Consider the following 288,358-nt stretch of genomic DNA (forward strand, 5'->3'; position numbering starts at 1 on the left):
TATGTGCGTACCTTGCAAGGTCCTCATGCCCGTCAGACAATTTTCATTTGACCTCTACCTCATTTCATGGATCAGTGAACAAGGTTAAGTTTTCGTGGTCAAGTCCATATATCAGATACTATAAGCAGTAGGTCTACTATATTTGGTATATGGAATGATTGAAAGGTGTACATGTCCAACTGGTAGGTGTCATCTGACCTTGACCTCATTTTCATGGTTCAGTGGTCAAAATTAAGTTTTTGAGTTTTGGTCTTTTTTTCTAATACTATATGCAATAGGTCAACTATATTTAGTATGTGCGTACCTTGCAAGGTCCTCGTGCCCGTCAGACAATTTTCATTTGTCCTCGACCTCATTTCATGGATCAGTGAACAAGGTTAAGTTTTCGTGGTCAAGTCCATATATCAGATACTATAAGCAGTAGGGCTACTATATTTGGTATATGGAATGATTGTAAGGTGTACATGTCCAACTGGTAGGTGTCATCTGACCTTGACCTCATTTTCATGGTTCAGTGGTCAAAGTTAAGTTTTTGAGTTTTGGTCTTTTTTTCTAATACTATATGCAATAGGTGAACTATATTTGGTGTATGGAAATATTTTATGATGTACATGTCAGTCTCGCAGGTTTTATTTGACCTTGACCTCATTTCCACGGTTCATTTCTCAGTGTTAAGTTTTTGTGTTTTGGTCTGATTTTCTTCAACTATAAGCAATAGATCAACTATATTTGTTGTATTGAAGGATTGTAAGGTGTATATGTCTGTCTGGCAGGTATCATCTGACCTTGACCTCATTTTCATGGTTCATTGGTCAATATTTAGTTTTCTTGGTTAAGACTTTCTTAGAAACTATAAGCAATAGAGTCAACTATGTTTGGTTTATTGAATGATTGTAAGGTGTACATGTATTTCTCGTTTGGTTTATCTGAACTTGACCTCATTTTCCTGGATCATGTTAAGTTTATGTGTTACTTGTAGTAAAGCTTTATATTTAGGACTATCAACATAAAATCAATGGTTAGTAAAGAAGGCGAGACATTTCAGTGTGTACACTCTTGTCTTAAACTATAAGCAATAGGTCAACTATATTTGTTGTATGGAAGAATTGTTAACTGTACATGCCTGCCTAGCATGGTTCATCTGACCTTGACCACATTTTCATGGTTCATTGGTCAATGTTTAGTTTACTTGGTTAATGTTAAGTTTATGTGACAGTTGTAATAAAGCTTTATATTTAGGACTATCAACATAATATCAATGATTAGTAAAGAAGGCGAGACATTTCAGCCATCAATCCAGTGGCAACAAAGTAAACTATTTGGATAAAGCTATATATTTCAGAATGTAGAAGACCTGAATGTTTAATACCTTGTATGCAGATACCTTGTGTTGTGAAGTTTGTGTCCTGATATGTCCATTGTCCTTGACCTCATTTTCATGGTTCGGTGATAGCTTGAAGAAAAGTTTTATTGTCATATGAAATAAACACTTATGAGTAATATGACAGATATATTTTTGTACGAGACCCTTGTAATGTCTACATGTTTGTCAGTAAGGGTTCATCTGACCACCTCACTTCATGGATCAGTGATCAAGGTTAAGTCTGTTTCTTAGATACTATAAGCAATAAGGTCAACTTTATTTGATGCATGGAATGATTGTAAGGTGTACATGTCTGGCTTGACTTATTTGACCCTGATCTCAGTTTCATGAGTCATTGATAATGTTAAGATAACTAAGTAATTGTGATGCTTATAGTAAAACTTTCTCTTCAGAATTATCAACTTAAATCAATTGTGGTAAGTAAAGCAGGCGAGACATTTTAGTGTGTGCACTCATTTGTTTTCATTTTTGCTTATAATCTTGAAAGCTAATAGCAACTTTAAAAAGCAAAAATGATTAGCAACACAAGATCTATAAATAAGTTGAGCATGAACACTATTGGAGTTATTGCCCATTAATGACATATTTTTCCATTTTTTTTTTGTATCTTGAAAACTGTAATAGATTCATAGAAACTAAATAGCAAAAATAATTAGAGTATTAATACAGATTATGTACGAAATTTGGTGGCAACACTTTTACCATTCTTGAGTAATGTCCCTTTATAAACATAAAAATTGCTGAATTTTCGTTTCCGTTCTATAACTTTAGTTTGTCTCAACCAAATGTTATAAAAATCTTATACACAACCGTTCTAGAGTTATGCGTGTTTACAAATAGAAAAATTGCTACTTAAGTAAGCCTCAACCAAATGTCATGAGACTTGCACACAATGCTTATTACCACAAAACTCAGATCAAGTTCAAATTTGGGTAGTGTCACTTTTACCGTTCTTCAGTTATGTCCCTTTATAACTATATGATATGCAAGCGGGGGCATCATCTGTGTCCACATGTGGACATTATCCACATTTATTTTTTATGTGCTTGAAGATATTGATTTGATATTTGGTATATAGTTTAATCATGACCAGTTACAGATCAAGTTAGACTTTTGTTCAAGTCTAATGATTTTGTGCAGAGTTATGGTCTTTGGATTTTGAAAATTCATGCACATAATTTGTTTTCCACACTTTTTTTCGTCCTGCTTAAAGATATTGATTTATATTTGATATTTAGCTTAACCATGACAAGTTAAAGATCATGGTCCATGGACATTGCAATTAGCTAAAGTATTCAGTTTTCTACACATTTTTTCGTCGTGCTTAAAGATATTGATTTGATATTTGCTATATAGTTTTAACCATGACAAGTTAAAGACCAAGTTTGAATTTTGTTCCGGTCTGTGCAGAGTTATGATCCTTGGACTTTTAAAATTCGCACAAGTAATCTGTTTTCCACACTGTTTTTCGTCTTGCTTAAAGATATTGATTTGATATTACCATGACAAGTTACAGATCAATTTCGAATATTGTTCAGTTCGTATGATTTGTTTGCAGTGTTATGGTCCTCAGACTATGAAAATTCAGGCAAATAATCAGTTTTCCACACTTTTTTGTCATGCTTGAAGATATTAACTTGTCATTACACCATGACAAGTTACAGATTAAAATAGCATTTCTTTCAGTACAATGATTTTTTAACTGGTAAGGGACTATGTTTTGCCATGCAATACTCTCAGAATGCTTTTTACCAATATCTTGCATTTTTATACGACTGCAAAAAATTAATTGGTGTCCTTTGATATGCTGAATCTTGCCATGTATTAAGATTTTTAATTTTGGGGCTCGTCTTCAAATTGGTCCACGTTAAGGTCCAAAGGGTCCAATATTAAACTTTGTTTGATTTCTAAAAAAAAAATGATTTTTTGTGGTTCTTTGATACTGAATCTAAGCATGTATGTAGATTTTTGATTTTTGGCACAGTTTTCAAGTTGGTTCTAATTGGGATCCAAAATTATACATTGTTTGATTTCAACAAAAATTGAATTATTGGGGTTTTTGATATGCCTTATCTAACAGTGTATGTAGATTTTTAGTTTTGGTACCCGTTTTCAAATTAATTCACATTAAGGTCCAAAGGGTCCAAAATTAAGCTTTTTTGTATGATTTCATCAAAAATTGATTGGTGTTCTTTGATATGCTGAATCTTGCTTTGTATTAAGAGTTTTAATTTTGGGGCCCGTCTTCAAATTGGTCCACATTGAGGTCCAAATGGTCCAATATTAAACTTTGTTTGATTAAAAAAAAAATGATTTCTTGTGGTTCTTTGAAATACTGAATCTAAGCATGTATGTAGATTTTTGATTTTGGGCAGTTTTCAAGTTGGTCCAAAATTAAACTTTGTTTGATTTCATCAAAAATTGAATTATTTGTGTTCTTAATATGCCCAATATATCTGTTTTAGATTTTTGTTTTTAGGCCTGGTTTTTAAGTTTGGTCCAAATTGGGGTCCAAAATTTAACTTTGCTTGATTTCATCAAAAAATGATGTCTTGTGGTTCTTTGATATGCTGAATCTAAGCATATATTTAGAATTTTGATTTTGGGCACAGTATTCAAGTTGGTTCAAATTGGGGGCCAAAATTATACATTGTTTGATTTCAACAAAAATTGAATTATTGGGTTTTTTTATATGCCTAATCTAACACTGTATTTAGATTTCTAATTTTTGGGCCTGTTTTCCAATTAATTCATATTAAGGTCCAAAGGGTCCAAAATTAAACTTTGTTTGATTTCAATAAAAACTGAATTCCTGAGGTTCTTTGATATGCTGAATCGAACCGTGTATTTAGATTTTGGATTTTGGGCCCCGTTATAAAATTGGTCACATTGAGGTCCAAATGGTCCAAAATTAAACTTTGGTTGATTTCATCAAAATTGAATTCTTGGGGTTCTTTGATACGCTTATTCCAACCACAGCATGTATTTAGATTTTGGATATTGGACTATGATTAGCAAATGTCCAATTTCAAATTTTTTAAGTACTTAGACCACATTCATTCTGTATCAGAAACTATGTTATGTCAAATATTTTTAATCGGAATCCAAATTCAAAAATGTATTGCAAAATTAATAGAAATTGTATGTTGAGTCATAGTTACAAATAGATACAGCATCATATCTTATTTTAGAGAAGAAATAATGTATTGATAAAATTTGAAATTTTCTGTTCATTATTCGATAATTTGAAGAATTAGAGGTAAGTTTTATGGATTTTTTAAAGACTTTGCATTAATGCGGAATGATGTTTAAGAAATTGTTTTTTTTTTATTAAGTTTACCTTTGTCCGTCTGTGCGTCCGTCCGTCCGTCCCAAAGTTGGTTTCCGTTCTCTAGCTTTAGTTTGCCTCAACCAATTGTTATGAAACTTATACACAATGCTTATTACCATTAAATACAGATCAAGTTTGAATTTTGGTGGCGTCACTTTAACCGTTCTAGAGTTATACCCCTTTACAAATGGAAGAATTGCTAAATTTTTCGTTTCCGTTCTCTAACTTAAGTTTGCCTCAACCAAATGTTATGAAACTTATACACAATGCTTATTACAACGATATACAGATCAAGTTTGAGTTTTGGTGCCGTCACTTTTACTGTTCTAGAGTTATGCCCTTTACAAATGGAAAAATTGCTGAATTTTTCTTTTTTTTTTCTAAATATCAAGTATTTTTAAAATTGGAATTATCTTTCTTTGTCCATGATTATAGTTGAATCAACTACAATCAATGCTTTATACAATGCAATGTTTAATTTTACCTTCCACTGATAAATTAAAGCAATTTCTACCCTTCATTTCTAAAAATATTTTAAAGTCTTCTTTGAAAATTGGAGTTATCTTTCTTTGTGCATAATGGTAGTTGAATCAATTACAACCAATGCTTTATACAATGCAATATTCAATTTTACTTCCTACTGATAAATTAAAGCAATCGTTACCATTCAGTGCTTACACGCACTTTGATTACTGTTCTAGAGTTATGCCCATTTACAAATGAAAAAAATGCTGAATTTTTCGTTTCCGTTCTCTTACTTGAGTTTGTCTTAAATTAATGTAATGAAATGTATATATAATGCTTTGTACTACAAAACTCAGTTTAATTTGTTTCCGTTCTCAAACTTTAGTTTGCCTCGACCAAATGTTATGAGACTTATACACAATGCTTATTACCACTTAATACAGATCTAGTTAGAAATTGGGTGGTGTCACTTTTGCTGTTCTTGAGTTATGCCCCTTTATAAACATAAAAATTGCTGAATTATTTGTTTCCGTTCACTAACCTTAGTTTACCTCAACCAAATGTTATGAGACTTATACACAATGCTTATTACCACAAAACTCAGATCAAGTACACATTTAGGTAGAGTCACTTTTACCGTTGTTCAGTTATGTCCCTTTATATCTTTATATGATATGCAAGCGTGGGCATCATCTGTGTCCATGCATGGACACAATCCACATTTATTTCATTTTTTTTGTAAGTTTTTTGAAGAATTGTGTGGTAGGTTTGTTTGTTATTCTGTTTGAATTAATTTTCAGAGTGCTATATATATATATATATATGTTTTTTTATGAAGCAACCCATTAAAAAATTTATCTATTATTGTACTGTCAATTTATTAATAAATAATTTGATTTTTTGGTGAACTTGGATATGCTGAATCTAACCGTGTATTTAGATTTTGGATATTAGATCATAACAGGTACAAGTCAAATTTCAAATTTTTCAGCTCTTTGTCCACATTCATTCTGTGTCAGAAACCTATGCTGTGTCAAATGTTTAATAACAATCCAAATTCAGAGCTGTATCAAGCTTGAATGTATTATGTAGTGTCCATACTTGTCCCAACTGTTCAGAGTTCGACCTCTGCAGTCGTATCAAGCTGTGTTTGGAGAAGCATTTTATTCCTATTATTTTGAAAACTTTGATAAATAGATAGAAACTTTTATAGCAAAAATGATTTACGAATAAGTCAACATTGTTGAAATTGTCAGTTGACTCCTTGTAGGAATTCTTAATCTTAAATGATGAATTTTACCCTTTTTTGTGTTTTGGGCAAAAACAAAGAATGAGAGAAATTAAACAGAAAAATGATCAGCCAACAAGATCAAAAACAAAAATTTATTCCTGAATTATATTCTAGTCTCAAAATGTTGGAGAGTCCATTGTTGGAAGATGTGCATAGACCTGTCACCTAGTTGAGCAACACAAGCTCTTTAGAGCCTCTAGTTTGGCAAATTTCGTAGTTTTTCGAAATCATCTTGAAAACTATTAACAAATAGAAATGTGTTTTAATGGCTAACATGGCAATTGACCCCTTATAGGAGTTTGAATGATGATTTTTACCCTTTTTAGCTTAACTAGTCCAAAAAGGGCAATTTGAGCTTTTGCCATCACTATGCATCTATCGACCTACAAGGCTGCCATGTCTAAAAATAAAACAAGGGACAAGCTACAGTTTTGGCTAATATCTATATAACTAAAGCATTTCAAGAAAAAATGACAAGGGTAAAAAAAGGTCAGCATGCTAAGTTTTATCTAACCTGAAAATTTAGGAAACATCTGTCCACCTGTTAGAGTAATTGCCAGTGAAATGTTGATATTTAAATTTTTTGGCATTTCCCTACCATTGTTTCAAAAACTACAGGAGATAGATTAACATTGTAAATTGCAAAACTGATGCATGAAAAGATGTACATGTATGTGTTACAGTAAATGTGTATAATTAGGGATTATGTGTAATCCCTGAAATTTTCAGGCATTATGTATAATCACTGGCAAGTTTAGTGATTATAGATATCCACTAAAATTTTCAGGAATTCGGAATATTTATAAGAAAAAATGGCCGGGATTATACATAATACCTGGAAAGAAGAGATGGTGAATAACTTGGATAATTTATTTTATAAAATCATCTTTAAACATCTTTAGAAGTATGAATTTTAAAATGTTAAGTACAATACTCTGATATCAATCATTTATTTTTACAAACTGCATTGTAAATTTGGATGACATCTACTATTGCAGATTTACCAATCAACCATTTTCATGCTCTACTTTTCATTTTTTTTCTCCATCATCTTCCACTTTGTCCTTCATATACTGACTGAATTTGATTTTACCTCACGTTGAAGAGGGGGGAAAATGTTCAATAGAAACATCTGAAGGTACCACAAAAGTGAATCAGCCACCTCAAATTGGTTTCTAGTGTAGGATCCAAGCAAAATTCTGTTTCGTAGCCAGGCAATATCCTCTTCAGACTGTTCATGAACAATGTCCATTATAGTTTTTGGTCTTCCTTTTCGCGATCAATATGCTGAATTGGCATCAAAACTTAACAGGTAATTTTTCTACATAATCCCTGATTATACAGATTCACTGTAACATATGCACCCTGAAAATTGGGGGAAAATCTAACCACTCATTTTGAAGTAATTGCCCCTGAAATGTTGCCCCCCCCCTTATTTAGCAGTTGTTGGCTGTAATCGTTAACACTGTAGGAGCAAGGTTAAAATAAGGTGTTGATCGCAAAAAGGACCAGCACGACAAAATGTATCTACCCTGAAAAGTGTCCTATCCTTTTGTCATCGTTCTGAACAATAAAATATGATAAAATTAAACTAACCTGGAAATTGGAGAAAAGTCTGTCAACCTGTTTTGCCGTTGTGACCTAAAAGATGAAGTTTTTGCAGTCTTGGGCTGTCAGCCTGAAAAAAAGGGTGCTAGGTTAAATGTGTAATCGCAAAAAGTAAATAGCAAAACGAGATATATTAAGTTAACAATCTGTCAATCTGTTTTGAGTTATTTCCCCTGAAATATACATTTGTTCATTTCTCTGCATTTGTTCGCTGTTATTTTGAAATTTTAGGAGCTAGGTTAAAAGTGTAAACTGCAGCGTTTGATACAATACATATCCACTCTGAAAATTTGTCAACTCATTCTGGAGTTATTGCCCATGAAATGTTGATTTTCACTGTTTCTTGCAGTTTTGGCTGTTATTAAAAAAAGGAGCTAAGTTAAACGTGTAAATTGCAAAAATGATCAGCAACACAAAGAGTAAATATAGCATGTGCATAGGAAAGTTCTAATTATCAAAAATGTGAGCGATATGGGCACAGTTGTGCCTCTTGTTTTAATTTTTGCAGAAACTATAATAGATGGAGAGAATCTTACAATAGTAAAAATGTGCAGCAAAATAAGATCTACAGATATGTCAACATAGAAGTAATCGTCTATGGACCCCTTATAGGAGTTGTTGTCCTTAAAAGATCTACTCTGTTTCAAAATAGTTTTAAAAGACTGTTATAAATTGATAGTATATATAGGTCAACATGGCCGAAATTGTCAACCGACTCCTTACGAGGAAATAGCATCTGGTGAAAAAAAGCTGCAATGATACGCCTACTCTCACAAAAAGAACTTAAAACATAAATTGTATCACACTCTTTGAAAGTATTATTGATTAACTATTTGGTATACCCCCCAGTTTGCGCAATAATTGATGCCTATTATTATTCTTGAATATTTATAAGAGATCCCTTAGTGTAAAAATAAGTTCGGTGTTATTACGGTTGATATGTTTTGTGATTTGTTATCGTCGTCGGCGTATGTTGTCGTTGTTCACCTTACATTCTGCAAATTGACCTACGTGTAATTTGGTGTGTTGATTAGTTCGCTTCTATGGTGTTGAGGGGAATAAGTGGGACTCCCTATACCATCCATGTATACTTGGCCTTCAGAGAGTTCAAGATCATGTCAATTTGTAGTTAAGTGAGAGACCAGCTTTCACGAAAAAAGTGTGGAAGTCTCCTCTTGTATTACAAAACCTGAAATATTCAAATGATACAATTAATGGTATTATTTAAGTTATAACATTTAGAAACGAAAAAAAAAACCTTGAATGTTGGTAAGCGCTATATATTAAAAAGACAGTTTTGGACAGACGGAACACATTACTGTATCACTCCGCAACCTTGTCCCGATAAGATCGTGTAATCCTTGTATTCAGTTGTCACCTTGACCCGACAAATGACCGTTTGTTAGATTTTCAAATATTTATATACTTCAAAGTATTTTATTGATCTGTTTATCTGTAATTTAAAAACTGCCCTGTTGATAAACACAGAATGAAGATTGTCTATGGTCAACATTCATTAGTTACAAACCAATTACTGTTTTCCAATTAATTCATATTAAGGTCCAAAGGGTCCAAAATTAAACTTTATTCGATTTCAATAAACATTGAATTCTTGGGGTTCTTTGATATGCTGAATCGAACCGTGTATTTAGATTTTGGATTTTGGGCCCCGTTATCAAATTGGTCACATTGAGATCCAAATGGTCTAAAATTAACTTTGGTTGATTTCATCAAAAATTGAATTCTTGGGGTTCTTTGATCGGCTAATCCAACCACAGCATGTATTTAGATTTTGGATATTGGACCATAATAAGCAAATGTCCAATTTCAAATTTTTTAAGTACTTAGACCACATTCATTCTGTATCAGAAACTATGTTATGTCAAATATTTTTAATCGGAATCCAAATTCAAAAATGTATGCAAAATTAATAGAAATTGTATGTTGAGTCATAGTTACAAATAGATACAGCATCATATCTTATTTTAGAGAAGAAATAATGTATTGATAAAATTTGAAATTTTCTGTTCATTATTAGATATTTTGAAAAATTAGAGGTAAGGTTTATGGATTTTTTTAAGACTTTGTATTAATGAGGAATGATGTTTTAGAAATTGTTTTTTTTTTTCATTTTTTTTTTCATTTTTTTGAAGAATTGTGTGGTAGGTTTGTTTGTTATTCTGTATAAATTAATTTTCAGAGTGCTATATATATACTTTTTTTTTATGAAGCAACCCATTAAAAAACTTGGCTATTATTGTACTGTCAAATTATTAATAAATAATTTGATTTCTTGGTGAACTTGGATATGCTGAATCTAACCGTGTATTTAGATTTTGGATATTAGACCATAGTAGGTACAAGTCCAATTTCAAATTTTTCAGCTCTATGTCCACATTCATTCTGTGTCGGAAACCTATGCTGTGTCAAATATTTAATAACAATCTAAATTCAGAGCTGTATCAAGCTTGAATGTATTATGTAGTGTCCATACTTGCCCCAACTGTTCAGGGTTCGACCTCTGCAGTCGTATCAAGCTGTGCTTGGAGAAGCATTTTATTCCTATTATTTTGAAAACTTTGATAAGTAGATAGAAACTTTTATAGCATTAATGATTTACGAATAAGTCAACATTGTTGAAATTGTCAGTTGACTCCTTGTAGGAATTCTTAATCTTAAATGATGATTTTTACCCTTTTTGTGTTTTGGGCAAAAACAAAGATTGAGAGAAATTAAACAGAAAAATTATCAGCCAACAAGATCAAAAACAAAATGTATTCCTGAATTATATTCTAGTGTTGGAGAGTCCGTTGTTGGAAGATGTGCATAGACCTGTCACCAAGTTGAGCAACACAAGCTCTTTAGAGCCTCTAGTTTGGCAAATTTCGTAGTTTTTCGAAATCATCTTGAAAACTATTAACAAATAGAAAAGTGTTTTAATGGCAAAAATGGCAATTGACCCCTTATAGGAGTTTGAATGATGATTTTACCCTTTTTAGCTTAACTGGTCCAAAAAGGGCAATTTGAGCTTTTGCCATCACTTTGCATCTATCGACCTACAAGGCTGCCATGTCTAAAAATAAAACAAGGGACAAGCTACAGTTTTGGATAATAACTATATAACTAAAGCATTTGAAGAAAAAATGATATGGGTAAAAAAAGGTCAGCATAATAAGTTCTATCTAACCTGAAAATTTAGGAAACATCTGTCCACCTGTTAGAGTAATTGCCAGTGAAATGATGATATTTAAATTTTTTTGGCATTTCCCTACCATTGTTTTAAAAACTATAGGAGATAGATTAACAGTGTAAATTGCAAAACTGATGCATGAAAAGATGTACATGTATGTGTTACAGTAAATGTGTATAATTAGGGATTATGTGTAATCCCTGAAATTTTCAGGCATTATGTATAATCACTGGCTAGTTTAGTGATTATAGATATCCACTAAAATTTTCAGGAATTCTGAATAATCATAAGAAGAAATGGCCGGGATTATACATAATACCTGGAAAGTAGAGACGGTGAATAACTTGGATAATTTATTTTATAAAATCATTTTTAAACATCTTTAGAAGTATGAATATTAAAATGTTAAGTACAATACTCTGATATAAATCATTTATTTTTACAAACTGCATTGTAAATTTGGATGACATCTACTATTGCAGATTTACCAATCAACACTTTTCATGCTCTGCTTTCTATTTTTTTTCTCCATCAACTTCCACTTTGTCCTTCATATACTGACTGAATTTGATTTTACCTCACGTTGAAGAGGGGGGGAAATGTTCAATAGAAACATCTGAAGGTACCACAAAAGTGAATCAGCCACCTCAAATTGGTTTCTAGTGTAGGATCCAAGCAAAATTCTGTTTCGTAGCCAGGCAATATCCTCTTCAGACTGTTCATGAACAATGTCCATTATAGTTTTTGGTCTTCCTTTTCGCGATCAATATGCTGAATTGGCATCAAAACTTAACAGCCAATTTTTCTACATAATCCCTGATTATACAGATTCACTGTAACATATGCACCCTGAAAATTGGGGGAAAATCTAACCACTCATTTTGAAGTAATTGCCCCTGAAATGTTGCCCCCCCCTTATTTAGCAGTTGTTGGCTGTAATCGTCAACACTGTAGGAGCAAGGTTAAAATAAGGTATTGATAGCAAAAAGGACCAGCACGACAAAATGTATCTACCCTGAAAAGTGTCCTATCCTTTTGTCATCGTTCTGAACAATAAAATATGTTTAAATTAACCTATCCTGAATATTGGAGAAAAGTCTGTCAACCTGTTTTGCCGTTGTGACCTAAAAGATGAAGTTTTTGCAGTCTTGGGCTGTCAGCCTGAAAAAAGGGTGCTAGGTTAAATGTGTAATCGCAAAAAGTAAATAGCAAAACGAGATATATTAAGTTAACAATCTGTCAATCTGTTTTGAGCTATTTCCCCTGAAATATACATTTGTTCATTTCTCTGCATTTGTTCGCTGTTATTTTGAAACTTTGGGAGCTAGGTTAAAAGTGTAAACTGCAGTGTTTGATACAATACATATCCACTCTGAAAATTTGTCAACCCATTCTGGAGTTATTGCCCATGAAATGTTGATTTTTACTGTTTCTTGCAGTTTTGGCTGTTATTAAAAAAAGGAGCCAAGTTAAACGTGTAAATTGCAAAAAAGATCAGCAACACAAAGAGTAAATATAGTATGTGCATATGAAAGTCCTAATTATCAAAAATGTGAGCGATATGGGCACAGTTGTGCCTCTTGTTTTTATTTTTGCAGAAACTATGATAAATGGAGAGAATCTTACAATAGTAAAAATGTGAAGCAAAATAAGATCTACATATATGTCAACATAGAAGTAATCGTCTATGGACCCCTTATAGAAGTTGTTGTCCTTAAAAGATCTACTCTGTTTCAAAATAGTTTTAAAAGACTGTTATAAATTGATAATATATATATAGGTCAACATGGCCGAAATTGTCAACCGACTCCTTACAAGAAAAAGCATCTGGTGAAAAAAAGCTCCAATGATACGCGTACTCTCACAAAACGAACTTAAAACATAAATTGTATCACACTCTTTGAAAATATTATTAATTAACTATTTGGTATTTTCCCCAGTTTGCGCAATAATTGATGCCTATTATTATTCTTGAATATTTATAAGAGATCCCTTAGTGTAAAAATGAGTTCATTGTTATTACGGTTGATATGTTTGTGATTTGTTATCGTCGTCGGCGTCTGTAGTCGTTGTTCATTATACATTCTGCAAATTGACCTACGTATAATTTGTTGTGTTGATTAGTTCGCTTCTATGGTGATGAAGGGAATAAGTGGGACTCCCTATACCATCCATGTATACTTGGCCTTCAGAGAGTTCAAGATCATGTCAATTTGTAGTTAAGTGAGAGACCAGCTTTCACGAAAAAAGTATGGAAGTCTCCTCTTGTATTACAAAACCTGAAATATTCAAATGATACAATTAATGGTATTATTTAAGTAATAACATTCAGAAACGAGAAAAAAAAACCTTGAATGTTGGTAAGCGCTATATATATATTTTGGACAGACGGAAAACATTACTGTATCACTCCGCAACCTTGTCGCGATAAGATCGTGTAATCCTTGTGTCCAGGAGTCACCTTGACCCGACAAATGACCGTTTGTTAGATTTTCAAATATTTATTTACTTCAAAGTATTTTATTAATCTGTTTATCTGTAATTTAAAAACTGCCTTGTTGATAAAGTTTATCTGTAATTTAAAAACTGCCTTGTTGATAAAGTTTATCTGTAATTTAAAAACTGCCTTGTTGATAAACACAGAATGAAGATTGTCTATGGTCAACATTCATTAGTTACAAACCACCCACCGACAAACTAAAGTTGAGGTAAGTTAGTATTTTCACACTTACTGTAGTTATTCCATAATAGGTTAAGAATAAAACAGGCAAAGCAAATATATCCCAATACACATTAACATAAAAAAGATGTGAATGAGAATTAACAATCATTAACGATCATTCTTTGAGAAAAATTTAATGATTTTATCGAAATTCCAGCGAATTTTTTTGTATGCCTTGAAATTTTTCATTCATTCGGTCTTTTTTTCTTTAAATCATGGCCCTTCTTTACTATACTTTGATTTATTTTTGCGATAATGCTTTTTTTATATTTTTTTCAGTTTCTCAAGCTTGCAAATATTTAACTAGGTATATTTATTTTACTTAAGCAATAAATATTTCACCTCTTTAAGCTATATATTCTTGTGAAAATTTTGCATCTAAAATGATTTTACTCGATAATTCTCATTTATCCTCTGCTTTAGAAATGGCAAATATAACTAGTTTATTGAAAGGAAGGGATGTTGTGGATTTATTCCTAGCACAAAGCTCCTGCATGCACTTAACAAAATCAATGAATAATATTTTTTTTTTTTGCTTTATTTTAACTTCAAAGTTAATGTGAAGTCTTCAAACTCAACCTCATTGCAAGTTGAAGATAGCTGCACACCCAGCTACGATTTGAGAGGTATTCATGGTTGCATTGAAGCATCAGATGCGGGATGAAACCAACAAATAACAAACCATAATGGGTAACGGAATTCATAAATTGCCGTACTATCTAAATGTAAAATATAGAAACAATACAAACATTTAGAAAAACAAATGGATGGTCCCGATATGTGTTAAAATGATTGGAAAGAAATAATACATGAACGATGCATATAATTGGAATGGAATGCAATTTCGATAAACACACCTTTTAAAAAACTCTGCACAAAAATATTTTGAACCAAGCATGTCACCAATTTACAATAAACCAGCTATATAATCTGAAAAGTGGATATCTCAGCTTATAAAATAATTCTCGACTATTTTGATAAGAGCAAAATATTCTAACGGCGAAGATAACGAATATTTATCACCTGTTATTCTATTTCACAAAGGGCTGCATCCAACTGAATGATGGATATAGTCAGTTCGTATAATGAGTGGGATCCTCTTGAAGAAGTCATTCTTGGAATCCCAGATTACGCATGTATACCACAAGATGAACCTGCTTATAGAAGTAAACTGGATGCTGCAGATTTAAATACATTTACGTAAGTATTACTGCATATCATTATATATGTCTGAAAGATCAACTTTATATCATTATTTATACTGCACTCGTTCTATTTGAGCAGTCAAAATGCGTTGACTGTATATTGCTATGTCATATACAGTCACTGACCAGATATCACTTTTCCTCATGAATATTTAAATAGAAAGTTGCCGAAACTATATTTAATTATTCATACGACCTCTTCAACCTGTTCTCGTTTCCAATGTATATAATGAAGCGTGGAACGACCCAAACTTATTTCTTTTACAATTTTTGGAAAAACATATTTCACTTGTTAATATTTTTTGTTTGAAACCTATAAATCATTCTGTTTTATGCTTATTGTTGATATTTTAGTCCATACTCAAACGAATTCGTTCACCATTGATTGCGGGTTTCAACAGGTAATGTACATTTCATTGCGTTGTCTATTTCTCCGCCTGATACCGGTATAAGGTCTTTTTAAAGGGGGATGTTTCCAATATTTAAATCAAATAAATAACATTTACACATTGAACAACAATTGAAAATGTTTTTTTTTTCTAGATTGCAGTATAAAGACAATAATTTTCATCAATGTAAAAGATGATATCCCTTTTTCTGATTAGGTCAATTTTTAAAAAAAAATCTTTGTAAGTATTACCTGAACATAGATAACGTTCACCAAAGGAGCAACTGCATTGATAAAGGGAAAGGAAAACTATTTTTTTTTTGTAAAAGAGAAGATATGACGTCTTTTTTGCCTATAAATTCGAAAATCAAAAAGTTTATATATCTTTATTGCAAAATTACACACAAACAAAGCTCGAGCAATAACAAATAAAATACATACATGTACAAGAATACAACAAACGAACTTTTTAACTAAAAACACAAATGTAGGATAATATTTACTACAATATACTAGTTTGATTACCATGAACCTGTCTGACTGGGATCTCACGCTCTCAGATCTTAAGACTGTTTAATAATTTATAAATTTATCAATTAAGATCCTTCAAATTTTGACAAAACCTTAGTCTGTTAGATATCCGCATCAAATTTTAGAATTTTGTGTTACATATAGACCTTTAAACGTCAAGAAGTGCATTTAAAGCAAACCTGCAAAAACTACTAAATAAGCCTTAATTTGAGATCTTGTTTTTTATTATTTGATATGAACCCGCAGGCACTTGTCTCTGAAAATATTAAGGTATAAAGGATTTTTTTTTCAGAAACAAGTGCCTGTGTATGGACCACAAAAAAAAGATATTTTGCTTCGAGATGTTTTAATCAAAGATGATAATGAGGGTAACATGTCCAATTTTACACACAAACAAATTAAGTAAAATGGCTATCTTAGGTCAAATGTGTCAATTCTGACATGATTTTAACAATAAAATCATTGCGACATCACAAGGTGACGTTAGATTTACATTTAATTTAAACTTCAATGATGAAATCCTCATTGACAGAATAAATAATTGAAACGATGATTACAAAACATTTCAAAATCTGCCATGTACTTTTGTTTTCAATATCTATTTCAGAGCCGGTCTGAGGAAGGATGAAACCATACAAAAAGCAAGGGTTCAGTTTGATAATCTTGCCAGAATTTTAGAATATCAGTGTAATGTGAAGCTCTTACGCCCAGAAAAGATTGATTTCAGCGAATCAATTAAAACACCATTTTTTGAAATTGAAAATCAAAACTGTGCGGCTTGTCCACGTGACACATTGTTAGTTATTGGTAACGAAATTATTGAAACACCCATGAGTAATAGAGCCAGATACTTCGAGTCGATGGCATACAGGTATTTAGATTTTTTCGTGGGTTAGACAATTAGACATTTGTGTATAAGTATATAAGTTTATACAACTCGATAATACATATCAATAAATACTTGATTGTGATTGGTCAGTTATAATTTCCCCTTGGTTTTACACTTCAAAAGACAATCTAATCGAAACTACTTTGGTAACCTATGCTAAAAATATGTCGTTTTTACTGTGATATGATCACGCACGATAAACATAAATAAAATCCTGGGATTGAAAAAAATAATATCTGTTTGGGTTGAGAATTATAAGGATCAAACACATTTATTGAATTTATGGCATGCTCAGATATTGAAGATTTTTATCTTATCAAATCGTCTTGTAATACTAAGAAGAAAAAAGATAACTACAAGAACTGTCAAAAGGTTCATATGAACAAAATCATATTCACTTAAAAATAAAATCAATTGTAATAATGAAGAAATTTCACTACTTTTTCTTTCAATTCAGAAGCTATTTCAGAAGACAATTAATGGCTTTTAGCATAACCCTCCTTTCTGAAAAAACTTGTGCTATTTTTCTCAAGATAATTAGTTGACAATAACCGGTCGTAAATTGTAGAAGACAGGCCACATATTACATAGACAGATATACAGTTATTCATAAAACAATAAACTGGCAACTATAGTTGAGCACCACTACCCCCCCCCCCCCTCCCCCAAAAAAAACAAAACAAAAAAACAAACTAGGAATGAAGTCGTTTGGTGGTTTGTATCGGTAAGCAGACTCTTATACCGTATTAGCATCCGCCCAATTACTCGTTATGAAAAAGCTACGAAATAGAAAAGATGTTTATTTGATTGTTGGCTTCTTAACGCCATGGAACAAGAAAATGGCTTTCGATTATACATTGCAGTTTCAAATTTTTTTAGAATAAGAAGATTAACACACCTCAATTGAGGTTGAATAAGAAATCTATTTTAATAAGTATTTCGTAGTGATTCATATTGAATAAATGTTAGTTTTTAAAGATTGTTAACAGACAGCAAGAAAAAAATGCAGACTGTATACACAGTCAATCGATAAACACTGAAATTATTCAGAACATACTCAAAGTTCTAGGTGTGATAACGCAAATTAAAACAAACGTTTAATGTAGTCAAAGGTTGTTTTCGACACGAAATCGTAAGCCTCCCCTGTGGTTTCTTCATTCTAGTTATAAATGACAATAACTCTAAAAACAGTATCCAATCAACACAAAAGTTCACATGTTATGAAGCGTTTATTTAACATCATTCCAATCAATTCAATGCAACATGTAGGAGATATCAAATTGCTTTTATAAGCTTCACCATATCCAGGAGTGGTAAGTTCCATTATAGGGTATTGGCGACATACAACTTAAATATAACAACATACAAGTTTAACCTTTCCAAAAAAGGGTATTGAATGCTTCGCAGTATCGCAAGTTAACTCCATCATTTGTTTTTTATTTGTTTTTGTAATTTTTTTTAGAGAAAACGGCAGTTTTTTTACATCTTTTATCAGAAGTATTTATCATTTTTTGTTTCGGGTAATTTTATTTTTGGTTTCAGTTTCATTATTATATGACAAATCCGATACAATCCTTTATTTTACTATTTATACTAAAATTAAGTTATATTTTAGTATGGATAGTAAATAAGGGATTGGATTGGATTGTATCAGAGTTGAAAAAAAATCACCCAAAACAAGTAAACAGATTTAAGAAAAGGAAATGCGTACTAATTAATGTATAAATTCTGTCAATCAGCGCTTATCCAACAATATGTGATCCGAACCTATATAACAACTTAGTCGTCGGTCGGGTCTCGAATACCCTTACTGTCAGACCATCTGTATATAATTTCTTTTCCCTTTTCTGACGTGTTCCCACTTTAAAACTCATTTAAGCCAATATAATCTTAACCAAAAATATAAACAACAAATCATAAATAAGAGTTAGTAATAATTTCAAGATGGCATGTCTATCGACTGAAACTAATAGCTTTGCACCGTGATGCGAAGCAAAAACTAAATAAAAAAGAGATGAATCACTATAAATTTTGTCAAGTTTGGTTCCATTTAAATTTTAGATTGAAGAAGATTCTGTGCTAACAAAATTCTCATAGTTTCTATAGTTTGCCATGATTATCCATCTGATAAAAACATGAAATTGGAGGTTTTAAATATGGGAGATCTTGTGTTAATAAATATCATGAGGACAGTCGAACTGACAAACTCAAAGACGGGCAAAAGTGGGAGAGACATAGTGTAATACTTAAAGCTGGACTGTATATTATTTGTTCGACCTAAATCATAAAAATGTTTCTTATTCCAATGATAACAGGAAGATTCTGAATGACATATGGGAAAAAGATAAAAATATGTTATGGACGAATGCTCCTAAACCAACTATGGCAGACTCTATGTACAACTTAGATTTTCCTTGGGATGACAAATCACAGGAAAGAAAAGACTGGATTGGGAGCTTTAAATACGTTACAAATGAAACGGAACCAGTAAGTTTGTATATATTGGTTAGTAATTATATTACGAATTGTTGTACCAAATAAGATTGGAATATAAAGGTTGTTGATGTGAATCTTGATTTATGAACTTTGAGAATGATTCAGGTTGACAAGAACCTATGTCTAAAGACAAAACTTTAAACAGCTCTCGTTACCCAAGCAAAGAAGTAAATGCACAAGATTGTACGCAATTCATAGAGCCTATTGTATATATTTGTATTATGCTAATATCATCGTTGACATGTGTGGCCAATATATATATACTTAAGAGTTAGAAAGTTATAAAATTCGGGTTCTACCTTCGTTTTTAGGCACGCATTCACCATAAAAAGAAATTTTATTCTTCAACAAAATTTCACCTTTAAATGAACAAATGAAAACAACAATAACTTACCATTTACTAGTATAAATATCCAGTAAGGGAAACAATAAACTTTTGAGCGACTTTTTGGCACAACAGTAGACCAATTAAGATGGTTCCAGTTAAAGTACAAATCATAAAATATGTGAGAGGGAAGCATCGGATAAAATAGTTCCATATTTTGATGAAGAATATTATTTTCTGAACAAAGACTGGCCTTTTTTTATATGTCTAAATACTTTTCCATTTATTCACTTATTCTATTATACATTTTTTGGAGAACAAAAAAAATTAAAAAAAAAAAACTGTCAAAGCCTTCTGCTATCAGATGTTTTAAAATTTGTCTAACTACTTAAGAGTACTGGGACATCATTGATCGAGACGGAGTAATTGGTGGTTGATAAAAAGAGAGAGTATAAAGGCTGGATTTTCAGTATATTTATATTGATGCAACTTTGATACGTATATCGACTGTCTATAAACTCATCATAGATACCAGGATTGAAATTTTGTATATGCGCCAGACGCGCGTTTTATCTACAAAACACTCATCAGTGACGCTATAAGCTTTTCGAAAGCAACTTCGCTGAATGGAATTGGGTGTACGGAAGACATCTATAGAAGATTGATGTAAAACAACAATTAAAACTCAGCTTACTTATTAATACCATGAATATTGTATGTCTGTAGACGAAACTGTGTATATCATACTTCTCAGTGGCATATTTTTTTTCTTCAAAAATAAAAATAAAAGGGGGTGAACAATTTCGTAATGTTTGTTTGTTAAAAAGAAGGAGCTGAATTTACTTCATATGCAAGTGCTGGAAAATTGCCACATGAAATAAAAAAAATCAGAATGGGAAAATTGAAATCATCTTTTTTGTTGTAAAGTTTAGATATCAACACATCCTCATTGTCAATTTCAAGATAAGAAGCCGACTAAACTGTATCTGTGGTAACCTTTATTCCAAGTCTAATAGTATAATTTAAATCAACATGGTCGACAAACTCTGAAACAATCACTAAAAGGATGCCGATTTCATTGCACACGACACATTATAAATATGCCAGTAAATTCACATACTATCTACGTTTTCCACATTTATTTTTGATTTTTTTCCCTTCAGAATAATGTGTAATGTTTGTTTCCCCCTTTGCACTTCATTAACTTGAACTTCTGCTTAAGAGACATATTCATGGTAGGTATTGATGCTTACATAATGTTACAGTAAAATGACGCTCACATAATGTTATAGTAAAATGACGTCCACATAATGTTACAGGAAACTGACACTCACATAATGTTATAGTAAAATGACGTCCACATAATGTTACAGGAAACTGACACTCACATAATGTTATAGTAAAATGACGTCCACATAATGTCACAGTAAAATGACCCTCACATTATGTTACAGTAAAATGACGCTCACATAATGTTACAGTAAATTGACGCTCACATAATGTTACAGTAAAATGACGCTCACATAATGTTACAGTAAAAGGTGGACTTTTTTGAAGAACTGACATACTTACTTTTGGCTGCAATTTAAATTGTTAATTATATATTCATTTAAACACGTACTCTGCATATTAGAACGTTTTTTTTTAAATTATGACATTAAAACGATCCCAGCTGACCATTATGCGATATGGCATTGACAGTTATTTATAATGCAATACGTCTGAAAGATTCTTGACTGCTTGTTATTAACGGTTGCCCGTTTTATTAAGGTCCCTTTCGGCCTTCTTAACTGTAAGTGATCAATTTCAAATAGGAAAGTGTTTAGAAATTATTATTGTTATGATATAGTTGTTCTTTTATACCGACCTAAATTATTTGTAACATCCACGTTCATATTGGTTGTCAATTATGATTAACTATTTCGTAAAGGCATTTAGCGTTGCATGCCATGATTAAAAGAGTGGAAAAGGGGGTGGGGCGGGGAATGGGTGGGGTGGGGGGGGGGGGGGGCTTAAAATATACCTTTGAATGAAAACAAAACAGTTTCATAGAAAAAAAATTATTACGCAAATGTACCTCTTTGCTAACGATTTTACAACCTGTAAATATTTTTAGGTTTTTGATGCAGCTGATGTTTTAAGACTGGGAAAAGATTTGGTGGTACAAAACTCATTTACTACAAACAGGAAAGGTATTGAATGGTTACGCCGCCACACAAAGTCACGTGGTTATAGAGTGCACGAAATACATTTTCCAGACGATCTTTCACCTGTGCACATAGGTTAGTTTTTTTTATATTTTGATTTTGAAATATGATATGCATTATGAATGAGAAAAAATAAAATTTTAATGTAGCTGGAATTAGCAAATATTATTTGTTTTCGATTTTTGCTTTTTAGATTGTAGTTTAATACCTTTAGTTCCTCCCACAAAAGAAAGGAAAGGCATTTTAATGAACTGCCCAGAGCGCCCCATTGCGCCAGCTGATAAGGAAAGGATTTTCAGTGGATCAAATTGGGAAGTGAGTACTGCCAAACCTGACTTTTTGTTTTGGCAATTAAGATTTAATAGGAAGTATATCCAATGGACGAATATTATCATTACCATTATAAATAGAAATGATAACAGTTGTTACAGTAGTTATTATTAATAAAGCAGAAAGTTTCTAAAAATGCTTTTAATTTTAATCATAATCATATTATAAGTCTGGTTATCACTATTGCGCAAAAACAAGCTTCCCATCTTGAATGCGCATTTTTCGAATTTATTGTCCTTTTGTTTCGTCCTGTAATCCAGAATTTGTTATTCCTATACTCAATACTTGATAAACGACGAAAGGTTGGAATACTGTAAAGCATCTTATTTGTATAAGAGAATATAGATTGTCACATAGATTGTCGAATTTATGATTAATTTGTACTCGCCTCTTATAATTACGAAACGCTGATAGATCATAGAAATGCACATATAATTTTAGAGAGTGTAAGTATATTGTACAAATTTGTATTTATAAATTCTTTATATCTCCAATATTACATCTCCATAGCTTTTACGTATACACCAATGTGCGTCTATAATATATATATATATATTGTAGATTCAAAATGCACCGCGGCCGTTCACAACAACAATACCAGAACTATGCCAATCAAGTTATTGGTTATGTATGAATCTGCTTCTGGTGAGTCCTGACAGAGCTATTGTTGAAGAAACAGAAATACCAACTATCAACTATTTAGAATCACTAGGTAAACATAGCGTCTAATTTTCTATAAGTCTTTTAAACAGTTTTTTGTTCACATAAAAGTAAAAATTTAAAATACACCCATCAAGTAATTATTAAAAAAAATAATAATGAGTGAAACGGAATTGCGCTATTCAGCTACCAACCAAAAGACACAAATAACCAACAGACATCTTTAGAATAGAAAAACAAAGGATATGGGTATCCATCCATGACACAAAATCAGTACATTCACAGCAAAAAAACACAAAGAGCAAAGGAACAACGCTTTTATTGCTGTTGTTCACTTCAATGTCACAGTGAGGTCTTCAACACGAAGCGAAACAACTCTCACCTCACTGCAAGTTTAAGACAACCCCTAGCACTGGTTTAAACGGAATTCTTTGCAAAAATAATTTGGATAGACTTAGTAAGACATTACACCACCAAATCGGGCCCGGTCAAAAAAGAACATACTGGAAAGTAGTACATATTTAAAACAAAATAGTTTCTATGCATAGGTGTAAATATAAAACTATGTAGAGTATATTTATAGATTAAGGTATCACATGAAAGGTGTTTACTGGTTATCCTTGTAGAACACCTATTGACTGATAAATTTGAATAATACAAAACTGTATGAATGAATTCTAAAATTGAGGGCATATATTGCCTATTTCTCAGATATGAAGTACCTAGTTTAGTGTATTCAAAGGTTAGCTAGCTCAGTCTTCAACAAATGACAGGTGCTTATAAGATATGTCAAGCTTTAAATCGTGCCTCGTCAAACATGGCTGTGAATAAATTTAACAGATAAAATTGAGAATGGAAATGGGGAATATGTCAAAGAGACAACAACCCGACCAAAGAGACAACAACCCGACCATAGAGCAGACAACAACCCGACCAAAGAGACAACAACCCGACCAAAGAGACAGCAACCCGACCAAAGAGCTGAGACTATCAAAGATATACCATTAACACAAAATAACCAAAATAACCAAACATTAAGATATGTCACATGATTATAGTGACGAGATTCCTGACTTGGGACGGAGGAGAGAGTAGGTCAAGTAATCGATAGACTTTATTCGTCTGTTCATCCATTTTTCGTCCAGTCGAAAAAACATAGAGAGTACTAGTTAATGTCGTCTTTGAAACCAACAGTATTCACACTTTGCAAAGTGATTCACACTTATTTAAGAGGAACATATTATATCTTGAACAGATTTAGATAAAGATTTCTCTGGTTCAGAATGTGTAAAACGTAGTAATTTTTGCCTTTGATTAACATATAGAAAACCTAATTATTGCTGACCTGTTTCTGTATTGTTATGAGTTACAAGTTATAACTAAAATCAGCAAAGACCCATCGAAACAACATCTGATTCAAAAATTTAATAACACTTTTAGATATTTAGATGATATATTGGCTCTCAATAATGACGACTTCAGTATGTACACTAAAGAGATTTATCCTGCCGAACTGACTTTAAATAAAGCTAATACTAACAATGAACACTGCGATTTCCTGGATCTTGATATCTTTATCTTTAACGGGAAGCTTAATACCAAAATTTATGATAAAAGAGATGGTTTTTCTTTTCCTATTGTTAATTATCCATTTTTAAATGGTGACGTTCCCTTGTCGCCATCTTATGGTGTTTATATATCTCAACTTGTTCGATTCGCTCGTGTATGTAACAACGTATTTGATTTCAACGATGTCAAATCATTAAGGATTGCATATTTTGGTATTAATATTGATTCACTCATAGGGTCTTTGCATCGGAAATAAACACATTTATTCTAAAACCGGTTGTTGGCATGAAACGGGTTATGTTCTTCTCATATATTTTATGATGGTATGATACTAAACCCCTAACGGGAGGGATTGTACTTGATTTTCATATGATGAAGACATAATCTTTCAATCAGTTTAATTGAGGTCTGGAGCTGGCATGTCAGTAACTGCTAGTAGTCCTTTGTTCATTTATGTATCATTGTCATTTTCCTTAGTTTCTTTTGTTACCTTTCTGACATCGGACTCAGACTTCTTTTAAACTGAGTTTTACTGTGCGTATTGCTATGTGTTTCTTTATTCTACATTGGCTAGAGGTATAGGGGGAGGGTTACGATCTCACAAAACATGTTTAACCCCGCCGCATTTTTGCGCCTGTCCCAAGTCAGGAGCCTCTGGCCTTTGTTAGTCTTGTATGTATTTTAATTTTAGTTCATTTATATGTTTTGGAGTTTAGTGTGACGTCCATTTTCACTGAACTAGTACACACTTTTATTTAGGGGCCAGCTGCGGATCACCTCCGGGTGCGGGATTTTCTCGCTGCGTTGAAGACCCATTGATGGCCTTCGGCTGTTGTCTGCTCTATGGTCGGGTTGTTGTCTCTTTGTCATATTCCCCATTTCCATTCTCAATTTAAGTATGTGTTATCTAGCCCGACAGTTTTCCTTCATACTGAAGCAACTTCTGCACAGGGATACTACTTGTATGGAAACCTAATATTTTCGACGGATTTGAATTATTCTTTCTCATTGGTGGACTAAAATCATTTGTGTTATTGGATCATGGCAACAGAGGGTTGCTAGTATGAATCATGTGTTTCTCAAACAGGTTTCCAAGTCATTATTCACACTTTGCACAATAATTTAACAGAGATTTAAGATATGTACCAAATGTTTTGGACAGATATGAAATATAATTTTTCCATGTTTTCAATGTGTTGAACATAGTCATTTTCGTCAATAAGTGCTATTCCTGAATATCCCCATAATAGTTCTAGTCATCTATCTACAAAAAGAGACAAATATCTATTCGACATTCAAATCTCGTTATAATTAGTTTTATCTGTCTTTAGTGATATAAAGACAAAACAAGTCTTTTCACAACTATGGTAACTACCAATTCGTGCATTTTGATTGATTGCATCTATGATAGTCGATAAAATTCCTTTCTTTGAGTATTTTACAATCTGTTCTTTAAAATAGCAGCGTGCGACACAGATCGATACAGATCTTAGTCTTGTTGATCTCAACCAATAAAAGGTACATTTTAAAAGGAAAATTCAATAGAAATCACATGGATCGTTAATATTTGTAAAATGTGTTCAACACATGTTTGTTGTTTCGTTTGGGGAATTGGGTATTTATTGCAGATTTTCAATTGTCTCTGTTAGGTTTATTCGCATCTTTATTTAGATTAAAGTCACATAATGTAAAGACACTTGTCTGTTGTTTAAGAAATTGACCCTAAGATTTTTTTCTGTGTATCTAAGCTTTCAGTCTAGTGTTGATTATAAACCATGTTTATTATCATTGGTTACTGTCTTTGGTATCAATACATCTGTATTCGTATGTATTCCCCTTAAACCTAAGGCGTATTTCCTGTATCACGTATCATAGTAGAAATATGAAAAATATGAAAAAGAACTCTCATTTCTATAATTTGTTTTCATTATCGATTCGCTTCTTTGATATCAAATGAACATCATTTTATTAAATTTCATGTAACTTAACGCGTATTCATAGCTAAAGGATCAGTTTCTTATAATTTTGTGAAATAGGAAGACACCATTTTGATTTTAGGTTATAAGATAATTTCCGCCGCTTTTTGGTTATGCTTGCAATTTTTACGGGTGCTTTATGTGGAGCAGGATCTCCTTACCCTTCCGGAACCCCGAGGTCACCACCGGTTTTGTTTGGTGGGTTTGTGTTGCCCCGTCTTTTATTAGTTTTCTATGTGTTTTTTGGCCATTTTTCGTTTTTTGCCATGTCGTTGTCAGTTTGAAAATACGGATATTGTGTTATTGAAATTTGCTGTTACAAAATTTTGAAAATTATTCAAAATTAAGGAGTATATCTAGCTCTGATTCCTTGCTCGGCTTTTTTTTATACTTTTTGTCTTTTGGGGTTTTATCAGGTCTTCAATTTTTGAGTAAATTTTAGGTTTTCAAATATTTTGGCCTCGAGCATCACTGCAGAGATATATATTGTCGAAATACGCATCTGGTGCAGTAAAATTGGTACCGTTAATATCCTCATCGACTCATGAGTTTGAATATCCCTTTGGTATCTTCTGCCTCAATAATAAATTGTACATTTGTATTGTGAAATTAATGCTTTATTAATTTAGATGTTTATTGTATTTTTGAAGGTATCAAATGTATAAGAGTTCCATTCAGGGATGTATACGGCTTTGGCGGAGGAATACATTGTGTAACGAGTGATATACGTCGTCGTGGAGACCGTAAAAGTTATTTTCCAAATTTTGACTAAGCTGAAATGAAGTAATTGAAGTTTGTCAGCAAATAATTGAACATTTAAAAATAAATTAAACCTAAGCGAACTGCTATTTTTTTCATTTTATACACAATTTTTCGTATTTCTTTAAATGAAGCTCTGTAAGTCTATATGTTATGCTAAAATATGGCCAATACACTGAATTTGTCAGATTGCGGAGGAGGACTCCAATGTTAATTCAAAGTAGAGCTTCATAGTCAAAGAAACTGGTCAAATTATTGTCAACACAAACAAACTGAAAAGTCTTTCCATTCTTCATAAAACGTGGTGTACAAAGTAATCATGAAATATCTTTATTGACTTTCAAAGACGAGAACCAAAGCTTAAGTTCATTTTAAGGTGTTCAAGCCAAACTATTGTCAATATGACACAATTAATATCTAGGTTGATTTAAACATAGGTTATTCTTATATTAAGTAGGAATGTGTACGCCATACTACACAGCTTTGTTGACCAACCATTGCGCGACATCAGACTGCAGACGAAATAACAAATAAAATGACAAATGAACGGGAGAAAAAGCAAACGAACAAAGAACATGACGAAAGAATAGATGAAAAAGCAAACGAACAAATAAAATGATAAAAGATCGGAAGAAAAAGAAAATGAACATAAAATATGGCAAACGCAAAGTTAGCAGATGAACATACAAAATGATAAACGAACAGTCGTTAAATTAAATAAACAGCCCCTGCTTTTCTGAAAACTGATGTAATTTCATAATAAAATACATGAAAATAACTAATTACAAATTTAAGCTTAAATGAAGGCTGATATCAGATACCAGTTTTTTTAGCGCTCGGAGCCGTCTTACTATTAATGATAAACATGTTATTTTTTTTGAAATACAAATAAAGGCAACAGTAGTATACCGCTGTTCGAAACTCATAAATCGATAGAGATAAAAACAAATCCGGGTTACAAACTAAAACTGAGGGAAACGCATCAACTATAAGAGGAGAACAACGACACAACAAAAACACAACATTAAAATGTAACACACACAGAAACGAACTATAATATAACAATGGCCATTTTCCTGACTTGGTACAGGACATTTTAAGAAAAAAATGGTGGGTTGTCAAGTTTTGAACGCATGGTACAATACAGTAGTAAATAATCTGTACGTTGATTGGTTTTGAGCTCTGAAGATTTTTTTAGATTAAAATGTTTTCAACCATGAAACAAAAATGCAAATCAAATGAGGTTGTCTTTAATGAAGGAGACAAATCAATTCAGGCTCAGCAGGTGGTACGGATAAGTCTTAAAAAATTAAAACAACACGTTATAAATCTAATGCGTCCGAAGCGCTTTTCTGGATTTACCTTCATCAGGAACGCACAAAGCCGAATATTTGAAAGCCAAGGATGTATAAGAACCGAAACAGTTTTAGTAGACAATGTGCGCTTCTGACACCACTAGGTTGATGCCACTGTTGATTAGAGTTTTTATGTTTTGATATGGTCATTTCCTAAAAAAATTCTGTTATTAAAGAAATTATCCGAACACTAAGGTTTTCTACCCCCCGGCATTAGCCACCTCTGACACAACACTTCAGAATTGTATACTAGCTTTCAAATTGGTGTATGATTTTGCCTTCCAACTTGTTTTTTCGAGAGCTGCTGATCAGTCTTATGCAGACGTAACATTGTATAAGCCTGGTATGTTTGATGAGTTTTTAAGTCTGGAAAATATTTACAATGTATGGATGTTTGTAACAGTTATCGGGTAATTTACCATTCCAGAGCACCTGAGATCACCCCGGTTTTTTATTGGGTTTCTTTTGCTCAGGCTTTTGTTTTCTAAGTTGTGTTTTGAATACTATTCTTTCGGTCGTTTTTCCTTTTTTTGCTATGGCGTTGTCAGTTGTCATCGAATTATGAGTTTGAATATCCCTTTGGCATCTTTCGCCTCTCTTTTATATTTCATTCCACTATTCAACATAGTAAATGAAAAAAACAACTATGCGTTAGCTGTTAAATTCCAGTCAGCTACAAATACAGTTGAACTTGATGCTTCTCACTTACATTGATATATGTCTAATTTCATGATGACCTATAAAAGATTACTTGTAAATTATTTAATTTCCTGTCATTATAACTGATATATAAAATTTCTGAATTTGACGAGAAAAGTTACATCTATGTGTGGTAACCGATGTTACAACCTCGTAAACCTATTAAGAAGAGGCAATTTCAGATAACAAAAAAAAAATACTGAGTGAATTGCATATGAGATTTGGTGCGTCTACACGGTAAGCGTCATTTGATTTGCATGCATCATCCGCCTTGCGAATCCACACTAAGCAAACCTGAACAAATAACTACAGTAATACATCCTGAATTCGTTTGAAGGACAACTTTGCTGATAAAGGTTTTGAATGATGTCAATATAAGTAATATTTCCACCTAAAATGTGCACAGAAAACAATAACTGATTACATCAAAGATAAAATTACACCTGCCATTTCGTAAAAATAGACCACTGCATCCAAGATTTGCAATCACAATAGCGTATTAGAGACCTTACCCTGAGGGAAAAAAACTCCCGATTGCTAACGCTACATCAGTGCATTAGAGAACGAAGCTGTGGGGTTGTGAGAAAAAAATAATGTTAGCCATTATTCAATTCGTTCTACGAAATTGAAATGTTAATGAAAATAACACTTTGTAAATTGTATGCGTCCGAAACGTTTTTGTTTCCTGCATGAACCCTCATCAGTAACGCTCAAAGCCAACATTGTGAAAGACAAATATGTATAAGTACTGAAACACGCGAAGAGCTATATGAATAAAATAGACATCTACGGTCAACCTTGCCTGAGGTAGTTGAGACCTTAGTTCCATAATGATATATTGATTTAAGAATATAATTCAAAACACAATCTTCTACGATACATAATGATAAAACTTTAAATTTAATTCAAATGATTTTGCCAAAACTTTCCCTGTGAGCGAACCCAGTCTCAACAGTTTGGAGTTCATGAAATTTACTTAAGTTTTTTTTCCATAACATTGGTAAACTACTGTTGACCTTTATAAATTTATGTAAATATTCATAGAAAAAATCCGTGAAAAAGCAACAAAAGTCAGAGAAAAAAACCCACTAGGGTTTGAGGGAAACAATAAAAAAGCTTTAAAAACACACTACAGAGAAAAGAACGTACGTTGTAAGCAACACACAATCTTGCAAAGAAGCCTGTGCCCAGGTACTCAAGAAGTATTCGCAAATCCTTCTAGTGTTAACATGTAAAAGCATTGTTATCAATAGCCAATCACGATCAATGCGAAATGACTGATTAAATTGAGTCATCAACGATACAAGACTTATAACTGAGTACGCTAGACACATGTTTCGTCTTTACACGACACATCAATGGCGCTGGATTAAAAAAGGTGGAAGTCGAAATGCTGTTTTGTATGTGATCCTATCATAATCTTTAATGCAATAAGCTTTAGCGTGTCATTATTAGACATTCAACAGACCATTTATTTATCATTGTGTTTCAAAAACTTTATACTGATAGTAGAATTTTTTGATTGGTGTTATTCATTTCAATTTTCAAAAGAGATTTTCTCTAAAGTATAAACGTACAAACATCCCCATAAACCCCTCAACCACCACCCATGCACATTTTTTTAATATTTTTGCATTAAATTAAGAATTAAAGTACTGCCATCTGACATATTTGGCAGAATGAAATATTCAAGACGGAGATTTATAGGGTAGCAAGCACTAAAAACTGAATTTTTCGAAGTTCTAAGGATTTACCTTAGCTGTATTTGGCAAAACCTTTCGGAACTCGGGGTCATCAATACTCTTCAACTTCGTACTTTATCTGGCCATTTTAACTTTTTTATTCGAGCGTCACTTATTAGTCTTTTGTAGACGAAACGCGCGTCTGGCGCAGAAAATTTTAATCCTGGTATCTATGATGGGTTTTATGATACAATAAACTGTCACACTTAATGAATACAACCCCTTGGTCCACAAAAAGATGCTGTTAATATGGAAATTAGAAGATGGTATGATTGCCAATGAGACCAAGAGAACTGTTATATCTGGTGCAGACAAATTGGTACCGTTAATGTTATTACTACCAATGGGCCGATATCGTCTCTGAGGGTATCACGAGCCAAGTACCCAGTGCTTCGGTACTGGCATGAACACACGGATATTGTTTTATCGAAATTTACTGTTTTGGCTATACTTTTTGTTCTTTTGGGTTTATAAGATCTTCATTTTTTTAATAAGCTGTAGATTTTTAAATATTTTGTCGAAATGTGCATCTGGTGTAGAAAAATTGGTACCGTTAGTGTTATTACAGAAATTTGTATATTCATGTTTTAAAAAAGATTCCGTTCTTCAATATATAAAATCTATAAAGCCAGGTTTAATCCACCATTTTCTACATAAGGAAATGTATGTACCAAGTCAGGAATATGACAGTTGTTTTCCATTCGTTTGATTTATTTGAGTTTTGATTTTGCCATTGCATAAAGGACTTTCCGTTTTGAATTTTCCTTGGAGTTCGGTATTTTTGTTATTTTACTTTTTTCAATAAAAATACGACAGCTGCATAATGTTACTAATAAATATTGTGAAAGTTTAGAACAGTTCAAGTCCAAATATTAACAGTACTAGCCTTTAGCCATGACAATTTTTTTTAACATTATCTTCTTTTTTCGTACGGTAATATCATAAAAGTCCTTTGACTAGTTAATTCAATAAAAAATCAAGACTCGCCTTTTAGCAAAATTTAAAAAAAATTCCGATACAAGTTACAACTTCAAAGAAAATGATAGTTTCAAAGTGTTCTTTGTTTCCATGATTCTATAAAATGCATTCATTTTCTTAGCATAATAAGTTGAGAAATAATTTTATCCCTCATTCATCACTTGTTTAATTTCAATAGATTAAGCTTGCATGATTCGCCTTGTATTGCTATTCAGAGTCATGTCTGATACAATTTGCCGACTAACTTGACTGCAATTACAGTAATTAGATCAGCAGGGAGGGATAAAAACACGAAAAACGATCTCTTTAAGTTAAATTCCTTTTGTAAAATGATTTACTGGGTATTCTAGACCCTTAAGATTAATGTTTGAATACTGAATCGTCCTTGAATGTGTTTTGTTTCTTGCATAATTAAAATTAGTGAAAAATTTAATCCTATTCATAATTGTGCCGGATTAGCAATTACAGAACCTAGGATCCTTATGTCAATTATGTAATTTCTATATGTTTTAAATTATCTTAATTCGCATCTCTTCCTGTCTGATGCTTATTTGTCCGTTTGTTTTGTAATTTGCGAATTTACCGATTCCCAGGAATTTATAAATCAAATACAACATCTGTAAAATCAATTGACTTAAGCAAAAAGGTGACTTACTGCTAATGGAAGTTCTAACAGATCAACATCTGATTATAGAGTTTGTGAAACAGTTGTTCAATAACTCATATTTAGAAAATAGAAGATTGGATGCAGCAATATAAAATTTATTAAATCAAAATTCTATTCAAACTCTTAAATACTGTTAAAAGCATTGACCGTTAACGGTGCGTGTATGCTCGCATCTGTTTCTGGTGGCTTAAAAAATCTCGTAGTAACAACATTCAGTGTAGAACATGAAAACAAGACAGTTTAACCGTACCGTTTCTGTTATCCGTTCACAATCCAGATCGTGTATTTTAGGCGTTTGCTATTTATTTACTTTAAACAAAGTAAAACTACGAGTATCACGAAATAAAATTTTGACACCGTATCGTTGCTATCTTATGGTCACAAACTTATTTAATGAATAAGATCAATGACAAGTTTTGACAGCTTTTATTTTAGCTGTCCATATTGTGGTTGCGCAATTGAATATTAAAAGGAATAAAATCGTAATAATCGTATAGTGAAAATAGGTGAACAATTCGGTCACCATATTGCAATCTACTAATATATATATATACATATAAAAAAAATTCCAAACAGTTAGAGCAAGTATGGACACAACATTCAAGCTTGATACAGCTCTGAATTTGGATTATGATTAAATATTTGACACAGCATAGGTTTCTGAAACAGAATAAATTTGGTATAAGAACTTAAAAATTTGAAATTGGACATTTACCTATTATGGTCCAATATCCAAAATCAAAATACATGGTTAGATTCAGAATCTCTTTTTGCTGAACTTGCATTGCTGATCATTTTTGCTATTTAAAGTTTCTCTCTATCTATTTCAGTTTTCAAGAAAATAGGCTAAACTGAAAAATAACGTAAAGAAGTTGTCTGACAGTTTTGATGTAAATAGACTGTAGATAGATCTCAACATTCTGAGCATTTCTGCCAATGTCAATGAATGAGCAAATATAGAATTTTGTTTTGTTTCTTCTGAGTTTTGTTTTGTTACTTGTATGTTCTACATTTTGCAGGACATTATTTATATACGAGAGGCGAAAGATACCAAAGGGACATCAAACTCAAAAGTCGAAAATAAACTGATAACGCCATGACAAAAAAAAGAAGATCAAAAGACAAACAACAGTATTCAAAACACAAGATAGAAAACTAAATACCGAGCAACACAAACCATACAAAAAAACGGGGTGATCTCATGTGCGTGCTCCGGAATGGTAAGCAGATCCTGATTCACATGTGGTACTCGTCGTGTTGCTCGTGTCAGTACAAACCCGTGAAGTCTAATTCGGTTGGTCACGGTATATAATACGTTTTTATATCGTCCTTTCTATGGCATTATATCAGGATGATACATGTGTCCATAACTTTTAGTTGTACGTATATCAGTTAGAACTGACACTAAATCTTTTTTTTATTTCTTTTTAGCCCAATTTTTGGGACAAATCAATACAGATTAAAAGGGTTCGAATTAATTTGAATAATCCATGAATAATAGCAAACAATCGTCAGCTTCAGAAATGTACATGTTTATGAGATATATACATTTAAAGAGTGTATTACATTGTATGAACTGCTTTTTGTCTATGGTTTAGCAATCATTAATATTATAATTATTATTTTGTGCACTTCTGCCTATTAATTAGTATCCAATTTGTTATATTATACACTATGTAAAGATACAAGACTCTTCAGTTTATATATACAGAGTTTGTTTTATCCGTGATCATTGCATGTCGACACAAAGACAACGATAGAATGATAGAGAAGTCAACGTCGATCATCCTGAATGTATAAATATCAATAAATTATTCCAGAACACTGATAAAACAATATGATGTTAATTCAGTTGAAGGATTCCCATGTTTTTACTCACGTATAGTATATTATAGTTTCTTGAGTCTACAAGTTATAATCAGTTCCAAATAAAGGGTGAAACATTTATGTTTAGGACGCAAGATTATGATTATTCGACCATCCAGCAACGAATGAAAATAACAATGGCCCAGAACTTGCCCTTCTATTATTGACTAAGTTGTGGACGTACTAAACTGACATTTTATTTCTCCGTTTTCACAACATATTTTCACTTTCTGCCAGTTCATCATCATTGAATCGTTGTGAATTCGACATAAAACGAAATCCATTCCTACCGGAAGTGAGTTTACCATTTGTTGGTGCTATGCTGTCTCTACCAACGACACTCATATCCTGAACCATCGATGTCTTTGTGTATCTTGTGCTTAAAGCCCTAGTGTCTTGGAAAATCTTTAGCTTTTTCTTCAGGACCGTCTTAACCTGAAAAAAAGTCATTATTAATAAAGAAAACGTTTTTCAACACTATTTCAAATGAAGCTTAATGTTTATCATTTTGTGCCTGTCTTTAAGACATAATCAAAAGGTGGCTTAAATAAAACATCAACTTTCATTTTGAGGTCTATCTCCATAATGTTAAATTTTGTGTTTAATTGTGAAAATTCTGTCAGTTGAAACTAAGTTACGTTGACAAGAAACATAATCTGTGCATGGAAACACTATATAATGTTTGTAATTTTCAAATCTTTAACACGTAAAACAACATTAATTATTTTAACACGGAGATAATTGTCGTACCGATGATTCGAATCCGTAAATAATTGACCATAATTATGCAATACAATGTCAAATTGTTATACGATACATCTAAAATTGATTTGATTATAACTTCAAGTGTGTTTCCATGCATCTTATATAATAATGAAAGTTATGACTGTCTGATATGTTATTTAAAACTAGGAGTTGCTCCTTTGTTTTTGTTTTCTCACAATAAGTACTAAAAACTAATGTCATCTGCATTATGACTAGTTGAAAAAAGTAACATAAAAAGAGAACAGCTCATCAATTTAAGTTCTTTAAAGTGCTATCGTCGATACTATTAGCCCTTTAAAGATAGAAAACTGTAAGGATAATTCAACATTTGTTACGATCCATATTTATTAAAGATCTCATTTAGTGGAAATTAATCAATTTAAAATAATTCAATCCCAAAATATAAAAACTCTACGCTCAATGCCAAATTTAAAACTCGGTTAACTGGACAAACTGATTCAGGGATTATCATTTGGAAACAAAGAAAAAAATTATCAAAACCTGAATTTAAATAAATAATTAATAACTATACCAAAATGAGTCTCTTATAATTCGTAAATTTTAAGAGCTATGCATCGACACATTGTCAAAAGGAGTCAATTCATAAATTTCGAACGATATTCTATGTATTTCGTAGTGGTTTTTTTTCGGAGTATTTTTCTTTTAAACATAGAAACCGTAAAACCTACTAAAACTTTATAAAAGAGCGCAAAGATATTACCATAAAACTGAGTTTGAAATACGGAAAGGCCAATCTATCAAAAAAAAATAATGGCATAAAAAGAGTCGTTAAGATATGTTTATTTGAATGTCAATTTTTTCACATTTTATCACCTTTACCTTTGTAAACTTTCATAAACAAAGGTGTAAAAGACAGCAGTAAATTGATCAATGACAACGTTTCTAATTTTTTAAATAAGAATATGCATTGATGAAAACATGAAGCATACTCTGAAACCATCATAAGACACCATCAACAAACAACGTTCAGCATGCGATTAGTAAGTTTGTCATATCATACCATGCCCTCAGCTATTTGATTATATACAGTTAGAAAAGAGATTGTGTTAGTTGAAAAGGTATACTGACTTAGTTAAAGTCAGACTGACAAGCACCAACTTTTGTAGACTTTTTGCACTCTTGATTTCTCTCAAATGAAAATATGATGGTAATTTATATCAAATTGAAAAATAGTTAAATGTGGTTTGGGAAACTTTGAATTAAGATAGTTCATTCAAATCTGTAAAGTAAGCATGAATTTCGAGATGAAAATAAAAATTGGTGCCAGGACGAAAAGCCCTCTAAACATGCGGTTTTTTCTGCAAATAATCAAATCACAAAGACAACATTTTCCAAATGTTTGACGTTTAGTGCAGACTGCATACAAGCAACAAATCCAATCCACAGCTACAGTTCTAGATACCTAGTAATTAAAGAATAATTTGCTCTTGATTCCACCCAATTTGTTATTTTCTTCTTTATAACAGTCTGCACCTACGAAAAACAATCATTATTAAGGTCTCCGAATACACTGGTGAGCTAATTCTGTGAGTGATAATAACTGCTGCATTCAGAAAGAAGGAAACAAATATTTGTAAAGGAGTGTCAAGGCATTGATCAATATAAGGTTTTAGCTTCGTTAACATTATTGTAACACGTGCTGAAGTGATCGATAAATCATGAGGTGAAACATGTGTATAATTAGAAAGATGCAGTTAAAGCTGTTCGCTTTTGTGTAAAATTTAACTTTCATGCAAATTTTGCAAATGATCCGGTGTCATTGTGGCGATTTTAATAAAGGGTGTTTCCGTATCATACAGATTAAAGATATATTCAAAGCAAGAAAAAAGCATTGTAGGTTGTTATTATACATTCTATTTGTTCATCCGTTAGAACCATCTTACTTGCATTTGTTGCTTCATAGGAATTATACATGAATAATTTTTTACTTGAATAGCTAATCAAGAAATAATGATAACGATAATAATACTTCAGAGCACTGAAACGTAGATTTCATAATTGATTATTTTATAATCTAACTTGAATGAAAAAAACATTTATTAGACGAATATATCACAAATGAATCATTAAGCATCAAATCAAGTTAAACACTATTATGTTTTGATTAAAGGCTATTTATAGGTAACTTACCTCTCCATTTAAGAAGCAGTAAAACAAAGCCACAAAGAAACCCTACAACAAATAGAATTGTTCTTTTTATGTGATTATTATCTTTCTTATTCTGCAGATAAACTAGAAAGCTAGAAAAATATTTTTAAAGATCATGTAATAAAACAAAAACAATTTCCATAGAATTTCAAAAAAGATTTCTGATCATTTCTACTTTAGAATACACGATTTTGAAAACAGTACAAGAAATCTTCGAACTTCTAAAATTGCTTATAAACTTGGTTGTTCTTTTCAACAGCAAGCATTTTAGAACATTTACATCCGAAGTTCCAAAAGGAGGGAAGTATTTTTGATTATTATTAATACATTTGGCAAAAAAGTGTATTTGAAACAAAAACATTATAGTTCTAGCACTAATACAGTTTCCTTATATATTCTCTTTCGTTATGTTAAAAACAACTTGTATTTTTTTCTTGAAAATATGAGATAATTAACTATTTTTTTTTAAAACCCGAAGTACATTTGGTATTTGGGAAATGTTCTAATCATTAACGTACCATGATTAAGAACCTCGTTCATCCACATCAGACAAATCCATAAACATTCATTCTTGGGTACCCTTATATTTATAATGTGCATAACTATTTTAATATAAATTGAAATTAGTTCACATGGTAGATTGTTTTTGTGCATAACTATTTTAATATAAATTGAAATTAGTTCACATGGTAGATTGTATCTTACACTTTCCGAAATCCTTGTTTTCATTCTTATTAATTTTTACAGTTAAAGCTAGCAGTCAAACAATCATTATTCTTGGCTATGCACGTACAATGATTAAGAGTTGGCGAAAAAGACATCTTTGTTTAATTTTTCTACAACATTATCCATGCAGATAATAGCTGGTGGTATTGTTTTCGCCGTTGAACAAAAAATTAGATTTTGAATTGACTTGCAAGAACAAAATAATTTCAATTTGACACGTGTTCACATAGAGGTCTAAGCAGGTGCTTTTACGATACATTGAATAAGGTTATGATTAATTCCTTATCGTATGCTGTCAATTTTGGTGTTTTTGTTGCCAAATTTTCTGTTTTCAGTGTAGTATTTTAGGAACTGTGGTCGTTGTTTGTCTAAGTCACTTAGTCATGGCGTTGTTAATCAATCTTCGATTTTTTATGGCCCTTTTGTATCTTTTTACCTTTTTTTATGGCAGCAGTTCGTATATGCATTCAATGTGGACTCAATTATACATAACCAAACGAAGTGTCGGTATTAAAGATGTTTATCTTAAGCTTTTTTTAAACTTAGTAAACGAGGGATGGGTAAAACATTTAAATGAGCAAAACAAAAATCTAGAAAAAACGATATGATGTGAAAGTGAAATATTGATTATAGGAAAAATTGAAGACCTAATTACTTTACGTTATAGTACTTTGGTTGATATTTGGGATGAGATCTAGATGGCCTTTGCGAGTATTCCCTTGATGTGATGTCGCGTTTGAAGTTAGGCACCGGAAAGAATCATGAGTGTACGGTTCACCAATTACAAAGCTATTTAAGGTGATACAATTTCATGCCTTTTACTATGAATTGTAAACAATGACTAGTTTTCAATTCCCGTTTTATTTTATGTCCAACTGTAAAGGCATCATTTTCGAAGAATATATACCTAAGTGGCATCATTACTGCAACACAGATTCGATTTTGAAAATTTATATGCTATCAACGTTAAGACACTCTAATTAAATGGTAGACTTTTATCGCCTTCGGGATATTTTTATAATCTACCAGACACTATCTTGTCGTCTTCATTTTGAATATGTCAGGATAAATCTCATTTAGATTGGTTCTGGACAAAGACCTGACAGAAAGATTACTAGTTGAATAACTGATGAAAATTACAAGACGATTTAATGTCTTTTGTGAAACTTGAATATATCGGTTTCGATGCAACACTATCAAATGCAACTTCCAACTTGATAAAAGTGAATAAAAAAACCTTTAATCAATGGTTTTTGTCAACACTAATATTGATAATGTCTCAAGTAACAATCTTTCCGCCTATATGTTACATAAACATTACTACACCTTTGAATTTACACATTTCCATGGCCAGCGCATATAAAGCATTTTAAACGAAACAATATAAATAAGAAGATGTGGTTTGAGTGCCAATGAGACAACTCTCCATCCAAGTCACATTGTATAAAAAATAAACAATTATATGTCAAGTACGGCCTTCAACACGGAGCCTTGGCTCACACAGAACAACAAGCTGTAAAGAGCCCAAAATGACTAGTATAAAACAATTCAAACAGGAAAACCAACGGTCTAATCTATATAAAAAACGAGAAACGAGAACCACTTATGAACCACACCAACAAACGACAACCACTGAACAACAGGCTCCTAAATTAGGGCAGATGCATACAAATGCAGCGGGTTTAAACGTTTTAACAGGCGCCAACCTTCACCCTAACCTGAAACAGTAGTGTAACATTACAACATAAAAAGACACACATAAAATATCAATTGAAATGGCTTAACTCGATCAAAAGGACATATAAACAAAAACAAGTAAACATACACTGAACGAATAAGTTTGATCTATGACTCAATAAAGACACAATATTAATAAAAAAGATGTAGGAACAATCTCAAAAAGACAACTCTAACCTGGGATAAAATGGCGTTGAATTAAATAACGTACACAAGTAAACCTTTTTACTCATTCATGTTTTATATAATCATGTTGTACATAAAAACTAAATACAGTCTGATTTGAACATATCTTTTTTATTAAATTGAATATTTACTCATTGTAGGAAACGTCGAAGTAACTGGACGAGTCATATGGGCATTTATAAAATGTATTTCTCATTAGTGAGACTGACAAATAATTATTGTGAATATAAGAATCAAACAAATATCTAACAGTTTTCAAAATTTTACATAATTATATTCTATAACATACCTGAAACGACTGTAAAAATGCATTGATATATTGATGTACTTCTACAAAAATATGGTTATCACTTGGTGGCCAGATAAATATAACATATGTGATACCCAGCAATGGAAACAGTGTTATTGTTGCTTTAACTGCTTTCCTGTTAAAATCAAATTATTATACGGTTAAGTTATATATTAATTAGGTATCAATTTGATTGATTGATTAATAACTTTTAACAATATACCATCAATTTATCCATAATTGAAGCCAAATTAGTTATATATGCCGGACATCCATTTCCGGACAAAACAAAATACTTCAGAAGTTATTTACCCTTATCAACTCATGGTTATTGATAACTGACTTCGTATTGATTTGCTTTCGTTTTGTTTGTATACATAAAAGGATATATTGGAAATATTTAGACAGCAATCGAACGACAGAAAAAACAAATACATCTAGTAGTATGTTGTATTTCTATGTTGAAATAGGCTTTTTGTTTGAAAGCACAGTTTTTGGTAATAAATATATAAAAATCATTCATGACTCACATTTTGTCAAAAACATTTTGTTCGTAAATGTATATGAATATTATATAAAGCAAAATATATTTTAAAACAGCTTGAGTACAAATCCACCGAGGGACTGATATATCAAGTGCAAATATACATTTCTAACATTGTTTCGATAAATTCATGACGTTTCTGGTTATGCAATCTAGGTGCAGAACTTTGAGTTATATTTTCCAAAATATTTTTCCATCGTCCCTTTATGTTTAATCACAAGAACTTTAGCGTGGATTGATTGTCTCAAGGCAAATTTGACTTTAGATGGATTTGGCTATCTATTTTAGGTATTTTTGTCATATAGCTCTTCAACGGTTTCGGTACTTATACATCTTCGGATTTCAAATGTTTGGCTTTGAGCGTTCCTGATGAAGGTAAATCCAGAAAAGCGCTTCGGACGCATAGAATTATTTAATGTGTTGTTTTCAATCTTTGTCTCAAGTGTTGGCTAACTGGGAGATATGGCTTTTTCGTAACATCGCTTCTGTGTCCATTGAGGCGTATGTGGAATGACTGGTTTGGCTCACAAATATATTGGAAATTTTTTTTAACAAAAATACCGAAGTCCAAGGCAAATTCAAAAAGGGGAAGTTGCAAGGACTATGTGGTATTATTGATGAATATTGCTGATTAAAGCAACTGTGTGTAACATTTACAGCATTTCTCAACAAACGAGTGGCACTCTAAAGAAGCGAAACTTGGTTAAGACACGTCAACCTGTAAATGTTCCTCAGATTATTCGGTTGCCTAAACGCTATCGTAGATGGTCTCGGGAAAGATCTTCGATCGTTAAGTTTTATTCCTTTGATCTTCAATGTACTCGAATGACATCGAAACTATTCCAAAAAGATAGGTGGAAACTTAGAAGACATGGATTACTTTTTCTTGTTTATCGTTGCTATTGTTTCTATTTGCGATTCTCTCCACTTTCAGAAAACTTGTCTTTTTAGTCTGATGTGATAAGCCAAGTTAAAAGCCTGGTATCTTTGATGAGTTATTGTTATTTATTAAGTTTGCTTTTATGGGAAAACTGTATTAAGTTCGAATTATCTTGGAAATAGTTGTGAAAAGAACACGATTTCCGAATAACTTTGCCTCATCCGATTTGGATTTATTTTAAACTTCCTATTTCCTGTTTAAATCAATACCATATCCAAAAACAGCACATCATGGCGGCCCTTAATGAACAAGATAAGTCCAATAACAAACAAAGAATTTCAAAAACTTCTTAAATGAAAATAAAATTGATCTACGACTAGCAATAAGGCAACTGAGCCTGACAAAAAATTTCATTTACTTCTTTTAAAATTAGTTATTAATACATGTACCTTATCATTTGACATTATTAGTTTAATAAATAAAACATAATAATTAAGATTCTATGATGAGTTTATCATTCACATGGCACGGTGTTTTCTCGTAGAAGTCATAGTTAACCCAACAAAAAATATTGTACAGTGAATTGATATGGTCATATGAAACATTTTCTATTTTTTATATGTTTTTATACAGATATTTGAAATACAGAGAAAAGAAAAGAAAAAAAATTAACTTAGCATAATTGACCACACATGTCTTTTCCGTTCTACCTTTGTGTAAAAAAATAGAACAATTATTTTAAAAATGATTAGGACATTAATTCAAAATTGGATGCATACATTAATGCAAAGACTGATTTATGATGAACAGCAACTCCTTCTCAAGCTACCAAATACCATGAAATAATGTTGTATATGCCATTCGTTTGTTACAATATCTGCGTTCTACATGTGTATTAAGTTCCCGACTCGGTTTTTTTATTTAGTTCTTATAACTTTTGCCAAATATATAGAAACCGGAGTCCGTATTTTAAATCTTTTATACGGCCTCGCATATACGCAATTATATTCCTGAATCAGTACAGATATGGCTAAAATCCAACAACATATCTAAAGCAAAAAAGCACTAAAGCGTTCTTTAATGAATTTTTGAAAAATAAAATGAATTGGCTTTAGATAAACGAAATTAGGTACATTCCAAATCTAATAAAGCAATTAAGTTTAACCAAAATAGACCACAAACTCCTTTCAAGATAAGTCATTACTACATGTGCTAAGTGGATATAGTGCTGTTTGAAAAATCAACATAATAATCCACTTTAAATGCTCGCGATTTCGCGGGTATTTTCATTTATGAATGACATGTAATACATATAATCTGAATAAATTAAATATTTTAATTTGAAAAAAATATGTGCATTGAACGTTACCTCAGCTGTTTTGTTTCGAGACTGTGGGATGACCGTAACTTTGTCACTAATATCCATATTATGCTGCCCAGAAAAATTATATTCACCTGTAATAAATGAGTTATTGTATCAATGCGTTACTTTCTTAAAGAGGACTTGAGTTAATGTGAACACTCAGTATGAATTGACACTTCAAACGCAAGTGGTCACTTTCTCCTGACAATTAAAATAATATACAATTACTTTAAGATTACCGTTCGATAAGAAAACTTATCATTGTCAGTAGAAGCATATGCACTACAAATGATAGACAAGTAAAGTATGAAAAGGGTAAGATTTAATTGATTTAATACAATACATAAGTAGAAATTGTCATTTGATTACTCACATCGGTACATCTACCAGGTTAACATTGATCAAAACATTTAAAATATATACATCCCATTTTTTCAATAGTCCAATTGTATTTTATGTTTCGAGATGTTATTGACTTTCTTTTTTATATCTTAGTACTAAAATAATGGTACAATATTGCAATGGAGGAATATTGAAATTGAATTTAAAAAAAATGTTTATCTAAGGTAATTGCACTTGATTACTGAGAATAGATAATAGCCTCGGCTTATAGTTGTTTGTGAAGATCACTTGTTTAAATACATATTTGTTTCCATACAATCATTTTGTATAAGTGTAGCAAAAATATTATGTTTATTATAAATATGTAAAATTTCTGACACACGTGAAATGATTTAATTAACCAATCTCCAAAGTTTGAATGAGTACTGAGTTTTTCTGTAAAACAAGATAATAATTTACAAATCTTATAATTATTCCAAATCATAAATAAAATGAAAATTATTTTTATAAAAAAATGCCGAAAATTTTCCTTCCACGTAAGGCCGTTATAAAAGGGTGGTAATCCGTGGTAGATGAGTGTATGTGGTCTGATCTCAGACGATTTTGAGGAGTTCCATACTTTTTAATGTTTATTACACAGAATTCGAAACTAAGAACTAAAACAACCAGGAAAAGCATACATTATATTTCCGGCTCTTACAATAAGCTTATGTTCATGTTTTCCCGCTATCATAAACATTGATTAAAGGGGACAAGAAAACTCAATGAGTTTATCCTCTTAAAACGTTTTGGTTTTTTATTTGCTTTCCATACTTTGGCATCGAGTGTATGCGATGATGGCTATTTAAGCAACACACGTCGTGCACGGGAATCAATATATCCTTTGTTTTCGTTTTTTTTTCAAATAATGAATTGAAATAAGGTGTTTAAATTAGAATTTGATTTGAACCGTTAAATCAAGACACAACGGCATAGCTCTACAGCACGGTATCATATCGAAGAAAATTTCAGATTTATATCTTTTAAAAAGAAATTATCATTTTTCCCAATCGTATTAAACATCAAATAAATGTGTACATGTGTAATGTTAACTCACAAAAGCGCTGCGAATAGATGACCCTGAGTTGACAAATTCTGATTTAAAAAATAAAAGTAATCAAAAAAGTATACGCTAAATCGTTTATTCATCTTTATATCTGCATTTTGAATTTAGAAAAATAAAGGATCTAGCTTAATTTTCGTATGATAGTGATGCTTACTGCTAATACAAACAAAATAGGTGCGATGTAAATGTAATCCAGCTTATCAGCTTCTGACTCTGCATAGTTTTTAGACTTTGGCATGAAACACCTAAATAAAATATAAATAATATATTAAAATAGAGACTGGAAGGCTGTTGGCTAGTTAACTTGACAAAAATAGCTTATCAATCTAAACAATAACAAGAATGTGTCCATAGTACACGGATGCCCCACTCGCACTATCATTTTCTATGTTCAGTGGACCGTGCAATTGGGGTCAAAACTCTAATTTGGCATGAAAATTAGAAAGATCATATCATCGGGAACATGTGTACTAAGTTTCAAGTTGATTAGACTTCAACTTCATCAAAAACTACCTTGAACAAAAACTTTAACCTGAAGCGGGACAGACGAACGAACGAAAGAACGAACGAACGGACGCACAGACCGAAAAACATAATGCCTCTCTACTATCGTAGGTGGGGTATACAAACAATCATGTTAACTTTCTTTAGTAACCAAAGCATTAATTGTAGATCATACAGCAAAGCCATTTGATATTGGTACTTCGTCATTCATTTGATTTACAGACTTTAATCCATAACTAATTGGTTAACTATAACAGTATGATTTAAAACAATATGTTTCCAGTTCTTCCATAAAACAACATGCTTTGAACATACACAATTATTTCATGCTGTACATGTATAATAACTTTATATTAAATCCAAGAATAACTTTATTGAATAATATTTATCAGATATTCTCTGATTAGTGTTTAATAATTTATGGATATTATTGGATATATATTCCATAGAAGTCTCATTTAATTTTAAGGTTTATACAGATATTCTAGCAGAGAAAGTATTTTGGTATAAAACTGAGGTATCAATGGGTTGATGAAGATTTCATCACATAAAGTATAAACTTACGCTGCTACATCACTAGTTTCATCTGCTCTAACTTGTGTCCGCAAAATCACCCAAATAGCAATTATAACGGCCGGAACGCCTGAAATTAAAACAAATCCCTCTAAGTTGAAAAATATTTAAATACAATATTGATCAGGTTAAATGAACTGATCTGCTGACAGTCAGTAGCATTATATTCGTATTTTTCTATGTATGTGAAAAAATGGGATGGATACTTGATATATACTTAATATTAAAAGCTTAATCACAGATATATAGGTAAACTACTACAAAGATGTTGACGGAGTGCAATTTTTAATAGAGAAATGTATTTTGTACCCCTTTGTTTCATACAAGAAAAATGAAATGGGGTCAATATGTTTATGTTAGTAAATGAAAACGTTTCTAGAGTTTTATCACTTATTTAAAAGTCAGGGGCAAGGAATATATGACAAACTTTTGTTTTCTCAAACAAATATATCATACACATGTTCACAATTTCTTATTTACAATATCAATTAATTTTTATATTTAGTTACAACAAAAACGACTTTACGTTCCGCTCTTATTATTAAGATAATAGGTAAGATCAATCATGAAATCATTTGATTTTCAGTATGTAGGTCTTAAAAGCATTTGTTTTTACAATTTAAATATTCTAAAAGAATTTGATGCGTATTGGACTGCAGAAAACCAGGCGTTACAAATGTTTTAAGTGCACAAAGATACGACTAATCATAAAATATAGTCTTATTTAAAAAACTGGCTAACACTAATAAAGAAAACAAATTGCTTTGAGTAAGTGCCAATTGTAAATTGTTTTATCCGTATTAACCCCTTCTTTTTTTATGTCAATACAGACAAACGCATCATGTTTGTCCAAAGTTCGTGGCGGTTGTGTTATTATATGATTATTGTTGCTATTAAGTTACAAGGAAAATGCTTCTATTTATTATAGTTAAAAATCCGACTGTCTTCACTTATTAAGTTGGATATTTGTCTGATATTAATAAGATAACCAGTACTTAACAATCATTGATATCATGATATCTATTTTGTTACAAGATAAACAACAGTGCTCAACAAACTGACTGTTAGAAGTCTTCTTACTTATCATTAAGCACCTTAATTGTGTAATGATTCATTGAAGATTCTTAAGTTAAATTGTCTTTTATCTGAGATTAATTAGAAATAAATTACATATCTTGCATCACATTGTAACTATTAATACATATTGTAATACTTCCCGATCACTGATATCAATAGTAATCATTACATAATGGGAACATTTTAATTGTTTATCTTGCATCATACATTTGCTTCCTCAGAAGTTTCGAAATAACCATTGACTGATGTATACTTAATTATTGTACATGAGAGTCTTTATAATCATAATCACAGATAGACGTTTTACAATTCATACACGACTCTGCTTTAATAGACGTTAATGGTACTATCTTGTTAACGAGGAAGTAATGTATATATGGTGTGACAACTATGATAATGATACAATAAATTATTTTTTTTAAAGCTTACTTACACCATCCTATAATGATGAAATACCACTTTCTAATCTTATCCGCAGAGTAGGTCCAGACAATAATAATATGTAAGTATAGTCCTTCTACTAACATCCAGAAAAAATTTGTCATTTGAGCATAGTTAAACAATGCTACCTCTAGTTTACATGCCCACTAAAAAAGAGTAAAAACATGGTAATGGTTGTTATTAACATTCTAACATTTGTTGCATATATTCATTATGTCAGTGTAGTCAGAAATTTCACATATTCGCTCTTAATTGATTATTGTTTGCTTTAGTCCATTGGCAAGTAGTTCATCCATACTCATTATGTCAGTGTAGTCAGAAATTTCACATATGCGCTCTTAATTGATTATTGTTTGCTTTAGTCCATTGGCAAGTAGTTCATCCATACTCATTTTGACAAGATGAAATACTAAGGAAAATTCTACTGTCCTCTCGTTATGGATTTGATATAGTTAATCTATTTATTGTTGTTTAACGCCACTTTCAGCACTTGACTATATCGTGGCGGTAAGTTTATTTGTGATGGAAACCGGAGTGTAAGGAAAAAACCCGACTTTCAGTAAGAAACTGACAATCCTACCACGTGCGCGGTTCGATCTTAAATCCTCAGTTTTACAGGCTAGTGAAACAGTAGATGAACTACTTAGACAACTCGCGTCCCTCGAATTTGATATACAAGTGTTATTTTTGTCAAAACAAAAATAAATTTTAGTCTTATAAAATCATTAACATATCGAAATAAGTATGTTAACGGTGTGTTTAGTTTTCGAGGCATTTTCTTCATATGAGCCAAAAATCTGCGTTAGTTCACCTTCATGTACCGTCGTTGTCATATAGCAAACAATATGGTGGGAATGGTGGCGTATCTTTACAGCTCATATAAAAACCCGTTTAATTTGTCGTTTTTACTTATTACAGAGAAATCAACCCTCGAAAATCTTCAACGATCTGAGGTTCTAATTTATCGTCACTGAAAAGTCTTTTGTAGTCGAAACGTGCGTCTTGCGTACAAAATTTAAATCCTGATATCTATGATGATTTTAGTTATAAACATTAACAATTTTCTTTTTGAATGTTCTTATGTGGAATATAACATCAATTGTTAATGTATGTTATTTAGAGCAGTACGCAATTAAATAAGTTCAACTATGTGATTTGTGTAATTTATATAAATTTTTTAAGAATTTCCTTAAACGACACCAAACTCCATCATCTCACGAGCGTGTAGTGCTATATGTATGTTGTTTCATTTTTTTCTTCTGTTCATAGTCGTATATTTCTGTGTCAAGTGTACTATGTCATATGTTGTCTAATTTTATGCCTTTTTTTAATTGTAGAAGAAATCGTAAGTTTAAAACCTGTGTCTTAACCATTGTAACTTTGCTTGTTTTGACATTTATAACATATGTTTAGAAAACTAATTTTGATCTTAAACGGTCATTTTTATTTGAACAACTCTTAAATGACTGAACAATTAACTATTAAATAATTTCAGACTTTTTCACTGCAGTAAATTCAATACTGTTTGGACAATTTGCTTGCAGTCAATTAAGATCTGCTCAGTAGTGGTCTGCAAAGCTACAGAACAGTACTGCATGAATTGTTTGCAAACCAATTGTCTGAACAGTACTAAATTTACCGTAGTAGATAAGTCTGACAATTGACTGAGAGACTTAACATGACTAAATAATGTATTGTTCAGACTTTTCAGATGATGTTTAGACCAAAATAACCTTTTCAGACTAAAATTCATTTACCAGTGCAAGTTGCTTAAATCTTCATTGGACCCTGTTTGATAATTGTCTCATTGGCAATCATACTACATCTTCTTATCTTATAACCATGTCCGGAAATGTTTTATTTGCATGTTTTCATATCTTTTAAAGATGTTGTATTGTATTGACAATTATATGTCGTTTTAACTGTTACATTTTCAAATGCTCCAAGTTTGTAAAATATGAATTTCCTCAGGCATTTACTTTAATATAATAAATAATTCATTATTTGCAAAATATATTAGGGCAATCAACTGAGTGCTTTTAACAGTCTATTCATTATCAGAACACTACAATCCTGGGAGAAGCGCATTAACGGACACAAAAGTAATAGTTATATGAATTCCAGATTATTGAAATCTGTATAGAGGTAGTTTTATGTGTTTAAAAAAATAAACGTCAAGCACCTTGAACAGGAAAATATAAACTAGGTTTCATCGAAAAAATTGTAAATGACTTAAAGTCATGCAGTTAATGCTATTATACAATGATTTTCGTTTGACAGTGATCCACTCGCTATATGATCACACATTTTCAGATATATTCGATTTTTTTATTTCATAGTAAGCAGTACAATTCAAACAATCTTAATCAAATCCTCAGTTTAAAAGAAAATGGGGGAAAATAATTTACCTTTTCATCAGCTTGTACGATTGGCCATAATGTATGCTGCATCATGATCCAAAGCAAGTTACGCAGAATAAACGTTGCTATAAGATGGCTATGAATTATATTCCGCAAGCATCGCAAACTCCTGCGAAATAAAATTTAACTTTAATTATCATGAACTGATTACATTCTTTTCTATTTTCCCGATCCTAAAATAGGAAAGTTACACACCACAACATTAAACACATTTAAAGCAATTTAAATATAAGGCGACATGTGAAGCAATATCTTATAAGTTCACATAGAATATAAACAAATCATAGATACCAAAGCATGCTTTCATGTTCAATAAATAAAGCACATGTACTTTGGACATTGTTTTCAATAACTGTAAGCATTATTATTATATACTCCTGCAATCGGTAATTAATTCACTTGTTATTCCATAGATCTACCAAATAGGGGTCACTTATACGCCTTCCATTTTTTTGTTTGTGCCCCTAAAATCCTCAGACAGGAAAATCGTTATTCGCAATTTTATCCATTTACAAAATTGTGTGACAATTGTGATTATAACTATTCTGTTATTTATTGCATTTTGAAAGAACACAGGAGCGAGTTAGAGCTTGATATTTGGTTTATTCACAACCTACATAGTTTGTGTGTATTGTGTGTGTATGGGTATGGGTGAGTGTGTGGGTTAGGGGGGGGGGGGGGGCAATAATTTGAACAGAATATCTTCAAATAAGCCTCATATATGTAAATCATAATGATAACATAATTGTGCGATGTCTTTGTGAAAAATAGTTAACAAAAATACCAAGCTCAAAGGTAAATTCAAAACAGGAAAGTCAATAAAAACTGATAAAATCAAACTTTAGACTTTATCAACTAAGGGATGACATCAAAAGAACAATGTAGGATAAAAAACTTAAATCAAATAGTTTGGGGGTGGGGGGTTAAAATTGTTGCAAGTTTTGTTTATCCAAAATCGATTTTACATATATCCATATTGGTCAATCAATTTTTCCCAAATTAAGTTAAGAGGGGGTGGGGGTCAGTGAAAAAACTATGTGAATTAAGTTTTTTTTATCCTACATTGAACTTTTGATGTCGTCCCTAACGGATGAATTAAAACAAATGTCATATTCCTGACTTGGTACAGGCATTTTCCGAAGAAAATATTGGATAATACCTGGTTTTATAGCTAGCTAAACCTCCCACTTGTATGACAGTTGTCTATAGTTCCGTAACATTGACAAAATTGGGTGAGAAATGATTTATTTGTATTCTCGTTTTCCTGCATGTTTGTTTAGTGTTGTTTAATGAGTATCTAGTTCATACACTATCCTTTTCAAATGTGTTGGTCCTTGCATGTTTCAAGTATAATATGATATTTGGGATCTTCCCTAATGATGTTGTCTCCTATTACCTGTGTATATAACAGACAGAGAATGCAATCGCATAACCCTTATGTTGTGTTATACCCAAGAAATTATAAAATTTTGATCATAGTGGTACCGGCTTGTTTTTACTGTTTGACATATCCATTATGCTATTTTACTGTAACATATATTGATATTATGAAAACGATATGTAATGATATACAAACAACCTACGTAATGATGCCATGCTGCCTTTATTAATTTGAAGGATGTACATTTCTTCTGGCATTGTCATTTACAATACAAATTGTGATTCATTGATAATTTAAAAGTAACGACAAAACCGTCAAAAATAATTACCAAAGTTTCTTACCTGAAGTACAAAAAAATAAATAGTGCAATGATCAGTGTGATCGTAGAGACTATGAAGCCTAGGTTATAGATAATTCGTCGTGAGTACTCATGGACAGACTCCTGAAATGAGAAATAACATATATTAAAAATTCTGAAAGTCCGTATCAAAATGAAATTTATTCAGAACTAAAAATCAATCATTTTACTTCTACATGAGGGAGTTTGGTAAGAGTCAGTAGTTAGCCGTTGAAATTTCAAAGAATGAAAAATTTGTCAACCCTTTCCAACTTCTGTTAGTTCTATTGATAACTGCATAGGGTGATCCAATATGTTCACGTAAGAACAAAACAGTCAAGAGTTTTTAGCCCTATAATGTCATAACGTGTTGACATCAAAATACTTTTTTAAATAAAGGAATAGCCTCGATAAGAGCCCTTTCTGGCCCAAAAATATAGAACTTTTACAAATTTGTTTAAAATGTAAACTTTTAGCTATTAATTTGAAAGTAGAATATTTTTGTAGGTACTAGCATCATTAATTCAAGCAAAATTACCGAAATCTTCACAATTTTTGCATTTGTGATAATTTTTTGAGGGATTGTGTCTAAAATGGAAGTGGCCGCACATGTGTTCAGTCTTAATATCTTAGTATATGTTGTATTTGATAATAATACATGACATATATAAAGGTTGGGACTGAACACGAATGTGGTCACTAACATTTAAGACAAAAACCATCTGAAAAGTGACGTTTTTTGGCATATTTGATAGATTTTTCATATTTAAGCTTGAATAAGAGCGTCTTCAATGACTAAACAGTTCAAATATTTTACATAATCTTATTGAATCGACTGAAATAGACACTTAAGTGTTTAAAAAATGGTAAAAATCTTTCTTCAGATGTACTTCAAATTTAGGCCAAGCTAAGCCTTTATCGGACGTTCTCCTTTTGGTAGACTTATATATTAGCCAAGGAATTTGACGAAATCGCATTTGCTGTAAAGCTTAATTCTAAACCTATCCTAACTTTCAATTTCTAGATGTAAATCAAAACAGTTTTTCTCAAGAAGCTCTTGCATGAAATGTGCCTAATACGAGTAACAGAACAAATCAACGAGAAGCAGATCTCAGCATCTTCCTATATGAATGTCGACTGTCTGCACCAAACGTAACAAATATGTCGTTAAGTGATGCAAGTTTCTGCGAACTTTTTGTTGTGATCTTATTGGGTTTTACTTTTACAAATAATGACTTGCCCCCTCCTAACACAGAATACATGTAGTTGTACCTATATGGTGGTTATTCTTTTTTTATGAAGTAGTAAGACTAATTCTTTCAATCGGTCTAAAAAGAGGAAAATTGTTGTGATTTGGTGAAATGTTTTTATACAATTTCACAAGGCAAGGAGGAGAGCTTTGTGTTAACTTTAAGAAATCTTAACAAATCCCCAATTGATTTGGCCTTTTAAATGCCTTGAATTGAGCGCCACTGGTGAGTATTATGAAGACAAGCGTCTGGTGCACTAAATTATAAACCTGGATTCTATGAGGAGTTTTCATACCAACCCTAGAATATGCATGTTTACAGAAAACATGACTTATGGGTTTAATTGCTGATTGGAAGGAAGTTTTTTCGAGCACTTTTCAGATCCAGCATTTAAACATTATATGAAAGGATACTCGTGTAGCTGAGGTATCCAGTAGAGTGAAGGTAAACCAAGTTCTCCATCTTTAGCTGAAGAAATTCTAGAGGAATGCAAAATATACCTATGATTGTCCAGCACTTCCTTATCAATATGTTGTAGTATGTGTCGGTTTTCAACGTGAGTACCAATTAATACCCCATTCACTTATGGAGCAATTCATATCGTGCAATTTATACGCACATAAATTGTTAGGGTTTTGTTTGGGCGCAGACAACAACATATTTTTCAAAGAGCCGAGACTCGTAACTATCATCGATAAGCTCTTTGGAGATAAATATGTATTATTAGGTTTTTTTTCTAATTTCAATTTGTATCAAAGAGCTTAAAGCTACAATTCATTCCGAAAGAGTATCTACGCCTTCCTTTTCAAGTTATATTAGATGTAATAAAATCAAAAGTGTGTAAATATAAAAGATTTAATCTTTTGGAATGACATTAATTCTATTTCGGTCAAATCGATGCAACAGTTAAATGATAGAAATATGTTTGCAATACTTAAAATGTTTCTTTTTAGTATCCGTTTATCCAGAGGCGAAAGATACCAAAGGGACATTCAAACTCATAAATCGAAAATAAACTGACAACGCCATTATAAAAAAAGAACAAAATACAGTATACAAAACACAGCACAGAGACTGAGCAACAGGAATCCAACCTAAAATCGGGGTTTGTCTCAGGTGCTCTAGATGGGTAAGCAGATCCTACTCAGGCCACATATGGCACCCGTCGTGTTGCTCATGTAAGTACAAACCTGGTGATAAGTCTAATTCGGTAGGTCTCATTCGGGAAAAGAGGGACGGGATTGTGGTTACAACAATTGGAACATATCCGTCGTCATATGTGAAACATATATTTCATAACGGTTATCAAACTCGTGATGGCGTCCATCAAATTTTCGATGGGATGATTTCAACTTCACCACTTGTAACTTTTGGTTTAATAGCTTCCTTGTGAGCAACTACTCTATGAAAAAAATCATGATGGGAAATGCAAGTCCTAGAATATCGTATCAACTAGAAGATATATACTCCATATAACAAGGTTACTGCGACCATGTTGGACACTATATCCGCTGTATTTTTAAAGGTATCTGATAGATAATTGAGGAGTGGTAATTTATCTTGTGTGTTTACCATGTTAAGAAAAATGTATCGAAGGATTATTATGTATTTAAAACTGATGCAAAAACTGAAATGTCAGCAGTTTCTACCATTTCCAAATAAGGGCCATTATTTGGCTACTTATATTGCAAAAGAAGTAAAATTTCAAATCTTTTCAAAAAGAATATTTTATTTTATTTTATTTTATAGAAAGGATACTATGTTATTGGAAAATTACTGTAGAGTAAAAAGGTTATTTGTTATGGAATTGTGTATCACAGAGATGTTTCAATTGATATATTTACAAAAAACTTGCCATTTACTAAATATGATTGAGTGTTGGTTGCTTAACGGTCAGTGGGAAACATTTCATGGATGTTCAGAACGAGCCGTTAACTATAAAGTTTTTGTTAATATTAAGTACGAGCAACATCGAACAACATAAGAATTTTGCACTATCATCATCGTCTATGTATTAGATATTTTGGAGTAGGTTTCTGTAAATATCTTAATCTCCATAAAAATCACCAAAGGAGACAAGTGTGTTTTATGTTAAAGTTCTAAGGATGAAATGGAAATTACGTTGATTATCATACCTCTTAATTTACGGAAAGTAGTTTCTTTCTTTGCTCTTTGATTCAATATCAACATTTCACTGGCTAAAGAAATTATATTAATATCAGTGGTATTTCATCATATGACTGTGCGCATTTTAAATTCTATTGCCGCCCTTGGTCGCCTTGTTTGGAAATTCAAAATTTATGTATTGACTAGTCATGTGTCTTTTCGTCTTGGTCTTAAAGTGAATATGTCCTACAAACTGATAGATAATCAGCAAGCATTGACATATTACGTCAATGGACAGCACAATATTATCAGTTGTGTGAATTCTACTATTGTACTTCAAGATGCGACTACTGTTATCAAAGTAAAAAATGTGTACTCACGTAAATTTCACCTCAAGTTATATGTGAAACTCACGTGAAATCAGTTCACGTGAAATTGACATAATTTTTTTTCGCGTGAAATTCAAGAGAATGACATCAAAATTTTTTAATTAAACTAAAGTTATGAAAATATAACTTTTTTTTTAGTAGAATTCACGTGAAAATTTCCATGATATTCATGTTTATCTCAATTCACGTGAAATTCGCATGAACAATTTTAGGCGAGTGTCACGTATAAGCAAAATTTACCTGTGTATACAAATATATAGTTTCGAATTTTAAAATAGTTTTGCCTTATATTGGCGTTTATATTATTAAAGCTATCATCAATTCCCGAACGCCTCCCTATGATTATGGAATGTTAAGTGTCATCGAAACATCGTCATCGAAACATCTATATCTTTTATAATTTGACATACATTAACTGTAAAATAATGAATTTTGGAAATTAGGACAAACGGCATTATTTAAGTCATTTGGCAGGAAAAAATTTAAAAAAACAGGAGTTAGTTGCATAAAAAGTTAACACACATGTTCAATATCACATTTAGCGTTGAAATAAGTTATGAATAGTTTGGAATGGTCAAAGACGGAGAATAACTCTTTGACCGCTGACAGAAATTGCAAAAATCTCATAAAATGAAATCTAAATTCCATACCAAAAAAGTATGTGGTACATTGCAAATAAATACCGAAAATGGTTTGTGAGATAAAGGATAGCTTCGTACAATTTATGTTCATCACACAGAAGACCTTATCGCCATAATAATACAAGTCAGCTAAGCGTTGCACTTCCATACATGACAACCAAACATGTACAACCAACGGAATGAATCCAATAGAAAAGTTAGGACAAAAGAATGGAAATGATTTATTACTTGTCACAAACAACTTGTTCTTAATAACTTTTTTCAATAAAATGTTGAACTTAATAGCCATTCAAAATCACATTTTGCTGTCGAACATATGATTTGTTTCTTGACTTTGTTATAGGTTAACATTCTGGTAAAATTTGAATAATAAATCTCTTAAATTTGTCATTGTAACATACCAAAAATACATTTTTAATGACGAAATATAGTTGTTTAACTTCAGTTTTTAACATTCTATTATCAATAAACTATGATTTACTTCGATATTAATTTGTTTCCTTTTTTCTTTGACAGCTAAAATCGTGTTTTTCAGTAATATAACGCTTTTGAATAGGCCTTAATTTGAAAAATTGATACTGGATTTTTATTCATGACTTTTTACACAATTTGTATATGATTTAAGTTAATGAAGCAAGGAAAAAAGTAAGGTACAGCGATTCAACCGTTTTAATGATCCAGTTGGTTTTATTGGTAAACGGCAGGAAGAAAAGTTTAAAAGCCATTACTCAGAACGAGGGAATATTTCTTACTATAGCCCTGAATAATATAGTGTCTAATATGTATTTCCACACTAATTCTGTTCTCAATAAGTCATTGCATTAGCCTTCAGTCATTCGTTGTGATATTTCACCAGGACAACTGGTCTCAGGTTACCAGATTTAACTTGCTATTTTGAAATATCCCGTTCCACACTTTATATTCCAGTTGATATCTATAAGGGAGCTTATTAGTGGCCAACTTAACTTACGGCATGTTTTATTATTTTATTTGTCAAGCTATTTTTGGGAAAATAAGAGAATGTAGGTTTTACATTCTATTCAAAGTCTAGATGGTGTTAATATTTGATACAAAGGATGGAAACTGTAGAAATTAAAAAAAACTTGATTATGACTCCTGTTTGTCAATACAGAACATATTTTGATTCTATCTCAGAAAAACCAGCAAATCTCTAAGAAACTAAGTGTATATGAGATCTAATAAACGAGACTTCTTAATGAACATTTGCGCACCTGGTTTCAAAAAAGATGTCACAATAAAGTGCAATCTGTGGTATCTCATTTCAGTACTAATGGAATACAAATTTTGTATTTTGCTTTAAGTGGTCTTGATCACGGCATCTGATAAAGGTTAATATAATATTTACCGTAGCCACCCTTTATTCATTTCAGATAGCAGGAAGTTATTTGCAGTGTATTCTTTGAACATGCAGTATGTTAATAGATACAAAGAGAGCATGCAAGTATTGATTCAAATACATATGATTATGATATTTTTGCATACTCCGAAGGGTTTCACCTTTAATATACATGTGTAACAGTACTTACAACTCCATTGTACAAGTCTTTTGAGTTTGTATCCGTCAAACAACTGTTGTAGTCAGATTTCAGTGCCCATGTACCGTTAGTTGTACATAATCGTGTTGCGTTTTCTGTAAAAATAGTACTTTTAAATTAGTTACGTTACTAAATAGTTATCAAAGGTACCAGGCATATAATTTGATACGCCAGACGCGCGTTTCGTTTACACAAGACTCGTCAGTGACGATCAGATCAAAATAGTTAGAAAGCCAAAACAAGTACAAAGTTGAAGAGTATTGAGGACCCAAAATTCCAAAAAGTTGTGCCAGTGAATACCTGGATGGGATTTGAAAGTCTTAAGTTACAGAATCTTAGCCACCAATTTTAATGGGGAATCAATAAAATCAAGTAGTTTCATTAAATTTCTAGCCCCTTAGTTTCCTGAACATTCAAACCTTTATTTCAGTACTCCTTGTTCCTTTGAATTTTGTCTGTTGCAAAACTGAACCGAAATGTTTTATGTGTTATATAAATGCTTTTTAAAACTATTTACAACTGAACGTCAAGCCAGCTATGAATGTTTGTAACAATCTTTTGTAAAATAAACTGAAACAAATTAACTGGCCCGATTCAAGCAATAAATGCAGAAGTGCTTGCAATAATTTATTGTAATGATGTTTCATTAATGAGAATCTTACTTATTTTGACAGGTCAATTTACATTACAACCATAAAGATCTCGAGAGGACCTCTAACTGTCTGTAACTGGGGGACAGGTTATCTGTAGATGAAGTGTTTATTAGATCTAACTAAGGCAAACCACCATTGAATGCGTAGTATAAGTCCTGTTGTTATTTTGTCATAACACTCGTCTTTTTAACAAGCGTAAAATGACTTCAAATAATGTTCCTTTCGTTCATGTTTATGAAAGTGATTAATATTTTCTGGATCATTCTCAATAGTTTTCGTCTTAGGAACGAATAAATCAGCTATGCTATGACAATCAATTTCCTTTCGCTCCCTTTCATCGTCAAGTTAACAAGAAAGATGGTATAACTACTGTTTTATCCCTAATTATCTACGTGTGATGATTCAATCTATATCGATGTTCAATGTAATTTGTCGCTTAAGTACGCTTTGTATCAAACTTATTCGCAATTCTCGTTTGTGATGTATTCCCAAAGTCTTAAGTATAAGATAGCAATTTTCTTTTAAATGAAAGATCTTACGGCTGTCTTTAAAACTCCTTGCCAAAATACATCAGTTTAAGGTAGAAAAAGAATGTGATGTAGTTAATAAAATACAAAAAAATGTTCTTACAGAGAAGATGTTTTTCATTGATGGTACCCTCTGATTGTCTTCTATTGATAGTATTTCTGATTGTTTTGCATTGACGGTACCTTTCGATTGTCTTGCATTGATGGTACCTCCAAATTATCGTTCATTGATGGTTCCAGATGGTCTTAAATTAATGCTACCCTCCTATTGTCATACATTGATGCTACTCTCCAATTATCTTGCATCGATAGTATCATCTGATTGTCTTGCATTGACGGTATCCTCCGATTATCTTGCATTGACGGCACCCTCCGATTGTCGAACATTGACGATACCCTCCAATTGTCGAACATTGACGATACCATCCAGTTGTCGTACATACATTGATGCTATCCTTTAATTATCGTACATACATTGGTATTATCCTTCGATTGTCAGAAATATATTGATGGCACATTCTGATTGTCGGAAATACATTGATGGTACATTCCGATTGTCCTTTAATAAATTGTTTTTCTGTTCGATTGTCGTACATATATGATATTCGCCGATGGTACTCTCCGATTGTGGTATATGCATTAATGCTATCTTCCGCTAGTCGTACATACATTGATAGTATTCTCGATAGTCGGACAAACATTGATGATACCCTCCGCTTGCCTTAAGTACATTTCTGGTAGTCTTCGATTGTGATTGTCGTAGATTAGTGGTATCTGCCGATTGTTGTACATTAATGACACCCTACGATTGTTGAACATTGATTGTATCTTCCGATTGTCTTGCACTGATGATATCCTATTGTCTTTGATTGATGATATCCTACGATGGTCTTGAATTGATGGAACCCTGGGATTATCGTTAATTGATGGTATCCTTCGATAGTCCTACTTTGAAGGTACCCTCTGATGTCTTGTATTGATAAAACACTTGAATTGTCGTAAATTGATGGTATCCTCAGATTGTTACAAACGTTCATTGATGGTACCCTCCGATTGTCTTGCAGTGATGAAATCCTACGATTGTCGTACATTGATGGTATCCGCAGACAGATTGTAGTTCATTGATGGTACTCTCCGATTGTCTTACATTGAAAGAACACTAGGATTAACGTACATTGACGGTATTCTCAGATTGTCGTACATTGATGGTATCCTCAGATTATCGTTCATTAATGGTACCATCCAAGTATCTTGCATTGATAGAACACTAGGATTGTCGTAAATTGATGATATCCGCAGATCGTAGTTCAGTGATGGTACCCTCCGATTATTTTGCATTTAAAGAACACTATGATTATTGTAAATTGATGTTTTACTCAGATTGTCGTATATTGATAAAATCCTCCGATTGTCGACCATTGATATCCGCCGACAGATTGTAGTTCATTGATGGTACTCTCCAATTGTCTTACATTGAAAGAACATAAGGATTATCGTACATTGATGGTATCATCAAATTATCGTTCATTGGTGGAATCCTCAGATTGTCGTTCATGTGTGGAATCCTCAGATTGTCTTGCACTGATAGAACACTAGGATTTTCGTACATTGGTGGTATCCTCAGATTGTCGCACATTGATGGTATCCTCAGATTGTCGTACATTGATGGTATCCTCAAATTGTCGTACATTGATGGTATCCTCAAATTATCGTTCGTTGGTGGAATTCTCAGATTGTCGTTCATTGGCGGAATCCTCAGATTGTCTTGCACTGATAGAACACTAGGATTTTCGTACATTGGTGGTATCCTCAGATTGTCGTACATTGATGGTATCCTCAGATTGTCGTACATTGATGGTATCCTCAAATTATTGTACATTAATGTTATCCTCAGATTGTCGTATATTGATGAAATCATCCGATGGTCGACCATTGATATCCGCCGACAGATTGTAGTTCATTGATGGTACTCTCCAATTGTCTTACATTGAAAGAACATAAGGATTATCGTACATTGATGGTATCTTCAAATTATTGTTCATTGGTGGAATCCTCAGATTGTCGTTCATTGGTGGAACGTCAGATTGTCTTGCACTGATAGAACACTAGGATTTTCGTACATTGGTGGTATCCTCAGATTGTCGCACATTGATGGTATCCTCAGGTTGTCGTACATTGATGGTATCCTCAAATTGTCGTACATTGATGGTATCCTTAAATTATCGTTTATTGGTGGAATCCTCAGATTGTCGTTCATTGGCGGAATCCTCAGATTGTCTTGCACTGATAGAACACTAGAATTTTCGTACATTGGTGGTATCCTCAGATTGTCGTACATTGATGGTATCCTCAGATTGTCGTACATTGATGGTATCCTCAAATTGTCGTACATTGATGGTATCGTCAGATTGTCGTACATTGATGAAACTATCTGATTGTCATACATTGATGATACCCTCCGATTGTCGTACATTGATGGTATCGTCACGTTGTCGTACATTGATGGTATCGTCAGATCGTCGTACATTTATGGTATCTTCAGATTGCCGTACATTGATGATACCCTCCGATTGTCGTACATTGATGGTGTCCTCAGATTATTGTACATTAATGTTATCCTCAGATTGTCGTATATTGATGAAATCATTCGATTGTCAACCATTGATATCCGCCGACAGATTGTAGTTCATTGGTGGTACTCTCCAATTGTTTTACATTGAAAGAACATGAGGATTATCGTACATTGATGGTATCCTCAAATTATCGTTCATTGGTGGAATCCTCAGATTGTCGTTCATTTTTTGTACCATCTGATTGTCTTGCACTGATAGAACACTAGAATTATCGAACATTGGTGGTATTCTCAGATTGTCGTACATTGATGGTATCCTCAGAATGTTGTACATTGAGGATACCTCCGATTGTCGTACATTAATGGTATCGTCAGCTTGTCGTACATTGATGGTATCTTCAGATTGTCGTACATTGATGGTATCCTCAGATTGCCGTACATTGATGGTATCCTCAGATTGTCGTACATTGATGATACCCTCCAATTGTCGTACATTGATGAAACCATCTGATTGTCGTACATTGATGAAACCATCTGATTGTCGTACACTGATGATACTCTCCGATTGTCGTACATTGATGGTGTCTACAGATTGTCGTACATTGATGGTATCGTCAGCTTGTCGTACATTGATGGTATCCTCCGATTGTCGTACATTGATGATACTCTCCGATTGTCGTACATTGATGGTATCCTCATATTGTCGTACATTGATGATATCGTCAGATTGTCGTACATTGATGGTATCTTCAGATTGTCGTACATTGATGATACCCTCCGATTGTCGTACATTGATGGTATCGTCAGATTGTCGTATATTGATGGTATTCTCAGATTGTCGTTCATTGGTGGTGCCATCTGATTGCCGTACATTGATTGGATGCTCAGATTGTCGTACATTGATGGTATCATCAGATTGTCGTATGTTGATGGTATCCTAACATTATCATACATTGATGGTATCCTTACATTATCGTACATTGATGGTATCCTCAGATTGTCGTACATTGATGATACCCTCCGATTGTCGTACATTGATGGTGTCTACAGATTGTCGTACATTGATGGTATCCTCAGATTGTCGTACATTGATGGTATCCTCAGATTGTCGTACATTGATGGTATCAGCAGATTGTCGTACATTGATGGTATCCTTGCATTATCGTACATTGATGGTATCCTCAGATTGTCGTATATTGATGGTATACACAGATTGTCGTATATTGATGGTATCCACAGATTTTCGTACATTGGTGGTATCCTCAGATTGCCGTATATTGATGGTATCCTCAGATTGTCGTTCATTGATAGTATCCTCAGATTGTCGTATTTTGATGGTATCCTCAGATTGTCGTTCATTGATAGTATCCTCAGATTGTTCTACATTGATAGTACCCTCAGGTTGTCGTTAATTGTTGGTATCCTCAGATTGTCGTACATTGATGGTATCCTCAGATTGTCGTATATTGATGGTATTCTCAGATTGTTTTACATTGATGGGATCCTCAGATTGTCGTACATTGATGGTAACAACTGAATGCCGTACATTGATGGTATCCTCAGATTGTCGTACATTGATGGTACCAACTGAATGCCGTACATTGATAGTATCCTTACATTATTGTCATTGATATTACTGACCCTGGCTGAGCATTATAGATTTATGTCATTAGAGAAGAAGTGAAGTTGTTAACCGGTTGTTAGTTGTGAATTAATGTTAACCGGGTACTCCAAAAAAGCTTTAATGTTATTCATATTGATGCTGTCGTCTTGTTTTCTAACGTTTTATTGTTGTTGTTGCTACACTCCTGTTTTATTCTATCAAAAGTAATGAGATAAAAATCGTACAGGGTATTCCAGTTTCCTCTAATGGAATGTAAGGAATCGTGAAAATGTTTCAATTGAAAACATAAGGTACTTAAAACTTACGTGTGCTGTCTACTCCTTGCATATCCTGAGGACACTGTATAATAGCAAACTCTCCGACAAGAGTGGCAGGCCAACAAGACAGACCATCCCATGTCATATTACAGTAGCTGTTTCCATTATCTGACATGAAAAATAAGAATTAAATAAAAAGAGATCTGGGTCATACTTTAACGCGTCATAAACCCACCAGCACAACAACTCACACGGCTTCTAGAGGTCGACATAAATTAAATGAATAAAGACAAGGGTATGGCAAACTGTTAAATAGAAATCAAATCATACATTGTATATTTTTAACATTTCACTTTGAATTGTACTTTCCAGCAAACTATCACCAGTTAATGTTTGGGTCTAATAATTGTACTATTATAGCTTTATTCGAAATGTACTAGTTAATGTTAAGGTCTAATAATAGTACTATTATAGCTTTATTCTGAATGCACTGGTTAATGTTTAAGTCTAATAATTGTGCTATTATAGATTTATTCGGAATGTAAAAGACAACACTTCCTAAAATATATTAAGCTAGAAATTGTTTTGTTCTAACAATGTTTGTTTTTATTCAGTTTTCCTACTTGTAAAAGCATTATAAGCGAAAAGTGTACAAATAAAAAATATTGATAACCAAGGTGATACTTAAATATTGTACATCAGTTATATTCAATATATCATATGGCAGCAGGTATTGTTGTCTAATGACCGAAATATATATACGTTCCATAGTTCTTACATTTTCTAAACTGTTGACAATTGTTGGAAAATTGAATACATATTTCCATAATGAAACAAACGATTGTTATGGATGGTTATACTTTTGACTTCAAGTACATTTATAATTTGAATTTATAACATCAGACATCAGAAACATTTAAATTAGAATCGCGTACAACTGTTGTCTACATAAATATGTTATTTACATAAAAAGAATCCTACAATACATTATCCCTTCAACATATGGCGTATTCGGTAAAGTAGTTTATAAAAAGATGAATAAGTAATTAACTTCTAATGCGTTTTCATCTCATATATTAAAACAGTATATAAATATAAACTCGTCAGGCTTCTTCTATATATATATATATTGCTTTGTTTTAATAAGAGAAATAGGCAGTCGTCGGTAATAATGATAAAGTACCACATGTGAATGTTTCATAGAAGCGACTCTTATCACCTGCGGCAGGATGATTAAGTACTGCATGTGAGGTTTGTCACCTGTCGTAGATTTTAATTTAAATTGTTTATTTCATTGCAGCTATTGACTAAGTCAAGGTTTCTTTTATTTTCTTCATATCGAGGAATTCAAAGAAATACCATTAATCCTAATTTTAAAAGATTATGGAAATGTTTTACGATTTTTAAACGGTAACAGATAAGTGTTGCATACCTCGTATGAATCCTTTAAAAAGTTGACAAAATTAAAAGGATTTCTATCTTCAATAAAGATTGTTAGCCAAGAACTGTAACTACATTTTTTTTATCATATAGACTATTTGTATGCCACTGAGAAAGACCATAGATAATTTTTTTTAGAAAAACAAACAGACAAATTTAGCTGTATCCACATTTTGCTCATTCACTCTCCCGTGAATACAAATTGTTCTCGTTTTCCTTTTGCATTTTAATGATAGCATTATTATTTTTTGCAAAGTAACATACGTTAACTGAAAATTGTCTAAACTAAATGAACCTGAATTTGAATTCGTTTGTCATTTAATGATGCTTGTCTTGCTCGTCTTCCCTTATTGCTATTTTTTAGCGTAGGTTCATCTACAGTTTATCGTTTCTCTTTCTAAAATGGTGGCATTTATTTTCGTTACACATTAAATTTCTGGACCATGTGTTCTACGTTGTCGTCTTCAATTGTTTTCGGATGAGTTCGGTATTGGTGTGGTTTAATATGCTGTCCAGTATTTTTGGTGATCACGCTATCCTTTTTATGTAATTAAACGAAATCTGTAATATAATTTCTTATAATCATTCTTAGTTTGTTTTTGTACATTGGTTTGAAATACTTCTATATGACGAGCGTTTAGTCAAATCGAAATATTATTAGAAATGATGCCAATAAGTCCAACGTACAGCTATAGAAAAATTGTGTAGGAATAGTTAGAACAGCTGTATTTGTATCAACAGATAACATTATCTCAATGATCCTTCATCAGACCGATTGTAGTTAAAAAAACAGACTGCAGAAAAATCATCTGATTTTACAAGTGTTACCTATAAACTTTTAGTTTAAAAGGTTCTAAAACTTGAAATGACAGTTTGACTTTGTAGCATAATACATTTTATTGGTGAGCCATTTGTAATACCGTCCAAAACCAATTTAGTTAGGACACTTGATGGAATAATTGCTATTCTTGTCTTATCAAATATTGCTAGGTTAGAATCGATTAAATACCAAAAAGTAATTGCATTTCGGTTAACGAGCAGTTCGACTATTGTATGCTTTATTCAGACTGACTTAATTACAATAGTATATTTTTTGACAGTCTGCATTGACTAACTTGCATTATTATACTTCATGTCAAAATGCCAGATTTTAATTGGTTAATACGAGGGAGACAATTTTACTCTATCCCATGGCAAATACTCTATTACCTTTCACGGAGACGCTTGCTCAAGTGTGCGCTTTAATAAATACTGATGATTGGTATGTACAAGACGTCGTAGTTTATTACTTTGAATTTGAAATTTAATAGACAGTAATAAAAGAACATTCAGTATAATAAATTAAATAACACATATCTGAGAGGGTGATAGAGCAGATTGTTACCCCTCGAAAAGACATTGTCAACCTTGACTTCGCCTCAGTTGACAATGTTTTCTCGGGTTAATAATCTGCTCTATCACCCTCTCAGCTATGTGTTGTTTATATAGTGTGCTAGGTTAAGTTGATATTATTCTGATACAAATGTACTTAATATGATAATTGGTATCCAATTGAAGACGTGAAATCACCACGTGTTTTATATCAATCATGTACATTTAGCGGGGAAAAAAAGATGAAATTAATTTTATTTTTATTTAAAAGGCCTTTTTCCTGTGTTTGTTATAAAATCTTCGCGTCAATGTCATAAGGTTCTAGAAGGCCCTTTTCCCGTGTTTGTTTTACAATCTTCGCGTCAATGTCATATGGTTCTAGAAGGCTCTTTTCCCGTGTTTGTTATAAAATCTTCGCGTCAATGTCATAAGGTTCCAAATGGTCCTTTTCCCGTGTTTGTTATAAAATCTTGGCGTTAGTATCATGAGGTTCTAGAAGGCCCTTTTCCTGTGTTTGTTATAAAATCTTCACGTCAATGTCATAAGATTCTAGAAGGCCCTTTTCCTGTGTTTGTTATAAAATATTCGCGTTAATGTCATAATGTTCTTGAAGGCCCTATTCCCGTGTTTGTTATAAAATCTTGGCGTCAATGTCATAAGGTTCTAGTACAAAGTTTGCCAGTTTTGACTTTGTTCCCTAAAAAGGTATTATAATTTTTTGTGCATTTTTTTCCACTCACAGAATTGATATCTGAGAATTGATAAAACCACATATATAAAAAATAAAAAGTCTGTCAAATCATATACTAAACAGATTTTCCAGCATTTTGCAAATACTTATTGTAAAATAAAAGTCTGAATCAGCTTTAGATATTACTGAATAGGATATGACTTCAATAGAAATTGAATATTGTATATCATGGACTCCTTTAAAAAATAACATTGAAGGACACAAATGGTAATATGATATTGCTTGCATTTAAAAAAAAAGTTGATTAATTCCATAGACAAAAATTCATGTATATTCAAAACCAATACATAGCCTTTTCACTTTTGAAGTTTTAAGCGCAAACTTTGCCACATTATATGAAATTGTAGCTAACTATAAGTATCCACAGTTTGAATCGATGGTCAGAAATATTACACGCAAGGAACACCAATGTAGTGGTTACTTATATACTTATGAAAAAAGGTCCAGGAGAGTTATAGTCTTATCTCGTTAAATAGATAATGGGGGTAAGTGGCCATATTTCTTAGATTATTAAGTACATCACTGTATTGCAGAAGCTGTATATTATGATAAATAACCTCGGTGAAATTGCTATTCCATTGCATTTAGTTTATTTAAGCATTAGTGACAGAATCAATTTGCAATAATTCTACAAGTGAGAACTTGCTCTCAAAAGACCTTCTCTCCACAACTGACCTTAATTCCTGGATCAACATTAATAGCTTCTAGATCTGTTATGGCAATAATGCTTGTTATTTATCTGATTAGCTTTCTTTAATAATGGGTTTCGGTACAGTGTATATTAGTCTTATTCATTTACTGATATAATCAGACATGTTTATATATGCATTTAGCAACATTATACTTTTGCGTTTGAAACGGATATAAAGGAAAACCATAAGACAACAACCCAATATGGATTTAAGGGTTTTCAACAATTAACCAGCGTCTTCAATTCTATAGTAAGCTCTAACTCAGTCTAAATACGAGACTGTTACAAATATCTAATTTTGTATTATGCTTAATGTGAGATTTGTGTAACCAGATAATTCATTTTCCTCTCCAAAAATATTTCTGTTAAACGCATTTTTTAAATTAGCCATGATAATGCACTTTTTTAAGGAAGTAGGATAAACATCTCTACAAGAACCATGTTCTATTGTAGAAACATGATTATATTCCATCAAATGCATTTTATCTGCATTTCTGATGATTCAGTCATATTGTTGTTGAACGCTTCTTATGAGCTTTCCTTTCTTTCTGTGTCCGTGCAAATAAATATTGCTTTAATAGTCGGTTACAAAAAATGATCAATTCATCACATCAGACAATTCCATAGATAAGTAAGACATTTCCAGTCACAAGATTGAAATGAATTATATGCAATAAATGTGTGTGATCAGACGCTCTGCCCGTTAGTAAATCCCGGAAAATGACCACCAGACACTAACCAATCAGTAGAAATTTACTTGCACGGAATATATAAAAATAGTTCTAATCAATCTAAATTCGTTACCTAAACAAGCTTTTATTGTACGTTTTGCTATTAAGGGCCTTCATAGCTAAGTATACGATATGGTATTTGTTGATCACTGAAGGTCACTGAAGGTCGGACTGTGGCCAATTACAGTAGATGTTTACATCCCCGTTCTTGTTTTCTATGGATGCTTCCTTCATTGTCAATCATATCACTTTTATATTCTATTGTTTATATCAAATTATCATAGACATGCTACAAGTTCTTGTAATAAATCACATTTAAATTTGGCAGTAAAATGAATATATTTTGATTACATTCTGATTACAAGATTGATGATTACTTTCTGATTAAATGGTAATAGTTTAACCAATATGGATGAATCTTAAATGAAATGAAATGTACACTGAATACTCCCTCCCCATAAAATCTTTTCTGCAGAGTGTTTTAAATCAACTTATAATGCACATATTTTTTCTTGTATGGTTTTTTAAGATAAGGATTGCATTCCAAAAACACTTTTTTATAACAAATTGTTGACTTCGAAGGTGTAATAATTGCTTATGATTACGATGTTAGAGAATGTTCTTTGAAATTCTTCTTCTTTATTTGATTTAAATTAGAAACATGTTCATAAATCAAGGGCGCAAGAACTTACTAGTACTATAAAATTTCATCTGCAAATATGTTTTTTAAATGTAAAACACCATAGAAATTAATTACATTTTAAAGATATTTCTACAATCAAATGCAACACAGGCAAATTCCGGTGATATCGATATCTCAGGAAATTCGTGACTGAAGACAATGTCGGGGAAATGTCAACCTACTGAATGTCTCAGGAGTTGACATAATCCTTAATTCAATTTTATATAAAAATTATTGAAATACACCAACAAATTAATAAATAATCGCAGGCAATCAGCTTTTCCCACGATCCCATCGTAATACTTTACTTGTTTTTCGTTATTCTATTTGAAACAAGGTGATTACAATAATAACCTGTTTGAATTTCTCTTATTCAGTCCCAAGTCAACGAAACAGATCTACTTGGTTGTTCTAGATGCATGAATACGACTTCATAAACTTGTTTTTCAAAATTTGTTAATCTTCAAAGGGACAGGGGATAATCTACAAAAGCCTCACTTTGTCTGTTCTTTATCACGCATCTGGTCTTCAGTGGTGTTTCTTCTTAGAACGATAGAGATATATCACATGACAAAAACAATCTCATGAAATACTAACCCATATATAAGAAGAAATTCAGTGTCTTAATAGCTTTTTTTATACGCCCGTTTACGGGACGTATTATGGTATACCGTTGTCCGTCTGTCCGTCCGTCCGTCTGTCCGTCCGTCGTCAACATGTCGGACATTAACTCAAAAACGCTTTAACCAATTTGCATAAAACTTTGGTGAATTGTTTATATCTATTGACGTGAGCTCCCTTTCGAATTTTATCAATTTTAGATTCTACGTTTCCGAGTAATGGGGGTTTTATTCATTAAAAAAAGGGGGATTTTCCAGTTTTCGGACAATAACTCAAGAATGCTTTCACCAACTTGCAAGAAATTGTGTTCAATTGTTTATATCTATTGACATGAGCTCCCTTTCGATTTTTATATATTTTAGACTTTACGTTTCCGAGGTACAGGGTTTTATCCATAAAAAAGGGGGATTTTCCAATTTTCGGACAAAAAATCAAAAATGCTTTCAGCAGTTCTTATGAAACTTTGGTGAATTGTTTAAATCTATTGAATCAGATGTAAGCTCCGTTTAGAATTTTATAAATTTTACATATTACATTTCTGAGTTATGGGGTTTTATTTATTAAAAAAGGGGGGATTTTCCAGTTTTCGTACAATAACTCAAAAATGCTGTCAGCAATTCTCATGAAACTTTGGTGAAATGTTTATATCTATTGATGTAAGCTCCCTTTACATTTTCATAAATTTCTAATATGACATTGAGAATTAATTGAACTTTAATTGTTTATAGTCTGGCAACAGATTTACTAAGTATTGCGCAACAGCACAGCGTATTGCACAACAGCAAGAAATCTTTAATTGAATATAAATACAATTCATATAACCAATTTCAAGTTTTTTGACTACATTTATTCAGAAACCTATAAAATGTCTAATATTTAATACAATCCAAATTCAGACCTGTATCAAGCTTGAATATTGTGTCCATTTTTGCCCCAACTGTTCAGGGTTGGACCTCTGAGGGCGTATCCAGCTGCGCTCAGCGAAGCAGTTTATTTGTTATGTTTCACTTTTGATTTGTCTAAAAAGGCCAATTTCCCCTGTATTTGTTTGACTCACAGGATCAAAATCTAAAAGGGGTCAAATCCTACTTGAACTGAATATTAGATAGTTTATATCATATACTTTAAATATTGTTTCACAAGTTGACAACATTATTCCATAAAATCAATAAAGTAATTGAGCGCTGCATGTTGCAGTTGTCTGGGTGTTGAAGGCATTTTTATTCAAGATTGCAAATTTTACTTGTTTAGTCAATTTGGTATCGACGGACATCGCTAACCGAAATGAATTAATTTGTATCAGAAATAGACGACATAGCTTTACTTCCAACATAATTTTGGTTTTGTTTAACGATGTCCTTCTTATACATTTTTTTGATAAAATTGCGGTTTTGAGCAATCTGAGGGCGTTTATAATTTGATAAACTGTAAAGAAATAAGCCAGAACTTTATAAGAACCTTAAAGTACACAGCTTTTCAAACCGTCAATTGGCGATTTTATGAAAGTACAAAACTTTTCAAACCGTCAATTGGCGATTTTATGCTCGAAAATGAAATTTTTACTGGCGACACGTAGCTTATATACGAAAATAAAACGTTTGCTGGTCTAGTCGGTCGCAGATGTACGCAGTGTCTTTTTATCCTCAAATAATTCATAGTTTGTTTTACCACTCGCCACAAAACTTCTGTTTAACAGAATATATAGTTGCTCCTAATTTCTTTCCAAATTGCATCTCCAAAATACAGAAAAAATGCGAAATCATCTTCTGTAACATCTATTTTGACTCAGTCATTTAGCTAGTATAGTCTAAGGGTTGCAACTTACCACTAAAAAAATCAAAATTAAAATATCAGAACACCGGCCACTTACAAAATATTTTTCCAAAGGCATTTCCTATCAACATCATTCAAACAAAAAAGTAGTCTCGTTAAAGATAAATATCAAATCAATAAACAAATCCTATCTGACTACCATAAGGAATTCAATTTCAAACATAGCGCAAACTTATTTTTTTTTAAGTTTGAACCATAAGTAATATTGTATGAAATCAGATATTTTCATATTGATTTGAACGTATGCGTTGTATATTTCTCTTAACAAATAGATTTCAGTAGCATATAGCCAGCCTTTTATTGTGATTGGAATATGTAAAATCTAACACGAAGAAAATTTATCAAAATGAAGAAGCTATCATACGCTAAATTGATTTTTCCGTGGTCTATTTTATTACCTCTTTTGAACTCACCTTAGCTCATAATCGATATTTCGGTTCATTTATCCTCTTAAAAATCCTAGTCACAGTTGGAATGGGAAAAATTGGTTCAGTTTTCAACAAAAGATTTCTATAACGCTGCGAATAATCAAAGGAAACAGTCATTTTATTTTCGGTGCGTATGTTTCTAAAAGGCATAAGAATAAAGAATCGAATAGTCAAGCTTCGGGTTAAAGATAAAAATATTAGCGGGAATTCCATAATAAGCGACAGTAAATAGTCTCTGTTATAGTCTGTACGTTCTTTTAGAGGAAACGATCTGCAAGTTTCTCTGTTTCCCTGATGGAATGTCCTTTAAACATAAGTTGAAGACAGTATAATGATGATTTCTTCCCAAATTTTGTGAAATAACAATATAAAAGATTTAGAAACATCATTTATAAGGTAAACTGAATGAAGTTTAGAAGTTTAGATTCAAATGTTACATATTTTAACAAAAACTTCCGACTTCCAATAGTTAGAGTTCATTATATTTTGGCTAATGATATATGTTATTAACTGGTTAAAGTAGGAATTAAGTCTTTTGAAAAGGTTGATTTGACAGAACTTCCTCGAGACAATTAGATGATATTTGTTTTTGTGCTTAGTTCCAATCTGATGTGTCAAACCTTTTCCAACTGAATTTTACAGTTTGTTTTTTTGTTATAATTATGTTTTTGTTAAACCACTGTCCCAGGTTAGGGGAGGGTTGGGCGATCACAAACATATTAAACCTCGTTACTTTCTTTTAGTACATGTCCCAAGCCAGGAGTCTATAATACACTGATTGTCGTTGGTTGCTGTATGCCTACATGTTTGCCTTTATGGTTGTACTATAATCAGACCGTTGGTACTGTACGGTGTGGGTTTTCTTATGGTTGTACTATAATCAGACCGTTGGTACTGTACGGTGTGGGTTTTCTTATGGTTGTACTATAATCAGACCGTTGGTACTGTACGGTGTGGGTTTTCTTATGGTTGTACTATAATCAGACCGTTGGTACTGTACGGTGTGGGTTTCTTATGGTTGAAGGACTAACAGTGACATGTAACAGTTGACGTCTTTGTCCTTTAGATAATTGTATCATTGGCAATCATACCACGACTCCTTATTTTCATCTTCCATTATTTCATTATCCTTTTCATTCTAATCAATACCAGCTATTATATTATAGAAAATCACATTTTTATTCGTACATCACGTGAAATATTAATGAAAGCATCAGAGGATTTTCTGAACCAAAAAATGACACAAAAATTATTTCCAAGTTTCAAGTTTTCTTGTAGGATATTAGTACTAAAATAAGCCCGATCCCAATCCCTTAATATTATCACAAGTCAGAAACCTAGTCAGTGATTCTCATTCCTTAATTATTTTTTTTACAAAGTTAGTCGTTTAGTACTGTGGAAATCACAAATCTTCGAGTTCGAACTAGACAAATAGAAAATGAACATTTGTTTATCATGGAAGATGGCATATTAGCCTTTAAATGTTTTATTTGATTTTGTTGTGAAACTGTTCTCTTCTTAAAATTTACAGTATACCTCATTTTATTTACACGTTTTACTTTTCTTTAAAATCATTCTGAAAAATTGTTTTTGCATACTGAATTCATGCCATAAAAGGTGTCTTTGGTGGAGACCGTTTGACATTTTTTTGTGGCTTTCGGTTACTTTCTTACGTATAGAAACACCTTCTTTATATTGTCGTAAAGCGTATAGCTCTTCGGTACATCGCTGAAGAAGATAAAGGAGCTCAAGATAAAAAGAAGCACAAATTAACGATCTTGTTTATCAAAACTTTTTTCTTTTTCTATTTTTTAATCTCGTCAATTAATTTGTTACCTTTGAAATTCACCATCGAGATTAACCTATATGCCTTAATTCATTATTTATATGCATATGGTTTCATATATAAAAAGATTAATCTATCAAATTTTCAAATGCCTGAAAGCTGTATTTGTTAGGAGTAAAAAAAATGTCGACTTTTCTGACATATGACAGCTGAGATTGTATCTTAACTGACAACATAGTAAGAAACAGTTCCCAATGGAGAGTCAATCACTGAATACCAGCCAACTCAGTCAATATACTTGATTAACATACCACTGATTAACAAACTTTTCTTCGTTTGGTGATTTTAATTCTCAACGATCCGATTGCATACAGTAGTTCGCCTAAAACAAGACCAATCAGTGACAGTTGAAAAGAATCAATTTGTATAATTGCTTAAAGTTGACTAGGTCCGTCGGTGGCGCTAATATTAGGTAAATAAACGATTTATCTAATATCAAGCTGTATATAACGTGACTTCCTTAGGCCAATTCGTATGGCAGAAAATATTGGATTATTTCTTCTTATTAGTAGTTCCGTTATCTATAGATATAAAATTGATTTTCACATAATGATTAAAAAGTAATCACAACATCGTAGATCTTTATGATTGAGTCTTTATTGTAAGTGATCGTTAATAGTAACTCATGATACACCTAATTGCAAGACCGTCTTATATTAGCCTTTACTGTAACTTCATGTACTGTTTTTATTTTCTAAAAAGTATCACTAAGGCACTGCAGTGAGGTAGATTACATATCTAGTGCGCAATAAATCAACTGATAAAATACAATGATATAATATACCTTAGGAACGGTATAAACTAAAGCATTAGTCAGAAGACTAATTCAGAACTGCATTACTAGTACACGTATAACATGAAATATAGATTTGTTTATGTTCATGCACAAACATAGCACCAGCTGCTATAATGTGCTACATTTTTAAGAAATATAATTTTAGAAATGTCTGTTACAGTTTATCTAATTCATGTTTTGGTCATTAAAAAATCTCAACTATTTGTTCGAAATTATTGTCAATTTATGTAAATTTAACATAATTTTCATAGTTTCATATTTTAGAGAAAAACATGTGAGGGGTGTTGCATGCCACAATCAAACTGTAGTGTGTATACACAATTTTATCGTTCGTTCAAGTATTATAAATATATTATCCTGCAATCAGTTAACTATTGTACAAGTACTGTAAAAAAAGTATCCTGTAACTCCGCTTCCATACTGAGCAAACGGTAATGTGAATATTTCTTTTTGCGTGATAGTTCATTTTGGTGAAAAGATAGTTCATTTCAAAAGAAAAGAGACAACTAGTTGCATTTAAACAACTAAATCTTGGGGTGTCAAGTGTAACACAGTAAATAACAAGATAAAAACAATATATGTACATTGTAGGAAATACTATATCGATTTGTATTCGCTACGAAACGGGAGAAAAGCACGAAGAGCTTCGTTTTTCGTCCTGTTTCTAAAGCTCGTTTAAATAAATTATATATTTTTCGACAATGTACATATAGAAATTTGCATGCATTTGAATTCAATGTATTTCATTTCATTTTATAATTTCTGTGTATAAAATTGTTTTTATATGATTTCAACTTTTATATCGCAATACAAATATCGACAACACTTCTTATTATATGTTTCTTTTTTTTTACTTATCACTCTAGTTTTTATTAAAAAAAAAAAAGGTAATAGAAAAGACAAAACCCAACAACATAGAACACAAGACATTTAATAATACCACTGTAAGGCGTCTGTAAGATTGGAAATTTGAAGAAAAACAATTATTTTGTTCACGAAGCAATCTATTTTTTCTATTCTGAAAAGTTCAGCTACAATTTTGAAATGGGGGTTCACACTAGTGTTTCCATAGCTAAATAATATTTTAGTTGATATGGCAACATAATTATTGTTTGTGTATGGTACTCAACTGTAATACGACTCTTTAAGGGTATTTTTTAAAAATTTTATCTCATTTAGAAATTTTGTTAAAATGAAGTCTTAATGCAGATTTATAGCATGCGGCTTTCAAGTATCCAAAGCTTTAGTATTATAATATTTTCTTTTTTATAGAGCCTTTTTGATGAAATATCGATCAAACTTCGACTTTCAGGCACGTTAACTACTGAAACGGTGTAATTTACGTTTAGTATCAGCAGCTTTGCACAAAATTAACATAAATCTTAACAGATTTGTAATTAAATTGGAGAAAATATCTATTTAATGTTGTCTTAGTAGTTACTTTCAGTCTTATATCGTGAAATGAAATATAATTTAATGATCAACTCTTTCATTTGATACATTCGTTAAATGAATGAATAAGGATGTTGAGAAATTAATGTCCCATAGAGCACATTACCTCATTAACCGTACTCATTTTTGTATAATCATAATTCATTGATTCCGTTCTTTCGACCCGAGTACCTTCTGTTTAATCGATAAAAAACAATTCTTGTAATTTTATATTTCTGAAATTTGTATTTAATATCCCGAGGCGTTATTTTCTTGTGAGAACTGCATCAATATACCTATATCTATTGCAAGTTATATTATATGGTAGTATCATTGTTTGTACTAATTGATGAAATATTACAACTGTATCATTGATATAGACGAAAAGCCCTCCCGAGTCTATTTACATGCAGTACTTCATCTATTCAGTATTAAATTGTGTTGCAATGGACATTAAGCATAATAAAGACTAGATTTCCATTCATCACAAAATCCTAAGAGAACAACTATTCAATTTATATCAAATCACTAGCACAATCCTTGGGACTTTTTTTCCAAAGGCTTCGATTTCTAAAGATGCTGAGGATGTAATAGGAAATCCCTCTTGATAATTCAGTACTTTATATTACATTGTCGTATATTTATTTACTACTACTTTTGTATGTGTTTAAATCGAGCAAATAAACTTTACGTTCATCAAATATTTTTTATAACTTGAAGTTGAGGGCCTCTGAGATGGGGAAACAGTTATGATTTGTATGCAAAATATTACTCTGCTAGGTAACTAGGCAAATTGCGCATCTCAATATTGACAGAAGAACTCAAAAAGCTGATGACAAAAATGAAATAAAGATGTAAAGGCTCTAAACCAATGTAATATCAGTATTTATCTTCATTGCTTCACTGCACACTGTCAGGTGAACTGGTCCCATATAAAGGTGTTCAGTTTATTTTGTAAATAAGGTATGTATGTTTGAAATTAACAAGAACATAATAATAATAATAATAATAATAATAATAATAATGATAATAATAATAATAATAATAAATACCGACTATAAAATTGAACAGTCTTTCTGTGTGTGAATGTATAAGTACCCGATCACGTCGGTGTGGATGTATAAGTACTATACCCGACCACGTCCACCCTGTGTTTTTGTTAGATGTATTATATTTGTATCCATCTGATGAATAAAGTCTTTTTCAACTGATTTTTATAGTTTGTTCTTATGTTGTACTATTACACCACTGTCCCAGGTTAGCGGGAGGGTTGGCGCCTTCAAACGAGTTTAACCCCACCATATTCTGTATGTGCCTGTCCCAAGTCATGAGCCTGTAATTCGGTGGTTATCGTTTGTTGCTGTGTAACATATTTGTTTTTCGTTCATTATTTTGTACATAAATTAGGCCGTTAGTTTTCTCGTTTGAATTATTTTACATTTGTCATTTTGGGGCCTTTTATAGCTGACTATGCTGTATGGGCTTTGCTCATTGTTAAAGGCCGTACGGTGACCTATAGTTGTTAATTTCTGTGTCATTTGGACTCTTGTGGAGAGTTGTCTCATTGGCAATCATACCACATCTTCTTATTTCTATATATATATCATTGTCTTTTCAATTATGTATATCCAAATTTCTCCTTTTGATCTTATATATCTTATTACCACCTACCAGAACTATAAAATAATCCATCTAGAACATGAAGGCTGTCCGTTTAAAAATTATTTTAGAATCATCTTTAAGTGACGGTTGGATCGGCGGGGCCTTTTTTGTATATGATCGGCTATAGATGTGATATGTTAGGTGCCTTCTTATATTTGATTGGCTTTAAATGTCACATCACTCCAACAATTCCATTTCTTTCTTTTTTAACAAAAGTTAACAATTTCAGATTATGTTCTATGAGAACAGCTACTTTGTTTGATTTTAAAAACCTTAAAAGTAACCCCCAGTCCTTGCCTTCCGGTCCTTGGATAACAAAATAGCCTGGAATCTTGCCCAGATTGAACATAGTGGGCAGTGAGCAAGGATGAAAGGCATTTAAAAAGCTTTCCCCAAATTTGTTCATTGCAATATGCACATATTTCAACTTTTAACTGGACTATCGTAGAATGTGCAGAAGAAATTGTGAGGATTTTTTTTTTTAAATTGTCATTAATTTATGATATGAATCAACCCGTAATGTTTAGTATATAACGTTGAGATAGACCGTTAGTACTGAGTTTTTATCCTATACTGATACTGTTGAATGAGGTATACGAAGTTAAGTGTTGGTATTGCATAGATGTTACTAGTCACTATAGTTACTAGTCACTGTAACAGATACAGATCTTTGGGGACAGCAAATGACGGAGTGTTGGACGGACTGTTATTTTTTATACGAAAATACAGGAGTAATAATCTAATAATTTTATTAACGGGGTATTGGGGGTAAGACGATTATATTAGCCTAAGAAAATACTGCTTTGGAAGTGTCGTGGAAGCGTGATGACTTTTAAAAAGCGTGGGAACAATTTTGGTCACATCAAAGACCAAAGAAACTTGCATTTGCCGATTTTTGCTATGCGCGCTGCACTAATGAGCACGAGATGATCAGACTGGTTGAGTCGTGGTTCTCGTTCCTTGTCAGCTAACCACGTTGAAATAACGACTAAGCATATTGGTTTAAAACATTAGGTCTCGTGCCGAATACGGTTAAAAGATAATGACGCATCCCAGTACGTTAAATAGATATAATATAAATGTATGTGTTTAAATGCTGTTGATGTTATATCATAAAGGCTGTAAATATTGATAAATGGAGATGTGAACTATCAATTCATTATAGTTTTCAAAATTACAAGCAAAAATGAAAAAAATAGCTTAGTCGATTGACGATTTCATTCATCTTTCCTTTTTTGTAGATCTTGTGTTGCTGATCATATTTGCTGTTAAAATGTTTGGTCTACCTAAACCCCAAAGCCAAAAACAAAGTATCTGGAGGTCAACATACGGTCTTCAACAACAAACAAGTGTCTATATAATATGTCAGGTTCTAAATCGACCGAACTTTTAAAAAGTTGTGAAATATTGAACCATGGGCAACCAGTGACGAGGTTCTTGGTACAGTGGAACAGTAAAGGTGAAACACTATTTTTTTATTTGCCGGGAACTATATGCTTTTTGTGTACCCTTTATCTGGTCAATGTGATTGGACAAATAATGCAGCATCCACTGAACACATTCTAAAAAGGGAACCAATATTCCTATATCCACAATAAACTGTTTATTAAAGAACACAAACAAATAAATCTGCACAAACTATGTAACTCTATGAATATACCAGTTTTAAAAATTTAACACATAAAATATCAAAAAATGCTATTTTTTTTTTAAATGACACGCAAATCAACAGTTTACATTGTAAAACCTAATTCTTAAAAAAAAACCTGATTTTCGGTTTACATACGCAAAAATTCAAAGAAGTTCGAAGTGTAATTTTACCTAGCTTTGAACGCAATATCGTATAAATGTGCAGAACTTTATTTATTTATTTTTAATTAATAATAAGTTCCTACTTTATATTTTGTTCGGATTGTACATTTGTATTTCAACTGATGAAAAGTGTTACTCGACTTGTCTCGAGCAGCTTATCAAGGTTTACCAAAAACATGTTTCTTGTGCAAAGCAGATTATATTACATAGATTTCTATAGTCTCCAAACAATACTCCGTGAAATTAAAAAAGTTCCGATAATTTTTCATCAAGAATTTCATTTGCATACGGTAATGAAAATGACAAAAATGTATCAAATCGCAATCATTTTAATCACGTCAATGTATGCCTATGAATTCAGATCTCGTACTAGTGAAGATCGTAAGAGACAGTTTAGTTGAAGGAACTTTTCAATATATTCTAATTTAGAACTCAGAGATTGATAAGGTACAGCAATAAGTTCATTTAATAAGGGTATAATACAATAAAAAAAAATAAGCCAGAATGTCCGCCATTAATCTCTTTTATTATGATGTTACTTGTAGTACAGTCCGCCGTTTTATTTTCTTTTTGTTAAACAAGAGCCATAGAACTCAGAGGTTGATAAGGTACAACATTAAGTTCATTTGATAAGGGTATAACACAATAAAAAAAACCAAAATGTTCGCCATCAATCGCTTTCGTTATGATGTCACTTGTAGTACAGCCTGCCGTTTTACTTTCTTCTTGTAAAACAAGAGCCATACATATTAGAATGACTATCTTGATCAAGTACGTATAATGTTACTTGTATATGTTCTTCTTCTTTATACTACACTTAAATATGTGTTAGACAATTGATTATTTGGAATGCGCTCATATTTCAAAGAAATTGACCAGAAACGTGATTGAAATTAACTGTATCTGTCAAAATTCTGTCTGAAACATCATAAAGATATTTTCAAAAGCATTTGTTCATTTTATTTTATTTCAAGAACCAGGAAGCTGAACATAGTTTCAAATTACATATTAATTTGTTTTCCTCTTTATACTGGTGTACTAGACTGATTAATGATGTTCGTTCACAAATATAATTTCTCTTAAGAAATCAACCCTCCATATAAGTTTGGGACATATTCAAATTAAACAATGAGACAACTTCAAACCAAACAATGAGGAAACTTCAAACCATTCTGTTTCTAATTGAAATAAATTTGCTAAAGTACAAGTATGTCTTTTAAAGTACACATCGTCAAGCTGTCAAAAATGAGTTTTCTTCCTCTATGGTGTTAATTAATGTTTGCTAAGGCACAGCTCAATATCGTTGTATTAAAGGAACAATATCCTTCAGAATATGTTCCATCATGCTTCCTGTGGTCTTCTGTCAATTTCGAATGATTTGACGTTAATTCTGGACTTATTGAATCTCCAGATAGTGACTTTGACAGTCAGGAACAAATGTAGTAATTAAACATCTATCAAACATGCTAGACTGGGTAATGAAGATTGATTACATGTATTTAGCCCTAACTTGTTTCCGAGTTTGGTAACGGACAATGTATGTCTGGATATGTTATCGGGCATGTTTCTTGGTGTATAAATGGACCTTATTTGTCTCCAGGTATGCTACTGGACATTAAATAAACGACAAATTTTTCCAAGTTTCACCACTACAGACGTTAAAGTTCGGTATACAAATAACTTTTATGATTTCATTGTTTCTGTTATTAAACTAAGCAGCATGCATATCATAAAACAAATCGATTCTATTTTAGTGGTAATAGTTCGATTTCTTTACTTTATTTATTTTGTAATTGTAATCACGGTCTCCATGAGAAACTGTAATATTTTTACATTGTTATGTAGATTTATTTTAAGTTTAAAGGTTGTTGAAATTTATACAACACTTTTTTTTATTTATATGATGATGCACAAATCTACACAATGTCATAAATCGTTAATCAACATATTACCCAATGATACTTTATAAATGCTCCTACAACAATTCTTAAAACTGAAACATTTTCAATATCGAAAAAATGTTCTTATAGGACACCAGAAATATCGGGATTTCTTCTGTATTAATATGTTATACGTTGAACGCTTACCGTTACATGCTATTCATTTTAGATGTTAGCAATGTCAATTAGACAGAAACCCAGCAATATAAGGCAACATATATCTATGATATTATGTCTACAATTTATATGAATGTATATCTTCATTACAAAAATAAGGATATAATTATGATTGCCAATAAGACAACTATCAACCAGAGACCTCAGGACAAAAATAGGGATATGTGGAATGATTTCCAATAAGACAAATATCCACCAGTGACCACAGGACAAAAATAAGGATATGTGGAATGATTTCCAATAAGACAACTATCCACCAGTGACCACAGGACAAAAATAAGGATATGTTGAATGATTTCCAATAAGGCAACTATCCAACAGAGACCACAGGACAAAGATAAGGATATGTGGAATGATTTCCAATAAGGCAAGTATCCAACAGAGACCACAGGACAAAGATAAGGATATGTGGAATGATTGTCAATAAGGCAAGTATCCAACAGAGACCACAGGACAAAGATAAGGATATGTGGAATGATTTCCAATAAGGCAACTATCCAACAGAGACCACAGGACAAAGATAAGGATATGTGGAATGATTGTCAATAAGACAACAACCCATCAGAGACCGAAGGATGTAAACAACTATATGTAGTAGTCGTACGGCCTTTAAAAAAAACCCGCCTAATTTATGATATAAACACGGAATGCATTTGATAAAGATTTCAGTGTTTATGGCATGTATTCCATCAAAAAGATTCGTACAACACACAATACGAGAAGTAAAATACATATAACACTTTGGAGCATCCAAACCAAAATAGCTAAAACAAAACAAAAAAATAGTCAAAACCATCTAGTGTCATTTTTGCCTGAGGACTTTTAGTCCATGTATAATAACAAACAGAAATTTATTATGTAAATCATGCTTTTGCCATATTCACTCCTTCTCCATTCTATGTAAATGATACCCTCTGTGTCAGACAGTCAACATGCAGGGATAACTATAGATATCAGCTAAGAGGTAATACGATCAACGTATACAACGATTTCAATACAATTCGTTTAGAACTTCACGAATAATTCACATCACATACATTCTAGGTCAAAGGTTTGGGACTACAAATAAGTAAAAAGCATAAAAAAATGAAAAGAAAAAATTGTCACCAACAGAACAGCAAAAATCAAAATGAATGCTAACAACGCCAAACATTCGTACACTTTCATAATTTATAATCTGAAAGTTTTTAAGTAGACTGTATCATTTAATAATGTTTGTACCTATACTGAAATACTGAGTATGTTCCGGATAATATAATTGGAACCGACATTCTTCGAGCAGCAATATCAACCCCGTGATATTATTATAATCATTAACTAGTAAACTGTCAGCAAACCTTACGAATTTGTATAGATATGAAAAAAGCACATTTGCTGGGTAAAACCAATAAAAATGTTCGGAATGTTTCTTATAATAAGGTCACTTTTATGACTAGTGGCTGATGCAAAATGTCGAGCATTCTCGTAGATAAAGCAAAGTCGATGTTTTCTAAGGATAATCTCAATAAATCATTTGGATCAAAAATAAAATCACAAAAAAGGTGCAGATTGCTATAAGATACTGCAAGTAAAAGTAATAGTCATAAATAACACTCTGTGTAATAATGTGTTGTAACATGAATTGTTAGTTTTGCTTTGATGCTCGAGGGAGTTAACATCTGTTATATAAAGAGGTGTACATTAAGAGGATGCTATTTTTATTATTGCACTATACTACCACCTGTTGACCGCTTGCATAGGAAAAGCAAAGTATGGGAGGAGCTTTAATCGGTGCATTAAATCAATCTTAGAAGTTGTTATTGCACTGTATAGCTCCGCATACTGGTATGCAATCAAAATAATAAAAAAAAAGTTATATTATTAACCAATTTCCTACAAATTTAAATAAAATCCAGACACAGCAATTATTAAAACATTTATTCGAGGAAGGGGATGGGTACAAAAAGGAATAACATGTAAACGTAGAAATGATGTTGTTTTCCTTTATTAAATACTTCTATATTATTAGAAATACCAAAATCTAAAAACAGATAAATAGTTTGACCCGCAAATTTTTTACTCCTAATCCTAGCGACCTCGGCCAGATCTGTATCTTTCTCCATGAAACGAGTATGTTTCAAATATTTATCTAAACTATCAGCAATCAAATGACAAATGAGACAATTATCCAGCAGAGTCGGAATAACGTGGATGGTAGGAACTATAGATCTCCGTTTGGTCTCCAGCAATGACCTAGGTAAGTTCCAACATGACGAAATATGAAACAATTCAAACGAAAAGAGCGAACAGCCTGATTTACGAAAAAAAAAACAATAAACGAAAAACAAATATGACAGACAGCAACCAACGACAATCCCTGGATAACACGTCCTAGGTATAGGAATATGCTGTGGACAGGTGCCAATATCATCAGATTATTACATGGCATTTTTCATATCAGATGTATTATCAGCCCAAGGTTCAATATCAGCCAATGAGCCGAAAGCTCGAGGGCTGATATTGACCGGGGGCTGATAATACATCTGATATGAAAAATGACATGTTATGATCTTTTTATCATATGCTTCAACAATAGAGAAAAATAACAGTTTAATATATTGATCCTTTTTAGTGGTTCTCACGTAGAAGTTCAAAAAGTGAAAAGTTTACGGACGTCGGACGCCAAATGTAGTACATCCGATATGAAATATTTCTAACATATGCCTCAACAGAGGGGAAAAAACAACAGCATGATATATTTTTATATTGACGATAAAAAAAATCAACAAAACATAATGAACACTGTTTGGAAAAATTTGTAAAAGCATTTGTAAAGTAACTTTCTAAATTATGCTGGAAACTTTTAAAAATGCATTTATTTGAACATTTTTTTTTATCTTACATAATATATTATCCTGTATCGTAATAATTGTTTTGTACCCTACTTTAATTGTAATGTTTTTCACTTAAAACGTACCATTGAGGTGTAATTTCCGGAATTTGCCGAGTATCGCCGGAATGCCATGCGATAACGTTACGGAAAGGCATGTGATAATAATCGAAGCATGTGATAAATTTTTCATATCAGCCCGCTAAACACCATTTCGGACAAATATGGAATTCACGTAAATTCAATGCTGTTCTCATACTGTAAAAATTATATGTTATTTGCTATAAGTATATGATAATACAAGGTTTTACATAAGTGTGAGCGATGTACAGTTTGTTCTTATGTTATGTTGCTTAAACCACTGTACCAGTGTGTGTGAGGGTTTAACGCTACTCAAAAATATTAAACCCGGCCGGTACATTCTTTATCTGCCTGTCACAAACCAGTAACCTGTAGTACAGTGGTTGTCGTTAGTCGCTACCTGCTATAATTGTTTTTCATTCATTAATGTACTATAAATCAGGTTGTTGGTTTTCTCGTTTGAATTGTTCCAATTTTGTCACACCGGTGCCTTTTATCTAATTATATATACGATATGGAATTCATTCATTGTTATAGGCCGTATGGCGACCTGTAAATGTTCACATATACGTCCTTTTAACTTTATGGGTATAGTTGTCCCATTAGCAATCATACCAAATCTCCTTATTTTTACATTATTCTTTGGCACATTTATATTACACACTTTAATTCCCAACATCTAATGTCCATGCTTTGATTTTTTTACAAAAAGTATGTCCCTTCTGCAATTTTTTTTTGGTCAAAACAGTTCTTCTCTTCTTTGCTCAAGTTTTAAATCCATTTTGAGGCTCCTGATTTACAGACAACCCTCAATTCTGAAGTGAACGATGGATATTATTTTTTACATGCCGGACCAAAATTTCCCCCCCCCCCCCGGCCACCGCCCCCGTCTACGTATACATTTCTTCAATGGTATAAAGTTTTAAGGTCAAGGAACAGTAAATGGACAATGTCACAGATTTTTGTAAAATTTTGCATACAACTTTGACTATAACTAAAATTTGGAAAAATAATGCATTTATCTTTTATTTTCTGATATATTGCTGATTAAATTCTGTCAAAATAGGTGAACATTTGTATAGAAAGCACATAAAATCGACGAAAAACGTTCTTCAATTTGTCTTAAAATCATCAAATCTCAAATTTCTAATACATAGTATTTTCTTGAAAAATTAAATGTTGTTAATATATAAATTTCCGTTTTAATGGTATAAAATTATGAGAGGGTCACCTACTTTGTTTTCGGTGTATTGACCAATCTGTAACCTAGTTGGTAGTGAAGAACGTCAAAAATCGATGGTTTACGACTTAAGGGCATACGATACAGTTTTGATCCCACGGTGATTTTTTTTACGAAAATTTGCATACAAGCTATTTTTTACTTAGTTAATTCAAATATGTAATACAAAATATATCTTCAAGTGCTAAATCTAGAGATAAATGGGGTCGAAATTTTACACATTTACTTAAAATTTCGGTTTCTTGGACATTTCTATCCGTTGGACAGACATACTTAACTTTTTTGTTTCAAAAGATATACACATGCGGATTTTTGTAAAAATATTTGGAATATCTGCTTTATAAAATTAAGATCTTAATTTGTGAAACAATTCTTTGAAAATAATTCATTTTTATAAAAATTTCGTGATTTTGGCAAAAAAACAGCATTTTTGCTGAATATTTATGTAATTAAAAAAAAGCATCAGTGATTTTTTTCATAAAAATTGGAACAAATAATCTTCAAACCGTACCAAGTCAAATATCCTTTTAAAAAAGAGGGGTCCATGTACTCGTTTTCAAGCTAATGTTTAAAATCACTCGAAAAATGCATCTTTTCCCGATATGTCGCCGTTTGACGTCGCAAAAAATAACATATTACGTTAGCAACGTCATTACCTCCCCAGTAACTGTATCGTTTGCCCTTAAAACGCGACGACGTTACGCTGATTTCGATGTTTTGTGGTATTTTTTTTTACCTAGAACACCACTTGAATGTATATAGCGTAAAAACGAAGTCTGTGTTCTTTTAAAAGAAAAATCTATGAACATGTACTAGAAATTGGATATTAAGTTTGATGATTTTAAGACAAATTGAAGGACGTTTTTTGCCGATTTTAAACGCTTTCTACACAAATGTTTACCTGTTTTGAGAGTATTTAATCGGTAATATTTCAGAGAAAAAAAAGATAAATGCATTATTTTTTCGATTTACAATATTGATTCAACGAGCCAAAGTTGTATGCAAAATTTTACTAAAATCTGTGACCTACTGTAACTTGACCTTAACTCACACACAAACTAATTCTTCTAACACTGGACGTAGTTCGCGTCAGAATAATTGATTTGTGTTTGTATGAAGTGATTTTAATTCATCCGATACTTGTTAGTTTGGAAATCATAATTGTACTTAAATCACAAATTATTATTTCAGCTCATTGAAGAAAAATAAAAAACCCTCAATAAAGACCAAAAGTAAACCTCTTAACCGATTATTATTAAGAATGAGAAACCGTAATATAAATACTACATTAAATATATAATTTTAAATTCCAGCTTCTGATCTTATATACTAAAATCCCTCGTATATCGAATGGTAATCCTTATGTACGTTTCAGTCATAACCTTCAATATAAAGATAATACAGATAATAATATCATACTCAGAATATTGTTGAAAGATTAAACCTATTTGAAAAAAAATTCTGATTCTGTAAGTTACTCGAATTAAAAATGTCTACGCTATCATTAATTTCTAAAGCAAATCTGCATTTGAATGTACATACGAAAACATACAAACACAAATTAAAAATCAAAACGCTATGACAAAAAAAAAGCCAAAACCAAAACTGATGTTCGATCAGTTTTGTCAAAAGTAGGGGAGATAATACAGATTAACCTTATGAGTAACAGTTAATGCGGGTTACTGTCACTGTTATCCTGGTTGAAAATTAAATCCTATACGTTTTTTTTTATATCCTGCATTGCTATTTTTTCATGATGCAGTTTACAAATATCAATATACTAGTGGTATAGTGACTACAAAAATTCCAAAAAAATACAGAAACAATAGACGACAACCCTGACTGAAGTATATGTAACCGCTATATACATATTGTTTCAATTTCAAGTATTAGTAAATATGTAAGTTTTGAGAAAATAAAGGTATCATTAATGACACTTTACATTGCTTATTGTGTTGTTCTGACACATTGTGTGGACTCTGAAAATGCACTATTTGAAAAATTCTTACATATAATTTTACAATTCTTTCTTAATTGAATAAAATGACGTTTGTAAATTATTTTTCTTTCAAACCACTGATAAGCCTTCAAGAGTAAGTATATAAAATTTCCATTAAACAAGCTAAAGACGGTCCTTGGGCCGATTTATCAATATTGGAATGTTGTATACATATATATCATGCTATTTTATGTTTTTCCAATCCTATAATGTAAGAGGAATTCAATAATCATAATAAAATACTGCTATAAACATGTCACTTGGATTTTACAAGAACTGCAATATATTGTATTGTTATAGTTATAATTGCTCAAATCTAATATAGTCATATATAGTCTCCATACATTCTTTTCTATATCAATGCAAATTTCGAAAAAGTTTTTAAACTCTGACCGATTCTTTAGACAGTAGTCTGGGAATGTCTTACTTAAAGAATTAGCTTATGGTGGTAATAAATATAAAGCAGAAATTAACATCACTTAAGATCAGTCTATGGTCGGGTTGTTGTCTCTTTGACACATTCCCCATTTCCATTCTCAATTTTATTCTGTACAAAATCAAACTGTATATAAAACTCTTATATAATGCAGCTAAAGTATCAAAGCATAAGAGCACAAGAAACTCAAAACATGGGAATTCTAAAGAATATAACAAACTCAAAACAACCTTTCATGCGCAAGTTCTAAATCATATATAGTGAAAAATACTAAACTTGGGGTTGATAAAAGCGAACTTATAAATAAAGTGACTTAAAACGAATTTAAAGTAAGCCATAAAAGACGTGACCAATATCTTTGGAGGGTAAAACATATGAAAACCTTGAGTTGAAAGGTTAAGCATAAATGTATAGGGACTGTGAGTAATATTGGGTGAAATGGTTAGGATATAAAAACCGTGAGTAATATCGGATGGAAGGATCGGGGATACAAAAACTGTAAGTAATATCGGTTGGAAGGATCGGGGATACAAAAACTGTAAGTAATATCGGATGGAAGGATCGGGGATACAAAAACTGTAAGTAATATCGGTTGAAAGGGTAAATATATAAAACAGAAGCACGAACTGTTCTGATTTTTTTACGATCATATCTTACTGATACCTTTTCATTGTGATTAGATAATGGATACATTCCATGTTAGGCTAAGTTAATTTTGGAATTAATCTATTGATATCAAACATGAAAGTTGCACTTCAATTTTAATTGCTGTTGACTTTTACTTATTTTTTAAGGTGTAACACGATTTAATTCATGCGTTCTCTATGTGAACAGTTTGGTTATTATTGCTATTCACTAATTACTGCTAAAGGTAATTAAAAAAATGATTGTGGTGAAAAATAAATGTCCGTACATGTTTGTACAAATCTGTTATTTTTTCTTTTGTAAAAAGTAAAATAACAAAAATACCGAACACCAAGGAAAATTCAAAACGGAAAGTCCCTTATCAAATGGCAAAATCAAAAGCTCAAACACATCAAACGAATGCAAAAAACAACTGTCATATTCCTGACTCGCTACAGGCATTTCCTTATGTAGAAAATGGTGGATTAAAACCTGGTTTTGAAGCAAGCTAAACCTCTCACTTGTATGACAGTCATATATAATTTCATTCATATTGACAACAATGTGTGAGCAACCCAAACAGACATAATAGGTAAAAATGTCAAAAATTGGGAACAGTAAACGGTTTAAACTTTAGCAGTTCATTTTATGCAAAAACAAAGCAAATGGGTTAAAACATAATTTACACAAACTAAGAACGTCCTCATCTTATATACAGCTTATTACAATATATATATAGCATGCAAATATTTCCTTACAATCTTAAGCTTTACAACATGAACGCATATGAATTTCAGAAAAAGAAATAGAGAGATAAAAGATGATAAGAAGTGAGTTGTATGGATGCATGCGTTTCAATCACAAGCCATTTTTCATATATAGATCAGTCTCCTCGTAATAGATACTTTATGTTCTTTTAGGTAGAACGATCAAAAACCTTTCTAAGTATTTCTTGATCTTGTTCATATGTTAACCAGATACACATGTATCTGCCATTATATTATTATTATATTACCACTGCTTAACAGTTCTAGACAAGGTTCAAGCTTAAAATAGTTTAACCGGAACATTGCAAATAAAAGTATAAAAGCAAATAATGATAAAAAGAACCAATGTATGCCTTTTACGGAACATAACATAGTAGCACGTTATTATATCTGTTAATTTGTACAGTTGCATATAAACCGTATATTAAAAAAAATTTCGCTTACTTTCCAGTAATTAGAAAATATAATGACAGAATGACTGATGTAGATTAACATTAACTATATTTGGTAGAGATATTTAACCAGTATACACACAATCTTTCTAAGGTAAAATGATGGTTCTGATCATTTTTGATAATCCAACTTAATTTAGTCATAGACATGATTCAAAAGAGGTGAGTAGCAGTATTTTGCATCTAAAACTTAACAAAGAGTTCATTTATCATTAGATCACATACAAGTGTCAAATTGATATACATGAATTATCAAAACCAAACTTTTTCCTACCGACGGCCGATGGTTCTCTCCGGGCACTCCGGCTTCCTCCACCAATAAAAAAAGTGACCGCCGAGAAATAGCACAACAGTGCTGAAAGGGGCGTTAAACATCAACCAATCAATCAAGCATAACCAAACATGTTGTCGTCAACCAATAATGCATTTATAAAATATATTGTTTATTATATTTTGAAAAACACATCCCCGTAAATAACCAGTTTCCTATGCAATGCTTAATTTATAATTTCACAATAACTTTTTACAAAATCTTTAAATCATTGAAACTTTTTTCTTTCCACTGTAATAAATCATCATAGTTTTTAAAAAACCCAATATGTTTACATAGTTATTAAGATAAATAAACTGTTTTAAGAAGCTTACCTGGGTCGGATCCGAATAACAGATAGCACAACTCCATTCCAGTGAAATTCCTACTTGAAACATTCAATTTACCAGATAAGTGGCTATTATTAAAGTGTGTATTGTTTTTCGAAAGAATTCTATTATGCGGGTATAAATTGAAACCTCCCCATTTTTCTGTTACGTCACTACCAGCAGTGTTAGGATTCGATTCCACGTCGTTAATTTTACAATTCCCCGGTTTTAAGAGCAACGCATGTATAAATAGCAATACTGATACAATGGAATACGCTAACCGTTGGTTTGTATAGCCATACAACATCTTGCGATCAAATTTTAAAGTTTTTGAATTACTTATTTCAATACAATTAATTCGAGCCAATCAAGTGTAACATATCATCTGGTATTTTTGTTATTAATGATATTTAATACCGTGATTAGTTAGTAACAGGTATGTAATACGTTTGATTTTTGTTGAAATTAACTTATAATCCAATTAGCGTAATAATGAAAAACAATTGACAAAATGTGCGTTAGTCGACAATTAAGACGTCTTCCCGCGAATGTCTGTATGATGAAGATGTCTAAAGAAACGTGGAAGTTTCTTTTTTAACACAAAAAGGTTGGTTATGGAATTGGCTTAATACAGTGTACGTCATCACTGTATGTTATTAAGTGTCAATTATTCGCTGATGTCCGGTCCTATAAATATCAATGTCTTGTGTTTTATCGCCTTCAAGGACCACTATTACCGAGGAATGACAAAGTTGCAATAAGCTGGTTAATATATAAATCTCGGCCAATACAGATATTGGAAGATAGCCTTCAATTATTATGAGCAACTTGTCTTGGGTTTCGAAATTTTAATGAGTAAACTAATTTGAAAAGTTATATCCCACAGTATTTAAACGACATTTAAAAATCCTGAACAAAAGTTATCGCCAGTGCATATACTAACATCTAAGCCACAGAAATTTTTTTTCTCCCTTCAAAATCGGATAGTCAAATTAATTTCTTCTTCAAACGGATATTTTGCTGACTGATTTTTTTCCAATTAGCAACATGATATGGTGTCATCCATAATAAATAATGATCCTGACTTTTTATATAGATGATAAACGACTAGGTTCTTAAATCAACACAACAAGGTAACATGCCTATTACTAAATCTTACTAAGTCAGTTTGCAATACATTTCATACAAAGCGGAACAGCTGCTGTTGTCCTTGAATGTCACTTTTCAATTTCACGTATATAATCAAAATCGATGAGTACAAACAACTGGTAACATTTACTTCATATATTATAACATATTCATATCACTGTCCGAATCGTAAATTAAGGTTTAAAATTGTAGGTGTCAATGCGAGTAAATTCGAACAGGAATTTTAAGACCTTATTTATAATAATTACATGTAAAAAACATGAATTAATTGTCCATTGTGTATGATATTTCATGACAAGACAGAGTTTCGTCCAAACACGTTTAAAAAGCTAGTTCTCCAAACAAATACAAACGTAATAAGATTTGTAGCCACTTAATCCGTCGATGTATAAAGACCCTTATTCCTGGGAGAAGTAAACCTATTTCCTTAGTTTGATATTCATTACTTTCTGTTATTGAGTGGCCATTGTAGCCGGGACAGCTTTGTCGACTACAGCTAAATAAAGAAAATATGTATAATATTCATTGGAATCACGGCTAGAGAAGATGATGTGAATGGAATAGAACGACGAATATTGCTGTTAACAAAGTCATTTTACTCAATCATATTAAAACTATATATTCTTCATGCCAAGTTTCTGTCTAGGAACATTAAAACTACTGGAATGTTTGTATTATTTGATAAGCATAATTGAATCAAGACATGAAGAGATCTGAAAAAAAATATCACTTTAGTATACACCATTTAAATACCGCTGATACTAATATTGTCATTTTGCTATAATTTTGACTGTTACATGTACAGCTAAAAAGTATTATGACCATTTGTATCCGTCAAAACTAAATGTCACTTATAATTATATTACATAATTCATATCTAGATGCAATTCAGAATCTAAACACCGCTTATAAAAATATGATCATTTTGTAATGATTTTGTCTATTAGATGTACAACCATTATGAATTTTCTGTATCTGTCAAAACCGAATTTTTAGTATTTATATTACACTTTATTATAATACATGATATGGTTCTCAATGATAAAATAAGACTTCGATTTGCATAAAACGTTAACAACTCTTAGAGGATATATTTAACAGCATGAAAATCATTTCACTGATGACAACTTTTTTACAGAATACCCCAACACCACCCAGTCTGTAAAGATAGGTGTATTTTGAAATAGTAACTGGATTATGATCTCATCTAAAGACAACATCCATTTGACTGAGTGAAAAGTATGAATAGAAAGAAACGTAGTTGGGTTAGCATCAAAGACTTTCGAAATAGTGACTGACTAAAAATTCCAAAGTATATTTCTATTGAAATTCCTGTATAACCGTTTGTTCGGTTATCCAATGGGGAGAATATGTCGTAGACTTAACACAAGTGCAAAAAATAAATGTGAATGAATGTTAAGGTATCCTTTGCGATTAACTGACATAAAGAAAGAAAAAACATACATTAAAATACTACAACTGGTTTGATTCGAGAACCACTGATTGGTCAGGTGTAGGTTTGATTCGAGAACCACTGATTGGTCAGGTGTAGATGAAACTCGCGTCTGGTGTACCAAATAATGATTGTGGTATCCATGAGAATTTACAACCACTGTATTGATGCCACTGCTGGTGGACTTTGCGTCCTCGAGGGTATCACCAACCACTTAGTTAACATTCCTTTGGTGACATGAAATATAATAGACGCGATAAATTTTCTGTATAATTAAATAATGAAACGTTCAAGAATTCAAAACACAAAGTGTTTTCTAACCCATACATATATGGACTAAACAATATATATGGCCGACGTCATATTTGGCACAATTTTTTATTTGAGTTTTCTATGCTCTTCAGCATTGTCATTAACTTGACCTTCCAACTGTTTTGATTCGAGCGCCACTGACGAGTATGATGTAGACGAAAAACGCGTCAGGCGTACCAAAATATAATACGCCTGGTCATTATAAAATTACATGAAAAGCATCAACGACTTACAGAAAACAAATTTGTATATTGCCTTATTGATCGACTTGTATACTCGGCGCTTCTTGACACAGTGCAATCGTAGTTGCCACCGTTGACGTCTCAATAGCCTGAGTTTGAACTGAATCCAGCTGAGGGAACGATATAAATGTGCAAACGCAAAAATGCCATTTAAATCTATATACTTGTATAACAGATAACATTTGAGAAAGATATCACATACACAGAATAAATATGGAAAATTGAATGAATCCAATTAAGGGTTAATCCATTAAAACGTGACAAGAACATCATTATCTATATATTTGGTAGTTATGCAGAAGATGCTTTTAGCGTTACTAATTTTCTTGCTATAGAGAAATTGTAGAATAAATTGTTAATATATATCAAGGTCATCTTTCAATCTTCAACAATGATTAATGCATATAAAACCTAACATCCTACGCTACTGACGATTCATAGCTTATAATACGACACTTGTCCATCACTGAAGACCTTACGGTCACTTCTATCTATGTTTGTTTACTTGTTTTGATGGGTTGCTATTTTATTGAACTTTAACCAAATCTATTATTTTGTATACATATATTTGCTTAACTTTGAAATAACATAATAAGAAATAATCTTTAGCCATCACTTTGAAATACGCATTGCTATTTACATAACAGCATGGTTATTTAGTGCATACTTTCAGATAGCCTCACCTTCGTAATGGTCCAGTACTTTCAAATACAATTTTATTTTTAATTTCATGTTTGCAGTACGATTTTTGTAATACTGACCAGCAATGCAGTTCATCAATCTATATACAGAAAGACCAACAACTTGATTGCTTGACAAGATGACGGATCCTAAATTGAAAAAATATCCACAGATCTCCAGACAAATATTTGAATAAATGATTAATGCATGAATTGTCTAAGTAATGCTTGACAAAGTTTTGCCAGGTTTAAGTTGTAGAATTGAGAGTTGTCAAATGTAATAAGAAGACACAAAGACGATGCCGTATAAATAATCAATGATAGTGCTTGTAATTTGAATTTTTTAATTAGTAGTTTTAAAAGAATCATAATTCTCTTCTTTCGGGTACAATATTTTTTTTTATCGTGAATTTATTTTATAAATGAGGTTCAGTTAAGACGATTTTACATGTACTACAATAAGTTCAAATGCCTGTGCAAAGACGATTTTACATGCAGAACAATCAGTTCAAATGCCTGTGCAAAGACGATTTTACGTGTAGTACAAATAGTTCAAATGCCTGTGCAAAGACGATTTTACATGTAGTACAATCAGTTCAAATGCCTGTGCAAAGACGATTTTACATGTAGTACAATCAGTTTAAATGTCTGTGCAAATGTTTTATTCACTGATTTTTCTATTTAAATTCATTATTACAGTTATATCCAGTTTTACAATTTATTTAAAAAAAACTATGTTTTCAATCTAAATTTAAAATCTAGTGTCAATTATAAGCTAATTCACAAGCATGTTGTAGGTGTTTTTGATTTGTCAATTTCATTTAAACCAGATTATTAACATGACATGTGTAATTCTATACTGTAAGCAGTAGTAGATTACAATGATTTAATCGGTTTAAAAAAATCATTTTCTTATTATATATAATAGGATATAAGGATATCATTATTTTTAATTTTGATGTGTATTTTTCGGGGGAGAGCTACAGAATATGTAAAAGTAAACTAAGTCGGGTAAAATCTTTGATGGTATTGTATTGTTTTGATTGGTATGAATAATAGCGGGGCAATATATAACGTACGAAAATGGCAAAGGTACATTTTAAGTCCTCCCCCTTTTTTTTAAAATCCATGTATCAAAATGCATGTAACTTTCATATAAGATGAAATTGAAAAATCAGACACATATACAACATGCATGTGCATTAGCTTATAAAGTAAATATTAAATTTAGATTGAAAACATATTTATTCAAATGACTTGTAAAACTTTTTGCGTGAACCCCTCAGGGGTTTTGGCGAGTTTTGAAAGCTTCTATGGGCCATTTGATATCCTCGGAAACAAGATTCTCGGAACGTCTCGAACATTTTCGATCATTTATACAGGTAGTTCTATGTCTTTGATATGGTCCCTCTATTGATATGTTACCACGTGACATTTTATTAATATTTCGACAACCAAATTAAAGTTCATATGTAGATCGGAAAATAAAAAATTAAAGAATAGATTGCAGTAAGAAAGCCATTTATATATTATAATCTATTTGCTTTTGACAGCATATGCATTTTTATTTGAAAGTGAATATAATTCATGTTTTGAGACGGTCCCTAGGCTGTACGCATTGATTGTGTAGTATTTAATACATCGTGCTATTGTCCATTGTGACAATACACATTGGAATAATATACTAACATTAAATTATGTTCCAGAATAAAATGATTATTTCTGAACGTTTTACATGTCATATTTGTAATTCCACCATAGCCTGAGAAAAAGTCGGAATACAAGAAGAAAATGAACAATACGATATTACTGTTAAAAATATTTATGCTAGGTCGGAAAACAGAAAGGTAATTAAACAAAACGGTATTGTGTCTAAAATAGTTATTTTCATTAATAGATACTAACAGACCAAGGGAATACAATTCATTAGAATTATTAAAGTTTAAAAAGAAACTAAAATTAGCATTAATAGAATATAATTATTGTTATATTATCATCCCGTGGGTTTTAACAGTGTGTACATTTATGAAAATTATATGCAACATATGAGTACAAATTGAAATAGTTGCATGGTTATAACTCACAAGAATTTTGAATCATTGCATTTCACAATAAACGTAATTAATATTTTACAATAATCATAATTATTACGTATACGTTACTAATTTTATACCGTTTAATAGACACAGGAAAACAACTGTCCTATTCCTGACTTGGCACAGGCATTTTCCTACGAAATTGGTGGGTTTAACCTGGTTTACGCCCACTTGTATGATAGTTGTTTAATGCCCCTTAATATTGCCAAATTGGGTGAGCAACCCAAACAGACATAATTGGTTAACGTGGCCATAACTGGGATCCAACAGCAAAAACTGTGTAAACATACATCACAGACATACAACACAACTGAATTAAACGTTCAAACACATGTACAATTAAATCAAACAACGAGACCAACAAAACACTTTTGTAGTTCATAATACAGTCGGTATAGTAAAAATAATGACATATACACTTTCCCGATAAAATACAAAATAAGTAAAATATAAATATACAAAGATATACAAAATGAAAACAACACATTAAAAATCTAGCATCTTGTTATTACAATGACCAGCGAAAAATAAAGTTGGTAAGTATAGTTATAGATTATAACATGCCCTTTTCCATATTGGCTCTGGTATCATCCCGAGACTCCCATATCAGCCCTGGGCTTTAGCCGAGGACCGATATGGGTCGAGGGATGATACCAGGGCCAATATGGAAAAGACATGTTATAATCTGTTTATATATATATATATATATATATCACCGAAACAAATGAAAGCATTGATTTACGATCTTAGTAAGAAAGTTCACGCTTTGATCAAGTATACAATTGATGAAAGAAATGTGGTTTTCTGATCATAAAGTCTGGTCACGCCTTGTCTTTCACGATCAAAATAATGCGTTGCCTGATCTCTCACGATCAATTTTGATTTAAAATCAACAAAATTATACTTTTTTCAAAAATAATATGAACTTTTCCAAGTTATAACATATTTTTATTTCACTGGACTATCTGACACACTAAAAATTAACTTACAAATATATCATGATATATTGGAATCTGACCATAATAGATACAAAATACAGAATAGGATACAAAACGTGATTTTTTTCTTAATGATTCTCATAGGATTGCGTGTCGCCTTTAGTGTTTTCTTAAAAAGTACTGCATTTTTTCTATTACGTAGTGCACAGTATTATAGAGGAAGTTGAATCGTTTTGGCAGACATATTTTTTTCTGAATTGTTCCAGCTTTTGAAAATACAGCAGATTTTTCACAGACTTTGAAGTAGAATTACATTACTTAATTGCATCCATGATCCGATCGCATTGCTTGACCATCGTTAGTTATTCTTTCACGATCATTTTTCTCGATATACCGAATGACACCCGTGTTATAGGATCCTTAAAAAAATGCTTAAAAATAGTGTCTTTAATTAATAATAGAAGGAAAGCGTTGACATTAAAATAGAATAATGGACGTACTTAATTCATATAAACCAGATCATGGACAAATCGGCATGTATACTCATGAAATCAAACATAACATAAAATATTGGCATGCTGCCGACTACAAGACTGGGTTGTCAGTGGCTTGACCTGAAAATAGGAGAGATTGTAAAACATACGGATCAATGCTGTTGACTTGCGTCGTCGTATTCCGCGTAACACTGCAAATTCACAACTGATTGAAAAACAACTTGACTTTAAATTTTTGATCTGAAGATTTTTTTGCGTTTCCAATACGCGATATTTGCTGATATCATTTTGCTAATCCGCCTGAAAACGGCTTGAAAATATTAAACAATACTCGCGCAGTTTCTTTTATATGACATACATTTAATCAAATGTACAACTGTTTTTTTTTAAATTTTTGATCTGAGTGATTTTTGTTTATGTTTTCCCATACCAAACCATAGACTCAACCATTTTTGCTTATACTGCTTGTGGTCGAGTAGCTATCATACATTCAATATGGAAATCGCAATTTAGAATATTAAACCGAATTGGTATTTGATATTTAGCTTATGTCAGTGTAATGTGTAAACTAAAACTACATTGTAGCTTTCCCAACAGACTGTTTGAATACAGAAAGCACAGACATGATAAAATATGAATTTAACCGATCTCTTGTTATTACAATGACCAGCGAAAAATAAAGTTGGTAAGTATAGTTATAGATTATAACATGCCCTTTTCCATATTGGCTCTGGTATAATCCCGAGACTCCCATATCAGCCCTGGGCTTTAGCCGAGGACTGATATGGGTCGAGGGATGATACCAGGGCCAATATGGAAAAGACATGTTATAATCTGTTTATCACATATCTAAGATCTGCAGAAAAGAGAAAACACGTTCAATTATAACTATCTAATTAACCACAACAGGTAAAATCTCAAAAAATTTCAAAATTTTTGTCAGTTCTTCAATTGAAATATGCTCTGGATTACGAAGCTCTCCAGCACTTTGTAACCACTCCTTTAGAATTTTAATGTCGCTTTCAGTTTTTTTCCTTGTGTTAGTGTTTTTCATTTGCTCTACAAAGTCTGCTGTGTCGCTTTCCTTCACTGCGATCAATTGAGCACCGTTATTGTTTGCCATTGTTGTTAAGGACGCATATGAAATTAAAATAGAAGGGCAAATATGCCCTATTGCTCATATCAGAAGTATCTATTTTTTGTGCTATTAAACCTCCAGGAACCAGTGCGCTCTAATATGCAATTAAAGATATGTTGAATTTTTCAGCACAAGCCAGGATAAGGTATAGTTTTGACATGAAATGACTGTCACTTATTTAAACTTAAACAAAATAGCTATGAATGCTTGAAATTTGGCAGAATTTAACATAATAGACAACGAGGCTATAAATTAGTGGTTTAATTCCATAAACCGCCAGAAAAAATTCATAGCAGTTTCCTTCAGATCAAACATTTGTTTCCTTAACATTCACTCTTTTTCTCTACAGAAGTAACATACGAGTTTTTTAATGACCACTTTAGTTCAATGTTGAATTGACCATGTATAAGAATAAATATAATATCTGAATATAAAAATGTTCCAGATTTTTTCGCTTCGAATAAAAAGAAAACAGTAACACACCAACAAGATGTTTTTTTGCAATTACATTCCGTTCGTTATCTAAAATATATTTCATTTAATTGCATCATGAGAACAAGTAATTATGTTGTATAAAAGTAATTTCTATCTCGTTTAATTAATAGGACTTTACCTAAAACTGTTATTACCCAACCAGCCATTGCCAATTAAATGAGACATTATATCTTAATTTTTATTGAGAAAATAAGTATACAGTCAAAGAATTGAGGTATTGCTTAAATAAACCAAAAAATCGCTTTATGTGCTACATAATTATAAAAAAAACTTGACAAAGATAAGTATGCTTCAAATAAGTTTGTTAATCGCAGTTTGAAACGCAGCTGTGTGTGTATACTCAGTTATGAATGAACTTTATTTAATGTTTACAATCTCCCAGAAATAGGATTTATGGGGAAATTAAATTAATAGAAATAATAACAACTAAGTTTTTAACGAACTTTTCATTCTGCATCAAACAAGTAACTGATATTTGTACGGAACCAAAGATAATCTATAAAAATATGGATATGTTGCTAAAATTTAAATGTTAAAAGCTCGGCTATATGTAGTAATACGCGTAGTTGCAGAATCAACACATTGTTCCTGAGATTTTATGTCAATAAAATTGAGAATGGAAATGGGGAATGTGTCAAAGAGACAACAACCCGACCAAAGAGCAGAAAACAGCCGAAGGCCACCAATAAGTCTTCAACACAGCGAGAAATCCAGCAACCAGAGGCGGGCTTCAGCTGGCCCCTAACAAAAATGTGTACTAGTTCAATGCAAATGGACGTCACACTAAACTCCAAAACATATAAATGAATTATTTATACACAGAAACAGTATTTTTAACGCGAGAAACATATATATATATATACATCGACCTGCGAGTCAAATGCGTTTTGTTGAAATAAACTTTTTCACTTTTTTGGTCTTTTGGAAAATGTTGTTTGTGCTGTATTTAGACCCTTCTACCAAGAAATTTGTTTTTCATGCACACGTCCGAATCTGACGTCACATTCTCAAATTCTTGTTCAATATTTTGACCCTCTAATCGACGTCCAATGTGACGTCATGTATTGCCAAAAAGACGTCCGATCGATTGTAGTCTTCTCTAATCGATGTCCAGTATCAATAAATAATAAATGACTGCACGTATACTTAAGGAATGACTAATATTTTTTCTGTCTATGAAGAAATAACCTCAAAAAGGTGGTGCCCACTGAATAACCCGCGTAGCAGGTTATTAAAAGTGTGCACCACATTTTGAGGTTATTTCGAATAGACCGAAAAACTATTACAGTCTTTCCTTATACTTTAATTATAAATTCCATTTTTAAGGAGGAAATCACGAAAAATATGGATATGTTGCTAAAATTTAAATGTTAAAAGCTCGGCTATATGTAGTAATACGCGTAGTTGCAGAATCAACACATTGTTCCTGAGATTTTATGTCAATAAAATTGAGAATGGAAATGGGGAATGTGTCAAAGAGACAACAACCCGACCAAAGAGCAGAAAACAGCCGAAGGCCACCAATAAGTCTTCAACACAGCGAGAAATCCCGCAACCAGAGGCGGGCTTCAGCTGGCCCCTAACAAAAATGTGTACTAGTTCAATGCAAATGGACGTCACACTAAACTCCAAAACATATAAATGAATTATTTATACACAGAAACAGTATTTTTAACGCGAGAAACATATATATATATATATATACATCGACCTGCTAGTCAAATGCGTTTTGTTGAAATAAACTTTTTCACTTTTTTGGTCTTTTGGAAAATGTTGTTTGTGCTGTATTTAGACCCTTCTACCAAGAAATTTGTTTTTCATGCACACGTATAAAAATTGCGGTTTTTATCCAACGCAATCATAGGTTTGAACGTTGTTTTCAATTAAGACTTGTTTATATATACATGTTTATACATATGTTAGACTCAGTTCGACGTCCGGTCTCTCATTGACGTCCGTTCCTCAAATCGACGTCCGAATCTGACGTCACATTCTCAAATTCTTGTTCAATATTTTGACCCTCTAATCGACGTCCAATGTGACGTCATGTATTGCCAAAAAGACGTCCGATCGATTGTAGTCTTCTCTAATCGATGTCCAGTATCAATAAATAATAAATGACTGCACGTATACTTAAGGAATGACTGTAATATTTTTTCTGTTTATGAAGAAATAACCTCAAAAAGGTGGTGCCCACTGAATAACCCGCGTAGCAGGTTATTAAAAGTGTGCACCACATTTTGAGGTTATTTCGAATAGACCGAAAAATATTACAGTCTTTCCTTAAACTTTAATTATAAATTCCATTTTTAAGGAGGAAATCACGAAAAAACGTTGATGACGTCACGGTCACATGACAAAATTTTGTCAATGAGATGATAGACAAAAAACTTTCAGTTAATCAGAAGACATGTTACATCCAAAATTAAATTATATGTACATGTATAAGACTTTTATTGATTTTGGAACATTCAAATGGAAGATGAATGTTGGTCTGTTTTGTAGGGTTCTTATAACAACTCAATTTCAAACAGTTACAGACTTTCCATAGAGATTTTTTCAACCCGAAATAGGCAACAGATGTATTGATATTCATTTGCATACGGTCGATTACTATCTGACGCATCATTATTGTTATTAGATTGATCTTTATTTATATTATCTGTATCGTTTTGTCTTTATGTAAAGCTGTTTTAAGAAACTAATTGTCTTTCTGCATGACGAATCGTTATGACTTCGTATACGTACGAGAAAGAACAACAAAGTCAGTTACATTTCTTCCCAAAGAATCAACTAAAACAAAATAAAAAGACTAACATCGATAAATGACATTAAGACAAGGTCAACCACCGACATCTTAAAACATATACATGCATATTAATATTTATATTGATAGAAGTTAATCCAATCGAACTACGTTGCCGTATATCATTCATATTGAAGTAAATGAATATTTTTTTTATTACAGATGCAAACATAATACTATAGCAAAATAACATAATATATATAATGACAATAATGACAGTAAACAGAGAACAACACAATAAAGTCATAGCAAGCACAGAACTACAACTGTCATGCAATTATAATTTGTAATCTTAACTTCCATGCAACATTCAGTCTTCAACAATAGACAAAATAAAGAAGTACAGCCAATTGTTTTGAGAGTATTATAATTCGGACAGATATTTATTTAACAAATTTCTGAGTTTTACACCAGGAGTGAAACATATACAAAAGAAATTGGCATTATGTTTTTATGTTGTGCTGTTACACCACTGTTCCAGGTTAGGGGAGGGTCTTACAAACATGTTTAACCCCGTCACTTTCTTTATGCGCCATTCCAATGAAGGAGCCTGTAGTTCAGTGGTTGTCGTTGGTTTATGTCTGTTATATTTGTTTTTCGGAATTGTTTTCTTATAAGTAAGGCCGTTAGCTTTCTAGTTTTAACTGTTTTACATTTTTCATGTCACGGCCTTTTAAACCCATTTAATAAAGTTACGACGTCATTCCAGCAAGTCCATAAAACGGACGTCGATTAGAGAAGCCAAAAATTAGACGTCGATTTGAGAACAACAAAAAAGACATCGATTAGAGGGGAATGAAATTGGCCGTCGATTTGAGTAACGGACGTCGATCTGAGTCTTACACAAATATATAATATGTTCGACCTGCTAGTTAAATGCGTTTTGTTAAAATATACTTTGTCACTCATTTGGTCTTTTGGAAAATGTTGTTTGTGCTGTATTTAGACCCCTCTACCAAGAGATTTGTTTTGCATGCACACGTATAAAAATTGCGGTTTTTATCCAAAGCAATCATAAGTTTGAACGTTGTTTTCAATTTAGACTTGTTTATATTTTTTCGTTTGGGCTTGAATTATATTTGCCTTCGGGTTTATATGATCCGTTCATCATATTTTGACTCTTTCAAAATTCAAGAGTCTATCCTAAATTGAGGTAATTATATGGCATTCCAAATACCGTTTCGATTCCTAACATCACTGAAGAGACATTAATTGTCGGAATCCGGATATGGTGTACAAATTTTTGCACCTCATGTTTGCGGTATACCATCTTTTCCGCAAGTTTATTGTTTTCTGTTTGGTAATAAATTAATAAAAAGATCTATTTTGTTATATCTTGTGATCCGTATATATATATATCAACAAGTCTAAATTGAAAACAACGTTCAAACCTATGATTGCGTTGGATAAAAACCGCAATTTTTATACGTGTGCATGCAAAACAAATCTCTTGGTAGAGGGGTCTAAATACAGCACAAACAACATTTTCCAAAAGACCAAATGAGTGACAAAGTATATTTTAACAAAACGCATTTGACTAACAGGTCGAACAACAAATGTTCTTAAATCCTGCTGACTGCCATTGGCGATTGCCAAATAAACGGATCACAAGGTGTAATAAATGGATCTTAACTTTAAATTTAATACCAAACAGAAAACAATAAACTTGCGGCGAAGATGGTATACCGCAAACAATGGTGCAAAGATTTTTTGTACACCATATCCGGATTTCGACAATTAATGTCTCTTCAGTGATGTTAGGAATCGAAACGATTATCGGAAGGCCACATAATTTACCTCAATTTGGGATAGACTCTTGAATTTTGAGGAGTCAAAATAGGATGAACGGATCATATAAACCCGAAGGCAAATATAATACAAGCCCAAACGAAAAAATATAAACAAGTCTAAATTGAAAACAACGTTCAAACCTATGATTGCGTTGGATGAAAACCGCAATTTTTATACGTGTGCATGCAAAACAAATTTTTGTTAGAGGGGTCTAAATACAGCACAAACAACATTTTCCAAAAAACCAAAAAAGTGAAAAAGTATATTTTAATAAAACGCATTTGACTAACAGGTCGAACAACAAATGTTCTTAAATCCTGCTGACTGCCATTGGCGATTGCCAAATAAACGGATCACAAGGTGTAATAAATGGATCTTAACTTTAAATTTAATACCAAACAGAAAACAATAAACTTGCGGCAAAGATGGTATACCGCAAACAAAGGTGCAAAGATTTTTTGTACACCATATCCGGATTTATATATATATATATATATATATATATAATTCGTCTCAAATTTAGCCCAAAAATGTATATAGCTTTCGGTGGTCGATGTAATGCCTTTCCTTGTCTGCTTTATTTAGGGTTGTAACACAGTACATGATGTATAGTGGCAAGTAGATGGTATACCTTTCAGATCAGCTATTTTGTCGTCGTAAAGGATGATAATGTTAATTACCATGCCGCCACATCAAATTTCCCCGAAAGCTATTATATTTTTATGTAGCCTAGGTGGTCGAGTGGTCTAGGGCGCTGGACACGGTGCAGGCGGTGTTGCCACGATGTCACAGACGCAAGGGTTCGAATCCAGCTGAGAAAAGAACAAAAATTTGCTAACGCAAATTTGAAGATCTAACATTGTTGGGCTAAATTTGAGACGAATTATATTTATATGGTGTTAGCCCTGTATAACCACGTGTTATCCGATGGAGAATGTCTGTCATAAAGTTGTCCCATGTTTAGACGTGTGTGTGTAAATATATATATAGATATACTAAATTTAAGGGTGCTCTTATTCGTAGTTCCTGAGAAGAAAAATGGGACGGAAATTTCATGGAATGGACGGACCGAAAGACACATACGGGCGATGAACGAGAAAAGGCATCACACGGTATTCATGTAACATGTTTACATGAGGCCAAATTTGAGAAAGTCCTGCGTAAAAAAGAGGACGAAAATTGTATAAAGGGCCAATATGTGTAAGAATATCATAAGTATTCAGTAGGTAGGACTTGGTGTACAATGCATATGAAAACGCATCACATAAAATAGCATACTCACATGTAGCTTGTTGCAAAATATTGGGATGGTCTGGTTTGCAGTTCCTGAGAAAAATGCGGTGGAAATTTCATTGAACAGACAGACGGACAGACAGAGAAAAAACAGTTAACCCTCCTACTTCGGCGGCATTTTGACGCAGCTAACAATCACAGAGCACATAGCAAAAAGGCCATATACTGGATGTCTTTAATGAGATGCTCCGAATACGAAATATTCCTTTAATTGAATTATATATGTAAAGCTTTGACGTATATCTTATAAAAATGTTGATTCAAGAATGATATCCAACTGGGTTAAATCAGTTATGGAAAAACAATCAAAATATTTCTTTGTTATATATAAATTAATCTGTATTCACAAATGCACGTTTATACCCCGAGGGGTTGATTGCGTATATTCAAAGCAAATAACACAAATGCAAAAATCCTAAAATAAACATTTAGATTAAACGTACAACTTGTGTTACATACATATTTCTAAAATAATAGATTTCAAATGTCAGACGTTTCTTTGTGTTTTTTTTTTCTTATATTCTAATCCCACAGAACTTTATAATGATATCTGGTTGAAATACAATATAAAAGTAAGATTTTGTTATCAAGTCAACAGAATATAAAACATATGAAAACAGTGGAATTAACCATTTTTGGAGTGTAAAAAATTTCTTTTGATGTTTCATATAAATTACGTGCATTTAATGGTCCTTGTGTTACGGTTGACAGTTTTGACTTTTCCACTCTTTATACTACACTTCCACACAAACTTATCAAAAAAAAGTTTTGCTATCTAATTAAATGGTCGTTTGATAAATCTGGTTGCAAATTTATTTGCTGCAACTCATATAAAGCCTTTTTCTCTAATGAGAAAGGTAAATATGCTAGATATACTTACTGGAGGTGTGATGAGATAATTAAACCACTAAATTTTCTGCTTGACAACATTTATATACGTTTCGGCAATAAAGTTTATCGACAGATTGTAGGTATTCCTATGGGTACCAATTGTGACCCTTTAATAGCTGAATTGTTCCTTTACTGTTATGAATCACAGTTTATGGTCAAACTCAGTAAAGAACCGTCTAAATTCCATTTAATTGATAAATTCAACATCACTTACCGTTATCTTGATGATATTTTTTCGTTAAATAATCAAGAATTCTTCTCTAACTATACTGCTGAAATTTACCCAAAGGAACTTACTTTAGATAAATCTAATATCAACAGCAATAACTGCCCTTTCCTAGATTTAGATATTCCAGTATTACACCAGAAACTCTACACAAAAATTTACGACAAAAGGGATGATTTTTCTTTCTCTATTGTTAATTTTCCCTTTTTGAACAGTGATGTTCCTTTGGCACCGTCTCACGGTGTTTATATATCCCAACTCGTTCGCTAAGCTCGTGTTTGTAGTGACGTTTCGGATTTTAATGAGCGTAATCTATGAATTACTAGTAAATTATTAAGTCAGGGATTTCGTTATCACAAATTATTTAAAACCTTTACTAAATTCTTTCATAGATACAAAGATTTGGTCTGCAAGTTTGGCTGAACCTGTAGAAAACTTATTTCAAACGGAATAGCACATCCTAAATTTTACGGTGATGTTGTAAACTGAGCCCAAAAATTTAGATACGATCCGGGTAAACTTATCAATCCTTTAAATAAACTTATTCTAAAAGGTTACATTTCAACACTGCAATTAAATCTATGAATATTGTTTTTATTGGTGTAAATATTGATTTTGTTATCAGTAAATTAAAACCATACTAAATATTACACATATGTACTACAGTCTGTCGATACTTATAGTTTGGCATTGCACAAGGTCATGTTTTTCTCTTGACTGCTAATGACGTCTTTACACTAAATCCATTGGATGTGGGATGTGTACTGATTGACATTTTAGTCTTAGATACATGATTTTTTTCATAAGTTGCTATTAGCTTTGAACTAGCTGACAGTAACTGCGAGTACTCTCAGATCTGTACTTAGTGTCTTTTTGTTTTTGGGATGTATAAGTACCCGTCCACGTCCACTTTGTTTTTTTTGTTAGATGTATTACTGTTTGTACCCATCTGATGAGTTAAGCCTTTTTCAACTGATTTTTATAGTTTGTTCTTATGTCGTACTGTTACACCACTGTCCCAGGTTAGGGGGAGGGTTGAGCGCTCACAAACGTGTTTAACCCCGCCACATTCTTTATGTGCCTCTCTCAAGTCAGGAACCTGTAGTTCAGAGGTTGTCGTTGGTTCATGTCTGTCATATTTGTTTTTCGTAAACTGTTTTGTTATAAATTAGGCCGTTAGTTTTCTCAATTGTATTGTTTCATATTTTTCATGTCGGGACCTTTTATAGCCGACCATACGGTATGGGTTTTTTCTCATTGTTGAAGACCGCACGGTTGTCTATGATTGCTTACATCCACTTCATTTGAACTTTGGTGGATAGTTGTCTCATTAGCAATCATACAACATCTCCTTATTTTTGTATTGAGGCTATTTAGAATTGTTTTAAAACCTTAAATTGTCGCATTTTAAATAATACTTATTTAAAGAATATTATAATGTTTCTATTTTATGATGTGTGTATATTCAGAAAATGAAACCATTAACAATCAATTGAACTAAAAAATGTTGTTAAAGAAATTATTTAACCTATGCATGCATATATTCTATACTTTAGCCCTCTGTGTACGTTTTTTTTTTATATTTATTACGAATCCGTAACGTATATTTGACAAGAAAACATTTCATTCATTGATTGTTGATCGGAACTTAAGCTACTTAAACATTTTCGGAGTTTTGTGCCGAAGTTTACCGATTGTAACCTTGATAAACACAGAATCATCGAGCACGTGAAAATTAGTGAGATGATAGAACGATGTTTATCTTTTTTATATTGTCCATGCGTTCTCATGACTTTGTCATAAAAGTTGTTAAATGATTTTATGTATTACGTATTTTCTTTAAGAATCGATTAATAATATGTTTTTTCTACGTTTGTTTACCTTTTCTTTCCTGCCGGGTTTTCCTTCGCACTTGCGCTGTGCGGTTGCCAAATTTCTAACGAGAGATATCATGGTTAAGGTCACTGCATACAGAAAAGTTATCGGCGAATAATAATACGGGAAGAATTAATTCAGTAGTATAAAAATAAGAAGATGTGGTATATTGCCAACTCTCCAAATGACATGGAAGTTACATTTTTTAATATCTGTATAATATAAAGGATTTTCTTTTAAGAGAGAGTCTATATACACGTGTTGTATAAAAAAAATTATATAAAACATGCTCATTTTTTGGTTAAATTTGAAGTATCATATGAATAATAAATATCTTATAAGTAATGTAGGCACGATAACGATAACAATGTTATTTTCCATACAATTTCTATTTCCAAGAAGCATAACTCCTGCAAAAAAAGTCGGTCTGCAATCTTCCAAGACCTTGCTGACACAAGCCTTTGATATGACTATCATAAAAATTCAACAAGAAATAAGTGCGACAGAGCTTACAATGCAATGTTCAATATAAATTATACCTCAAATAGACATTACTCCCGCAAAAATGATTGATCAGCACTGATTTTCAAACTCACCCAGACTTTGCTGATTTAAAGCTTTGATATAAACAGGGCCTCTGTCAGACTGCGTGAGCGTAAAATCATTGTTATCGATAGCCGACGACAAACTGATTCAGTAGTATTAACAACAAAAGTACTACGGTTGTCCACACTGTTACGGGAATACCACTAAATGTAGGCTTTATAGCGCTTAAAATGCTATTTTCGATAAAATATGTATTTCCATGTGCATAACTCATTTAGAAATAGTAGTTTTAACACTGATTTTCAAACTTGTCCGAGAAATTGCTGATATAAATTTCATAAAAATCTGGCAAGAATTATACACGTGAGAGCGCTTACAAGAAGGAGACGGACGGACGAACGAATTAACGGATGAACGGGTACCCGGTATATATATGTCCCCCGTAAAGCGTTGCATGGGGAAAAACCTTAATTAAAATTTATTTGTTTGCATACGATTATTTCTGTCGACATTAAATATCTATCTGATTTCCTGCTAAAAATGTTGCAGATGATATCACACAATGGTTTGATTACATTATTTATTTCTGGAAACCTCTCAATCACTTGAATTAATTGCCGACACTGTAATTATTCTTGTTTCTGTTTCTTCGATTATATACTAAAGAGGAAATTGATAGACTTAAAAATAAGTTCAGAACCCGGAAGGGGGTGGCGTGACTAGCATGGGATAGAAAGTTGAAGTACCGATATTGAAATAATATTAATTAAGTACTTTACTTATTCTCAGGTTACATAAGATTATAATAAATCAAAAGTCTAACGCATCTCGAATTCAAACACTACCAACCATACAAATATAGATAGAAAATTACAGATAATACTAGAAAGTAAAAGTAATAACGGTCGTTTCAAGCTTTAACAGCAGTCATTTCTCGGGTCAGAATTGAAAATAATATCTTTTATCAATGAACCTATAAATATTGGATTTTATGTTAGGAAATGCCGTTGATCGAGAAAAAGAGCTTCAAATTAAACTAGGGAAATACTGAAACTACGTGTCAGTTGAGTTCCAACAAAACACAAATATTCCACCCAATCTGTGAAAAGGAACCTCATTAGTAGAAAAGTGGAGAAATTAAAGGGTAAAGAAGCAATTTCCTCGCTATTTATGATCAATTGTAACCATGTTAATTCGTTTTTGTCGCTGAAATGCAATTTCTTAGAAAATAGAAGCAAATTATGACAAAAACGATGTGCACAGACCAAAAAGAAGATTTTATACGGAAATAATGATATTTGATATATTTATAGAATTTCATTTTTTCTGCAAAATTGATCAAATATTGATGTCGTAGACAAGTTGTTTTGAAATACTGAAATATAATGAACAAGCTAATTCAGTTGTACTAGTGTAAATTAGAATCATATCCAGTGTCTGTGTTGAATTCGCATACTTTATACGAAAAGCATACTTTATAAATTGAAAACGATTTGAGTTTCATTTCTTTCTCGAAAATAGAATTTGCTGTTACTTGTTTTGGCATTGTATATAGATATATCTTCATAAGACTACACTTTTCCTACGTATATCTGTTTATTTATCGACACTTCTTTATGTATACTTTTGTTGTCAAACCCTCGTCCTTTGAAAACTTGAGATAGTAATCTTAATGGAAAACCAACAATTGAAACCAAAGTAGGCGTCTGCCAGGACCCTTTTAAGCATCGATTCTTTCATATTTTTTGGATATTCAGTATGTATATAAACCAGTATGTCGAGATTGTATGAGTTTCAAATATCTCACAGACAGTTCAAACCTAATGGATTGTTATAAGTAATACAAGTCTATTGTTTCTTGGTCGTAGTCAATTTATAAACATGTGAAAGTAGGTTTATAGTTACTATAAAGAGTGAGTAACTAACACATTAAAGTTTTATAATCCAAACGTTAATATTGTTCTCACTGCTCAATACATTTCATTGTACATTTCAGTTATTTTTGTAGGGAAACTCGTATCAAAACAGAAATATTCTTTGTAATGCTTCACACATTTTAGATGATCACCATCCTAAATAAAAAATTCTCAGCTTACAATTTGTACACATCTTTATGATATGCATTTAAATGCTTATTTACTTAACTTTCAGCTACTGACAATGTGGGTACTGTTAGGAGGCAACCATAAGTATTATAAATCAATTGATAATCGTCGGCCAATTTTACTGGTAAGCAGAGAACATTTCGGGTATTAGTAAATATTGACTTACAAGGAATTCCGTTAAGCGCTCCTTATCGGACGTTTTGCGAATTCTTCCTGACGGATATTTCTCAAAGACAAAGCTATTACTTTGTAGTTGAACCGCTTCACCCTAGCTGTGTTAGGTTTTGAAAACTTTGAAGTAATATAACGTGTTTTATTTCATTTTTCGTCAAGTTAATGGTAATTCTATTGCCAGCTGCATTGTGCAGTTTTTAACTACACGTGTTTTAGTTTTACGACGTAGGGTATTGTAGATGGGCAACCACAGTTTGTACATGTTCCAAGTCATGGTCCGATGTGTTGTTCGTTGTTGTTTGTTTGTTTATGTTAGTGTGCTAATTCGGACGACTCGGGTGTTTGATGTAGTCCGTTGTACTGGCCACTCTGTTATCCCTTTTATCGTACTTATATATATCATGACTTCAAATAATTTACAACGCTTGACACTTTCAACTGTTTCCTTTTTGGATTTTTTTTTACTAACAAAAGGAATGTTCATGTATTTTATCTTTGTGTGTCAATTACAATCTTTAATGTTATCTCGCATGTCAATATAAAAAGGGAAAGTGTCATTTTCAAACAGAACTCAAGTGGAAGCAATCAGATTTCAACAAATTGCATTCAATATTTCTTACAAGTGTCACAAGCAGAGCTGCCACATTTCAGTCTTCAAGTTGTCCGTCATAACAATAGGACACGATTTTTCCATTAATGACAAAACGTGAAGACAAGAAAATTATTTGTTCTGATATTTCAAGCAAAATATTACAAAGAGTTTTAAATATGACAGAATACTAGGTTAAACTAACGCATTTGAATAGAAATTTGAGTAGATAGAACCATTAAGTTTATTCACTAACATCTGACAAATTAATTGTTACACAAGGTATGATTGTCACAGTCGGAGATGTTTATAGCGCATATAGCTTTCTTAAAATGCAATAAATCGAGACATTGGAAGAAAAATCAGTAAGTTTAATTATATTACTAAGATTTAAATTCACATAAATGTCTGAAATAAACGACGATTTTATTAGAATTTGTCAACTAAAGCAACCGAGAAAAAGAAAACTTCCTTAAAAGACCATCCAGAAAAATAGTAGCCTTACATAATCTACAGAAATATATCATGTATTGTGATGGATCTATCTCTCTTTAAAATGCATTGCTCTAGTGGTATATATCTTCATTTTCTTAAATCTAGGCCAAGTCAATATTTTTGAAAGCATGTAAAATAATTTTGGAAGCAAAATACAGTCAGGAGAAACACAAAATACATTACTTTTGTGAAACACAAAATACACGTGAAACACAAAATACATGTGAAACACAAAAAACATGCACACTTTACATATTATAAAGATGTTACAGCATCTATATTTGAGTGTATAAATGATTTTAACTTTGCTAACTTGTAGAAATCAACATAAAAGAAATAACTAAGTTTGAGAAAAACTCTGAGATATAATTCCATTAAATTCAACTTGAAATGTGTATACTTTAGTCGACCAGTAGTGCATCAATATCACATTAATTGTATACTAATCAGTGAACCTTTTTGTGATGGATATAATTGGGGTATTTACAGAAATGGACGAAATAGTGAAAAAGACAAAGTATGGTCTTTCTAATGATACGAACATCATTGAAATAATTTATATTATAGACTTCACATATTTGTATGATATACTGCTATTGATATAAATGAGTTTTGTAATTTTTGTGTCGTTATAGGAACTATGGAATAATAAGCTGCGTTGTTGCAAAATGCTTGGAATATGGTTATTTGCAATCATTTCAGTTAATTTCCCCCGACATAAAATCTCTTTTATTCTTAAATAGATGTAACGTTTTAAGTCATAGTATCAATTTATTATAAACATTTATTATTTCATTTCTTTTTTTCTTGCAGATAATTCTCAGATCGAGTATTTTTTTACACACAATAAAGCTACTGTCTTTATCCAGTTTTACAGGCTCCTGATTAGGGAAAGGCACATAAAGAATGTGGCGGAGTTAAACATGTTTGTAAGCGCTTAACCAAAATTCAACTTGGGACATTGTGTAGCAGCACAACATAAGAACAAACTACAAAAATCAGTTGAAAAGGCTTGACTCATCAAATAGACACAAAGAACAAAAAACCCAAATAACAAACAGACACAAGCTACAAAGTACTTTAGAGGACTAGAAGTTACTAGTTTGTAATCATTGTGCGACCAAAAAAATAGCACTTACAAACTTATTTTTAGTAGTATCGCACTGGATTTTGAACAAAATTTTACGGAATTCGAACTGTCCTTTTAAAAAATCCTCTAAAATGCGTTTGATGTTTCAACAACAAGTAGCAAGCGCTGTACTGCAAAGTATACCCCGGCTCATTTTGACAATTATGACTTTTTCATAAGCAATTGTACTGCTAATAGAATTATTCCGAATACTTCAGTCGTTATATCCCGCTGCTCTACTTTGGCTTGCATGGAAGAAAATCGGACACGGGGAGGGATTGAATTATTCCGAGTTACTCATAGAATATATAATTTTAACATATTTTAACAGCATGCATGATAGCATCAGTGTCTAGATAGTGATTTAAAAGTGAAAATGATATGACATCAAAACGGCAGACAATTTACAATACATTGACATTGACGAAAAATTCGACTCGGCAACCGGAAAGTGACCGCACTCATCGTACATAGAGATAATTACCACATGTAACAAAATTTCCATACTCACTGTGTATAATACACATTAAAAGTATTGTCAAACAGGGAGTGATTGCCAGACAAATCTGAAAATCGCTTTTATGGTAAAATTCATCAAAATTTAGTTACAGACCAAATATCAAATCTGTTTACACTACAGACGCTGAGTAATATGCAACGAAAGTTAAGGACGGACAAATGAACGAATGGACGGATAAGGCGAATGCAGTGTACCTCTTCCTCCGTGATTTTGGATATAATTTGATGCAGATATTCTTTTATGAGATTCCAATCCGATTTGATGTTGTTCTTAAAGTTTCAAAAAGTAACAAAAGAAAAAAAAACGTTTTTCGTTGAATATGCAGGATTGGAGAATTTCAGTTTTTCAGTCTTAAGGGTTTAAAGAAAACAGTGATGAATTGGAGTATCCTTTTTAATGTATCTTTTCTTGTCTTCGTCTAATATCACTTTAGCTTTATTTTATTATTTTGTGAGTAACATTTTTAAATCAAAGACATTTCGTATTTTATGTTAAACAATTATTCACTTTTTTCGTCCTAAAAATCTAGAACTGAAAAGTCAGTTTGAGAAAACTGAAGAACTATCACAAACCCGTAAGAATTTGTATATTATTTACTGCATAATATACGTTACTTGATTTACAGCTTTCGTGAAATAAGCAAGTGACATTAATACCACATAGGAAATGCACTCTCCTGTCCTACAAATTTTATTTCCGATTATAGCATGCTATTACGCTCTTATTTTTTTCTTCCACGCAATTCATAAATGACAAAGATGGGCGACTAAGATAAATAACGAATAGAGAATAGCAGAACTAGTGATATTCATATAGTGGTTCAGTCATAAAAGGCAGGAAATGTGACATAATTAGGACAATATTTCAGTTCTTTATTGGTAATAAAGTAATATTCTTGAAATATCATTAAAAATTATAAAAAAAAAGAAGGAAGAAACGCGTCGTCGGTTACTGTGATTTTTCTTTTGTTTAAATTTTTTGTAGACAGGACGATAAAAGAAATGATTTTTATTTATACTGATTTTAACAATAAGAAACAAGTTGTCGATTGATATCGTTATCATTCTTTTCGGTTTCATAATATCTAACAATCCTGGCAAATGTGAAGAATCGCCTGTTTTATTCAGATTTAAACAATATACGTTTCAGATGTCCATAAATTTGTGCAGGCAGGGAGTTTCTGTTGATCGTAGGCAAAGTGTTGGAACATTCCTGTGGATATCAGAATATGACAGAAATAAACAGAAAAGCTTGCTCAATATGCATTGTCAATTACATGTCTTGGTGTCTCATAATTGATGTATAGTCGATTAGATATACCTGCAGTGCGACCTTTAGTTCTGGTGGTGTATTTTATTTAGCATGGTTCCGTAAGTCCCAAACACATCATGCTAAGCAACTTCCTCGTTCTCAGTTGACTTAAGACGGTTTCAGACTTTAGCTTGAGGCCGTTATAGGTTTCACGCTCTCAAAAATGTATTTACAGTTATGAGAACTATTGTTCTTGAGCGTACATGATACCGTTTTCACGCAGACACATGTACTATAATGGATACAGAAATCATGTTATTTGTATTCAACTAGGTACTTTTGGTTTTTATGCTTTTAAATGTTATTCATATTACAGGCTTTCCTTAATGTTTTGAGTGATAAAGATTATTCTAGAAACATCACGTGTTGAGAACACAGAAATCATACTTTTTTGTATAATACTTAAAGAGGCAGTATTTACGTTTTTCACAAAAGGATATGGTACATTTTGTATATATAATACGGTTATTTTTCTGCCTACCTTAACGTTCTCTTCACGATAATGTATTGGTTTTTTTGGTGATCTTTTATTGAATAATGCAATTTGTTTCGTTTTTACAAAAAAACATATACATATTGAAAGTAATTTCAAGTAATCATGTTAACGAATCGTGATTTTCCAAAAATGTGCCAAAAAGATGATCGGAATACTGGTCGTTTTCCTTTTGTAAAACACAACAGCCTACTTTTTCACTTTAATTTTAATTACAATTGAATGCAATACTTTTCAGATACTTGTAGACATTATTGCATAATTCTGGCGTTTCTGATACGATGGTAGTATCATCTGCATCCACCAAAGCAAATAGTGCTCGATAAATGGACAAATTTTCATGACATTTGATCTCAAGGATTTGCAACTGAGGAACATTATTAATTTAAAAGAATCTTTAAGTATAGCGAGAGCAAAAAAAGTGAAATATTTTATTATGTCACAGTTAAAGGGTGGCGAAAACGCGTTTTCGTCTTTGATACGTGATTTGACATCGCTGTATCATTTTACATAAAGATAAATGACACAGATGACATTTAGATCATTCTATAGAATTTCAAATTTAACACTGCAAAAGAGAATGTGAATCACGTTTGTTGTTGGTTTGGATATATAATTGTTGTATTTTCGTGATACATAAATCAGTATCTTACTATGTTTAATCAATTAAGACCTAGCAGACATGATAAAATCTAATAGGGATTAAATAGATTCATGACATCAAATCTTAATTATTTTGAACATTTTTTCCATTTTGCTTGTTTTTCAAAGATAACATTTTCTACATAAGTATCATCTATCATCTTTTGTATGTGTAACCTGTTAAATTAATATGTGCAAATGTAATAAACAAATTCTCGTAAAAGATATCAACATTTTGGAGTACATTTACTGTTGAAAGCAATGTAAACAAACCTTCCGTTTGCTCCTAAAATTAAACGATAGACCTGATTCAATTTCGTCCACCACTTCTCATCGATCGTTTTTAATAGATAAACTAGTTTGGCGTTTAATTTTGTTAAATGTTTACAATATATGGCTTAAAACAAAAATGTTTAAGTCAATGTAATCTGCAATTTATCTTTGCAATGTTGCCTTGAGTTAAGTAATATTTCTCTGGAATTAATCATTTCTTCTGTTGAAATGTAGATTTTGAAGAATTGCATATTTTTGATTAAAGCAATATCCTTACAATGATATTGATATTTAATAGTTATTATTCCACTCCATCTAACATTCGCCAAGTATTAATAAATTGTTTCAAACTGTGTTTGCTATTTATTTCAATTTAATTAGCATAGATCATCTTTAAAGTCGCGTTAAATCGTAACTGTGTTTTATCTACATTTTTTTTTTGTAGAATGTGCATAGAGTGTAAAAATAGTGGCATATTTCAATAAAACTATCTGCTATTACTTGTATCACTTGTAAATTATCGTCAAGTGCTAACCTTGAAGGTTACAAGGACAGTTATAACCCTCAGATATTCATTGAAATGCTGTAAAAGATGAAAATTTCGAGTTGGCATAAATTTAATGCTGATAGCGATAAGTCTGTAAGATTTCATATTTTACAAAAAAAATCTTTCAGCATGCATCCCTTGGTCTTCTTCCGACCAGCAATAAAACCCTTGCCACAGTGAGGTTCGTTTTGCTGTGCGGGATGTATAGATACGGAGCCAATTCACGTTGGAATGGTGACGTTAAATTGCTGTCCCTTAACTGGCAATCTAAATTTCTCGATCCTCAATCCCGGTAGACCACTTTGCGGAACCTACCTATTCATTGTTAATTTATTCTCGTCCTAGACATGCATTTAATTCTTGCCACTGGACGTAAACCAAACAATCAATCTGCAAATTGTTAAAAAGGAAAAGACACATACAATCAAAAAACAAATACTCATCAGAACGTCATTTAAACTCGATGTGTTCATGTATTGAGTCAAATGTTATCAAACTGAAAATTAAAAAAATAGTTCAACATAAACGTGAAATATCTATTTCCGTGCGCACATCACGTGTTTGTGGAATACATCAGGTACACCCTTAAATCATTTGAATAACCACGTTCATCTATTGCTGTTGGAGAAAAGCAACTGAAACATTTCCGTCACGTTGATATATGAAACCAAAATAAAACATACAGTTGCTTTTTTTTGTTTTCCTTCGTCAAAAACTATCAGAACAAAAAGTTGGGAGTATCTTTGAAAGAAAAGTAACAGTAAAAAAACAACAAAGTTTTCAACGGAAAACTTGCCGTAGGATGCTGCCATCTTAGTTTCCACCAAAATACATTAAAACATCGGCTACTATTCGGATAATCGGGGAATATTAGCCTAAGCAACAACATAAGCTGGTATGTTTCAAATGTATTTCTTGCTCATATTTCATGTGAAAAAAAATGCATAAAATGACCATTTATGGTCAAACATGCTCTAAATGACGATATGATAGTGACATCTTTAAAACACAAAAATACAATGAAAGTAAACAATTAAAATAAACACATCTTTAACAAGATATCATAAGGATCAAGTTATTGCTCTCAAATGTACACATCATCTAAATTTATACAAAAAAAAAACATGTGATTTCAGATGGCTGACATTATTTTTGATCTGAACTGAAAACAGGCCACAATAAACATGTTCGTGTTGTGCGCATGGAAATCATGTACGCGTTTTTTCTCAGCAAATTTTCCCACTCTTTAATCTTCTACTACACAATTTTGTTCAACCATCATAAGGATTTATATGCTTTAAAATGCACACATCAGATCATTTGAAATGATGATTTAGTACAGGTCAAATTCTAATCAATATTTATTTCTGCAGAGCATAGCAGTCTCGTTGATTATACAGGAAAAAGTCAACTATGTGATTTCGATGGACTTGACTAAATCCTTGAATTTGAAGTTTTTTCTCGGGATCATCAAATGCAAGTTTGTTTGACTTAAGAATATTTCACATTTATAAATGATGAGTTGAGTTATGCCCTTTTATTGTGCAGGGAAAAAAATAGCCATACAGTGACGTCTCGTTTAAAATATCAGGATTATGGTTTTTCAAATCTTCACAATTGCAATCAAGACAATACAGTTTTGTAGCTAGAATTTACATATGAAACATTCTATATGTTTAGTTTGTCAATTTTACAAAGGAAACGTTTTGCTTATATAAAAATAAGAAGATGTGGTATAATTACCAATTTGTCCAGTAATCTGCTTTCATATTTCAAAGTTTTCAAGGCGTTTGATGCGTTAATAAAGCTCGAATATGAACAAAAAACTTAATCTCTTATAATTATTATTTGAGGTGATTTATTTGAGTTGACACTACACACCTTACAGAGTAAATGTTCTTTAAGGATTATTAGCTCGAAACGATAAAGAAAGGGTAAAATTCTGACGCAATATGCCAATTCTACAGACTAGATTATACTAGTGACGTCATTCATTACAAACATAATATGTCCCATATTTACAAAATAGAAACTATTGACCTTCATTCAATCTAACCATAGAGTAATAGACGAGTATGGAAATTAGATGTCAAACGAAGAGAAAGTCCAATTACCTTTTCGTTAAGCAACGTACCGAATTACTTCATTAATTTTGCCCTTCCATATACTATTCACCAGATACATTTGCATTTAAAAACATTGAAATACGACTCATATAGTCAAGCACTGAAAATGGAATACTAATGTAAATTTATAATCACAGTAAAAGGGAAACAAATCTAATGTATTCCAAAAAAGGAAACTTACGTTTTCAATCCATATACTAGTAATTGTAAATGATTTTGATTATGCTTTCACTACATTTTTTAAGAAAAGCCAACTATAAGTATAAATACGATACACGTTGTGTTATGTCTTATTTTCAGTTAACATCAATATCAGTACCCACATGTATTTTATCCCATCATCGGCAAATTAATAACGCACGTCCAAATCATTATCACAATTAATCAAATACTTAGCATTATATTATAGTTTTTGCATATGTGTAACGAGCGGAAGTGAACTCGACATAAATTCACACCTAGGCTGATAGCCCATATCAGGGGCCTCTCGTGCAAATAACCCGTAACAGTGCGTCTCGCGCAAGTTACTTCCGGTATTTCCGGTGTCGTTTTTTTACAAATAATATCTGACACACAAAGACATGACATAGATTGATAGGTTTATTAATGTTGCAACTGTGCTATTTAAAAAGATTAATACCTGTCCTTTTCCATATCGCCCCGGGTATCATCCCTCAACCTATACATATCAGCATTCGACTAACGTCTCGGGCTGATATGGGGGTCTCTGTACCCGGGGCGATATGGAAAAGGTCATGTTTTAATCTGTATATAACAAGCATTAAGACATTCTTGCTCAATGTTATTTAGGAAAGGTATACATAATTTGAGGAAAATAGATGATAGTACGATATTTGAAAAAAGGTATTTTCCAGAAGGACAAGGTACATTTAAAAAAAAAATTCAAACCCAGGGTGCAAATTAGGATCTAATTCGCTCTAAATTCAACTGCAATTAATGCAATTAATTTGTAAGACTTTTCATTCAAAAGATTAGGATCTAATTCGCTCTAAATTCAACTGCAATTAATGCAATTAATTTGTAAGACTTTTCATTCAAAAGATGAAAATTATGTGATTTCATCTTATTATTACGACTGTTTTTACAAATACAGAATATTTTATATTGACTCAAATTTTTTAAACATAGCCCTATGAGAAGAGATTACTTAGATAACATAATTAACTGAAGGAATGTACAGTATTTTTGTAGCTAGTTAACAGGCCAAACGATCTGAAATTTTTAATAATTACATAACATGCATGTTTCATTAGAATCCATACTTATGATTGGTTGACAACAATCGAGATGCATTTCAAAATCAGATTTTATTTCCCAATAAAATGCAACATTCATGACACCTCGTGCTTCCCATGACCACATCACAACAATGCATCGGAAAACAAACGAAAATTTGACGTAACTAATAATTTCATGGTTATATCATACAAATAACGCTTCTTGTTGTGTTTTTTTTAGGGTTGTAAACATACAAATTGCGATTCGGTCAATGCTTTTACACCCTAATAAAACTACAAAAATAAGCATTCAATTCTTAAAATAATTACATCACATAGAATGTTCATACGATTCCGTAATTTTGATTGGTCGATGCATTCTCAAAAGATAAATTTCTATTTTCGTATATGACTTCAGTTGCTCTCCGTGATAACGTTAAAACAATGCATAGAAAAACAAACGTAAGGTTGATTTAACTCGTAATTTCATGTTTGCAGCATAAAATTAAATTATAAGAATTGATTGCTTCTTTTTGTAATGTTTTAGGACTGTAAAAACGTTAAACATGCACACATTATAAGTGGAAGCGCTTCATACAAAATGAGCTTCAGTCTACGTTTTTACACCCGTATAAAATAACAAAAAAAGGCATTCAATCTCTCAATTATATTTTTTTCTGAAAAACCACGATATAATCTACATTTTGACAAAGTAAGGACTAATTCTGCATTATTTTGTCAATATCCCCATACTATGTTATAATGTTGAATCGATGTATTTATTATTTTATAGATATAAGAAGATGTAGTATGAGTGCCAATGAGACAACTCTCCATCCAAGTCAAAATTTATAAAAGTAAACCATTAGTATTTTTATAAAACATTTATATTTTGATCGAAAAACCTTTCATTTCATAGGTCAAATAGCCATTAAATAACATTATTTGTTTCAGTGTCGTTGTTTCATTGACCCAACATCCTTCAGACGAAATTATCAGTGTTACGACTTTACTAGTTCCTTTGCTAGGAATATTCCTTCTTATGTTCACGGTATTTCTAATTCTTTGACGTTTCTTTTCTACATTTGTTCTCATTTGAAAACGGCCATGATTCCGAAAAAAATTCGTAAAAAATACATCTATATACATGATATAAACTGTAGCAATTTCACAATTGATTGAAAATATTTACCCAAGGACTGTAGAAATTTGTAATCCACAATAAACACGGGTATTAACCTCGTCATATCGAGAAGCGATTAGTACACTGCTTTTGTCATAGTTTGGTTAAGATGAACATGGTTGTGTTAAGTGTTTTTGATGACAAACAGTGTCAAAATATAAACATTCGAATAGTTTGTTAAAGGAACTAATGACAACAAATTCAAGCTTGTAAGTATCTTTGTTTATAGCTAATATGTTAGTACATCAAAATTTGTATCATATAGTTATTAATTTGACACAGAATAATGCGTGCGTATGTCCAAATTAAAAAGTTGTGATTCGTTTCTAATGCATAAAGAAAAGTGGTTTGCTTACTGTCTGCTACATCACATATTTTTTTATGATATAAAACTGCCGTCAATTTTCCCGAAAAACAGCCCCTAGTGCACACAATTTGAGATTACAGAATATTCGGTGTCATGGTTTGGTTCATTCGTGTCATGGTTTATTTCATGTTGAACATGGTTCAGTTATGTGATTCTATTCGTGAATGAAGGAAGAGTAACGATCAAAATAAATAGACATTATATATATTGAAATACTCTTTTTTAAATCGTTTTATTTGGAATACAAAAGGACATATATACGCACATTCAATGTAGTATTTTATATATTAAGTACATGCGGTCTGATTGCCAATGAGATAACAGTTAGATAACTATCAATCCGAGACCAAAATAGCACAATAACACAATGACGGGATGTATAAGTACCGAGCCACGTCAAATGGATTTGGCCAAAAATAGACTAAACAGTTAAAGTAATAAATTACAAAGACAAGAGTACCATAACACGTCATTAAGGTGACAAACAACGTCAGTACTTAGAATCTATACTTAAAGACCATCGTTTATCATTTGTGAAGTTGAAAAGGAATATTTACCTACAACGTCTTCCGATGAACTTTTTTGGAAAAAGGACAAGAGGTTCTTTGACATACCACTGGTTCATCAACTTTCTGCTCAGACACTGGTGACGGTTTTCAAAGTCTGAGTAGCATCTGCAAGCTCTTGAATATCGAATGAATTGGGAAATATATATCCCATATGCAGGAAAAGTTGGTATATTGCTACTAAGGTTGGAGAAACTGATAATTATAAAATTAAAATCGTCTCGTTTGTCATAGATTCTGGTACTAAGATGACCGCTCGTGACAAATTCGAGGTATAAGTCTAAAAATGAGGCAGAGGAAGCCGTGTCTGTTGTTCCTTTAATTTTCTGGGGGATATATTAATGGAATTAAATCAGAAAAGTCTGGATTGTTAATGGAAAGAACAATATATATATGAATGTGAAATAAAATGATCTGGCTTCTTTGATCTTCTTGTTTTTGACAAATGTCTGAAGGAACTCCGACTAATGTGAAGATAAGAAGACGTCGCTGGCGCATAGTTCGCTCCCATAGAAATACCGACAATTTGGTGTCAAAGTCTACCTTTAGATTCAACAAATATTTTGTCAATAAGAAACTCCAGCCAACTGGTCACTTGTTCCTTTGTGTAGCATGTTTTATTTTTTTGTTCACTATTAACAAAATATGCCGTATGGTATCCAAAAGTAATAAATGTATAGCGTGCGGTACCATTTTTATGTTGAAAAGCATTGTAGATTTAAATTATTTCTTTCAGACGATTTTTCAATTACACATAGGGAATGGTGGTACACAGGGTTGAAAAATTAAATGTTTTGATAGAACTAATTTCAGAGAATGATCGAGATTTATATTTATTCAGGAGTTCTTTAAGAGTTTTTTTAAATCCATTTATGGTTAATACCACAACGCGAGTAAACAGTTTCATGGTATTTCTGAAAACCCTCTTTCATTGCGGAAAGAATCTTTGTCAATCTAATGGACAAAATTTTCGTCGAACATGCAGATGAGCTGGCAATGTACGGCTGTTTGTATGGAATTTTGTGAAGCTTAGGTATCCAGGTAGGTCCTCCGATTTGCTGCTCAAAGTAATGTTCATTGAAGCTATTAAGGACTTATGAACCACCAAAATCTCATCCTTGTCAAATAATGTTTTTGTATGTGGGATTACATGAGTGCTCATTTATTCCTAATTCTTTTACACCACACTCGTAGTAGTACGATTTGCATACAAAGACAAGTCACGAGCAGTTTAATTGTTTAATGTACGCTTTACAGCATCTAATTTTGGTTTAAAAGGCTTTTTTTCTTCTTTGTCAGTTGGTAAATTGTGTAACTTCGTTTAATTACAAGCGTTTTTAAACAAACTATCAATATTGAGCTGAAACACATATATATTAATTTGGATCTAACCCATGACGAACTTGATCAAAACCATGACGAATTTCTAGACACTTAACCGAACCATGTCATAACTTAACCAAACCATAGCAATTTCGATAGTTTGCTTATTCTGCGTTAGTTTCTTGAAAACAACAATTCCAATGTAGATCATTTGACTAACAGTACAAATTAAAACATCTTATTTGCTTTTTATTTGCTCGTTTGAATAGAACTGAGGCAATCGTTAGGGGAAGTAACTTAACACAACCATGTTCATCTTAACCAAACTATGACAAAATCACTGTACTAAACGCTTCTCGATATGACGAGGTTACTACCCGTGAATAAAGAATATATAACTATCATAATTATTTCCGACAATTTTATTTGATCCTATTCACATGTTATGAATAGCAAACTGAGGTTATTTTAGATAGTTAAGATCGGCGGTCGACATAGCATCAACAGTTTTTCAGTGACATTTCAGAATTTTGGTGTGCACGGCTTAGTTTGGTTAAATGCCACATGTTCATTGTGCAGCAGACTTCACGTTTGAAAATGTAAGCTGTTGAAGTTTATCTATCTTCTGAACAGGTTAATTGTAAGCTGTTTTCAGTGTATGTACACATATTAAATATCTAAATATTTGTTTACCCATTTTATCGAATTTTGATTACTAGTAAATTATGACTTTTAATTGTTATATGATGACAGGTTATGTTCGTTACAAAGCATTGTGTAATAAAGAATATTGTAGAAGTGTCATTGATGAGTTTTATGACCCTTGGACATTTCCAAATCAATAATTGGTGATGATTTCTCGGGAGGTTCTTTACCAACATGAAAACTGTCCTTTTTACAAATTATTTAAAATCTAATTTACCGATTGTGTTCAATTTCTTATCGTGACAATTTGACTGAGTCTGTATGTGCATGGCGGGGTAAGACGTGTAAAGCAGGAGACGTTTACACTCCCCGGTCTCGATCCGTTTGGAGTTCATGCACAATAACTTGAGTATAATTGTATGGATTTCTATGAAACTGTACCACAAGGATCCATACCACAAAAGGAAGGCTGGAATTGATTTTTGGGGTTATTGTATGGATCTCTATGAAATTGTACCACAAGGTTCCACATTAAAAAAGGAAGGTTGGAATTGATTTTGGGGTTATGGCCCTAACCGTTTAGGAAAAAGAGGCAAACAACAATACTTTTCTAATACTTTGTATGAATTGCTCATTTCTTGACCAATTTCAATGGGGTTTAGTTCAAAGTCTTGATCTCTTGTGGTTCTTTAATATGCTGAATTTAACCGTGTATTAAGATTTTGGATTTTGGGCCCGTTTTTAAAGTTGTCCACATTGAGGTCTAAAGGGTCCAATTAATTTTGAAAATAAGAAGATGTGGTATAATTGCCAATGAGACCTTTGTTTGAATTCAACAAAAATTGAATTCTTGGGTTCTATATATGGGCCCCGTTATCAAATTTGTTCACACTGAGGTCCAAAGGGTCTAAAGTTAAACTTTGATTGATTTCATCAAAAATTGAATTCTTTAGGTTCTTTGATATGCTGAATCTACCCATGTATTTAGATTTCGGATATTTAAACAATAATAGGTAAATGTCCAACTTCTAATTTTTAAGTTCATTCTGTGTCAAAAACATATGCTATGTCAAATGTTTAATCGCAATCCAAATTCAGAGCTGTATTGCACAAGAAATAGAAAGTGTAAGTAGATTCATAGTTAAAAATAGATACATCATCAAATTCTAATTTTAGAGAAGAAATTATGTATACATATAGTTTGAAATTTACTGTTCATTATTAGATATTTTGAAAAATAAATAAAGGCAAGTTTTATAGATTTTTAAAGACATTATATTAATGATGCATGATATTTTGGAAATTGCTTTTTTTTTCATTTTGTTGTTGTAAACTTTATGAAGAATTTAGTGGTTGGTTTGTTTGTTATTCTGTATAAATTAATGCTAGAATGCCATATATGTATATATAGGCGATTTGGTGCCACGATATCTCAGTAGCATGAGTTCGAATCCCGGTCAGGGAAGAACAATAATTTGCTCCGATCTAACATGTTTGGGCTGTTATTTAGACGAATTATATATACAGAATGTGTTTTCAGCCTTCAAGTTGTATCACCATCACTGGTGATCCGATGGATAAAATCTGTCGTAGAGTTGTCACTGGTTCAGACGTGCTTATAATGTAATTATTTATGTGACTGCATCCTACATTTATTTGTAAGATCCTCTACGATAGATAATTCAGCTGATCTATAATATTCCATCTTCATGCCTTATATATCATGTACTGTGTTACGACGCTAGATAAAAACTGACGGGGAAAGGTAATACCCGGCCACCGAAAGCTTGATTTGAGTCGAGCCTAGGTGGTCGAGTGGTCTAGCGCGTCGAGCATAGTGCAAGGCGATTTGGTGCCACGATATCTCAGTAGCATGAGTTCGAATCCCGGTCAGGGAAGACCAAAAATTTGTTTCCGCAAATTTACAGATCTAACATTGTTGGGATGTTATTTAGACGAATTATATATACAGAATGAATATCAGCCTTGTATCACCATCACTGGTGATCCGATGGATAAAATCTGTCGTAGAGTTGTCACTGGTTCAGACGTACTTATAATATAATTATTTCTGTGACTGCATCCTATATTAATTTTGTAAGATCCTCTACGATAGATAATTCAGCTGATCTATAATATTCCATCTTCATGCCTTATATATCATGTACTGTGTTACGACGCTAGATAAAAACTGACGGGGAAAGGTAATACCCGGCCACCGAAAGCTTGATTTGAGTCGAGCCTAGGTGGTCGAGTGGTCTAGCGCGTCGAGCATAGTGCAAGGCGATTTGGTGCCACGATATCTCAGTAGCATGAGTTCGAATCCCGGTCAGGGAAGACCAAAAATTTGTTTCCGCAAATTTACAGATCTAACATTGTTTGGATGTTATTTAGACGAATTATATATACAGAATGAATATCAGCCTTGTATCACCATCACTGGTGATCCGATGGATAAAATCTGTCATAGAGCTGTCACTGGTTCAGAAGTACTTATTATATATATATAAACCGTGTATTTTATATGCTATGATCATCGGTTATGTACATGTATTTTTGCCTCTTATCTGAAATACAGCAATGGTACATTTTTTGTGATTTTGTTAGACACCCAAGAGATACACTTATAATTTTTTATAAGACTTAATTTGTTTCTATGCAGAGTACGTAGACTATCATTAAACCAGATTCATTTATAAAATGTTAATATGAAATGAGTTTTATGTGTTACAATGGAATGACATTAGCAGTTTTATGTATTATACTGGAATGAACTTAGCCATTATCGTAAATTGCCTACACGTGCACAAAGTTGTTCAAGTTATATTTGTGATATATCTATATACATTAAAACTGTAATTAAAATAACATATCTTTATCTTGTAGTTTATTTTTTGATTATCTTCCATTTACCGAGAAGTGACTGAACTCAAAACAAGCAAAGATTCTATTTTTCCAGGTCAAAATCTTAACATGTCAGACATAACTATGAGAAAAGATATCAGCATCAATTGCAAGGAAATTGGTTTTTATCATCAAATGAAAATATCTTCTTCAATTAATGTCCATTCAAAAAGGCACTATTTATCTTTATACCTAATCGATAAATAGCTATAATAAGTATAGTTGCGTAGAGAACCCTTAAAAGAGAGGCGAAAGATACCAAAGGGACATTCAAACTCAAAGTCGAAAATAAACAGACTACGCCATGGCTAAAAAAGAAACAAAGACCAATAGACAACAACAGTACACAAAACACAACATAGAAAACTAAAGATTGAGCAACACGAACCCCACCAAAAACTGGGGGTGATCTCAGGTGCCCCAGAAGGGTAAGCAGATCCTGCTTAAATGTTGTCTTATCATGACATAAACGTCGAAACAAACACTATTTATTTGAAAATACGTCAAGGTACCTAGAGATACTGTTCTAAGTTGTGTTTCAAATAAATCACTATTTCTCTCTCCTTGTTTATATTTCAAATCAGTGCATATTAAAGTTCAACGTTTCGTGGAATTTAATTTTGTCTTGGTCCATTCTTTTAAAGAATAAACTTGATTTATCGCCCTTTAACCAGTAATGGCAAATTAATGCAAAGACCTTATTACGATATGAGAAATTTGGAAATTTTGTTTGCATAAACTATGAAAAGGTCTATATAATTAAAGAAATGCTCAATTTCTCGTGTTTTTTTTTGTGTTTTTTTCTGGGTAAACAATAAATATGTATGCTTTTCAAAAGTAAACGTCAAAACTAGGAAGAAAGCACAATATGTATATGTAAGTTCAATTAATAAAATTTAAGATCCCGGTCAACGTATAAACAGACTAATATCGGATATTAGTTACTTCAAAAACAGTCGAAGAACGAATCTCCCGGAAATTTTATCTATCAAACCGCAGTGCCAAAGATGTAATTTGTATCAATACTTTACTTTATCTCAATCAGAAAGATTTTTTTGCGAAATTAATGCGCAGCGAAACAAACTTGATTTATCTCCCTTTCAATGTAAAATGTAAGCTTGTATGCACGTAAATATTTGAACTATTGGCTGTTGTTCTTTTCTTTATGAGAATTTAAATATCTCGTTATTTTCGCCGTCGTTGCAGGAGTACTAAAATCAATGTAAGGAGAGATTTCCCTTAGGAAGGCAGAAGTTTTCTCCATTTATATTGTATACATGAAGCGTATGCAGATGGATAAAATTAAAGAAAATTAGTGGAGAGTTTTCTTCTGAATTTGATTAACAATACTCTTATTTTCTTATTCTACATATATTTCTAGATTTAAAGATGGTTCAGGATTAAATAATGTCACATAATGGTTTAGTTATATTTGTCAAACAGTATGCATGATTTGTACATACACCATACGGATAGTGTTGACAACTTCATATTTCTATAATAGGAATACAATGAGATGTTGGTATTAAGTCGATCAGACAGAAATCCAGCAACACAAAAAGTATAAAAACATATAAAGGTCAATAAAACCATCTTCAATACTAGGCAAGTATCCGAATAATATTAAGTCAAGTTGTAAGTCATCACCCAGGTCTTACTAAAAGTAAGAATGAAAGAATCAAACCCTGATTGGTTGGCAAAGTATCATGTGATATTCATATTTCTTGGCAAACGTGTTAATTAAGTAAGCAGGGCAAAGTTTAATCACTGTTTATCCACTAACATGTTTATTGCTGATATAGCACAATTAAGTTTTAATTTTTCTACAACTGTTACAGTAAAACTCGTGGCAAATCCCAGGATTCCACTTACAATTAGCTGTATGATGTAGTAATGTATGACACATTACAAAAATACAAAGTAATGTTAACTGAATTCCGGATATTGCAGTTAAAAACGGAGTTCACAGAAATGTACATATTGAGACGACATGGCGTTTCTTACGCTTTTTTTTTTATCAAAGTAAAGTTGAGGTTAAAATAATTCTGTTCATTCAATAATGCAATCTTGTTCATTTGAATTAGGTTAATTCGTTGTTTAGCATATGAAAAAAAAAATCACGTGATCAGTCGCATTCTTAGGAAAATAGGGTGTGATTGTGCTTACGAAAGGTATAATATATCCGTGATCATCTATGATACAGATATATTACCATAACCGCCAATCAAATCATGATGGCTTCGAAGTGTACAAATAATATGTAAAAGAAATTAAGAAAGTTACAACAGTAAAAGTGTGAGACTCGGAAATCTCAGACACTTACAGATAAGACGCTTTTCGGTGACAAAAATGCAACGCTCTTTTTTAGCTTTATAAACAAAACCATGTCCAAATTCCAATAGAGCATGGGGTGGACGTGCTTATTCACATCACAATTAAAATTGCAACATCATTTGTATTTTGAACAACATCGGAAATCAAAATGGACAATTTTGATGTTATTGCTTGCTCCGAAATTAGATAAAATCTATCATAAATAAAGTTTGCATGTATCTTTACACAATTTAATCGTGAAAAGGTTGTTTTTAGAGCATTTTTGATCATTCAAATCAATATGGTTGCCTGTCGAACGTGTCTTAAAGGTCCGCTTCGAAGTACAAAAGTTGTGAATTTCCTATTAGAATCGAAATAAATCAAGCATGCGTTATGCTCATTTAAGCATGGGTATGCATTTTATTTGTCAACATTTTCTACATCGCTAACGCTTTGTATAAAGATATTGACAAATATAATGCCTACCCATGTTCAAATGAACATAAAGCATGGCATGTAAGAATTATCACTTAACGAAATTGCACAAAGGATGCCTAGTCATACGCTTTAGGACGGGCAAAAGACCAGAGTGTATATATATAGTTCCCTTCGGCATCGCCGGTAATGACACAATAAAAACAAAGTGATTTGGGCTATATATTTGTGGCAATACTTAAATGTATGTTAAATTAAATTTCAAAACAAATCACTTGTACAGATATATAAGACGTTGAGAACCAAACAAAATATTTCGAAATGAAATGTTCCCTACAATGCCACTGAGCTGTCCTTCTACTCATCAACATCAGCTCAATAATCATCAAGCTCCTCAAAAAATGTGGCGTTTAATTCTTTCGTGTCTTTTGTATGGTTCATATATACTCACCAACATATGTTTCATGGTATTGTTGTTGACGTTGGAGACATTCCAACTTGTATGGTGCTCTTCCCTCGAACTCCATCATCATGTGTTCGTAGTCCATACCGGCACATTCAGATTAAATCTGCATTATAAAAGTAATGGATACTTTGTAAAATATTGTTTATAGTATAAAGTTAGTGAAAGGTTTGACACAACTTCTAACATTCGTTATATCAAAATAAAGTTTGTTTACGTATATATATATATGTTTTCTAGCTATCTGAATTTTTGGCCAAAAAAGTACAGGAGTAGTTATCTAGTTAATATTTGAATTATTAATCTTTAGTTTAGAAAAAAACAAATAAAACAAGTTGTCTACCATGGTTTTCATTGTGTTAAGGAATATATATCAGTTCGTATAATCAATATCAAATATATTTAGTCTATTATGTATCGAAGTTACTATAAGCTAATCAAATTACAAATTACATATTCACCTAACAGATAAGCGAGTTTTTAGTACACACACTTCGAGATAGACAGCAGATACATATGGGCAATAAAATAACAGATGTCGAGGAATAACGGACAGTACCCTTGCCAAAAAGTAAAATTGAAATAGGAAAACAGTCCATATTGTTCTTGGTAGATGAAAATTCGGCGGTAAAATGCATTAGTGGTGTCACAATCGAGAAAAAGAGGACGAGATTGTGGCTAAGACCAATGGAACATATATGGGGTCATCTGTGACACAGATATTCGATAAACGAAATCCTGATGGGTTCCGGATACTTTAAAGCGCTGAGGCAGTCAATATAAATTAAATACAGGCATTAAAAAGTTTGAATTTTGAATTAACAAATTAAATACTTTAAACTTGATTTCAGTAATTTGAGTCCTATCATTCATTTAACTAGTTATAACCATTTCTATTTGCCTTTTTAGTTATTGGTGTATTGTTTTGTGTTTTATAAGGCTTTGTTATGTTCTCATTATTACCCGTGTGGCTGAATAATGTAGATTTTCTTTATTGTGCGTTTTTAACTGTCTCTCATTCTCTCACTGGTCGAAAAAAGGGGAGGGTTGAGTACTTGTCAAACTGGTTTAAAACTGCCACATGTTGATGTATATGTTCAAATCCAGAATAATCCAAAAGCAATACGAAGTGTTGAAGAACTGATATAACCGAAAAGGTCCATTAAAAAGGATAGCATATCCAGCGCAAGAAACCAGAGCTATGCATGAGGAAGATACATGCATCACTTTTAAATCATTTCATCAGTTTGATCACTGGAAATTTTTAAAAAAACATATCCGTATGTTCATATCAGTACCGAAGCACTGATTTGCTGGGCTGTGGCTACCCTCGGGGTCTAGCAGTTCCCCAGCATTGGTAATGACCCACTATTTATAAAGGATTGGACGGAACCCATTTACTGCATCAGATGCTGATGTATGAGGTAAAATGTTTGAAATTTCAAGATCTTATATAAAAAAATTGATCAAAGCTGAATATCCTGAATGAATTGATATTTTTTTTTATAGTGGCTTATAGGCTGCAATGCATGTTTTGGGTGGTATTAAGGGAACAATCGTAGAATCTTTACCTTGAAACTGAATTGACATCAAAGTCTGGGAAGTTAGATTGAAGACTGAAAATATCAAATTCTTGTTAAGATTTTCCATGTGCCAGTAATTTCAACTCGTATTATATGTCTAAATATGTGACAACTTTACGACAGACGTTCTCCATCGGATAACCTATGGGGATACAGGTGAAACACCATAATCTATATAAACTTCGTTTGAAATTTAGGGAAAAACATTTATATCAATTTAACTTTGAATGTATTAATTCTAAGTTAAGTATTTCGAAATTCAGATCTGTCAAATAAGGGCAAGGTCATCAAGAAGATATGAACACATGATTCTAACAGTATTTGATTTCTGATATTTACTTCTTCGTCAGCCAAGTTAATTTCATACGAATTCAAACTACACTCGCTTCTTCCTTATTTGTTTAAATAAATACTTCATATCCGTCGGTTTTAGAAAAAGATTAATATGTTTACTTATTCAATTTGAGTTTGCTCACACGATTTTGATACATGAAGCATGTTATTCTTATCAAAATGAAAATGACATGCCAACAAATATTTTTAATTTTTCGTTTCAAATGAGAGCGTTTATTACCAAGTAAAAAATCGTTTTTCAAATGCAAATTCGTTTGCCGTTGGCTAAAACTTAACATTGCTATTCAACAAATTCACATGGAAAATTTATGACAGGAGATTTTTTTCACTTCGTTTATTATAGTTACTTATTTCTTTTTTTGCCCCGCCGTAAGTATGCATTAAGTGTGACCCTTGACCATCCTTCCGTCCGTCATTCCGTCCGTCCCATTATCGTTTCTGCACTCTTTATCCAAATTTTATGAAACTCATACGCAATGCTAAGAACCAAAATTCGCAGATAGAATTCGAATTTGGGCAGTGAGTTACTTACTTTTCTAGAGTTAAGCCCCTTTATAACTAGGAAAATTGCAAAATTTTCAGTTTCCGCACTCTTAACTTAAGTTTGTCTCATCCAAATTTTAAGAAACTCATACACAATGTTAAGATTCACCACACGCAGACAGAATTCGAATTTGTGCAGTGAGATTTTTTTTACCGTTCTAGAGTTATGCCCTTTTTAACTTGGGAAATTGCAAAGTTTGAGCAGGGGCATTCGGGTCCTTCGACATTCTTCTTTTATTTATGTAATAAGTTTTGGGGCTTTCTTCACCCCGTATAACACATTTCCTTTGCGTTGACATTGAACAGTTTACTTACAATTCGCAATGCCAAATTGAAGAATTACACAAAAACAATTGAAATGTTTACTCTCAAGCGGAGAATTCAGTGCAAGTTACTGCTCCTCGTTGGGCTTGTCTTTATATCCTTATTCCAAAATTAACATGACTTCCTAACCAGAGATTTTACTTGCAGAAAAAGGAAATGATTCACTTTAAGTATGGCGGGTTCTTCTCGAATAATTTGCATTTGCATAAACATCAATAGTGAATTTACTTTTTACATATAAGCCCTAGCAAATTCACTTTTTGAAGTATATGGAAGCAGAGAGAAAATAAAAATCAGTTTAAGCATTTTATTCAAGACTTGAAGTCCTTGGTTTTTATTCTCTACCAGAAATGACAATCACATCATATTAAGAACGAATTCAGGTCAAGGAACCGTAAATGGGCTATGTCACAGATTTGGTAAAATTTTGCATACAACGTTGACACGTTGAACTGTAACTGAAAATTAAAAAAATAAAGCATTTATCTCTTTTATTCTCTGAAATATTACTGATTTAATTCTTTCAAAATAGGTGAAAATTTGTATAAAAAGCACATAAAATCTGCGAAAAACGTTCTTTAATTTGTCTTAAAATCATCAAATCTCCAATTTCAAATCCAAAGATTTTTCGTTAAAAATCTATATTTTGTTGTTAATATTTCCATTTTGATAACTGCTTATTTTTAATGTTGTGGTGGAAAACCATGACGTCAACCAAAAATTTTTAATGCAACATTTGTTTTTATTTTGAAGGACTGTTACATTTGTAATTTTGAAACTTGCAGTAGAAAGACATGACTTCAACTGCATATTTTTTGTCGTGTCGCTCTTTGATTAGCTGTAAAAACTGAATACTTGTTGACTAAAACAAAGATTTACTATTTCCTGGTAACATGGTAAAAATGTATCATGATTTATTGCTTTTTGGTTTTCATCCCCCTGTCTTGTGTACAAGTATGTAAAACGTATTTACATAATGTAGGTTTACAACATTTTTTTATTTCAGTCATTCCTGACGACAAATAGATCAACGACACTATAACTAATTCTGAGGTTCGGTTGGTTTATTTACTTCGGTGACAAGTCACATTTAACAATTTCGAATTGATTAAATTGTTGTCTGCTTAACATCCAGCGGCAAATATTTCATGAAGTGTTCAAGACGAACACAAACACAATTAATAATAGAACAGTGTGTAATACGAATCAGCAAATGTAGAGATTTTGCCCATTTGGGACCTAGATACAACAGTTTCAAAAACAAAACTGCGACACCCTGAAAAAGATACACGAATATATATTCATGAAAAAGTTTTTGTCGCTAAACATGCTTTGCTCATTGCTGAAGGCCGTACGGTGACCTATAGTTGTTAATTTCTGTGTCATTTGGTCTATTGTGGAGAGTTTTCTCATTGGCAATCATATCACATCTTCTTTTTATATGCTAATCAGTTAAGTACGTTTTAGTATCATTTTTTATTAATACGAAACTTAAAAAATAAGCGAAAAATATTTTTATAAGTCGAGAGCAGAATACCTTAGAAGATGGTCATTTAGAGAAGTGACAATCAGCACAAACAAAAATAATTATTGAGTGTGAAGTGGACAATTAACGTAGTTTCTAGTTTATTCTTACTTTCATAACATTCAAACATACGTTCTTCGTATTTACTTGATTAATGATGTTGATAATAAATTTACAAATATAGAAATGCTAGTGGACATTTTGTAAACGAGGAAAAAAGCAACTAAATGTGCTTGTTCGTAAAATTAAACGTACGTTAGAGATCACTCCGATAACACAGAAAAGACATGAAGGATTGTGTGCCCTTTTGTTGTTTCAATGTTAAACGTGTGGAAATTTAATCACAGCCTTTCCCCTTGTACTCTTATATTTGAAAATGTCTTTTTGATAAATAGAGAATTACTGCGTGCAGTGCCAGGAATGGTTTAAATAAATCAAGTTATATATCATATACTTATATCATAATCATAACTGACAAGAACATCAAATTTCTGATAAACACCAACAATTGATTGACTCGAACTATCCATCAAGGAATCACAGCGTGGTATTACTTTAAACTAACAAAGTTCAAAAGAACAGTAATTTACTGCAATCGCTGAGCGGCAATCATCATAAAAGGCGAGAAAATAGAATTGGATAAGAAATCAATAACATTTTTTAAATAACAAAGCAGGATAGATGGAATGTTATCGTTTATTTTCCAGGAGTTGCAGGTTGCTCTTTTGTCTACCCTACTTAGGTAAATTTATCTGAACACTGTGACTGGAAAAAATATACTGCATATACTGAACACATTTTCCAAGTTAAAAAATCAATTAGGTTTAAAAAATATAAACTTATTTTACATACAGTTGAAAATAAATTTTAGAGAATGGTCAACAACAAAAAAAAAACAAAAAACGAAAACAGCATGAAACGCAAAAGAATTGTCAAAGCCTGCTTTACAATATAACAACAAGAGTGCACGCGCTGAAATGTACCGTCTGCTTTACTAACCATGATTGATTTTATTTTGAAAGTTTTAAAGATAAAGGTATTACTACAAGTGTCACACACACTTAACATTATCAATGACCAATGACAATGAGATAAACCTTGACAGACAGACATGTACATCTTACAATCAATTCATACACCAAAATAGTTTACCTATTGCTAATAGCACAAGTGTATCAAAGAAATGGACCAAACCATGAAAACATTGACCAATGGACCATGTAAATGAAGTCAAGGTCATATGATACATGCAAGACAGACATGCACACCTTACAGTCATTCCGTGCACCGAATATAGTTGACCTATTTATGATAGTATCTAGAAAACAGACTTAACCAGGAAAACTTAACATAGACCACCGAACAATGAAAATAAGGTCAATGTCAGATGAACCCTGCCAGACAGATATGAACACCTTACAATCATTCCATACAACACATATAATAAAGCAATTACTAACAGTATCTTAGAAAGGGCCACACTATGGAAACTCAACATTGAATACTGAACCATGAAAATGAGGTTAAGGACAAATGAATCTTGCCAGATAGTCATGTACACCTAACAATTATTCCATACACCAAATATGGTTGACCTTTTTCTAATAGTATTTGAAAAAAAACCCAGACCTAAACACAAAAACTTGACATTAACCAATGAACCATGAAAATGAGGTCAAAGTCAGATGAAACATGCCAAAGTAATATAAGAAATAAGATGTGGTATGATTGCCAATGAGACAACTCTCCACCAGAGACCAACTGACATATAAGTTAACAACTATAGGTCACCGTACGGTCTTCAACAATACGCAAAACCTATACCGCATAGTAAGCTATAAAAGGCCCCGAAATGACAAATGTAAAACAATTCAAACTAGAAAACTAAAGGCAAGATTTATGTACAAAACAATGAACGAAAAACTAATGTGATATATAGCAACAAACGACAAACACTGAATTACAGGCTCTTGACTTGGGACAGGCACATACAGAATATGGCGGGATAAACATGTTTGCTGGTGCCAAACCCTCCCCTAACCTTGGACAGTGGTGTAATAGTACGATTTAAGAACACACTAAAAATATTAGTTGAAATTGTATTAACTCATCAGATCGATACAACGCACATAAAAAGACCTAACACACATACAAAAGACACAAAAGTACAGATCTGAGAGTACTTGCAATAAACTGAAAGCTAGTAACAACCAAATAAAAAATCATGTACAAAAATTATATTTAGTTTTGTTTTAATTTACTGATAACAAAACCAATATTCATACCAATAACAACAATTTTCAAGGATCTAATTACAGTCAGTGTGATGAATTGGTAAACTTTTATGAATAAGTTTATTTAAAGGATCGACCCGGATTTTATCTAAATTTACGGGCTCGGTAAACAACATCACCAGCTCCTATGTCTAGCATTCTGCGATTTTCGTCACAGGCCAGAAAAACACCAAAATGGAACAAATATGAAATAAAAAAACCACTTAAAAAGAAAGAGCAAGTAATATGGAATAATTATTTTTTGAATTGTTCGTTTGATAGAAAACATATTTACTAGAACACTTACTCTTTTTATTGTGCGTTATGGGTATAGCATTTACAGCACTAATATAGACAAGTTATTTCCTCACAAACGCTACTCTCTTTAGAAACTTTTGGTATAATAAGTTCCAGATAAAAATTCCCAAGAGTACGACGATAAAGATGAATGTAGAATTAATGATCATGAGGCTCAACAAAATATTAGAAGATGAGAGAGAAACAGACAAACAAGAAAACGAAATTGGAGTTGAATCAAGTTAAAAAAAATGCAAACTCTGGTCATAATTAGTTTTAAATAAAGAATTCTATATAAAATAAAGAAATGTAGGAATCATTCACATATTTAGATTATAACTCAGTTATCCGGTAAAATGTTACAAAACTACATATTGTCTGTGTAAAAACTGTTGAATTGTGGATAGAACAGAATGTTACTATGTGAAGAATAGTTCATTAATTTATTTTTTAAAGAAACATTGCGTTTAAATTAACCAAGATAAAGGACATGTACAAGACCTGCATATTAAATATTCCAATGCGGAAATTGTAGTTATTTTTCCGCAAGCTAAATCTATACATATACAATGTATTAAATCAAACGTATTTTTTGTATTGAAACACTTAAACATTATTTAAAAATATGTGTGTATTCAATATAAATAATTATGGATTCTTTTTCATTAAGCAGATTGCACATATACCTAGTTTGTTGTCATGTTATATGAAAAAGATGTAGGGGAGACCTAGTTTGTTGTCATGTTATATGAATATGATGTAGGTGATACCTTGTTTGTTGTCATGTAATATGAATATGATGTAGGTGATACCTTGTTTGTTGTCATGAAATATGAATATGATGTAGGGGAGACCTAGTTTGTTGTCATGAAATATGAATATGATGTAGGGGAGACCTAGTTTGTTGTCATGTAATATGAATATGATGTAGGGGAGACCTAGTTTGTTGTTATGAAATATGAATATGATGTAGGTGATACCTAGTTTGTTGTCATGAAATATGAATATGATGTAGGGGAGACCTAGTTTGTTGTCATGTTATATGAATATGATGTAGGGGAGACCTTGTTTGTTGTCATGAAATATGAATATGATGTAGGGGAGACCTAGTTTGTTGTCATGTAATATGAATATGATGTAGGGGAGACTAAGTTTGCTGTCATGTAATATGAATATGATGTAAGGGAGACCTAGTTTGTTGTCATGTAATATGAATATGATGTAGGGGAGACCTAGTTTGTTGTTATGAAATATGAATATGATGTAGGTGATACCTAGTTTGTTGTCATGAAATATGAATATGATGTAGGTGATACCTAGTTTGTTGTCATGTAATATGAATATGATGTAGGGGAGACCTAGTTTGTTGTTATGAAATATGAATATGATGTAGGTGATACTTGGTTGTTTGTCATGAAATATGAATATGATGTAGGTGATACCTTGTTTGTTGTCATGAAATATGAATATGATGTAGGGGAGACCTAGTTTGTTGTCATGAAATATGAATATGATGTAGGTGATACCTTGTTTGTTGTCATGTAATATGAATATGATGTAGGGGAGACCTAGTTTGTTGTCATGTAATATGACTATGATGTAGGGGAGACCTAGATTATTGTCATGTAATATGAATATGATGTAGGGGAGACTAAGTTTGCTGTCATGTAATATGAATATGATGTAAGGGAGACCTAGTTTGTTGTCATGTAATATGAATATGATGTAGGGGTTGCCTATTTTATTGTCATGTAATATGAATATGATGTAGGGGAGACCTAGTTTATTGTCATATGATATGAATATGATGTAGGTGAATCCTAGTTTGTTGTCATGTAATTTGAATATGATGTAGGTGATACCTTGTTTGTTGTCATGAAATATGAATATGATGTAGGGGAGACCTAGTTTGTTGTCATGTAATATGAATATGATGTAGGGGAGACCTAGTTTGTTGTCATATGATATGAATATGATGTAGGTGAATCCTAGTTTGTTGTCATGTAATTTGAATATGATGTAGGTGATACCTTGTTTGTTGTCATGTAATATGAATATGATGTAGGGGAGACCTAGTTTGTTGTCATGTAATATGAAAATGATGTAGGGGAGACCTAGTTTATTGTCATGTAATATGACTATGATGTAGGGAAGACCTAGTTTATTGTCATGTAATATGAATATGATATAGGGGAGACTAAGTTTGCTGTCATGTAATATGAATATGATGTAAGGGAGACCTAGTTTGTTGTCATGTAATATGAATATGATGTAGGGGTTGCCTATTTTATTGTCATGTAATATGAATATTATGTAGGGGACCTAGTGTGTTGTCATATGATATGAATTTGATGTAGGTGAATCCTAGTTTGTTGTCATGTAATTTGAATATGATGTAGGGGAGACCTTGTTTGTTGTCATGTTATATGATTATGATGAAGGGAAGACCTAGTTCGCTGTCACGTAATATTAATATAATGTAGGGGATACCTTGTTTGTTGTCATGAAATTTTAATATAAAGTAGGGGAGACCTAGTTTGTTGTCATGTAATAATAATATGATGTAGGGGAGACCTAGTTTGTTGTCATGTAATAATAATATGATGTCGGGAAGGCCTAGTTTATTTTCGTGTTATATGAATATGATGTAGGGGAGACCTAGATTGTTGTCATGTTATATGAATATGACGTAGGGGAGACCTAGTTTGTTGTCATGTAATATGAATATGATGTAGGGGAGACCTAGTTTATTGTCATGTAATATGAATATGATGTAGGGGAGGCCTAGTTTGTTGTCATGTAATATGAATATGATGTAAGGGAGACCTAGATTGTTGTCATGTAACATGAATATGATGTAGGGGAGACCTAGTTTGTTGTCATGTTATATGAATATGATGTAGGTGAGGCCTAGTTTGTTGTCATGCAATATGAATATGATGTAGGGGAGACCTAGATAGTTGTCATGTAATATGAATGTGATGTAGGGGAGACCTTGTTTATTGTCATGTAATATGAATTGGAGACCTAGTTTGTTGTAACCTTCGTTAAGGACGAATTCTGTGACAATTGGTTATCATAAAGAATATCTTTTGATGGATGTGTTTCTGAGAGGTTTGAAGCGTGCAGCAAGTGCATGTAAATGATAATTTTGGCAATTTCTCAAACATGGTTAGATTTATAATATCATTCCTTACTCCATCCATTGATTGTATGTCCAACAATAGCATCTATATAATAACCTATGGGTAAAACACAAGACAAAAGACATTTGATTTACAATTGCAAATACGGTTTTAATTATTTGTTGTCTGTTCAGTCAGTTGTACATAAAAGGTCAAGATACCCTGGAGAGTTTAATACTTCTATGTTTTGGTATTTTATTTTTTAGATTCAATGCAAGCACGCAAAACTATACACAATGAACATAATCTAACTTGTGTTTGAATAATGTAGCAGAAAAAAAATAAATAAATTATTCCAAAAATAGTTTGTTTGGTGTATAAGATGATTGCTTTCTCTACAGTGTCAATGGGGTTCCATTTTTTTGTTGTTGCTTTATTTCTACATCTTATACGCGAAGAAAACGTCCATAAAATATTACAACCCCTAAATCCGTATACATAGAGTATAGAGATATTTTATGAGTTACAAAACACACGTGAGAACAAAGCACTATGATACACAAAAGAATGATGGTAAGCCAATGGCAACCTTAGTCTGTAATCGTCTTAAATCACGTTATTCAGATCTAAAAGTATTTTCTTCTTTGCTTTTGATGCAATATAGGCTAGCTTTTGTTATTGAGACAACAATGCCATAATTTTGTCGCTCTCTCTTCAACTTATGAGTTTTAATTTTCTCTTTGGTATCTTACAGTTTTATTTTGTACATGTTGTATATAATTATATAAAAACCGAAGAAAAAGTATGATCATATGAATATAAGAAGATGCGGTATGATTGCCAATGAGACAGCTCTCCACAAGAGACCAAATGACACAGAAATTAATAACTATAGGTCATCGTACAGCCTTCAACAATGAGCAAAACCCATACCGCATACTCAGCTATAAAATGCCCCGATATGACAGATGTAAAACAATTCAAACGAGAAAACTAACGGCCTAATGTATGAACAAAATAATGAACGAAAACCAAATATAATATACGGAAACAGACGACAACCACCAAATAACACGGGCTCACGCCGCTTTTGTCCTTTAAATTAGAAAGTAAAATACTGCCATAGAAGATGTCTTATACTTAGAAGCTGGTGCAGGTGATCCATCCTTTGAGGTAAGGCCCTGGTTCATATTTGATTTGTGCAAGACTACGTGTACAATGGTTATTTTAAGGTAAAAATATCAATTTCAACAGGTTTGTGAAATCAGTGACAAAACGACTGACACTTCTGTACTTCTGTGCTATATATGCATGTCATACCGTCCTATTCCTATTAATACATCTAAACCTTTTATTTTCCACAGTTTTTAAACATTTATAATAGAAAAGAAGGAATATGGGGTATCCATTAAAAGCAGTCCATGCACAGCAAAATACAAAAAAGGAACACTAATACAGTTCTTATAAAAATTAGCTAGACAAGTGAGTAAAGAACTGGGTCTTTATAATAGATATAAGAAGATGTGGTATGAGTGACAATGAGACAACTCCCCATTCAAGTCACAATTTATAAAAGTAAACCATTATAGGTCAAAGTACGGTCTTCAATACGGAACCTTGGCTCACACCGCACATCAAGCTATAAAGGGCCCTAAAAATTACTAGCGTGAAACCATTCAAACGGGAAAACCAATGGTCTAATCTATATAAAAAACGAGAAACGAGAAACACTTATGAACCACATCAAGACTTTATAAGACTTGATAGCGTTATTCCTTAACTTGAATGGTGTCGTCAATCATTGTTTTAACATGCTGACATAGTCATTTTGATTGAGGCAAATAGTTTTTTTTTGCTCACGGTTTTTGTCGAATTTCTATGAATACGTTGCAAGAATTGTTTGATAAAAAATTGACTTGTTATCAACTTTATAAAAAAATCTTATTAATTAAACCCTTTAAAGTTGCGTTCAGTTATTCTGTTTGAGACAGAAAAGAAATAATTTATACTCACATGGAAACAACGAAACTCATTTTCACAAAACACTTAATTAAAAACAAAATGCATCTTACCTGGTTGATAAGAAAAGCATAACCATATATTTAATCACAGTATCACAATCAACAAGATTTATTCCAATACTATATCTCCATATAGTGTAATCCCAAGACCCCATTGTTCACGTATACAAAGACAAATAGCGGCAATAATTCATCAATGAAGACCAAGTTAGAAAAGACATTAATCCAACTCTACACTAGCGTAAAGCTTGATAGTCCTGATTTCTAGTTTTATTTCCATTTAACGGAGATAGGAGACTAAGCTGCTATAATCGCATCCAAGTCAGCAACTAGTGTCACTCGTTAATAGTTTAATTTATATTAATGTTTTGCAAGATTGTTTTTATCAATTCATTCGAAACAACTGCGAATCCGCGTTCTTGTTTCCGCATCTTTTCATTGTTTTCAAAGAATACATTTTTTATGTTATTTGTACAACATCATTTTTAGGCAAATTCTTTTTATCTCTGTTTAGCTACTCGGAAAAAATATATAATTAAAGTTTCGATTACCTAACCAGATCAGAAACGAATGATAACAAATACAAGAATTTGCTTTCAGAAAATCATCTAAACACTAGTGCACATTTGTATGCACATTTTTCAATGTCACACTCTTTACAGTAAAAAAGTCGGCTCCTCTTCGTGTTGTCTCTTATTACACTTAGTCATCATGTCACGTGTTGTTATTTCCAAATAATTATCAAGGATAAACTTTTCAATGATAACAATAATAATAATAACTATAATTTTAGTCAATATATAAATATCAAGTACGCACTTACCATGTTAAACTTCCTTAAAGGACATACATGTAACTATCAACTAGGAATTAAATAACTTGAATTGGATATTTCCATACTCACTTTGCCATTTTAAGTACAATAGAATTTTCTCCTTATGTAATAAAAAATGTCACTTAAAGTAGCACTCGCCTTACTGAATTCAAAATAAATATGAATTCTAATGATAAATGTAAGCAAATTTTCAAGGAGACAAAGATTAAACTCCTATCTATCAGACATATATCAGTGACTAAAGATAAGGTTCAATAAGAATTATTGTAATGCTAGTTTAGTCATCGCTTTAGTTTTCTTGCTCTTATACATACCTTTTTATAAGCGTGCCGGCTCGCCTGAAGATGGTAACACTCATGTACCATTTGACAAAGTGTGTATTACACCCAATAAAAAAACATTACGTGAATGTAAAAGACACGTTGAGTAGGATCTTAAACTTGTTAGTTAAGAAGGTAGCAGTAGACAGGAAGACATTGAACCCGATCCATCCATTCTTTACTCTTACTCCCTAATGTCTCGTGCATAGCGGAGAAGCATCAAATACCGATTTTCGAATCTTAAGTTTTACTCGGCCGGGGATCCAACATTCGACCTTTAACATTCGAAGCGAGCACTTTACCACCAGACCAAAAATTGGTTAGGAAACTCTACTACTACTAATACTACTACAATTACTACTACTTCTTCTTATACTAATCAGAATAAATGATAATAATAAATATGTCAACGCAAACCAAAACAAACAATAAAAAACTCATCTGGAGACCAACATCCGATCTCAAACAAAAGATAGATGACCATACAATAAAGCTCTATATGACCCCGAGTTTAGACAAGTTGGAATGAATGTATGCTAAACATAAGAAAACAAATATCTCATCCACAAAATAGCAAAAGGCTAGAGATTTCACAAAAAACAATCAACTAAGTTGTCGGTTACTATCAGATGTTTTGTAGGTACAGTCCTTTAAACTTATATTACTTTATAAATATGATGCTATGTACTCAAGTAATAAACACTCAGAATATCAATATCCCATCTATCGGCATATACATGTAACAATACAGAGCCAACACAGGCAACTTCATATCTTTATTAATATCTATTTATCATTACTAAAGGATGACTGGCTATGAAAAGTTTTAATAAACATGCTGACTATTATACATATGTTTTCATATACTTGTATGGCGTTTATTGCAAAGTTGATTCAACTAAAGAAATCATTTAGCATCTCTACTGATTTCATTCGAGGACCACTGATGAGTATTATGTAGACGAAATATTCGTCTGGATAACTATTTGTAAAGTATGATATTTTAATGTTTTATTGGCTTTTTAAGGACATATATGTCAAATGCAGAGACTATCGCGAGAGAGCACAATCATTGACAATAAACTACCAGGCCACGGTTATACCACATCTTCCATATTTACTACATAATATCTTCCAACTGGAAATTATCGATCGTTAGCAAATCTTAGTATATAATCATATAAGTCCAAATTTAATATAAAATTTAAAAAAAAACGTCTCAATAATACACCGAAACATAGAGCAATATAAAAAATGACACAGATGAAGCCCATTTGACATCATTTCATCGTTTCGTAGAGAAATCTAATTATCAATGGATTATTTTTTAGGGTTTCTGGTACCATATGTCGTTGTATCCCTCATTATTCGTCTTGTTGTTGTTAGTATACGTCCAGGTTACACATTCTGGTACCATATGTCGTTATATCTCTCATTATTCGTCTTCTTGTTGTTGGTATACGTCCAGGTTACACATTCTGGTACCATATGTCGTTGTATCCCTCATTATTCGCCTTGTTGTTGTTGGTATACGTCCAGGTTACACATTCTGGTACCATTTGTCGTTGTATCCTTCATTATTCGTCTTGTTGTTGTTAGTATACGTCCAGGCTAAACATTTTGTTACCATATGTCGTTGTATCTCTCATTATTCGTCTTGTTGTTGTTGGTATACGTCCAGGTTACACATTCTGGTACCATATGTCGTTGTATCCCTCATTATTCGCCTTGTTGTTGTTGGTATACGTCCAGGTTACACATTCTGGTACCATTTGTCGTTGTATCCTTCATTATTCGTCTTTTTGTTGTTGGTATACGTCCAGGTTACACATTCTGGTACCACTTGTCGTTGTATCTCTCATTATTCGTCTTGTTGTTGTTAGTATACGTCCAGGTTACACATTCTGGTACCATATGTCGGCGGTATTCCTTAGAATTCGGATTTGTTTTTGCATCTAATCACTTATTATTTTTCGATACTTAATGAAACTTTGTTTCTTGGGAGTCAAGGATGATGTATTGCCAATTATGGGAAACCAACGAAAGGTTCAAGATCATTTAGTCTGAGCATAAGAACCCATTATTAGTCATGTTTTACTCATGTGTGGTCAATATAAAGGTCCGACATAAAAAAATGAAGGTTGTTTGTTAAGTAAACATTACTAAAACATGTATACAAGGAATACACATGTTTTAAATTGCCTTGTCAAAACTTTTACTTTGCTTTATTCAAAAATTGTAATTGATTAAAATGTAAATAAGTTGTCCGTGAAATCAGACATATATAACACTATTATGTATTTGCACAACTTAACATGCATCAGTCGATTCTAAATTACATAAATTTTTAAAACAGGAATCATTTAGTACAACAATTATTTGAAACGTTGAACTGATTGTTCAAACTCTTCCTTGTTTCTAACTATTATTTCCTTGGCATTCATTGTAATATCCGATTATGAAACAATAATATATAGACTGTTTGATAAAAAAAATTCTCTTTATAATTGTCTTTGCATGTCAAGTGAAAAAATAACTATTTCACACACAAACCAGGCGGTTGACTTCTATTAGAAAAGGTTTACCTAAAGCATGACATATAAGTATAAACAGTAATGTACATGTCAAACATAGGACTAATTTGTAGACTAAGTTACGTATTTTTAAACATTAATTTAATTCCGCATGTTTATATTTATACCTTCGTATGCTATAACACATGGGTTATAAAAATGTTTAGAAAGGTTTTTGTCCACTATTGCTGTTAAAGTTTTTGACATTGAAACAAACATAATTCGCATTGAATGTTAGTAGGGATCGCAAAGTTTAGGTAATTGTTATGCCCCGCCGTAGCGGAGGAGGCATAAAGGTTTACCCTTGTCCGTCCGCACGACCCAAAATTGGTTTCCGTTCTCTAACTTTATTTTCCCTCAAACAAATGTTACCAAACTTATACACAATGCTTATTACCACAAAACACAAATCACTTTCGATTTTTGGTGGCGTCACTTTTACAGTTCTCTATTTATGTCCCTTTATAACGTTAGATACATGCAAGCGGCGGCATCCCTAATAGATTGTATCACATAATTGAAATGTTAGCAGAAAATCTCGAAAATATGTTATAACTCAGAAGTTTCGACGACTAACACCATACTGTATTTTTTTTGTCTGGCGCTCGCTGTTTATTTTTCGTGGTATCAAAAATACTTCAGAAACTTAGTCTTATCAATGCCTAATAGTTTTATAAAATAGAAGAACTCTACCACCTTGGTTCATTGGAAAGTTTATTTTTACCAGTTTACATTCATGAAAAAATATAACCTGAACCTTTTCCCGGTCTCTTCATTTAAACACTATGACAAGAATGAGATAAAAGGGTGACTGACATTCCACCACTTATTTCAAGTGAACAGTAATGATAATTAGGTGATACGTTGTATACATGTTACTGATGTATGACCTACTTTGCATATATATCATTATTAAAAAAATTTCAATGATACATCCGTACGATTATAGAGTTGTGGATCAATGACCATTTCCTTGTCCTTGTGACCGATAGAGAATCAATAAAATATCGTACACATCAGTGGCAGTGGTAAGACCAATATCTATGGTTGTGTTTGATAGGTTACTGCCTCTTGTACACTACAGTGCAATACCGAATAGTCATAGAGAAACAATAAAATATCGTACACATCAGTATCAATAGTAAAATCATTATTTACTGTGGTGTTTGATAGGTAACCGTTACTGTCTCATGCACACTGTGGTGCAATACGTAATTATAGATTGTTGTCTCAGCCTATCTATTTCAAAGAAAAGGTGTGCAGTGACAAATCTTTGCAATATGATTACACGGATGTATTTGTTCAAGCTGCTACTATAAAGATAAATAAAAAGATATTTATTGAGCAAAGAAGTCTTTATATACACAATCACGGTCGTGTGCATACACTGTATCAAACAATTATTCTAAATATTTGAATACCAAAAGAGGTGCAGTGACAAATATTAATCATGACAATAGACATACACAATGCAATCTTGAAAAACAGGTCAATCTTCTCTAAATCATTGTAGGAACTCGCCAAAGATACCAGTCTGATAGTTTTACTACAGACACGTGTTTCATATCGATAAGACTCATCAGCGACACTCGAATCAAACATTTGAAATACTTAGTTGCAGGAGTCGTATTATTTTTACTATTGTTACCGTATATTTGTTCCTTCTAATATAATTTCTTTTTACCCTTTTAATGATTATTTGCTAAACATGTTTCTGTTGGGAAAAAAAATTCTTCGCTTTTATTCAGTCGTTAACGGGTATTGTAATATTTCCTTAAATAGAAATAATTTTCCAGAGTTTTTCATCCTTTTTGAACCATGTATTTGAATTAATAAAGGCAATTTTGTTCTACGACTCCAAAATTATATTCTGTTACTAATCTACATGTAGTGAACAGATCAATATATAAATATAGGATAAAAAGAATATGGTCAATTCATTCTCATCTACAGATTATTTACTTTTAGTTTTCTTCTACTGTCAATTTTTTCAGGCTACTACACAATTATTCTAGACTACTGGAATTCAATTAAACTTATTGGCCGTAAAAAGTAAAATATCAAAAATACCGAACTCCAAGGAAAATTTCAAAACGGAAAGTCCCTTATCAAATGGCAAAATCAAAAGCTCAAACACATTAAACGAATGGAAAATAACTGTCATATTACTGACTTGGTACAGGCATTTCCTTATGTAGAAAATAGTAGATTAAACCTGGTTTTATAGCTAGCTAAACCTCTCACTTGTACGACAGTCGCATAAAATTTCATTATATTGGTCCCCAAGGGTGACTGGGGAATAGAAATAGGGTTACTACAGGTCTTCTTCCGACCGGCAGTAAAACCCTTGTCAAAGTGGGGCGTCCGTTTGGCTGTGAGGGATGTATGAAGTACGCATCCACGTCCGGTCAGAATAAATCCGATGCCTCGTGTAGAGAGAGTGCCATGCTCTCTGCACATTAAGATCCCTTGCAACAACTCTTTGGGGGGAGGGGTCCGTAGGTGGCCTGTTGCAAGGCTAAATTTCTGCCCCTATCTATTATACCCTCATTTTCCATTGGCAGTCCAAATATTAGTTCCGAACGGCCTCTATTACAGGACACACCTATTGTATTTATTGTTAATTTGTTCTAGTCCAGAACATGCATGAACTATTTACCACTGGACGTTAAGCAACCAACAATCAATCAATCCATTATATTGACAACAATGTGTGAACAAAACAAACAGACATAATAGGTAAAAATGTCAAAAATAAGGGTACAGTAGTCAACATTGTGTTATAATCTTAATCACTATAAAACAAACAAATATGTCAACAAAGAAAAACAAAATGGCATATAGACAATGCACATAAACAACAATGAAAGACAAGAATACAAAAAAATTACCATAGCACAATAACACAATGGGATGTATAAGTACTGAGCCACGACAAAAGGATTTACCACAAGTGGACTAAACATTAAAGGTTAATAATTTACAAAGACAAAAAGAGAGTCGTAACATGCCAAAGAGATATTCTTACTCATACGTCAAAGACAAGCTGACAGCATCACGGCAAAAAACGACCGAAAGACATACAACAGTCTACAAGACACAACATAAAAAAACCGAATATAATGGTCAAAACGAACCCCACCAAAAACCGGGGTTGATCTCAGTTGCTCTGAAAGGATAGACACGTCCTACTCCACACGTGGCATCCGTCGTGTTCCTCATGTAAGTACACATTCTGTGATGAGTAATATTGTCAAAAATGTGTTTAAATGATTGATAAAATGAAACAGAATAAAGAAAACGAAAAATTCAGCAAAGGAAAAGGGATAGAATAGAAGGTAAAACATTTTATGAAATAATTTTTTATACATGGACGTTTACAAACTAAGTAAACAAAACTACATAATCGTTATATTTTGGCAATCAATACTTACCTCGGAACAGAATACGCGTTAGATATGACATTCAAGATGTCGATTTCCCTAAATTTGTTTCACAACAGCTATGTTAAACAAGTTTGTCAACCTTAATTTTTACAACTTCCACAAACATGTCGTTCTGTTCTTCACTATACACCATTGGCTTTCTATTGGGTTTGAGCGCTCCCGGGGAAGGATAATGCTTTGAAATTAATTCTAACATAACTTTTGATTTTTTAACCCTGTATACCAACATTCCCCATGTGAAATTATAAAATTGTTTTGAATAAACATTGAATGACAAAATTTCTTCTTATGTGACGTTTACATTTTCTGACGTCAGACACGCGGAGCAATGAATGTGGTTTTTAATTTGATAGATGCTTTTGTGCTTTTTTGTAAATAATTGTTTGTTTTGATATTGTAACACAGTGATGACTGCTGTGCCCATATTTTGACTATTTCATTTATAATGTCTGTTTTGTTCACGCATCGTTGTAAATATAACGGAATTTGATGAGACTGTCGTACAAGTGAGAGGTTTAGCGCTATAAAACCAGGTTCAATCCACCATTTTCTAAATTTGAAAATGCCTGTACCAAGTCAGGAATATGACAGTTGTTGTCCATTCGTTTGATGTGTTTTGTCATTTGATTTTGCCATGTGATTAGGGACTTTCCGATTGAATTTTCCTCGGAGTTCGGTATTTTTGTGATTTTACTTTTTTTTTTTTGGACGCACCCAATGTTTGTCTTCTTTTCATTTCCATGTATGTGCTTTCAACGTCTTATATCATCATGTCGATCGTAATTTTGAGTATGCAGCGTAATAATAAGTGATTAAATATGTTTCAAAACTGTAAATTTGATATATTTTCTGAAAATTTTAGTATTTGTTCAAGAGTGAATACATAACCATGATATGACGAATTTAATGATTGGGTATGCACAAATTTTCATAAGCTCAAAAAATATAATGTCGTAAGACTTTTATGTGCAAGTTACAGTTTCTAGATACTTAAAGGCCCATTGTCATACTGATAAATCATATAACATTTACTTCGTCATTCGTTTTTTTCCCACGAATTTGTATCTTTTATTTTTCGAATACCGCCATGGAGCACAAACACCAGCTTTCTTCCCCTCAACCCCTCATTTTCAATAATGTACTTTCCCTGTTTAATTATTACGATCATGCGTTTGCATACAATAGATTTGACGGAGACGGAAATCTGGTTAACATGTGCGGGTCAACGGGGTCATGTGTATGTATTTAATTCAAAAATGCTATGCGCACGGAATATTATACAGTTAACACAGTTCACTGTTAAAAGAGTAGCAAAAACTGGAAAGTTATGGGGAAAGAAGAAAATGACTAGGAAGCGAATGTTGTATGGTTAATCTGCATTACAACAGAATTTTACGGACTCGAGATAGAAACTTGCCGTGCAAAGTCTATGTTTTCTGTTTGTACTGCGCCCTAACACAACGAGATCGGATGAGTGGTAAGGGTAATCGTCTCCTCGTATGCATGCATTATTGCCATGCAAATCCAAACTCAGTCAAAATGATGGGGAATAAAACACAACAGTATAGACACATTTATCAAGATCAGTAACTATTCTCACACCCTATTACAGATTATTGGTACGACGGATGCAGTTGGTTACACAGATCGAAATATGTTTTTATATCTGCCTTACTGTAGTGATAGCCAATACTAGGGTGTGCCTCTAGTATCTGTAGTGATAGCCAGTAATAGGGTGTGCCTCTATTATCTGAACATTAGTGTTTACAACGTTTCTTAAGTCTATAAAAGAATAACTATAGAAGAATTAAAATAAACACACAAACAAAACAATGTAATTAATGAGTGATGACAAAGCCATAACTTGGTAAGTCAATGATGTTACATAAAAGTATTTAATATGTTTATAATGTTAACATGAAAATTGCAATGTGTATAAAAGATCGGTCGTGGCCTTTCGTCTTGGTTTAATGGTTAGTTTGCTTTAATTCCGTACTGACATGTTAAGTAGGGCCTAGCTTTTCACATAGGTAGAGTTAATAAAGAGGTTGATCTATTCAAAATTAATTATTTAAAAACAATGTATTATGCATGATAGTTAAATCATGTCAACTTATCAACAAGAGTGGAATTAATTTGAAATATTATACTTGTACCAACAAAATGATTAGACAAATATCTGAAATAAATTAGACCCGAATTGAAGACACAGACAAGACACACCCACTTTTATACAGTCACACTCAAATATTTTCTTACAGTGTATATGTTTTACGCAAGTCACAATTCTTTGATGAACAGAATTGTTTGCTTTCTAGTAAAATAAAATCCAAATACTGAAGTATGACTTAGAGACTGCCTCATTGTTTAATAATTATATACTTAATTGTTGCAACCTGAACGTGTCCACTGATAATTTATGAAATGGATTAATTGACTTATTGATTGATAGCTGCTAAACGTCCAACGGCAAATAGTTCATACATATTTGGTGGATAGCATACATGTAGAATGGCTCCGACCCGAACAGTCTTTGCTCTCACATTTAAATGCAGCATGCTTCGCGAAAAAGCAGCAAATATCAATTTTGATGTTCTTAATTTGACAAAAATAAAACGAATCCAAATACAATAATAAAATATAAAAACACATGGCCTTCCGCATTCGAGTCAATCACGGCACAGTTTCCATGAAACCACTGACGTTTTTGAAAAATGGAGAAACAATTATATACCCAATTACAATTATTCTATATCTAGTTTCTTACCTTTAAAGCAGTTAATACACATATCTCAAATTTGTCAAACTTTTACAAATGCATGACACGATGACATAAACAAACATGTTGTTTATTGATCTGAAGTATGTTTACCACGGAATGTTACTTATCACTATGTATACGTATCTTGTCAAATAAAGTGTTTTTATATAAAAAAAAAAAAAAAAAAGAAAGAAATTCAATTAATGTCAAATGATTTGCAGGCAAAAACTGTAATAGGGACTCTTTCAAATTAGCACAAAACTCGTGAATTGATTTTAATTGAAATCCATTACGAGCATGTTTTCATAATGGTTGCAAAAATTGAATTTCTATGGGAGTGTACTTTTGAAATTTAAATTTGGTACAGAGGAGAAAATAGGATAAACATTTTAGGAGGATGAACATTTAGAGATTTAAGCTGGTGAAGTTAAAAACATAGTACATTTGAGAATTTGTTTGACACCTAAAGTTGTAATATTTTGTATCAGCTATTACAAAAATATACATAATTTCTAAATACATAAAAACAGCACATATATTTTTTTGTCTGTATTTGCGTAAAACCGTGTCCGATTAATTGATTAAATGTGAAAAAGGTTTTCTATTTGATACTCAATAATAGCACATTAACACATATATAAAAACAGGAACAAAAGCGTTGTTCCATCGATATATGTCATTAGTTTTTTTTTGTCTCATGCACATCCAACACGTATCTTTTCTTTTCTTTTTTAAATTTTAACATAAACAAAATCAATACTCGTTTTAGATTTTAAAATCTCGCAATCGTGTAAAATGCTTCTTTTAAATGAATAAACCCTCACCAGCAACACCGAGAGCAAAACGTTAAAATTATAATTTGCAAAATGAAATACACGTTCAAAATAACCCAAAACCAAAGAGAACAGTCAATTTCGACTTTGAAAGCTGAAACCTAAGAATGGTTAATTTGGATAAACTTTTCAATGTCAAAGTGCCGAATAATACCGCCGCAGTTACTGCAGTTAACTGTATTTAAAAACATAAGGGAATCACCTCATAAAAGTACACTTTGTATAACGTACTTTATCTTAGACTAGTCTGATATAAATAGATGTAAATTGTAAAAACGTGGTTTTGAAGACAACATTTATGACATAACTACGTCCACTTCAAAGTAAAGCATTATATCTGCCCTAAATATTACTAGAATTAGATTTTCTGTGAATAACCTCCGCCTGGACCAGCAAATTAAAAAAAGCTTCTACATGGAACAAAATCATGTATTCTTGTATCTATATTCTGTAATTCAGCATCATGCAATGTATAAACACTGTTTGCATTGAATGTTTTATAATCGGATAAAAAATTAGAAAAAAACTAGTTTGCATTAAATGTATTGAAGGTGTAGAGAAGACGATATTTAACACTACATATATTATCCAAGCAGCAAAACTTCAATGCTTTGTTCAAATTTCATAAATTTCCTGCGTCCTAATAACTTTTCAAGATTTACCTTCATCGGGAACGCTCTTGAAAACGTTAATATTATAAAGCCAGGGATGTAAAAAATGGGTAGAAAAGTTAGAAGCTATATGACCACATTTAAAACTTTTAAAACAACTGTTAAAGCTGATGTTTAACTTGACATGACGCCAAACATAATGTACTTGTCTCATCCTTCACTCTAATGATCTTTATTTTCCGAGGAAAACCCATTCTCGACACCCAGAAGTACCGGATGAAATATGTACAAGTTGGATGTTGTAGTAAATTAAGAATTTCAGAATAACTTTATTTTTTTTTCTTTGTGGAAATTTAGAAAGTGTTATCATATAACAGTTTTAACTATTGTGTTCAATTTGCTGTTCGGTTATCAAATGATGCTCTCGCCGCGATATATACCTTTTAGTGCTGAAGCAACGTAAAGCAAACACCAATCTATCAATCAAATATTGCTAACTTTGATTAGAAGGGAATGTAAACTGGAAAAACATTGATTTTCCTGCATCAGATGTGCATTTTGACACTACATATATCTTCAGTGATGGTCGTGAATGTTCAACGGAAAGAAAACCACCGAGCTTACACACATTTAAAATTAATCATGTAATGACTTTTTTGTGGAAAATCAGAGTCATTGTTCACCTTGCATCATAGTTTTGTCCCCAAAAATAATATACATTTCATAATAACGCCAGGGTATCTCTTTTGAATGATATTTTTTCATACGATTGTCTATCAGTACTTTGTTCATGGCACATTTATCATATTTACACACATAATGTATAATTCACAATATCAATTGTAAATGTTTAATTTACCCTCAATTTAGCTCAGTTCCCTTGTATCTAATAAAGTCCCATTTTAGTGTAATTTTATTTATTAAGCTTTATTAAATCACGCACAGCCGCACGAACAGCTATCCCTCTTTAACATAGGATTTACTGTTGGGTTGCAAAAGTTCAGAGCTTGTGGTCATAAAATTTTCGACTCAAGACTCAGAAATAAACCAATCGGAATAATGGATTTGGTTTTTCGAGCACAAATTGTGTACTCCGAGTACTGAATAAAGTATAATGACCGAAAGGCCAGGTGACCATATTTCTATACTCGAGTCAATAAAAAAAAAATGAGTAAATGTAAAAGATATATACAACACAGTCATGTTAAGCAATATTGACCAACAGTCTGAAAGTTCACTTGCATGACCTTCAAAGATGGCATGCGCAAAAAAACAAATAAGATTATCAAGTAATACAAACACCTGATTTCTCATCAACTAAAGCAACAACAAAAAACCACACATTCCTAATTGGGACATGCACAGAAACATGGTGCATGGAAACAGATATATTGGAGGTACTGAACCCTCCCCCTATTATCTAGACTGCTTATTGTAAAAAAAAACATGTAAAGTAAAAAACAAACAAGAATGTCAATCGAAAAAAGAGAATCAATTTTAAAGCATCTAATTATAACCGACAACATAAAACAGCCACATACATTCTGTTATACATTTGTACTCTATGAAATATTGCTTTTTTAGTTTTTGAAACCAGGCTCTAATAATATTTTAACATGTCATTCTTAGTTTTTAGTGTTACAATAATTATTTTTTATTTCATCCGCACGATTTGATGTATACGTATTTATAATTCATATTTATTGATGATTTGGACACGGTTGTCGCGACAAGGAACTATTTGTAGTAATTTTTAATCGTATTAAGGAATGATTTTTTAGATGTCATTGTGTCTGTACCTTGACACACACAGAGAAGCGATATTCCACCGTCTTGATTATTGAAGGAGAAAGTCGATAGGTTTTAAATACAATTGAAGATTTATCTCAGATTGCTTCGATATTTCTTGGCGGTTATTAATGGTAAATGGTATCATGATTGATAGTTCCTTAATTAATGGTCCTTCTGCAATCCTTAGATATAGATCTTCGTTTTCCTTCACCGAATTCGAAAGACTTGTGCAAACATACAGTAAAATACATAAATATATGAATAAAAATTTAAATAAGGTTTGACATAAGAAATATGTTTTCACAAGGTTTAGCAATGATTTTAGTACCTTTAATTAATGATAAATAACGTTTTCTTCAGTAAACATATCACTATAATAGTTCATTTTTGTATATAGTTCTAACACATAAGTAAACGGGTACCTAATTACAATTACTGCAAATGGTTCGGAAAATAAAATGCAGGTTTAGTAATACTAGGGAAAAGAAAAATGCACGTGATATAATCATAAAAAGGATTACTTTATTCTTCACGTATTTCCGATGTACCATATCAATTGATGGGACAGACTCATAATGATTCACATTTCTGACAAACAATTCTAAAGAACTGAGCTCTAACGAATAAGAAAAAAATTCTTTTTAAATAACACCTTAATGATACAAAGTGAATATATCGTGATTTTTGAAAATATAAGATATTCTCATGACAAGAAAAACATACAAAAAATTGTCATCTAAACATTCACATTTCATATTGACGAAGGTCTTCAGAAACAGATTAAAAGTGCCTAACCGTTGTCGTTATTTGAATTTACAAGACTTAAATATACAGAACACTAAACTGATTAAAACTTTAATGAAATTTCAATTTGTTTTAATAAAGATTCACCGTTTAAAAACGGTAGCTGGCCTTTCATTCAACAAACTATCCACACGTTAACATTTTTATTGTAAAAAATATGTTTTATCGTGTATCTCCTTGACTAGACTGGATAGGGAAAATACATAGATATGATGATGTATATATGAAATGTGAATAGTTCGATTACAGTCTATAAATCGTAGATGTCCAGACGAGGAAGCTTAATAAGCAGATGTCTGATTACCTTAAAGGCAATGAGAGAGAAAACTAATCTCAATCATTTAGTTTATGGCTTTTCCTCGCACCACTACGCCGTTCTCGAATAAACTTAACTTCCATCAAATAGTGTCCCGTTAACAAGAATGAATTTCCTGAAATATTATTCTATTACCCAGCAATTTCAGGAAAAAAATCTGTCTATGTGAAATTAATCGGATTAGATCTCGATTTAAATAAGTATTTTCTGATGGTTCAGTTTACTGGTATTGAAACTAGCACGAATGGACCAGCTTGATTATTAAAAGAAACCAAACATAAAATGTTATATTTTTTTTAATCTAAACTAAGAGAAGGTTTAACGTACACCATAGCAGTTGTACAGGAAGGTGCAAAAATATGTATATGTATCGTCCAAAAAGAGTGGCTCCGTGTTTTGTTCATATAACATCCAAGTACCACCATAAGCCCAATACAGTTACATTTTTTATCACTGAATGTGACTGTTTTAACATCTTGTTTCATCTGTCCAGCGTTAAACCATTAATAACTGTTGGTTTATCGTATTTTACTCCAAATTTATTCAAAATTCAAATTACGTCAAAAAGACCAATGTAATATAAACAGTAAGAACTTTTTTTTTCTTTTAATTTTATTAATTCCTTTAAATGTACCTTGTTCATGAATATATCATTGATTACATTTAATAAAAATTAAAATTAAAGCAAATATTGACGATACAAAATTAAAGCAAATATTGAAGATACAAAATTAAAATTAAAGCAAATATTGAAGATACAAGAGGGATATTATAAACCATATCCTTTGTTTTTTCTATTAGAACTAGACGAACAAATCCATGACTGAACTGTAGCTATTTTACAACTTTCTAAGGATCATGATTTCAAGTTACTTTATGTTTGATTTTTTTGAACATCTGAACTCTAACGTTCCGCATAAAGTATATTTCCGGAGCACCTAAGCCCCCCCCCCCCCCCCCCCCCCCCCCGGAATTTGATGGGTTTCATGTTGCTCAATCTTTAGTTTTCCATTGGCCATTGGCGTTTTGTGGAATTGTTCGTCTTTTCTTCGTTTTTCGTTTTTGCCATGCCATGGCATTGCTAGTTTTTCTTCGACTTATGAGTTTTGAATGACCCCTTCGTTATTTTCACTTTTTTTTTATATAAAAACATGACATAATAAAAATAACCAAGTATAGAACAAAATGTACTTAAATACCTTTATATTATGGTTTTATTTTATCAGTCATTACATAAATAAATATACAAATTAGTGATACCACAAACTTTTGAAAGCCAAAGACAAAATTCACTAATTAAGAAAGTAGGAAGACCATTATATTAAGCATTCAATAACATTAGAAAAAACACATAAATTGTTCATGTCTGTCACACTGTGATTTGTGTGTGTACTTTCGATACTGGCATGAAAATTCGGATGTTGTTTTATTGATATCTCACAATATGAAATTTTGAAAATCTTATAAATTAAGTTATGTAGCCCCCTCTTGCACATCTCTGATTCCTTATCTGGGCTTGACTTTACGTTTGGTCCATTTTTGTTTTTATCAGCTCTTTAACGTTTGTATTCGGTTTTGAAATTTTCAAATATTTTGGCCTCGAGCATCACTGAAGAGACATTAATTGTGAATTTGTCTAAATGCTCATCTGGTGCAGTAAGATTTGAACTCCTTATTTTTATTATAATCGCATCCCTGCCTTAGTGTAGGAAATGTCAAAATAAAGTAATTGGTCAAAACCAGGTTTACCCCCACAAGTCTACAATTTAAAAAAAAAATAAGTAGTTGTTAAGTTAAAACATTTATCATCAAACTGCAAATATTTTAGATTAAAAAAAGACTCGGAACATTGAATATGCATGATTACATGCAACATAATAGTTCAAAGTCATAACTCTACTGTTCTGTGACTTCATTTACGGTACCTTTAAGAACCTATCTTACTTGCAACCTTCTAACAATGCAGGGCGTCTGATTAAACATCCAAAATCCAACTTCACTAGACTTTTGGATTTAAACGTCACACTCAGTGATACAACACAAATCAAAATTTCTATCATGTATTTATATAGTTCAATTTGTAAACAATGTATTTGGTGTCATCGGTGTACGGGGATACATTTGAATTTTTGAACTTAAATATATCTTCAAAATTCATATAAAGTGTTACTGAATGAAAAGATCACTTAAACTCTTGACAAACACGTTACAAGAAGCATTGGAACCATTTCTTTTTATTCATAAATTGTCTGAATATACCACTGAAATTGTTTCGAGGTGGAGACTTACACTCTACTTTTTCTCAGCGGTTACAAAGCTCGTTGTCGAAATCAACATTAATTTGAATCAGTAGTCCACAACTCCGACAATAAAGTACATTATTCTTTGATGTTGATACAGATACATATACAGATAACAACTGTGTCCTAAAACTATGACAATGTCATTTTATAAATTACATTGTTTCAGGCATCACCGTACGTAAATCTATGTGCTATAGAACAGATACTAGCAGAAGTCCATTACTAGGACTTTTGATACTAGTAACAGTTTGACATGCCTTCATAAAATGATGAATTATCATGCAGCGGCATGTCGACATACTCTAAATATGCTAATTGTAATATACTGCAATATAGGCCTTTTTTAGACGGCGATGTTACTTTGGCACCATCATACGGTGTTTATATATCCCAACTCGTTCTATATGCCCGTATGTGTAATGATGTCATAGATTTCAACGAACGTAATCAATGCATCACTGGTAAATTATTAAGTCAGGGATTTCGTTACCATAAATTACTTAAAACTTTTACAAAATTCTTTCATAGATACAAAGATTTGACTAGTAAATTTGGCTGTACCTGTAGAAAACTTGTTAAAAACGGTATTTCACATCCTAAATTTTACGGTAATATTGTACTAAAAGCGCGGAAATCACTATGTGATCCGTGTAAACTCCTCGAACCTTTAAACAAACTTATTAGTAAAGGTTATCTTACCAATGTTGTAATTAGATCTTTAAATATAGTTTACATTGGCACTAACATCGATTTTGTCATCAGCAAATTAAAACATAACTAAATTTGTATTATTTTCAAACGGTTTTTGGGATGTATAAATACACATCCACGTTCATTTTCTATATAGAGATTACTCTATCTATATATATAACACTATACATATTGATTAACAGGTTAACTCCTAACTATCCTGCTGCCTGTCGATACTTTTATTTTGGCATTGCACAAGGCATGTCTTCTTTGACTGTCCATGACGTTAAAACACTTTTAGTCTCTGATGCATGATTTTTTTTTATTATTGTTTTTGGCTTTTAACTAGCTTTCAGTAACTGCGAGTACTCTCAAATCGTACTTTCGTGTTAATTTGACCTGTTAATACAATTTGTAATGTATTTTTGTTATTTAATGTTTACTTATTTAGTGTTATATTTCGTCTCACTATTTTTAATATATACCACCTTTGATAAGTGTTTAGTATGACGATAAATTTTCAATACCAAAGGCAAAGGAACAGTGCTTTTATTGCTGTTCTTCATCTGAAAGACACACGTTGAAGCCTGCTTAATTTGTATTTCCAACTTTTTTCAATATATACGCAAAACGATGAGCCTCTTAAAGTCAATAGCTGAAATTATAAATGCAGTTTTGGTTCTTGAAAACTCTATAATTTTTGACATTCTGAAATTGAAAATTCACTTTGCTTTTCGAATTACAAGTATTAATTCAATTATACTCCGAATAAAATTAGACTTAGATAAAATTAAGCCTTATAAAAAAAACAAAATGTTAACATTTTGCAATTAATTTTTGTTTTCTTCCATTATCGATCATTCTAAAGCTCATGTATAAATGTATAAATTAATTAAATAGTGTGCAGTGTTTTAAGTGATCAACAGGGAATGTCACTTGCTGAAAGTCACAAATGATGGCCAAAATATATCATGAATCAATTACTATGATACTTCATTTTACTTCTCGGGTCGATGTGCCATCAAATAATGTAATAGAAGTATTCGTGATAAGAAATGTCTAAATTGATAAGTTTTACGTTGCATTCAAAAAATCCTTTGCAAGAGTGTTATATGATTAATAATCATCGCTCTCTATTAAAGATATTTAAGGGGTTTCTATTGTTTACCTCAGAAAATCAAATAACGAACATATTCCTTCTCAACCTGAGAACGAGTGGCTCATTTTCTTCTAGCAATGTGTATCTTTTGTAAGATGTTGTACTTTCAATGGTATCAATAAACGCAGAGTAAAATTTTAAATGTTTGGTATAAGTTTGTTAAATCATTCATCTTCAAAACAAAAATTTCATTAATAATGGGAAATATCAGAGAATAATGATATAAATTTTAAAAAAGAAGAAAACCCAACAAATCTTTGATAAAAATTGAAATTCCAACAGTTTTAAAGTCAAATTGACCTCTAAAATTCTTTACACACTGAACAAGTACATCACTGAAACATCTCAACATGTTCGAATAGAGCCCATTTTTAAACGCGTACTGGACATAATTTTTATATTTCTATTCAAAATTTCTACATATTATCAACCGTTAAGTTTATGAATCCGTGGCTTCATTGTATGTTCAAAAAAAGTTGAGTGTAAAAGGGAGAAAACTATTTGATCACAAAAACTAAAGAAAAATCAGCAAGCATGATTCTAAGCAAAATTTCCTCTGCTTATAAATTTACAAAACTTGGCTTTATTAATGCTTGTAGCTGCATGCTAAATTCATTCATAAGCATTTCCCTATTGCTGAAGACAGAATGAAGATCCATAACTATAGATGTCTTTTTATAGTACAAGTGAGACGATTGTTGTTTTCACCGACGAAAACTATATACCTCCTTTTATCTACAGACATTTAATACTGACCTTGGTAAACCCATTTACTTTATGAGTGACTGCAAGTTCATTTTACAGTGTTATATAGTTTAGATAAATATCATGTACACAAGCCCGGATGTTCTTGTATTGTTCTAAGTATCTATTGTTGTATTAATATTGCCTTTTAAATTTATTTTAATATGTATTAAATTTTACTACGACAATTTTATTTGTCTGCAGTTATTTAGAGAATACATCATGCAAATTAAAATTAAACGTCTTCTTTTGACATTAATGTCAGCCCTTTATGTTTCTTATCCGTATGATATCTAATATCAATAATAAAAACAGGAATCTCAAAGAAATATAAAAAAATAAAATATCACAGGAAAATGTGTAGGTAACAATTAAACACCTACAACTCAAAAGACAAATTAATATTCTGATTCTTTTTCTTGTTTATAATGTTTAAGCGATAAAACTTTAAAAAATATTGTTGAAACAACAATCGTTGCGTTATACATAACTATCGTGAACATCAGAATGCACACATATACACATATAAATAAATGGTGATCAATGTTGGGTAAATGTGTATCACAAAACAACCCACCAACAACATCAAAGTTAATAGAAATTAGTATTTTCCTTTATATAATCAATACGTATCAATTTGACGCCACTACCGGTAACTTATACATTCAGGATGATTTTCAGTAGAGAACAAACATCTGACAAAGTTATTTTGTACACGTACGATAAAAACATATAAATATAAATGTAATTAAAACTTCTGCTTTTGTGTTACTGGGTATAACATGTCTTTTCGTTTATCAAATAAATCACTGGCGTTTTATTTATATTTGACTTTTTATGTGTTCTCTCAACTGAATGTTTTTTATTGATAGAGATGTTGCAATTTATGCTTACCCTAACGTTAACATCAAAAATAGTTGTTAATTTGATACGATGGCAACAGCTTTTATTTTTTTGATTAAAGCTATCTAATTATGGCTTTAGATGGCCCTGGTTCAACTCATAGTATTTGTTAAAACAACCTTACAAATTAAAGTCTTCATAAAATATTCTGACTAGAATTCCCAAAGAAACAATTTGACTGACATGGCGTTCAAGGCTTATTTAACACCTTTCCCTACTTTTTCTATATTTCATTAAGCAATGTGAACTTACGCAAGTAAAACATATTTATCGGACAGTTCCATATCAAAGAGAATTCCATTTAATTAAGAAATGGCTTACAATGAAAATAGAAAAATCAATAAATTGGTACTTTGTACTGAAGAAGGATCAACTGATAAACATAACATACGTTGTAAATCTTGTAAGTACAGGTACAACAGTATCAGCTGTGTTGCTGGATCCTATTTGTTTGATCTTACATTTGATGATTTAAGGTATCGAATACAATATTGTTTTATGTATAGAACCACTTGTTCACTTAAGAACATACATGATAGTGGTATGCGTATTTTAAACAAAATAGTTCCTACGCATAACTGTAACTTTATTAATAAGTAAAAGATTTGGGTAATTTTGGTATCAAATCAGACTTGGGGTCAATTACATTAGAATGTAATTAATCAAATTACACATTACATTGCAAAAATGATCAATTACACAGGTTTTTTTAATGTAAATAATTAAATTACAATTACATTACTAAAGTAATTAATCAAATTACACATTACATTTTATCACAATTTTATTAGCAATATGTTATATACAATATATATATATATATATATATATATATATATATATATGTACGCTTACAACACAGTGTTAGCATTGCATTTGATCATCATTTGTTGTTCAAATTTTTTGTCATTTAGTCTGCATCTCTCTGGTCTGAACACTTTGCCAGCAATACTAAATATCTCTTTCTTTTCTGATTTCTTTCTTGATTTGTGATATATTAAATGCACATTATTATATATTACGGTGTTAAATAGTATACGCGAAATTTGATTAGTTCTATAGACAATAGACAATACTTTATTATTAAACCTCAGACACATAGGTGTACAAGAGGACATCGTATATACACGTATATACACATTTTTATACTCAATACATTTACACTACACATAATAATGCATGCATGCATGGTAAAATACAGCAAAATGTCAATTCACAAATTACCATAACATTCAACTCAAAAAAGACAAATATAAATCATAAGTATCGTGTAAGTATTTTTAAAAATATTGCTAAGTTTTTGTAAAGTTCTACATGACAAAATGTTAGAAGCTGTTTTAATTTGTACTCCGTTGGATTTGCAATATAAAATTCTGGTATAAATTTATTTCTAAGCAGTTTTATTTCCTGTTTTTGACATTTGAATAGATAATGAAATTCATCTCCTATCCCGTTTCCACAGAGATGACAAATTCGCTCACTTTTTGGTATTCTAGACCATCTTCCCGTTTCTACAGGAAATTTTAAATTTGAGCATCTGAATTTTGCTATATAAATCCTGTCACACAGCTTCAACTTTATTAAATAGGTTTCCAAACGAAATTCCTGTTTGTAATGTGAATAAAATGCACCTCTTGAAGAGTTATTCATTTGGGAAAACCAATGTTGGATAAATTGGTCATTCAGTTTTTGTGAAATAATGTTCTTTAAACCCAGTTTATCTAATGGAAGTTGATTTTGCCAAATAAAACTAATTCCATTTTCGTCAAATATGGATTTAACGTACGTAATCCATTTAAATTTTGTGGGGTATTGAAAATGTTATGATTATGAATCTTTTTAAAGGATCTTCTGATTTTTTTTTAATATTAAGTTTAAATAAGCCTAATTTCGTAGTTTCCAGATCTATCAAGTGGATATTATAGTTGACAAATCATCTTTTCAAAATGAAGAACTTACCAAAAAAAAAAAAACTTGCTAGCATAGCATACATATTGCATAAAGCATAATACGACCGAGCAAAAGTCATCACGTAAATTATATTTCTATACTTAAAAGCCATTGAATGTCGTATATGATATGATAGTCGGTTATTTTCTCTATGTAATTATAATGTTATATTTAGTCTTATATGTTTCGAATTAAAATAATTACGGACAAACAGCTTAACTATTAAAAGCTAGCCACCTTGGATGAGGTATTTATAGTCTAGGACCATGTCAATGAATGTGTCTTAAGACATGTCCTACATTTTAGAACTTGAATTAGGATGGCCACAAAAGTTTGCTGAGACATGTCGTAGGCTGTAAAACATATCTTAGATTGATCCTACCAAAGATTGTCATAAGACCATCTTATGCATATGAATGAATATGTACATATGAAGAGAGAGAAAGAAGTATAAAAGCTATAATTTTAAATCTAAAAGTTTCAAGTATTATAAAAAATACCGAACTCCAGGGAAAATTCAGAAAGGGTGATGTCCATAAAAACTGACAAAATCAAACGTTAGACTATATGAACCAACGGAAAGAATGGAAAACAATTGTAAGTCATTGTATTCAGTTGTTGGTACAAATGTATGATAACGTTTAACATTATTGTAAGTGGTTTGCGACTTCATCTGTTGTTGAAATACCAAAGCAATTAGATATATTCATTATTTAAGTTATAGAATTGTATAAAGATTATTATAATGTTTGTGTGAACTAATTTTAAAAGTTTTTAAAAAGTGACTTCAGCAAATGGAACTAAACTTGTTCTTCACTTTTATTTAATGTTAGTATTATAAAGGAATTACATGTAGTTTACTGTGCCAAATTGAAAATATAAATCAAACAACTGTCTGAATAAAATAAAGAAAAAACGGATCTAAAGGAGAGGCGAAAGAAACCAAAGGGATGTTCAAAATCATAAGTCGAAAGCAAACTGACAATGCGATGGCATTATGGAATAAACTGTAGAATGAATCAACAGAAGTATATTCTTTAATGAAATTAGCTTAGTACACTTGACAGTAAATTAATGATCAAGTAAATTAAAACCCTTTAACATTAAACATTTAACGCAATGCTTAAAAGATCGGCAGATTTATATCTTACATAACGGTTGTTGTAATACAGTGAGTCAATAAGTTTTTTTTATATTAAAAGATGTTACGATAGAAATTCTAGGAATTTATTAATCATTGATGAAATTTATTTAAAATGTGTTTGTCCATCAGAGTTACATAAACAACGGACAATGATTTCACTGCAATTGCAGATTGTATAGAAATACTTTATTTAATTTTTGTTTGAAGGCATTTACAAATTATATAAGGATATTTTATTAAAAAAGCGAACGTTTATATCAAGTTATCTATCGGTGCCCTCAATTTGATCTATCGCCATTCAGAACAGTTGAATTTTGTTTAGAACCTAATACCCTCCTTTCTTGTAATATCCATGTACGCTATCAAGAGAGTAACAACACATATAAACCACTCTTTTTTTTTGCTATCAGTACATTACAAAAAACGGAAACAAATAAGAAAAAAAAATAATAATAAATGCTACAGTTTAATAAATATGCGAATTGCTTTCGATCGGGAAAGCAAAGCTTTTCATGTAATAAGTTTCATGTTGTCAGCTGTGGGCACTTTAAACTTTCCTTCTTAATTATATGCATTGCTGTGGTTTTAAACATAGTTAAAGGACATCATCCGTTTTTGTTCTATTTAATTTATCTTTGTCAGATTTTATAACAAATAACAGGATCATGACCATGATTACGTTGACTATTCTATAATTATGATGTCCTTTGCCAGACAGTAAATTAAAACATTGTAGCGCGCATGCGGATTTGTGCAAATTTGTAAAAAAAAAATCCATTATTTCATTTGCGACACAAGGTTATATTTCATTTGCGCTGAAAAATAAATGCTTGATTTGCTCAAAAAAGAGTCTCGTATAAAAAAATGTGTAGAATTTAAGTGAGCTCATACTCATTACTCATATGAAATTGTATACCGTTGACATGTTCAGGGTGACAAGATGGACATAATTCAATCTGAAATAAAAGGATGAAATAGGTCAACCTAATTACAAAATACAATTTTAAGGAAATTATCCTGCTTGATATCCTAGTTCCACCTAGACAGGTAACATGTAAAGTTGATGAACGGAAGAAATTGTTACTTATAAACTAAATACTAGTAGTAATAATTCATTTCTATTCTTTATACTCTTTACATGTACTATTTGCACACATGACATGTGTTATTTTGTCGCAAATGAAATGCCAATAGGCACATATACAAAGCGCCGAAAAAAAGGAAGAATTCGTTAGTTTTAATAGCAAGTTGCCCGGCTTTGGCGATACTTTTTGACCTTTTTGGTTTATAAGCTCTTCATTTTTAAGTTTTGGATTTTCAAATATTTTGGTCTCGAGCATCACTGATGTGACATTTATTGTCGTAATGCGCATCTACTCCAGAAAAGTGATACCGTTAATGTTATTATTGATTACTCCTTTAAAGACTTGTAGCGGCCCAACTCTAGGTGTCGTCTTGAACTAGATGTATAGTACCACATCTTTGAAAATGTAGACTAGTTTGAACATAATAGCACTGTTACTTTTATTTGTTGATTTTAAACTTGTATTTATAATGATTGTTGTCTACTGTACATGCATTACATATCCCTTCCTATCAGGTATTATTATGTTATTCCGTTTTAAGATTAAGTGCCAAAGGAAGCTATCGATTCGCCTATCATGTTAGTAAGCTCATCTTGGTGTAAACCAAGAAACTTAAGTCAGATGAAACAGCTGTCGAAATTCGTACTTAACGATATCAAGAGTGTTACAGTTTCTGAGTTCTATCTTATTATTAACAAGCTTAAAATACTCCTTTTTACTATTTTATATGTCACTTCGAGTATGTTTAAGGTTCGCGTAAAAACATTGTCAAGCGCTCTTATAGCAACGCAAAAATTGCGTTGAGACCCGAATGGCCCTTCAGACAAAACAGATACATTTCTTGTCTCTTCGGTCAATATCACCAGAAGTCCATTAACTTCTGATATCACATATAAAGCCACTCATTCGATTGAGTTATAAAATAGGTTTGACAAATAACATGTCTTTACCGTAAGGTCAATAATATCAGATTATTACGTGTTATGATCTTTTTTATTATATGCTTCAACAATGGAGAAAAATAACAGTTAAATATATTGATCCTTTTAGTTGGTTCTCAAATAGAAGTTCAAAAAGACAAAAGTTAACGGACGACGGACGCCAAATGTAATACATCCAATATGAAATCTTTCTATCATATGCCTCAACAGAGGAGAAAAACAACAGTATAATATATTTTTATATTCACGATAAAAAAAACAACAAAACATAATGAACACTGTATGGAAAAGTCAGCATTTGTATAGTAACTTGCTAAATTACGCTGGAAGCTTTGAAAAATGCATTTATTGTATCATTTGTTTTGCATTTTACATAATATATTTTCGTGTTTCCCAATATTTGTTTTTGTAACTTTGTTATGTTTTTCACTGAAAACGTACCATTGAGATGTATTTTCCGGAATTTCTTGAGTAACGCCGGAATGCCATGCGATAATAGCCGGAAGCTGTTGATAAATTTTTCATATCAGCCCGCTAAGCACCATTTCGGAAAATATGGAATTCACGTAAATTTAATGCTATTATCATACTGTAAAAATTATAAGTTATTTACTCTAAGTATATGATAATTAGGAATATCATACTTAGTACTTATATTGCTCCTTATGATCTATTTAGCATCAGCCGGTCCATATATCGCATACAACTAGAGAAATATTACGATGATTAAAAACACTGGTTTTCTCCGTATAAACCAAAATAGAGTCATTGTATTAACATATCGAATATGTTGTGCTGTTTGAATATAACAGCGGTACATAAATACGACTTTAAATACATTGGAGACATAGGTACAGTTGGCTTTCTATTTTATGAAAATTTCAAACTAACGCAATCACAAGCTATTTTAAAATAAGGAGTAATTTCACAATAGTACTACTGTTTGAAAGTAAACGAGAAAATAAACTGGCCTCACTTATCAAAACCAGCACATATTTTGTTTGCATAATCATTTTTGCAGAATATCATAAAGATAGAAATAACAAGCAAGCACTAATATCCTTGTTTTGCAGTTATTGAAAGAGGAGATACTGGACTGAATTTCATAAACAAATAAACTACATTTGATATAACACTTTTTTACTGTCCTGTTTATAAGATTGACAGTAATATTTGAAATGTAGGACATCAATATGGCAAATATGATAAAATGTACATGACATGACATATATACATAGACTACTTGTATATACTTATGCACGAACAAAAAACCTTCACCTATATCACATATCTCAGTTTATTCATATACAACACCGGTTCAACATTCCATGGTATAATGTAGGCTACATCGATAAAACAGTATACCTGACCACTCAGTAATACAATTTGCCGATGTCATTTTTTGATAGTATAACGCATCTGTCAAGTTAACTTATTGCCTATTTAAAGGGGCATTAACTGTCAAGTTCATGTACACCGATTTGACTCTAATTCTCATATTCATTTATAACATACTAAAGTGTTTATCACAATTACAAAACGTTTAAAATAAACAATTAACAATACATGGAATCAATAATATGTATCAACATTTCGTGTGTATTTTTGTCTAGACGTCATCTAATCTATCATCGAAATGACCTCCGAAGGCTGCCGACAGTCATATAGCCCGATATAAACACAAATCTATACTATTAAACAAGAAGACCTCATTTTGTGTGTCGCTTCTCTTCCTTCAACAATAAATTAATCATTATGCATTTGTGTTCTATAGGTACCATGCATAGTCGCATTTGTCATCCACGCTTATGATTATTCAGTTTGGGTTATTTTGGGAGGAAAAAGAAAATAAAGGCGTCCGGATATTGTTTCCGTCATCGGACGGACTTTTAAGTCATAGACAAGACTTCCGTTTAGGACTGTTTTAAAATTACACATAATTTTCATAAGTACTTTAAGACAGAACTATTATTTTCTCGTTTTTCTGTATACTATGATCATATACATACTATAAATAAAGTTATTTGCAATTGACTCTCTATATAATATATCAGTGACCACCGTGGATAGTAAACTTGGAATATATAGTAAATAGCAAATACACTTTATTTATAGTTTATGTATGTTCATAGTATACAGAAAAAAGGGGAGGGCTAAAAAGATTGTCCTGTCACCATGGTACCCGCAGACTAAAACTTTTGAAACCTTTCCTGAAATTCTTCAGTTATATAATGTTTTACGAAAATTCATCCTACAACAGTTTACATACTTGCAACCACGCTCTAAATGTCCGCGATTTCGCGGGTGTGTTCTGGTATATAAATATAAATAGATAGCGACAACGTGCAATTGGATTTTTCTAGGTCTGTTTGATTTCATATTGTAGGTTAATCAGTAAATTTTTCATCGTTTTTTCCTGTATTAGAATGATTTTTTGAGGATCGAATCAGACAACCAAATGGTTCATCTTAGTTTCACTTTCAATGTTGACATTCTTTTCCTTTTAATAGCTATATACATGCGTAATCCATGCCCATCTAAGGGGTTAAATTGAAGGTCACATGAATACGGATTCAATGAGGTCGAATTTTTCACTTGCAAGTGAATAATTCATCAGCAATGTTTCTTAGCTTATTTTGACAAATTTGAACCAAATTGGCTCTAAAAGCGAGTTTTTATTTCATTATTTCACTTTGATTAATGATTTAATAAAAACAAATATCATATTTTAATTTATTTATATTTCGTAGCTTATGCCCCTTTAAATGATGACGTAACATATGTTAATTATAACAATAAGGAGATGGGGTACGATTGCCAATTAGACAAATAACAACCACTCATAAAGACTAAATGACTAAAGATGTGAACAACTGAACAGGACTGTATGGCCTTCAACAAAGAGCAAAATTCATATCGTATGGTACGCTATAAGAGTTCCTGGTATAACTAAAATTCAAACGATTCTAACGAAAAAGAAAAACGGCCTGATTAACAGTACAAAAATGAATGATAAACAATTATGGCAGACAGCAACCAGCGGCAACCACTGGATAACAGGAACCTGGCTTGGGAAATGTGAACGCTCAAAATAACCTTTTACAGTGTTGTAGCAACACAGCAGTTTTATGTACAACATAGATTCATTAACATATGATAGTTGATACATCTATGAGCACATTGAGCTGCGCGACCAGTGTATTTAAGAAACATGTTCACTGCATGATATGTCAATATCCTTCATCTTATGGTTTAACCGTTATCTATCATACTGATAACAATAATGTTCTTGATAAAGACACTTTAACTATCAAAATCTGTATACCGCTAAACTAACAGAAGATTCATCCTTTTTAATACATTCAATTAACAACAGATAACTGGTTTTCTAAGCAATCAAGGCTATACAAGATTAGTGAACTTATAAGATATACTAGTCAAATATTTATTACGTTACTAAAACGGCGACTTAAGTGAACTAGAAGATTTAGTTTCAGTTGTCGTCTTCGCTATTAAGACATGCATTAAATCAAATACCCTCTGTGACTAACAATCCACCAGCAGAGGTATCAACCCAATGGTAGAAGTATCATTACCAGTACCAATTGCATTGCACAAGATGGGCATTCCGATAATTAATGTCTCTTCAGTGTTGCTAGAGGCAAAAATACTCCAGTCTAAAAGTAATACAAACGTTGAATTCGAAGAGATGATGAAACCATCAAAAACATATACTGCGAAAAATAAAGAGATACGGCTAATGTCACATGTATTTCTTAATTCAGAAAGTTCTAAAAACTACTGATCAGAAATTTGAATTTCGAGGGTTCTATTTGAATTAATACTATTCTAAAAAAAGACTATTCAACAATTCTTTTAAATCTGATTTCGGTGATTTTGAATTATTTTTTAGATCATGTTATGCTAGTAATTTTTTGTTGCCTACAGTTATTTGATGATAAGTTTCAAGATAATTGCCAAAAAAAGGGTAAAATATTGGGTATGTATCGTCATTGAAGCGCACTTACTTCTATAAGTAGTTCGATGAACATTTCCATTACATTATTTGATTAGTTTGTAACTTAAATTCATATCTGTTAACATTCTCTCTCTAGCTATAGCTTTTTGAGAAATAATGATATAAGGGGTAAAAATATCATTCACGGACAAAAACTCATATTAGAGGTCGATTGACATTCTGATCATGTAGACTTATTCGAACATCATAGCTTTGTATTCATTTTTGCTTTTCAAAGTTTCTTGGTCTAGCTTTATCTATCCTAATTGTTTTCAAGAAAATAGCCCAAATGGCAACTTGTTCCTCTCACATAAATCGTTTGTAGATCTTGGTTTGCTGATGATTTTTACTGTTTACAGTTTCTCTCTATCTATAAATAGTTTTCAAGATTAAAAAAAAGTCGTTGAAGGGCAATAACTCTTATAAGTAATCTTCTGCTAATTTATGGTAAAATGGAAAGTAGATAGAACTTGATATTCTAAACATTTTTGCCCTTATCAGATTTTCTCTTTGTATTAACATAATCTTGAAATAAAGACAGCTTTTTAAATATGGTTTTCGAGACATAAGATGCATTTTTCTCTTATATTTTATATTTAACCACGGCGGCCATGTTGGTTGATTGACTGGAACAAAAAACCAAAATTGTAAACTGCATACCATACGTATCAATCAGTCAAGTTTGTTTCAGCATTTGTCCTGTTGTTTCAGAGGAAAATAAAATACCATGACGATGGTCGTCAAGTGATGTGGAAAATTGTGTTTTTCGATTTTACACTGCTACAATGTTACATTTACTTCTGCTTTAGTGAATTAATGAATTTTCACAAAGATCTCCAATTTGAAAGATTATTTATACACTTTCATCGAAGCCGGTGACCCTATGATTATTTCAAATTATTCGAATGGAAATTTATCTGGCAACAATATAATACTTTTTAAAGAAAACTCTATGGATAACTTTTTCAGAAATGAGTGTTTACAGAAATTTTTTAGAATTTTTTTTTGCTGATTTAACGTGCATTCAATACATATTTGCTGATATGTCAATATCTTACTTTCAATCATATTTCAGCAAAAATAGCTTTTAATGAGTTATTTGACTTTCAGCATATCAATGTTTTTTTCCAAATCGTTTAAAATCCTGGAGCATAGCCCATTCACGATTTTTTGACCATGTACTGAACTTTAAAAAAAACTTTCAGCCATTTTTCAAATAATCATTGCGATAAAAACCTATAATGATTCTGTTAATTAAGTTTGAGTGTTGCCATTTCTGTCTTATTTTTACTTCAGAAAATGGTGCATTTTCGAGTCAATAGATGATCAAGATGAGTTTGATATTGACAAAATTTCAATGAAAATTGAATAAAAGGAGAAAGATTGGAGACTGCAATTTAATTTTAAAGATTCGTTTCTGAATTGAGATCGTATTGTTAGTTGTTTTGTAGGATAACTTGTCCCATTGACATCTACTCATTATCTCATTTTTGCATATCAAATCAATAATCCCTTTATGCTGGACTGGATAGTTATGTAAATTTAAGCATAAAATAAAAAAAAAAAATTCTGAACAAGTGCAAACATAAATTATAAAAAACTCATATTTTGAAAAGAGTGTCTCAATTTTTGTTTGTTAATAAGGAAAATGCAAATGCAAATACGTTCGACAATCACATAACGTGTTTAAAGCTTAAACATCTACATGTGATATGTTACCATCAATGGACTATACAAAATACGGTTCTATTCAAATAATATTTACAGCATTTGTAGCAATATTCAGGACGCAAAAATAACGTGAATAACAGCTTTTACTCTGTTCCATTAATAGACATGTTTTCCTTATATTAACAAGAATTCTATTTTAAAACATTGCTTATTATTGATTATTGATTAACTGATAACTTGATGATGAAATCCGATTGATTGATTGTTGTTTGCTTCACGTACAGTTACAAATAAGTCATGCATATTGTCGGCGTGAACAGATTAATAATACATCCAATGGCAAAAGGGGTAAACCGAACAGGAAGTTAAGATTGCCACTAGAAATGAGGGTATGCTAGACAGGTACAGAAATTTTGCTAATAGACCCAAAGAATTGTTCCATGGGTCTTTTTCGTGATGAGAGTGTGACACTTTCCCTACACAAGACATCAAAATGTCAATCAAAATATATAGTTGGTCCATTTTTGTTATCAATTTAGCCAGAGTCCAAGTTTACGCATGTATAGAACCAGAAAACAATAGTTACTTTATATTGACGTACAAAGATAGTAGTATACATATGAAAAATATAATCATAACACTCTACTTACATTTTCTTTGTTTCACTGTTCTTTGCCATTTTTATAAAATGATTTAAAAACGTTTCCAATTAAATCGCACAGAATTTTTTTTATAACACACGTGATCGCCTATGCTTTACTAAAAGAAGCGTACAAATAACGATTGCATTCAACAGGCTTTGTGTTACTCGTTACTGTATTAATAATCATCTATTGAAAAAGCGTAAAATGTGTTTTTTTTTCTCTCACTGTGTTGCCTTTTATATGTCTATTCTTCTAAAAAATTAAATGTGAAGGTTATATGTTACAGATATTTGGTCAAACGACTACCATGTCTTTTATCTGCGGCCAGCGATATCCAGTTACAAATTGAATAGAAAATATGTTACCTTACCGACTAGTGAACTTAATCTGTCGCATAAACTTTCAACCTGTGTTTACTGATTACTCTTTTTCAAATAAGCATTCATTTATTTCCTTTAATCTTAAGCTTTGTTTGCATGTCACCATTAACGTCTGGTCATTCAATGGAACTGGACAATACCGTGATTCTGACAGCCTATTTCATCGTGACATAGATAATACTGACATACCAATTGATTAAGGATAAACATTTTTATTACCTCCGGGTTATGCACATGAAGATACAGTATTAACATACTAAGTATTAAATTTTTCTTGGCTCACAATATTTATACAAATTCTGATTTTAGATGATGATAACTTAACTTGTATATCACTAATCTACTATCTTGCTCAGGGCATGATAGTATTTTTATTCAAATTCACATTAGAGAAATATAAGATTATAGTGACTAGTAGATAATTTAGATTTAAAAAAAAATCCTTAAAATCAAGGCATAAAATTATAATTGCTTTATCTTTGTTTTTGACTATGATACAGAAAGGCAGACATGGTGTTATAAAATGGTCTGTTTTTCATACCAGCAGTATGGGATTAGCTGCATATCTTTACTCTGGGACCGTTAATCTGCTGAATCCAAAGAAAAGAAAATAATGATAACCCTTAAACACAAATTTTAATGACTATTAATGTATGATAAGACACAGTCACGTTATTTCGGTCTTTTAAATGATATACAAGAGACATTACAATGTATAATTTACGCGTTCAAAAACATAAGAAAACTATTTACATGTCATTGAGTTATTTATTCCTTTTAAAAAAAAATAATAGCTATAAAAGTTACCGGTTGCTTTTAAATTGAATTGGCTTCCTGGGAGATGGACACTTTTTATAATATTAATGCATTTACGTGGTTTCTGACACTTACTATTAAAACGTTAATGGTACAAATAAAGAACTATAAACCAAATTAAGCCCTAAAAATCAATTGTTAATCAACTTCAACAGTTCAATTGACACAGTTAGAATAGGTGATTACGCAACATGTCCTTCTGATATAAGACGTGTACTTTACCTAGGAACAAGAAGGCTAATTCACCTTTACATTATACAAATGGTCATCTTTTTTTTACAAAGGTAATGACATTCTGCTTTCAATTTGTTAAAAGACAACATTGTTCTTTTCTGTTATTATAATGTTAACCCTATATCTTCTTAAATCATTTGCACAAATTAAACAAAACGATAAAAGTCAAAGATTACACCAATAAGATAAAAATAGATATCTTTTCGTCAACTTGCAACTTGAGATTCTCATGACTTTCGACATTTTGAAATTATTAAGGCTTTGTCACAAGGCATGCATACATTGACATACTGTTATTGTTCAGTACCTATCGGGACTGAATGACATATATAAGTCAAACATGTATTTAATATGTGTGAAAATATTCACAATAAAATTGAGAATGGAAGTGGGGAATGTGTCAAAGAGACAACAACCCGACCATAGAACAGACAACAGCAGAAGGTCACCAACAGGTCTTCAATGCAGCGAAAAATTCCCGCACCCGGAGACGTCCTTCAGCTGGCCCCTAAACAAATATATATACTAGTTCAGTGATAATGAACGCCATACTAAACTCCAAATTGTACACAAGAAACTAAAATTAAAAATAATACAAGACTATGAATAAATTTACGTCAATAGGACGTCACAAATAACCAATAGACAAGTTGAGGTCAATATAGTTTTTAACTATGGACAGATGTCTATACAAGGTCAATATATTCTTTAACTATGGACAGATGTCAAACTCTCAATCGCCCGCGTATTAATGGCTGTGAATGAATTTAACAGAGCGATCTGACATCAACACCAATTCTCCAAATTACAAAAAAAAAGAATAATTCCGATATGACATAAGACAATCACAAACGAGGTTCTTGATTTTGGACAGGCACGATTTGTAAAATGAGTAAGAATAATTATCTTAAATAAGCGTAATATATTCGTACACATCCTATGTTGTCCGAAACACTACACTGGAATCATTGATTCACTACTGGTTACTTAGTAATAGTTATCTTTAAAATTCGTGATTTTATTAACTTGGCGTAAGTTCACCATTGAATTGAGGAATTTTGAGGGCGCTCTTCTGTTATTATAATACATTAGAAAATTGATTCAGTATCAGTACTAGTGTGTGTCATCCTAAACATGCATGAAATATTTTCCACTGGACGTTAAGCAACCAACAATCAATCAATCAGTATTAGTGCGAAAATTGTGCTACATATTGCGTCCAACGTGGAGCATTGTCAATAGGTGTGTTCGACGTCAAAGACCACAACAGCAGCTCAGAGAATTCCTTTTTTATTCATGCAAAAAAATAAAAATAGAAAGCATATTTTCCCGTGTTTTCGATCTTATAAATCCTTGGCTTTCAATTTCTTGGCTTTGGGCATTCCTGATGTAGGAAAATCAAGACAAGCGCTTCGGCGGCGTAAAAGTTATAAAGAGTTATAAAGAGGTATTTTCATTCTTTTTGATTATGTATAAAAAAAATGATTGAGTGATTGTTTTTAATCAACGTTAGCTAAAATTCGGTTTTGCTTATTGTTGAAGGCCGTACGGTAACCTATAGTTGCTTAAATCCGCTTCATTCGGGCTCTGTTTGATAGTTTTCTCATTGGCAATCATGCCACATCTTCTTATATTATATCAAAGTTCTATCGGAAACTATCACAACCAACATTATGACAGCGGGTACAAAGCTGCTTGTCAATTTCAACTTTATTTTGAATTAGGATTAAACAATCTGATTATGTAGTAACCCCTTTTGTTGTTCAATGACCGTTTCTTCTTAAATTAATTGACAACCGTATTTTGAACGTCATATTGGGACACTTTACATGGATTCAAAATAAATCTATTAAATTAAAAATAATTCTCAGTAGAAAATCCAAATAAACTACTTTTTCCATTCCATTTCAAAACAAACAATGCATTTTTCAAGACATTTAGTGAAACATTTTATTTTTTTAAAAATGCATCTCTTCCAAAAAAGGAAAAAAATCGGTGCATAAGAAAGAAATTTCGGCATGATATATTTAGTACCGATGTTTCAAATACTAATCAACTGTGAAAGATATTCTGGAGTCGTAAATTTTACGAGACCATTGATTTCATTTAAAATATGAAAACAGAGGAGTGATTAGGAGTTGTACGAGAGTAAGATTACATTGTATTTGCTTGAAAATATTGTGTATCAGGGGAAAGTTCTCTTTTGCAATATAAGTCAGTAAAAACGTGCCTCTCTTTTGTCAATTGAAATATATACATTCTCGCTACGTGCGTGAATATATTTGGTAAAAGAGGCAATGCATTTCACACACTAGTCTTAAATGTTAATTTTTACTATAGACTCACGATGTCTTTTATGAACAAAAATGTGATAGATAAAAAATACCGTTTTCGTCGGATATTCTTCGGTGCAAAAAGATGCGGACAATTTCCCCTGTATTTTTTTTAACTTGCAAGCTAAATATCTAAAATTTTGCATCGCTAACCAAAGTTAATTAGTTTGAATCCGAAAGACATTACATTATAAACCTTCTTTATCATGGTGAATTGGTAATAATTGTGTATTTTCGAACTTAATTCTTTGAATAAAGAAAGTCTGTGGTGTAATTTACAACGCACAAAAATATGTTTTACTCGCCTGTCCCAAAACAGGAGATTGTAATTTAGTGGTTGTCGTTCGTTGCTGTGTATCGTATTTGTTACTCGAATGTTGTTTTGAGCATGATTAAGGCTTTTGTTTTCTCGTTTGGAATGCTTTACATTTTGTTATGTCTGGGCCTTTTATGTTTTGCTTATTGACGAAGGCCGTACGATGACTTATAGTTGCTATAATATCTACGTTTTTTTATCGGATATTTTTACGTTGAAGGCAAACGATATATGAACCTACGAAGTCTTATATTATAGGACTAGGGGTGGATTTTTTTTATAAAACAATAAAATATACATAATTGAGTTTGAATCAAGTTGAAATGACAGCAAATTTCTACATAGATAATATTTTTATTCAAATGATACATACATTGAACCTCGAACCCTTAAATCATCATTTCTCTGTAGACCCTACATTGTTTAAGTCGGTGCGACTTTATCCACCAGCAACATAATGTCAGCGAAACAAAACTTCGGGTACACGAGGAGACCTTCTTGCTTTAAGACGGTTCATATTTTCGTTTTTGTGAACTAGAGCTAGTTTCGACCTTGGCGTCTTACTTTTAAATTACTTCGTTGATGAACTTATCACTACAAAGTACTTGCAAAATCTTCGTTCCCGTGAAAACTAAGAGTTATTTAAATTTCAAATTTAATCAAGGTCTCTTCTGTGGAACTGTCTGACGGGCTTCAAAGTCGACAGGATAAGAGGTCAATGTATTCAGATTAATTTAAGTTCTGTGGTACAATGGATAAATGTCTGGTTAGAATATGTCTTATCTTTGATGTAGCGCATTAGCATCCCTATAAAGTAAGACAGTCCGTGCGTGACCTATGACATACGGTATTTTATGCATTTCATTAGCTATGTTCTAGCAAAATCCAGACTATACTATATCAATTAACTTGTCTGAAGACGAATTTGTGTAAAATATTTTTGTTTGATTTAATCTCTGAAAATTTAAATAAACTGAACTCTTGAACAGATCTTTTCTGGACGTCGGGTTGGGGCTATATTTTTGTGTGAATTCGGGATTTACTCTTATAGGGACTCGGGAATCAATGATTAATTTTTCGGGATTTCGGTATTCAGCTTTTTTTTCCGGAAAAAGGAAAATCATCCTGTATGAGAATTTGAATTTGTTAAATATTTGCAATTCTTATAAAATCACAAAACCTGAAGATTATTTGTATTTCTTTATTGTGGAAAGACTACAAAAAGGGGGTGTATACGACTTCACAAACTTAATCTATAATTCAGTCATGTTCGTTACTCAACGCTTTTAATACTGAAACAATTAGAGATATCAATATATTTTTTTTTCTTCAAATATCGAATACTGGTTCCCAACTAAATGTCTAAATATATCTGGAATATTTTTCCTATATGAAGTCAGTTCATAGTAGCCTGAGATCCTGACCCACTGTTCGCGCGACAGTGGGTCAGAAAGATCATAGGACCTCGTTTAATATAGGCGTGGCAATCAATCACTTTTATCCAATCAACTGTCCTTTAGGATAAAGATTGGCGTGCGATTGTAGTTGAAACTATGTAATTTAAATAATGACATTGTAATAGTTTTAGGACACAGTTACATCAACATCAAAAGGTAATGTACTTTATTGTGGAAGCTGTGGACTACTGGTTCAAAATAAAATTGATTTCGACAAGTTGCTTTGTAACCACTGGGGGTCTCATTGGGGGGTTCTGATCCCGGATCCCGCTTACTGTTTTGTCAGATTCCCGTATCCCGCTTACACTATGTACGTAAGCAATTCTCATTTTTTTGTAATTTCCCGTGTCCCGCTAGACTTCATTTCCCGTTTTCACGGCACAATAATTTGACTTTCACGTGTCACGCTTACAAAAAATCGGCAATCCCGGGTCACGCTTAGACCCCAATGAGACCCACACCACTGTCATGAAGTTGGGTGTATTTTATATTAGATACAAACTAATTCGTTTTTGAAAAGGATATCCCTCGGTGATTTTTTTTTACAAAATCATGTCAAATTTTCAATAATGTTTCAAAATACTTCAACAGCAATGTTTGCTGCAGAATTTATGGATATGTAAAAATTTGATATATATCTTAAGGGTATATTATGCAGGCTCTCTATTATTCAAATTCCAATAGGCTTCAACAACCCTTCGATTTTGAGCCTGCGCGCATAACAAATACAAGTAAATATATCCCTATGTATCTATTTGATTAAGGTAAATTATTAATGATTTAAGAATTCCCTGTTAAAGTGTACATCTGTTGCAATGTTTTGCTTTACAATCAGAACTAATACAATGCTGTTCAGAGTCATGGAAATTCAAAATATCGTACGCTAGAACAAGTATTATTCTTCCTAAGCCATACTCTATTTGTCGTACCGGAGGAGACAGTTGATTTTCATTTAGTTTAAATTCTTGTCTAGTGTTGAATAATTCATAATATGAAAATAAGGAAATATTGTGTGATTACCAATGAGATAACAATCTAACAGTCCAGAGCAAAACCCATACCGCACAGTCAGCTATGAAAGGCCTCGACATGACAAAATGTGGAAAAATTTAAAAAAAGAAAAACGAAGGCCTGATTTATGACAAAACAATAAACGAAAATCAAATAAAGCAGACAGTATTAAAGATAACCACTGAATTACAGGTATGATCTTGAAAAGCACATTAAAAATGTGCCCATTATATTGCCATATTGGTTTCAGTGGTAATATTCATTTGAAAAAAAGGTCACTGGTGGAAGATACCAAAGGGACAATCTTAATTCATTAGCAGATGAGAAACCAATGAAAACCATGGCAAAAACCAAAAAAAAGCATGAAAACTGGTCCGAACTAAAGAACTCAACTTTAAGGAGAAGTCGGTCGCTTATTTATATGCTGGATAATCATCTTGAAATTTTATATCATAAGTATTTGATTTGTAACTTTCTATAATGCTGCCATCTATAAATGATGTTAAATTATCAGATATTTCAAAAGACATCGTTGATATCATTGACCTTTATTTTACATACATTAAATTAACCCACCGTCCAATTTAATCCCACCACTCATAGAATGATTCATTAATAAGTATGTCCTTTACTATTATGTCATTACGTAAGATGGGCACGACAACTGTGTAATCAATCATCTCCTCACATTAAGTTATATTAGACGTATATCATATAACAATAAAACTTCCGTATCATCATGCATAAACAAATGAAAAGTTTCCTTTTACAAATTTGTAAATGCATAGACATGCATATGGAGATATTATGTAACTATTCTACATCAACGTTTGCCTTTTCTTGGAGGACATATGTTGACCTCTAGATGACTTATTGGCGTATACCCCAACATCTTTCATATATAAAAAAGTGAGTTTCTTGGGAAAATATTTAAGATTATTTTTTTATTTCTTCCGTTCAAAGGGATCATGCTCTAGTACGAAAGTACTAATGTATGAAAATCGTTACAGTTCAACATACTTCTGAGTCCTACATGAAAATCGCATGGATGTTAGCTTATAGACTAGTCCAGAAAGTCACTACATTTATAAGCCTTTAAATAGACTTGTTTTGTTGAAAATAACTATTCAAACATTAGAACTAAAAAAAGTACTCTTACCTGACTCGTGTATTATCCATCTTGATGAATGTTAGTTAAAACTATAACATTATAACGGAGAATAATCACACAGTTCAAATGTTTAGATTTTCTCACAGTCTGTAAATGTTTCTTTCAAAACTATAACAGGTTATTTTGTCACAGTAGCCACATGAATAAAACATTAAGAAAATGACAAAATGACATAAAAATATGAAGACAATCGGGGCGTGAATTTCACCTGTTGGCAAAATACTGAGGTGTTATTTTCTATCATCATGTTGTGTTCCCATGCATATTTTATCTCATTTATATATAAACACGTTAAGTTTATCTTCTGATATAACCGTAAACTCGGGTACATTTGAATAAAATATATTGTTTTTATTTTCAATTGTGTCATATAATAAAAGTTATATAAAGACTTAAGTAAGCAGCTTAACCGGAATATTGCATTTTATTAAGTATTAAAATACATTTGGAATTCTTGCATGCATTTGACCTGAGGCGGTAATCATGTCTCATACTTTACTTTGAGTTCTAAAATATTCATTAGAAATTGATTCGTCTCTTCTAAAAATATACCATTTATCAAATTGTATAAAATTTTTAATTAAAAAATAGTTATGAATTTTATATGGTTATGTAACTGAGACAGACTTGAAGAGGTAAACGGACAATGACTATCATATAGAAAAAAAAGGTCGACGACAGTATAAATCTTGTGAATGCATTGTAGACATTTCAGTTGGAATACTAGTTTCAAATATGTTAGGTTTGACGTATCTCATGTACCAATATGTTATATTGAGACAAACATCTAAATTTGTAAGTCAAAACTATTGCATGTCAAGTTAACAGTAACCATCTTAGAAGTTTCAAGTTGAATTAAATCTAAACTTGTGCTAACAGATTTTAACTGGATTTTCTGATGGAATTCGGGTTTTTTAATTTTAGATTATACGGCAAGTGAGCGAGAGGACGCGCGTTCAGTCGATTTTTGCGGCTCCAGTTTTTTCGGTGCAATAACTTATGAACCGTTCCACCTATGTTTCTTTCAAATTTGAAGTTGATGGTAATCTGAAGTGTATGAAGACTGGTTTAACAAACCCCTTATGTTATCTGTTGTGAATGAAAACTGGTTAAATGAAGTCCTCAGGTAATCTGTAGTGTATTCAGATTTATTTGATAAAGGTGACCTTAGGTAATCTGTCTATAAAAAATGGTTTTATAAAGGTGACCTCAGGTAATCTGTGAATGCAGACTGGTTTAATAAAGTTGACCTAAGGTAATCTGTATGTGTTTTGAGATTTGTTTAATAATGGTGACCTCAGGTAGTCTGCTGTGTATAAAGACTGGTTTAATTAAGGTGACCTCAGGTATTCTGTGTATTGAGATTTGTTTAAAGACGGTGACCTCAGGTAATCTGTCTATAAAGACTGGTTTAAGAAAGGTGACCTCAGGTAATCTGTGTATGCAGACTGGTTGAATAAAGGTGACCTCAGGTAAACTGTTTTTATGAAGATTGGCTTAATAAAGGTGACATCAGGTAATATGTAGTGTATTGAGATTAGTTTAATAAAGGTGACCTTAGGTAATCTGTTGTGTATGAATACTGGTTTAATTAAGGGGACCGCAGGTAATACGTTGTGTATTGAGAGTGATTAAATAAAGGTGGCCGCATGTAGTTTAATGAAGTCCTCACGCAACTCATGTATGACGAATGGTTTAATAAAGGTAACCTCAGGTAATCTGTTGTGTATGGAGATTTGTTTGATAAAGGTGACCTCAGATAATCTGTGTGTATGAAGACTGGTTAAATAAATGTAACAGATTACCTGAGGAATTTATTAAACTAGTTTTCATTCACAACAGATTACATAAAGGCTTTATTAAACCATTCTTCATACACTTCAGATTACCTGATTTCACATTCATTCAACCAGTCTTCATACACTACAGGTTGCTTGGGGTCACCTTTATTAAACCAGTCTTCATACACAACAGATTATATGAGGTCACCTTTGTTAATCCAGCCTGCATACACAGATTACCTGAGGTAACCTTTATTAAACCCGTCTACATTCACAACAGACTTGCTGAGGTCACCTTTATTAAACAAATCTCAATACGCTTCTTATAACCTGAGGTCACCTTTATTAAACCAGTCTTCATACACAACAGATTACCTGAGGTCACCTTTATTTAACCAGTCTGCATACAGAGATTACCTGAGGTCACCTTTATTAAACCAGTCTTCATAGACATATTACCTCAGGTCACCTTAATAAAACAAATCTTAATACACTACAGACTACCTGAGGACTTTATTAAACCAGTTTTCATTCACAACAGATAACATAAGGGCTAAAATAAACCAGTTTTCATACACTACAGATTACCTGATTTCACCTTCATTCAACCAGTCTTCATACACTACAGGTTACCTGAGGTCACCTTTATTAAACCACTCTCCATACACTACAGATTACCTGAGGTCACCTTTATTAAAACCGTCTTCATTCACACAGATTATCTGAGGTCACCTTTATTAAACCACTCTCCATACACTACAGATTATTTGAGGTCACCTGTATTAAACCAGTCTTCATACACACAGATTATCTGAGGTTACCTTTATCAAACAAATCTCCATACATACACAACAGATTACCTGAGGTCACCTTTATTAAAACCGTCTTCATTCACACAGATTATCTGAGGTCACCTTTATTAAACCACTCTCCATACACTACAGATTATTTGAGGTCACCTGTATTAAACCAGTCTTCATACACACAGATTATCTGAGGTTACCTTTATCAAACAAATCTCCATGCATACACAACAGATTACCTGAGGTCACCTTTATTATTTATATAAATGATAAAGTAAATGATATTGCTAATGATATCAGACTTTTTGCAGATGACACCTCTTTTTTTGGTATAGTAGATGATGATCATGCTGTAGCAGCTGCTTTTTTGACTGATGACTTGGATGTTATCTCAAATTGGGCAAAATCATGGGCTGCTCAATTTAACTCAAAGAAAACTAAAAATATTGTATTTACTAGAAGGGAAAGGGAGCATCCACCTGTATTTTTTTGGGAATAAATGGCAAAGAGGTTGAGAAAATAAATATTCAATGTCATCTTGGTATAACATTTCAGTCATCAGGTTCATGGAACACACATATTGATATTATTTATAAAAAAGCATGCTCTCGTCTATCTGTGCTTCGTCAGGAATAGATTACCTTAGCTGTATTTGGCAAAACGTTAAGGAATTTTGGTCCTCAATGCTCTTCAACTTCCTACTGTATTTGGCCTATTTAACTTTTTTGGATTCGAGCGTCACTGATGAGTCTTTTGTTGACGAAACGCGCGTCTGGCGTAAATACAAAATTAATCCTGATATCTATGATGAGTTTATCGTCAAGTTAAACATTTATTAGATAGGAGTTCACTTATAGGTATTTATTATGCTTTTATTAGACCTATATTAGAGTATGGTGATGTTTTTTTGGGCAATTGCTCCCTGCAGCATGAGTCTGAGCTTCTTCAAAATATTCAAATAGAAGCTGCTAGAATTATTACAGGATTACGATGTAATTCCTCAAGAGAAAACGTTCTATTGAATTAGGTTTAGAAACTCTGGAGAATAGACGTAATAAACATAAGCTTATACTATTCTATAAAATTTTAAATGGGATGACACCTGCATACTTACATCATTTAGTCCAGCCATATCTTCCCAGACAAACCCCTTATTCTTTGAGGAATGAAAAGTACACTTTGCCCCCGCCTCTTGCTAGAACTAGCTCTTATTTTAATAGTTTCATTCCTTCCCCTATAAGACTTTGGAATAGTCTTCCTTTGAGTTTACAAAAATCCCCAAGTTTGGGTATTTTTAGAAGTGGACTGGACGAGTTTTATAGGACTGATGATATATTTAAACCTTTCAACTACGGGATAAGGAAACTTAATATAAGTCATTGTCAACTCAAAAAATAATGCTAGCAACCTAAAATCTCATTTGTTTAATCAGTTCTTATCCGAGAATACTTTTTGTACAAACTGTAATCACCCTGTTGAGGATAACCAACATTTCGTATTTATTTGCCCTAAGTACAATGATTTAAGACAGATCCTACTTGATTCCATTTACTCCATTGCTGATAATGTTGACATAAATATTGAATTATTACTTTTTGGAAACAGATTATTTACATATGATATGAATATTGCTATTTTTAAATATGTTCAGAAATATATCAGTGACACTCAACGTTTTGTTTGAAATTTACTTAATTTTTTTTTATTTAGTTTTTTTCTCCTCCACTTCAACATTAATTCATTTATTCCACTAAGCAAGTTTAGTGTCTCTTTCAAGCCATATACATATATATATTTCTATTGACTTATAAAGGATATTTGCTTGTTTCAAGGTACTTGAATAAATGATGAGTAATTGCCTATATACTTAAATATACTTTACATTTAGTAAGTAACACTGTAAACACATATTTGCTCGTGTGTGCTCATAGGTAGCATGCATGTTCCACTATATTACATTATTTTAAATACAGTTGTTGATAATTGAATTATACCTTGTACATGTAATATGGAGAGAGCTTTGATATGCTGTGCCTGTTGCTCAATCCTTTTCATATCTTAATGAATAAAATATGTTTAATATCAAAGTCACCTTTATTAAACCATTCTTCATACATAAGTTTCGTGAGGACTTTATTAAACCAGTTTCCATACACAACTGATTACCCGAGGTAACCTTTGCTAAACCAGTCTTGTGTACTGTCACAGTCTAAATAGAAAGTAGAATAATGTATTTTTAGTTTATTCTATTTTTAGATCATATTATTACTACGCATAAAGGGCACTATTTGCCAGATACCTGAGGGCACCGATTACCTGATGGCCTACATCAGCGGACCTTTCTTCCACCTGCTGATAAACCCAACGGACAATAACGGAAAGGCATGCGATAACATTCCGGAAGCAGTCAATAAAGGTTCGTTTATCAGCCCGCCGAGGAAATTCTTAGGAATGTGGTTAATAAACATAGTAATCCTTTCATAGCCTTTTAATATTTTTAAATGTTATTGAACTGTAAAATTTAAGTAATATTTTATACAAGTATATGATAAATATATTTCTCACTACAAAACATTTTCATACATTTATTTATGTTCTTCTTAAAAAAAAATTTCATGAATATTCATTGATGAAATTAATATATAACAAGCGATAAGGGATGTTATTTTGCACTCGATAATATCCGCGTATTTATACGAAATACGTTCGGTTATCAGTCAAACGGCAAGGAAATGTCTGCGGAAAACATAACACCGGTATGACCTCTCAAGATAACATCAGATGTAAAAACAATTTCTAATATATGCAAATAGTTTTGTGCTTGTAAAGGCCGACAAGACAGCCAGCTATGTGGTCGTAGTATGACATTAATACTACATGGAAGTTATTTACAAAACAATTACAAATTATTCTACATTCACGAATGTGCGCTCCACAAATAGTCAAATAGTAGACAAAGTCGCTACCCTTAGTAAGTAATGGCTATCCAAACTACAAAAAAAACCTGTCAAATATAGTTTCATCTCGGCTTTTAGTAAGTGATCTACAACTAATTTCTGTCCTTATAACTAGTTTACAATTAAAGAAATCATTATTAAATAATTTTGTAATAAAGCAAATAATGGATTTTTTTTTAGAATATAAAATGTGAATCTATTTAAAAAAAATTACCTGTTTTTGACGGTCCTTTCAATTCAGTTGACATTTATGATTTTTAGACTTTATTCACTACACCTCAAACCAATCTTATCTAACAGGATTGTTCTTATTAAATCCAAAGGTACATCTGACAGCAAATGTATTTGTCGTAACTCATAGAGAGCATTCGTAGGTTTTGAAAAAATGTAGATTTGCTAGATAAAATAACTGGAACTGTCTCCTTAACAACATATTTTTACTTTTCGGCAATAAAGTTTATCGAATGGTTGTAGTTATTGCTATGTGCAGTAATTGTGACCTTGAATTGCAAACTTGTTCCTGTACTGTTATAGATCACAGTTTATAGTCTAAAAGATCCGTCTAATTTTCAATTAATAAAAAAATGTAATAACGCTTACTGTTAGATTGATGTTGTATTTGCTTTGAATCATTCGAATTTTCTAGTTGTACTACGGATATTTACCCCATGGATCTGACTTAATACAAATTTAATATAAAAAGCAATAATTGTCCTTTGCTAGATTTGGATGTTTCAGTTAGTTTTAATATTATTTTAGTTGCTAAATTAAAGCAAAATGGATTAGACATAAGTAAATCATATTTTATAAATTCTTCTCCATAATACAATATAAATATATACAATAATAGTATAATGAGCATGCATGTAAAACAAACAGTTTATAGACTATAATACAAGCTATAGGTAAACAAGAGAAATGAAAAAAAAAGAAGGAAAGATTGAAAAATCATATAATTCTATGATGGTGACGTGGGCGTAGAAGACGATGTCGATGATGATGTTGTTCCGTGTCAGTATCAATAACGTTTTATGAAGGTATAAGAAATTTGTTTGACCTTTTGATGATATTTTGGACATGTTTGAAAATTCGGATATTTTGTTCATTCGAAAGTTCCAAGTTTCTGCAAGTTAATAGTTTTTTGCATCTAGTAAAGTTTCTCTACATGAAGCGTAGTTTTGACAAACAAAAAAGAAATGATGAACATCCTCAATATGTGACCCACATTGACAAGAAGGATAAAAAAGTTCACAGTTTAAGAATGAAGTGGAACATCGCAATCAATTTAAAATAATATTTAATTTCCTCGGACCGTATAAATAAAATAGTTGCAAACGGGAAACTCTCTACCAAAGTTTACGACCAATGACGATTTTTGGTTCTCTTTTGATAACTCTATTTTTTGGGCAGCGATGTTCCTTTGGTCCCATATTACAATGTGTACAATTCCCAACTCGTTCGTTATGCCCGTGTCAGTAGCGGTGTTTTAAATTTTAAGAACGTTATCTATTAATGTTCAACTGGTAAGTAAAGTCAGGCACTTTTAAATTCTTCCGTAGATACAAAGATATTTTTTGGAAGTTTGACTGTAGAAACCTTATTACAAACGCGATATCACATCCTAAACTTTATAGTGATGTTGTATAAATGGGCCGTAAATTGAGATAAGATCCATGTAAACTTATTGGTATTTTTTTATAAACTAATTTTTAAAGATTATCAATTAAACATTGTAGTAATATTTTTGAATATTGTCTTTATCGGTACTAACATTGATTTTGTTTTGAATAAATCAAAATGTAACTAGATATGTATAGATGTAGAGTTATGAACATTTTTTTTAAACGATAACAAATATTTTTATACAATCATTTCCTGATATATAAATACCTAAGTAGACCAGGTCGCATACTTAGGGACCCCTGTATTTTTAACAGCCTAACTTGACCAGGGGAAAAACAAATGAGTTTAAACTCCCGTAGTTTTACATACATATATTTTAATAACCAATACAATTGATTTTACCTGATAAGCATCACTGTAATACATAATTGTTATCGTATATCCGGTTCACTGACTACCATGTGTTGATTTAAACTTGAAAACTATATATTTGATTGAGAAAAATGAGAGTCATAATTTAATTGGAAATTATTGATGTGATTGAACAAAAATTGAAATTATTCTGTAATATACGTATGGATTATAAAAGGATAAAGCACACGTGGTAAGTACTAATGTAGTTAGAAGCATGATATATGTGGTAATTTACTAATATACATAATATGCTCAGACATAGATTCAAATATCGATTACAGTAAAAAAAAATATTAGTTTTCTTTCTGTAAAAATAACATATTGTTCACTAAGTTCTTGATACAATAAGATTATTATATATGGAATCGAACACACCTTTAGTTTAGAACAGGGGCGTGTTTTTTGTTCTTCGGTAGTGAACCAGAAGAGGTCCATTTCTGTATTTTTGCATTGGGAAGATCTTCTGGCTCTCTTCTACCTCTTCCTTTTAAATAGGTAGTTTAGACGGCAGAGGCACATAACAAACATGGCGTCTTTTAGTCTAAATGACATTAACAAATTTATGAATGCAGCTATAATAGAATGTGTGCTGTGTGATAAACGTTTTTATGGCATGGCAGCCTTAGTAGGGATGATAAGTTGGATAAATATAAGAACTACACGGACAATAACAGTAAGGGGACGACTATTTGGTATTCTGGGGAGGGGAAGGGGGCAGGAGCATTTTTTGCAGATTTATTATTCATTTTAATCTATTGCTAATCATGCCTATTTTTTCAGCTCTTGCTAGGCCACCATATTCATTTTCAAAATCCTCCTGTCTTCCACCCATCGCCTCAAAATAAAATAGATACTAATTGGTTTTCCCCTTAAATAATCACGAGTTTAAATTGATTGATTGTTGGTTGCTTATTTTTAACGTCCAGTGACAAATACAGGCTCCTGATTTGGGACAAACACATGTTTGTGAGCGCTCAACTCTTCCTTAAACTGGGATAGTGGTGTAACAGTACAATATAAGAACAAACTGTAAAAATCCGGCCAGTTGCAGTTAGATTAACTCAAAAGAAACAACTAACATTAAGGCAATAGACACAAAGCACCGAAATAAGAGTATTGGAGTTTAATACTAAAAGTTTGTTCAAAGCCAATTACAACTTACATTGAAATAAATCTTGTTCTTCCAGACTAAAGTATCAGTCAGTACACAACCAAAAAATTTAGTAATAAACAATATGCAGGGGCGAATTCAGACGGGGGCGGGCGTGCACCCCCTCCCCCTACCCCCCAAAAAAATTTGCAAAGCATGGGTTGTCCTCAGCTTGATAAGGAATATTTCGATAATTTAACCTAAAAGAATTAGGAGCTCGGCGAAAATTTAAGTTTGCGTCCCCCTCCCCCAAACCTAAAATCCCGGATCCGCCCCTGGTATGAGAAACGCCATGACCTTGTATGCCTTGTATATGTTACAGGCATTTTCTAAATTTAGGCAATTTGTAAAATGACTCAAATTTTGAAACAAAATTCAACAAATTGCCTGTTCAGTTTCGGGCAATTCGTAGGATATCATTGAGATGCATGTGACAACAAGTGGTCAAAAACACAACATCTTGCAATGAAAATAACTAATGGTTCGGTAGCCTGAATTAATTTATTCTTCAAAAACCACCTGGGAAAGTTTGTATGTCATATGATATGTTCTTTTTAGTATGTACTCACTCTGTATTTCAGATAGTAAATTTATGATTATGTTGTCAAAATGGCAGAAGGACAAATTGTTCTTTCTATAAAAGCAAAATTTAAAAAAGCGAATTTTTAGAAAATATAGATTCAAAATAGTGAAGTGAAACATATGAAGCAGAGAAAAAGAAGTTTGTTTTTAATTGATTGACTGCTGTTTGTTTGTTTTCAGTAGCAAATATTTCATGCATTTTTAAGACGAGAACAATTTGTTTATAATTCATGAATAAATAAGACAGCCCAACGATGTATTTGCAAAAAATCAGGACAAATATTGTGTAACAGTTCTGTCATGCACATATTTTAAGATTCAACAAATAATTGTCGAGTTCTGTGCTTGTGTGAATTTGGAATATTTCAGTAAAACTTATTTTTGATTATCAAAACTCTTAAATTGCAAGCTTTAACATTTAGTAATTATCATAAATAAAACTGATCTGTTGTTCAAACCTTTCAATTGTTTTTTTTTTACATTTCTTTCTATAAAATAATTCCAGGCATTTTGTAAAATGCCTAGAAAAAATAGTCATTTTGTAAAATGCCTGAATCTTGCAAAAGTTACAAAATGCCTAGATTTAGAAAATGCCTGTAACATATACATGCATATACAATTAAGGTTCTCGAAAAGTGGTGGTCCGAAGGTTTTGACCATCGAAACTTTGCAATAGAAATAAAAGTTAGGACCAGCAGATTTGTTTCAAGGTCCACCAGGGAAACCATGATTTCGAGAACTGTGCGATATCTTTGCTTTATACAAAAATAATCCAGTTTGGTTACTTTAAAAAATTTTGATAGACAAGATGTCCTTTTCGATCATATATCAGACAAACATTGACAAATTCTTGTAGTTTAAGCCGGATTTGATTAGCAAAATTGAGTTATTTCTATTTTTATATTAGAAAAGCACAAAGAAAAAATGTCACGAACACAGCGATTTCTTCCAACCAATTTTCTTTGTTTTTACACTTATTGTATAATTATACCAATGCCAAAACAGAGCACAATATAACAGTCATGCCTACCGAATTGGAACTGACGTATCTTAATTTCTTAATTTTCTAATAAATCATCGTAAAACTTCATTTATGTCATCCAACAACAAAAAAATTCTGCTATATTCGACGGCAAATTGAATTTTTGTTTTATTGCTTCTTCTACAGAATATCTTCTGAAGAGGTCCAGATTCATTTTTTTGGACTCTTCACCAGAAGACATTCTGGAGATGTACAGAAGAGACCAATAAAACACGCCCCTGTAGAACTAAGTATATCTTCTTATATTTTTTCGATAAAGAGTTCAACTTTTGCTCTACAAATATATTTTATATCCGAGCGTAGCAAGAGTAGTTTTAATTCGTTTTTCGTGTGCAATTTCAGCAAAGCCTGTATAGACTGCATATTCAGTTTAATTTCATCAAATTTGCATTTATTACGTATTTTCCAAATAGCCCATTTAAAATAAAGTATTATTGCGTTAATAATTGTATTATTCGAATTATCTGCACAGATTCCTAATAGAATATCTTTTCAACGAGTGCCTCGTTATTTATTAAGTTACAAAGTTGTAAATTTCTGACAACTATTTCTATCAATGGTTTACACTCAACTTTCACTGGGGTAAAGCTGATGACCGTAATTCGATTCACGGTCATCTCAAGATGGCGGACGCAGAATTAGGTCAGAATCGGTATTGTCTGTTAAAGTGTTTCTATGATATTTTCTATATAAAGCATACATTAGTATGATATAAATTTATAAAAGATTCACACGGAAATCACAAATTACTACCGAGAAATGTATATGAAACAGGAAATTCGATTTGAAAAAATCGCTAAGATGACCGTAGTTCAGGTTTCGGTAATGTACTTGTTCAGTGTGTAAAGAATTTTAGAGGTCAATTTGACTTTAAAACTGTTGGATTTTCAATTTTTATCAAAGATATGTTTGGTTTTCTTCTTTTTTTTTTAAATTTATATTATTATTCTCTGATATTTCCCATTATCTTGAAATGTTTTTTTGAAGATGAATGATTTAACAAATTTATACCAAACATTTAAAACTTTACTCTGCGTTTATGGATACCATTGAAAGTACAACATCTAACAAAAGCTACACATTGCTAGAAGATAATGAGCCACTCGGTCTCAGGATGAGATGTAATATGTCCGTTTTTTGATTTTCTGAGGTAAACAATAGAAACCCCTAAAATATCTTCTCATGACCAGAACGAAAAGTGGCGAAACTGAACTTCCAACTGCGAGCGATGATTATTAATCATATAATACTCTTGCAAAGGATTTTTTAAATGCAATGTAAAACTTATCAATTTAGACATTTCTTATCCCGAATTACTTCTAATACATTATTTCATGGCACACCGACCCGGTCGAGAAGTAAAATGAAGTATGGTAATTGTTTCATAATATATTTTGGCCATCATTTGTGACTTTCAGCAAGTGGTATTCCCTGTTGATCACTTAAAACACTGCACAATATTCAATTAACATATACATTTATACATGAGCTTTAGAATGATCGATAATGGAAGAAAACAAAAATTAATTGCAAAATTAAACATTTTGTTTTTTATAAGGCTTAATTTTAGCTAAGTCTGATTTATATTTAAAAGTTGTGGTTTACTGAAGACTTAGAATAATTCTATTCAGAGTATAATTGAATTAATACTTAAAATTCGAAAAGCAAAGAAAATTTTCAATTTCAGAATGTCAAAAATTACAGAGTTTTCAAGAACCAAAACTGCATTTATAATGTCAGCTATTGACTTTAAGAGGCTCATCGTTTTCGAATATATTGAAAAAAAGTTGGAAATACAAATTAAGCAGGCTTCAACGTGTGTCTTTCAGATGAAGAACAGCAATAAACGCACTGTTCCTTTGCCTTTGGTAATGCCAATTGCATTTAGGGATTTTGTGTTGTGGGTTAATTATTTATACTCCATGTTCTTTCTTTTCCAGTCGATAATTATTCAGATTTGAGGAATAAAATACATGTAAATTGAAGTTTGTTCGTTTTGTTTTATATCGAATAATTCATGTGCTATGGGAGCAGTTTGGGCCATATATTATTGATTAATTTAGCCAGTGAAACACTCATTCTTTCGACTCCAAGAAGAATGGACATGGGGTCTGTATTTTGATTAGGTTGTTTTACTGCTAAATAAAGGAATTAGTTCCAATCGAAATGGTCTCCAGAAAGAAAAAAAACTAAGGTTTCGCTTGCTCATACTTCTTTCTGTCGTCCATAGAACAAAATTTTTTAAATTAATAAATTTTCAAGATTTAAACAATTTCATAACTCCGGGCATAACATATTTTTTTAACTTTCAAGTCAAAAGAAAAGAAAAATAAAGATTTCCAAGAAACTGAAAAAAACCACTATGACTGTGTTTTTCTTCCAGCATAAGCAAGTTTGTCATTTTTGTAATCGTTGCTTTATTTTCAACAATAGAGAATTTAAGATTGAAACATTCATTTTTTTTTCATTTATTATTATTTTTAAGGAAACTTTGATTATAATATCTTAAATGAAAATAGTGTAATTCATTAAATGGTCTTTTTTTTTTAAATATGTATTGATGTTCTACTGCCTCATTTATATATATATATATACATATGTCCTACATATCTTGATCATATACAGAGAAAGATAATTGCATCCTAGGTCACATTATGTAATGGACTCATTTTATCATTTTTTACTGTCCCCCTTTTTTTATCGATGGGCATTCCACTCCCTTTTGAAAATACTAAATCGAAAATGAAGTACATACAAGAAGAAGTTTGTCTGACGTGAAATACGTTGCCCAATATCTCACGGCTTCATTTACACATACAGTGCACTGATTCTTTATAATATTTTTACGAAATCATTTCAATTTTGTTTTTCGAAGAAAGACCTATATTACAGTATATTACAATAAGCATATTTAGAGTACGTCGACATGCCGCTGCATGATAATTCATCATTTTATGAAGGCATGTCAAACTGTCACTAGTATCAAAAGTCCTAGTAATGGACTTCTGCTAGTATCCAATCAACTGTTCTATTGCACATAGATTGACGTACGGTGATGCTTGAAACAATGTAATTTATAAAATGACATTGTCATAGTTTTAGGACACTGATGTTATGAGTATATGTATCTGTATCAACATCAAAGAATAATATACATTTATTTCCCGTGTCTGAGGGAGATATGAAGATTTGTTCACCCAAGAATATTCATATTTCACGAGGGCTCTGCCCGAGGGAAATATGATTTTTCGAGGGTGAGCAAATCTTCATATCTCCCGAAGCAAAGGGAAATGAATGTTTTATTCTACTGCCTATGGTTTGTTTACTACCAATACATTAAATATTATTTTGCATACATTTTGTTTTCTTATCCGCTTGTTTTTATAAGTTAAACTAAACACGACATACCCATTGATAAACAGTACGGATCAAAATTTAATTATAAGTCTTTTTGTTTTATCGTCTGAAATAATTTGAACATGATAATGATCATTGCTATCGCTATTTTAAGAAGAATAAGAAGTTCAAAACGTTATGTTCATTAACCGCGCGTAACGTCACACGATGTAATCCCGACATTTCAGAGGGGAATATGATCCTCAGAATGGAATATGAAGATTTGTTCAATGACACGTGGGATAGTCTCAACCAATCAGATATTGATTAAACTATCAATATGTATAAAAAGTGGAATAATGTATTTTATTGTCGGAGTTGTGGACTACTGATTCAATTTAATGTTGATTTCGACAACGAGCTTTGTAACCGCTGAGAAAAAGTTGAGTGTAACAGTTATGAACATTTAAATTCTTACATATTGTTGATACTTATAAATTTGCACTGCCGATATCATGCTTTACTCAGACCGTTGGTGACAACTTTACCCTAAATCCTTTAGATGCATACTGATTGTTATCTCAGTCTTAGTAAACATGGTTTATTTATTAGTTGAGATTTGCTTTGAACTAGCTTGTGTTGTGTCTTTTGTCTTTTTCTTAGTTGATTTTTTGTTTTTGCTTAGTGCTGATCTGATAAATCAAACCCTTTCCAATTGATTTTTACAGTTTGGTCTTAATATGTTGTGACGTATCACCTCTGTACATGTTTAGGGAGATGTTTTACCGCTCACATAAATAATTTAACTCCGCCACATTCTTCATTTTCATGTCCGAAGTCAGAACCCTGCAATTCAATCGTTGTCGTTGGTTGTTGTGTACCATATTTGTTTTTCGGTTGTTGTTTTAGCACAAACTAGATCGTTGATTTTGTCTTTTTAACTGTTTCACATTTTGTCATGCCAGGGTCTTTTATAGCTTACGATACGGTATAGTTTTTTTGCAAATTGTTAAAGACCGTTTGGTTAACTTTAGTTGTTTTCATTCTTGTCTTTTGAGTTCTCACTGGTGGATAGTTTTCTCATTGGCAAACATACCACATTTTCTTATTTTCATATGAGAGCAACCAACATTATTTAACCCCCACTTTCGGAGCGTGCGGTATTTAGTGATGGAATAGTCCGTCTGTTTGTTCCTCCGTCCCACTTTGAATCCGCAACTGCCATTGAACCGCTTGACACATTAAGTTTTGTAAAACTTTCACAGAATCATACTCACTTGATGTACATTTGTGCTTCTGATTTCATTTATTCATCCGAATGATTCTCGAAGTTTGATTTTGCATGACAACGACTTAGTCATATCCGCACACTACAGTACACATATGTATCAGCAACTTCTCCTAAACTCTTTATTATAGTTGATTAAAACTTTCTCAGAATCGTCATTGCGCCTGTATATATATATATATTTTCGGGAATATGTTTGGGGCTACCCTGAGCAATCATGGAATTTACAGGTGCTGTGGTATTATTTTGTGAGCTTTTCTCGCATTACCTATAGTTTTATTCTTTGAAAGAAATATAATAAGAGTACAGAGGACCTAAATGGTTCAACTGGTATCTATGCTTATTTTAAAAATGGTCAGTTTTTAACTCAAAAAGGCTATACAGGCCACTTACATGTAAGCTTAGAAGATCCAACAACAAGTCTAGGAATAACGGCGGCGGTAAAACTTATTCCGATAAATATAAAACCCTTGTTTTGATTTCGGACCGCATCAGAAACATTGTGTTGTCAACAGTTTGAAACTAGAAACATTAGTTGTATGTGGTGATCTGACTTTACTGAAGTAAACAAATTATATTTTATTCTTTCATCAATATTAGCATTTCGCTTTTATATCGATATTTCCAGAACACGCAACAAAACGTCATCTATGTTACGTGATAAATGGGTTCAGTCATTGGCAAAGTGTAGAATTGACTATTTCTGCATTGTTTTAATAAAATATTTTAACTGCACGATAGATAAATTTAAGTTCCTCAACAACACATGACTTATTATCCTGCTTCTGACAATAACAGTATGTTACTATATATGACAACAATAAACCGTCAGGTCATACAATAAAAAACAATCTCAAGAAGAAAACTGCTTATTACAATTTGTTCATGCATCACATATGTTTATTTTAACATCTGTGATTCACAATACAACACAATGTTGATAATTAGATAATCGTTTTGACAATTTTCCATTCATGTGCTATGCTGTAATATTAGTCATGACTTCCTTGTATAGTTTTTTTCATCTATCATATTCAGACATAAGCTAATAGGTTTTGAACAGATATGACCATTCAAATTATATAACAATATGGAGGCACCATAAAGACATCAGCGTTATCATATTATCTCTATATTGACAAACGGAAAGTGGAGATAGGGAATTAGTGCGGCCATTCAAAACATGGATTTAGGATCGCCTGACGCCTTCCCAATGCAATTTTTGGTGTTTCTTGTATGTTTGGCCGATGCTTCTCCAAATACAATGTACAATATATGTTCATGTTTACCTATGTAAATCACTACTTTTAACGCAACTTCCATCATTATATAATCATTTTTATATAATGCGATGTTTTGATAGGCTTTACCTCCTCTTTATATTTTGTCCACTAGTTAATAGATTTTGTAATAGAAAACAAACATTTAGACCTGAGAAATACTTTAAAAACTAGACAACAAATTGTTTACTCATGTTAGGACTTCTGTCCATTTTTGGACATATCTACTACTGAGAAAATCTTTAAAAACTGGACAACAAATGGTTAAGTCATACTAAAACTTCCGTCCATTTGTGGACATATCTACTCCGGAAAATTCAGTTGTGTCCAGAATGTTCGCTTGCTGTTGATATGTCGTAAGGAAAGGGTTCAGTCGTCAACAAGGTGTAGAAATGACTATTTTTGTTACAGTGCTTATTCAGAAAGCTTTGTCCTATCATAATACCAATTTCTAAAAACGTTTTACCGAATTGCAGTTTGAACACTTCTAAAAACTGGTCAACTGGTAAAACATTTTAGCTCATTGCTTCAGTGAAAGGTTGTTATTATGCATTGAGTGCAGTAAAAGAAAAATAATGCTTACCGTTTAATGTCTGTGTAATGAAATTGAAATGAAATGAACATCTTCTATTATATAAGGAACACTGGTTTGACTTCGAAAAATGATTTTAAACCAAATTAATTTCAAAATCTACTTATAAAAAAATAAAAGTCATGTAATATTTATTCATTATGCAGAGAGAACGAAGAAACTAAGATGCGACAAATTAAGACAACAGTAACCTACCGTTGTTCAAAATTTTATGAATAGATTAAGACAAATCAATGCTATAAACAAAAACTGAGGGAATTGCATGAATTCTAAAAGGAGCGAGACCGACAGGATAAAAATCTTCTGCTATGCTTGCATCACCCACCATTCGACAAAAACAAAGTAAAAAAAGAAAAACACATAAAGACCAATATGTCAACATAATACTATACAAATTCAAATGTTATTCAACATGAAAACAACAAGAAAAACAAGGTGAGCTCAGGTGCTTCGAAAATGTAAGAAAATGGTGGGTTAAACCTGGTTTTATAGCTAACGAAACCTTCCACTTGTATAAAAAATGTTTATAGTTCCGTTGTATTGACCAAATTGGATAAGCAGCCCAAACAGACATAATAGGTCAATGTGACAAAAATTGGGATCCCTCAACCAAAACTCAGTAGACATACATCACAGACATACAACACAACTGACTTAAACAATCAAACATACATACAAATAAATCTAAAGCCGCCAACAAAAAAGTTGTTGTAGTTGATAGTAAATTGACAAAGACGTCAAGAAAAAAGCTTTTGTAGTTGATAGTAAATTGACAAAAACGCCGATGCATACCCAGCTTTTGAATAAATGGTAAAAATAGTCATTTGTCGAGACATCATGCAGAGTAGATAATTTATAATGACGATGACCACGTCTGTGTACGCCAAATACAGAATTGACCGATCTATAATAGCAACTACTAGGTATAATACTTTTACTAAACCAGACGTTTTACCATAACTACCATATGGTGTCGCATTTCCAAATTCTCGAGTCCAGTAATTTTGTTTTTGTCTACTTATATATTTTGAAGTTGCGTATTTCGAAAATGAATGTCTCTTCAGTGATGTTCAAGGCCAAAATGTTTGAATGTCCAAAATATAATACAAATGCTGAAGAGCGGACAAAACCATAAAGGACCTTAAGTAGTTATTGAATAAAAACATGTAGATATTGAATAAAAACATGTTAACGAAGGTGTTTTTGAAACACAACATTTTTATGTTAATCATTATTTATTCATTAATTATGTTTCTTTCGATTCCTTTTCAGGGGGCTTGACAGTTCCTGATGTAGGCAAATAAAAACAAGAGGCTCATGAGAGCCTTATACAGCTCACCTGTAATTTCAGTTTCAGGCATTTGACTTATTTGTAGACTTTGCTGATCATTTTTTTCATTTGAACTTTCTCTCTTTCTAAAATGATATTAAAGATAATACATAACCCAAAACTGTAAAACTTACTAAAAATTAAATATTTCTGGAGAGTAACCTAACAATAAGTTGTCCTATTGGTCTGAAGATTACTTGACAGGTAGATCTAAACCTGTTTAACACTTTCACCTATGTCAGTTTTGCTCTTACTGCTTTAGGTTTTGAGATGAAAGCCAAAAACTTCATTTGACCCCTGTGTTCTATTTTTAGAAACTGCCGCCATGTTTTTTAATGGATCAAATCCCAAAATACAATCTATAAACAAGATACCCTAAGAAACATGCAGTTAAAGTTTGGAAGAATTTGGCCAAGTAGTTTCAGAGAAGAAGATTTTTGAAAAAGTAATTAGACTTTCACAAAAAATGTAAAAAAAAAAAGTTTTAAGGGCAATAACACCTTAAGGGGTCAATTGACTATCTTGATCATGTTGACTTATTTGTAGATCTTACTTAGCTGAACATATATTGCAATTTATAGTTTCTCTCTATCTATTATAATATTAAAGAAAATAACCAAAAACAGTAAAATTTAATAAAAATAAACTATTTCCAACAGTAACCCAACAATGGGTTGTCGAACTTGTTTGAAAATTTCAGAACAGATAGATCATGACCCATTTATCACTTTAATCCCCTTTCACTTTTGCTCTCACTGCTGTAGTTTTTGAGATATAAGCCAAAAACTGCTTTTGTCCCATATATTCTATTCTTAGCCATGGCGGCCATGTTTATTGATAGATCAAATCCTAAAATACAGTCTATAAACTAGATACCATAAGGAACAATCATTTAAAGTTTTTTAGTATTTGGCCAAGTAGTTTCAGAGAAGAAGATTTTTGAAAAAGTAATAGACTTGCACTAAAAAAAGGTAAAAAATAAACTTTTCAAGGGCAATAACTCCTTAAGGAATCAATAGACTTATTTGTAGATCCTACTTAGCTGAACATTTTTGCCATTTACGCTTTCTCTCTATCTATTATAATATTAAAGATAATAACCAAAAACAGTAAAATTTCATAAAAATAAATTATTTCGGACAGTAACCCTACAATGAGTGGTCCATTTGGTCTGAAAATTTCATAGCAGATAGATTTTGACTTATTCATCACTTTAACTTTTCTATGTCACTTTTGCTTTAACTGCTATAGTTTTTGAGATAAAAGCAAAAACTGCATTTGAACCCTAAATTCTATTTTTAGCCATGGCGGCCATGTTTGTCAATGGATCGAAACTTTGGATGTAATTTATAAACCAGTTACCCTAAGGAACATTCAGTTAAAGTTTGGAAGTATTAGGCCAAGTAGTTTCAAAGGAGAAGATTTTTAAATGTTAGCAAACATGATGAACAAATTGTGCAAAATTGTCTTTAAAGGGCAATAACTCCTTAAGGGGTCAATTGACAATTTCGGTCATATTAACTTTTTTGTATATCTTACTTTGCTGAACATTTTTGCTGTTTACAGTTTACTTTATCTTCAATAATATTCAAGATAATAACCAAAAATTGCAAAGTTTCCTTAATATTACCAATTTAGTGGCAGCAACCCAACAATGGGTTGTTCGGTTCGTCTGAAATTTCAGGGCTGATAGAAATCGACCTATGAACAGTTTTACCCCTTGTCAGATTTGCTCTAAATGCTTTAGTTTTTGAGATATAAGGCAAAAACTGCATTTGACCCCTATGTTCTATTTTTAGCCATGGCGGCCATGTTTGTTGATAGATCAAAACTTCGGATATAATTTATAAACTAGATACCTGAAGGAACATTCAGTTAAATTTTGAAGGTATTTGGCCCAGTAGTTTCAGAGGAGAAGAGTATTGCAATAGTTTACGACGACGACGACAGACGACAGACGACGACAGACGACGGACGCCAAGTGATGGTATAAGCTCACATGGAGCCCTTCCGGCCTGGTGAACTAAAAACCATGGGACACACCAACATTTATGAAGTGCTATTTTCATTTTACACCAAATCTGGTACAAATAATCTCACATGTGATAAAAATTATCGATACTTCAGAGAATCAATGCACAGGCATTGAATGATAAAACATCACACTAAAACGTGTTCGGCGTAATAGGGAATAGTAGAATGGTTATGGTGTAAGAGAATGGTTAGAAGAAAAGGTGTAGATCATTTACGATAAATACATTTAAAACATTCTGTGAAAAATTTTTGTAACCATAAAATTTCAAACTTTACTTGTTAATACCTTGCACGGTCCCTTTGTTGAAGGACGATTAGAGTCTCCAGAATACATGGCAGACAGAAAGGCTATAAGCAATTTGCAAGGCAAGACTGACACAAACAGTTATCATAACCTAATGTTAAACATATTAATATATTTTTCACAAATGAAACATCGATAATAGTTTTAATTTGTAAAATCCATGATCATTACATCTCACTCACCTACAGGGCCTAACATAACAGTCCAATCCATTTGATTTAATTTTACCTGAGGGAGCTGTAACCAAAGTTTTTGACTCGCCAGAAAAAAAGTTCTTCAACGAAAGACTTAGGCATGTTTTTCCGGCGTCGGCTCCAGAGTCAACAATTGTTAGATTGTGATTTGGTGATTCAAAGAGGAATCACCAATGATAAGGTACTGATATTTGGTATGCAATTGTAAGTAAACGCCGTAGCACATTTCATATCCATGGAGACCGTGTTGCTCCTACCTCTTAGTCATAGTCCTTTGACTGAAACTTTACATATTCTACATGTTACAGTTTGTGATTAGGTCAGATAAAGAGGAACCACTAATGATTAACCAATGATATTCGTATGTAGTTTGTATTAGCATTGCCATGCCTCTTGTGGCCATTTCCCCCTGTTTACCTAAGTTATGATTCATTGACTTTTATAGCATAATTTTAAAAACTAACAGTGAATCATTAAATCATGCCAATACAGAAGCACTGTCTCCTGGGTGAATGGTATCCTCTAGAACCGAATGTCCAAAAGCAGTGGCATCGACATTATTCATGCAACGAATTTGATTATAAATAATGATGAAGATTATCCAAAATCACGTGTCATGCGCACAGCATTGGTACCATACGCTTATAATTTAACAAAATGTCAAGGTATCATGGGAATGATAATTGTGGTGCAAATAGGGGTGGTAAAAGACATCATACCTTGTATTCAACAACTACGGTGCACGGGATTATCTTTTAATTAGAAAAGTATATGATAAAAGCTATAATCTCTTATTTCATTTAAAAAGTCTATTTCTTGGCATGTATGCTTTTTTCTTGTATATCATTTTGCTTAAGTCTTTTCATTGTTTTAGTTCTTGTTTTTCAGGGAAAGCAAATATTTTGTCTGGATTTTTCGTTGAATAAGAACGGTGTATCTGTTTAAGTTTCTGTGTCTGCTAAATTCGTGTGTAGCATCAACCATGCTAAAACTTGACCAAACGTAACTTGTAGTTGGTGATCGCAATACTGGTATAAAAATTTTGTACCAGTATTGTAACTTTTTTTTTTAAAAACAACAATACTGGTACATTACTGATATACCAGTATTGTAGTTGTATTGTCGACTATATTTTAAGGTGTATGCTACGTCCAAGTTGTTCTTAAGTGTATTTTTCAGCAAATTTTCATTACTATGTTCGTGATGTGTCAGATAGAAATGGTTCTTTTTATGTAATCTTGTTAAGGAATTTAAGTACAGACAGTAGTAAGAATCAGGATGAATTATATTTTATTCATTTAATATAGATGATATACTAATAATCTAATAACAATGATTGACATATAAATGGCATTGAATTAAGGATCATTATACACAAATTCAGCATTTATACATGTATGTCATCATATATATTTTTACAAATATTTTAATACATGTATACTAAGATTATATGCATTTGGTGGTCTTTATTTTTTAATTAATCTTTCACAATAAAAGATGTCATGATCAATATCCATTAAACATAAAAAGTTACTTAATGGGGGAACCATTATAATCAAATTAACTACAAGAATGTTAAGGGTAATTATAGCCATTTCTTAATGAGTTTCCAATTTATTAGATGTTTTTTATGTATTGTTTCTAATTAATTAGAGCTTGGGTGTATTTTTAAAGGAATTTTTATCAACCAATAAAAATTAATGTTTTTAAAACAGATCAGAGTACAATAAATAACCTAATATTCATGCCTATCTTCATTAATTAAGATTTTGATATGGCTGGAATTTCACTTCTATTCCCAGACTTTCCTTAGCAAATGTCTGTTTTAGACAGAGTAGCATCATAGTTATCAGACACAACAGCAACTACAAAATGTACTACAAGAACTGGTCAACTGAAGAACTAGATCAGTCATATGTTCCACAACAAGACCACAGAATCTATTTACAAAGAAAATATAAAGAAAAATGAAATCATTCAAATGCCTTATAAAATTGTCATGTCATATGTTAATTTCATTATGCGACACCTTTAATAAAAGATTAATTACCTTTATGTATTGTTTATTTAAAAAAAAACAATACTGGTACAATACTGGAATACAATACTGGTACAACATTTATATACCAGTATTGTGCACGATACTGGTATACCAGTATTGCGATCACCAACTACAGGAGATCCCTTACTTTGTTCAAATTCTTCGAGACTTTAAATCAACTGAGTGTTACAGATCATATAATAAGTGGAATTGTGCCTTTTCTATTAGGCAGTTTAGAACATATGCGTTTAAAATCGCGTTGTCATTTTTCACTGAAAGTTGATTAAAAGGGTACCATCATGACTGTAATAATCATGACTAGTCGATTTTATGCTCATCTCGTTTAAAACATACGTTTACCAAATATGTGCATAATTATAGTTTTGCCAAAGAAAACTAGTCATGATTTAATACCAAAAAAAAAAATTTTTAAAGTGAAAATATAGGACAACAGTACTTTCAATAGTTCACGTTCAAACTTAATATAATATATATTTATGGAGTTTGGAGTCGGTTGGAAAAAAATATTTACATTCATCACACAATTCTAATGAATTTTCAAATGCTGAAACTATGGTTTTTCAATGATGATTGTGTTTGCTGACTTTGATGCAAACTATCTTTAAATTTAACTACTAACCTTTCTAGCGTAGACAATTCAAAAGTATGACACTGGAAGTGTTCTTTCGTCTCTCATTTTAGTTATTCCTGAAAGATAACACTATTTATAACAATGATTTCACTCATAAAAGATAATAATGAATCATGAAAGCTAAAACTATATATATAACAATATTAATTATTTCCTTTTTTTTTTGACAAAACTACCGTAAATGCCGGGTGACCCGAAACTTGAAGCAAAGTTCCATTATCATTACTATACCAGTTTTCACTCATGAGTTTTACCTATCAACAATTGCTTCAGACTGAAACATTAAGTTGGCATTGAATAAAAACCTGATTATTTAAAGAAATACATGTAAAAAGTAAAATAACAAAAATACCGAACGAGTAAAATTCAAAACGGAAAGTACCGAATCAAATGGCAAAATTAAAATCTCAAACATATCAAGCGAATGGATAACAACTGTTGTGGTGCCACATAGCTAAACCCCTCACTTGTATGACAGTTGCATAACATTTCATTATATTGACAACAATGTGTGAACAAAACAAACAGACATGATAGGTAAAAATGTCAAAATAGGGGTACAGCAGTCAACATTAAACCACTTAAGTATAGGTACTGTTCGATTTTTCTACGCTATTACAAGCGTATATTTAATCGCAAAGTTGTTGAGTTTAAACGTGATATCTTTAATCTGTTATTTTCTAAAGCTTTTGTACGTTTGTTAAATAGTAATTTGGGTTTTATTTTGAATAATGCAGGTCAAGCCAAATACTGACATGGATTTTCAAAAATTGAAAATGAGCAAAACGCAAAACGTGATATGCCATTTTATTAATTACATTGACACTTAAGATATCACTATCTGTCATAAACTGCAGGTAGAGTTATATTTTCAACCGTTGCATTTATCATGTGGATTTATGACGCTTGGCGAAGAGCAGCTCACAAAAATTTTAAATGAATGATAGTTTTTTTGTTTTTTTTTCAATATGGTACATGTATAAGACTGCTTTTTGTAAAATGGATTACGGCATTGTGCATTGTGTTTCATATCTACATGATGGGTTACAAACAACTACAACGATGAATATAAGATTTTGAAATTACTACCAGAACAAATGAAACAATGTGCTATTTGGAGATGTGAATTGGAGAACAAAAAATGAAAATAATTTAAAGAACTTAAAAGTACGATAAACTTTTTTTTTCAAACAACAAATTATTTGCTGCTAAAGGAGAAATAGAAAGAAAGAATATTATGCTGTTGTAGTCTTGGTTCAATACAACTATATGGTTATCTTTGTCATGTCTTTTTTGTTGACAATAAATCAGATACAGTCTAAATAGGCAATGCAAAATCAGTCTTTCATTTGCCCATTTTTGTCTTGCTGTTGAAAGAGAAGATCTTCAGATATGTGTGCAGTGCGTATCAATTATAGTTTTATTCATTCGTATGACGCAAATAGCATTGATAGTTCCGTGATCTGTACTTTTGTTATGGAATATCCGTTTCACGGATATGTTCCAAATGTCGTAACTACAATCCCGTCCCCTTTTCCTGAATGTGACCTACCGAATTAGACTTATTACCGGGTTTGTACTAACATCAGCAACACGACAGGTGCCACATGTGGGGCAGGATCTGCTTTCTCTTCCGGAGCACCTGAGATCACCCCCAGTTTTTGGTGGGGTTCGTGTTGCTCAGTCTTTAGTTTTCTAAGTTGTGTTTTGTGTATTATTGTTTGTCTGTTGATCTTTTTCTTTTTTTATCCATGGCGTTGTCTGTTTATTTTCGACGTATGAGTTTGAATGTCCCTCTGGTATCTTTCGCCTCTCTTTTGTAGTAATGTGCAAATGAATATAATGAAGAGAATATACTGTGGTGGTAAAATTCTAACTTAAACATCGATATGAATTTTCTTTATGCTATGTTGGATCTAGTAGAAAAATGGGTATATCTTATCAAAATATTTTAGTGAAGACTCTCTTTAAGTAAGATTTATATGTATATCTGTATATATTGTTTAAAAAGCAGATTATTTTAGACAAACACGTTAGGTGTACATTAATGATAAGTGGTGTTTCTCAGGGAGTAGGAAAGCTCAAGTTTTACAATATACAAAATGTATTTTTGTTATCAAATTGGCATTTCGCTCAACACCAATATAAGCAAAGGAGATGTGATTGTCAAGAGGACAACTTTTCACCTCCGACCAAAAATGGCGGTGTAAATAACTTTCTGTCACCCTACGTTGTTCAACAACCCATACGTACACTAAGCTGTAAACTAACGGCCTGGTTTATGTTAAAAAAATTAACGGAAAAACAAATATGACAGATAGCAATCAACGACAACCACTGAATTAAAGGCTAATGACTCGGGACAGGTACATGAGAAAATCATCTTAAATGTCACGTACGATCCTTTAATATTGTCTTTATCGATATTAACATTGATGTTGTTTAACAGTTTGATACATAACTAAGTATTTATTGCTATTCAGTTATTAACACTTCTGGTCATACAACCTGGCGATACATACGTTTTGGCATTACATACGGTTTTGCCTTTTTCAGATTGCCTTTGGCATCTGTATCTTTTAATCCATTGGAGATGTACTAATTGATTCACCATGTGCCTTTTCCAAAATAGGAAATTGTATTGCTGTGATTGTCGTTAGTTACTGCCCGCCATAATACATTTTCGTTTATTGTTATAATATAAATCGGGTCGTTCGTTTTATCTTTTGAATTGTTAGTTTGTTATCCCGAAGTGTTTTATAGCTTATTTTTGCAATGGTATTGTCTGGTTTTTTAATTTTTGATTGCCCCTTTATATCTTCTCTCTTTTGTACAGCAAAATCAGATCCAACTTTCACAGAAAAAGGCAAAGCTGAAAAAGTTCTTAAAACATAAAGGTCACATTGAAAACGGTGTTGCTTTCTTGATTTGTGCAATCAACTACAGTTGACTTGAGAAATGTGTGAAGGAAGTAGTGATTTTTGAAATTGTATTCCCCGCCAACGATATTCTTCCATTAATTGAAATATTTGTTTCACAATCTGGAAGTAAATGTATATCTTATACATAATTTACTTACATAGAATATAACTAACACTTTAAATCTCAAAGTATTAGAATTCGGAGCAAAGTATAGAATTCAATAAATGCATACAGATACGAACCAGGAAATGAGTGTCTCCCTCAATGCAAATCATATGCATATATATTTACATACTTGTTTTTATTTACGATAAACTTTATATAACAACTCGATTACATTTTCTTTGTAAAAAATACGCTTCAACTGACTTTGTCTTCATATATACTTGTCATTTCAGTTATATAAAATGAAACATGGAAACAAGTCACAATATATCTAGTCCTTAATAATCTGCTTTTAAAACAAATAAATGGTTTAGGAAAATTTTTTATACTTTACATTTGTGTAATAAAAACCTATTCTTCGTCCTACATATTATTGTTCTTACATGTTACTGTTTACTTAAGATTAATTTAAACTTTCAATATAGATTCATCGAATTTGCAAATGAATATACAAGTTATTCTAGTGCTGTAACAATCGATGTCTTAAAACGTAAATGAATTATCTTGATTTACAATAAAGGAGTCGGTTAATATGCAAGGAATATGGTGTTTAGTTAAATTACATACCGAAGACTTCAAAATGTCTCATCCTAATTACAAACACGTCTAGCAATTACTGACTGATTGTTTTATCTATCCTTTTTTAAACACATTTCCGTATTAATAAAAATCACGTTTCACAATTTTAAGATATTATAGTACGTTTGTTTTAAAGGTGCTTTCAGTTCAGTCTGAGGGTCAACCAACATATGTTGACCGAGAATCCTGTTGATAACTGCTTTGTTATACAGCCACACTATCAGCTGTTTTCATTCCTGAAATTTTTTTTTTCCGTAACAGAAGCTGAAATTATACCAAAAAAAATGTTTTTTTAAAATTTAATACAGCCGATCGAGAAGATAATCCACGGCCAATACAGAGCACCACTATCATAGCACTTTCATAAAAGGATTCATATTCTTTATAAAGTTAACTTTGAAACTTACCGTTCGTCAGGAACAAGAAAAATGAAATTGAAAGAAACTGCTTTCAAAAGAATATAAAAATAGTTATTTTTCGTTGCACTAAGATATTTGGGCAGAACAAGATTGGGTACTAAAAAACATCCGACTTAACACTAGTCGTGACTGAACGATGAAATACGGTATTCTAATGAGGCGGTCAACAGATTAGAATATGTCAACTGTCAATGATCTGTTGACCCGATCAACTGATCTTTCCGGGAATTTACGCTGTAAAAAACGTCAAAATATTTTTTTTTTTCAATAGTGTTGAACGTATGAATAGGGTTTATTCCTGATTGTCCCACTTTTTAAAATTTTAAGAGTTCTGATTGTCCCACATGAAAAGTTCTGATTGTCCGACATTATTTTATGAAATAGAATGTTCTTAGATAAACAAGGTACCTGTTGTTTGTTTTGCTAAATAAACAAGAATTTATAATTTCCTGTTCAAACTATTATTTAATATCAATTTAAATAAAAAGTAAAACATTTTTTTTTTAATCATTAGATTAATGTACTTTTGATTAAATGATATAATATTTTTGACTTATGATATATATCTACAATGTTACGTTTATTTATGAAAAAAAAATGTCAATACCGTAATTTTACTTAACCTTTCTCTAAAGTTATTGAATAAAGTAAGAAATAATGCATGCATTTAAAAAAAAGTAAAAAATGATTTACACTCTACGCTCTACACGCATATGTTGATGGAGAGATGTTGCCCCTAGTCTTTGTAATTCTACTAGAAAAGTCAAAGGACATTAACACAACATTCTCTACACCTCTGAAATCTGCTTACACCCAACGTCAGATTCACCAGAACCGAACAACTTTCTTTATTGATAATGAAGCTGCTATTCAGAATTCTGCCAGAGCAGCCTTTCCAAGAATCAGTATTAAAGGCTTTTTTACCAAGGCTGAGAAGACAATACACACAAATCAATTAACTTCTACAAGAACTCAAAGATCGATTGCAGAATGATGAAGTTTGTGCTTTTTGTGCTTTTTAGTCCCCTACCAACGTAGTGCTTGAAGATATTGATTTGACATTTGGTGTATTGTTTTATCATGACAAGTTACATATCAAGTTCGAATTGTGCTTGATATGTGTTATTTTATGACATCGTATTATATTCTTTTTTTATGATACTTCAATTGCTACTATTACGTGCAAAATAAGATATGTAAATATTATTATTTGTTCATGTTATTTTTATATTTTATAAGTTACATAGATTAGTAACCTGTAATTAACTGCGACATACTTTAAAAACAAATTAATCGATCAAAACAATTCCCGATTGTCCCACATTTACACTTCCCAATTGTCCCACAAACATATTCCCGATTGTCCCACAAAATTTCATAACTTTTTTACCTGTAATTTCAAAAAGTGGGACAATCGGGAAGACACCATGAATAGTTCGTTATTGCCGAACCCTATAGGCATGTGAATGACGGCACGTTATCCAAACATATACATATCAGTTGACATAACACAGAGCAAATCTGTCCATCAACGAGATTTCTAACGGTTCATGATTATTAAATAAGATGTGGGTGGATTGTCAGTCAAACGGCATAAATCAAGTTTTGTGATTACGCAACACTACACTATTTTCTCGATTATTCAAATTTAACCATAAGCATTTTTCGTGCACACACAGTTCAGAACTATACGTCTTATTAACACCATGTGCAATGGTTTTTGAGATACCTTTGATATTCACTTAAAAAGTATTTGAAACAAAATAACTTTTTTATACAATGAGTAAAACAAACATGCTTTTTTGTTCCTTTTAACTTGTTTGAAATCTCCTGCAAAATACATTTATTAAAATATCTATTCCTGTATGTGTGATGCTGTTGTGCGGAATTTGTTATCGCCATTAGAGATCGACACAGTGAGGTTCGAATGTATTTTTCAAACTGCAACTAATGAAAAGAACCCCCATCTCTTTGCAATTAGGTTTTCCGTGAAGAGTGTTGTCATGAGGACATTATAAATGTTGATTTCTATTGTTATCATCATACATCTTAATTAGTTTAACTATGAAAATAACCTTTTTCAAATAAAAGTAATTAAATGGGTCTATTTCTAAAAGTTATCATATGTATAATGTTAAAACTACTATTCATTACCTGTAATAAAGTATATCGGTATATAAAGGCAACAGCAGTATACCGCTGTTCGAAACTCATAAATCGATAGAGATAAAAACAAATCCGGGTTACAAACTAAAACTGAGGAAAACGCATCATATATAAGAGGAGAACAAGGAAACGCATCAAATATAAGAGGAGAACAACGACACAACAAAAACACAACATTAAAATGTAACACCCACAGAAACGAACTATAATATAACAATGGCCATTTTCCTGACTTGGTACAGGACATTTTAAGAAAAAAATGGTGGGTTGAACCTGGTTATTACTTTGGCATGCCAAACCTCCCGCTTTTATGGCAACGTCAAACACAACACCAAAACGACAACATCACGTGACAGGACCACAATACAAATAAATGGGAGAACATATAGGACAAAGAAACACACGAATAATAGCTAACAAAATGTACTAGGCTTAAAATTCAATACGCCATACGTGCGTCTCGTCCACACAAGACCAACCAGTGACGCTCAGATGAAAAAAGTTTGAAAGCCAAAACAAGTTCAAAGCTGAAGAGCACCGATGACCAAAACTTCCAAAAAGTTGCGCCTAACACGGCCAGGGTTTTCTGCCTGGGACAAGAACATCCTTATTATTTATAATTTTGCAAACAGTAGATTTTATAAAATGAATATATAATAGATATACATGATAAAACCGAAGTGGGGACTAACTACAAAATAAAAACGGATACATTACATAAAACAACTTAATCAGAGGTCTAAATATAGGCAACAGTACTTTATCGATGTTCAAATTTCATAAATCGTTTAAGAAGACAAATCAATGTAACAATTAAAAGATCGAAATGTTTCACATTTAAGAAAAGAGAGGCAAATAAACTCATCATAGATACCAGGATTGGAATTTTATATTTGCTCCAGACGCGCGTTTCGTCTACAAAAGACTCGTCAGTGACGCTCGAATCAAAAACGAAATGCGAAATAAAGTACAAAGTTGAAGAGCATTGAGGACCAAAAAAAAACCTAAAAGTTTTGCCAAACACAGCTAAGGTAAAAAAATATACCAATGGCATGGCAAAAAACAAAAATAAAGAGGCACAAATGAGTTTTTTCATGTGTAATAATATGAATTCTCCTTTGCTAGCAAAAGGATATCTAGAGAAAAAAAACTACGAGAAACACAAGACCAAATATCTTGAATAGTAAAGCCAAATGGTTCTTTTATACAAAGTAAGCGGATTCAAATGTACAAAATTTTCCACCTGTAAGAAAAATAAATGAGTTTTAATTTAATTCGAGGTGTAAAAAGGCAATCTTCATTTGCTACCCAAGTAATATAATAAAAGGAGGCAAATGCCTTCAAAGTTTTAGTCAGGAACAAAAAAATGAAATTAAAGTGAACATTGCACACTATTTGTGTTTATATTAATATCAACTGACGGCCGATTTCATAAGACGGCAAGACATGAATGTTTACAATTAATATTTATGGATTTACCAATCAAATGTGACAATGTAATGCCATTTTCCCTAATAGTTGAGGTTACCAGATGCTGTTATGAATCTAACAGCAAACGCTAGGAAAATGTTGTTCTGTTTGTCGTTGGGGTTGATGTCTTATCAGCACCAACTCAATATCTCAATTACTGTGAAAGTACTTTTATTCGTGGGGTACCAATTTTCGTGATTTTCGTGGAAGGTTTTATCCACGAATTTAAGTGTCCAACGAAATATAACAACTGTTGTCCAAATCAATACATGGAAAGATCCCCCGTAGGTTCGACTACCCGAATATAGGCATATAATCTTGAGAAAACATCGAATATCGGCAAATGCACAATGAACTATATGCAATGGCGCAGTACAAATGTAGCATGTACAACTTCAGACAGGATTTTAATATTTAAATAACCACAGTTGTACGACTTGTAATCTTTCAATTCTCACGAAAAGTTAGTTTTGAAAAATGAAAGTCAGACTTCCGGTTGAGATGAAGTGTTAATTTTGTCTCCTCATAATTCTCTCACGGAAAAAAAAGTAGTTTTATATTGGGCTTGCTTTTTTTATTTCATCAATATTATTTCATAAGTATTCATTCAAATTACATTTTTAGCATTTTTATGCAACCTATTTCTTTAAATGACATGTGTATGGCCCAATTAACACCTTTGATGATCGTTATTCTGTTGATCATTCGATGTCGGGTTAATTGGTGTCCCCACTTCTGATAACATGTGTGAAACAATCAAAATGTTACTTTGCAATTTCCTTCAACGAGACAATTTTTATTCAGAGATGAATCAGCTTATTTCTGAAAGTAATTATTCTATTAAAGATTTGATGAAATGTTGTCAGAAATAAAAGACAAACATGTATGTGAAAATGAACACCATATGATTATTTTCAAGAAATTTAATTTCTGATGGGTTCAAATTTTCACCCCAATTTTTTTCTCATAAATCTAAAAATCCACGAATTTCAGAACCCACCAACATGTAGCTGTTGCTCAATCCACGAAAATTGATACCCAAAAATAAAAGTACTTTCACAGTATTCATATTTCAGTTACACTATTGTATATTCAGAAAAAATTCAGAAAGCATATATGAGTATTTTAGATAAGTCAAACAAGATACAAACATGACCATGTTGAACATTGTAAGCATATATCTTATCGAATATGAAATCAAAACTGTGTCACGGAAAATTTAATCCTTTGGTCTTTTTAAATGAAATACATGAAGATATTTTTATCTTCAAAAATTAGAAAATTCTAATTCACATTTTAAAAGAATGAAACGTACTCAAATTATGCCTTCTGACTTATTGAATTTATACCTTTATAAATTACAACGGACAAAACGAAAAAAGTAGGGCTGTAGGTATGGTGTGTCATCATAGTCTTTCGTTGACCCCTTAAATTACAAAAATAATAAACTTTTTCGATCCTTTCATTATTATGTTAGTATTATTGTTGAATGCAAAAAGTGATACAGTGATTACAGTCTGATCACTTTAGTACAGAAATATCATTTATGAGGCCATCGTCAAGTAATTAAATGTTAAACTAATATTAAAGCAATCTTTGACTTAAAATTGACGTTTTCCCTTTTCGTTTGGGAAAATTGAGTATACTATTAAGCAACGGTTTTACATAAAAGATATTTTACCCACAACAGATTTTGTTTTAAACACATTGAACTTAAACATATTTTTTAGTAAGCGTGTTGCTCAGTTTTAAATTTAACGAAATAATCTCAAAATCAAGCTATTTTTGGCATGTTTTTTTTAGCTGTTCCTAATTTCAAGAAGTTTTGAAAATCTAGAACAAACCTGTAAGTAAAAAAATCAAAAATATAAATATACTAGATTCTGCCAATGGATAATGTGATACGATATTTATCCACTCGAAACATGAAGTGAAAACATGTCGTATTGTTAGAAATTCGGTTGTAGAATATGTTTCTCTGATGATTTGTATGCGATATGTAGGCACAGAATATGTTTCTCTGATGATTTTTAGGCGATATGTAGGCAAACTTCATCTTTCCTTTTAATGATCTGCAAAAAGATGTGTTCTATTATGTGACACTATCAGACATGGTCACCTTTTTAGCTCGCCTCGCCCAAAGGGCCATGTGAGCATATGCTATCACTTGGCGTCCGTCGACTGCCGTCGTCGTCGTCGTAAACTATTTCAAGAATCTTCTTTGAAACTACTGGGCCAAATACCTTCAAACTTTAACTGAATGTTCCTTAGGCTATCTAGTTTATAAATTGTATCCAAAGTTTTGATCCATTAACAAAGATTGCCGCCATGGCTAAAAATAGAACATAGGGGTCAAATGCAGTTTTTGGCTTATATCTCAAAAACTAAAGAATTTAAAGCAAATCTGACAAGGGTAAAATGTTCAATAGGTCACGTTCTATCAGCCCTGAAATTTTCAGACTAACCAAACAACCAATTGTTGGGTTGCTGCCACTAAATTGGTAATTTTAAGGAAATTTTGCAGTTTTTGGTTATTATCTTGAATATTGTTGAAGATAAAGATAAACTGTAAACAGTAAAAATGTTCTGCAAAGTAAGATCTACAAAAAAATTAAATGACCAAAATTGTCAATTGACCCCTTAAGGAGTTATTGCCCTTTAAAGACAATTTTACACAATTTGTAAATCATGTTTGCTAACATTTAAAAATCTTCTCTAATGGAACTACTTGGCCTAATACTTCTTAACTTTAACTGAATGTTCCTTCAGGTAACTGGTTTATAAATTGTATCCGAAGTGTTGATCCATCAACAAACATGGCTGCCATGGCTAAAAATAGAACATAGGAGTCAAATGCAGTTTTTGGCTTTTATCTCAAAAACTATAGCAGTTAGAACAAAAGTGACATTGAGTTAATGTGATGAATAAGTCAAAATCTATCAGCTATGAAATTTTCAGACCAATTGGACCACCCATTGTAGGGTGAGTGTACGAAATAGTTTATTTTTATGAAATTTTACTGTTTTTGGTTATTATCTCTAATATTATAATATATAGAGAGAATGTGTAAATGGCAAAAATGTTCAGCTAAGTAGGATCTACATATAAGTCAAATGATCAAAATAGTCAATTGACGCCTTAAAGAGTTTTTGCCCTTGAAACTTTTATTTTTTACATTTTTTCGTGCAAGTCTATTACTTTTTCAAAAATCTTCTTCTCTGAAACTACTTGGCCAAATACTTAAAAACTTTAATTGAATGTTTCTTATGGTATCTAGTTTATAGATGGTATTTTGGGAATTTGATCCATTAAAAACATGGCGGCAGTTTCTAAAAATAGAACATAGGGGTCAAATGAAATGTTTTGGCTTTCATCTAAACAATTTAAGCAGTAAGAGCAAAACTGACATAAGTGAAAGTGTTAAACAGGTTTAGATCTACCTGTCAAGTAATCTTCAGACCAATAGGACAACTTATTGTTCGGTTACTGTCTAGAAATAGTTAATTTTTATTCAGGAAATGTTACTGTTTTGGGTTATGTATTATCTTTAATATTATTATAGAAAGAGAGAAAGTGTAAATGACAAAATTGTTTAGCAAAGTAAGATCTACAAATAAGTCAATTGCCTGAAACTGAAATTACAGGCAAGCGATATCAGGCTCTCATGAGCTCTTGTTTTCTAGACGTCATATGCACATTCAAAGGAAAGTTAGAAAATGTAACGTCATAAATCAATTTTTACCAATGAAGAACTAAATTCAATCAAACAGTCCATTGATTATGAAAAAAATAATCAACCTGTAGGGGAAAATATACATTAGAATTTAGAATTAGAGAAATACTGATATATATACAAGACAGACTAACCCGTCTGTCGTAACAAATTATAAGCCTGGTAGCTTTGATGAGTTTTTATATATGACAGAAGTTCATTGATATATTTATAAAACTTTTAGAAATTTGGCCTTATGGTAAAATTGTCATTTCTTAATCTTTTTTAAAAATCCTTTACCTTATTTTCAACTGGTATCAATACAGTTTTTATTACTTTTGAACACAGGTATAATACTGTTGCCTTTATTTAATCTTGGAAAAGCATATCTAGTGCACACTGTTAAACACATTTCTTTTTTTGCGTGTTTTTTTTTATAATTTATGTAAAATTCTAATTTCTTCATTTTAAAAATATCTCTCCATTATTTTCTTTGCTCTGGCACACTTTTAGTTCTTCCAATTTAAATTTAAGGCCGTTTGAATTCAAGTATGAAATTTACGAGGATCATAGTGCTAAACCAAAGACAGTTAAAATTAACAAAATAGAAATTGCCCGCGCGTTCTGTCAGTTTAAAAGTAGAATTAAATTCTTAGAATATTTAAACTAAATCTATATCCAATTTACTTTTGGGTTTCTTTCTCTATGACATTTATCCTGCATATCTTTTAACCCTCATCACATTAGTATATTTTTGAGGAATGATTACCAGGTGAAAGTTAAAAACCCACTCGTTTATCTATTCATTTCAAAGTAATATTTATATTTTATCCTGCATATGCATTAAATATTTGCCACTAGCCGTTCATCAAACAATAATCAATTTTAGAAAAATTATTGTCAGAATTCTATTTTGGTAATTCTATAATGGTATACCACTACTGTAAAAAATAAAAAAGCTATGCACTAAAATTTGAAATTATGCCAAACTAAAGACTATTTTGTTTAATCTATGAGCATCTTCTGTCATTCAATGTAATAGAAATCGACAGACTGTCATAATAGATAATTTAATCAGATAATATTGTATCATAAAATTTTTATTTTAATACATTCCGGGAACCAAATGTTATTCAATAAACAACAAAAGTAAATTAGCGAGGTTTATACTCATATTAGAATGGTTTATAACATGACATTTATTAAATATGTTTAAAGTTTATTGAGGATTTTGATTGACAATATAGCTTGAGTATCAAGTTTGTACAAACGTTAAAACTTTTGAGTTTATTTATAGCGTTCTTTCTAACTGTCTTAATAAGTGAAGTGGTGTAATGCAGTAATTACTCATGACCATTTGGGTCAAATGCCATAGATTATAAACAAATATCTACAGTTATTACACTTAGCTTAGAAAGATACGAAACAATCATAAACATGAGACTGGGATGATACCCTGACATATCGGCAACCACAAATAACATGAGGCTGGTATAATATCCTGACATAGCAGCAACTAAAATTTACACATGGCGAGTACGGTAGCATGACATAGCAGCAACCAAAATAATATCAAAACTGAATTACGTTTTTTTTGTTCTGTTTGTTTTTGCCATTGACTTGTTTGTCTGTTCTGTCCTACATTCATATGAACATCAGTTGATCTTAGCTTTTTGTAATGACAAAAACTTCAATTGAAATGTACTAAGTGACACACTACTAGATACATGTGAATCAAAATTTCCAACCAATACCTAATAACATAGTCAGTTATACAGTGCTCTATAGTAGTTTATAACCTCGTCTTGTGGTCTCTGATGGACAGCAATATAATTGGTAATCATACTACTTCTCCTTATTTTTATTGATAATTGTACAGACTTTAATCTTTTGCAAACATTATGCCTGAATTTATTCCACAATGCTTTACTGTCTCTTTTTTATTTTTTGTCTTGTTTAGGGGGTGTTGTAGCGACAAGGTTTATTTGCTACATGCTTTTAGTAGATCTTATGCTGTGAATTTCAATTGACTCTTTCCTCAATGCTTTGTTCTTATCTTGATATATGTTTCGTATGTGATATTTCAATGTGCGTTTTTTATTATTACGTTAGAGAGTATGGATTGTTTTTGGCTTCATTTCTGTATTCTTTAATTTTAAAGGCCATATTTTTTATATGTTAGCACATATTTTTTTTTCTGTTATTCGATTTCCCTATTTTTCGTAATTTTTATTATTAATTCTGCATTTTTTCCCATTACTATCTTTTCTATAAACCCCATCCAGATTTCATGTTTGCTCTTTTCACGTTTGTCTATTGTAACATTTTCTATATATGTCGAAGTAGGTGATTAAAACTTTCTAACCTCGACTTAATTGTTACTGTCTATTAATGCGGACTCTTTATAATTCTTTGTTAACGTACTTACTATCATGACATGGTAAACAATGTATGTACTTAAACTGATAGTATAAACATACTTTAAGGATGTACTCAGGTGAAATTAAAAAAAATCTAGAATATAAAATTGATACTATAAGCTAGAAGAGCATTAGTTAAGGAACAAAATAAGCTAAAAATACTGATAGGTTATGGAGCTCCTTTTCGAGATATTTATTTATTTTAAATGGCGGGAAAAGGCTGACTCGGACTTTTACCTTATATTTACATTGGTATTATTTGGGTCTCAAATGAAAAGAAAAAAAATCTAGGATCTGCTTAAATTTTGGTAAATGAACTTTTATGAGCTATTGATGTCTTATATGAAAGAAAATGGGTGTTATGGGGAAAATTTTTAACCCTGTATCGTAGAAAAAAACTAAGGAGTGCGAACATTTGACAAAAATTCCTAAACCTCACCCAAGTACATCCTTAATAGCAATAAGATATCTCAAACCTCCAAAATACAAAATTGTGTGATATTATCCATAGTGTTTACATTGATTCTTTAGACAAACATTGAGCTTTATCGGAATTTTTATCTGTCCTACTAAATATCTTTTCATTATATATTCAATCTACTATATAATATTTAAGTTTTAACATGTTGATTTGAATAGTCAGGAAATTAAATAACAATAATTCGTTATCCTAATCATTGTTATGATAAATGGGAAAAAGAAAAGAAAAAACATATGGGGTACTGATTTGACTTATACTACTGTTTATACGATATATTGTCCAGAATATCATAGCATCTCATTTGATTCGTCAGTTAAAATTGTTGATCTCTATCACAGTGTTTGTAAAGTTTTACTTAATGGGAAAAGGATTGAGACGTTGACACTTGTCTTGGAACCTCGTCCATTATATCAGCCGAATCAGTGTTTATATTGATTTTGTGACCATTGCTAGTCTCCTGAAGCGGTGGTAGAGACAACATATTAGATGACCATAAATAACATAAATCATCACAGCAATTTGTAGACGATACCACTGTTTACCTTAACATTACATCAATTACGGAATGCTGTCTAGTTTATCGCCATTTATGTGAAGGATTTATCTTCTATTTTACAAGAATTATTATGAGACATAATACTTTTTCCAAAAGTAACGAGATTGATTGCCTTTCTTAACTGACTGACTAGATTAATGTTTATCAAATGAATCTGCTTTTCAATTTTGTGAAAAAATATACGTTCCCTAGATGTACGTGATGTTTTGTCAAAAACCTCAGATCTACATATATCTATCAATCTGTCAAATAAAGTAAATACCCTAATCATAGAAGTATTATATAAAAACTTATTTGTCCATAAAGTTTATGACTTTATCAACGTCTTTTTCATAAGGACTGTGAGATTTAGTTCTATTAACATCTTTGTGCCTGTGCTTTATCTTTTATGAACTTAGAACCTATAAGAATTTAACATTTTTTTCAGAAGATGTTTAACTTATCTAGACTTAAAGGCCCATCTGATTAAAGCCACATTTGAATATGGATCCGCCAACTGGGTCTGAATGAAAGAAATACCGGTATACATTTTCATGTGCATTGAGCTACATTTTGTTTTGTGCTATGTAGAATTATTAATAGGATCGACGTCTTTCCACATAGAACATACAGAAAAAGTATAAAATTTATTATTTTATTTTCAGTTATAGAGGAAATGTGGATCAAATTTTTTGTACATCAGTCCTATAATAATTCCCACCCGAAAGAAGTAGGACAAGGTTCTCTCGAAAATTATTTCGCATTGGACCTATTTTCATTAAGAGTTTCAATTTTACTTAAGTAAAGTAAGTATGTACGTTCAGGTTAAAAAAATATAGCGTATTTCCGAATACGCAACCATTTGAGAACTGATTAAAGTTGATTAAAACTGCAATTTATATATATCTTAACAAATGTTGTGCATTTATCCGTTTCAAGTTATGTAGGGTTTTATTTATAGATGCTTTACCATGTTTTCTGCGTATTGCTGTGTGTTTGTTTATTCTACATTGGCTAGAGGTATAGTGGAGGGCTGAGATCTCAAAAAACATGATTAACCCCGCCGCATTTTTGCGCCTGTCCTAAGTCAGGAGCCTCTGGCCATTGTTAGTCTTGTATGTTTTTTTTTTAAATTTTGGTTCACTTAAATGTTTCGGAGTTTAGTATGACGTCCATTTTCTTTGAACTAGTACATATTTTTGTCTAGGGGTCAGCTAAATCCCGCCTCCGGTTGCGAGATTTTCTCGATTTGTTGAAGACCCATTGGTGGCCTTGGGCTCTTTGGTCGGGTTGTTGTCTCTTTGACACATTCCCCGTTTCCATTCTCAATTTTAGTTACATATTCAGTTGGTTTATGAACAAGTTAGAGTTTGAATGTCCCTTTGGTATCTTTCGCCTCTCTTTTAGACAAGAGATATTTTCAAATCCGCTATTGTATAATTCGTAATAACCAAATATTGTTATTTGAGTAAATCTTGAACTGCTGACACCTCCGTTTCACCTGAATTTAATTTTTGGTGATGTTCCTGTTGTTTGTGTTGTTCAATCGTTTGTTTTTGTGTTGCATTTTGTTGTATGTTGTTTGTTTTTTCTTCGTTACTCTTTTGATCATAGTGTGTTAGAGTTTGTTTGTTGTGAACTTAGGGTTTTTTATTGTTCCCTTGGTATCGTCTTCTTTTAGGTGTCATTTAACGACATTCAATTGTGAATATCCGTTTGAAAAGTATATATGTATATATTAAAGCTCTGTATTGTAGAGCTTAAATGACTTATTGAATATAACTAAACTTTTTCAATCTCTCTACAAAATACATGTACTTCTACATGAGATGTTATTTATTTGATCCATCATACCTGTTTTTTTTTCTTTTTTACTGTAACACATTTTATTCGAATGGGTGTATACATGTACACGTCTATGTTAATAATATTTGAATATAAAATTGAGTTACCTCGATAAATTATGCTCGTAAGACGGAAACGGTAATACATACAGCCTTTTATATTAATTTGCGGCAGGAGTAAACATAAAAGTGAACTGTTCTTGTCAGAAATATTTCACGACAAAATAATTGTTAAAGATACACATATGGAAACTAGTAATTTCGTTCATACTGTAAAACAACAACATTCAATAAAAAAAAAGAATAAAGAAAAAGGAACTTCTGGTATCGTTAACAGAGTATGGTGATTTTCTCTTTTAAATTCATATCAATCCTTGAGCACAGCTTTCGATTAAAACACAATCGGAAAACTAAGATTCTTTTGATTTTTTGGTTTTTCCTTCATTTAGTTTAGTGCTAATTACATGGATTTCAACTGGTTTTGTTTATCTGTAACATTGTTCAAATATATTTGTACTCAGTGCACGTAAATTTGATCAAATAAATATAATGGAGGAGAACATAGTATATTGTCTTCTACATTGAAGATATTCAGTCTTTCTAAATCTAGTTACTGTTTGAAATTAATTGTTAAAAAACACAAACTGATTATATCATCTATTTGACATTTATACAGAAAACAATGTGGAGAGTATTGTTCAAATACCAGACCTTCATTTCTATCACAAAACAGCCGATCACTTTACATTTATACCGAAGACAATGTGGAGAGCACGTTATTCATATATCAGACCTTCATTTCTATCACAAAACAGCCGATCACTTGACATTTATACCGAAAAACAATGTGGAGAGTACGTTGTTCATATATCAGACCTCCATTTCTATCACAAAACAGCCGATTACTTGACATTTACAATAATCAGTTTTCAAAGAAAAGGTTAATTCGGTTCAAAACAATGCTAAATTATTCAATTGTAACATTTTTTTTTTCAAAATACTTTAGCCACGTGTAAACCTTTTTCATTCATTTATTTGCAATTATATTTTCAACGATGGTTCGTTAAGTAATTTGCACTTCTTAATAGAAAAGACTGATTTGATTTATATGAAAATCGGAACTCTTAATTAGATTTCTTGAAAAATATACTTTAGCAAAAGTAATTTTCTGTAGTGTTAAAGCGTTAGTAGGTCTCCGTATACAGACACAGCTTGTAATAAACAACAATTTGAAATTAAGTCTTACAAAGGCAAATTCGAATTAAACGTTCTTGCAAAAAACAAAGAAAACCAGTTTGATTTTCCAGTTAGATTCTTTAATGGTTTTGTTTTGAAATCAGATTGAATCCATTGAACTTCATGTTGAATTGATTGCAAAGGACGGTATGTTCAGTATCGCCAGTTTTTTCTTCTATTTTCCATTTTCATTTTAATTAAAAAATCAATGTTATTGCACTGCAAAAGCGGGACGAAAGATACCAGAGGGACAGTCAAACTCACAGATCGATCGAAAACAAACCGACAACGCAATGGCCAAAAATAAAAAGACAAACAGACAAATAATAGTACAGATGACACAAGATAGAAAACTAAAGACTAAGCAACACGAACCCCACCAAAAACTTCGGGTGATCTAAGGTGCTCCGGAAGGGTGAGCAATTCCTGCTCCACATGTGGCACCCGTCGTGTTGTTTATGTTATTACAAATCCGGTAAATAGTCTAATACGGTAGATCACATTCGTGAAAAGGGAAGGGTATTGTAGTTACGACATAAAGAACATATCCGATATCATCTGTGAAACGGTTATTCCATAACGGTCAACCAACTCGTGATGGCGTCCGTAAAATTTACGAAGGGATGATTTCAACTTCACCATTTGGAACTCTTCGTTTAGTAGCTTCCTTGTGAGCAGCAATCCTCTATCAAGGAAATCATGATAGGAAATACAAGCCCGGGAGTATCGTATCAATTGGGAGATATATACTCCGTATGCAGGCGCTGCTGGAATGTTGCTACATAGAAATGGAAAGTTCACAATTGGGAAGCTGAAATCATCTCTTTTGGATTTTTAAGTCCCTTACTTTTGATATTATAGCGGTCCTTCTCAATACATGTTACATGCAATCTTTGATTCAACTAGCTACGTTTAAAAACGTTAGACAATCTTTTTATGGTTTTTTTTCACATTATTTAACATGTTCAATCAACAAATTTCAACCTATTCTGCATAAACGTAGTTTAACTAATTTTCATTTGTCAAACTTTGTTTATAGTCATTTGCCTGCATCGATTAGTTTACAACTTATTATGGTAAAGGCTGTGTCATTTACACTTTCTCTCTTTCTATAATAATATTAAAGATAATACATAACCCAAACTATAAATTTTCTTAAAAATTAACTTTTTCAGGACAGTAACCCAACAATAAGTTGTCCTATTGGTCTGAAGATTACTTGACAGGTAGATCTAAACTTGTTTAACACTTTCACCTATGTCAAGTTTTGCTATTACTGCTTTAGTTTTTGAGATGAAAACCAAAAACTTCATTTGACCCCTATTTTCTATTTTTAGGAACTGCCGCCATGTTTTTGAATTGATCGAATCCCCGAATACAATCTATAAACTAGATACCATAAGGAACATTCAATTAAAGTTTTTAAGTATTTTTAAGTATTTGGGCAAGTAGTTTCAGAGAAGAAGATTTTTGAAAAAGTAATTAGACTTTCACAAAAATGTAAAAAAAATGTTTTAAGGGCAATAACTACTGAAGGGGTCAATTGACTATTTTGATCATGTTGCCTAATTTGTAGATCTTACTTAGCTGAACATTTATTGGCATTTATACTTTCTCTCTATCTATTATAATATTAAAGAAAATAACCAAAAACAGTAAAATGTAATAAAAATAAACTATTTCCAACAGTAACCCAACAATGGGTAGTCAACTTCTCTGAAAATTTCAGAACAGATAGATCATGACCCATTTATCACTTTAACTTCCTTTTACTTTTGCTCTATCTGCTGTAGTTTTTGATATAAGCTAACTAGAGGCTCCCAAGAGCCTGTGTCGCTCACCTGATTCTACTTTGGTTTTGGAAATTATGTAAAAATAGATAAAAACCATAACAGATACCCTAATAATGATTGAGGCCAAATTTGGTTTAATATTGGCCCCGTAATTTAATCAAAAGCAGAAGACTTTTGTAAAGTTTACAGAAATTACCAATAAATTCATTGAAATTGTAGAAAATGACTTTATAAAAACAATGACAAATCAGCTACAAAGTAACAACACTTGGTCAACACCTCAAAAGAAACATTCATATCATGTTTGGTTTCAATCCATTAAGTAGTTTTCTAGAAGAAGACATTTGTATATATTTCCCATAGGGTCCTTTGTTAAACTAAGTCCCCCGTTGGCAGCCATCTTCGTTGATGGATTTGCTACAAAGTAACAACACTTGGTCAGCACCTAATAAGGAACATTCATGCCATGTTTGGTTTCATTCCATTCAGTGGTTCTTCAAAAGAAGACTTTTGTATGTATTTCACATATGGTCCTTTGTTAAACTAAGTTCCCCGATGGCAGCCATCTTCGATGATTGATTGGCTACAAAGTAAAACTTGGCCAGCACCTCATTAGGAACATTCATGCCATGTTTGGTTTCATTCCATTCAGTGGTTCACTTAAAGAAAACATTTGTATATATTTCACATAGGGTCCTATGTTAAACTAAGTCAACCCTGGCGGCCATCTTGGATGATTGATCGCCTACTAAGTTACAACACTTGGTCAGCACCTCATAAGGAAATTCATGCCATGTTTTATTTCATTCTATTTAGTGGTTCTCTAAAAGAAGATATTTGTATGTATTTCCCTTATGGTCCTATGTTAAACTAAGTCCCCCGCTGGCGGCCATCTTGGATGATGGATTGGCTTCAAAGTAACAACACTTGGTCAGCACCTCAAAAGGAACATTCATGCCATGTTTGGTTTCATTCCATTCAGTGGTTCTCTAAACAAAACATTTGTATGTATTGTCCAAAGGGTCCTATATTAAACTAAGTCCCCCGCTGGCGGTCATCTTGGATGATTGATCGCCTACAAAGTTACAACACTTGGTCAGCACCTCATAAGGAACATTCATGCCATGTTTTATTTCATTCCGTTTAGTGGTTCTCTAAAAGAAGCGTTTGTATGTATTTACCATAGGGTCCTATATTAAACTAACTCCCTCTTTGGCGGCCATCTTGGATGATGGATCGGCTTCAAAGTAACAACACATGGTCAGCACCTCATAAGGAACATTTATGCCATGTTTGGTTTCATTCCATTCAGTGATTCTCTAAAAGAAGACATTTGTAAATATTTCCCATAGAGTCCTATGTTAAACTAAGTCCCCCGCTGGCAGTCATCTTGGATTATGGATCGGCTTCGAAGTAACAACACTTTGTCAACACCTCATAAGGAACATTCATGCCATGTTTGGTTTCATTCCATTCAGTGGTTCTCTAAAAGAAGACATTTGCATGTATTTCCCGTAGGGTCCTATGTTAAACTTATTCCCCCGTTGGCGGCCATCTTGGATGATGGATTGGCTTCAAAGTAACAACACTTGGTCAGCATCTCATAAGGAACATTCATGCCATGTTTAGTTTCATTCCATTCAGTGGTTCTCTAAAAGAAGACATTTGTATGTATTTCCCATAGGGTCCTATGTTAAACTAAGTCCCCCGCTGGCGGCCATCTTGGATGATGGATTGGCTTCAAAGTAACAACACTTGGTCAACATCACATAAGAAACATTCATGCTATGTTTGGTTTCATTCCATTCAGTGGTACTCTGGTACTCTAAAAGAAGACATTTGTATGTATTTCCCATAGGGTCCTATGTTAAACTAAGTCCCCTGCTGGCGGCCATCTTGGATTATGGATCGGCTTCAAAGTAACAACATTTGGTCAGCACCTCATAAGGAACATTCATGCCATGTTTGGTTTCATTCCATTCAGTGGTTCTCTAGAAGAAGTTCAAAATGTAAAAAGTTAACGACGACGACGGACGACGACGGACGACGTCGGACGACGACGGACGATGGACGACGGACGCCAGGTGATGAGAAAAACTCACTTGGCCCTTCGGGCCAGGTGAGCTAAAAAGCTTTTGTCCCCTATGTTCTATTTTTATCCATGGCGGACATGTTTGTTGATGGATCAACACTTTACAAATAAGTTACCCTAAAGAACATTCAGTTAAAGTTTGGACGTATTTGGCCCAGTAGTTTCAGAGAAGAAGATTTTTGAAAAAGTAATTTGCACGAAAAATTGTAAAAAATTAAATGTGTCAAGGGAATTTACTCCTTAAGGAGTCAATTGACTGTTTTGATCATTTGACTTATTTGTAGATCCTACTTAGCTGAACATTTTGCCATTTACACTTTCTCTCTATCTATCATAATATAAAAGATAATTATCAAAAACACACTATTTCAGACAGTCACTATACAATGGGTGGTCCAATTGGTCTGAAAATATCATAGCAGATAGATTTTGACCTATTCATCACTTTAACTCCATGTCACTTTTGCTCTAACTGGTATAGTTTTTGAGATAAAAGCCAAAAACTGCATTTGACCCCAATGTTCTATTTTTAGCCTTGGCGGGCATGTTTGTAAATGAATCAAAACTTCGGATACAATTTATAAACCAGTTACCCTAAGGAACATTCAGTTAAAGTTTAAAAGTATTAGGCCCAGTAGTTTCAGAGGAGAAGATTTTAATATGTTAGCAAACATGATGAACAAATTGTGTAAAATTGTCTTTAAAGGGCAATAACTCCTTAAGGGTCAATTGACAATCTTACTTTGCTGAACATTTTTGCTGTTTACAGTTTATCTTTATCTTCAATAATATTCAAGATAATAACCAAAAACTGCAAAATTTCCTTGAAATTACCAATTTAGTGGCAGCAACCCAACAATGGGTTGTTCGGTTGGTCTGAAAATTCCAGGGCTGATAGATCTTGACCTATTGAACATTTTTACCCCTGTCAGATTTGCTCTAAATGGTTTAGTTTTTGAGATATAAGCCAACAACTGCATTTGACCCCCTATGTTCTATTTTTAGCCATGGCGGCATGTTTGTTGATGGATCAAAACTTCGGAAACAATTTATAAACTAGATACCCTAAGGAACTGAATAGGTCTATGAATACACACGTGTTACACTTACGGAGCACCTGAGGTCATCCCCAGTTTTTGGTGAGATCACCCCCAGTTTTTGGTGGTGTTCGTGTTACTCTGTCTTTGGTTTTCTGTGTTGTTTTGTGTACTGTTGTTTGTCTGTTTGTCTGTTTCGTTTTTAGCCATGGCGTTGTCAGTTGATTTTCGACTTATGAGTTTGAATGTCCCTTTGGTATCCTTCGCTTCTCTCTCTCTTGTACATTGATCTTTAAAGACCCAAATGATGCTAAGCTCCTGTCCTATTTCCATGACAAAAATGTTGTTGTTCCCACATATAAAGCTCCAAACAACATCGGTTTTGTATGTAAATAACATTAAATAAACTGCTTGATAAAGAAATTAGATATTGATAATTCACTTGAAAACTCAACATATACACCCGACACATACCAAGTGGGAAATCCTGAATAATCATAGGTCTGTTTTATGTTCCTTTAAAATTTCAACCAAAGAAGAACTGGATCTTCCGTCCTGTATTGGATACCTAAACTACATAAGTGCCCTTTCAAACAACGTTATATTGTTGGGTCTTCTTATTGGTCCACGAATCCGCTTTTTAAATTATTAACATCAATGTAATCAGCAATCAAAGCCGGACTTCAAAGTTATTGTGAAACTACCTACTCTAGGGGCGGCGTGAATCAGATGTGGATACTTAAAAATTCCAAAGATCTGTAAGAGTACATACAATCTAAGTTTCTTTCCTATTGCAATAGTATTACAATATTTGACTTTTTTACACTTTACACAAGTGTTCACCATTTCAAACTAAAAAAAACTGAACGAATCGGTCCAGCTTTGTTTCATATAAAAAATGGCCAACAAGTATCTTGTCTTATGGAGGGATAAATCGCACTTTGTTTAAAACATTACTCTAATTTAAACGAAAATTTCTCTGAAACTGACATTATGCTTGATTTCTTGATTGAAAACATATTTGTTACGTTTGGAGGACATGTTTTTCAACAAACAAGCGACAATCCCAAGGGAACCAACTGGGCTCCTCTTCTTATCGACTTGTTCCTTTATTCATATAAGGAATACTTCATACAGGAGCTTCTTATAAAGAATGAGAAGAAGCTAGCCTTATCCTTTAACTTCAGGCTCCGCTATAAAGATGATGTCTTCTCACTAAATAATTCAAAGTTTGGTGGTTATGTTGAAAGCATCTATCCCATCGAACTTGAATTAAGGATACAACAGATACATGAAAGTATGTTTCATATCGTGACTTACATCTATAAATTGACAATTTGGGTCGATCGAGAACAAAACTACAACAAAAGAGAGAATTTTACATACCCAATTGTGAACTTTCCATTTTTATGTAGCAACATTCCAGCAGCGCTTTCATATGGAGTATATATCTCTCCCTTGATACGATATTACGGAAATTGCCTTTCCAAACATTATTTTCTTGATAGAGGGTTGCTGATACATAGAAGCTATCAAACCAAGAGTTCCATGAAGTGAAGTTGAAATTATCCCCTCGGAAAAAAATTGGACTCCATTACGAGTTGGTTGACCGTTATTGAATATCTGTTTCACAGATGACGATGGATATGTTCAAAATTGTCGTAACCAGATTCCCATCCTTTTTTCCTAGAATAAGACCTACCGAATTAAGCTTATCACCGGGTTTTTACTAACATGAGCAACATGATGGATGACACATGTGGTGCAGGATTTGCTAACACTTCCGGAGCACCCGAGATCAACCCCGGTTGTTGGTAGGGTTCGTGTTGCTCAGTCTTTAATTTTCTATGTTATATGTCTTTTCGCCGTTTTTCTTTTTTATGCCATTGCTTTGTCAGTTTGTTTTCGACTTGTGTGTTTAAATATCTCTTTGGTATCTTTCGCCTCTCTTATATTTCATTTGTTCACATAAAATCAGGTAAATACAAGAAAAAGAAACAAAATTGGCAATATAAACAAAATAAAAAAAGAAGATGTGGTATGATTGCCAATGAGACAACTCTCCACAAGAGACCAAATGACACAGAAATTAACAACTATAGGTCACCGTACGGCCTTCAACAATGAGCAAAGCCCAAATCGCACAGTCAGCTATAAAAGGCCAAGACTGACAACAATATGACCAGAAAAAAGACAAAAATTAGTCATTAAAACACTACACTACCGGTGTTGAATAAAGATGCTACCGTCATGTTGCTGAATGTAATTTAAAATCCAGTGTTAAATCGAATTAGGTAAGGTCATAAATTAGGGGAGGACGGGACTTGTACTACCGAAAGCGGAGAATATCCGTGGTAATCTGCCATTATGGTCAATCAAATCATAAGGGTGTCGGTAAAACGAGAAATTGCCTATATGTATTAAACATACACATAGAAGCATTCTATTGTAGTCTTCTGTTTATATGAGAATGAAATTGAAATACACGAGAGAGAACTAGTTAAAGAAAAATGAAAAGATGAAAATGACGATGTGTTTTTGCCTGTATGTATACTATATCACAAATTCCGATCTCTTTCTTAAATTTGATCATATGAATAATTAATTGCTGCTTTATCAACGTACAGTGACAAACATTTAATGTATATTCAAGATGGGAACAAAGTAACAATACATCCAATCAGGAGATAAGGGTCGTCCGGGATAAAAGATGGGTTATATAGACTGATACTGTAAAAGGGTTATATATGATGTATAGAAAAATTGTTTTGCCTTGCGGTGTGCGTAAAACTTCCCTACACGAGCCATAGGATTGTCCACAATCAGATCGGATATGGCTCCGTTTTTATATATTCCACATGGTCTAACGGACGTCTTATTTTACCACGTATGTATCACCTAGTCGCAATTTCTATCCTTCTCACCTATTACACACATTTCTGCACCATTATTTTTAATTATTTCTACCCTAAAAGATAGTTTTAACAATTGAATAGATAATAATTGATGTCATTTCGGTTTTTTTTTTATTGCAAAATGTTTTAAAATTATAACCATACAGTTATCGTTTTTTAATAATCTTTGTTTTTATCTTTGAATATCCATTCTGAGAGTGATGCGAGATGTAGGGTGGACATTTATTTAAAGGGACATTAGGTACGAGATATACAGAAAATTAGAATATGATTTTTTTTTGTTCAAATATTACGAAAACAAGACTAATTACATAACAAAAGCTATAAAAATCAATGAGCGAATTTTTGTTCAATCATTAATGAAAGTAATATAGTGAAATACTAATTCGCTTTTAGTAGCCAATTTGGTTCAATTTTGTCAAAAGAAGATAAATAACATCGCTGATGAATTATTCACTTCCAAATGAATAATTCGACCTCATTGAATCCGTATTAATGTGACCTTTAATTAACTCCTTAGCTGGAGATTCGTTACGCATGTATTCGGCTATTAAAAGGAAAAGAATGTCAACATTGAAAGTGAAACAATGATGAATCATTTGGTGGACTGATTCGATCCACAAAAAAAATACACAGGTAAAAACGATGATAAACATACTGTTTAACCTACAATATGAAATCAAACAGACCTAGAAAAATCCAATTGCACGTGGTCACTATCAATTTATATTTATATTTATGTTGATTTCGGGTTATATGACCGTCGTTAGTCTTCGGAAGTCATCTCAATGGTTAATTAAATGACGTCTAGAAAAAAAATACACATGAAATGTTGATACATATTATCGAGTCCATGTATTGTTAATTGTTTATTTTAGACTTTTTGTAACTTAGATATACGTTTTAGTATGTTCTAAATCAAATATGAGAATTTGAATATAATCGGTGAAGATGAATTTGACAGCTAATGCTCTTTAAACTAAGGCGAGCTATGATTTCTGCTTAATAATGACTTTTTGTTTTTGTGTTATGCTGTTATAACATGATTCTAGTTTTAGGCATAGTTGATCATCGCTTACAAACATGTATAAATCCGCCACATTCTTTACGTGCCTATCACAACAAATGAGCATGTAACATAATGGTTTCACATTTTATCATCTCGGGGCATTCCATAGCTTACTATACGCCATAAATGGTACTCATTTTAGATGGCCTTACGAATATTCAAAGTTATTAACATTTTGTCTCTTATAGATATTATCTCATTTGCTGTCACACAACATCTTGTTTTAATATTAAGCTTGTTGTTCAGTTTTAACGTGTACAAAAGTCATTTCCAGAATTTGGTGGTAGATTAGAATGACAAAGAAGAATTGGTAACCTCCAACTCGTATTTCGTTCCATAACAAAACGTTTAAATGATCTTTTTTTCTTCGAATGCAACCGGTACTTTCTTTCACAATCACAAGCAAATCATCTAAAAAATTATTCAGAAATTTTGTTATAATTTAACAATGTAGTTTGGGGTTTGGTTTTTAAACCTCAACCGGGGGTCTTTACCTTTTTTATATGGCAAAGTCCCCCAAAAAATAATTGAAAGCATCTTTAACTGACAATAATATATATTTCAGAATTAACGGTATCGCGTGTCAGTCTCATCAGTACCTCCTAGGTCCGATGATTGAGCTTTTTTTTTAAGGAGGCGAAAGATAACAAAGGGAATTCAAACTCACAAATCAAAAAACAAACTGACAACGCCATGGCAACAAACAAAAAAATACCATAAGATAAACAAAACTCATTTGTAACGAAAAATACATAACAGAAAATACTGTCAATTTCTTTATTTTTTTCAGGCTATAGAACAAAACAACGAGGAAATAGCAAATTTCAATTGTTAGTATCTTTGATGTTCGTGAAGCAAGCGAGTTTAAATATTTAGAGACATTCCTCTTGTTTATAACAGAATTCAATACCTCGACCAATCAGTTGATAGAAATCAATTATATATTCTGTTATTTCTTAATTTTCACTGTCTGTAATCAGAAGAAACCTTCCAGCTATAACTGTGTACTGGTGTACCTGTTACCAAAGGTGAGTTCATCATGATGTTTTCTGTTCTATTGGTTTTACTATTTGCTTGATAATTTTTAAGATAAACATTTCTCTGTATAATTCATAAATGCAGGCAACCTAATTGCCAAAGGCAAGAACACTACACTAAATGAGTGTTTAACCAAGCTCAAATCCAATATTACTTCATCAGTATTCTCCAACATGGCATATTCAAACTTTACGCCAAGCTGTTTATTAAAAACATTCAAAAAGTTTTTTTTTCAAAATATTAAACTACATAGTAAGTAACACTTTGCTTAGATAACAAACACTCATGAAAATCAATGGGCAACGCTTCTTTTTGTTTTTATACTGTTAAGGAAAATGTATCACCAACGATGCAATTCAGTTTTGTATGAAACTAAATCCACTGAAAGCTAAGAAAGTACACAATCTGTTTAATAAAATTTTAAATGCTTTCAAGAAATCTAGATTTGCTTCTTTTATTCTACCCCTTTACGATATTAGACTCAACTTATTATCAAAAAATGCATTGTAAGTGGATTGATTATTGCAGGAATAAACAAAACAAAACAGAAATATATCACACTATGCAGTCAACCAGCATGACAATAAAAAAATACATGAACATTAAATAAATTCCCTCATTTACTAAGCCATAACGTAAAAGAAAAAAGATTAATGATTTGTTCGTATCATTTTCAGTTTCTCATAGGGGAACTCTCAAACGCAAAACATGCACCTCAGGTTAAATTTTCCAGAACATGCAGCGGTATCGACCCAATGGTAGAAAAGGAGAATAAAACTATAAATCTGGTGCGTCCCACTGCGGGATCGCAAATTTGCAGATCTAACATTGTTTCCATACATTTCTATAATTTAACGACAACAATAACCAAATTGTTTCTTAAGGGCAAAATTCAGTTTTCATCAATAGACATGTATCTATACAATATACAAAGTTTAATATTTCCAGAATCTATAAAAGTTGTTAATACGTTTTACCAGAAACAATAAAAGATAAGCCATCAAAGGGACAGTAACAGTCAAATTCATGTTCACAGATTTGAACCAAATTCTTATATTTGATGTATAACAAATTGAAACGTATATCTAAATTACAAAAAAGTCTAAAATAAACAATTAACAATGCATGAACTCTACAATATTTATCAGCATTTTGTATGTATTTTTGTCTAGGCGTCATCTAATTAACCATCGAGGTGACCTCTGAAGACTGCTGACGGTCATATAACCCGATATAAACATAAATATAAATAAAAATGGATAGCGACCACGAGCCATTGGATTTTTCTAGGTCTGTTTGATTTCATATTTAGGCTAAAATGTATGGTCATCATCGTTTTACCTGTTTTTTAGAATTCTTTTTGTGGTTGGAATCAGTCAACCAAATGTTTCATCATTGTTTCACTTACAATGTTGACATTCAATTCCTTTTAATAGCTGAAAACATGCGTAACCCATCTCCAGCTTAGGGGTTAAATTGAAGGTCACATGATTCAATGAAGTCTAATTATTCACTTGCAAAGTGAATAATTCATCAGCACTGTTTCTTAGCTTATTTTGACAAAATTGAACCAAACTGGCTGCTAAAAGAGAATTATTATAATAATTAATGATTGAACAAACAAAAAAACAACATATCCTATTTTTTTTTTATCTCGTAGCTAATGCCTCTTACAACAAAATCTTCAAATAGCGAAAAACATTAAGATGTGACATAAGACAACTACTGTCGAGCCTCTTATCTTGTGACAACCACACGCAAAAGTGATGGGTTAAAAAAAAGTGTTTTTAGAACTCAACCCTCCCCATTATTCAAATCGGATATCAACAAATAATAGAATATTTTAATGTTTTACACTATAATGCATGGTTATTTTTGTTCGCATTTGAGAAATTTTAAAACATCAGAAAAATATTTTTAACCACTTTGAAAGTATCTAAGAATTTAAACTTTATAACAAGATTGTTTTCTTAAGACTTTTTCTTATAGAAATATGTTTTCTCGTAATTTGTAATTCAACATTTTAAATTATGAAAACCATTGTAGAAATATGCACCAAATATTTATATAAAAAAAACAACAAAGAATCAGTCTGAAAATAAATCTTATCACTTCCTTTTCACCCACACTAAGTCAAAAGTTTTATCGCTGCACACTTAGAAATGGACATAATTAAAACAATAAAAAAAGAATTTCATTATTTTACACAAATTATTTTTCTGGTCTCGTATGAATTAAGATGAATTTTAAAGACTCATTTACTAAGTCACAATAGCTTATAATCCTAAACGTATAATTGACTTTTGGTATCGTGAAATTACTTATTGTTTAAATAAAACACATATCCTGTTTCGACAGTTATCATGGATATGATTCGGAGTTCCAGTGTTAGAGTCAATGTTGAAAATTCTACATTGTTATTATCTTCCTGTTGTAAGTTCCGGAATCTATGGCGATAACCATATATAGCACATCGCTTACAGGTATTTTGAATAATTGACATATACGTCATTTCTGATTAGAAAAATCAACAATCACGTTTGAATAGTGATGATGAGTTCAACTTCTTTAATCTCAGTGATATTAGTGAAACATTTGGCAGACCAAGGTATTGACCACTTATCATTTTTGTTACCTAGTTATATAGAAGAAAGACAAATTGTGAATAGTTGGAATCGCCTACTAATTTATAATTGTAAGGTGTAATACAATATATAGTACTTTAACTAGTCCATATAAGTTGTTGAAGTCAAGTATGTATCAGTTATCTTTGTAACGGGAAGAAAATCTTTAAAAATCGAAAAGGGGAATAATACTTTTATTAAAATTAAGTCTTACCAATGATAAAATCTAAACCGCTCAAACGAACATCAATCAAATTTTAAGTATATTGCCAAAAAAATGTTCTGTCTTTCTTATTGTTTACTCTAAACGAAGATACAAACAAGAGGCTCATGAGAGCCTGATATCGCTCACCTGTAATTTCAGTTTCAGGCATTTGACTTATTTGTAGATCTTACTTTGTTGAACAATTTTGTCATTTACACTTTATCTCTTTCTATAATAATATTAAAGATAATACATAACCAAAAAATGTAAAATTTCTTAAAACTTAACTTTTTCTGGACAGTAATCCAACAATAAGTTGTCCTATTGGTCTGAAGATTACTTGACAGATAGATCGAAACCTGTTTAACACTTTCACCTATGTCAGTTTTGCTATTACTGCTTTAGTTTTTGAGATGAAAGCCAAAAACTTCATTTGACCCCTATGTTCTTATTTTAAAAACTGTCGCCATGTTTTTGAATGGATCAAATCCCCGAATACAATCTATAAACTACATACCCTAAGGAACATTCAATTAAAGTTAGAAGTATTTGGCATAGTAGTTTCAGAGCAGAAGATTTTTGAAAAAGCAATAAGACTTTAAAAAAAATGAAAAAAAAACGTTTTAAGAGCAATAACTCCTTAAGGGGTCAATTGACTATTTTGATGATGTTGACTTATTTGTAGATCTTACTTAGATGAACATTTATTGCCATTTATACTTTATCTCTATCTATTATTATACTAAAAAAAATAACCAAAAACAGTAAAATTTAATAAAAATAATCTATTTCCAACAGTAACCCAACAATGGGTTGTCAAACCTGTCTGAAAATTTAATAGCAGATAGATCTTGTATCTTTATCTTCAATAATATTCAAGATAATAACAAAAAACTGCAAAATTTCCTTAAAATTACCAATTTAGTTGCAGCAACCCAACAATGTGTTGTTCAGTTCATCTGAAAATATCAGGGCTGATAGATCTTGACCTATTGAACTTTTTACCCCTTGTCAGATTTGCTCTAAATGGTTTATTATTTTAGGTATAAGCCAAAAACTGCATTTGACCCTTATGTTCTTTTTTAGCCATGGCGGCCATGTTTTTTAATCGATCAAAACTTCGGATACAATTTATAAACTAGATACCCTAAGGAACATTGAGTTAAAGTTTGAAGGTGTTTGGCCTAGTAGTTGCAGAGGAGAAGTTTCTTGAAACAGTTTACGACGACGACGACGGACGACGGACGCCAAGTGATGGCATAAGTTCACATGGCCCTGTGGGCCAGGTGAGCTAAAAAGGGTGCAGAAGAAGTTTGTGTATCGAATAATATATTGGTCAGTCCTGAAGATTTGGTAGGAAAACTTAATTAAGAATATAATAAGATAATAAGATTTGTTAAAATATAAAATCTCGTTACAACAATGGTTAACAGATTTTGATCTGATTTCGTATAAAGCCATAGTCTTTAAGGCTACATAATCTTTGATGAGTTTGATTAACATATTTTTAAACTTCCAGGCATATTGTTTTATTTTTAAGTAGTGACCTCTCTCCCTATGGCTATGTTTGATAACATCCGTCTCAATATATTTTGACATAAAGTTCCACAATTATCTTATATGAAAAAAATAGTATTTAGTTTTATTTTTTCAACATAATGATCATACGAGGTAATACAATAATTTTATTTAGAAAATGAAGGCAATGATGAATTTAATTGCAAAATATTTCATAAAAAATGAGGCGAAATTTTTACATTTTACTTCTACGTTGTATAGCTAGTAATACGACTACCTATATATGTAAATACAAATGTAAAAAGAGTATATTCTGACAAAATGGCAGATTACCCAAGCGAACACGTTTAAGTAAAAGTGTAAACAAAATTAAAGTTGACTCATTATGATGTAATGGTGTAATGGAATTATTTTTGTTAAGAATTGGATAAGAACCTTCTATTCAACTTTTTCGAATCATAACGTGTTTAACATTGAAAGAACTTAAGTCTTGGTCTTGTAGTAGAATTTTCACAAAAGGCGGAGGTTAGAGTGCAAGAAATTTTAAAGGAAAGGAGTGATTGTCAAAAGTCTTTACGGAAATGAAACAAGATTTTTAAAAATGCGGGACTATAATAAACATGTGAAATTATAGCACTGTTCTTTTAATTACATCGCATATTTATGAAGAACTCCTCCTTTCTATCATTTCCAAATAAGGCTTCAATTGGTACAGGCACGAAATGTTAAATCAGTTTCATGTGGACACAAACCTAACTCCTTTGCCTATAACCAAGTGTCGTATAAGTAAAAAAAACAATAAAAAACTACATACTCAAATTACCAACAGAATAACTACTAACACAAACTGCTTTCTCGGTCTTGATCTGTCTTAACAATTTTCATCATTTTGAGTTTTAAATTTCATTGTATCGTCTCTAATATATATGAAATATTGGTCAATGGACGTTTAATAGCGAACAATCGATCACATTTCATTTATCTAGGTATATGTTTATTTTTTTTTTCCAAATATGATTGGAATTCTATAATCCAGAAAAGCGCTTTGGACGCATAAAATTAATAACGTGTCGTTTCCATTTTTTTAAAAATAATATTATATTGAGAACATTTGATACTTGGGTTCTATTCACAAAATAAATTTATCGTAAGTTATACTGAAATGTTCACGAGTTACGAGTATTTTTGGCGTAAGAATTTTTGTGAAATGGACTCATGTTTCTTACAAAAAAATAACACTTACTAGTTCTATACTATATTCAGAAAATTTTATACTTTTTTCTGCTATTTGCATGATAAATGTAGTAACTTTAAGGTATGTGATATTTTTTTACAGATTTAAAAAGAAAAAGAAAAATTAAAGTAAATTATGTACTTACAAACATAAGTTGAGAAAACAGTTGCTCTCAATATCGTATGTGTGTTTGAATGTTTGAATTCATAATTTTCATAAAGTTCCATTAATAGCATTAAGGATATCAATCGTACTGAACCAGATGCGCATCTTAACAAAATGATCTGTGTTGTTATGATTTAAAATGCTCGAAGTTATTTCTTGATTTTGAAAAGTTTTGACTGAAGTTATCTTTTGTCTATTTGTATCCAAAAATGAACCAATATTAAATAAAATATCTATAAAATCAATTCAACTGATATATTTTCAGGGTTTGAGCTCTTTAAGTTCAATAAAAGAACCATTCCTTTTATCAAGGTCATGATAAACCGTTTATAATTTCAATGCATAAATTGTTAAAGATATCCCTGTTTTGAAAATAACAATAAAACATTAGAAACATAACCAGGTTTGAGAACATAATCACTTTGGTGTGGATTCAAGTTTTAACGGGTAATTCAGGATTAGACTTTTGGTCCGTAGAAATTTTACTAATATTTTTTCGTAACAACTATATTTTTTTTTATGTTTTTTGACGTTTAGTCTTTTTGTTTTTCTGTCAATATTTTGAGTTAGAGCTGGTAAAAGTTCTATAATTTTGATATTATTTGTATCAATAGTAGTACACTACACTGTAAAAATCTATTTGAGATAGAGCAGGTGCGATTTTTTTAATTTGAATTTATTCTCTAAAAGAAATGCACTACGAAATGACTGTGTTCTCGGGCCTATTATGTTGGTTTTATATGTATAACCTACGCAAGTTGTGTAGGATACAATGTTTATCCGTCTGTTCGTCCGTCCTGTTCTTGTCATCGAAACTCCTCTAAAACCTGACAACATAATTTCCTGAAATTTGTAGATAATAAGGGCAACCTATATAGGTGTGCATATCGACAGGAAATTATGATTTTTTTTTTCTAGGAGTTATGCCCTTTTGAACTTAGAATTATGGCCTAAATATAATACTTCAACACTTTGTCATGGCTATTCCTCTGAAACCAAACAGTTTGTCATCGTTACTCATCTGAAAACACATAGCAGAATTTCATGAAATTTTGTAGATAATTGTGACACATTATTTAGATTTGCATATCGACAGGAAATTGTGATTAAATTTTTTTTCAAAGTCTTTGAACATGATTTCCCAATGACAATGTGGGAGCGTGGGGTATGGGAGCGTACTCATAAATGTTCTTTAGTTATGAAAAAAGCGACGTTATTTTTCAGGAAAAAACTGTACAGTTGGTTTTTTCATTTTCTCGTCTCGATACAGCCTTTTTGGGCTACGCGATGTTTATCACTTATCAATCAGTCAATCAATATTTCAATTCAAGAACAAATTCCTTCAATATCGCCTTAATTTTTTAAACATTCGTAAAACGATTACCGAAATTAGTCAAAAATATTGACAGCACAACAAACCACTAATTACCAACACCCGTCTCTCCGAGAAAATGGATGCCCGAACATAGAAGAACAACATATGGTCTAGAAAGTTTCATTATCCACGGGACAGCTTAAATTTATGGACACAATATATTAATTTGAAGCGATACCTTTTTATTGTTATTATTATCTCAAATGTAAATGGGATGCCTTTACTGACAACATTACGTAGCATATGTTCTGATATACAAATTGAAAGAACAGCAACCATCCTACAACGATTGAAAAGATGAAAAGGGTTAATCCTCTGCTTAATATTTGTAATTGTGATATTGAAAAAGGTATAATTCCTAAAATGTTGCAAATATTCAATGGAAAATTAGGAATGACTCCTCTTTCCTTTCTGTGAATAGAACGCTTCACAAGGTACTACTATGATTAGTTTTAACTTTCATTTGAAATAAGTTTTGCTCAATGTGTTGATTTGCAAAATACGACTGCAATTGGACAGGGCCGAATTAAAAGGTGGCAAGATTTTGTTTTAAAACAAGGTTTTGAAGCTAAGTTTTAAAGTTAAAGTTTTTTTTTCTCAAATTGTTCTAGATAGTTGTCAAAACATAAGTATATTGTATGTTTGCTGAAAATATTTTCCCAATAAAATTTTCTTTTCAAAATTTTGTACTAAAAGATCTTAGTCAATATAATGTTAATACGGACAAACTCTTCTGTAAGTTATATAAAATAAAAAAAAGTAACACTATTCTACACAAAAAGCAGTTACACATAGGACATGCATTAGTATTTGATGTATCTTAAATAAATTCTAGACCTTACCTTATCCTTCTGCAAATAGTTCCAAATAAAAATGATTCTTTATTGTGCAAGCAAGTGTAATATCCGAACCTGTAATACAAAAAACGTCAGATATTGAAATCCAATAATTTCAGCCAATGAGTTGTCTCATCAAAGCAGTTCAAATTTTTCTAACTAGGTTTTATGCGAACATCTCATGCTAGGTTAATATATTTTCGTTTCCAATATTAAATTTGTTTTTCCTAAAGCCAAAGAAACTAAATATACCAGTTTATTGGAATATTCTCAGAACAAGTCATTTTTAATGGTTGTTGCTATCCAACGTTTTTTCATTGATTAGAAGGATTTTCGTAGAGAACTGGAATCTTTCTTTCATTTTTGTTCGTCAACTATGAAACCCATTCTGTCTACTATTTAGTAAAATTAATACATTCCAACATATATCTATTGTTCAGGATGTGCAAGTCGATCTTGTAAATTGTTCAATTTGAAAATTTAAAGCTCTCTCAGTTGTCAGTAATTTTTAAAAATATTAAGTTAATAAGGCATATAAAGAATATCTCGAGTTGAAACAGATTATCTCTTTTAACTCTCTTATGGCTAAGGATTTTTTACTTTCATTAATCGTAAATACAAAATGCTCTTGTCTTCAAAACCAAACAGATCAACACTTAATTGATATAGAGGATATGGTCTGTTTTTTGCCGTCTACACAAATCTTCCAACTTTTCAGTCTATCATTCACAGAAAATAGTTCAAACCAGTGCGGAAGTAATCCTGGTTCTATTTCATTACTTTGATACAGCTGGTTGGCAACTTGACAGTGCGGCAAAGGTGAACTGTGCTGAACCTCCATTTAAAAATTGAAAGAGGATATGTTATTTTTTTATTATTTTATTACCTGGACTACATTGTAACTGTTGACAGCGGTTTCAAAATAGATGCATTTGTGTAAGTACTTTACTTTTGACATTAAATTTCAACTTCATTTAACTTAAAGTTCAATTTCCATAATGACGAGTGTTTGTCGATAATTCAGATCAAATTCAATTCCCTTTTTTTGCGTATTATCTCTTTATTTCTATGATGAGCTATGGTATGCTTCAGTATGTCTTTCTGTGCCAATTACCTCTCATCGCAGTAATAACCACTGAATTGGGCCTTCGCACAGTGGATTCCACAAAACAAACATTTAAAAAAATGAATAATTTAAACTTAAATGGTACAATGAATGCTAAAAGTCATCAAATACAAATTCTTCGTAGAACAACTAATAGTCAAATGAAAGCAGCCCTAATTATATTATTATCTCAAAGGTTATGGGTGCTAAAAATGGAATGATTTTAAGGGACTAACATTACCGTGCATTTTTTTAACATGAAATCACAGTATGTTTACAATCGCTTTGTTCAAGGAGTCACAGTACACAGTAATGAAATGAACGCGAAGTCACAGCACACTTTCAAACTAAACCGACAATGTATATTCGTTCCATGTAAAAGTATACAGCAATATTAAGGATTATGCTTGTTACATATCAAAGATAAATTATTTTAAAAAGGGATAACATTCATGTTTGGCATTTGTAGCAATATTTTCTAACTAAATTGTCAAAAATCTTAGAACGCCATAAAACATTCAGACAATACACACAAATACTTTTTAATTGTATTATTATTTTTATGTAATTATGCAATTAATGTATGCAAAATTCATTTTGTAATACATCATGTTATTAAAAGGTGAAGCATTAATATAGCAAACAAAATAAACATACCAAACTGAATGTACTGTTGTTATTTGGTGTTGCAAAATGGAAGTCACAGTATACTGAAAATGCGAAGACACATTTATGGAACGCCTTAGCTGTCTTATGTGGAACTCTGATATTACTTTATGTTGTTTTATTATTACTTGATGATATTTTGTCTTTACTTAATATGGTTTTGACATTACGTAATGATGTTTTGATATAACTCAATATGGAATAGTCATTACTTAATGTTATTTCGATATTACACGATATGGTTTCGTATTGACTTGATATAGTTTTGTCATTACTCAATATGGTTTTGTCATTACTCGATGTGGTTTCACCATTATTTAATGTGGTTGTGTCATTAGTCAATGTGGTTTTAACATTACTTGATGTGAATGTGACTTAACGTTATGTAGTTGTTTCATTACATGATGTGGTTTTGTTATTTCGTAATGATGATTTGCCTATTCTTTATATGGTTTTAACATAACGTAATGATATTTCAAAATTTGACGATTTTACACTACATGATGTGTTTGTTTCATTATTTGATGTGGTTATCCCATTACTTGATGAGGTAAAACCACGTGACCAATTCGGAAAAAAATATGTTCTATTTTTAAACAGATTTCAATATATCATTTGTTTAAAGTGCTTTGGATGGGTATCGCTATTCATTGAGTTAAAGTTCAAATTAAAGCTCGAGTGGTTGTTCAGAGTTATTTAGCATGAAAAAGGTAACCGGCAGACAATAATAAGAAAAAAAGTATTAAAAAGTTTACAGTATTTCTTACATAATTGGGATATCCCCACACCACTTTGTCTTGTTGTTTTTATCCTAAGTTCTCAAACGGAAGCAGTATTTTTGTAATAAATTTGTAAAATATTCCACGGAACCCTATGTCTCGCCTGATATTGCTGCTGTAAGTGTAAAGCGTCATGTTGATCGGCTGTACATTTATCTATACATCTATCGGTAAAAACAAAATTAAAAAAAAATGTTTTTCTGTAGATGCTTTTTCTTGAAATTGAAGAATAACTCCTATACTCCTATACAAGTTTTAAAACACTTCATGGAGGTTTACAAATTTATCATGTCAAAACAGTTTAATTCGGTTTTATTTAACTAAAACAAAACTCTATGGTTTTCATCAATAAGCAAAACCCATACCCTATAGTAAGCTATAAAAGGTCCCAAAATGAAAAATGTAAAAAACTAGAAACCTAACGAGTTACGGAGATTAACGACTGAAATCGACATATGTTTTATGGACAATATTACGAATTGGTTGACCAATACTATGTGTCTGTGTCTCAACTCACAAGCGTCATGTTAATACGGTATATACCAGAATAGTCGTCTAATTTAAAATATACACATTTTGTTCTCTTACCGATTGTGCCATTTTTACTGAGTGTGAATTCACCTAGCGTGTGATGTCTAAATAACAGGAGACGCTAACCCTGTACTAGGTCTCGATCCTATTCCCTATTCCAAACTAAAAGACAAATTGAAAGAGTTGGTCCTGCTGTGTTTCATAAAAAAAAGAATGGCCAACGTAGATACAAGTATCTTGTCTTAGGGAGGGATAAATCCTACTTTGTAAAAAGTCACTCTGATTCAAACAAAAAATTCTCTTACATTATCAATATACTTGATTTCTTGATTGACAACATATTTGTTACGTTTGGAGGACGTGTTTTTCAACAAACAATCGGCATTCCCTGGGAACAAACTGTGGCCCTCTTCTTGCCGACTTGTTCCTTTATTCATATGAGGCTGACTTCATACAGGAACTTCTTAGGAAGAAAGAAAAGAAGTTAGCGGTATCCTTTAGTTTTACTTTCCGCTATATCGATGATGTTCTCTCACTAAATAATTCAAAATTTGGTGAATATGTTGAACTTGTGATAAAGGATATAACAGATACAGTTAAGTCTGTCTAATATCGTGACTTACATCTAGAAATTGACAATGAGGGTCGGTTGAAAACAAAACTTCACGACAAAAGGGATGATTTTAGCTTCCCAATTGTGAACTTTCCATTTCTATGTAGCAACATTCCAGCAGCTCCTGCATACGGAGTATATATCTATAAGTTGATACGATATTCCAGGGCTTGTATTTTTCTATCATTATTTCCTTGATAGAGGGTTGTTGCTCACAATGAAGCTATTAAAGCAAGAGTTCCAAGTGGTGAAGTTGAAATCATCCCTTCGTAAGTTTTACGGACGTCATCACGAGTTGGTTAACCGTTATGGAATATCCGTTTCAAAGATGATAGCGAATATGTTCTTAATGTCGTAACTACAATCCCGAATGTGACCTACCGAATTAGTTTTAATTACCGGGTTTGTAATAACATGAGCAACACGACGGGTGCCACATGTGAAGCAGGATCTGCTTACCCTTCCGGAGCACCTGAGATCACCCCCAGTTTTTTGTGGGGTTCGTGTTTCTCAGTCTTCTGTTTTCTATGTTGTGTTTTGTGTACTATTGTTTGTCTGTTTGTCTTTTTCTTTTTTAGCCATGGCGTTGTCAGTTTATTTTTGACTAATGAGTTTGACTATCCTTCTGGTATCTTTCGCCTCTCTTTTTAGAGTGAACCCAATTTTCGCGCGTTACCTTATGCTTTCTCTCTCTTCTAAATAGATTTATGAGATTTGAACAACAGGCGGGAAAATACTGCTACCTCAAAGTAGTTATCTATTGCACATTGATTTTAGAGTTCAGAACTTAGCAATAAGCTTAACTACATAAACTTTTGTATAGTTTCTGAAAGAACAATCATTGTTGTATAAATCAAATTTATTTAAAGTCAGTTCCCTCGGATAAATTTACGCAGTATAATTAGAGAATGCATGATTATTTAATTAACTTTACTACGAACATAGATGATGTCAAGGATGAAATTAAGAGCTTTAATCATCTAATCATAGTTCTTGAATGTTTATCTAGCATATTTACTTTTAAATATAGACTTAGGTTTTATATCAGTTATATATAGATTTGCAATCAATATATTTTTAAATGACCATTTGATTAAATAAACGTATAAACTGAATTAGATCTAGTTGTCTACCCGCAGACTGCTATTTGATTTCCCGCGCCTTATTATCATTCAGCACGACATGACCGTCTTATTTTGTCTCTTTACAAACAACTTAAGTTGCTGTAGTCGTCAAAGGCAGAATATTGAAGTAACTGTGGACACTAAAATCATTGATGAAATTAATTGTTTTCGCAACGAAATCCACGTCACTTAGTATGAATGACATTCTAAAGGTAAAAAATCAATCAAAAGACAATACCGAAAATCTTGACGATTTAACTAAAGTTGTATTGGCTATTAAAATTAGCATAGTTGGCTATGCCCGTGATGTTGCTGTATCCTGTTCTGAGAGACTCTAACGGAACATATTAATTAAGATTGCTGACATCTCCGAGGAAGGCTGTGAAAAATCCAAAAGCTAGTGATTACGAAAATGAGTCTAAGATTATACGATTGCCCGTAAAGTTTGAGGACAATCTCAATAAAATATTATTTACCCGTCCGAGATAAATAAAACAAGTATATAACTAATTTCATGATTTACTGATTAAGTGTACAAAATTTATTTCAGTACCTGCTTAAATAATTGTATTTTCATCAATTTAAAAATCATAAGAAACTCTCACCCGGAGCACCAAAACAAATATTTCCGACGTACCGACGTTCGACGACGTCAACATTTTAACTTTTCTCAACGTAGTCTCCTTTCAAAGCAATACATTTTTACATCTTTTTAACCAGTCATCAAATATTTTCTCAAACTGTTCTGTTTTCATTTTTTAAGATTATGTTCATTACTTCCTGTCTCAGTTCAGGTAAATCGTCGAACCTTTGTCCACGGAGAAAAGATTTTATATGCGGGAATACCGCAAAATCCATTAGCGCTAAGTCAGGGCTATACGGAGGATGTTTCAGACATTCGAATCCAAGTAAATCAATTTCTAGATGAGTTTTTAGAGAAGTGTGGGCCGGTGCATTGTCTTGGTGTAATATCACTTGCTCTATGTTGGCTGCTAAATAAGGGCGTTTCTTTCTCAAAGCTTGAACTAAATCTCGACTCAGTACCTGAAAGTACAAAATAAACGGACTTTTAATGGTATTGCATCTAAATTAGAATAAGATTGATAATTTATTTTTTTATTCTTACCTTCTTAAACTGTTTATTTCATTTTATTTAGGTTTTAATTATTAATATAAGATCATTCATTATTTTTAAAAGCAAATATTATGTTAAATACCTTGGAGCAGTATTCAGAATTAACAGTCTGGCCACGGGGTACAGCATGTGTCAGTAACATTCCTTTTCGGTCCATGAAGAGAATGAACATAATCTTTCCCATTGATTTGGTTATCTTTGCCTTCTTTGGTGGCGGTGAGTTACAGCTGACTTGACTGTTGTTTAGTTTCCGGATCGTGGTAATGAAACCAGCTTTCGTCGGTTGTAATTATTCTGTCTAGAAATCGTATGCCACCACGAGAAACTTTTTTAATAAATTGATTTGACAATTCTATTCTTTTTGTTAAATGTTCTGCTGTAAGAAGTCGCGGTACCCATCTATCACAGACTCGATTCATATTTAAATCATTTGCTAAAATGTGGAACGCTGTAGTCTTAGAAATGTCACATTTGTCTGCAACTTCGGGAACTGTTAGTCGCCGGTCACTGTTGATAACGTTCAGAACTTCATCTTTTATCGCATCTGATTCCCTGAAAGATGGCCTACCTTCCCGCTCATCGTCTTCCAAATTGTCTCTTCCGTCCCCAAACCTTTTGTGCCACTTGAATACCAATGAACGACTAACTTTGCTATGTTTCTCAGAATTTGTGTGTTACTGTTGGCGTTTTTCCGATGTCTACACAAAACTTTATAACCGCCCGCTGCTCCACCTCTTTCGTAAATTTCCTTTTTTTCACTGATGCCGATTCTGGATTCAATGCTTCAAATCGAGATTTCTCCGTCATTTCGAAATTTTGACCATTCAAATTTAGCAGGTGTAACGTCAAGACTATTGTCGATGTCACAATGTAAGTTTCATGTATTTTTTAGTGGATTTTGAAACTTAAAATAACAAAAATATGAAAACACCAGCCTGCATGTTATGTGATATTTTCGCCGTGCTCCGGGTCCCAATTGCTTATATTTATATGAAGTAAGTGTTATTATTTCGCATTTAGAATTGGACAAATATTGATATAACCGAAGTAGGATATAGTTCAGGATTACAAATATGCAAAAATAATTTACCTGAAATGCTATTTTTACGCAGACTTCAGCGTGTCCACGAACTTTACGGACAACCCTCGTATATGCTAAAAAAAGGGCTGTTCGAGAAAAAGGCGAAGAGAAAACCATCTGGAAAACAATACCATATTTTTGTCGCTCTACACCATAGCTATATTCATCACCCCCTTACGGTGGTGGCCACTGTGGCTTGTACATGCACTGACGAGTCAAGTGCCCCTCCAAGAACAGCAAAGCAGCACCAACACCCAATATAGACTATGTTTTCTGCTCTTTGGTCGGGTTGTTCTCTCTTTGACACATTCCTCATTTCCGTTCTCAATTCTATTTAATTGTGTAAAAGATGTGTATAATTTCGATAATTTTGACACAAGTACAATAACAAATTTGTATACACAAACATTTACACACCATTATTTTTTTAATAAAATTGGTGCTTATGATTTCAATATTTGCACTATAAGATCCATCTACGTATTGATACAACAATTTATCGCTTTGAATCATACAGTTATTCAGGATCATATATACAGAAATTACATAGCTTAGTTTGATGAGCAACCTTCTTTTGTTAATACTGTTACTTTATCAGTTCAATCTAGCTTAACATTAAGAATGATACTAGATTTGATAGTGGTAAATACACATTTATGGAAATAGAGTTTTAAATCTGAGGATATGAGTACTGTTGAACAACATTTTAAATTCTATGATTCTATACTCAAGTTTGACATTCATTCGGGATATCACCATGTATATACCTTTGAACCACATACTGAATTTTTATGTTTTTCTTGGAATATTAATGACTGCCTACATTCTTTAAATTTTATGTATTTTGGTTAAGTACAGCTTACTATCTTTTCACTTAACTAACCATGCTACTTGTACAGAAGTGGCAATCTGAAGGTAAACAATTGATTCTGTACCTTGATGATGGATTAGCTATTTAACAAGACTATGACTTGTGTTAGATATAGCAGAATTAATCAAACTAGATTTGATGCAAAGCGTTTGGATATCAAATGCAGACAAATTTTTGTGAGAACCTACTAAACGTCTGGTTTGGCTATACATCTTCATTGATATGGAGCCTGTTTTTTTTTTATAAAAACACCAGATTTGAGAATAAATAAGATATTACATACTGTAGATGACATTCAGTAGTGTTTGTCGACGCTTAATAGCGTTTATTTGAGAAAAGTTGCGTCTGTTATAGGTCAGATTATATTTACATACTTTTTTATTGGAGACATAAGTTAATTATTAAAACATTTAACTATAGACGTGAACCATCTGTTTCTTGGTCTTGCATTTAACTTTCTGAATCTAGTATTAAACCGTTACAATGCTGTACGCAGTAAATTAGTGAATGTAAATCATTTCAGTGTTGCCGAATCATGCATTTGAATTATATACAGTGATGCTGGTTATATTGTAGTTACAACATGTATCATTGCACATTTCATGTTGGTTGATTCATAAAGTTGTTAGAGTTCAAGATGGAAGGAACTTTCCACTGTTCAGAAAGTTTTTCTTTCACTAAAATACTTTTTATTCGAAAAAAAACTGTATTGAACAGGTGTTTACAGATCATCAAAATATCAAGAACTTTGTTAGCAAGGGAAGTGCCAAAACAACTCTACAAAATTTAATGTAAGTACAATGTGAGCATTGCTATAATTTAGATACTAAGGTCACCAAACTGATAAAACCGATTTTATCTTAGTCGCATAGTTGATCATGACGATTGGGGATATCAGACTATATAATTCAGCTGGTAGAAACTTTATGGGGGTTCCTGAAGAAGATTGGTTTGCATTTGACCAGTATTTCAAGTTACTAGTATTCCAGCTTTTGGAATCGTCAGGTTTTGATGCTTTCACATGAGATTGGTTTGGTGTAAACGAGTTACCACCTGCATTTTTTATCCCACGTGTATTGAATTATACGAAAAAGTGTAGCGTTGTCGGAAAATTAATTGTTCCTAGGGCAGTTACAGGCCAAAGAGGAAAGGAGTTTCACACTCTTAGCTGATTAAAGCAAGAATGCTATTTTTTGTAATACAAATCTTACATGTAAGTTGTTAGCTTGGGTAAGATTTTAAACAATCGTGATGTGCACATGTAAGTTGTACAAGTGAGAGGTTTGGTTAGCTATAAAACCAGGTTTAATCCACCATTTTCTACATAAGGAAATGCCTGTACCAAGTCAGTAATATGACAGTTGTTTTCCATTCGTTTGATTTGTTTGAGCTTTTGATTTTTTCATTTAACGAAGGAATTTCTGTTTTGAATTTTGCTTGGAGTTCGGTATTCGTGATTTTACTTTTTTGTAAGCCTTTTCTCTTTCACATAAGCTGTTTTTGCTTATCGGAATTTTGCATAAAATATTTTGAAGGCTATATAAGGGCTTGGTGTATAAACTAACTAGACAATGCATATTTGAATAGGTTTTAGATTTTGGCATAAAAGCTATAACTGGCCTTGTATGAAGAAAACGTAATCCGCTTACTCCGTGTACCTATCCAAAAGGTATAATTCACTTTATAAAGATTAATATGGCATGTCACAGCGTATTTTGTTCGCGTGTTTACTTGCTTATTGAGGTAAATGAATTTTCGAGTTTTCAACTATACAGAGATATGCTTTTAATTTTGAGTTAGGTTATTCATCTATAATTATTCACAGAAGTAAAACCGATATTAATCGTAATGGCAGTTCTGTAGTTATTGCAAGAATTTAAAGTTTAATTTTTGTGGGCTGATATTTCGCTGGATACAGAAGAATTCATCTTTTAAATTTTACCAAATTCAAGGATCGCCTTTTACATCGGAAGGATTATAAACAATTTTTATCAACTCGTAAGGGGGAACTATTCGTTCAATCTTTTTAACTTTTGTACCTGCTTTTTAAACAAATGAACTGTACAGTTTGACTTCTGGTGAAAATACAACTTGCACTTATTTAAGCATTGTCAATCGTTTATTTAAAAAACAAACGTTTTAGATGACATTCCATGACCACCAAGGACGGATATTTCAATGATCTTTTAAAATATAGATTATCTGTATCTGAAAATTTAGGTTTAGGACTTGATATTGACTGTTTATTTTCATAGAATTGAATTCTATTATAAGAAAGATATATTTTCTTTCCTCGTTCTATCTAGTTATCTAGTTCAGTATATGGCACTGTCGTGTGGATATCCAATTTGAAATTTTGTAGTTTGGTTTTTATTTAGTATAAATAAGATATAATAGGCTTTGGTGATAAGTAAATTATTATGTTGTCTGTGGGCGTTTGTAATTGTAGAAGGCATGTAATTTCAATCGTATGAAGAAGCTGAATTAAATTGAAACTAATTTATCCTAGTTTTCTGTCACTGGACCGTTTTTCCAAGCTTAATGACGAATTATCATTCAGCACGATAGGGCCGCCTCAATTATACGTGTGCTAAAAGTAAAAAATGTTTCTTACTTTTTAGAATTCATTTGATGTTATATTTCCAGTTTTGTTTTCTTTCAGTTGAATAAATAGATGAGATCGAACCATATTTTGACGAGATTACATAGTGTATAATAATAAACAACGTAACCACAGCACATTTCACTGTCGAGTGGGTATTCAATTTAATTTTCTGTTTGATTTTTATTACCTTAATTCAGATATACTAGGCTTTTTGTTATGAGTATGAAATAAGAAAATGTGTTATGATTGCCAATTAAACAACTATCTAACTGAGTCAAAATGGGGCAGATTTAAGCAGCAACTAAAGGTCACAGTAAAGTAAAGCTTTTAAAACTTTGTGAAAACCAGTATCACAAAGACAGCTATAAAAGGCCCCAGCTTGAGAAAATGTGAAACGATTCAAACAAAAATCAATGTCCTGATGTCTGTCAAAACAAAACTCGAAAAGCAAATATGACAGACAGTAACCAATGACAATCACTAAATAACCAATTTTTATTTGCTATTTGAAAATTAAGCTGAATAAAATCATTTAAGACAGCAGAGAAGATAATTCTGTATTAATTGTTTATTACTAAGATTTAAATAAAGCGTGAGCTATTTATTTTGTAAATTTATGATGTCTCTAGTCTGTTCAATGGGTCAGAGTTGTCCTACTTAAGTAAACGATAAATTGTTGAAATTAGATAACATGTTTTCACGTGCAGAGAAATTTCACTTCAGACCAGTTCATGATTGGATTACATCTTTCTTATTGGTCAATAATCTTGCGGGGTCAGTACGAGTTCACGTGTAAGTGCGTTGTAGTCGCTTCCTTTTATCACCAGCCTTTGACGTGTTAACTTGTAATTCTTATCAAACAATTTGTGGAAAATTATTTGTAAAAAAATTAAATTTTATGGATAATTTTGGACTGGAGCGATTTCCTTTTTTCAATTTGAGGTAAAATCGAACTCTACTGTTATATTTTTAGCTATTTTATGCCATGATTACATTCTGAAAAAACGTTCAGTTACTCTTTGACCATGCTTCCATTCGGATAGATTACACTGTGCGTTTGCGATCAAAATGTACTTATTTACCATACTTATGGAAAATGATAGCTGATGATAAACCCGATGTTGAATTTTTACAAGTTACTGAATCCTTAATAGCATATGACGTTGTACATTTAAATGCAATAGAAATCCAAATTTGCAGATCGTATAAGATCCGCCTTATGTATCTGCATGAGACATGCTTCATTTTAATACAAATACAAAATTTTATTGGCATACTTTCATTAACAATGTATGGTTAAGACCTATTTCATATATTATATACATGATAGAATGAAAAGTTACATACGTATATATGGTATTATTAACGTTTCTAATCAATTAAACACTCTTATGTGAAAGAGGTAGACAGTTAAAGTTTTAAGGCTAAGCTATTTTTTATTGTGTTACAAACCAATTTGCCTCACTTGTTTTGGGTAAGGTGGACGATATTTCAATTGGTGCAGAGGGCGTGGTTGCTTGTACTTCTGACCTCTGTGTATTTCCTTTTGCAAATATGATTTTGTGTAGTGTTCATTGTTTTATGCTATGTCACGAAACTCATGCTCCTCTCGTAAATCTCGTCACGGTGCTTGGTTTGAAGCAAATAATTTTGTAAGTTAGCCTTTTCGCTATTATTGTCAATATTTTAATGTACATGTGTGCACGTGTACCTTGTTTGCTTTATGATAACTGTATAAAAAGGATATGTATCTTACCTGTATCGCAACCCAATGCTTATTTATTACAAACCGATTTGCCTGTCTTTGGCTGTTTGGGTAATGTGGATGATATTTTAATTGTTGCAGAGGGCGTAATTGCTTGTACTTATATCCTCTGTGTATTTGGTTTTGCAGAGGTTGTGGTAGCTTGGACTTATGACCTTTGTGTATTTACTTTTTTGCAAATATGTTATTATGTAGTGAGTATTGTTTTATGCTTCGTCATGAAACTCCTGCTACTTTTTTTGCAGAGGTCGTGGTAGCTTTGACTTATGATCTCTGTGTATTTGCTTTTGTAAATATGTTATTATGTAGTGGGCACTGTTTTATGCTTCGTCATGAAACTCATGCTATTTGTTTTGCAGAGGTCGTAATAGCTTGGACTTATGACCTCTGTGTATTTGCTTTTGCAAATACGTTATCATGTAGTGGGTATTGTTTTATGCTTCGTCATGAAACTCATGCTACTTTGTTATTTCGTCATGGTGATTGGTTTGGAATAAATATTTTGTAATTAATCCTTTCGCTTTATATATAGGTACCAGTATTTTAAGACATGTAGCTAGTTTCACATGTTTGTCAGTATTTTAGTACATGTTTCTAATGTATTTACTAGTTGAAGTATGCTTACTATAGTATAATTCATATAGTTGGGTTGCGATGAACTTAGTTTATACTTTTTATACCAGTACTAACGCATTGTAAGGTCGTTTGCTTTTACTTTATACTAGATTTATTATCAAAAATAACAATGGACAAGACATACGTTATCAATACACTGATAATATTCTAAAGTTCATACTCTCCATTTAATACATGATATATATGTTTAATGGTTGATTGATTGAAGAAGAAAAAAATGATAATCAAATTATCGCATATTATTCCTTAACATGTGTTATATTTGTTGTTCTAGAGTTAGATCGAGTTTTTTTTTAATGACAATTGAGGTTTTTCATTATTTTACATTCTAATTTTATTTATTTCATGTTTTAACTATGGACGAAGAGCGCTGAGTCTGGTATTCATCTACGTATTTGCTAAGAACTTTCGCCCATTGAAGGAAATATGCAATAACGCGTGATATCAACAACTTACATATACTTTTATATATCAGTGGTACATGTATGTCATAGTTCCGATAATACAAACATACGAATGTTGATGGGTTGTTGTTTCACTGACATTTATGACACACACTTAATTCGAGATTAGAATTTTGATCCAGACGTGCGAGTCGTATCAACAAGAATCCTTGAATGGCCAAAGCCTACTTTGACTGTTTTATAAATACAAATTTACAAAAGACGTTTTCGATCAGCATTTGGATACACAACTGGACCCTAGTTCCACTGAAATTCTGTGGCACCATTTGCACGCTCTTATTCCACCATTCCTTTGAAGTTGACTCTGTCGTTAATTGTTTTGGACTATCGGTACTATACAGCACCTAGTTTTAGAAAAAAGACCTCTGTTGCAGCTCATGGATGGAATTCTCGTATCCGTAATTCAAGGATTGAAGTCAAATGCGTTTATGGAATTTAACCGAATATGAAGAATTAAGTTAGTAACAGAATGGTATGCTTCAGCTGTTTCGGGCCAGTATTGCCTGACAAAACAATTATGATCTTTATTTCATACAATTACAACGATTATGTTTTGGGTCAGCATTGCCTGCCAAAACGTTTTATGATCTTTATTTCATACATTTACAACTATCTTGTTTTGGGTCAGTATTGCCTGCCAAAACGTTTATATGATCTTAAGTAATAAAATGCTATGTTTCTGTTTTTGGTCAGTATGCCCGCTAATTTATGATCTTTATTTCATACAATTACAACTTTTTTGTTTTGGGTCAGCATTGCCTGCCAAAACGTTTATATGAGTCTTTAGTAATAAAATGCTTTGCTTCTGTTTTGGGTCTGTATTGCCTGCCAAAACGTCTATGATCTTTATTACATACAATTACAACTAGCTTGTTTTGGGTCAGCATTGCCTGCCAAAACGTATTATCTTTATTTCATACAATTACAACTATCTTGTTTTGGGTCAGCATTGCCTGCATAAACGTTTAAATGATCTTAAGTAATAAAATGCTATGCTTCGGTTTTTGGTCAGTATTGCCTGCCAATTTATGATCTTTATTTCATACAATTACAACTTTTTTGTTTTGGGTCAACATTGCCTGCCAAAACGTTTATATGAGTCTTTAGTAATAAAATGCTATGCTTCTGTTTTGGGTCTGTATTGCCTGCCAAAACGTCTATGATCTTTATTACATACAATTACAACTAGCTTGTTTCGGGTCAGCATTGCCTGCCAAAACGTATTATCTTTATTTTATACAATTACAACTATCTTGTTTTGGGTCAGCATTGCCTGCCTAAACGATTATGATCTTTATTTTAATCTGATGTCTTTACACATTATTAAGACTGTCAATGTGGAAATGTGATAGGCTACTATTTAATTACTTTTGTTTAATTTTATGGCTCAGTTTAACTTCCTGTATGTATACATGAAGTGTTATGTTTTTCAGCGTTGCCTATTTAATTTAAATTTTCAATTATTCAAATTATATATATATATGAAACGACTTGATGGTTTGTTCCAATTTTGTACTAAATGCTATGGTCTTTAGAGGTCAATCTATCAAAAACCAAAGTTATTATATTTACCTAAACTGGTTATCATTTAAAAGAATATTTCTCTTTCGAGAAAGATATTAGAGTATATGTCAATAGTTAAAAATATTTACTAGGTTAAAAATTTACATCTTATGGACTTTTAACGCACCAGGTAAAGCAAAATTATACAAGAAATTACTAAAAGCTGTATTTGGATTTCAAAGATATTTTTCATTTTTCAACTTAATTACGACCATACAACATAAAACTTTTTTTAAAGGTATGGCATTGAAATTACAGGCATGTTCAGAACAAGCTCTGTAGCATGCCAGGAAGAAAATGAATATGAATATTTATTTCAATAATTTATAGGAAATCATTATGATATTTGTTATAATTCTTTTAAATCATAATTTTTTTTAATTTTTTATTTTATAGAGAAATCAAATTTCCGATATATATATGAAGTGTAAGTTAAAAGTCCGCAGTTTAGCTGTGCTAAGTAAGTTTGGTAGATTCCCGTTATTTTTTATAATGGTATTATTAATATGAAATATTACTATTAATATCGGATGCAGCATGCTGGTATTCACCCATTCATTAAATTTCTAAAAGGCTGAATATTCAAAATTATGATTAAAGCTTAACTTTTTCTATCAAGTCACGAGTTAAGCAAAATATTTTTTCAAAGTCTCATATCAATTGGGAACTCAACAAAAAATTAACTGAGAGTAAAAAAGTTCTAAATTAGATACGTATTTACTTATTTCAATTTAAAAACTTGTTTTCCTTAAGAAATGTATCTATCTTTATACAATTTCGATTGAAAAATGCCAAATGTAAAATAGAAAATGTCCGATATAAAACTTCATATTTAGAAAGAAGTCAGGGCTTTGTAAAAATGTACTTTTCTTTTATTTGAAGATGAAAGATGAACAACATCTTATTATTAGTTGTCCAGTATTCAATGATTATGGAGAAATATTTCAGATCTGTCAAATGAGACAAAAATGTTTTTAGTGAATTACAGTACTGATACTAATTGTCTGTACTTTAATATTTAGGGGATAATTTTTTTAGCTATCTAGATGTAAGACGAAATATGAATACATACACTTAATAACGATGATTATTGTAACTTTATTATTGTGGTCCTGTCCGGAATAAGATTAACACCTTTAAACATGTTTATCAGCAAGAGATAATTTAAAAGTAATATATGTAGGTTTATGATTATGTGAACTTTTTATATTTCACCTCAATGTGGAAACGTTTAACAAAAGTATAGTGTTATTTCTTGGTGTATGTGAATGTCATGCTTTCAAATTCTAACAAGTAATATATAAATTGTATTCATGCCGCCAGAGTCCTCGGGTTGGAGATCCACTCTTTCAACATCAGAGTGGATTTGTGGCAGATTTTCTCCCCACCTTTGCTATTCTTTGTCATTTATTCAATTGATATGATTTTAGTTGATGTAATTTCGTATTAATTATGTATTATAATTTCATATTAAATATGAACTTTATGTCAAATGTTTTATTTGCAAAATGTATTTTTTGCATTTTATGATTTTGAATAAATGACCTTTTTTCGTCAATTTAGTTTTTATATCATAAAGCAAAACAAGCTCAGACCTGGGTATACGTAGTATGTTTATGGTATCTAGCTGTCTGTCTTAAAATCAATTGTATTTGCTAATTGAAAATTAGGCTGAATAAAATCATTTAAGACAGCAGAGAAGATAATTCTGTATTAATTGTTTATTACTAAGACTTAAATAAAGCGTGAGCTATTTATACTGTAAATTTATGATGTCTCTAGACTGGGTCAGAGTTGTCCTACTTAAGTAAACGATAAATTGTTGAAATTAGATAACATATTTTCACGTGCAGAGAAATTTCACTTATGACCAGTGCATGATTGAATTTCATCTTTCTTATTGGTCAATAATCTTGCGGGGTCAGCTCAAGTTCACGTGTATGTGCGTTGTGGTCACTTCCTTTTATTACCAGCCTTTGACGTGTTAACTTGTTATTCTTATCAAACAATTTGTGGAAAATTCCCACCCACATACCTCCCTTAATGTTATCTTTATAACTATGTATATATGTTTATTAGTGGGGCAGATTTTTCTCCCCACCTTTGCTATTCTTTGTCATTTATTCAATTGATATGATTTTAGTTGATGTAATTTCGTATTAATTATGTATTATAATTTCATATCAAATATGAACTTTTATGTCAAATGTTTAATTTGCAAAATGTATTTTTTGAATTTTATGATTTTGAATAAATGACCTTTTTTCGTCAATTTAGTTTTTATATCAAAAAGCATATAGCATAATTGTCATGCTAAAGGTGATAGGTATTATTTTTTGAATTGCTATAAATGTCCAAACTAAGCTTTCATACACTTTTTCTTTCGAAAAGTCTTCTATATTCATAAAATGCAGACATCATTTGAATTAAAACATCTTATATTCAGTAAAATATATGTGAAATTACAATACATTGTTAATAAGTTTCCATGAGAGATAATCTAAAAAGCATTGACTGTTTGAAATATTGATCTTATCACCCTTTAAAACTTCAAGAGAATATACATAAGCTTTTCGTATATATTTCACCATGTATTTTAGAGATTAATTCAAAGAAAGCTTTGTAGCATGCATAGAAAAACACCATTTTATTAGAAATAATTCAAAAACTTAAATTTGGAAATGTTTTTTTTTTTTCAATTCAAAAATTACTACCTATCACCTTGAGAATTACAATAAAATTTGTATAGAAATTGTTAGACTGATTGTTCAGTTCATTATATTATTAAAGTGGAATTAAAGTCTTATAGGATTGTAAGTATGCTTTATTTTATCACCTTGCACAAACACCATTTGACTGTGTTTTTCTACAGCAGTTTGTTAAAATTTCTGACCTGTTGAACTGTTTGGTTTGATAAAAAATATTGCAATTTGGTCAGAATTTGGAATAAACCGCAATAGGTGGAGAGCAACACTTACACTCAAGTCACAGAAAGAGCAAAGCTAAATACGTTGTATATTTGTCAACGTACCTTCTACTTATTATGTGTTACAACTAACTTGCTCTTAAAATGAGTTAATACTTTTGTTTGAATACCTTCATCGATTAAGAGAAATCTTCTACCTATTACTTGTTAAACTAATAAGTTCTTACAAGGAGTTAATACTTAATATTTGGATATCTTCAACTATTAAAAGAAATTTTTTACCTATTATTTCTTAGACTTATAAAATCTTACAAGTAGCTAATACTAAAATTTGGATATATTCAACAATTAAGATAAATTATTTTCTTAAATTAGAGCGCAGTTGAGCATCGACAAACGTATCAAATTTCTTATACCCCCGGAAAATATCCGAACTTTTAATTTTCGACGAATCGTGTATGTTTACATTTAGTGCCAACTTATGTAAATAAAATTGGTAGTAATTATAGCAAAAATTCAGTATGCGCTTCCTTTCGGGGCAATTACCTTTCATTTTAAGAATGTTTTTGTCATCGCTTGCTTTCTCATATTTCACTTTTACAACATCACTATATGTTAACAGATGTATTTATAAAGAGGATAAATCTGTTTTAATAATAAATTATGGTTCTGTTCATGTTGAAAATTTTATATTCTTTTTGAAGGTCATCAAACCTACGCAGGTCTTCTAAGAGTATTAAATCACTATTGGAATTTTTAAAGTGAACACTACAATTCTTATTTTCATGACAGAAAACAAATATGAACAGTGCTATTATCATCAAAACTTAAAAGAACAAAAATGAACAATTTGATGCAAAAACATGATGTGTAGCCACCGAAATGAAATAGCGTCTCGATGCAATAGATAAATCACCAAACCATAATAAACATGTTTACATTTGTTTTATCTTATTTTAGAAGTGCTTGTACTTGAATGTATTTTTATGGTTGATAGTTTATAAGGCTATGGTGAATGCTAGACTTAAGTAAATCTTTGCATGTAGATAGCCTAATGTTTCAGGCACTTATGAAACAGAGGCATGTCCTTCTTAACTTTTGATTACGTTATGCACATGTTTGTCCTCCGCTCGAAGCGTTGCGGTAAACATAGAAATACCAGTCGTCCGTCCGTCCGTCCGTCCTTCCATGCATCTGTCGTCCGGTCTTGTTAGCAATCTCACGTGTACAATTCCTGCCAGAGTTTTATAAAACCTATATCATAGGTTTATATTAGCAATGTCTCGGACAAGTTCGAAAATCAGTACTGATCAACTATTTGTAAAAGAGTTATGCCCTTGGAAATATCAATTATATGGAAGATTTCTTTGTTAGCGATCTCATGTGTACAATTCGTGCCAGATTTTATTAAATTTATACCAAAAGTTTATATAAGCAATGTCTCGGACGAGTTCGAAAATCAGTGCCAATCAAATATTTTTAAGAGGTATGCCCTTGCAAATATTAATTATATTGGAAATTGCATTGTATTTGCTCTCGAGATATTTGTAAAAAGTTTTAAAGAACAAACGTTTGTTTTAGTTATTGAACTTAGATATAGATAGAGATTTGCAACGCGGGGACATTGGAACTCTTCATCTGCCTACCCTTCCAGAGCACCTGAGATCACCCCCAGTTTTTGGTCGGGTTCGTGTTGCTCAGTCTTTAGTTTTCTATGTTCTGTTTTGTGTGCTGTTGTTTGTCTGTTTTCCGTAACACTGGTTTTCTTCGCTACTTCAAGAAATGATACATTCTACAATCAAATAAAATGTTACCGATTTTGAAACTCGTTTCGATGGGGAGAAGGGGTCTCCAGTACTCAATTATGTCCTCCATAACAATAGACTGATTCATTTTGCGAAACAATCTATTAATTTGAATAAATGTTGCATATCAAATGACAACAGATGTATCTCTATATTTGTAAAAAAATCAATCACTGGTTTATTTTATTATTTACATTGACGCCGTTGTAGTCGTACATATAAACATAGTGCCAATGATGTCATGCACGTTGTAACAATATTTGGAAAAACTTCCGAAGTGGCGTTGTCATAACAATTTGTTTCTGCACAATTCAGAATGAAGATTAAAATTGTGTTAAAAGCCTTTTCATATATGCCATGATACTATAGATGAACCTTCCGGTATAGAGATACAACCAGAAAACGCTTTGTGAATGGCCTTTTTAAAGTTCTATTCAATGCAGGTACAATGGTTTTTGATGTGTCAATGTTTGCTATTTAGTATGAGTGTGTATTTTAGGGAATTTGATACTTTACTATTAGTTATATAATGAATACTATCTATTAAATTAGAGGATCCAAAGCCTGTATTACTCACCTCTTATATAAGAATAATAATATTAAGATTTCCTGACAATTCAAATAAAACTATAAAACCAGGTTTAATCCACCATTTTCTACAGAAGGAAATGCCGGTACCAAGTCAGGAATATGACAGTTGTTTTTATTCGTTTGATGTGTTTGAGCTTTTGATTTTGCCATTTGATAAGGCACTTTCCGTTTTTAATCTTCATTGGAGTTCGATATTTTTGTTATTTTACTTATTCCCGGTAACACTGATTTTCTTCACTACTTCAAGAAATGGTACATTCTACAATCAAACAAAAAGTAACCGATTGTAAAAGTTTGTTTCGATGGGGAGAAGGGGTCTCCAGTATTCAATTATGTCTTGCATAACAATTGACTAATACGTTTTTGGAAACAATCTATTAATTTGAATAAATGGTGCATATAAAATGACGACAGATGTAACATGCAGCTAGCTAGTATCTCTTTATTTGTAAAATGATCAATCACTCGTTTACTTAATCATAATCATTTCTGTCGTTGTAGTCCAACATACAAATGCAGTGCCAATGATATTCTGCACGTTGTAACAATATTGGGAAAATCTTCCGAAGTGACATTGTCATTACAATAGGTTTCTGCACAATTCAGCTTGAAGATTATTATTGTGTTAAAAACGTTTTCATATGTGCCATGATTCCATAAATGAACCTTCAGGCATGTAGGTACAACCAAAAAACGCTTTGTGAATGGCCTTTTTAAAGTTCTATTCAACGCAGGGTCAATGGTTTTGATGTGTCAGTGTTTGCTATCTGGTATGAGTGTGTATTTTAGGGAATTTGATACTTTAATATTAGTTATTTAATAAATACTATTAAATTAGAGGATCCAAAGCCTGTATTACTCACCTCTTATATAAGAATAATAATATTAAGATTTCCTATCAAGTTAGATAAAAGTAGTTGAAAAGTAACTTGAAATATATCACCGCCAAACAAATCATATTCAATTGCTTTTTCAATTAAAAAAAGTCCCAACAATGAAGTAACACCCCTTTTGGAACTAGAATTGGCCAAACACTTCCAACACATATTAAACCCAACTTCCCCCTAAGATAATTCTGAAATACTATAATTTTTTATATACTTCATATGTTATTTGTACTATCTCCAACCACTTTTGAAAAGGGGCAATAGTTCCCAAATCACAGCTGTTTTAGAGACAATTACGTAATGATATTGCCAAAAAAAACAAAAAGGTAAAATGAATTGTATACGTTTAGGCCAGCTGAAGGACACCTCCGGGTGCGGGAGTTTCTCGCTGCATTGAAGACGCATTGGTGGCCTTCGGCTGTTGTCTGCGCTATGGTCGGGTTGTTGTCTCTTTGGACACATTCCTCATTTCCATTCTCAATTTTATGTTTAACTCATTTCAAACATCAGAAACATAAAAAGAGCTAAAACTAACCATAGTCTATTACATTTTCAGGAAAAATAGGATAAGGATATATTCAATAAAATCTCGTCAAGTTTGCTATCAAAATTTTCTTTGACCGTTGACACTGTCTAAAATTCTTTCGTAAAAATATGAATTTTCGTAATATGTCAAATAGAAAAAGTGGGCGCATACTTCACTTAATGGAAGAATATGATTTTGATATGATGTCGTGATACAAAATGAATTTAAGTTCTTCTTGTAAAAGTGCAGATTATTGTCCCCTTTATACATTTGTAAGAATACTTGTAAATGAATATTCCAAATCTGATTTTGAATTAATATCGTAAATGATTAATATATAACATGTAAGGACAAAACGTCTAGTTCTGTCATTTTCTTTATTTGAGGTATTGACACTATTTTTACAATATCCAATTATACTATTTCCTTTCAGAGCATTATAATGAAAATTATTTAAAAATCATTTTTTGACATAAGAGATTAAAAAAAATATGCTCTGTACGCTGCAAGTTTTAATATGTATAGGACTAAAGATGAGATGATAAATTTTGTCATTTAACTTAAGTAAATTCTGAAAACATCCTTTAACATTGATTCCATTTATGTAAATACCTAATTACTTTTTATTGACGACTATAAGCTCATCAATCTTTATTTCTGATATATCTGACATTTACTAACTGCAATCATCCAATTACCGTAACAACCACATAACAAAGTTAAAAAAGATTGCTTTTCATTTCTTCTTTAAAAACTAAAGTCACTCACAGCTATGTTCATACCTATCAATATATATTGTGGTATATTTATGCATCTCAACTTCCGCAATAAGATCACTGTCGTTTGATAGCTGAGTTTGCGAGCTTCTGTTCTTGCTTGGAAATTTGTTAGATGATTCTCAAATTTATTTTCATATTCAATGCCTTAAACTTTATTCTAAAATAAGTAATTTCAAAAAAAAATATTTTTGGAAAAAAATTGTTTGAAATTTCTGCATTATAATTACTCTGATTCAAATGGTGGTAATGTAGTATTATCACCAATATATAGTAGTTGAAACAAAACCTTGTAGTTGTCAAACACTTTTATAATATAAAAAGAAATGTAAAACCTCTTTTTCTATCTTTTTGAATGACATTCCATTAATTTCTTGCGAGGTTTTAAGCGAGGACAATTGTATGCCGTTGACATATTATGTTGATGATTTTTGTGGGAACTTGCACTGTTACAGTACATTATTTTCTACATCTCGGTAAGATGATCATTTTGTGTCCTAATTCAGGTTTTTAACAAACATACTGTTTGAAGGGATAAAGTTGACCCTAAAAATAAAACTACAAGGAACCTGCACCGATCGCTTGATGAGACAAATATCCACCTGAGACAAAACAACGAAGTCCATCTTTTTAAAATAATTATGGTGAATGGTTTATAATTTAAAAATTTTAAATTCTTCTGAAACCTCATTCTGAATCTCTTGGAAACGTTGATGTTGGATCGGAAGGTCTTGTAATTCAGTTGAAGGCTTTATATGAGTTGCAGCAAATAATCAAAGCACTAAATTATGAACCAGCAAAACAAACTTTAAAACTAATTTATAAATGTCATCAGGATAGAAGTTTTCATATCCAAGTCAAATCTTTTAAAACCAGTTGCTTATATTATAGTAGGTATTTTTTTACTTCAATTTCATGACACAGCTATCATATGGCGGGATTTGAATGGAATGCATTATTTTTATTTCACTGCACTCACTTCATACTAACTGCCTTTTACTGAAGCTAAAATGTTTAACCAGTTGATCAGTTTGTAGAAGTGAACTCTAACTGCATTTGAGTGAATCTTTCTAAGCAATTATTGAAAGAATATAGCCTTCTGGCTAAACACAGTAAATGGGCCTTAAAACTATTTGGTTAAACGTCTTCCGCGAACCAGGAATACAATAGGAGTTTTTACATTTTTTATTTGTTCATGGAAACATTAAAAATTAAACAGCTATCTTTTAAAATTAACTTTATTTTCATATCAAATGAATTCAGTAATGAAATAACCTTCAGAGATCTCACCCTATTAATTCGCGCCAGATGGCACAAAAAGACATTCAAATTTTAAATATGATAATTGGAAAAATATTTGAAATTATGAATATGACGGATAATCAAAGACAAATTAATTTGAATTTCATAATAAAATAGATGCAATGCTTAACTCAAATGTGATTGCTCTGCCTCAATCTGCTTATCAAAGATAAATGTTTGATAAAATGAAAGGATACTACACATCAAAGTCTGAAATTTTGTTTCACACATACAGTTACGTGATAGTTTTCAAAGCAAGACCATACATATTCGGAATATGGATATGGAAAGAAATTGTATAAATTTTGGATGACAATAACCATTAACGTCTAGCAGTTTTTCAAATTTGAAATTTCACACGTTTGTAATGTTGGCACATAATGATTGAATTTTAAACAAATATGAATAGTTTCAATGCCATTGAAGCTACACAAGGAGAGGGGCTTTAAAATCAAAAGACAGAAACGCTTGAAAGTTGCATTTAATATAGACAATGCGATTTCCCATAGGAACTCCTTTTACGGCTAAAAATGTACCACTTTTACTATGAAGTTGCGAAAAAAATTATATCCTAGAATGGAAAGCTCATATGCACTACTATTTTTTTCAAAGGTCAAAATATAGGGCTGTGCGGCATATTTTCAGCATGTATATGCCCTGAACTTCTAAGAGTGAAAACTTGTATTTATATTCTGTACTACCACTACCTTCACTATTGGGCTCCCTCAGAATTCAAGGCTGCCGCTATATTTTTTTTATTTATACTGGTAAAATTCCAAAGTTATCTCTCTACGAGATGAAACATAGAGATCATATCTGGGAACCAGTACGTCAACAAAACAATTTATCTATGAATATTATAATCTCCCCAAAAGAGGCGTGGTTTGTGAAACAGCTGTATTAACAAAGTGCAACCTGAATTATTTTAAATCAAAGAAAATTAAGCAAATTACAAACAATAATAATCTTAAAATAACTGACCAGCACGAACCTTATTGTAAATCAGAATCCTGGGACAGGTCCAGAAAACTACCGAAACATATATCAGTAGTAATATGTGACAGGGATACTCTATAAATACTAATGAAGTAGTGATTGCGATTAAAACATTTGAAATGGTTATTTAAACTCAGCCATTAGAATAGACTAATGACACTTGCTGTCTATACCCAGAATGTTAAGAAGCTGACATGGTTGGTACAAGTATTTGAGAAGTTTGTTTTTAATTGATATCTTTTCAAGATAAACTAATGTGTCAGTTTATTTCTATTTCTGTAACTACATACAGATTCATTAATGTCTTACCTGTTCAACATTTTTCACTTTGAACCACATATATTACCAATTCAATCATTAGTGTGGTAAACATTGAAGCTGATCTTTTATATAATCATATGTATATGATCTTTTAGAATATTTAAGTTTGAAATAAGACCGAATTTAAACAGATCGACAGTGTAAATCGTATATGTAATTATGTAATTACTAGCAAAAGTTGTGAAACATTCATTCATTATCTTTACTCTTCATTCCATAGATAAGAGGAAACATTTGTTTACCGTTGTTTTGATGTTTCTAAGGTGGTATATTTATTCTAAAATATCTATCAAGAGGGAGAATAATATTTAAGAAATCGCAGTCAAATCAAATGAGCGAGGTAGGGTGCGAATACAGGGTAAATTTAGGCAACAGTTGTTTACCGATGTTCAAATTGCAAACATCGATTATGGACATATTTTACAGAAAAAAACTGTAGTTGATTATTTGTCCTGAAACTTATTACTGAAAGTAAATTTTGATATGCACTATTAAAATAAGTAAAGAAAAATATATCTTTTTGAATCACTTTTCGAGATATTTTAGTTTGAAACAAATTACTTCACTGATGAATAACTGAGCTTTAAAACAAAAAGAGGTATTTTTTATGCGGTACATTTTGGTGTAGTGTTTATACGGTTTTAGGGTAGTGTCCAAATTTAAGATAGAATATAGTAAATTATCTGTGAAATCATGCAATTATCGGTGACATAATGCTGCAGAGAGCTTTCTTCAAAAAATAAATGCATGCGGAAATAAATATCTACATTGATTTTGTCTTGCAATTACCACAAAATATTCTCAAGGCAGTACACAATCGATTGCAAGATAAATAAAATAGCTTCCATGTGCTAGAGTTAATGTTTTTGTTTGAGTAAAATTAATCCAAATCAACAATCAGTCAAAATCTCTAAATCTGTACTAGGACACAATCGGTAAAATTACAGACGACTAGTATTGTATCTTATCATCTATTATCACGACAAATATACATCGCAGCAGCATCGTCAACCAATTCTTGATGGTGATCGTAAACATTTTGAAGTGTCGATTCAAGCCGTCCTTTCTCATAACCCTGTTGGTGAGCTTCGACTGTTATGCATGAATCATTCGCCATAAGAATTCCTTCTCGGTCAAAAATGTCACGATAGGTAATGAGTCACAATTACTTTGTTTTTTTATTAATCAAACAGGTATTGTTATGTCAAAGACATATCAGTCACCAAATTTGTATTGGTAGCTGGAAACTGTTGGTGAACTGTAAGTCCCCGAGTTTTTAATCAACTCAGTCGTCACTGCTTCTGTACTGACATGAGCTTTAACAAACTTTTCTAAAAAATACTATGTTGATAATTAAGACTAAGGTTCTAACTTCCTCAGGCAAGGTTGACCTTAGATTAATTTGGCTATTTTTATGTACCGTTTGGTCATATAGCTCTTTACGTGTTTAGTTCCAAAACATGAACTCATCATAGATACCAGGATTAAGTTTTTGCACGCCAGACGCGCGTTTCGTCTACAAAAGACTCACCAGTGAAGCTCGAATCAAAAACTTTAAAAGGCCAAATAAAGTACGAAGTTGAAGAGCATTGAGGACCCAAAACTCGGAATGGTTTTGCCAAATACAGCTTAGGTAGTCTATTCATGGGGTAGAACTTTCTTAGTACTTAGAAAAATTCAGACTTTTGTAAACAGTTGATTTATAGTTATGAATATATCAATGACAATTCATGTCAGCACATAAGTACTGACAACTGGGCTGGTGAACTTTGGCTTTCAAATATTTGGGTTTGAGAGTTCGTTATGCAGGTAAATCCACACATGAACTTCGGGCGCACGAACTCAATAAAGTGCTATTCATATTTACCAGCACTAGGTCTATACCACTGCTAGTGAACTGTTTGTCTCCGAGAGCATCATAAACTCAGTAGTCAGTTCTTTGGTACTGACAGAGTTTCTTAAATTATCCGTTGATAAATCAGTACATTATTATGAAACCTAGGTTCCAACTCCCTCAAGTAAAGTTAACCTTTAATCAAGATTAATATGGCTTTTTTTAGATCCTTTCGTCGCTGTGATATCATAAATATGTTAAAATTTACCATATTTCACATAAAAATGTAAATAATAACAGTTTTTGGAAAAAATAGATACGAGTCAACGCATTACTCAAAAATATAGTGCACCCACATATAACATAACACATCCAGTAGCAAAACTAATTTTTTGGGGAAAATCAAATGTTGATAAAATATCAATGACACGTTCTCAAATTGAAGCTATTTTTGGCAATTTTATTAAATGCATTTAATGCATGAATTTTTCGGCTTTATTGCACGAAAAGAATGGCCTTATACTTACCTGTAATATTCATTATATTTTATGGTTCAACCCGCCACTGATTCATGTGTCTGTCTTGAAATTAGGAACCTCGTCAGTAGTTTTCTTATCTCATATCTTAAATGTTTTTTTTTCATATGAACAATTTGGTGATGATGGCAGATCTTTGATTGTTTCTGTTGAATATGTATAACTTTTCAAGATTCAATAAGCTGATTTAGAGCTTGACACCTGTCTATTGTTGAAGGATATGTGTTGCCTGTAAGATGTCTTTTGGGTTTTTTTTTTCTTTGGGTTGCGGCTCATTAACATATACCCCACATCTCATTGAATCATTTTAATGGAATTTATTTGTTATTTATAACTTCCAAATGAAAATATCACTTTAAAAATTTCGTGTGTCCGATGCGCTTTTTCAGGTTTACTTTCGCCAGGAACACTCAAATTAAACATTTAAAAACCAGGGATTTATAAATATATAAAAATAATAGGAGCTGTTTAACCAAAAGGTCCAAGTGTATTTTCGTCATTCATTCAAACACTATATATACTGTAAGACACCCGAGAGTATCCTGTCCTATATTGGGCAGTTTACGGGTGCCACATGTGGAGCAGGATCTGCTTACCCTTCCGGAGCACCTGAGATCACCCCAAGTTTTTGGTGGGGTTCGTTTTGCTTAGTCTTTAATTTTCTATGTTGTGTCATCTGTACTTTAATTTGTCTGTTTGTCTTTTATTTTTGGCCATGGCGTTGTCAGTTTGTTTTCGATCTATGAGTTTGACTGTCCCTCTGGTATCTTTCGTCCCTCTTTTACTTACGAACGATCATGCAATGCAGTATCTGCTCCTCGGAGCACTTCATTATGAGTATAAAACTTCGTCAGTTATTGTGTTTGATATGGTTCCTCTGATTGATTAGTATAAGTGTACTAAACGGCTTCCTGTATTTGTTTGTTACTGTGCCATTTGTGTTACTAACGGCTTTCCATAGTTTTTATTTTGAACGAGAGTCCTGCAGATGCAAGTTAGTTTTAAATGTGTAGATGCATTTTCCTCTTTATATGTATCCGAGATTGATAAAAATAGAGTGGCGTTTCAATCTTTACAGTTTTATTTGTTGAACTGTTTAAATAATTCTATCGAATAAAGATTTTTTGACAATCCTACTATTTGTATACAATATTGTGCATATGAGCTAAATATGCAGCCTAAATTCATGTGGTGTCCGACGTGGTGGGAAATAGCTTACTGGACAAAACGACGGCTATTGATACTCCAATATTTATCCTTATGCTCACCTTAAGCTTGTCACTGCTTTGTTTACCTTTTTTATTAAGGAATGCGTTGTTTTGCCTTTTTGAACTTGCCGCCAGCAGAACTTTGGGCTATCTGCCATTACTAAGTGCTCGCGCGTTTATATGCAAAATCGTAAGTGTCACATGACATAATGATCCAATGGTTACTTGTCCTTTCTGGGAAGCCAGAACTATACAATATTAAGATATTAAAAAACATAAAATTGAAATCATCTCGAGTTGTCCTATGATTGTCCTTTAACATAAAATATTAAAACTAAGCAATAGAGCTCATAATATCAATAAGATAACTTGAAATACGCAATCGGACACCACTGCGTGCGCATTTATTTAGCAGGCGATACGCACGTACATATAAGTAAATTACACAAAAAAATATTTCATCACCTCATCTAAATATTAACAATATATTTGTGTCCGGCAGTGTAAAATCATAAAATATAAATTCTGCGGTATTAAAAATACAATAAAAGATCAATTATCAAGGGGACAAATTGGTATTAGGAGAGATAGAAATCGACGTATCATTCCTCACAAGATTCCAGTGTTTTACACATTAAATAATTGATTTACTGGATAATTATCATCATCATTTCGAACTTATGAACAAACACGACTTGGAAATTTATATATTAGCTGATGAAATGCCCCCCCCCCCCCCCACTTTATATTGGTAAAAACTTGAATCTTGATTGGTGATAATTATTGTGGATTACTGCCAAAAAATTTAAAAATCAGTATAAAATATTTATCAAGCTTGCAACGAATAGATTATATACTTATTTAAAAATACCCGAAACAATTTAATTCCTATTTGTTTCTTTATAACATTCCCCAGTACCTTACAGTACCAATGACAGTCATTAATATGAATTAAAATTAAAGGCTCAATGAGTCTGAAAAACGTATCTGGCAAAAATAAATCATAATTTTATTTACTTAAAACATCAGCTTATGCACCTTAGTGATTCTTTAATTCTAAATATTCAACTGGGTTGTGGAATTACACATAACTGACAAGTTGCATATGTTTAATAAATAAAGGCAACAGTAGTATACCGCTGTTCGAAACTCATAAATCGATAGAGATAAAAACAAATCCGGGTTACAAACTAAAACTGAGGGAAACGCATCAAATATAAGAGGAGAACAACGACACAACAAAAACACAACATTAAAATGTAACACACACAGAAACGAACTATAATATAACAATGGCCATTTTCCTGACTTGGTACAGGACATTTTAAGAAAAAAATGGTGGGTTGAACTTGGTTTTGTGGCATGCCAAACCTCCCGCTTTTATGGCAACGTCAAACACAACACCAAAACGACATCATCACATGACAGGACCACAATACAAATAAATGGGAGAACATATAGGACAAAGAAACACACGAATAATAGCTAACAAAAGGTACTAGGCTTAAAATCCAATACGCCAGACGTGCGTCTCGTCCACACAAGACCAACCAGTGACGCTCAGATGAAAAAAGTTCGAAAGCCAAAACAAGTACAAAGCTGAAGAGCACCAAGGACCAAAACTTCCAAAAAATTGCGTCTAACACGGCCAGGGTTTTCTGCCTGGGACAAGAACATCCTTATTATTTAGAATAATTTATAATTTTGCAAACAGTAAATTTTATAAAATGACTATATAATAGATATACATGATAAAACCGAAGTGGGGACTAACTACAGAATAAAAACGGATACATTACATAAAACAACTTAATCCAACATATAAAAATACACAGCCGAGTTAGCCAAAGCCTCAACGCACAAAGTGACGTCACATTTGAAATTCTAAAAAAAAACCACACAAAGTGACGTCACATTTGAATTTGTAAAAATATTTCCCAAAAATAAGATAGGATTAGGATTGATTCAAGATTAGATTTGTAATACTGACATTAATAACAATGAAAATTACAATACTTATTAATATCAAATTGTGGTAGTAATTAGATAATTAATTGTTTTATCTAGCTATGTCGGTGTATCTTCTGAATCAAACTGTAAACCTAATATATCGTATAAATTTCGTTGAACCAAAGTAAAATCTAATAATTGAAGGGGGTGGCTAATTATCTTTACCATAACACACGAATATAACAGAAAAGACGTTAAGACATTTGACAAAATCCGACGAGAATAACAAATATAACATCAAAATTAAATACATGAATTTGGGATAGAAAAGTACCGTGACACGTCTTATAGCAATGCGGTTTCACACTCAGCAAAACAGTCACAATCGGGAATAAGTCACGTTCGGTAATTAAAAGATCAGACGACGTAATGACAAACCACAATCTAACACGTGGTAAAAATGTCCTTAGTTTGGACAAAGACACATCGTATGGATCAACCAATTCGTGATGGTGTCTGTAAAATTTACGGAGTGTCATTTTTAATCTGTCCTCCTCATAACTTTGTTGGAGCTTGTTTACTTAAAACATCAGCTTATGCACCTTAGTGATTCTTTAATTCTAAATAATCAACTGGGTTGTGGAATTACACATAACTGACAAGTTGCATATGTTTAACATAGAACATAGTAATCAACAAAAAAACATATAATATTGAAACCATTGCCGTCAACATTCATGTAAATCGTAGATTTAATTCTAAGGTTAGTAAAATCAATCTTGTATTAAAACTTTACATATCTCTTAATCTGTCGCACACTGAAACCGTAATTTGACAAGAAAAATGGCATAATAAAATAATGAAAACCAATCGATCAAGTTAAGTACAGCATTAAGAAAAATGAATGATTATCTTGTTCGAATGTCAATCAATCACTTGTCTATTACGGTGGGAATTGTTGTACGTCAATTTTGTGTCGTTTTATTCATTAAACGCGACGTTTTAATCATTTGAAAAATTTAAAAAGTTGTATTGCGGTAATGCAGTCAAATAACAAAATAACTTGAAAGTTTAATTCTGTACTGTAAAAAGATATTCATGTATATCTTTCCATGAAAGTAAATTTTTTACTTCCTTATTGGTTATACTAGCATTGTTTTCAAAATCTTACATACAAGAAAAAATATAAGTGCAATTTGGTCGGTTATATGAGTTCTTTATCTAAATCTTACTAGCTTCCTTTCTTAACTATGCAACCGATAGCATATTTTATCGCATGACATTTTTCAATACACTTTCATTTATCAAACCAGAAAACAATTTCACTGTGTTGGTTTTTTTTTTATCAATTCACAGTTTTGGGGTTTTTCTTTCTTTCTATTTAATGTATCATTCTCTGACCTGTAGTAACTACTTGTTTATTTATGTAGCAATCGTGGAAAATTACCTCGTTACTAAAATGAAATTAGGAATAGAAGAGATAAATGATTTTTTGTAAAAAGGGTTTTGTTTAGTTTTCAAAGGCAACATGACTAAACCGACAGCTTCAACAGCATTGGTAGCTAACACATTTTGACCCTGTTTTCCAAATTATGTGCCATTTTATATTTCCTCGTACAATTTAGTGGTCATCTTGTTGGTAGCTGGACTGTGTAGGATATTAATTTTGTGTTTTACTTTTCCGACACATGGTCTTGAAAAGCGAATGAGGAAGTCTTTTTGCGCACGCAAACCACCACCACCACGTGTGTGCCTTTACGCAGCCAAGCTATCTGTACCAAGTGTTGTTCATTGTAGTCTTTATTTGTACATCCTTATTCAGAGGAATTGGGTGTTCATGTTTGATGTGATACTCCCCAATATTTTTGTAAAATTTGACTATACATGTTTTTAAATGTTTCAATACTTTATCACCAGCCCATTAGTCAGCACTTCTGTATTGACATGCATTATCATTGATATGGTAATATTATAACATAACTGTTTAAAACACTTTGAATTGTTCGAAATACTAAGGATTTTCTACCCAAGGGATAAATTACCTTAGCTGTATTTGGTAAAAACTTTCGGAATTTTGGGTAGCAATGGTCTTTAACTTCGTATTCGTGTTCCTTTGGAATTTCAACCAAAGATGAAGAACTGGATCTTCCTTCACTGTATTGGATACCTAAACTACACAAATGTCCGTACAGACAACGTTATATTGCTGGGTCTTCCAAGTGCTCCTAGAAACATCTTTCTATATTATTAACATCAATTTTATCAGTAATCAAAGCCGGTCTTCAAAGTTATTGTGAAACTACCTATTCTAGAGGAGGCGTGAATCAGATGTGGATACTAAAAAGATCTTTAAGAGTACATACAATCTAAGACTATTTCCTCTTGCAATGGTATTAAAACATTTTACTTTTCTACACTTCACACAAATATTCTCCATTCCAGACTAAATGACAAATTGAAGAGTTGGTCCTGTATTGTTTCATAAAAAAGAATGACCTACGTAGATACAAATTTCTTGTCTTAGGGAGGGATTGCACTTTGTAAAACATCAGTTGATTTAAACAAAAAAATCTCTGAAACTGACATTATCAAGATGCTTGATTTCTTGATTGACAACATATTTGTCACTTTTGGAGGACGTGTTGTTCAACAAACAATCGGCATTCCCATTGGAACCAACTGTGCTCCTCTTCTTGCCGACTTGTTCCTTTATTCATATGAGGCTGATTTCATACAGAAACTTCTTTCTTAGGAAGACAGAAAAGAAGATAGCATTATCCTTGAACCTCACTTTCCGCTATATAGACGATGTTTTTCTCACTAAATAATTCAAAATTTGGTGACTATGTTAAACGCATCTATCCCATCGAACTTCAAATAAACGATACAACAGAAACAGTTAAATCAGCCTCATATCTTAACTTACATCTACAAATTGACAATGATGGTCGGTTGAAAACAAAACTTTACGACAAAAGAGATGATATCAGCTTTCCAATAGTGAATTTCCCATTTCTATGTAGCAACATTCCAACAGCACTTACATACGGAGTACATATCTCCCAGGTGATACGATATTCCGGGGCTTGTATTTCCCTTCATTATTTCCTTGATAGAGGGTTGCTGCTCACAAGGAAGCTATCAAATCAAGAGTTCCTAATAGTGAAGTTAAAATCGTACCTTCGTAAATTTTACGGACGCCATCACGAGTTGGTTGACCGTTATGGAATATCCTTTTCACAGATAACTACAATCCCGTCCCCTTTTCCCCAAATGTGACCTACCGAATTATACTTATCACCGAGTTAGTACTAACATGAGCAACACAACGGGTGCCACATGTGGAGCAGGATCTGCTCACCTTTCCGGAGCACCTGAGATCACCCCCAGTTTTTGGTGGGATTCTTGTTGCTCAGACTTTAGTTTTCTATGTTATGTTTTGTGCACTGTTGGTTTTTTTTTTGTCTTTTTCTTTTTAGCCATGGTATTGTCAGTTTATTTTCGACTTGTGAGTTTGAAATTCCCTTAAAGTCTACGAGATTATCATTTATGTACCTCTTACCCGAAAACACGTTTAGTACAATATTAAAAAAAATACACATTCATATTAATTGTGTGTGTTAACTGTCCTTTTGCAAAGTTCTATGCATATTTGGGATAACAAAATACATGTATATGATCAATCAATTATGTAATTTTTGAAAAGCGAAAACATTTGTCATCCAACAGAAACCAAGGACGAAGATGTAAACAACTGCAAGTCAGCATACGCCGGCATGACAAACGTAAAACAATAAAAACAAAATGATTATCACTTAAAAAAATAACCGAAAATCAACTTTGACAGACAGCAAGTAACAAAAAACACTGGAATACAGGCTCCTGACTTCGGACGGGCAAATTAAGACCGGGGTTTGACAATGGACACAAAGTTATCGCAGTTACTGAAAGCAGAAGTGACATTTTTTAACAGTAAGTAGTAAATTATCTCCCATTTTTTAGGCAAAAGCTTATAGGAATTATATATTTTCAGAATCAGTGTAACGAAACCTACCATTTGATACCGGAAGTGACTTCTGGTAATCCGGAAGTCAATTTTTTTTTCTATTTTTTCATTGAAAAGTACAACTTACTGTATATTTTCAGAATCAGTGTAAGAAATGATATCATCTGACACTGAAAGTGACTTTTTCATTTTGAATTACTTTAATTCCCAAATATTTTCTCATAAGTTATTGAAATTTCTATGGTGCAAACACCTTCAATTGTTCTAAGAACAATTTATTCTAATTTTTATTTTGTTATTATTTTGATGAAAATTTTTTACATTTTGTAAACAGATTGGTTATTACACATTGTTGTCAATATAATGGAGTTCTATATGACTGTCATACAAGTGAGAGGTTTAGATAGTTATAAAAGGTTTAATTCACCATTTCCTACATAAGTCAGGAATATCACAGTTGTTTTCCATTCGTTTGACGTTTTTGAACTTTTGATTTTGCCATTTGATGAAGAACTTTCCGTTCTGAATTTTCATTGGAGTTCGGTTTTTTTGTTATTTTGTTACTTTTTATTGCAAAGACCTTGCATGTCACTGCAAAATTAAGTTTGTGTCTGAAAATTGGTCATTGTATATATTGCCTTTTTACCAGTCTGTTTGTTCATAAATGACTGACAGTTCAGGAAATTGCTTGGAATCACATTCCACTCATTATTTGATGGCTAATGGTATGTTTATCGGTACATAAACTGTATTGTATATGCAAAGTTATGACCATTCACAGGTTCATCACATAGTTCAATTTATATGATTTGATTGCAGTTTTCCTTATTGTAGAAGCACATGCAAAGTCAGGACCAGAACAAATTGATAAACAGTATTAGGTGTTATTAGTTCGTTTGTTTTAATAAATATCAAATATTTTTGTTTTCGGTAACATCAGAAGATTGTGTTAATTTTGATGAATTCTGTCAATTCCTCTTTAAATGATAAATCTTTGGCTCAACTTAATGTGTGACATTTCTGGTCTGTGAGATATGAATTTTTACATTTTAAAAGAAGGAATGATTTTTTTAATTTATCTTACCATTGAATTCATTACTTTATTGATATCATTTTGTTTGGGGCAACACTAGTCAAGTAATGGGCTCATTGGCATTGGAAACGCATCAAACCATAGCAAAAGAGCGGCGAATGAATATTCAACGAATGAAGAAAATTTGTGAAGTAAAATAAACTAGAGGTACAGTGAGCAAAGCTCACAAATTGATACCCGCGCTTTTTGTAGGTCTATGCTTTGGTAAGGGAAACTTCAAAAACAAAATAAAAGTTGACATTGTCATTATATGAGGAATTTCATTAACATCTAATAAGGATTATAGGAGGAAAAAGGGATACAAATACGTACTGTAGTGTGCCTATGATTTTCTTAGGAATGCCGCGAAAACGAGTCTGATAGAATAAATAGGAGGTACACAATAGCATTTTTGGTAATGATTGTAGGACCGTTTCTATAAATTGTAATAAGGGTTTTAGCAAGAGTTGTACATACAAAATGAGTACACCACAAAAGCAATGACAAAACATGCTTTTGTAGACGAAACCTGAAAAATGATTCCGATCAAAAATCAAAATAGGAGGCGCACAATAGAATCGTATGGTAATGAGAAGGTTTCAATAAGTTGCTTGATGAATTGCGGAAACAAAATTGGTAACCCACTTTGTACAATACAGTGCAGTTATGACTAAGTCAATGTTATTCAAAAGATAACACCAAAATCATTCAGTGAAAGAAATGAACTCGATTGTGCCGAATTCCATTAAGTGAATAATATTCTGTGAAAGTTTATCATAATGATATCAAGCAATTCAGGAACAGTTTCGGATACAAAAGTGTGACCGGCGGACGAACGTGCGGAACGACGAACGGACAAACGGATGGACTCCCCAAATTAGCTTCATCAGTTTTTTACCTAGCTATACAGTGAAAACGGTTGTATTTAATCTTCCTTAGGCAACAATACTATCATTTTCTAATTTTACAACTTTTTTATAATAACAAACTGGACAAAACAGTTAGTGTGATATTAGTACTTTACTAATCTGTTTTAGAAATTGAAGTCAAATGGTAGCATGACCATCTTCCAACGGAGCTTGTTTATGGTATCCATGTCCACCGTCATTTTACATCAAATTTACGAAAATTTGGAAGCCTTTTGGAATAATTCTCAAGAAAATATTTCAATGTGTTCTAAAATTTATATTGTAAATAAACACACTGCAGTTATTCATAAATAAATAAAAAAATATATTATCCCCTTACATCCAATCACAGCGCTCCTAAGTTGACTTCCTTCACCTGCCTTGGGTACACAAAAGGCCAACCTAAAGTCGGGAAAATTTAATACTATTTTTTTCCCTACAACATTGTTCTTCGTGCCATACGAACCGACTCTGGTTAAAAAAAAGTTATTTGAAACTAGTTATATAATTCCATATTCTTAAAAGCTGATTGAATGCTGAAAGCAGTTAACAGTATCAGTTATTAATAATCATTTTGTAGTTTAGTCGACTTTTGTAGCCTTTTATCACAAATGGATGATATCTAAAGAGATAATTAGTTTATATTTTATAGTGATTGGCTGTAATTTTCCCACATTATGCATTTAATTCAGATCACTATCGTAATTTTTTATTTATAAGTTTATTATCTGACAAATGCATTAGGCGGTGTTCAGATACATCAACTTTTTATTGCTTTAATAAGTAGCATATGGTACATTGCTTTAGATTTGTTATCATTAATATCTGCCTTTATTCTTAGATCTTGTGGACAAAAGTAAATGGCTGAGTTTTAACGAACAATGAACTGAATAGACGCAAATAGTCATAAACAATGTACCGACTACGTTACTATCGTTATTTTTAATGACCTTTTACCCTTCAGACTGTTTACATTTTCGAATGATATATATATGTTTGACTAATGTTAATCTCGATCCGTTGTCTCTACCGGAAATGAATTGCTTTTAGATTACTTAACACTGGAACAATAAGTGTTTTGCTCGTGAACGGTGTGAAAATTCAAAAATTATTTGTGTATGTTCAAGGCCAAGACGGAGTGAAAATAACAAGTATTTCAAGGGCATACGATACAGTTGAAGGGGAGGTAATGACGTCGGTTGTGTAAAATGTTATTTTTCGCGACATCAAACTGTGAAATATCGAAAAAAAGATGAATTTTCGAATGATTGTAATCATTAGCTAGAAAAAGAGAACCCTTCTTTTTTAAAACGACATTTGGCTTGATTATGTTTGACGATTATTTGTACCAATTTTTATGAAGAAATCACGATGATTTTGTTTTTTTAAATTGGATAAATTTACAGCAAAAATGCCGTTTTTCTAAAATGATAAAAAAAAATAAAAACTAATTACTTTCAAAGAATTGTTACTCAAACTTAGGGTATACTTATGTAAAGATGATATTCCAAATGTTTTTACAAAAATCTGCTTGTGATTATCTTCAAAAAGTTAGGTATGTCTGTTCAAAGGATAGAAATGTCCAAGAAACCGAAATTTTGTGTAAATGTCTAAAATTTCTACCCCATTTATCTCTAAAAGTAGCAAATGAAGGTATATTTTTTATTACATATTTAAATTGATTAGGTTCAAAATAGCTTGTATGTAAATTTTCGTCAAAAAATCATCATAGGATCAAAACTCTATCGTATGCCCTTCAGCTCCAAGTATATGATGTCGAAGTTAGTACAATAAAATGTTTGTTTTCAGATTAAAGATTACCGATGATTCTGGATACTTAAACCAGAGACTATTATTACTCAGTGTAATCGTAGTCTCATCATTAACCAACTCATGTCATGTTTAAGTCTTAGATGCATGATTTTTTTTTTATTATTAGTTGTTATTTGCTTTGAATTAGCTGTCAGTAACTGCGAGTACTCTCATATTTGTACTTAGTGTCTTTTTGTTGACCGCCACGTCCGGCCTGTGTTTTTGTTAGATGTTTTTCTGCTTTGTATCGAACTTATGAGTTAAGCCCTTTTCAACTGATCTTGATAGTTTGTTCCTATGTTGTACTGTTACACCACTGTTCAAGGTTAGGTGAAGTGTTTGGCGCCAGCAAACTAGTTTAACCCCGCCACATTCTGTATGTGCTTGTCCCTGAGCCTGTAATTAAGTGGTTGTCGTTTGTTGCTGTTTATCATGTTTGTTTTTCGTTCATTGTTTTGTTCATAAATGGCCGTTAGTTTTCTTGTTTTTCATTTGTCATTTCGGGGCCTTTTATAGCTGACTATTCGTACAGTGACCTAAAGTTGTTAACTTTTATATCATTTGGCCTTTAGTGGAGAGTTGTCTCATTGGCAAGCATACCACATCTTCTGATCTTTATATTATAGAATAAAATAATATGTCGGGTATACTTCAATGAGTCAGCACTCCAACAACATAAAACAAAAGGCATCAATATAGGTTTCAAAAATACAGAAATATCTGTACAATATGTTTTATCGCTCAGAATAAAAGAAAGTTGTCAAAAGATTTAAAAGAGGATATCAATATTCTGCCATCAACATTCCACACCTTAATAAAGATGTGATGAAAGATTATGTGGTCAGGAAGTTCACATTCTCCACAGCCCCTCTCAAAAATGGTCTCCAATTTCAGATTTTCCTGATTATCGAACTAATCCGAGATTTTTATAAAAGATTGAAGAGATGTTTTAAAATGATAAATTAAATACTATATAAAGGATAATAACTATAGGACTTTAAATCGGATTACAAAGGAAGTCTTCCCAATTCCTCACTTTACAAAAATATTCACATTATGACGAAAGGCGATCCCTATTAATTTTCTGATCATTGCTTACAAGGTCAAGGTCAAAGTTACTTATACTTATAATTTTTTTTTTATTTTCCTACTCAACCGGCTCATTACAAGCATATCACTCAATTTAGTTACAGATATTAACAATGAAATTATTATTATCCTTTAAGTTACATATACCAAACAATTATTGTTCAGAAATAAAGGAATGGGTCAGTCCATAGCATTTGCAAAGGGGAATAACTCCAGGTCCACATCATATATGCATATATGTATTGTAGAAATACTACTTTACATTGAAGTTACGTAAATTTGATTGGCTGAAGTATTCCAAAAGTTATATTTTATTTTCAAATAAAATGTAACAATTATATCCGCACGTGATCGCCGTGTCAACTTTAAAGCAATGCATTAAAAAGAAAACGAAAGGCTTGATTTAACTCGTAGTTTCATGGTATATAAGAATTGATGCCTCTTCATATAATTTTTATAGAGTTGTAAAACCGTTGAACGTAAGGAAATTTCAAGTTTAAAGCGCTTTTTTGCGCTTCATAAAAAGTGTGCTGCAGTGAACGTTTCAACAACCCAAAAATTACAAAAAGGAGCATTCAGTTTTCAATAATATTTTTTCAAGATATAATATTGGTTCTCAGAACTTTTTCCTTTCTTATTTTTAGAAAGGTAATCGGTTTTTTGTTTTTGTTTTTGATATTGACAAATCAAATTCCTCAAATAGAATAAAACAGTGCTGACAGGGATTATCCAACATACATTTCATTTAGACGGGTAAATGCATAGTGTCTCAAACATTATACAGATAGATGTCAAACGACGATTAATCAAACTTTGAAGAACCGAAAATACAAAATAATGTCACCGAGAAAAGTTCACGAATAATATTTAACATTTACTGGAATGTTTCTGCTGGATTGCAACACATTTTTATTTCCTTTCTTCCGCGTCTAGACAAGGTCGGTGTCTTAGTGTCTCATGTAATTATATCTTATTTGAAATACCTCATATTTGAATTATAACTGTAATGATTATGTGAAATCCGTACTGTATAATAGTATACCCCAATACCCCAGGGATAAACAAAACCAATTTCTTATATCAGGACCATTACGGATACTGTTTCTTACAATTAAGCTGTAGTGTAAAGTAGATTTATATTACCTACTATCGAATGGTCATACTTATAAGCTCATTTCATCGTATTGTGTTATGCAAATGGTTGATATTGCAACTGTTTATTATATAAAGATCATAATTGTGTTTTTTCAATATATAGATACACTTAATAAATATCATTAACAATATATCACAGTTCATTATGGTAAAGACAAATTCTCATTCTATGAAATATTCATCAAAGCATTTATGAAAATCGAGCCAAATCACACAGTCAAACAATTTCAAATTTATATTCGAAGAACTCTAAGGTACTTATATATCCTGGACTTTCAATTCTTATGGCTTTGAACGTTTCTGATCAAGATAATTCCAGAAAAAATACTCGGACGCATTGCATCTATAATGTGCCATTTTCCTCCAACAATATTAATCAAAGAATCACTTTGTATGGCATATATAACTATGTATATTTCTGTATCTTTGAATTATCGATTATTTTTTTCCTTAATTTTTGTTTAATTCTATTATTTTTTTTTTCAGACGGTTTGGGTCTTAAGAATTGAAACTACAATAAAATATAAAGTAACAAATGTATTAAACTGTTGAAATTTCTAAATCTTCGAATTTTTAATATTTTCATCAGCCCTAACTATCTGATCATTGTTTCCAATGTTCATAGATCTCCAAATAGTAATATTCCTTCAAAAAAATCAATATTAACTTTATAAGCAGACTGAACTATAATCAGGTTTAAAGTATGTGACGGACAATAAAAAAAGCAATACTGATTGTCCACACATTTATATAAACATTTAGGATAAGAACATTCTTACATACCTACATACGTCAGTTATGGACGTAGAAGCTGCTTCTCCTCTATGTTCGTCTATATCCTTTCTTCTCACATTATCATATTCTCTGGTTCTTCTACTTGTGTGTTGTCCATATTTAAATGTATAATTTTATTTCATATGATAATCTTTCCAATATTAGTCCACTAAATGTTTTGCTGTTATATATTTCGGCTAATAAATAGAAATTTTTCTATGCAGTCACCAAGCATTCGTCTAAATTTCAATGTAGGTAATTTCAATGTTTGTAGTCTTTCTTCATAACCATTGACATACAGGCGGGGTAGTACTTTAGTTGCTCTTCTCTAAACGTTCTCTTTTGAATTAATGTCATTTGTTTTGTAGGGATTCCATTTATTAATGACATACTCTAATTGTGTTCTAACCAATGTCTTTTAAAATAACAGAAAGATTAATATATAATCTAACGATTTGAATGTTCTCTGGGTGATACTGACTCTTTGGTTTGCCTTGTTTACCTGGGTGTATATGTTTGTCAAATGCAGGTTAGCTGTCTATGGTTACTCCAATAACTTTTTCAATATCAATCATATCTAGTGTTGTAATACCCTCATCTTACTTTTTCATTTCAAAGGTGATTTATGTCAACATTTCCCCGTATATTATAAGTTTTCAGTACTTTGCATTTATCAGGATGGAAGCGTAACATCATTTCAACACTCCAATCAAACAGATTAGACGAGTGACATTTTTCAAAAAGACGCTTAGTTAACGACTTTAATGCACCCACCTAACATACGGCTATATTATACATCATTCGAAAGCTTATTATCTGTACTTTCTGTTTTGCCCGGTCATCAATAATTCGTACGATGCAATTTTTGTTAATTCAAGGTCAAAGGTCAAGAATGAACATTCATAAGTTTCGTAATAATTAAACAAAATGATCTTTGCTGGTTCTTTATGATATGTTTTTTTTTCTAAAAATCATATGAGCATAATAGAACAGAATACCAGAATTCTAAATCAGGTGCACATTAAAATGCTAATTGCGCAATAATTACAGAAAATTGCATTTTTTTTTTTAAATCTTTCAAAAATGATAAAATTTCGCTAAAAGCAAAATATTTCTTTATGTATCAATACTTATATGTCAAAAATAAAATAGATCTATCATTTATAGGTGAAGGAAATTTTTTACTGCAATTAATATAATACTGGTCAGGAATCAGCCTTCTAAAGAAGCTTTTGCAGTTGCCCTTAAAACCACCATATAAGGATCATTTTGCATTTCATTGTTTAGATAACACATCGATTTTTGTCAATATCAAATGAAAATAATTTATCATATTTAAAAAAGGGGTAATAAAAGTGAGTTAAGAATATACAAGGTATATATAATAGAAATATGAAATAGAAATATGTTTATTCGATGTCGAAAGTGAAAGACATATTAAGATGTTTATTCTCTTTCAATATTCGAATACATACTGTTTGCACCACACGCTTTACATCAAAAATCATTTATGTTAGCACATTATTACATACTTATTTAGTATATTATTTGTTTTATCAAATATGACTGAAGTTTTATATTGTGGAAGATTGATTACCCTTCCTGACCAACTTCAATCACCACTGGTGTTCGTACATTTCTGTGTAGAGTTTTGAGAACTGTTGTTTGTCTGTCCGACTTTTTTCGCTTTGTTCATGGTGTTATATGTGTGTTTATCAGAAATGTAGGAATCATCTTGTCCCTTCGCCCATTTGTGTTTTGTTCTTTCCATTCATATGTCCATCGATTAGTGTACAAAAACTTTGTAATGAGCAATACTCCTCTTATATCGCTTGGTAAATTTTAGTGAAGTTCAACGTTTTAAAGTGCACATTTGCATATTGTACAGGAAGGGATTTTATTCATGATAAACACATTCAAATAGAGTTAAATAGCAAGCAATTCAAATTCACCATTACAGTCCTGGTTGTAAGTAATCACATTTTTAACGCTTCTTTATCTCACATTTAAACATAAAATTTTGCTTGTTTTTTTTTAATGTCAAATTATATAACTGACACATATTGCAGTTATGAGATCTTCTCACCATTAAAAGAACCAAACGAACAGATTATAACATGCAAAGCATTGGAATGTAAAAAAACGATTCTACTTTTTAGAGGTTTTAAGTTAGTTTGGGAAAAGACAATACTTCAAATCTACTAATTTTGGCAAACAATTTATTTATGTGACTTTTGTGATTAGAAAAATAACGTAATAGAATTAACCTCGTTCTTCTTTAGTATGAAAATAAAGTGTGAAAAATACCCAAAAATCGCTGCCAGGTTTACAACAGTTGGGCTTAACGCAGCAATATGAAAAATGCTATGTCAGAGGTTGCCTACTTTTACAAAACATTCTTGGTGATAATTGGTTGAATTGTTGGTGAAACACACACCCAGTAATTTGTTTTCTTCATAGCTATTTATTCTATATGTAATAATTTAACTATTTAGGAAGTATTATCAGAACTATAATTATTGCGAATTGCTAGAATTTTCAAATCAAAAGAAATAGATTGTAAGTCAATGTAAATATAATCCTCATGGATACCAGGCTTAAAATGTTGTACGACAGACGCGCGTTTCGTCTACAAAAGATTCTTAAGTGACACTCGAATCAAAAAAGTTAAAAAGGCCAAATAAAGCACGAAGTTGAAGAGCATTGAGTACCAAACATTTGGAAAGGTTTTGTCAAGTAAAACTACGGTTATCTACTCCCGGGGGTAGAAAAGCCGTAGTATTTGTAAAAATGCAAAGTTTTGTAAACAGTTAATTTATAAGAATGACCATATCATTGATAATTCATGTCAACACAGAAGTGCTGACTACAGGGCTGGTGATATCCTCGGGTAGAAAACCTCCACCAGCAGAGGCATCGACTCAGTGGTTGTAAATAAACTCTTAGATACCAGGCTTAAATGATGTACGCCAGACGCGCGTTTTGTTTATAAAAGACACGTTAGTGACGCTAGAATCAAACATTTAAAAGAGCCGAATAAAGTAAGAAGTGGAAGAGCATTGGGGACCCGAAATTCCAAAAGGTTTTGCCAAATACAACATGCAACTGCATGTAACTGCAACATGTCAAATTTTACTAGAACATTGCGTAGTTTGATAGGGTTACTACTATGGACAGACACAAATAACATTTTCAGTGTCTAGAATATAATAGTTTTAACGTTTCCATCAATTCACGATGCAGTTGAAGCAACCAAGAAAACAATTTTTATAATTTGATTAAGAAAAATTTTTGAAATTCAACTTTTCATTAATTTACTTTGTAACTATGTTATTATTTATTTATGTATTTAATTTTTTGGGTAAGCTTAATATTTATATATAAAATCCTTTATTTCTTTTTAAAATAATCATGAAATAACAAACAAAATAACAAGAAATGACAAAAAAGTGTTTAACAGGCTGGCAACTCAACTACATATTGAAATTTGAATTAGCTCCCTAAATTCCCCTTAAAAGCATGAATCCCGCGTGTATTATTGTCTTCATACATTTTTGCATTTTTAAATTGTGTTTCTTCAACCTAATATTGACTACATAATTTTTTTTCACGTAAAACAGCTAAAAAGCAATCTTTTTGCAGATGGTTGAATTTTGGGCAACTGTATAGGTTGCTATGATTGGTTGTGTATTTAGCAAGATGTGTGATTGCAGTAATATGATGATGCCAAAATCTTCCTAAGCACCAAATCACAGACAAATACTTTGGTTTTCACTCATTTTTATCATTTTCACTGTAATTTCTGGAAAACGGCGATATCAATTAAAAATACGTCATAAATATTTTAAAGTGTGTTTGATACATTCAAAATTATATTATTTCAAAGATAGAATATGCAAAAATACGGACGTCTTGTAAAATTAGAAATTGTCCGTCCTTGACCTTTCCTCGCGATTTGACAAAAAATGCACCGTAAGAATATTTGACGACCGGGCAAAAAAGATAGTACAGATGATATGCTTTCGAGTGGTATATGATTTAGCCGTATGTTAGGTGGGTGCATTAAAAATGAAGATGTGTGGTTAATGTCACTCGACTAGATTGTTGACATCATGCTGTAGCAAGCCAACGTCAGTTTCCAATTCAATATCTGAACAGTTTAGTGTCTTCAGGAAAAAAAAACACCTCTGATTTCACATAGTCTTTAAGTCGTTGATAAATATGGCACAAATTACTACAGGACTGATCCGTGCGGTATCCCACTGGTTAAGTTGTGCTAACTTGAGTAATTTCCACAAGTGGTTATGCGTTAAGAAACTCTAGATCCATGTACAGGTTCTGCCGCTTATACCATACTATTCTAGTTTGGATAAAAGGAGCTTGTGAGGGTTGTTATAAAAGGCCTTCATAAAGTCCATATTGCTATGAGATTGTAGTTACTATATGATTATTTGGTCTAGAAATCACTGGAAACAACGCAGATACTGATAAAATGATTAGAACTTTCTATTTGACTTGCATAATAAACATTCCAGAATGATCATAATATACGATGCGTAATTTAAACTTCTACAAGTTTACTTGGCAATATAAAGACAGACACCAAGTTGGACTAAATCAGAAGTATTCTCGGAAGATCACTGGAGTTGTTTGCTGGTAAATTCAATCAGTTTTTCGTTGGCTTGACACTTTTATTTACGTTAAAAGAGAGGCGAAAGATACCACAAGTCGAAAATAAACTGACAACGCCATGGCTAAAAAATTAAAAGACAAACAAACAAACAACAGTATATAAAACAACATAGAAAGATTTCAACTTCACTACTTGGAACTCTTTGTTTGATAGCTTCCTTGTGAGCAGCAACCCTCTATCAAGGAAATCATGATAGGAAACACAAGCCCTGGAATATCGTATCAACTGGGAGATATATACTCCCTAGGCAGGCGTTGCTGGAATGTTGCTACATAGAAATGGAAAATAAAGGCAACAGTAGTATACCGCTGTTCGAAATTCATAAATCGATTGAGAAAAAAACAAAACCGGGTTACAAACTAAAACTGAGGGAAATACATCATATATAAGAGGAGAACTGCGACACAACAGAAACACAACATTAAAATGTAACACACACAGAAACGAACTATAATATAACAATGGCCATTTTCCTGACTTGGTACAGGACATTTTAAGAAAAAAATGGTGGGTTGAACCTGGTTTTGTGGCTAGCCAAACCTCCCGCTTTTATGGCAATGTTGAATATAACATTTTAAAAATGACAACATTACATGACAGGACTACAATACAAATAAATGGGAGAACATATAGGACAGAGAAACATACTAATATTAGCTAAAAAAAGGTACCAGGTTTGAAATTTAATACGCAAGACGCGCGTTTCGTCCAAACAAGACTAACCAGTGACGCTCAGATAAAAAAAGTACGAAAGCCAAAACAAGTACAAAGTTGAAAAGCATTGAGGACCAAAAGTTCTAAAAAGTTGTGTCAAATACGGCTAAGGTTATATGTATTGGATAAGAAAGTTCACAATTGGGAAGTTGAAATCATCTCTTTTGTCGTAAAGGTTTGTTTTCAAACGACCCTCATTGTCAATTTCTAGATGTAAATAGATATAAGAAGATGTGGTATGAGTGCCAATGAGACAACTCTCCATCCAAGTCAAAATTTATAAAAGTAAACCATTATAGGTCACATTACGGTCTTCAACACGTCCTCCAAAAGTCAAGATATGAGGCAG

General features: G+C 31.9%; 2 protein-coding genes across 5 annotated transcripts; one reads left to right on the forward strand and one right to left on the reverse strand.

Moving 5' to 3' along the window:
• Positions 1-13,906: 13,906 nt before the first annotated feature.
• Positions 13,907-27,409, forward strand: LOC127730451 (glycine amidinotransferase, mitochondrial-like). The gene is made up of 8 exons (XM_052238880.1): positions 13,907-13,977; positions 15,036-15,191; positions 16,723-16,986; positions 19,320-19,491; positions 21,942-22,107; positions 22,226-22,347; positions 22,924-23,074; positions 27,218-27,409. Exons 2-8 carry the CDS (start codon positions 15,052-15,054, stop codon positions 27,337-27,339), a joined length of 1,137 nt encoding a protein of 378 aa, XP_052094840.1. The 5' UTR covers positions 13,907-13,977; positions 15,036-15,051; the 3' UTR covers positions 27,340-27,409.
• A 7,070-nt stretch (positions 27,410-34,479) lies between these two features.
• On the reverse strand, positions 34,480-182,136 carry LOC127730444 (corticotropin-releasing factor receptor 2-like). 4 transcript variants are annotated; one of them, XM_052238870.1, is made up of 13 exons: positions 181,926-182,136; positions 130,621-130,738; positions 63,096-63,215; positions 57,406-57,509; positions 51,477-51,577; positions 49,743-49,863; positions 47,327-47,480; positions 45,808-45,886; positions 44,894-44,984; positions 43,299-43,384; positions 40,506-40,641; positions 37,550-37,591; positions 34,480-35,068 (listed from the first exon to the last, which is right to left on the reverse strand). In XM_052238870.1, the coding sequence occupies exons 2-13, from the start codon at positions 130,715-130,717 to the stop codon at positions 34,844-34,846; spliced, it is 1,356 nt and encodes a 451-aa protein (XP_052094830.1). In that variant the 5' UTR covers positions 130,718-130,738; positions 181,926-182,136; the 3' UTR covers positions 34,480-34,843. The 4 variants fall into 4 exon arrangements, with proteins under 4 accessions (XP_052094830.1, XP_052094829.1, XP_052094827.1 ...); XM_052238869.1 differs by lacking the exon at positions 181,926-182,136 and adding an exon at positions 142,729-143,393; XM_052238868.1 differs by lacking the exons at positions 130,621-130,738; positions 181,926-182,136 and adding exons at positions 36,822-36,892; positions 90,373-90,580 and having other exon boundaries at positions 34,910-35,068.
• Positions 182,137-288,358: the final 106,222 nt, after the last annotated feature.

This window comes from Mytilus californianus, unplaced genomic scaffold (assembly GCF_021869535.1).
Source record: "Mytilus californianus isolate M0D057914Y unplaced genomic scaffold, xbMytCali1.0.p SCAF_2, whole genome shotgun sequence".
NCBI classification, from domain to species: domain Eukaryota; kingdom Metazoa; phylum Mollusca; class Bivalvia; order Mytilida; family Mytilidae; genus Mytilus; species Mytilus californianus.

Excerpts from the sequence above, each read along its gene's own strand:
- LOC127730451 (XM_052238880.1), top strand. The coding sequence starts at position 15,052 with ATGATGGATATAGTCAGTTCGTATAATGAGTGGGATCCTCTTGAAGAA. Across the intron at positions 16,987-19,319 it reads TTCGAGTCGATGGCATACAG|GAAGATTCTGAATGACATAT; the intron begins GTATTTAGATTT and ends CAATGATAACAG. Across the intron at positions 23,075-27,217 it reads CAACTATTTAGAATCACTAG|GTATCAAATGTATAAGAGTT; the intron begins GTAAACATAGCG and ends GTATTTTTGAAG.
- LOC127730444 (XM_052238870.1), bottom strand. The coding sequence starts at position 130,717 with ATGGACTACGAACACATGATGATGGAGTTCGAGGGAAGAGCACCATAC. Across the intron at positions 51,578-57,405 it reads AAGACTTGTACAATGGAGTT|GAGTCTGTCCATGAGTACTC; the intron begins GTAAGTACTGTT and ends TTCTCATTTCAG. Across the intron at positions 45,887-47,326 it reads TTTCATCATTATAGGATGGT|GCGTTCCGGCCGTTATAATT; the intron begins GTAAGTAAGCTT and ends TTTTAATTTCAG.